The following is a 288,358-nucleotide window of genomic DNA, read 5'->3' as shown; positions in this document are numbered from 1 at the left end:
GCCACGGTAAGGTCGAGCGTATAGTACCTTTTCCCATATATATATATATATATATATATATAATATAATATATATTTATATGATATATATAATATAATATAAGATATATTATATATTATGTCTGATGGGCCCCACGTGGGACCCACCTTGATGGTGTGAACGTCCAGGCTAACAAAGTATATTCACATATCAGGTGGACAGCCGTCCATACGTGAACCCACCATGATTTATATTTAAATCCACACCGTCCATATATCCGGACGGTGGAAATCCGATGTGGGCCTCCACCATGAGTCATTGTTATATCCAAACCATCCATCAATGACGGTGGGGCCCATTGGCATGGATGTTTTATCCATCGTCCATTCATCTGAACGGTGGAGCCCCTCTAATTTATGTGTGGGTTTGCATACACCGTCCATCTGGTGGGAATCACCTGGTGTGTGGATCTTAACTGCACCGTCCAGTAGGTCTGGACGGTGGGTACCCATCATGAGATATGTGTTTTATCCCAGCCGTCCATTGTATGGACTGTGGGTGTCCATCGTGATGTATGTTTCATCCACACCATCCACTATTTGGACGGTGGAGATCCACATGATGCACGGGTTTTATCCTCACCATCCGTCCACTTGCTGAGACGTGGAACCCACCTGCTGACGTGCTGCATCCAGCACGTGGGGACACCATGATGTATGTTTTATTCACACCATTCATGGGACAGTGTGACCCACTGTAATATATGTATTTTCGACGGTGTGTAATACAGTGATGTACGTGTTATATACCCATAGTCCATCCATGGGACCACCGTAATGTATGCGTTGCATATCCAATTGGTGGGGCCCATTCCATGATGCTTAAGGCCCACCTTAATGTGTGTATTGGAAGCACATGGTCCATAGGGCTGACCCGTGTGGCCCATCATGACGTATGTGTATTACACGTACTGTCCATTTATTTTTGGGCTGTAGGCCTCATTACGTTGAGAGGCCCATGGATGTGGCCCATATGATGTATTCGTGGCCTATGGGCAAGGCCAATTATGATATGTATTAGGCCCATGGGTTGTGGCCCAATCTGATGTGTATGAGGCCCGGGTGCAAGGCCCACCTGTTATGTATATTAGGCCTATGTGCAGAGCCCACCTATTACATATATTAGGCCCATGTGTAGGGCCCACCTGTTATGTATTTGTGACCCTTTTTGGCGTAGCCCATTGAGTTGTATTATAGGTCCATATGATGCGCCACACTTGATGCATTTTTAGCCCACATGTTTGGCCCTATGTAGGTCACTCCTTAGGGGCAATGTTGGTTAGATGTCCACATTGATGGGCAATGACGGTTAGATGTTCTCATTGAGACCTTCCCTTAGGCCTCGTTAGGCTCATTCTCTTCGTGGGTTAACCTAAATAAGTGGGCCTCATTCGCTATAGACGGATGGCTCTGTGCTATTGGACTTGATATAACCACGGTCGAAAGTCAATCTTTACATTATGGTTGATTGGTTGTCCATCTATGGACCCCGCCTTGTTTATATATGCTGGTTGTCGGTGACGATTATCGATGCTTATTGTCGGTGCTGATTATCGATGTTAATCCGAATGTCAAGGCCGATTGTATAGTCCGATTCCGATTGTCGAGGCCGAGTATCGAGGTCGATTATCGATTCTGATTTGTCATGGTCGTTTACCGATTATCGATCGAGGCTGATTATCGATTCTGATTTGTTGTGGCCGATTGTCGATTATCGATCGAGGTCGATTACCGATTCTGATTTGTCGTGGCCGATTGCCGATTATCGATCGAGGTCGATTACTGATTCTGATTTGCCATTGCCGATCGTCGATTATCGATCGGGAACAATTACCGATTATGATTTGTCGTGGCTGATTGACCGATTATCAATCGACACCGAATATCATGGCCGATTACCGATTATGATTGTCATGGTCGATTGACCGATTATCGTGGCCGATTACCGATTATGATTGTCATGGCTGATTGACCGATTATCGATCAAGGCCGATTATCGTGGCCGATTGCAGATTATGATTTGTCGTGGCTGATTGACCGATTATCAATCAAGGCCGATTATCGTGACCAATTACCGATTATGATTGTCGTGGCCGATTGAGCGATTATCGATCAAGGCCAATTATCGTGGCCGATTGCCGATTATGATTGTCGTGGCCGATTGACTGATTATCTATCGAGGCCGATTATCGTGGCCGATTGCCGATTATGATTGTTGTGGCCGATTGACCGATTATCAATCGAGGCCCATTATCGTGGCCGATTACCGATTATGATCGTCATGGCCGATTGACTGATTATCGTGGCCATTTGATCGATTATCGTGGCCGATTACTGATTATGATTGTTATTGTCGATTGACCAATTATCGTTCAAGGCCGATTATCGTCACCGATTACCGATTATGATTGTCGTGGCCGATTAACCGATTATCGATTGAGGCCGATTATCGTGGCCAATTACCGATTATGATTGTCTTGGCCGATTGACCGATTATCGTGGCCGATTGCCGATTATGATTATCGTGGCCAATTGGCCGATTATCGATTGAGGCTAATCATCGTGACCGATTGTGGATTCCGATTGTAATGTATATTCTGCACGAGTTTGAGGCCCAATGTGATGTATATGAGGCTTATGTGATGAGGCCCATTTGATGCATTTGAGGGTCAGGCGATGGAGCCCATTGTGATGTATGTTAGGCCCATGTGAGAGGCCCATCGTGACGTATATTAAACTCTTGAGTGAGGCTCATGGTGTTGTATATTTGGCCCTTGTGTGAGGTCATGGGTCCATTATATGTTAGGATCCATGATGGCCATTCCTTGGGGGCAATATTAGTTAAATGTCCACATTGTCGAGGTCGATTGTCGATGCCGGTTGTTGATACCGATTATGAGTATGTGACAGCATAACATTATGATACATGCCCATACGCATCATCTGCATGTTTGTTATGAGATGTGGTTGATCATTGCATATGTCATTGAGCATGTTATTATGAGACTCCCTGATAGGTGGAGGTTATTTCACATGAGTGCACGGTATGCACAGGATTGATGCATGACTGGATTGTATGACTCATGCATCTCGCGTTATGATTACTGTATGCCCTAGCGACATCAGGGTCGTACCCTCCACAGGCATATCGTGGTTGGCCAGACGGGACACCGAAAATTTATTCTAGCATCGGGCTGCCATAGATGGCCTTGAGTGAAAATTTTTAAACCCTCTTGGTACCAGAGGACGCCCCAACATCGAGATCGAGTGGATACATGAGCGCCCGAGTGCCGAATACCAGGAGGCCGCGTCTCCCATTGTGTCGTGGTCGGTTGGGAGGGGGTGTGGCCTTACCCGCTCGAGTATAGGGGGCATTGCTAGGCTGAGTGGACTAGCTCGTGAATGGGTCCGCTATCGATATGCTGGATAGGTATTGACAGACTATTGGCCAGGCGGATAGTGAGGTTTCTTACGCTCACTTGGACTGTGCGGGTGGGAGAGCAGCAGTGTCATTTGGAGTGTACTAAACCCCGGTGATGATCCTAGAGATGAACACTACTGATATGTGGACTTGTTAAGCAGGAGTTTCATACTCATTCATTCATTCATTTACTAACCACTCGGGCTGGTGGTGCACAACTGTTTGTTACGTGTACCTTCGCAATGGCCAGAATTTTGGTTGGGGCGCACGACTAACCTGAGTTCAGAAGTTTACCACATTGAGTCTGACCATCCAAATTTAGGTATGGAACTGGTTTGGATAGAAGTCCCTTGTGATGGACCCCATAGCCTGCGATACTACGTACTATCATCCTGACTTCATACTTTAGTATGGTCATTCCATTCGCACCGCATAATTGCATTACATCCGCGACATATAGCATTTTGGGTTACCTATGTTTCTGTATTTGTATAGTTTAGATACGGTATTTGATATTTGACTCTTTATGACTCTTCATTTGTATAGTTGATCTGTATTACGTATTCTGATCTTGTTCCTCATTTGTATAGTTGATCTGTATTGCGTATTCTGATATTGTTTGACTCATGGACTTGTCAGTATTTTCGCTTACTTTGATAACATATGATTCATGATCTTGCGCCTATTTTGACATTGTATGATTATGGCTTTGTGTTGAATACTTGACACTTACCTTGTACATACACTTACACCACCCTTTAAGCTTTCTATACGCTTATGCACGATAGATGCGTGCAGGTGATGTTAGGTTGCAGCAATGTGGAGCTTGGAGTATGTAGCTGACTTTTGTAATTTTTCATATGTATTTCCCTTTCAGCATTGTATTCAAATGTTTATATTAGTGGATATGTGATGATGATGTTGCCTTTGTGATTTGGGTATACTTGTGGTTATGCTTATTAAGAGTTAAATGTACATTAAAAAAAATAAAAATAAAAATCCTCCTTGTAGGATCCCAGGATCGGAATCTGGCGTATGGACGCTAGGAGTTGAGAATTGGGTATTACGGAGGCTGTCGGCACCAGATTTGGCAATCAGAATTCCTGTGAATCCAATTTTCAGGTTTGGGGCATGACAGCACGCCCCCTTTTTAAAAGGGAGTGTGTGTATGAGAGGGGCGTGTTTCACATCACACTTGGATTTGGTTTCTCCAATTTTTCCTTTTCTGATGATATTTCTTTAAATATAATTCGTCCATTATGTTAAGGTCATCGAATAGAGATCAGGTATATGATTTTCTTGGTGATCCAAAATTTAGATTGGCCAATCTTGAAAATTCTCCTAATGGGTGCCAAAACGAACTTGATCTCAATTAACGGTCCACACTTAATGATCAGGTCCCAATTTTGGAGAAAATGTGTAGTCAGGATAGGCAAACGGTTGGAAAAAATTTAGTGGTTGATTGATGGTGGAAAAGGCTTAGATTTAAAATATCACTTTTTGCATCAAAAGGAAGGAACTGTCTTCAGCGTTCAACGGTTCGGGATCATAGATGGGGAGTCTAAATTTTGTATAACTTCATAGTCATATAAGACCAAAGTGTGGTCTAAATTTAAGTTGCAGCGGATGGAAGAAAGTGCTTAAATCGAAAAATCCAGATTTATAAGGAGTTAATAGGCATTGAAATGATAACATCGCGCCTAAGGAAAAGCCTACCAAAGTGGGGTCTTCATATTTCACACTTGATCCATATTATAGGCAATCCAAGTCATTCATATAAATGGAAATATCCTACTATGACTACTCATAAAGTTTCTTCACTCGATAGATACCAAAATCAACGGTTAAGGGGCTGATTTATCAATTGGGTCACTTTTACAATGATCTAAGAGCTGGAATTTGGCATGTATGGTTCATTTATGATACATAGGCATGATATAAAATTTCACATGAAACGGATCGTGAGAACCATTTGATCTAGAATTTAGGGGTCTGGGTTAATGGCATTTTCATAATTATTGTTGATATGAGAGTTTTGAGAAATCTAAAGGTTCTACATGGTTATAGGCATATTTCTAAGCAATCCTTAAAAAGAACTTATGTCTAAATCATTATGAATAAAGAATTATTCACCAAATTAACTAAGGGAACGTACATATATCAACCAACATAATAGATGATCAGATGACATGTTAAAAATAGAAAAAATTAATGGTTAGTACTCTGATCATGTATGTGAGTGGGTGTATGGTCAGTTTTGTAAAGGGATGATCACAGGTGGATTTCGTGAGTGATCAAGAGGCAGAACATGTATACAATTAGATTCAATTGACTTATTCACATGTGTAAGTTTCTTAAATTGTAGTTTTGATGGTAGGTTAAGCATATTCATAGGTGGTGAACAAGATGAACGGGTCAGAATCTTAAGTTAATGTGTGTACGAGCGGATGTAAAGAGCAAGTAGCTAGTTTGCTACGATCGAGTGGTCCAAAATCAAAGTGGACAGTTAGATGTCTCTACCTAGCAGTGCATATTTAACTGAACGGTTGGTTATGATGGACAAGTGAGAATATTTAAGTATATGATGATCCTATCTGAAAATCAATGGTCAGATTACTTGATCTATATGAATGGATATTATTCCCAACGGTTAGATTCATGTTGGAGAATAGGTGTAAGGTTGGGATAGCTAGATTGGTATCGTATACATGTACATAATAAGTTAAATTTCATGATAACACTCGACAACTTTCAATACTCGGGTATTGAAAAGTTCGGCGTGTTACTGTCACGCCCCAAACTCAGAAACCGGGCTCACAAAATTTTTGACCGCCGAATCCAGTGCCGACAGCCTCCGTAATACCCCATTCTCAGTTCCTAGCGCCCATACACCAGGTTCCGATCCTGGGATCCTAAAAGGAAGATTTTCCAATGTACATTTATCTCGTAAGAAGCATAACCACAAGTATACCTAAAACACAAAGGCAACATCATCATCACATATCCACTAATATAAACATTTGAATACAATACTGAAAGGGAATTTCATATGTCAAAATCAAAGCTCCAAGAGTCCGCTGCACGCTCCAAGCTCAACGCTGCTGTGACCTAACGCTACCTGCATACATCTATCGTGCATAAGCTTATAGAAAGATTAGAGGGTGGTGAAAGTGTGTGTACAAGGTAAGTGCCAGGTATGCAATACAATGTCATAATCATACAATGTCAGAAATAAGCGAAAATATTGATAAGATCATGAATCATACGATATCAGAGTAAGTGGAAATATACTGGTAAGTCCATGAGTGCCATTAGCCATACTAAGGCTATGCGATGCAAGGCATGAATGCTAACGGCCATATCAATGCAGAAACATGACAACCCAAAATACCATATGCCGCAGATGCAATGCAATATGTGGTGCAAATGAAATGATTAAGTTGAAGTGAAGTCGAGATGATAGTACGTAGTATCGCAGGTTATGGAGTCCATCACAAGGGACTTCTATCCAAACCAATCCCATACCTAAATTTGGATAGCCAAACTCAATGTAATAGACTCCTGATCTCAGGTTAGTCGCGCGCTCCAATTAAAATCCTTACCATTATAAAGGTACACAACAATTAGTTGTGCACCACTAGCCCGAGTGGATAGTGAATGAATGAATGAATGAGTATGCACCTCCTGCTCAATAAGTCCACGTATCAGTATTGTACATCTCTGGGATCATCATCGGAGTCTAGTACACTCTATATGCAACCACCACCCACTGAAGCGCGACCATGCAAGTGGAAAAGACCTCACCATCTGTCTGGCCAGTAGTGAGTCAATATTTACCCGGCACGTCGATAGCCCATTTACGAGCTAGTCAAGCTCAGCCTAACTATGCCCCCTAACTTCAGGCGGATAAGGTCACACCCCTTCCCAACCCACCACGACACAGTGGGAGACGCGGCCTCCTAGTATACGGCCCTCATACGATCATATATATTCACTTAGTTTAGACGTTGGGGCGTCCTCTAGTACCAAGAGGGTTTAGGGATTTTCACCCAGGGCCATCAATGGCGGCCCAATACTAGTAACAGATTTCTGGTGTCCCATTTGGCCATCCATGATATGCTTGTGGAGGCTATGGCTCTAATGTCGTTAGGGCGTACAACAATCACAACACACAATACAAGATGCATGAGTCATACAATCCAGTCATGCATCAATCCAACACATACCGTGTACTCATGTGAGATAATCTCCGCCTATCAGGGAGTCTCATAATAACATGCCCAATGACATATGCAATGGTCAACCACATCTTATAACAAACATGCAGATGATGTGTATGGGTATGTATCATGATGTTATGCTGTCACACATTCATAATCAGCCTCGACAACCGGAATCGACGTCGATAATTGGAATCGGCCTCAACAATCGGCCTCGACAATCGGAATCGGCCTCGATAATCGAAATCGACCTCAACAATCGGCCTCGATAATCGGAATCGACCTCGATAATCGAAATCAACCATAACAATCGGAATCGGCCTCGACAATTGGAATCGGCCTCAACAATCAGCCTCGACAATCGGAATCAGCCTCAATGATCGAAATCGACCTCGACAATCGGAATCGGCCTCGACAATCGAATCGGCCTTAATAATTGGAATCGGCCTCGACAATGAGAATCGGCCTCGACAATCGAAATTGGCCTCAACAATCGGAATCGGCCTCGACAATCGGAATCAGCCTTGACAATCGGAATCGGCCTTGACAATCGAAATCGGCCTCGACAATTGGATTCGGCCTCGATAATTAGAATCGGCTTCGACAATCGAATTTGGCCTCAACAATTAGCCTCGACAATCGAAATCAGCCTCGATAATTAGAATCAGCCTCGACAATCAGTGTAACAAAGGGCCTAAGGGAAGGTCATAATAAGGACATTTAACCATCATTGCCCATCAATGTAGACATTCAACCAACATTACTCCCAAGAAGTGGCCCACATAGAGCTAAAACCAAATATATAGTGGGCTTATGGCCTCACATAATGGTCTAACATACATCACAATGAGCCTCATCATATGGGCTGGGATACATCACAATGGGCCTAATCGTGTGGGCAGGAAATATACCACAATGGGCAACGGCATATGGCCCAAAAATATATCACAACGGGCCACAACATATAGGCTAGAAGTACATCTCATTGGGCCTTACCAAATGGGCCGAAAATACATCACAAAGGGCCTAATCGTATGGGTCGGAGATATATCACAATGGGCCTAATCGTATGGGTCAGAGATACATCACAATGGGCCACAACCATAAGACCCTCATACATCACATTAGGCCTCACATACATCAAGTGGGCTGCATCAATGGGCCGCACCAAGGGGCCTCATATACATCAAGTGGGCCGCACCAATGGGCCTCATATACATCAAGTGGGCCGCACCAATGGGCCTCAAATACACAATTGGTGGTCTCAAATATATCTAATCGGACCCACCGTCTTGGTGAACTATCTACACCATACATTTATTTTAAAGATTGTTTTAGAGCCTTTCCCAAAAAAATGAATCATATTGACAAATCACCTGGACCATACCACAAATAACAGTGGTGATAATGTTTCCCGTCATTTAAAATTTCCAGGGCCCACCATAACGTTTATTCTCCATCCAATCTGATCATAAGGTCATAAAGACTTGGATTAAGAGGGAAAAACAAACTCCATATTGATCCAGAACTTCTGTGACCCAAACAGGTTTCAATGATAGACGTTTAATCCTCCACTGTTTTCTACAGTGTGGTCCACCTGATACACGAATCTTCCTCATTTTTAGTCTCAAGCCTTAAGTCAAGCTCACCAATTGGATGGATGGTGTTAATGAAATACATATATCATGGTGGGGTCCACGTCAAATGTTTGGACGGTATAGATGAAACACATACTTCGTGTGGTATTGTGTGAGGTACTCAATGTAAGACCCGTATCCCAACCCGTACCGTTCCGTAGACTTCCGCGATTTTCTCGGTCGAATTTCGGTAACCTTCGACCCTTAACCGGTATTTGCACGCGACCTTGAGTGTCATCCTGTAATTTCGAGTCGGCTTGGCCTAAGACCTATGTCATTACGACCGCATCGTCGCTGCGGTTCCAACGCCGCGTCTCATACGGCGTTCCGAGTTGTACATCAAAGGATATAGATCGCGCTCTATTTGGACCATTGATTGTGTTTTGGTGGGGCCCACCTATCACATTGGCACTTTTTCCAAGGCTAGGGTGACATCACCCTAAGCCATCCATAAATTCTAGTCAAAGCAATAATGACCCTAGCCTATACTTACTACCTTTTTCCCAAAGCATTTATTACCTAGCTAAGAGAGAGAGAGAGCTATCATCATTACTCTCTCTCCTTCATCTCTCTCCTCCCTTTTTCATTCTCCATTTTCCACCATGGTAGCAAGACCTTGGACGTCCCAAGCTCTCCAAATTCCTAGCCCTTTTCCCACCTTAGATCCCCCATATCCTGCCATCAAAAGCTCATCTCCACCATTGAAGGAGCTCCATTGGAGCTTTGAAGCATCAGGGAGGAATAAGGTGGGTGCTCCTTTCTCCCTCTCTCCCTTCCCTTATTCTTTTGTGATGGTGTGATCATGTGACCCACTTGAATGGACCCCACCACAAGGCATGTATTCTATCCAAACCATCTATAGGTGGGGCCCACTTTGTGTGTATTGTACCCGCACCATACTCCGTTTGGTGGCCCACCTAGCTGGGCCCACCTTGTGTACATGCGTTGCTCAGACCATCCAGCGTCCCTGGACGCTGGACGTCAACGGAAAGCATGTATCAACTTTGATTTTCAAAGCTTTTGGGAGTGTTACTTATGTAGGCCCCACCTTGATGTATGTATTCAATCCATGCCGTCCATTCCTTTCTCAAGCTCGTTTTAGGCGTCGATCCGAAAGATGGGACCAATCAGACTTTCAGGCGGGCCATAAACATGACAAACAACGGGTTTACCGTTGAAATGTCCCCTGTTGTTTCTATACACCGGAACAGGCCCAATATTGGACTTGTTTTGTTTGTTTTAAACCATAGAGGGCCATTGAACGGGTTAGATTTACCTAATGTGGGCCCCACATGAGCAACCCTTAGAAAAACCAGAAATCAAATAAAAAAAAATCTCACAAGCAGCAGTTGCTGCTGTTGTCAGTACGGCAGCACGGCAGCAGTGTTGCGTGCGGGCGCTGGGCGAGCGGGCAGAAACCCACGGCTCTAGCCGTGGGCCCCACAGTGATGCTTGTATGACATCTAAACCGTTCATGAGGTGGGTCCCTGCTTGACGTGGGCCCCCTCTAAAACTCAGGCCCATCCCAAGCTCAGATGGCCCACATCACAGGAAACAGTGTGACTTGAACCGTCTGCCATTGAGACCCTTGTTGGGTCCACAGGGGCTTTGGATCAAAATGAAATTTGTTCTTTCCCTTTCATCCAGGTACTGGCGACCCTACGGATGGGTTGGATGGAAGATAAACGTCATGGTGGGCCCCACAGGGATGTGTGTATTCCTTTTTGCACCGTCCACTGACTGTGGACGGTGGCAACCCACCAAATGTATGGATCTAATCCACACCATCCACGTGTACTTGGATGGTGGGACCTAATGTACGTGGGCCACACTGTGATGTATGTTTTGATCCACCCGTCCAGCCGTGGTACTCACCTTGACTTATGTATTTAAGCTGCACCGTCTAGATGCACGGGAAGGTGATACCACCTTGCTGGATGAAGAGCAAACAAAAATATCAACTTGAATCACAGCAGTGGGCCACGTGTGTATGGGACCCACACGCTGTATGTGTTGTATTCCCACAGTCCACACGTGGGACCTACCTAATGCCTGGCTCATCCTCACCGTCCAGCATTTCTGGACGGTGGAAAATCCACAAATATCAGTCATATTCACGGCTGAGGTGGGACACACGTGTGAACCCACCTCTGACGAATGCGTTTAATCCATGAGGGAAGCAGTGATGAATGAGCCTTATCCAGACCGTCCATCCACCAGCCAGAAAACTGCTGGATCGACATCTGCAGTTCTGTGCGGCAGATCATATGGGATGCATCACATCCAACCGTTTATCGGTGGGCCATCTCTCAAGTGGACCACACTGCAAAACAGTGAGGATTGACGTCAGCAGGTTATGTAGGATCCACCTCGCTGTGTATCCACATTGTCCATTTGGACGGTGTGATGTGAGTCTCACTGTGCTCTGCAGCCACACCTCCCATCTGACGTGTGCTGGGTGGGCCACCATGACGTGTGGGTTTGATCCACACCGTCCAGTTTATTGGGTGGTAGGACCCACCTTTGATGTATGTCTTTCATCCAACCGTCCATCTGGGTATGGGCCACCTAGATGTATATCTCTACCACCCACTGCCATATGGGGTCCAGAATGATGCATGTCTTTCAGCCAGATCATCCGTCAGGGGCCCTGCTCGTGTTGCAATTCACACTATCCACTGTTTGGGACAGTGGGACCCACTGTAGTGTGTTTTATCCTCGCCATCCGCCCAGACTGTGGGACTCCACCGTGATGGTTGTATTGCACAGCGTCCATCTGTGGGGCTAGCTGGGATGTATTTGTTATCCATGTCGTCCAACTATATAGACCCCCACCAGCAATTCACTTGTGGTGTCAACATCAGCAAGTTTGGCCTGATCATGGGTATGTGTTATGTCCCAACCGTCCGTCCATAGGGACAGTGAGTCCCACGCTGCATGATGTCAGCAAGTCATGTGGGTCCCATTTGATGTAGGTGTTCTTCACATCGTCCATCTGTTTTGCCAGGACCCACCATGTTTCATCCACATCGTCTAGGGGGTCTAGACGGTGTTGGACAATGTTCGGATAGTGTTGATTTACATGGACAATGTTTGGGCAGTTCTGACCATCGCTGGTGCGTCATGTGCTAAATAGAATGATAGTGTATAATGATACACATGTTGCACCTGTCACTATTGAAATGATTTTAGATGTAATCCAAGCTCTCACCCACATCCTAGTGGGACCCATCGTGATGTATTTGTTATCCAGGCCGTCCTTTGACTGGACCGTTGGTAGGCCTAGCTATGATGAGTAGGCCCACTAGCTGCATGTACAAGGCCCACTTGTGATGTATATTTGAGGCTCACCTGTTGTGTATTTGAGGCCCGTGTGATGAGGCCCATATGATGTATTTGAGGCCCAGGTGCAGGGCCCACCTGTCGTGTATTCATGACTCTCTTTGACGTGGTCCATTTAGCTATATCTGTGGCCCTTGTGAGGTGTGTTGGGCCCATTAGTGCGGCCCATGTAATGCAGCCCATGTAATGCGACCCGCTTGATATTCAAGGCCCATGGGCGAGGCTCAAAGTGATGTATTCTAGGCCCATGGGCGAGGCTCAAAGTGATGTATTCTAGACCCATGGACGTGGCCCATTGTGATACACTCGAGGCCCTTGTATGAAGCCCAATACGATGTATGTGGGGCCCAATGTGATGCATGTATATCCGCTGCGTTACGTATAAATCCCTTATGTGGGCCACTCCTTGGGAGCAATGTGGGTTAGATGCCCACATTGAGGGGCAATGATGGTTAGGCGTCCTCATTGTGACCTTCCCTTAGGCTTTGTTAGACCTGTTCTCTTCGTGGGTTAGCCCAAATAAGTGGGCCCCATTCGCCACAGACGGATGACTCTATGCTATCAAATTTGATATAACCACGGCCGAGTGTCGATCTTTATACTATGGTTAATCGGCTGATCACCTATGGACCCCGCTTTGTTTATCTACTGATTATCGGTGCCAATTATCAAGGCCGTTTATCTTGACCGATTGTCGATTAGCGATCGAGGCCGTTTATCTTGACCGATTGCTGATTAGCGATAGAGGCCATTTATCTTGACCGATTGTCGATTAGCGATCGAGGCCGTTTATCTTGACCGATTGTCGATTAGCGATCGAGGCCGCTTATCGTGACCGATTACCGATTAGCGATCGAGGCCGTTTATCTTGACCGATTGCCGATTAGCGATCGAGGCCGCTTATCGTGACCGATGTGCTGATTCCGATTATTAACCGATTTCAATTGTCAAGGCCGATTATCGAGACCTATATGGTGTATATGCAACTCGTAGTTGAGGCCCCTTTGTGATGTGTGTTGGGCCCATGTGAGGGGCCCATCGTAATGTGTATTAAGATCTTGAGTGAGGCTCATGGTGTTGTATATTTGTCCCTTGTGTGAGGTCATGGGTCCATTATATGTTAGGATCTATGAGGGTCATTCCTCGGGAGCAATGATGGTTAAATGTCCACATTGTTGAGATCGATTGTCAATGCCGGTCATTGATACCGATTATAAGTATGTGACAGCATAGCATCGCGATACATGCCCATACGCATCATTTGCATGTTTGTTATGAGATGTGGTTGACCATTGGATTGTCATTGGGCGTGTTGTTATGAGACTTCCTGGTAGGCGGAGATTGTCTTACTTGAGTACACGGTATGCGTAGGATTGTTGCATGACTGGATTGTATGACTCATGCATCTTGCATTGTATGTTGTGATTACTGTACGCCCTAGCGACATCAGGGTCGTAGCCTTCACGGGTATTTTGTGGATGGCCAGATGGGACACCGGAAATCTGTTCTACATGGGGTGCTATAGATATCCCTGGGTGAAAGTCCCTAAACCCTCTTGGTTCCAGAGGTTGCTCCAACGTCTAGACCGAGTGGATGCATGAGCGCATGAGGGCCGTATACCGATAGGCCGCGTCTCCCACTGTGTCGTGGTCGGTTGGAAAGGGGTGCGGCCTTACCTGCCCGAGAGGAGGGGGCAATGCTAGGCTGAGTCTGACCAGCTCGAGGAATGGGTCCGCTATCGACGAGCTGGGCCCGATATTGGCAGGCGGATAGTGAGGTCTCTTTCACTCACCTTGTTGCGCGCGATGGGGCGGCAGCCTGGTTTGGAGTGTAATAGACCCCGGTGATTTCCCAAAGAGTAACTGTACTGATATGTGGACTTATTGAGCAGGAATTGCATATTCATTCATTCATTCCTTCACTATCCACTCGGGCTGGTGGTGCGTAACTATTTGTTACGTGTACCTTCGCATGACCAGGATTTCGGTTGGGCGCGCGACTAACCTGAGATTAGGAGTTTACCACATTGAGTCTGACTATCCAAATTTAGGTATGGGACTGATTTGGATAGAAGTCCTTTGTGGTGGACCCCGTAGTCTGCGATACTACGTACTATCATCCCGACTTCACACTCCAGCATGGTCATTACATTCGCACCGTATATTACATTGCATCCGCAGTACTTAGCATTTTAAGTTACTATATTTCTGCATTATATGGCCTAGATACGACTGATGGTATTCGTGGACTCATCAGGATTTGTATATTGCATTGCATCAGCGGCATCTGATATTTGGCTTGTTGTCTCCGCATTGCATAGTTGATCTACATTACTTCATCAGTATATGATATTGTTTTCATTATATTTCTACGTCGCATAGCCTGGATAAGACTGATGATATTTATGGGCCTATCAGTATGTTTTCGTATTACTCTGATTACTCTGATATTGCTTACTTGGCACCTACCTTATGCACACACTTTCACCACCCACTAAGCTTTCTATAAGCTTATGCACGAGAGATGCGTGCAGGTGATGTTAGGTTGCAGCAGCATTAAGCCTGGAGCGTACAGCGGTCTTCTGGAGCTTTGATTTATTTTATATATGTATTTCCCTTTCAGTATTGTACTCAAACAATTATATTAGTGGATATATGATGATGATGTTGCCTTTGTGATTTGGGTAATCTTGTGGTTATGCTCATTACGAGATAAATGTACATTGGAAAATCCTCCTTGTAGGATCCCAGGATCAGAATCTAGCATATATACGCTGGGAGCCGAAAATGGGGTACTACGGAGGCTGTCAGCACCAGATTCGGTGATCGGAAATTTTGTGAGTCCGGTTTCCAAATTTGGGGCGTGACACTCAAACTAGTCCGCACCCACCATTTATGGTATGGACGGTTGGGATATGCCCATACATCAGGTGGATTTCACAAGCACCGTCTAGAGGGACGGTGTAGACATAAATACATCAATGTGGGCCCCACATGAGGTCCACCACATAAATATAATATATATATATATATATATATTTATTTATTTATTATAAATGCATCAACGTGGGTCCCACATGGGTGGGCCACCCCACTACTCCCTCTTTATATATATATATATACATATATTATATTATATTTTAATTATATTGCCATTCATTCAAAGTCCAGCCATGGATGTCCTTTAATGGACGGTGTAAGTGTTATGGTTCATGCTCTTTGGTTGTCAAATTTTGTTGTGCCAAAACTCTATTTGTGTCTTGTGTTTGTATGTTGTTATATATGTTCCAGACACTGGTTCACAAGTGCTTCAAGTTAAGTACAGTGATCGACTTCAAGCCAAGTCAAGCCATGTACTGTAAACATCAATGCTCAGAGCTACATTAATAAAGAGTACAAGACTCAAGTACATTTCAAGACTCAAGAGCAACTCAAGTTGAAGGTTGATGTCAAGCTTTCGAAGATCTCAAGATCAAGCTTCTTCAACTAGAAATCTTAAGCTTTGTTAATTCAAAGGTCAACAATCATTTGATAGAATGGAGTTTCAATGTCCATACTTCAAGTCCCAGGTATGATTGACCTTAGATTGACCTTAGGGCAGGTCATTTCAGATACAAAATTCATACTGTATGTTTATATATGAATTTAGTCTGTTCTAAGACTAGTCCTGGACCTTGTTCGACTAGTCCTAGCACTGGTTCAACCAGTCCAAGAAATTCCACGACCAGTCCTAAGTTGTTGAAGATTTTTAAAATTTTTTGGTTAGGCCACGACCAGTCCTGGAGGTCCTTCGACTAGTTGTAAGTGTGTTCATGACTCGAACTTCGACCAATCGTGTGTCCTTGACTCAAACTACAGCGACCAACTCATGTGGTCTACAACCAGTCTTGGGTCATCTACGACCGGTCGTAGGTGGTCCACGACCAGTCGTAGACACCCCACGACCAGTCGTAGAACGGTTTTCAAAGATCGTGCTTAAAAATTCAAAATGTCGTTGAACTACGACCAGTCGAAGTTTCCCTAAGACCAGTCGTAGATGTGAGTTCTGCTTCTATAAATTGAGCATGAATCTCAGAATTTAATAACTCAATTCAAAGAAATTCAAGGCTTCACTCTAAGATTAGTTAGTGTTCATTTTAAGCTACTTTGTGCATAATTAATATTTTCTTTTGTTAGCTTATTTTTATTTGATTTTGATCTACATTCCAATCTGATTTGAAAAGGAAAAATTCTGTAATTCCTTCTTCTTGGAATCAAAATCAATAGAGCTAGCCCATTTGATTTAATTTAAAATCAATTAGAACTTAAAACTATTTTAAGTAAGTATTGGACATTGAACGTTGATTCGAACTTCTACTCTGATTGGTTCTTCTGGGCTGCTACGAAAGGAGAAATCCAGGTATTTTACGTTTATGTAAAATCTCTATTCTTTTGGTTTTTGTTTGAGATTCGCCAGAAAAATCTCATTATGTGGTTATCTGAGGAGAGCCAGAAAACTCAAAAAGTGCGGATTTTTCGATTGTGTAAGCCTAAGTTAAAAGGACACAATTGTGAAGGTTTTAGGTGAACCTGTGAAACCTATTTTGTTAGTGAATGCTAATATCCCCTGTGTGAGGATATTAGGAGTGGAGTAGCATTCTGTGGCTATTGTGAAACAGTTGGTGTACACACAGGCGAACCACTATAATTCTTTGTCTTGTGATTTGAATGCTTGCTTAAGTTTTATATCTTTTATTATTCAAGTTTGTGGGATGTATGTGTGGATGTAAATGTTGTAAAATTTACATTTCAAGCAAGTGTATGGAATACTATAATAATTTAGATTTAAATTCCTGGAATTTATTTCAATTCCATGCTATTTATTTATTTCTCTTCAGATTGAGTTTTTGATACAAAGGACGTTCTAGAAATAAGGTTATCCTGCCATAAACCCTTGGTTTTTCGAGTGTAAGGTTGTCCTTAGAATTGAATTCGTATCAACCTCTCAATACTTATTTATTGAGGTTGATTTTATTTCAGCATTGTGAATTGATTTATTTTATTTGGATATCTCTTTATTTTATTCCATTGTTATAATTATAATTTGGCATCGTCCTATTCACCTCCCCCTCTAGGACATATAGTTAGGCAGTTTCAAGTGGTATCAAAACCTAATAGCTCGCTCTTATTGCTTTTTATTTGGATTTATTTCCTGAGCTAACGATCTAAGCTATATAAAAGATGTCAAATTTTGATAGCCTATCAGTCACTAGGTCTGGACCCTTTGATGGCTCCAACTATGACTATTGGAAAGCCAGGATGAGGATCTTCCTCAAATCAATGGATGAGAGTGTGTGGCAAGCCACAGTGACTGAATGGAATTCTCCTACCACTGAAGTGATTGGAATTGATGGTTCAAAATCAATGAGAGTAACTCCTTATTTCTCTTGGACCACCCTTCAGAAAAATGAGAGTAGTGCTAATGCAAAAGCACTAAATGCAATCACTTACGCACTATCACTGGATGAGCTCAAAAGAATCATATCCTGTGATACTGAAAGCAAGCCTGGGATATATTAGAAATGACACAAGAGGGTACTACAATTGTAAAAAAATCTAAAGTCCAACTCCTCACAACCAAATTTGAAGAAATTCATATGGAGAAAAATGGAATGTTTATGGACTTTTACACAAGATTCAATGACATTGTAGACTCAATGTGGGGTCCTGGCGATAAAATCCCAGAAAGTAAAGTGTGTGCAAAGATACTATGCTCTCTTCCTGAATGGTTCAACTCTAAAGTAACCGCGATCCAGGAACTTCGTGATACTGACAATATAAGGGTAGAAGAACTAGTTGGTTCTTTACAAACCTATGAGTTAAACTTTAAAGCTCCTAAAAGTAAATCCATCACTCTTAAATCTTCTAAAGGTATTTCTCAAGAAAACTCAGATTTAGAAAATTCTGAAGATGATATGGCTCTTTTAGCGAAAAAGTTTTACAAGATTTTCAAAAACAAGAAAAGGATAGATTTTCAAAAATCAAATAATAAGAAAAGATCTAAATCTAAAAATTGAAAGTCTTTGAAAGATAGTTAATGTTACAATTGCCAAGAGTACGAGCACTTAGCAAACAAATGTCCTAAAAAGGACAAAACAAAAAGGAAGGGTATGTTGGCTATTTGGGATGAATCGTCTGATCCTGAACCTTCTTCTGAATCAGAAGATTCTGAAACTAAGTCGGGCAATGAAGTTAAAGCCCTTATGACTCTAGCCAAGTTCACTTTTTCAGATCATGATAATTCAACTAGTGAGGAAAATCTGAACAGTGAATGTGAAAATGAAGAGGATCTTCAAGATGCTTATAATGCCCTATACAAGGAAAGTTGTAAAATTGTTGTTAAACTTAAACTTCAAAAAGAAAAGTTTTTTAAACTCAAAGAATGTTTTGAATCACTTGTTTTAGAAAAATCCCAAATTTTAGATTGTTTTGAAAAATCAAAATGCGATTTAAAATTCAAAACCTCCCTGATTGAAAATCTGAAATCTAAAAATGAGAAACTTAAAAATGAAGTATCTTCTCTTCTGAGTTTAAAGGACACATGAAGATATGCCCAAGGTGATCCAAAGTTCGAAAAACTATTATCTAGATCAAGAAAATGTGGCAATCGATCCGGGTTGGGCTATGATAAGAATATATCTCCTAAACAAAAGAATACTCCTCCTAAGTTTGTGAAAGGAGAGACCTCAAACTCAAAAGGGAAAAGTACTTATCAAGGTTTTTCTAAAAATACAAAAACTTTTCAAAAACCTAAAAGTAGCTATGTCAATCAGAACCGAAACCCACTAGCTGAAAAGATAGTTGATTTACTCAAGGAGCTCTTAAAATCTAACTCAGTAGGTCATTCTTACAACATCAGACAGAAGAAGACCAACTATACTCCTAAACCCAAAACAGTTCTGAAATGGGTTCCTAAAGTTGCCTGTTTGGTTGCCCACACTGCTTTCAAAGCAACGAGCCATTCAAAGTGGTACCTAGATAGTGGATGCTCCAGGCATATGACAAGCGACAAGGCTTTATTCACCAATCTAAAAGATATGACTGATGGGTCAGTCACATTTGGTGATGGTAGCAATTGCAAGATTATTGGCAAAGGTACGGTCCAACTCTATAACCTCCCTTTATTTAAAGACGGTTTATATGTTGAGGGGCTAAAACACAACCTATTAAGCATATCTCAAATGTGCAATAACAACCATAGTGTGAAATTTTCCAATCAAGGTTGTGAAATAATAAACAAAAAGGGTTCTGTTATATTAACTGGTCGCAGAACTTCTGAAAACTGCTATATTGTAAGCGATGGTAGCTCATCTAATCAATTGTGCTACATGGTCCATATCGAGGAGACAAATTTATGGTATAAATGCCTTGGACATGTACACTACCGGAATTTATACAGATTGAGCAAAGGAGAACTAATTAAAGGTCTACCAAAGTTGTAAAAAGTAGATAAAATATGTGGTGAATGCCAGTATGGTAAACAAACTAGGTGCTCTCATAAAAAGGTGAAATTCAATGCCATATCAAGACCACTCGATCTGCTCCACATGGATCTTGTAGGACTAACCAGAATGGAGAGTCAATGTGGCAAAAAATACATCTTGGTTATCGTAGATGATTATACCAGATTCACTTGGGTTACATTTTTAAGGGACAAATCAGAAACCCTTGATGAAGTGAAAAAGATCATCAAACGAATCCAAATTGAAAAAGGTTCTCATGTTAGTAAGATCCATAGTGATCATGGATTTGAATTCAAAAATAGTAGTTTTGAGAAATTTTGTAGCGAGCAGGGAATATCACATGAATTCTCTGCACCCAAAACCCCACAACAAAATGGAATTGTAAAAAGGAAAAATAGAGTGCTTCAAGAAATGGAAAATGTAATGTTAAATAGTATAAAGCTCCCTAGAAATCTTTAGGCTCAAGCAGTGAATACCGCCTGTTATATTATTAACCGGGTTTATACTTGTAAATCTAATAATAAAACGGCTTACGAACTTTGGTTTGATAAGAAGCCTACTATCAAATACTTTCAAGTTTTTGACAGCAAGTGCTATATTCTACGTGACCATGAAAATTTGGAAAAGTTTGACACTAAGAATGATGAAGGGATCTTTTTAAGATACTCTTTAAACAGTCGTGCATATCGTGTACTGAACAATAGGACCAGTGTGATTCAAGAGTCCATTAATGTGGTCATTGATGGTCAATTGAATACACTTGCCCCTAGTCCAGATTATGATGAAGTTCTTTTAATTAACAAACCAGATAATTCATCAAATCAAGTTAATTTTGAATTAAGGACTGTTAAAGATCATCCAACTACTCAGATTCTTGGAAACCCTCTCACTGGTGTGCGCACTCGTAGACAATTAGAAGACATATGTAATTATGTATGCTTTACATCCCAAATTGAACCAGCTAACATAAAAGAAGCTCTTTCTGACGAAAACTGGTATCTCGTTCCTAGACCTAAAGATAACTGCTTTACATCCCAATTAGTTGTCATGCAGGAAGAACTTAATCAATTTGTTCGTAATGATGTCTGGTATCTCGTTCCTGGACCTAAAGATAAACACATTATCGGAACAAAGTGGATTTTTAAAAACAAGTCTGATGAATTTGAAAATATAATTCAAATTGAAGGCATCGATTATGATGAAACCTTTGCCCCAGTTGCTCGCCTTGAATCAATCAGACTTTTTATATCCATTGCATGCTATAGAAAATTTAAGATTTATCAAATGGATGTAAAGAGTGCCTTTTTGAATGGCGATTTACATGAAGAGGTATATGTTGAACAACCTAAGTTAATTGATCATGTATACCGTCTTAAAAAGGCTTTCTATGGTCTAAAACAAGCTCCCAGGGCATGGTATGAGAAATTGACTAAGTTTTTACTTAATCATAATTTTCAAATGGGTAGTGTCGATAAGACGCTTTTTGTTAAGAAGCACAATAATGATATTTTAATGGTTCAGATCTATGTTGATGATATTATTTATGAATCAACTTGTACTAACATGACTATTGAGTTTGCAGATTTAATGAAATCTAAGTTCGAGATGAGCATGGTTGGGGAATTAAATTATTTCCTAGGGTTGCAAGTAAAACAACAACCTGATGGAATTTTTATTTCTCAAACCAAGTATGCTTTGAACTTGATTAAAAGGTTCGGATTTGAGAATGGTAAGAATTTTGATACTCCCATGAGTACAACTTTAAGACTCTCAAAAGACTCTACAGGTAAAGATGTAGATCCTAAATTATATCGTATTATGATTGACAGTTTACTTTATTTAACTACTAGTAGACCTGATATTGCTTTTAGTGTTGGTATTTGTACTAGATATCAGTCTAATCCTAAAGAATCTCATTTAACTGTTGTTAAGCGAATTATGCGATACGTCGCAAGTTCTGCTAATTTGGGTCTTTAGTATCCATATGATACTATTGTTCAGTTGGTTGGGTACTCATATGCTAATTGGGCTGGTAATATAGATGACAAAAAATCAACCAGTGGCGGTTGTTTTTATATTGAAAATTGCTTGGTTTCTTGGTTTAGCAAGAAGTAAAGTTCTATATCGCTTTCCACTGTTGAGGTTGAATACATCGCAGCAGGAAATGCATGTACTCAGCTTATTTGGATGAAACGTATGTTAAGCGATTATGGAATTTTACAAGACTCAATGGTTTTATATTGCGATAGTTCCAGTGCAATAAATATTTCTAAAAATCCAATCCAGTATTCACGTACCAAGCACATTGACATTAGGTATCATTACATTCATGAATTAGTGGAAGAAAAAATAATATCTGTGGAATACATTCCAACCGAGACTTAACTTGCTAACATTTTCACGAAACCGCTCGACAAAAGCAGGCTCAATAAATTAAAGTTTGACCTCAGTATGTGCAATTTATATTGAATATTCTTACATAATTGTAACATATTGTATATATGTTTATGTACTTTTGTGGTTAAAATTTTAAATCAGCTGAAAAATATAATTTTTGGCCGATACTCGACCAGTCGTGGTCATACACGACCAGTTGTGGTACGACCGGTCGTGTATTTCCCAAGACCGGTCGTGGAGCGCGTTGACCTCTTTAATTTGAAAAAATCTCTCTTCTTCCTCATTTTCACTTTTCTCTCCAACAAGTCGAGCTACGACTAGTTGAACACGGGTGTTCGATTCAACCAGGTTAGAGCATTTTGCTTGTCTTTCTTGTAGATTCATGGTTTATTTTCTTCAATTTCTTCATTGGAGTAGTTGATTTCAAGTTTGCCTTGAGCTTTTTGGGGTTTTCTTCTCCATTTGCCGATATAAAAAACCCATCTCTACTTCTTTGAGATTTCTTATTTTTACTCAAGAATATGGACTCTAGAAGGAAAAAGAAAAATATTAGAGGTCCCTCATCATCCAGATCAACTCCTATTCCAAAATGCCATCTTCGGTCTCCCGACGATGATCCACCTTATGTGCGTGATTTGCGTCTACGTAATGTCATTGTGAAAAAAGTCGTTGATTTAGATCACATCGCTCGTTTCGGTCTCCTTCCTCTTCTCCAATCTGCAGGTTGGGATAACATCCTACGTTAGGGCGGGGCGGCATACCAATCCATTGCGCAGAGCATGTTTGCATGCATATCCGAATTTTCTACTGATCAATTAACTTTCTCTATTATTACTAGAGAAGGGCCTTTTCCTGTTGATTGTCATTTAATTTCAGGCCTTATGGATATACCTATTAATGATGATGGTATTCCACCTAGTACTCTAGCTGAGAAAGTTTCTGAATCTGAAAAACATATTTATACTAAAGCACTTTGTAACATGGATGCTCAATGGACTCAGAACGAGAATGCCCTCGCAACCAAATATTTGTTACCCAGATATAGAGTTTTGCATCGTATCTTTACTTCTAATCTGTATCCTTGTTCTATTAATAAAATAGAACTAACTATATTCATGGTTCGTATCTTGTATTCTATCATCACTGGTGCAAATGTTTGTCTGCCCTCTTTGATATGTCATTCTATCATTCAGTTCCATATCCATCCAGGTCATAGTGAACTTCCCTTTGCTTACTTAATGACTGTGTTAGCTACTCACATGCTAGTCGTTATGCCTGTTGGAGAGGCTCCTATCCAACACCTCATTTTCAACAACTCCAACTTAAACAAAATGAAGTTACGATTGGCTGAGGGCCAAGTAGATGTTGGAGAAGGTGGAGCAGCAGGTGTGAATGAAGAAGAAGGGGATAATCTTCCTCCAAACGATGTTAATATGGATGATATATTTGATGAAATAGATTCTAATTCTGAAAATGATCCTAACTTTGTGCCGTCTGTCTTTGATGAGAGATTGCGCTCTCTTGAGGAACAGGTGGCTGATATTCGTGTAATCCAAACTTCTCAATTTGCTTATATGTGCAAGTATATGCGGCGCATTACTAAGGGTTTGCACAAAATTTATCCTTCTATTCCTGCTCCTTCTTCAGGATCTGACTGAATGTTTTTATTTACTAGTCTGTAATAACTCATATTCTATTTTGCTTTATCTCAGTTTGTATGACTATTTTTATTTGTCTTTGGACCTAACTAGTTTTTAGTATTTGGATATATGGACTTTATTTCATCTCTTGCTTACTTTGCTCTCCTACTTATCATTATTATCCTTGTGATCTGCCTTTGTCCTTTTGTGACAAAAAGGGGGAGAAGACTTTTTGAAGCTAATTGGTTATGGATTAAGTAGCATTTTTTTAATATCTATGTGTGCTACTCAGGGGGAGTGGGGAGTACTAAGTATAGAGGAGTATTGAGGAGACTTGCCTCTAAATAAATGTGTGTGCTAGTTTATGATAACTGGTGAATGATTCTTTGTTGAACATGTTGTGCTTCTCTTATTCTCTTTGAGAGTGTTTTATCACAAATTTGACAAAGGGGGAGATTATAAGTGCTATGATCTCATGCTCCTTTGGTTGTCAAATTTTGTTGTGTCAAAACTCTATTTATGTCTTGTGTTTGTATGTTGTTATATATGTTCTAGACACTGGTTCACAAGTGCTTCAAGTTAAGTATAGTGATTGACTTCAAGCCAAGTCAAGCCATGTACTGTAAACATCAATGCTCAGAGCTACATCAATAAAGAGTACAAGACTCAAGTACATTTCAAGACTCAAGAGCAAATCAACTTGAAGGTTGATGTCAAGCTTTCGAAGATCTTAAGATCAAGCTTCTTCAAGTAGAAATCTCATGCTTTGTAAAATTTAAAGGTCAACAATCATTTGATAGAATGGAGTTTCAATGTCCATACTTTAAGTCCCAGGTATGATTGACCTTAGGGTAGGTCATTTTGGATATATAATTCATACTGTATGTTTATATATGAATTTGGTCTGTTCTAAGACTAGTCCTGGACCTTGTTCGATTAGTCCTAGCACTGGTTCGACCAGTCCAAGAAATTCCATGACCAGTCCTAAGTTGTTGAAGATTTTTAAAATTTTTTGGTTAGCCCATGACCAGTCCTGGAAGTCCTTCAACCGGTCGTAGGTGTGTTCACGACTCGAACTTCGACCAGTCGTGGGTCCTTGACTCAAACTATAGCGACCAACTCATATGGTCTACAACCAGTCTTGGGTCATCCACGACCAGTCGTAGGTGGTCCACGACCAGTCGTGACACCCCACGACCAGTTGTAGTTTTCAAAGATCGTGCTTAAAAATTCAAAATGCCGTTGAAGCTACAACCAGTCGAAGTTTCCCTAAGACCAGTCGTAGACGTGATTTCTGCTTCTATAAATTGAGCACGAATCTCAGAATTTCATAACTCAATTTAAAGAAATTCAAGGCTCCACTCTGAGATAAGTTAGTGTTCATTTTAAGCTACTTTGTGCATAATTAATATTTCCTTTTGTTAGCTTATTTTTATTTAATTTTGATCTCCATTCCAATCTGATTTGAAAAGGGGAAATTCTGTAATTCCTTCTTCTTAGAATCAAAATCAAATAGAGCTAACCCATTTGATTTAATTTAAAATCAATTAGAACTTAGAACCATTTTAAGTGAGTATTGGACATTGAACGTTGATTCAAACTTCTACTCTGATTGGTTCTTCTGGGCTGCTATGAAAGGAGAAATCCAGGTATTTTACGTTTATGTAAAATCTCTATTCTTTTGGTTTTTGTTTGAGATTCGCCAGAAAAATCTCATTATGTGGTTATCTAAGGAGAGCCAGAAAATTAAAAAGTGTAGGTTTTTCAATTGTGTAAGCCCAAGTTAAAAAGACACAATTGTGAAGGTTTTTGGTAAACCTGTGAAACCTATTTTGTTAGTGAACGCTAACATCCCCTGTGTGAGGATATTAGGAGTGGAGTAGCATTCTTTGTGGCTGTTGTGAAACAGTTGGTGTACACACAGGCGAACGACTATAATTCTTTGTCTTGTGGTTTGAATGGTTGCTTAAGTTTTATATCTTTTATCATTCAAGTTTGTGGGATGTATGTGTGGATGTGAATGTTGTAAAATTTACATTTCAAACAAGTGTATGGAATGTTGTAATAATTTAGATCTAAATTCCTGGAATTTATTTCTATTCCATGTTATTTATTTATTTCTCTTCAGATTGAGTTTTTGATACAAAGGACATTCTAGAAATAAGGTTGTCCTGCTATAAACCCTTGGTTTTTATGGTGTAAGGTTGTCCTTAGAACTGAATTTGTATCAACCTCCCAATACTTATTTATCAAGGTTGGTTTTATTTCAGCATTGTGAATTGATTTATTTTATTTGGCTATCTCTTTATTTTATTCTGATGTTATAATTATAACTTGGTATCATCCTATTCACCCCCCCTTTAGGACGTATAGCTAGGCAGTTTCAGATGGTCTGGATTTACAGCAGCTATACAGCTGCACGCCTCCACGGCAGGTGGGTCCCACGTATGTGTGGGCCACACGTGCCATTAAGGTGGGCCCACATTAAGAATGGATGGACGGTAGGATATAAAATACATACTATCAAGGTGGGACCCACAGAGCCTGCTAACGTTAAACAGATGGACAGTTTGGATGTGATGCATACATCAGTGGGCCCCACAAAACTGTTGACGTTATCACATCAGCCATATAGCTAGTGTGAGTTACACCAGCCAATCTATTTCCTAAGGTGGGTCCCACGTACATCAGGGCCCACCGTAATATTATATTAAAAGAAAATATTATATAAATATCCAGCGTTCAGGTGCACTGGACGGACGACTTGGATGTAAGGTACATACATTGGGTGGGTCACACCGTCCAGGAGGCTAGACGGTGTGGATAAATCACATGCATCATGGTGGTCCCATGAGGGTGGGCCACACGTGTTAAATCAAGCTGTTATTCATGTTTTCACTTCATACAGTCCGGCAGACTGTGCTGTTGGATGGTCTGGATCTCACACATATATTAATACAAGGTGGGCCCCACACGGTTGGGGTAATACACATGCGTCAGGTGGGCCACTTCCAGACAGCTGGACTATCTGGATACAACACATACAGACCTAAGTTCAGGTGAGCCCCACGTCCATGTAATGGATGACATGGATATACATCATTGTGGGTCCAGCACCGTCCACAAGCTACTGGACGGTGTGGATCTACATGCATCACAGTGGGTCCAACGCTGTCCCAGGGCTGCTGGACAATGTGGATTCAACACGCGCGTTTGGTGGGTCCCACACTCAGCGCCGTCCACAAGGTGGACCATTTGCACAAGGAAAGAGAGAGAGAGAGAGAGAGAGAGAGAGAGAGAGAGATCTGAGTAGTGGAGGGACCCCGCCACTATGGGCCCCTCATATGATCACAACATATATATCAAGATGGGTCCCACCATATGTGGGCCCTAAATCAAAAGAAGAGGCACTAAGAACACCCACCGATAAATCTTCTTGGACTTCTTTTTCCATCAACACATTCTAGAGCTCCAATGGATGAGATTCAACGGTCGAGATAAAACTTGGATGGTGGAGATGGGAGGTAGGGAGGTGGGCCACACCAAGTTCTCTCATGGGGGGTTGAGATGTGGGTTGCTTGCTTGGAGAATGAGAGAGATGAGAGAGATGAGAGATGTGAGTGATGGGTGAGTGAGTGATGGGAGTACTTATGTAAGAGAGAGAGTTGACTTTGGGAAGGGTGGTTGTACTTAGAGATGGGTGTGAGTGATGGGAGTGATGGAATATATACTTGACATTTGATGTGATGGATTCTCTCGGGATTGCAACGCGCAGTGTTTTCCTTGAACTGAACGCGGACCCACATCTCCTGGCCTGGGTATCGCCTCAGTATGCGAGATGTGGCATCGGAACCACGGCAACGGCGAGGTCACAATGATACAAGTCTGGGCTAAGCCAACTCAGATCGAAAGGATGTAACTCAAGGTCGCGCGCAACTACCGATAACAGATCACGGGTAATTGAAATTCGACTGAGAGAACCACAGAGGCCTATGGAACAGTATGGGCTAGGATACAGGTCTTATAGCTACACTCTAGCACTTGGTAAATACCATAATTTAAAAGGCTGAGCTAAGAGTCTTAGAGGGGGGTGAATAGGACTATGCCAAATTAAAAATTAAACGCGAAAATGAACAAATATAAATGAAGATAGCACTTAAACAATCCCACAAAGCATAAATTAATAACAACCTCAAATGTATAAGTATTGAGAGGTTGATACAGATGTTATTCTAAGGACAACCTTACACCAAAAACCAATGGCTTATGGTAGGACAACCTGATTCCTAGAACAGTCTGTGTATCAAAATCTCAAACTGATATAAAGGAATAAAGAATAAAAATAGCAAAGAAAATAACTAAGCTATTACGGCATTCCCACACTTGCATAAAAGAGATTACAACATTCTCCACAAATGCTTAAAATGAAATTACAACATTTACGTAAAGCCACAATCAATCATCCACCACAAGACCAGAAATTATAGTGGTTCATTTGTATGTACATCAACTGTTTAAAAAAACAGCCACACAACTACTCCACTCCTAATATCCTCACACAGTGGATATTAACGTTCACTATGCAATAGGTTTTTCAAGGTTCATCTAAAACCTTCACAATTGTGTCTTTCAAGTGGGCTTACACAATTCAAAAACCCCACACTCAGAGTTTTCTAGATCACCTCAGACAAACCAAAAAGAAAGAGATTTTTCCTGGAACAATCTCAAAAAAACCAAAAATAGATTTACAGAAATGTAAAATACTTATCTGGATATTCTCCTTTGATGAAGCCCGGTAGAACCAATTCAGAGTAGATGTTCAACGCTGATGTTTAATGTCCACTTATGAAAATGCTCTAAGTTCTAATTGAATTTTAGATTAAATCACCTTGGGCTTGCTTGATTTGATTTTGATTCCAAGAAAGGGAAAAACTTCAATCCCTTCTTCAAATAAGATTGGAATATAGAACTCAAAATCAAATACAAAAAGCTAATTAAAGAGAATATTAAATGAGTACTAAATAGCTTAAGAATATCACTAACTTATCTCTCAGAGTAGTGTCTTGATTTTGCTTGAATTCAATGAAAAACTCTAAAAATCATGCTCTATTTTTAAGTTCAGAAAATGTTCACTCGACTGGCCCGGAGGACAGCTCGACTGGTCGAAGGACTAATAAATTTTTGAAATTTTGGGTGCGATAAGAAAAGACCGTTCCACGACTGGTCGAGCGACATGCTCGACTGATCAAGTAGCTTGCATGACCAGTCGAACCCTGCTCTCGACTGGTCGTGTGGGACCCAATTTAGTTGCTGGACTTTGAGTCAAGCTTGCTCGACTGTTCGAGCACTATTCACTCGACTGGTCAAGTAGTCTCCAGGACTAGTCAAGGGTCGAATAAAAAATCTCAAAAATTAGTAACAAATCTTGGACAGGTCGAGGAAATTCTTGGACTGGTCGAGCCAGTACAAGGACTAGTCAAACATAAGCTAAGACTAGTCAAGAAAAGGCCTATAGAAGTATATAGTGACCCAATTTTAGTATGCAATCAATATGACCTAACCTATGGTCAATCTAGGGTCTTACATACCTTAAAAGTGAAATTTGAATATTGAATCATCATTTGCTTTGGTTGATAGTTGATCTTGAAGTACACGAAGCTTGATATCTTGGCTTACTTTGAATCTTGAACTTGAAGTACTTTGAAGCTTGAACTTGAAGTACTTTGAAGCTTGAACTTGAAGTACTTGTGAGTTGTATTTCACCTTGAGCTTTGAGCAAAACACATTGCCTTGACATAGTTGAAGTTTTGAAACCTTGAACTATCACTTGATGTTATATTTGAACTTGTATATCTCTTATACTTGTGATGCTTGAATCTTGAATTGGGACATCTTGAACTTGTACTTGAATTGCATGATCTTGAATAAGAAGATGAACTAAACAAGATACAGATTCCAAGAGTTTTTGGCACTACAAAATTTGACAATCACAAGAGCTAGAAAACATAACACTTACAATAATTAAGTTTGAAGTGTTAATCCTATAATTAGAAAAATTCTAAACATTAAGTTCCATGGGTGCATACTAAGTCTAGGCTTAACACAATTAAAGCTTTACCTATTTACTTTCATGATAACATTGATAATAAAAAGAGTATTCGAGATAACCAAATACTAAACTAAAATTTTCCTTACAGTTCAACATTGGACTCTTATAACTTTTTATTTTTTCATTGATGAATTTTGTTCACAACCCCAAGTATAGGGTCACGATGTAGTAATAACTCAGTGAGACCAAGGTCAAATCCACATGGACTTATATGTGTATCTTTCTAAAATAAACTATAACTAGAACTAGGAACTAGATTTAAGTAATAATTTGACGAATTGAGAAATCAATGATTTGATAATAAAAAATAAAAGGGAAACTAGGGCGCTAAGGATCCACATGTAGCTATTAAGATGCTACCTTACTTGATTCAAAAAGCTACAACTGGAATTAGAGTCATATCCTATGTAGTTGGATGATAGAGCAGTAAAAACCCAAAAAACTGAATTTTCCATCAACATAGTTCTCTCGTGAAGCATTCATGTGATAATCTTAGGGAATCCAACCATCCACCATGCCATAGACTATGATGAATCATGAATTTCATAGATCACACACTTCTCAAAATAGATTAAGAAGATATTTAAAGCTATCACAACATCTATTGTAATTTGAGTCACAATAAACCATAGAAAACAGAAAATATTCCTTTAATCAATTTATAAATCAATAGGAATTCACCATATATTTGAATCAAAGCAAAAGAATCATCAAAATAAACTACAGCTTCACCTTTTAGCACTAGCTAAGAGATTAACTAGTCATAGCTAGTGTTTGAATTATCTTCGATATTATCGAAATATCTCCGATATTATCTTTATCTCTAGCTCAGCGATACCGTTAACACTGGTAGCGATTCCGATAATGCTGGTAGTATCAGAAATTTTAGGTATTAACAATGTATTGCTAAGTATTGCCAATGTATCAATATCGCTAATGTAATTGCCAATATTTTTAACTATGTAAATTTTAGGTGTCGCTTGTATTGCCAATGCATCAATATCGCCAATGTATCACCAATATTTTCAACTATGTAAATTCTAGGTAATGCTAGTATCATAAATGTATCAATGATATTTCAATAGTATTGCCAATGTATTGATATCATTAAAATTTTGTTTATTAGAAAAAAAATTATTTCAAAATTTTTTCATGGGCACATGGTTGCATATAGTGTTCAATTTGTCATTGATAATATTGATAATATCTCGATATTATCGATAACGTAATATGCACGATATTGAGACCACAATCTTTCATTTCCTTTACAATTGTTGATGATTTCTTGGTGAAATATCATGTGCTATTGATATTTTGCAATATCAATGAATGTTTGGATGGAATGTTGGATGGTTAAATAGGCCGAATGGGATGGTTAAACTGATTTCTTACAACAACACATGCTTTTAAGGCCCCATTAAATGGAAACTTGTTATGTATGCATTCTTTTTGTATATATATATATATATATTTTTAATTTTTTAAATATGCAAATATGTACATTTTAACATCTCCTAAAGTTTCGTTGAAAATTCGATCATTTTTCCCATGTTTCCCTACATTTCCATTTATCAATGATATTATCAGCGATATTAATATTGTTTCCGTATCCCTAGCCAGCGAAACTTGTAGTGATACCGATACTTCAAACACTAGTCATAGTTAACTCAAAAATAAAAGAAAATTTAAAAGATATACTAGAATCCATGAAGAAATCAAAGTGGAAGAACGTTGTCGACGCTCTACCTAGGCCTTCTCTCCCTTTCCAAACCCTAGAAGATGATTTGAAATAGCTTAGGGACTCCTTTAAATAGTTTTACAACTCAAAATTTCGCACAAACTTTGAAAAAGTTCACAAACCGCCTCAAATTTATGCACTCTGCACATGTTCTTAAAATAAACTTTTAGAACTTTCATTTTTTAAACTCGGAGTTTCAAAATATGTTTTTTCTAGCTAATTTCAGGATTCCTTTCCTTCACTTCAACTCTTTGGTTCTCTTCATTCCTCACTTGGTTTCCTTAGATATTTGGCATGTGAATTCTTCATTAATGACTTTCAAATCTCTAAATCCTCATTTAGTAATCTTTTAAGCATAAATATTCCTTTTAGCATCAAGTTCACCTTAAGCTCTCGAAATCACCTCGCATATGAAAACATGCATAATTAGATCGATTAAGCACTATCATTTTATAAAACCAAGACATAAATAGGGAGAAATATGCAATATCACTCAACACACCCCCCAACCAGCATTTTGCTAGACTTGAGCAAAACATGCAAACACAACTTCTCAAAACTTTTAAATTATAACCCTCCCTTAGATAGCAATTTTCTGCATGATCCTAATGTCCTTAGCAATCAAATGAACTAAATCTTCATTCATTACTTAACAAATAGAATAAGTCCAAACATCAAGTTTCTAGTGTGTTTAGTGAGTTCTAACTTAAAATTTCATGAATTTGTTATACCTTCCAAATGTTAGCCATGTTCATTACCATAAAGTGGACAGTTCAACACAAATACTGATTTTGATCATGTCTCCTATTTCACTTATTTTGTAGCTTTTGATTTTATATCAATGGCTTTCACCTTTTCTTCATTCTTTTTCTAAATTTTTTATTTAAGACAAATCCCGTAGGTGGCCATGATCTTAATGTTTTCTAACTGGTTTGTTTTTCTTCTTTTAATCCTTTTTAAGTAGACAATAATCTCAAAATTTGGTTCATAATCACTTTTAAGTAATTCACATGTTATCACTTAGAAAGTAAACAATTTCATAGGATATAAATTAGATGTGAAATATGAGCTGGACTTAATTAATGTTTTAAAAATTTCTATTAATAAACTAATTAAGAAAACTAAATCAAAACTTACCAATTAACTTGTCACTAGATTTTCAAAGATTTATTCCATATCTTATCATAATACTCAGCATGCATTTAAATCACACAGAATTTTGCTTTCCATGAGAGTTTTGAAACAGAAAATTCAAAATTTTTTAAACAATTTACTTAAAATCTAGAAAAATACTGATTAGATCCATCTAATCCCCACTGATTAGATCCATCTAATCCCCCCCCAAACCTAAAATTTACATTATCCTCAATGTAAGAAATAGTTAATAATACCAACATGAGACTGACAAAGATAACAAAATGAGTAGTGAGTCAGGAAGATATACCTGAGAAGGAATAATGCCGTAATATTCAAAATCCTTACTATGTAAGGGTTAAGCAATGATAAACACGAATAACTAAAGCAAAATTCTATCTAACCTAATCATAAGAAAGCAATAATCCTAACTATACCTCTATTAGACTAGGAAGTCAATCTTGATAGACAGGATCAGTTAAAGGGATGGACATATGCTCTGAGTCAAATTTCTCAACAAATGGATTGAGACGATAACCGTTCACTTTGAAAATGTTTTCATTCATTGGATTCTGTATCTCAATGGCCCCATTAGGATAAGCAGTTGTAACAAGAAAAGGGTCGGTCCAATAAGATTGAAGCATACCCAGAAAATGTAAACGAGAATTATACAAAAGGACCTTATGACCCGACGTGAATGATTTTCGAAGAATATTTTGGTCATTAAACACCTTCATTATGTCTTTGTAAATTCTCGAGTTCTCATATGCATCATTCTGAATTTTCTCGAGTTCATTCAATTGAAGTTTGCGTAGCGAGCCGACGTTGTCCAAATTGAAGTTCAAATTCTTAATCGCCTAGTAGGCCTTATGTTTTAACTCCATAGGCAAGTGGCAAGTCTACTCGTAGACAAGTCTAAAGGGAGACTTTCCAATGGTGGTCTTGTAAGGTGTATGGTAAGCCTATAAAGCATCAAATAGTCTGATTGACAAATCTTTGCGATCGGCGTTAACCATTTTTTCCAGAATTTATTTGATTTCCTTGTTAGAAATTTCAGCTTGACCGCTTGTTTGCGGGTGATAGGGGATACTGACTTTGTGATAAATGACATATTTCTTCATTAAGGTCTCGAATGGCCTGTTGCAAAAGTGTGACCCTCCATCACTTATGATGGCTCGAGGTGTTCCAAACCAGGAAAGGATGTTTTCTTTTAAGAATCGAATGACCGTTGATGATCATTGTTCTAGCACGGGATTGCCTTGACCCACTAACATAGTCTACTGCTAACAAGATGTAAATGTTTTCAAATGATTAGGGGAATGGTCCCATGAAATCAATGCCCCAGCAATTAAATGCTTTAATGATTAGAATGAAGTTTAATGGCATCATGTTTCGATGGGACAATCCTCTTAATTTTTGACAACGCTCATAAACATTACAAAACTCATGAGTATCTTAGAACATTGTGGGATAATAAAAGCCACACTGTAAAATTTTGGTCGTGGTTTTTTAGCAAAAAAGTGACAACCACAGGCCTTAGAGTGATAAAAGGAGATTACGCTTTGATGTTCATTGTCAGGCACACATCTCCTTAGAATTTGGTCTAACCAATATTTGAACAGGTATGGATCATCCCAGACAAATTTGCGTACCTCAGTGTATAATTTCTTCTTATCTTGCGTAGTCTAATGGATCAGCGTGAAACCGTAGCAAGATAATTTACAATATCAGTAAACCAAGGTAATTAGGAAAGTTTAAATAATTGTTCGTCCAGGAACATGTCGTTTATCAATGTCAGCTCAAGGGAATCAGGTAGGTCAAGTCTTGAGAGATGGTCAACCACTACATTTTCTACTCTTTTTTTATCACATATTTCAATGTCAAATTCTTGGAGTAGGAGGATCCATCTTATCAAACCATGCTTGGCATCCTTCTTAGAAAGAGGGTACTTCAGCGCTGCATGATCAGTGTAGATGATGATCTTGGATTTGATCAAGTAGGACCTAAATTTGTCTAAAGCGAACACTACAGCTAAGAGTTCCTTCTTCGTAGTAGAGTAGTTCACTTGGAAAAAATTTACAGTTCTACTCACATAGTAAATCATATAGGGCTTCTTCTCCTTTCTTTGGCCTAACACCACCCAATAGCGTAATCAAACGCATCACACATAATCTCAAAAGAAATATTCCAATATAGTGATTGCATGATAGGAGCGGTGGTCAACATAATCTTGAGCTTAAAGAAAGCTCTTTGGCATTTTTCACTCCACTCTTATGGAACATCCTTTTTAGGAGATTACATAAAGGACGAGAGAGATGATTAAAGTCCTTAATGAATCTCTTATAAAACCCAGCATGTCCTATAAAGAATCACACATCACGTATGCTTTTGGGTAGAGGTAGGTTAGAGATTAAATCAATTTTAGCCTTATCCACCTCAATTCCCTTGGACGAAATTATATGTCCAAGAACTATTCCCTTGGGAACCATAAAATGACATTTTTCCTAATTTAGTATAAGAATTTTCTCTTCACATCTTTTCAGCACAAGTTAAAGATGTTCAAGGCATTCGTTGAAAAATGAACCGAAGGCAGAGAAATCGTCCATGAAGACTTCTAAATATTGCCCCACCATATATGAAAATATGTTAAACATACACCGTTGAAATGTGGTAGGGGCATTACATAGTCTGAATGGCATCCTTCGATAAGCAAAGGTGCCAAAGGGGCATGTGAACATTGTTTTCTCCTGATCTTCAAGAGCTATCTCTATCTGATTGTAGCCTGAATACCTATCCAAGAAACAGTAGTAGGAATGACCAGCTAACCTTTCTAAAATTTGATCAATGAAAGATAAAGGAAAGTGGTCCTTCCTTGTGACGGTATTTAACTTTTGGTAGTCAATGCACATCCTCCAACCAGAAGTAACTCTAGTTGGCACGAGTTCATTATCGGCATTGGCTACAATGGTGATTTTGGACTTCTTAAGAACCACCTGTGTTGGACTCACCCATTGACTGTTTGAATCGGGTATATGATACCCACATCCAACAACTTAAGTACCTTAGCCTTAACCACTTCCTTCATGTTTGGATTTAAGCGATGTTGTGGTTGTCAAGAGGTTTTTTCATTTTCTTCTAAGTGAATGCGGTGAGTACTAATTAAAGGGTCAATTCCCTTGAGGTCCGCAATCGTCCATCCAAGGGCTCGCTTATGTTCCTAGAGAGTAGAAATGAGCATGCTCTCTTATTTTTCATTAAGGTGGGAGGAAATCGCCACTGGATATGTCTCGTCTTGACCTAAATAAACACATATAAGATCAGTGGGCAAAGATTTTAGGTCAAGCTTTGGTGCCTTGAGAGTAGATGGTAGAGGCATTGTATTGGTTTGGGACAAAGTCTCAAATTATGGCCTCCACCGGTTAAGTTCTACTTAGATCGAGATGGAAAGTTCAAGTTAAGTTCAAGTTCTACTACAGTTCAAGTAGAAGATCAAGCTCCATCTACAAACTTAAGCTCTATTTGAAGAACCAAGTAAAAGAACAAACTCCATAAAGTTTAAGCATTCAATCTACTTCAAAGTTCAGTCATTTCAGGTATAATAAACCCTAGAAAGACCTTAGGTTTAGGTATTTTCAGAATCTAATTTAAGTGGATTTTTATGCTTATAGTTGGTTACAGGTTCTACTAGACTAAGAAAATTTTGACTAATCCTAGTTCCAATCAAAGAAAAATAAAAATTTTATTACACCATCGACCAGTCGAGGAAGCTACTCGACCAATTGAAGGTGGGCTTTCGACCAGTCAAGGGATGCTTAACTAGAAGTCCAGCGACTGAATCAACTTAGATTTCTGGCACCCTCGACCAATTGAAGACCTTGCTCAACCAATCAAATAGGGCCCTCGACTAGTCGAGCAGGGCCTTCAACCAGTCAAAGATCTCTTTTATCTTATCGTGCTCAAATTTGAAAATTTGTTGGAACGGATTCCAGTTCTTTGACGAGTTGAAGACTGTCTTAGACGAGTCAAAACAACAATCTTTTTGCCTATAAATTGAGGCTTTCTCTCAATTCAAAACTATAATTTAAGTACATCAAATCCTTCATCAAGAAAGAGAGAAGTCCATGTTATGCTCAAGCTATTGCATGGTATTTATTAAATATTTTTAATAGCTTTTTGTTCAAATTCCTTGATCTCCTAATTTGTCTATTTCATTTTATAAAGAAAGTAAATACTCTTCTTTTGAGATCTTGAAGGAATTCAAACAAGTAGCCATTGGTTTGAATCTATTTAAAATCAATCTAGAACCTTGAACTCTTGTTTATATGACTGAACATTGAACGATCTATATTTAAGTGAAGTGGTTATATGGCTACATCGACAGATACGTCTTCAAAGGAGAAGATAAGTATATATTTCTTTTATATTTTGGTTTCTTTGAGATAGCCAAAAAATCTCATTTGTTGGTTTTCCTGAGATAGCTAGAAAATCTCGGTGAGGGGTTTTTTGTTTGTAATAGCCCTTTAAAATCACAACTGTATCAGGTTTTAAAGTGACCCTGTGAAAACCTTATTTATAGTGAAAGCCAATATCATGGGGATAGTTATTATTGGGAGTGGAGTAGGTGTGGCTATTTGAGAATAGTTGTTGACACACCGAACCACTATAATTCTTGGTGTTGTGGTGAATGATTTTTATATTTATGTAGTGAATTGTTGTAATCTCTTGAAGTTAAATTGGTGAATGCTTGTAATAGTTTTTAAGCTTTTATTTACTCTTGCTTGGTTTGGAATTTTGATTTTAACAAGTTTCATGAAATAAGGTTGTCCTGCCAAACTTGTTTGGGTGAAGGATGTCCTACGAACCAGTTTGAATCAATGTTTCAATACTAATGCAATTGAGACCTCTGATTTATTTACTATTTCTGTACTTTATTTTTTATTTGGCATAGTCCTATTCACCCCCCCTCTAGGACTGGTTAAGCTCTCCTTTTTTAAATCCGGTGATTCCTAATTACACAAGTGATGGTTGGGCTACTTGGATCCTTGTATTTTTGTGGCACATCTTGCTTGAAGATGACACTCACTTTTTCTGTCAAAAAGATTTTCTTTTGTATATTTTACCGAATTTTGGTAGTGCATAGATTTTTTAGGAATTTAGTATATGAAGGAATTTGTTTAATGGCATCCAATAGAGAAATGATCTTCACTTGTTTTAGAACTTCCAAAATATCCTAAGAGTTAGATAGAGGTTTTGGTGCAATCAATCGTTGGGGGAATGGCGCAACTGGCTTGTATGCTCTTTCTGACTCTTCCTCTTGTAGAGCAGTGCTAGGTCTATCACTCTCAGCTTCTTCTGAGTCCTTAGGCTTTTTAACCCTCACCAGAATAGTTTTATCAATTGCCTTTCCCGTTTTAAGAGTAGTGAAGGACTTAGCTTGCTCTATGTTATGCAAAGAGCTCGGGTCACTTATTTCACATTGTCGTTTTTGATTGGGTAAAAGGTTGGGCTGGAAATGTCCCTTTCTCCCCAGTCGCTAAGTATGACTTAATCCTTTGTATGGCCTTAGTAAGGTCTTAGAATGCTTGTAATGTGCCTTAATTAAAGAGCTCTCTGTCTTGGATGTGCATTAAAACCGAATCCTCTCGAGGTTTCCTTTTATTTAAGAGTTAAGTAAGGGCCTTTTAAGGATTAATTGTTTGTCCGTTCCTCCAACTGAAGTTTGGATGGTTCCTGCAGCTGGGATTGTATGTATTTGAGGTGGGTCCGTTGTAACGCCCCAGTTTTCAGAACCCGAGTATACAACTCGTTTCCTGAAAACTCAGGAGTTAGTGAATCAATAAGTGGCAATCAAAATAGAATCAAAGTGCAAATAGCAAAATCAAGCATAGTTAAGCCATAAACCAAAAGACAACAATATCCTGGTCCACTCAGCTGGGGACCCAAATACAAAACCCTCAAGTTTAAATGTTCTAAACAAGCCAACAACATCTATATCTACTGATTCAATCCAAAGTATTTTGTCGCTTCCTGATGTAGTTCCTCCTCTTACGGCTCCTCATCTGCTCCAGCTGCAATAGTCTCAAGATCTGTGTCATAATCACTCATACCTATACCTGCGTCCTCTGTATGGTTGAACATTGATGAATGAGTGACCAGCTCAGTGTGAATTCCCCTCAAGATTACACACCACCGCCTTAGACAAGAATAGCATGAAAACAACTGCAAACAAAACATAACAAAATGTCATCTATTATATGGATGGATGCTTGAATGCATCATCGACCTGGTGATTGCCCATCATACATTACATACTTAAATTGATAGTCAGTGGTCTGATAGCTAGCGAAACGATACCCCTAATAACTCGGAGGGCACGTGCTACAGCATCCAGAAATATCCACCCGTCATCGCCAATATACCATATATGTATGATTAGCCAAGCCATTATTAGCCCAATTACAAACAGCCAGTTTAAATAAGCTCAAGGTCACTACGAGAGGGGCCTCGTCACCCAGCCGATGGCTCGGGCATAGTGTCTCATTTCACCATCCCCGGCCCATGAGTTTACCGCCTTAGGATGTGGATAGAACCCATCAACACGTGGCCAATCAACTCTCAATGTGTGGGAAACTACCATTGTATGTTGAATAGGAATGAAGTGTTAAAGATATTAAATACAACGATTAAATGAGTAGTGTGTATGATTCAAATGCAAATAAGCAACAACGATAAAAATGTTAAAAGGTTCATTCCATAGTCAGGTAGGTGGAATTACTCCATAGATGGTAAATCCCATGAATTTAAACTGCCACTAACATAACCTCCATGTTGAGGGTCTAGTCTTATCACAATCAATCTCGTTACACCCTAATTAGGGACTCTCTTTAAATAAAAGTTTCTCTAGAGAGATTTCAATTCATATGTGTCTTGCAAACAATACAATAATATGAGAGGATGATATGAAGATTAAGTAGCGAACTATCTGAAGTGACTGAGGCATGATTCAGTAATCAAAGTAAAACTCATGTATCCATATAATTCAAGAGTCACTTAAGTAGTCAAGTTCTAACATTCAAATTAGGTATGTATGAACATAACTTATCAATTCTAAGGCATGCATTTAAGTAAGCTAATCAAGTGATTGAATCAATGTATTCAAGTAATCTAATCAAGTGATTTAATCAATTATACGACATGTATTCAAGTGAACTAACCGAGTGATTAACCAATTCTAGGATATCATTCGTAGTTATTATAAAAACTATCATTGGTCTAGTTTAAAGATAGAAAGCTAAAGGGGAGAAATCATTACTTATAGGGTCGTATTCCCGTCCTCGATCCAAGTTCCCGTGAGTACCTTGCTGCCCAAAATCACATAAGTAATCTCCTAAAGTCATAGTTTGTATTAGTCAAATGTTCCCAAGGTTTTATCTAACTAACACATTAAAGTTGTGTGGGTTTGAAAGGTCCCATGAATAAGGTTATTTGGGCCTGCATTAGAGTGACCAGGCCCACCAGATTTTTATCCAACAAGTGGCCCAGATTAAGCCTGAAATTTACACATAATTAAGGCCTAAACTAGGCCTAACTGGGCCCATCCTGTTAGTGTAACGCCCTGAAATTAGGGGGTCGAGCATAACTCAGCTCCCGAGTTCTAAAACATCACTTATGCAACATATTTAATGATGGATGTATGTTGTCTGTATTAGTGCATAAAACATGGAATAGATTAAGCCAAATAGCAAATATAATTCAGGGATAAGTGAAGAAAGCAAGCGAAAGACTTAAAGAAATATATGTGTATATGTGTAAATCCCTGAAATACATATACATACCAGGTCGTATTTCAAGTGTTACTATCAAAATTACAAGTATCCAATTACATCATTTAATTCCAAAAGAAATCCCAGCATCCCGTGCATCAGAACAAGGCTCACTAGAACCCGTCTGAAAACTGCATAAAAGAGAAAGCAGCCTCATCATCATCAATCTCCCACTCTGCCTCAGAAGTCTCATCAACATTTGCAGCTAAGACAGAGTCTGGTGGGTGTTTAACACCGCCCCAGAACGTGGGAGTGAGTGATCAACTCAATGGAATAATAAAGCAAAGGTTAACATGTTATCAGTTCAATCAAGCAGTAATGATAAAGCAGAACAATCAAACATGTCACTCTTGTTAATGTAAAGATGTATGAAGAATGATGCGTGCCCTCACGCGTACACCCTCAGCGTCTTCATCTTACGTTACGCATGACATCGCCTCAAAGTGCGCCACATCTATAAAGCATATGCAAATGCGGTGCATGAACATGATTACCAAGTTGTTATTAGTCCTTTTCAAATAGCAGGATTGAGAAGCTAAGGTACCTTCCTCATATCACCATCCACACAGTGATCCATTATAGGGTCGTCAGTCCTAGACAATCTCATATGATCATATGTTTTCAGGTCATTGCAAAGGACTCGTCACCAATCAATGCACGCCTATCATACCTTCGTTACCACAATAAGGCTCGTCATCTCAATGCGGTATCCCGGCATGCTTGAGGTCACTACAAAGGGCTCGTCACCAATCAATGTAGGCCGACAGCACAAATATAGTGTCCCATACCACCATAATCGGCTCACGAGTTTAGTTGCTCACTGGTCACTACGGGGAGGCTCGTTACCCCAGCGTAGGCCGACAGCTAGACCACGGTGTCCCATACCACCATGTCCGGCTCATAAGTCTTAGCGGATCAAGGTACCATGATTAATAGGATTTCATCGGTAAGTTTGGTACCCTAGATTCAAACAGTAGCGTCCATACATGGTGAACATACATCGGATAATCGGGTTACTTGACGAACTCGACTAGCACGAGCGCACGTTGGGTTGAACGACATAGAGTGCGCAAACACTCCGCGTGGCCAAACCACTGCCAACAACTCTGATACGACTCGGGTTCGTCTAATCACGTCCTACGTGGCGAAAGCAACCTCAGCCACGAACTTAGGGTCGATTATCGATTTCCTGGACTAACTCATAGTCCCACACACATTCCACTACAACAGATATTCATATCTACAATTCAGAATAGTAATGGAACAACAACCGAAATCATACGGTATGTAAGCATTTGAAGAATATCAACTTGACATGGATTTAAGCATAAGTAATACTTGAATTTAAACAACAAGGAATGTAACTTGCATGAAGGAAATCATACACACTAGTGGGAGAGTTGAGAATCGCTTCTCAACGCCCACAATTAGGTTAAAATGTAGCACTTTAGATTATTTAGACATTTCTACAAACACTTAGAATACATAATACAACATACATGACGTATGTTGAAATATACACATTTGGATAATTCCTTTTACCAAGGAGTTTTTGCACATACAATAAGCATAAGTACATGACAAATAATCATGGCAATCACATGTTCATATTTTATACGCATATGGTACTTTATACATACACATAGAATACATAAATCTCAATGTAACACATGCATATCAGGAACGCAAAATAAACATAGCATTTAGCATGCAAAAACTCATCCATAGCAAGAATAAACCATTCACTGGCATTGAAAGCCTTGAAAACCATAACCTATACGTTTAAAGTCCGCACCTTAACCAGAAAAGAACACTGAACTGATTTCAAACGATATGTCTTCGTCAACGGCGACAAGATAACCTAAGGCAAGAATAGAAATGAGCTACAACAACACAAGGACTATTCTAAGCTCTAACACAAATTAGGGTTAGGTTAACTTACCCAAGGATGAACTCAGAATCGCCGGAATAACGATTCAAAAGTGAAGGTTTAAGGATGAAGAAGAACAGGAAAGAATCTAAGATGATTCACCAACTTCTCTCTCACTTTCTCTCTCTTTCTCTCTCTCTTTCTTAGCTAGGGTTAGGAAATTCGTATGGAAAAGAGAGCTAGGGTTTTAAGGTCTATAAATAGGCTTAACATTGATGAAAATAACCCCAGGGCCAAGGTATACTTAGGGTATAACCAAAACAAGCCTCTCTCGATCCAACGAAGCACTTCCGGTGGGCCTATTATCACGAAAGGTCAGACTTAAGCTCACTGACCATGGATCTAGGTCAAGCTGAGTTTTCAAACCGACCGGATCTTCAGATCAGCCGTGGCGGACCACACTCAATTCAATGGTCACCGAATCTCGATCAGGTCCACAAGCATTAGGACACGCCTGGGCCACCTTTCCTGATCAGAGGGTGAAATTGGGTCAGAATCCAACGGTCAGATTGCTTAAAATCATCGCGCAAGCGACACAACTCAGATTTCATAAAATCTTATTAAATTTCCAACCGTTCTCACACTCTTCACTCCGGACTCAATCAAATTGACCCAGAACATCATCTGGACTTGATTTTTGAGGTGATGGTCAAGCCCAACATGGTGACCGCAACAGCCTAAGATCATCGCTATCAGACTTTCAACGTGTGGTCCAGGTCTGATCCAGAACTTCCAAAAATTCCCAAGAGCAACTGGCTTTAGCGATGAATCCCAGATTTCAGAGTAACATAGCGCTAACTATTCTACAGATTTAGAGTCATGCAGATCAAATTTAAAGTGATTGATGCAAATTTCACAAGCAATCGAGTTTAACGCTAATTACCCCAAAAAGCTACTAAGGAAAGTAGAGGTAGTACTCGGGTCTTGACACAAAATTTTCAGGGTCATTACAGTTAGACCCAATAGATGTCCAAAAATTGGGTTGGGCTAGCCGTCCCTAGCCCAACAACGGATGTCCCGGCTGGCCAATGGGCCACCCTCGTGTGCTAGTTGAACTAGGCTGGTGTAAGTGCTATGTTGTATATCAAGCACCCTGTATTGTCAAATTTTCTAGTGATAAACCACTTTGGAATGATGGACTTGTTCATGATGGAAATTTCACCTTCAAGTGATGGAAAGTTCACCTTCATACGAAGATGTGTTACAAGCCACGAAGACTGTTCTATCTACATCAACTTCAAGTGCTACATCGACTTCAAGTTCAAGACTAAGTTCAAATACATGTTCAAGTTCTAGACCAAGTTTAAGTGCTACTTCAAATGGAAGATCAAGTTTGAAGTATACAAGTTCAAGCTTCAAGTACTTCAAGATCTACCAGATCTACCAAAGCTACAAGTTCAATGTTCAACATTTCAGGTATAAATGACCCTAGAAAGTCCTCAAGTTTAGGTCATGCATATTGCACATTTAATATGGGTCATTGTGCTTATTATAGGCTTTACTTTGACTAATCCTAGTCAATGTTTGACTAGTCCAGGCTCTGGATCGACCAGTCCAGGGTTATTCTCGATCAATCCATGTTTAAATTCAAAATTTTAGATTTTTCTAGTAGGTCCTTGACCGGTCATGGAGACTGGCTCGACCAATCGAGCAGGTCTTGGCTCGAACTCTAGCAACCATTTTGAGCCCCACTCGACCAGTTAAGTGCTATTCTCGATCAATCGAGTAGGCCACTCGACCAGTTGAGGGTCATTTTTATTCGATCGTGCCAGAATTTTTAAAATTGGTTGCTCATGGGACCAGTTGAGGCTGGCCTTAGACTAGTAGAAGGAACTTTTTTCAACCTATAAATAAAGGACTTTTCTCAACTTTTTTCATTTATTCCAATCTAATTCAAGCCATCATTCTGAGAGATAAGTCCCCGTGATTGTCAAGCTACTGTTCGGTAATTTAAGATTCTTGTTTATAGCTTTTTGATTTCTAATTTCTTAATCTCTTGCTACTTCAATCTGAATTGATAAAAAGGAATTCTGATCTACCCTTTTTGAGATCAACAAAATTGAATGAAAGTAGGCAAAGGTTAGATTAATTTAAAATTCATTTAGGCTTAGAACCCCTCTATATGTGTGAATGAACATTGGACATCTTCATCTTCAAAGAAGTGGTTCTACTTAGCTATATCGAAGAAGAATCTTCATATAAGTATTTTCATTTACAGCTTTTAGTTTATGAGATTGTTAGAAAATCTCTATTGTGGTTTTGGCTGAGATAGCCAAAAATCTCAGCGTGGGGTTTTTAATTGTGATAGCCCATTGAAAATGCAATTGTAAAGGTTTTAAGGTGAACCTTGGAAAACCTTCTTTCATAGTGAAAGCCAATATCATGTGGGTTGTGATTATTGGGAGTGGAGTAGATGTGGTTATTTGAGATCAGTTGGTGTACACACCGAACCACTATAATTCTTGGAGTTTGGTGGATGATGATGTATGTAATGTATGTGTGGTGAATGCTTGTATCTATTTCATGTACATGTGGTGAATGTTGTAATAGCTAGATTTATTTCTATTGTTTCTTGTTTTAGTTTGAGTTTTTTATCCTTACCGACTTCAGGAAATTAGGTTGTCCTACCATAAACTTTGGTTTTTGGTGTAAGGTTGTCCTTTGAACAACGTTTGTATCAACCTCTCAATACTATTGCAATTGAGGTTGTTATTTGTTTCAGCTATCTACATTATATTCCGCATTTATTTTTTATTTGGCATAGTCTTATTCACCCCCCCTCTAGGACTAAGAGCTCGCCCTTTTCAGCTGGATTCATATCTGACCCAGCAATGATATCGACTCGAGGGGGGACAGACTGGGCCATTCTTGGCCCAGCACATTACAAATCCGAGGTGGGTCGACTGGCTTCCGGCCCACTAGTTACCATTTTTAAAAAAAATTCAAACGCCAGTTAGGCTGGCTCATCCTAGCCCAGCGGCTACTTGAAGTAACTATAGGTTGGGCCGTTTACTGGCCCAGCAATGCACCCTACTCACAACTCACAGGCTAGGCCATCTTCTAGCCCAGTGGTGATATAATTACAGGAGGGGGTTAGCCGGGCCATTTCTGGCCCAGCAGCACCCATCATATGCCAGCCCAAAGGCTAGACTGGGTTCACTGGCCAATTAATATGATTTGCAAAGGCGTTGGCTATAACATCTCGAAAAAATCCGTACAAGAACCCGAGTATCACCTCAGGCAGAAATCACTAAGGACCAAATTCCTTAGAAATTAGGCGACGTTTAATTAAGTATTAAATTGAGTTAATCGATGGATTAGCTTGAACCACTTTCTATATGAACTGCAAGATCCAAAACCATTAGAATTGCTAACCCAACATTACCTAGAAACTTAGGATCAATCTCAAAACCCAGTTGCTCTCGGGAGCACATTGAAACTCCGTATCGGACCTAGGCCGCGGGTCGAAAGGCTAATTACCGCGAAACTATACGATTATGACCGCCTTACTAGGCCTGACAACCATCGTGGGAATCGAGTCCAAATAGTATCCAAAAATGCATAACTTGAGCATGGAGCGAAGTGTGTGAGGAACGCGAATATCTTTAGAAAATGAACTCAAACTTAAGTGAATTGGGCCGTTCGCTTGCAGGCCAAACTTAAAGTTTCAAACCATCAGATTCTGACCCAACTACACCCTTAGATCAGGGAAATTTCACTGCACATGTCAGTGTACTTGTGGCCCTGATCGAGTGACGATAGCCGGTGAACCGAAACAGGTTCTCCACAATCGATCCACAAATCCGATTAGACCAAAATCTTAACCTAGTATAAATCCATTGTCCAAAAACTTTCTTCAGACCATATGCGAGCAATGGACCTCCAAATGGGCTTTATTAGCCTCGAACAGCCACCCTTTGGCTACACCCTAAGTATACCATGGCCTTGGGGTCATTTACCTCACTTTTGGGCCTGTATAAGGGCCTTAACCCACCCCTCTCTCATTCCATACGAATTTTCCTAACGCTAGGAGAGAGAAGAGAGAAAAGAGAAGAAAAGAGTGAGGAGAAGAGTGAGAGATCTGTAGAATGTTGCTAAAATTCACTCCCACCACTCCACGTGCCAAATCATCTCTCCCGTATTGCTACACCGTCGAGTTCAACTTCATTTTTGGGTAATAAATCCTAACCCGAATTTGTTTTAGGGATCCAAATAGAGAAACCAGTGAAATAGCTAACCTAATTCAATGTTTAGGTAGCCGTTGTGCTGTAGACAAGGACATGGTGTACGAACCGAGTTCGTAACGAGCGCACCGACGAAAGGTGCAGACTATAAACATTTAGGTTATGGTTTCCAAGGCTTTCAATGTTAGCAATGATTTATGTCTGACTTGATTACTGTCATATGATCTTAGTTACGACGTATTCGATATATCATATATGTGTAAACTAGGTTGTATACTAAAATGCATTCCATGTGTTTGTAGAAATGTTTGAATGAATAGGAAATTATGATTTATGCTTCCCATGACTATTAATCTAGAATTCAAGTTTGCTGTCGGTATAACAACTCTTTGGAGAAAGGATTTGCCATAATATATGTTATAACTAATTTATTATATGTATGTTGAAGTGTGTAGTCTAAGTGTTTGATAAAATATCTGAATGAGAAAATGTTTGTTGAAATATATTTAATGAGGTTGTTAAGATAGGATTCTCAATTACCTTATCTATAATTACAGTTTCCTTCATATAACCTATCTTGTTATTACTTAATCTATGGATGAAATGCCTATGTATGATAACATGTGCAATTTGGTTGATAAAAAAACTGCTCAAATGAGATTTATATTGAATTGGTTGTTAAACACTATTTTGACTATCACATATGAATATCTATTGTAATTGAGTATGATTAGGACTAATGCGTAGTCCAGGCAATCGGTAATAGTTTTCGATCGAGTGGCCGAATTAATGTCGCCACAATGGACGCGTTCGAAGAATCCGAGTCGTACGGTGATTATTGACAGTGGTTAGGCCACGAGGAGTGCGTATATGCTCCATGTCGATTAATTTAGCATGCGCATATACCAATCGAACTTGTCAAGTAGCCCGATTGGCCTAGTGTGTGTTTACCATGTATGGACGCTACTGCTTGAATCTAAGGTACCACCTACCAATGTAAAGCTCATTTCAACCTTGGTACCATGATCCGCTAAGACTCAAGAGCTAAACATGGTGGTGTATGGGACACCGTGGTCGATCTGTCGGCCTACGCTGGAGTGATGAGCCTCCTAGTTATGACTAGTGAGCAACCCAAACTCATGAGTCGAATATAGTGGTATATGGAACACTGTATTCGAGTTGTCAGCCTACGCTAAGGTGACGAGCCTTCCCATAGTGACCTCGAGTATAAACTAGGCCTACGCCGAGGTGATGAGCCTCCCGTAGCGACCTGAACTTACCTATTCACTGTTTTTAAATCAGGGATGATGTTACTCTATAACTTGCCTATCATATGTGATTAACTAGGATTGACGACCCTTGATGAATCATCGTTTGGGTAAGTGATATAAAGGGAGGTACCTTAGCTTTCCAAATCTGTTGTATGAATAAGCCTAATCAAGAACCCGGCTAACACGACCATGCACTGCATTGCATGTGCCTTTGGCTTGGAAGAGCACAATGGAAGTAGCATGTGCGACCGTGAGATGGTGTCATTGAGGGAGTGCAAGCGAGGGCATGCATCATTATAGCATATCATTCCTGCATTAACAAGAGTACTTAGGACATGATTGTTGTATTGCTTTATCATTACTACTTAACTGAATTGATAACATGTTAACCTTTGCCTTATAGCTCCACTGAGTTAATCACTCACTCCCACTCTAGGATGGTGTTTTAAAACACCAACCAAACTCTGTTGTAGATGCAGGTGGTGATGACACCTACACCTTTGATTGAAAATTCATAGACGAGGAGGAATTCTCCTACGTTTAGCTATCAGGCGGGTCTACGTAGACCATGTATTGATCGATGGGATTACAGGGACTATATGCTCTAGTCGGACTTTCACATTTTTTTATTTTGTAAATTTTGGATCAACACATGTATATATTCAACCTGGTAAAATATTCATACTCTAGGGATTGAGAAACACTTTTATACATTTTATACTTATCTCAGTCTTTTGCTTGCCTAACGTAATTATCTCTGGAGTATAATATGTTGTTTAGTGTAATCCCACTCATATTTAATGCACTAATATGAACAACATTTAATCATCATTATCTATATTGCATAAGTGATGCATTAGAACTCGGGAGTTGAGCTTCTGCTCACCCTTCGATTTTCAGGGCATTACAAGTTGGTATCAGAGCATGATTTGGATTAAACTGGACCTGCGTTATGGTAACACGACACACGCTGACGTATTTTGACTTATGTGGGGGTGATAAAATGTAGAAACGAACGTAGGATCCCCAGTTTCACTAACGGGTGAAACGGACCACTGAAATGTGTCCCGTATGCGCCTGAGATCACATAAAACAATCTCAATCTCCTTCTAGACCTTCAATCGATGGGTTTGGACAGTAATTCGGTGAATCCAATGCTCAAAACATGCCAAAAAGCGTGAATAAGGGCAAATTGGAACCCGGAAGCACCACCAACGGATGTGGGGGCCACACCGTAAATTACAGAGGGACCCAAGGGGGTCCCACATGTTTTTCGCATTTCAGGGAGGGGTGGACACCGCCCCTAGGCGGAACCACCACTGGCGGTCCAGAGTTCGAGCGGCGGCACCGCCCAGTCGGCGGTGCACCACCCACCGCCCGGTAAGGTGGGCCCTAGCACACGTGTAGGACCACTCTACCCTCCCTTTAAACCCATTTAGGGTTGTTTTAACCCATTGTAAACCCCCTCCACTCCATTTCCACTTCTAAATAATCCAAAGCTTCCTTTCCCTTTTTAAATCTTTTCTTCCATACACTTCCAACCTTCAAATCTTCCATCTTATTCATCGTTACCCTCCTATTCCTCAATTTCATCTCCCCATCTCCACTATTTTCACCCATTTGAGCACAAAACCCCTCTTTTATGTCTCATAATGTTTCAAATCTCCATCTATTGAGCATAAAAGCTCTCCTTTTGTGTCTCAAACTCTCTAAAAACCAACCAACCCATCTCATCCTTCAAGAATTTTCACTTCTAAGGGCCCCTTTTGAGTTGTCGTCACCACCTCCTCACTCTCTACTCTCCTTTCTCTCATGGCATGGAAGAGAGTGGCCCGGGACGAGGCCGGGCCGAGCCGACCATGTCGTACTACAAAGAGGGCGGACGTCGAGGCCAGTACGAGTGTCGCGCATGAACGAAGGTCCAAGCAGGACCTCAATCCTCGAGTTCCGTTAGAGAGATCGCTACCGCCAGACGTCACTCTTAGTAAGTTCTGCAACCGCAAGGTCGTGTTTGAGGCTCATGTCAATGAGAAGTTGTTTGGGATGTATCCAGTCCTCGAATTTCTCCTAGAAAATGGGTGGGGTCCCATATTTGAGGGGAACACTCATGCGAACGAAGGCACGGTGTGCGCCTTCTACGCTTACATTTGGAATCCACTGTTGAAGCCTCTCAAGTTTGCTATCCCTTTAGGAAGGCAAGAGGCTATAGTTGATGTGGATGAGATTGCCCACATTATGGGAGTTGAAAGAGGTGTGGTACATGTCAGTGAGAAGAACCTCGCTAGTGAGCGAGAGAAAAGACTTCGCACACATTTCCTATGTGGCCATCTCGAGCATTGGAGGCGGGGAAATAGCCTCGCTTCATCCAAGATGACGAATGACTTCCGCCTGCTCTACCACATATATATATATAACGTGTATCCTAAGTGGAGTAACCGCACCAAATGCACAAGATTCATGGTGGATTTCTTGTATAGGGTTGGGCAAGGAGAGAAAGTGTGCATGCCTACTCTTATACTATCCCAGATAATCCACACTGCGCGGTCTGCTAGGGAAAGCTCCTCGCTACCTTTCGGTCGACTTGTATGCAAAATTACCTGCCACTATTGTTTCCAACTCCATATGAATGACGTCGCCCCAATCTAAATTATTAGCAAAAACACGCTTGACAATATGGGCATTGGCCTTAGGCGACAAGGAGCCCGACTTGAGGAACAGAGTGATGATACGGAAGAAGAGAGTGAAGATGTCAAAGGAAGTGAAGGGGAGAAAGAAAGTGGTGACGAAGAAGGAAGTGGTGAGGAAGGCAGCGAAGAAGAGGGGGATCAGGAAGATGAAGAGGAGGCCCAAGAGTCTGATGAGGGACCTCCTCCTGCTAAACATGAGCACTGCCGTGATCAAGCTGCCATAGAGGCCCGCTTGGCTCAGATTGAGGAGGGCCAAGTCGCCCTGAGACAGGAGGTCAGAGAGACCGGGACCAAGCTTGAAGAGAGTCAGACCTACATGAAGCAAAAATTTAAGAAGGTGTCTCGGCCCTTGAAGGCTCTCCTGTGCTGTATGCAAGATAAGGGGGCTCCTCCACCATCACCAGATTCGAACGACCAGTCATATATGTGGTCGTCTTTTAGTTTGCCTTATTGCTAGTTTTCTTTTGTAGTAGCCTTGGTAGGCTTGGTTGGTTGTTAGTATATTATGGTGTTTAAGGCTTGTTTAGATTGGCTCACATGCATCTTCTGTCATAATCCATGTAAGACTATATCTCATGTATTGTGACAATTTTGGTAAATGAAATGCATGAAGCTTCTTTTGACTTAGAATGTGAATGATGTTTGGATGAGTGTGTGTTCTTATGCTAAATCTTACACGGGTTGCACCCTATGTTATATATAGGGAATGCTACCTAAGAGCACTCGGAGCACTGCACATCTAGTACTTAGTGGATCATTTGATGGGGTACCTCCCCTAATCGATAGCCACATGGACCCTACCTTGGGCCCTGATAGTGACACCATGCCGGATTCTCAGCCAACCACTAGCCCTATGAACAGGCCAACACCTAGTGTACCACCGGTTCCAGAGCAGAACTGTGTATCTACCTCAACATCACACATGCCTCAGGCGGCTCCTCCTCCTGATAGGTTGGAGCAGATGATGCTCCTAATGCAACAATAGCAGCAGATCTAGACCACGATTAAGGGGGCCCTTACCCAGAACATGAATGTGGTTCCACCTGCACCACCTATGCACCCTGTTGGAAACCTGAATGCCAGCGGCTTATTTGCGCGATTCCAGCGCTTCCGACCTCCCACTTTTGCAGGTACTCACAGACGCGAGGAGGCTGAATATTGGCTTGACCGCATCTCTAAGATGCTGAAGTCACTGCACTGCACTGAGGCAGAGCAAGTTGAGTTGGTCATGTACATGTTCAAAAAGGAGGCTAGTCGATGGTAGGACAGCATCCTATAGATAGTTGTTGCTTGGTACATATGGACGTGGGAAGCTTTTGAGACCCGCTTCCATGGGAAGAACTTCCCCCTCACTTACTGTAATGAAAAAGAGGGAGAGTTTCTTCACCTCCGACAGGAAGGGATGACCATGTCGAAATATGAGAACAGGTTCACGAAGCTGGCCAGATACACTCCTTTGATCCTGACGAATGAGCCAATGAAGATGCGACGATTTTCAGAGGGCCTGCAACCCGAGATACATATGAAGATGTGTTGCGCTAACATTCCCAACTATGCTGAGCTAGTGAACATGTCTCTCCGAGCTGAGCAGAATGGGGATAGGCTATCCCATACACGTGTACCCATGGGCCCTAGGCCCTGACCTGATTTGTCGAGCAGACCATTCCTTGGCAAGAGGCCACATCCAAATTCACCTCCTACGCTCATTGCTCCACCAACACAGCCTAGGCGGTCAGATGTGTGGTGCACCTACTGCAAGAGGTTAGGCCATACTTACACTTACTGCTTTACCAGGATGAGGGACAATGGCTTTGCGCCGCCTCAAAAGATCAACCATCAATTACCTCAAGCCATTTCAGCTTCACCTCTATGATCAGCACCGCCTGCACAACCATCTTACGGGGCACCCGCGCCTCAATTTAGGCCACCTCAATGACTTATGGCACCGCAACCGAATCATCCGCAATAAGCTTGTGTGTAGTCACTTGCAACTGAGGCATCTGAGATAGCAACTATGACACCATTGGCTTTCGAAGTCACCGCACACATCCAAGGTACACCCATATTTCTGTTGGTGGACACTGGGTCCACTATTTCGATCATATCATGCGTAGCAGTCAAACGACTAGTGTTAGAAACTACTCATATGGTTGGGGTGAGACTCCTTACCGCCACAGGGACCTTCTCAGACTCCATGATGTTTTATTTAAACTAACCTGATTTAAATTGATTTTAAACTCACAAGTATATGAGTCAAGTGTATACACGGTACGTATTATGAGATCGTTCCCACGAGAACTGGTTGTCACAATTCGAATTTTATGATTCTTCTTAACTAATCCAACAAATAGTTTATCTAGTTATTAAGTAAAATAACAAAAATCAATGAAAAAAATGAAAATAAGAAGAAAAATTCACTCAAGGAGAACACTAGGACTTTTGAATCCACCCCTAATTATTCTAACTCTTGTTTTACTTGTTGATTCACTCTAATTCAGATTGATATACATTCAATAAATAAAGCAAAATCTTTGTCATTGTTCAGGCACACAGGATGTATAATTCCCTTGAAGCACAAGTGATTTTTTCCTTAACATCAATTGTTCCTAATGCATGCACATCAATTATCATGTATATATAGACATTAAGAATCAACCAAACCACTTAAATACACATCCACCATCTAATATCTTGATTATGAATTACAGAAGATGAAATTGGGAAAAAATCTCAAGGATCACATCTTTCCACCCATGTTTAGGCATGAATAGATGTAAATTCCTATTTCTTTCTCTGTAGGAAAATCTGTTCATGGTCAGACACAAGCACACCTTAGAATAAGATTCCAAACAATATCCACTTCTAGACTTTGGGTAAGCTCATAGATTGGAGAGGTATGGAGTTTTCATTTAATCAAAATAGATAAAGAAATAAATCAACTAATTCTAGATGAAATCAACAAACAACAAGAATCATTTAAATTAGGGGCTTCATCTCAGCCCTAGCTAAGAAATTAAAAATTCATGGGAACTAACATAGATTCAAATGGAAAGAAGAAAAATATAATTGATAAGAAGCACATCCCTTATACAACCCTCTGATTTCTTTCAATCTATGATGAATCTGTCAACCCCAACACTGTAAAAAGAAATCTCTTCTAGAGCCATCCCTTCTCGAGCAATCTCTCCTTTTCTTCTCCTCTCTCTCTCTCTCTTTCTTCTCTTTCTTTTATAGTTACTGGAGGTCGATTGGGAGTGCATAACTAGAGTCGGTGGAACTTTCGCCGTTACGTGCGAAGCAAGAACGCGAAAGCTCTTGCGCTGGTAACCGGTGGGGCCCATCTTCTATGACGTTTGTGAAATCTACACCGTTTATCATCTTCTCTTCGAGATTTCGACCGGGGCTGAGTGGTTTTGGAATGTTATTGATGTAGCTAAAGGTAGTAATCAGGCTAAAATTGGTGCAGGACTATCCGTCTGTGACTGTTGAAACCAGCACGTGCGTGCATGAGTACACAATATCAACATGGGTTTGACCAGATCACACCCCTGTACATGATGTACGACTCGGATTAATCGTTTGGTCCATGATGATGGCCCACTGAGATCATCCATAGCCTCTATTTCATAGACAGAAATAGAGGACGCAATTGCTAATTGAGTCAGTGGTGTCTGTGGGCCCATGATTGACTTCTAATGGGAAATCCACGCCGTCCATTAAAATCACAACAAAAAAAAACATTCAAAGATGGCTGGTTTTGGATCGAGTTAAGTGTGGCCCATTGAATTTTAAACCTGTCGTTTGTTAGATGTAGTGGCGTGGTTTCCATACATACATGCGCATGGGTCTAAAAGACTACCGTGTATACGGTCGGTTTCCCCTCCCAATTCGAATAGACGGTTCAGATTGTCCACATGATCAACGGTAGTGGACCACGCACCATCCCAGTGAACGGGCTGTGTAAAAGCACGAAGAAGAAAATTTCCTTCTTTTGAAAGCATTGGTCAAGAATCGGTTTGACCGACTCTCTGTTGCCGTGCACGGCTAGTGCAATTGTGCACTATGTACACTCATGCTTAAGTGCGGTCCACTATGATAGGTATGAGAAATCCAATCCATGCATCCCTTTTCTCAGATAGTTTAAGGAGTTTAGCCAACATTTGAAACATATCCAGCTTGCAGGTGGGCCCAGAATCAACGATTTATGGGCTGATCTGTCAGTTGGAACACTTCCACAGGGATCCAAGGGTTGAAATTTGACGTGTATAGTTCATTTATGGTCCTCAGGCCAAATATAGAGTTTTGAGCCAAACGGATGGTGGAAACCCTGTGATCTTGCATTCTGGATGATTTTTGGGCACGTTTAACATGAATGGCCTGATTTTTTCGAATCTCTTGCATGTAATTTCTTCGATCTCAGTCCCCTGGGGTGTCCCTTGCTTTGGTGACTTCGAAGCGTTTATTCCATGCTTTTAGTATCCTTTTTCAGTCCAAGCTCCTAATTACACCCTACATCACAAACACGATTAAAATATGACATTAAGCATTATCATGTACGTAAAATTAGGTAATAATTGGGGTCTAATATGCAATATTCGACCCTCAACACAACCTCCAACCAGCATTTTGCTAGTCTCGAGCAAAGTATGCGAAAAATAATTTTAGAAATACAAGACAATTCCTGTAAACCCGAATGACTTGTGAAAAAAAATAGTCGAGATGCGAGAATTCTAAGATTCATGAATGGTGAGTAGTATTTTCTCCTGGAATCAAGCTCACGGTAAACTTCATAATCAAGTTCAAAATATTAATCCATTAATTAGAACAATTCTAAACATTGAGTTCCATGATTGTATAGTGTAATCTTGGCTTACCATCATTAAGAGATCTAATTGTCAATTTCCATGATACCATTGGTAACCAACAAGAGCATTCAGGACACCCAAAACCTAAACTAAAATGTGCCTTACAGATCATTCTTTTTCTTTCTTTCAGCTTTTGATTTTTCTATTAAAAGTAACGCCAAGGAGGGGAATCAAATCCTCACCTATAGGGAGCAAACCTATGGTGAAAACCAGTCGCCTAACTCTTTCTAAATGTCAACCATAGGGAATCGAATCTAAACCTATAGGGAGCAAACCTATGGTGAAGTTCGATCGCCCAACCCTTTCCGCAAGAAGCTATCTTATAGCTGGGTATTTCCTTTTTCTTTCATTCTTCTTATTGAACATGATGGACAAATTCCCCAGGTTGGTTCCTTCCATGCTTAATGATCACCAAGTTACAATTCAATATTGAACTGAAACCTTACTGTGTAAGCGAGATGTGTCCTATGAAATCATAACTCAATCAATGTTTAAAACTTTTAATCATGGGTTAACAATTCAAACTTAACTGTGAAATCGAACAGATGGCTGAATCTAAGAGTCATAAATTACCAACATTTTGTATCTTGTAATTCTAAAACCACGAATATCCTTCAAAATCACTTCAAATTCACAAGAAATTCTAGAAAAAATTTTAAAAATTTTCACAATTTTTTTTTGCTCAAGTCCAAGAAAATACTGATTAGGTAACCTAATCTCTGACCCCAACCTAAAATCTACATTATCCTTAATGTAAAAGATATGAGCATGCAATGCACATGAGATAATGAAATTAAAAGAGAAGTTTTGTTAGTCCTCAAGAAAAATAAAAATAATAAAAATAAAATCCTACATACACCACTTTCGTAAGTACTCTCGATTGCATTTAGCGTATGGAACAAGCCTTTAAACCCCTAGGTTGCCCCTAATGGACGAGTTGTAGTCTCGTGAGGGTTTGCAGTAATGTTACCCACAAACATTGAACTAGCTAACTAGGAAGAAGAAATGAAATGAAAGGTTAGGTTGCCTCCCAGGAGCGCTAAGTTTAACATCTTCAGCTAGACAAGCAATGAAAGCAACCATGGACCATGAATTAATCAATCTTGATAACCTGGGTCCTCCAAATAAATTTTCTCAACATCTTGATTAACCAAATCCTCTAAATATGGTTTCAGCCGTTGACCATTTACTTTGAAAATATTCCCATCCTTTAGATTTTGAATCTCAACTGCTCCATGAGGAAATACTTTTATTGCCTGATAAGGACCATACCATCGCAAACGTAGTTTTCCAGGAAAGAGGCATAACCTAGAATTATACAATAATACTTTCTGGTCCGGTTCAAATGTCTTGCGAAGAATTGATTTGTCATGAAAAAAATTTTGTCCGGTCTTTATAATTTTTTGCATTCTCATATGCCTCATTTCGAATTTCTTCTAACTCATTGAGTTGAAGTTTACAGTGCGATCCAGCCTTGTTTAAGTCAAAATTAAAGGTTTTGATGGCCGAATAAGCATGATGTTCTAATTCCACAGGCAAGTGACATGCTTTCCCAAAGACAAGCCTATAGGGGGACATTCCAATTGGGGTTTTGAAAGCCGTACGATATGCCCAAAGAGCATCATTCAAATGTTGCGACCAATCCTTATGATCAAGGCGAACTGTTTTCTCTAAAATTTGTTTAATCCCCCGATTCAAAACCTCTACTTGACCACTTGTTTGTGGATGGTATGGCGTTGCAACTTTATGGGTGATGGAATATTTCTCCATTAAAGATTCAAACGATTTATTGCAAAAATGAGTACCCCCATCACTTATAATTGCTTGAGGAGTACCAAAATGAGAAAAGATATTTTCTTTCAAGAAGCGGACCACAACTTTATGATCATTCATTTTACATGGCACTGCTTCAATCCATTTAGAGACAGTCGACGGCCACAAGGATATACATATAACCGAATGACAGGGGAAATGAACCCATGAAGTTAATACCCCAAACATCAAATATCTCAACAATGAGAATATTAGTAAGTGGCATCATGTTCCTGTGGGAAATATTACCCATACATTGGCATTTATCACATGTAGAACAAAAGGCGTGGGTGTCTCGAAAAAGTGTAGGCCAATAAAATCCACTTTGTAAAAATTTTGCAGCTATTTTCTTTAAACCAAAATGACCACCACATGCATGGTCGCGACAAAAGGAGATTATACTATGAAACTCACTCTCAGGCACACATCTCCTAATAACCTGGTCAGGACAAAGTTTGAATAAGTATGGGTCATCCCAAAAGAAATGTTTAACCTCAACAAGAAATTTGGATTTATCCTGTTTAGTTCAATGCGAAGGAAATTGACTTGTAACAAGATAATTTACAATATCTGCATACCAAGGTAATTGGAAAATAACTAAAAGTTGTTCATCAGGGAAAGACTCGTTCATTGGCAAAGGATCCACTATGGACTCCAAGACAAGTCTAGAAAAGTGGTCGGCTACCACATTTTCAGAACCCTTTTTATCCCGAATTTCAATGTCAAATTCTTGTAGCAAGAGAATCCAACGAATCAATCGAGGTTTAACATATTTTTTAGAAAGAAGATATTTCAATGTTGCATGATCTGAGAACACTATAACCTTTGATCCTATAAGATACGACCTGAATTTGTCAAGAGCAAATACCACTGCCAACAATTCTTTTTCAGTGGTAGAGTAGTTAAGTTGAGCATCATTTAGGGTCCTACTAGCATAATAAATGACATGAGGCATTTTGTTCAATCTTTGTCCTAAGACGGCTCTAACAGCATAATCAGAAGCATCACACATAAGCTCAAAAGGTAAACTCCAATTAGGTGGTTGGATGATTGGAGTAGAAGTTAATAAATGCTTTAACTTATCAAAAGCTTTCCGACAATCATCATTAAGGACAAATGCAATATCTTTAGCTAATAAATTGCATAAGGGTCGAGAAATTTTGCTAAAGTCCTTAATGAATCTCCTTTAGAATCCTGCATGCGCTAAGAACGATCTAATCTCCTTCACCATTCTGGGTGGAGGAAGACTATAAATTAAATCAATCTTGGCTTTATCAACTTCAATGCCTTTATTTGAAATAACATGCCCGAGTACAATCCCTTTTTGAACCATAAAATGACTCTTTTCCCAATTCAATACCAAGTTTATTTTTTTACATCTTTCCAAGACAAGAGATAGATGGAATAAACATTCATCAAATGAAGAGCCGAAAATTGAAAAATCATCCAAGAAAACCTCGAGGAAATGCTCAACCATGTCTGAAAAAATACTCATCATGCATCGTTGAAAAGTAGCAAGCGCATTACACAACCCAAATGGCATACGCTGATAGGCATATGTACCAAAAGGACATGTAAATGTGGTTTTCTCTTGATCCTCGAGAGCAATGGGAATCTGATTGTACCCGTAATAACCATCCAGGAAACAATAGTAGTTATGCCTTGCCAATCTCTCAAGCATCTGGTTTATGAAAGGAAGAGGAAAGCGATCCTTCCTTGTGACCAGGTTCAGTTTATGGCAATTAATACAAACTCGCCAACCCATAGTCATGCGAGTTGGCACTAACTCATTATCATCATTTTTTTCATCGTAATCCCAGACTTTTTGGGAACAACTTGAATTGGGCTGACCTATGTGCTATCTGAAATGGGGTAAATGATACCAACATCTAACAATTGAAGCTCCTCTGCCCGAACGACCTCTTTCATGTTAGGGTTAAGCCTCCTTTGCATTTCACGTGACGTTTTTACAATTTCTTCAAGATGAATACAATGCATACACACAGTGGGGCTTATTCCCTTAATGTTCACTACTGTCCACCCAATAGCTACCTTATATTCTCTAAGAACATTAAGCAACTTACCCTCCTGTTCCTTATCAAGGTTAGAAGCTATAATGACAGGAAGGGTCTCAAAAGGACCTAAAAATGCATACTTGAGACTTTCAGGTAATTGTTTAAGGTCAAGTTCGGGTGTTTTCTCAATAGATGGGACCAGTTTAGACTCAGATGGTGGAAGAAGTTCCACTTTAGCTTTCAATTTTGTAGTATCCATTATAGGATTAGAGTCAAGTAATGCATTAACTTCTAGTATGGAACTTCCTATGTCAAAATCTATGCCAAAATGTGCTAAACAAGTCTCAAGAGTGTCTTCGGAAGATTTAAGGAAAGAGTCATGCACTAGACTCTCAATCATGTTCACTTCAAATATATCATCCGAGTCTAACGGTTGTTGTCCAGCATTGAAAACATTGAGTTTAATATTCATGTTACCAAAAGACAACTTCATAAATCCATTCCTGCAATTTATGATAACATTGGATGTGGCAAAGAATGGATGTCCCAGGATAACCGGGATTTGAATAGTAAGATTCTGGACAGGCGAGTATTTAGAACGATGAAATCCACTAGAAGATAAAACTTATCAACCTGGATTAACACATCCTCAATAACACCACGGGGCACCTTGACAGATCTATCAGCTAGTTGTAGTGTTATTTTGGTTGATTTCAGTTCACCAAGTCCTAGCTGCTCATATACAGAATATGGCAACAAATTAACGCTCGCCCCTAAATCAAGCAATGCCTTCTCAATCCTATGATCTCCTATGACACAAGAAATGGTGGGAGCTCCTAGATCCCTAAATTTAGGAGGGGTGTTGTGTTGAATCATGGAGGTGAGTTGCTCCGCAAGGAAGACCTTCTTGTGAACATTCAGCTTACGCTTTTGAGTGCATAAATTTTTAAGAAACTTAGCATAAGCAGGGACCTGCTTGATAACATCAAGCAACGGAATGTTAATTTGCACCTACTTAAACATGTCCAATATATCATTAAAGTTGTTTCCTTTCTTAACTAGTTTCAGACGTTGAGGAAAAGGTGCTTTAGGCACATAGGATGGCACATGAGTGGTTCCTAGAGAGTCAGAGTGCTTTTGGACTTTGGAGGCACTAGTATGTCTCTCCGCTTCATTTTGGTCTTCCGATTTGGAATTTAATTCTTCCCTAGGCTTCTCTACTTTGTTCTCGATCTGTTTGCCGGACCTAAGGGTAATGATTGATTTGGCTTACTCATAATATTGTTCTTGGTTTGAATTTGAGCCAATCTCATACTGTCCTTTAGGATTTGCCACAAGTTGGCTAGGGAACTTGCCCTTCTCTCTCTCACTTAATGTGGTAGCAAGTTGACCCAACTGTACTTTCAGCTTGGCAATGGATTATGCATTTGCAAGTAAGCTTTGCTAGTTAGCTTGTAAGGTTTGTTGGGTGTCTTTTTGAAATTGAAGAGAACTCTGCATAAAAAGATTTAGTGTATCTTCAAGAGATGGTTTCCTTGATTATGAAGGAAGTTGTTGATATTGCGAAAATTGTTGAAGTTGTTGACTGCCAACTTAGGGGTAAGGTTGCATTAAAGGATTTCCAGATGGTCCTCCTTGTTGTGGTCATTTTGATCAAGAAAAATTTGGATGTCTAGCCCACCCTGGGTTGTAGGTGTTTGAGTAAGGATCATTCCCAGTTCTTCGAAAAGTGTTCATAGCATGCACTTGTTCAGAGAGAAATTTCAAAAATGTTGCACCAGATGGACAAGACTGCGTAAGATGGGCAGGACTGGAACATATGGCACATGACTCGATTTGAGTTGTTTTTGGAGGTTCATTATTTAACATCAAAGCATTAACTTTCTTTGTCAGGCTATCAATCTTGGCATAAAGATCCGTCGTGACTCGTATCTCATATATGCCACCTTTCTTCTATGGTTGGGGACTTCTTTCACCTCTATTTGAATAGTCCCATTACTGGGAGTTTTCACACAAGGTTTCAAAGAAATTCCAAGCTTCGACATCACTTTTGGTCATGAATGACCCTCCACTGGTGGCATTAACCATGCGACGGTTTTGGGGTGTCAAACCATCATAAAAGTATTGAACCTGTTACCACTTCTCAAAACCATGGTGTGGACATTTAAGAAGCAAGTCCTTCCATCTTTCCCAACATTCATGAAAGTGCTCACCCTCTTTTTGTGTGAAATTAGTAATTTTTCTACGGAGAGCAATAGTTTTATGAATAAGGAAGAACTTGTTTAAGAACTTCTTAGACAGTTGGTCCCATGTAGTGATAGACCCAACTTCTAGAGAATTCAACCATGCTTTCACCTTATCCTTCAAAGAAAAAGGAAAAAGGCACAAACGGATCGAATCATCTAAAAAGTTTTAGAACCTAAAGGTAGAGCAAATGTCTAAGAATTCTTTCACATGATGATATGGATCCTCCTTATCAAAACCATAGAAGGAGGGCAACAATTGCATGACCCCAGGTTTAAGTTCAAAGTGTGTTGCCGTGGTGGCTAGCAACACTACGCATGAAGGTGCATTAAATTGGATAGGAGCTGAATAATCTTTAAGAGCTTTAATTCCATTCTCGCCCGCCATTTCAAATAGAATGTTTCTCATTCTTCTACGAAATGTTCTTTCTATTTCAAGATCAAAAGGTGTTAGTTCTATGTTCAGAGATCTACGTCCTAGCATAAACTGAGTTATTGCAATGTAGGAAAGAAAGTTAAACTAAGATGCAACCTAAGAGAAATAAAAATAGAGCTAAAAATCATGAATTCCTAAAAATAAGATGAAACTATGCAAACAAAAATTGGAAGAAAGAACTCGAAAAAGGAGATGATTGATATCCGAATAATTGGGAGCACCTCCTTCACTTTGAAGACAATTTTTTTTTCAACTTCCTTCCTTAATTCCTATAGAAAATAAAGACAAAAATAAATTAAGTTTCTAAATTTTGTGAAATGATGCGAGAAAATTCCTAGGGCTATGAATTGTGATAAGAGAGAATCCTAAATCCAATTGGACCGAAACAGTCCCCGCTAACGACGCCAAAAAACTTGATGTTTTATTTAAACCAACCTGATTTAAATTGATTTTAAACTCGCAAGTATACGAGTCAGGTGCAGACACGGTACATATTATGAGATCGTTCCCACGAGGACTGGTTGTCACAATTCGAATTTTATGATTCTTCTTAACTAATCCAACAAATAGTTTAGCTAGTTATTAAGTAAAATAACAAAGTCAATGAAAAATAACTGAGAACAAGAAGGAAAATTCACTCAAGGAGAATACTAGGACTTTTGAATCCACCCCTAATTATCCTAACCCTTGTTTTACTTGTTGATTCATCCTAATTCAGATTGATATATATTCAATAAATAAAGCACAATTTGTGTCCTTGTTCAGGCACACGGGATGTATAATTCCCTTGAAGCACAAGTGATTTTTCTCTTAACATCAATTATCCCTAATGCATGCACATCAATTGTCATGTATATATAGACATTAAGAATCAACCAAACCACTTAAATCCACATCCACCATCTAATATCTTAATTATGAATCACAGAAGATGAAATTGAGAAAAAATCTCAAGGATCACATCTTTCCACCCATGTTTAGGCATGAATGGATGTAAATTCCTATTTCTTTATCTGTAGGAAAACCTGTTCATGGTCAGACCCAAGCACACCTTAGAATAAGATTCCAAACAACATCCACTTCTAGACTTTGGGTAAGCTTATAGATAGGAGAGGTATGAAGTTTTCATTTAATCAAAATAGAGAAAGAAATAAATCAATTAATTCCAGATGAAATCAACCAACAACAAGAATCATTCAAATTACGGGCTTCATCTCAGCCCTAACTAAGAAATTAAAAATTCATGGGAAGTAACATAGATTCAAATGGAAAGAAGAAAAATATAATTGATAAGAAGCACATCCCTTGCACAACCCTCTAATTTCTTTCAATATGTGATGAATCTGTCAACCCCAACACCGTCAAAAGAAATCTCTTCTAGAGCAATCCCTTCTCGAGCAATCTCTCCTTTTCTTCTCCTCTCTCTCTCTCTCTCTCTCTCTCTCTCTCTCTCTCTCTCTCTCTCTCTTTCTTCTCTTTCTTTTATAGTTATTGGAGGTCGGCTGGGAGTGTGTAACTGGAGTCGGTGGAACTTTCGCAGCTACGTGCGAAGTAAGAACGCGAAAGCTCTTGCGCTGACTACCAGTGGGGCCTATCTTCTATGACGTTTGTGAAATCTACGCCGTCTATCATCTTCTCCTCAAAATTTTGACTGGGGCTGAGCGGTTTTGGAATGTTATTGATGCGGCCAAAGGTAGTAATCACACTAAAATTTGTGCAGGGCTGTCCGTTTATGACCGTTGAAACTAGCACATGTGCATGCATGAGTACACAATATCAACATGGGTTTAACCAGATCGCGCACCTATACATGATGTACGACTCGAATTGATCGTTTGGTCCATGATGATGGCCCATTGAGATCATCCGTAGCCTCTGTTTTGTAGACAGAAATAGAGGACGCAATTGCTAATTGAGTCAATGGTGTCTGTGGGCCCACGATTGAATTCTAATGGGAAATCCACGCCATCCATTAGAATCACAACAACAAAAATGTTCAGAGATGGCTGGTTTTGGATCAAGTTAAGTGTGGCCCATTGAATTTTAAACCTGTCGTCCGTTAGATGTAGTGGTGTGGTTTCCATACATACATGCGCATGGGTCTGAAAGACTACCGTGTGTACGGTCGGTTTCCCCTCCCAGTTCGAATGGACGGTTCAGATTGTCCACATAATCAACAGTGGTGGGCCACGCACCCTCCCGGCGGACGAGCTGCATAAAAGCACGAAGAAGGAACTTTCCTTCTTTTGAAAGCATCAGTCAAGAGTCAGTTTAACTGACTCTCTGTTGCCGTGCATGTCTAGTGCAATTGTGCACTATGTACACTCATGCTTAAGTGCGGTCCACTATGATAGGCATGAGAAATCTAATCCATCCATCCCTTTTCTCAGATAGTTTAAGGAGTTGAGCCAGCATTTGAAACATATCCAGCTTGCAGGTGGGCCCAGAATCAACGATTTATGGGCTGATCTGTCAGTTGGAACACTTTCACAGGGATCCAAGGGTTAAAATTTGACGTGTACGGTTCATTTATGGTCCTCAGCCTAAATATAGAGTTTTGAGCCGAACGGATGGTAGGAACCCTGTGATCTTGCATTCTAGACGATTTTCGGGCTCATTTAACGTGAATGGCTTAATTTCTCGAATTTCTGGCATGTAATTTCTTCGATCTCGGTCCCCTGGGGTCTGTCCCTTGCTTTGGTCACTTCGAAGCGTTAATTACATGCTTTTAGTATCCTTTTTCAGTCCAAGCTCCTAATTACACCCTACATCACAAACACGATTAAAATATGACATTAAGCATTCATGTACATAAAATTAGGTAATAATTGAGGTCTAATATGCAATATTCGACCCTCAACACTCCACCAAGACTTGCAGAGGTTGCTCAATAGACTTAGGAAGCAGGACAGTGCTCGTTGACCTGATGGTCACCCCATTATGTCATTACGATGTCATCTTCGGTTTGGATTTGCTCACCGTGATGAAGGCAGAGATCAATTGTGATACTAGAGTGGTGATAGCCCATGGATCTGAGGGCACGACCTTTACTTTTCCAATGCAGGTCAATTGGTACTACCACACTAGTTATTATGCTACCTTACTAGAGAATGTTGATGGTCTGACACTTGGGAATACGCTCATAGTCCGAGACTTCACGGATGTGTTCAGGATGATGCCTGGACTACCTCCTAGGCGTGAGATTGATTTTACCATTGACCTAGTGTCAGGTGCGACACCTATATCTCTACCGACATATCACTTGCCTCCATGTGAGATAGAGGAACTGAGGAGATAGATTGATGATCTGTTGGATGCAGGCTTCATACGACCGAGTATATCTCCTTAGGGAGCACCCATGTTGTTTGTGAAGAAGAAGAATGGATCACTGCGATTGTGTATTAATTATCACAGGTTAAACCAAGTGACAGTGAAGAACAAGTATCCTTTGCCCAGGATTGATGATCTGTTCGACCAGTTAAAAGGGGCACAGTATTTCTCAAAGATTGACCTACAGTCAGGGTATCACCGTTGCGCGTCAGGGATGAAGACATGTAGAAAACAGCGTTCAAAACTAGCTTTAGGCACTACGAGTTCCTAGTGATGTCGTTTGGACTCACAAACGCACCAGCCGTGTTCATGGACCTTATGAACTGGGTGTTTCGGCCGTATCTGTATCAATTCGTCATCGTATTTATAGATGACATTCTGATATACTCCAAGAGTCGAAAGGATCACAAGGAACACTTGTGAGCAGTCTTTGATACACTCAGGAAGAACCAGTTGTTTGCCCAGTGTAAGAAGTGCGACTTCTGGAAAGAAGAAGTCAAGTTCCTGGGACACGTGGTGTCCAAGGAAGGAATAACTGTGGACCTTGCTAAGGTGACCGCAGTTCAGGACTGGGAGCAGTCCGGTTCGGTTACTGAAGTGAGGAGTTTCATCGGCCTAGTAGGTTACTATCGTCGATTCATCAGGGACTTTTCCAAGATAGCCAGACTGTTGTCTCAGCTCACTCGGAAGGATCTCAAGTTTGCCTAGAATGAGAAGGCAGAAGCAGCCTTTCAGGAACTGAAGGACAAGTTGACATCTACACCCATGCTAGTATTGCCAGAGTAGGGGGTCAGATATACCATTTACACCGATGCCTCTCATGTTGGTTTGGGTTGTGTTAGAAGGATAGAGTGATTGCCTATGCATCACGATAGTTGAGGAAACACGATGAGAACTACCCTACGCACAACCTGGAGCTGGCAACCATCATTTTTGCATTAAAGCTCTGGAGACATTACCTCTACGGAGAGGAGTTCGAGCTCTTTTGTGACCGCAAGAGCCTTAGGTACATATTCACATAGAGAGACTTAAATATGAGGCAACAACGATGGATGGAGACTTTGAAAGACTTCAAGTTTGAGGTCTCCTACCATCCCGGCAAGGCCAACCATGTGGTAGACGCGTTGAACCGCAAGAAGACAATAGCATTTGCAGCTCCACTGATGATAGAGAAATGGAACATGGTAGAGTTTGTGCGAGACTTCGAACAGAAACTTACGGTAGAGGAGCCGTTCGACAGCATCGCACATATTCATGTGAAGCCACTTATCGATGACCAAATCATTATGGCTCAAGGAGAAGATGAATGGTTGGTGAAGATGAGAAAATGAGTTATTGATGATGAAGACTCTGAATGGAGAGTTGATTCGGATGGGGGTTTACGTTATCGTGGCAGCCTATGCGTCCCAAATCTTCATGACTTGAGAAAGGAAGTTCTCGAAGCTGCTCACAATTCGAAGTTGGCAATGCATCCTGGTATTACAAAGATGTATCAGGATATGAAACATTCATACAGGTGGGACAACATGAAGGCCCACATAGCAGACTTTGTGTCCCATTGTCTCACGTGCCAGCAGGTCAAGGCCGAACATCGCCGACCTCCTAGTTTACTTCAACCCATGCCTATAGCGGAATGGAAATGGGATTTCATCTGTATGAATTTTATTTTAGGGTTACCGAAGATGAGGAAGGGACATGACTCCATTTGGGTGATTGTTGACCAATTGACGAAATAGGCTCATTTCCTCCCTATTAAAGTGTCAAACTCTGCTGATGATTTGGCTAGGTTGTACATCAAGGAAACAGTACGTCTGTATGGAGTGCCTATGGAGATTGTGTCGAATCAAGACTCGTAATTCATGTCTATTTTTTGGACTCGTATCCACGAGGCAATGGGGGTGAAACTAAAGTTCAGTATCGCGTTCCACCGACAGACGAATGGGCAGACGGAATGGGTCAATTAGGTGTTAGAGGATATGTTGCAAGCATGTGTGCTCAATTTCAAAGACAGTTGGGATGACGGTCTTCCTTATGTAGAGTTTGCTTATAACAACAGCTTTCAAGCGAGTATTGGCATGACTCCTATGAAGCACTATATGGGCGCCCATGTCGAGCACCGTATTGCTGGGTAGATGTTGATGAGAAGAGTTTGATTGGCCTAGATTTGGTACATACGACCTCAGAGAAGATCGACATTATCAGACATCGACTTCTTTCAGCACAAAGCAGACAGAAGAGTTACGCCGATATGAGGCAACGACCACTAGAGTTTGAGGTTAGGGACCACATGTTTCTGAAGTTTCTCCAATGAAGGGAGTCCTTCACTTTGGTAAGAAAGAGAAACTCACGCCATGATTTATTGGTCCATTCTAGATCCTGGACCGAGTGGGTGTGGCGGCATATCGCCTTGCTTTGCCCACACTACTCGCAGGTGTGCACAACGTATTTCATGTAACAATGCTAAAGAAATGCGTTCCTGATCCTTCCTACATTATCAAATGGGAGCAGGTACAGTTGAGTGAAGATGCTACTTATGTACTACGACCGATGCATATCCTAGACAGGAAGGAATAAGTGTTGTGCAGTAAAGTTATCCCACTTGTGAAAGTACCGTGAACTCACCACACTGAGCAAGAGGCTACTTGGGAAACAGAAGCCACGTGAAGTCCGTAAGAACTACCCTCAGATTCTCGAGGAGTACGAAAAGGTACTAATTTCGAGGATAATATTTTTCTTTAAGGGGGGTAGATTATAACGTCTCAAAAAAATTCGTACAAGAACCCGAGTATCACCTCAAGTAGAAATCACCAAGGACCAAATTCCTTATAAATTAGGTGACGTTTAATTAAGTATTAAACTAAGTTAATCGGTGGGTTAGCTTGAACCACTTTTTATATGAACTGCAAGATCCAAAACCATTAGAATCGCTAACCCAACATAACCTAGAAACTCAGGATCAATCTCAAAACCTAGTTGCTCTCAGGAGCACATTGAAACACTGTATCGGACCTGGGCCACACATCGAAAGTCTGATTACCATGAAACTCTATTGTTATGACCGCCTTACTGGGCCTAACAATCATCGCGGGTATCGAGTCCAAATAGTATCCAAAAATGCACAACTTGAGCCTAGAGAGAAGTGTGTGAGGAACGTGAAGAAAATGAACTTAAACTTAAGTGAATTGGGTCGTTTGCTTGCAGGCCAAACTTAAGGTTTCAGACCATCAGATTCTGACCCAACTACACCCTTGGATCAGGGAAATTTTCCTACACATGTCAATGTACTTGTGGCCCTGATTGAGTGACGATAGCAGTTGAACTGAAACGGGTCCTCCGCGATCAATCCACAAATCCGATCAGACCAAAATCTTAACTTGGCATAGATCCATTGTCCAGGAACTTTTTTCAAACTGTATGCGAGCAATGTACCTCTAGATGGGCTCCATTGGCCTGGAACAGCCACCCTTTGGCTATACCCTAAGTATACCATAGCCCTGGGGTCATTTACTTCGCTTTTGAGCCTATATAAGGGCCTTAACCCATCCCTCTCTCATTCCATACGAATTTTCCTAACCCTAGGAGAGAGAAGATAGAAAAGAAAAGAAAAGATTGAGGAGAAGAGTGAAAGATCTGTGGGTTGTTGTTGGGATTCACTCTCACCACTCCATGTGCCAAATCATCTCTCCCATATTACTACACCGTTGAGTTCAACTCCATTTTTGAGTAAGAAATCCTAACCCTAATTTGTTGTAGGGATCCAAATATAGAAACTAGTGAAATAGCTAACCTATTTCAATGTTTAGGTAGCCGTTGTGTCATAGACAAGGACGTGATGTACGAATTGAGTTCGTAACAAGCGTACCGATGAAAGGTGCGGACTATAAACGTTTAGGTTATGGTTTTTAAGGCTTTTGAATGTCAGCAATGATTTGTGTCTGACTTGATTGCTGCCATATGATCTTAGTTACAACGTTTTCGATATATCATGTGTGTGTAAACTAGGTTGATACTAAAATACATTCCATGTGTTTGTAGAAATGTTTGAATGAATAGGAAATTATGATTTATACTTCCCATGACTATTAATCTAGAATTCATGTTTATTGTACGTATGACAACTCCTTGGTGAAAGGATTTGCCGTAATATATGTTATAACTAATTTATTATATGTATATTGAAGTGTGTAGTCTAAGTGTTTAATAAAATGTCTGAATGAGAAAATGTTTGTTGAAATATATTTAATAAGGTTGTTGAGATAGGATTCTCAATTACCTTATCTATGATTACAGTTTCCTTCATATAACATATCTTGTTATTACTTGATGTATGGATGAAATGTCTATGTATGATAACATGTGCAATTTGGTTGATAAAAAAACTGCTCAAAAGAGATTTATATTGAATTGGTTGTTAAACAGTGTTTTGACTATCACATATGAATGTCTATTGTAATTGAGCATGATTAGGACTAATGCGTAGTCCAGGCAATGGGTAATAGTTTCCGATCGAGTGGCCGAATTAGTGTCTCCATAACGGATGTGTTCGACGAATTCAAGTCGTACAGTGATTATCGACAGTGGTTAGGCCATGAGGAGTGCGTATACACTCCATGTCGATTAATCTAGCATGCACTCATACCAATCGAACTTGTCAAGTAGCACGATTGGCCTAGTGTGTGTTTACCATGTATGAACGCTACTGCTTGAATCTAAGGTACCACCTACCAATGTAAAGAGCATTTCAACCTTGGTACCGCAATCCGCTAGACTCATGAGCAGGACATGGTGGTGTATGGGACACCGTGGTCGAGCTGTCGACCTACGCTGGGGTGACGAGCCTCCCCGTAGTGACCAGTGAGTAACCCAAACTCATGAGCCGAATATGGTGGTGTATGGGACACTGTATTTGAGCTGTCGACCGACGCTAAGGTGACGAGTCTTCCCGTAGTGACCTCGAGTATAAACTAGGCCTACGCCGAGGTGACGAGCCTCCCATAGCGACCTGAACTTGCCTATCCACTGTTTTTAAATCAAGGGTAATGTTGCCGTATAACTTGCCTATCGTATGTGATTAACTAGGATTGACGACCCTAGAAGGATCATCGTTTGGGTAAGTGATGTAAAGGGAGGTACCTTAGCTTCTCGAATCTGCTGTATGAATAAGCCTAATCAAGAACTCGGCTAACACGACCATGCACCATATTGCATGTGCCTTTGGCGTGGAAGAGCACAGTGGGAGTAGCATGTGCGACCGTGAGATGGTGTCGCTGAGGGAGTGCAGGCGAGGGCATGCATCATTATAGTATATCATTCCTGCATTAATAAGAGTACTTAGGACATGATTGTTATACTGCTTTATCATTACTGCTTGACTGAATTGATGACATGTTAACCTTTGCCTTATAACTCCACTGAGTTGATTGTTAACTCCCACTCTGGGATGGTGTTTTAAAACACCAACCAGACTCTATTGTAGATGAAGGTGACGACGATGCCTACGCCTCTGATTGGGAATTCATAGACGAGGAGGAGGAATTCTCTTACATTCAGCTATCAGGCGGGTCTACGTAGACCATGTACTGATCGATGGGATTACAGGGACTATATGATCTAGTCGGACTTTCACATTTTGTATTTTGTAAATTTTGGATCAATACATGTATATATTCAGCCTGGTAATTATTCATACTCTGGGGATTAAGAAACACTTTTATACATTTTGTACTTATCTCAGTCTTCCGCTTGCCTAACGTAATTATCTCTGGAGTATGATATGTTATTTAGTGTAATCCCACTCATGTTTAATGCACTAATATGGACAACATCTAATGACCATTATCTATGTTACAAAGTGATGCTTTGGAACTCGGTAGTTGAGCTTCTACTCGACCCCCAATTTTCGGGGTGTTACACTAGCCCACTACATAGTTTCAAAGGGGCTAGGCCCAGCGCCTGTGTGATGCGGCCCACTGAGATTTGTTCACAACCCCAAGTCTAGGGTCGCGCTGTAGTAATAATCTCGGTGAGACCGAGGTCAAATCCACAGGGACTAATCTTGTGTGTCTATTTTGAAAGTAATTAGAATCAAAACTAGGAGAAGATCTAACCTAAATCAGGAAAGTAGAGAGAGCAATTGTGAAGTGTTTATTAAGAACTCTAGTAATTTAAAAGTGGGAACTAGGGATTTCAGGGAACCACTTGCAGCTATTGGGATGTTTCCTTATTTGATTCAAGGCACTCAATTGGAATTGGAGTCCTATCCTATCTAATTGGAAGATATTCAATAAGATCCAATCCGAACTTCCAATGACCTAATTCTCAATGGATGAAAGTCGTGAGGATTGGAAGTGATTCCATCACCTAACCATGCCCAGGAGACTATGGTAGACAACGGGGTATACCGATCCAACAACCAACATGGGAGAATTGTGAAGAATAAAGAGGATTCCATCACCCATCCATGCCCAAGGGATAATGGAGAACAACAGGATTTCCTATTTTCACAAACTCTAAATAGGAAAAGAAGATACTTCAAGCAATTGCAGATCCATTGTAGTTTCAGTCACAACAAACCACTAAACACTAAAAGCATTCCTTAAATATCAAAATAGAATCAAAGGAGTTCAATAATAACATGAATCAAACAAGAAAAACATCCCAACTATGCTACAAGCTTCACCCCTTAGCCATAGCTAAGGGATCTAGCCAACTATAGACATGATTGGATTAAAAACCCTAGAAGAAAGCATTAGAAACTAAGGAGAAGAGAAGAAAAACTCTTGGAAAGTGGCTCCACCCTTTTTCTCTGCTCCTCCAAACCCTAGATATCCCAAAAAGTGCTAGGAACTCCTATTTATAGGCAAAGTTCCATAAAATCATGAAACCGGATCAAATTTACGCATTCCTTGTAACCGGTTCATTGTCATCGAACACCTTCAATGTCATCGACAGACTGGCTTCAATGTCATTGAACAGACTTCGATATCATCGAATAATGTATCCAATTTGTCCAGCGACTAAACTTGTTTCCTGTAATTCTTTGATGTCATCGAACAGCCTTCGATGTCATCAACAAACTAGCTTCGATGTCATCGAACTGCCTTCGATGAATCAAAAAGAGCACCCAATATGTCCAACAACCAACTCAATTTTGATATAATTCTTCGATGTCATCGACCAGCTTTCGATGTCATCAAAGACTGGCCTTCGATGACATCTAAGCTCAAATCCTGTGAATTTTTGCACCAATTTCTACACTATTTTCTGCAGTTCCTGTCATTCCCCAAACTTGAAAACTGGGCTCACAAAAATTTTCGATCGCCAAATCTGGTATTGACAGCCTCCGTAGTACCCCATTCTCGGCACCCAGCATCCAAACGCTAGATTCCGATCCTGAGATCCTACAAGGATGATTTTCTAATGTACATTTAACTCGTAATAAGCATAACCACAAGTATACCCAAATCACAAAAGCAACATCATCATCACATATCCACTAATATAAACATTTGAATACAATGCTGAAAGGGAAATACATATATCAAACCCAAAGCTCCAGAAGACTGCTGCATGCTCCATGCTCGACGCTACTACAACCTAACACCACCTTCACGCATCTATCATGCATAAGCTTATAGAAAGATTAGTGGGTGGTGAAAGTGTGTGCGCAAGATAAGTGTCGAGTATGCAATATAATGTTATAAATCATACAATATCGAAATAGGCAAAAATACTGACAAGATTATGAATCATACGATATCAAAGTAAGCGGAAATATACTGATAAGTCCATGAGTACCATCAGCCGTACCACAGCTATGCGATGTAAGGCACGAATGCTAACGGCCATATCAATGCAAAAACACGGCAACCCAAAATGTTAAATATTACGGATGCAATGCAATATGCGGTGCAAATGAAATGAACAAGCTGGAGTGAATTCAAGATGATAGTACGTAGTATCACATGCTATGGGGTCCATCACAAGGGACTTCTATCCAAACCAGTCTCATACCTAAATTTGGATAGTCAAACTCAATGTGGTAAACTCCTGATCTCAGGTTAGTCGCGCACCCCAACCGAAACCCTGGCCATTGCTAAGATACACGTAACAAATAGTTACGCACCACCAACCCAAGTGAATAGTGAATGAATGAATGAGTATGCAACTCCTACTCAATAAATCCACATATCAGCACCATACATCTCTGGGATCATCACCGGAGTCTTGTACACTCTAAGTTGGCTACCGCCCCAGCCAACCACTAGCCCAGCGAGTGGAAAAGACCTCACTACCCGCCTGCCAGTAGTATACCAATGCCTACCCGACTCATCGATAGCGGACCCATTTGGAAACTAGTCAAACTCAGCCTAGCTTATAACCCCCCCACTTGGGCGAATAAGGTTACGCCCCCTCCCAACCGACCACGACACAATGGGAGACACGGCCTACTGGTATTCAGCATTTGGGCACTCATGTATCCACTTGGTTTAGACGTTGGGGCATCTCTTGGCCTTAGAGGTTTAGGGACTTTCACCCACGGACATCCAATGTGCCTAGATGCTCAAACCAAACATTTTCGGTGTCTCATTTGGCCATCCACGATATGCCTGTGGAGGTCACAGCCCTGATGTCGCTAGGACGTACAGTAATCACAATCACACATTGCAAGATGCATGAGTCATGTAGTCCAATCATGCATCAATCCTGCGCATACTGTGAGCTCATGTGGGATTACTCCACCTATTAGGGAGCTCATAAATCATCTGTACTATGGCATATGCAAGGGTCAATCTCATCTCACAATAAACATGCAGATGATGCGTATGAGCATGTATCATGATGCTATGCTGTCACATACTCATAATCGGTATCCATAACTGGCATCAACAATCGGCCTCGACAATGTGGAAACTTAACCAACATTGCCCCTAAGGAATGGCACACATAGAGCCTAACATATAGTGGACCCATGGCCTCACACAAGGACTTAATATACAACACCATGGGCCTCACTCAAGAGCTTAATACACATCACGATGGGCCTCTCACATGGGCCTAATATACATCACAATGGACTTCATCGCCTGGCCGTAAAATGCATCACAATGGCTCCATCACATAGACCTCATATTCATCACATTAGGCCGTTAAACACGGGCTGTATATACATCACATAGGTCTCGACAATCGGCCTTGGTAATCGAAATTGGCCTTGGTAATCGAAATCGGCCTCGACGATCAAAATCAGTCTCAACAATCAGAATCGACACTTAGGATCGGCCTCAACAATCAGAATCGGCCTATACAATCAACCTCGACAATCGGAATCGGCCTCAATACTCAGCCTCGACAATTGGAATCGGCTTCGATACTCGGCCTGGACAATCGAAATCAGCACAATCGGCCTCGACAAATTGAAATCGGCTTGGATAGTCGGCCTTGACAATCAGAATCGGCCTATACAATCGGCCTCGACAATCGGAATCAGCCTATACAATCGGAATCGGCCTCGATACTCAGCCTCGACAATCAGAATCGGCCTATACTATTGGCCTCGACAATCAGAATCGGCCTCGATACTCAGCCTCGACAATCGAAATCGGCCTATACAATCGACCTCGACAAATCAGAATCGGCCCCGATACTGAGCCTCGACAAATCAAAATTGGCATCGACAATCGAAATCGGCCTCGATAATCGGCCTCGACAATCGGAATCAGAATCGGTAATCGACACCGATAATCAGCATCGATAATTGGCACAGACAATCAGCATATAAACAAGGCGGGGTCCATAGATGGATAGCCGACCAACCATAATATAAAGATCGACCCACGGCCGTGGTTATATCAAATCTGATGGCACGGATCCATCCGTTTATGGCGAATGGGGCCCACTTATTTGGGTTAACCTACTAAGAAAATGATGAGAATGAGCCTAATAAGGCCTAAGGGAAGGTCACAATAAGGACATCCAACCATCATTGCCTATCAATGTGGGCGTTTAACCAACATTGCTTCCAAAGAGTGGCCTACATAAGGGATTCATACACAACGTAACGGCCACACATACAGCATATTGGGCCTCATTCATGGGCCTCTCATATATCGCGTTGGGCTTCATATAAGAGCCTCAAACGTATCACAATGGGTCACGCCCATGGGCTTCGAATACATCACAATGGGCCTCACCCATGGGCTTCGAATACATCCCAATGGGCCACGCCCATGGGCCTCGAATACATCATAATGGGTCTCGCCCATGGGCCTTGAATACATCATAATGGGCCACGCCCATAGGCCTCGAATACATCATAATAAGCCTCACCCATGGGCCTTGAATACATCATAATGGGCTTCGCCCATGGGCCTTGAATACATCATAATAGGCCTCACCCATGGGCCTTGAATACATCATAATGGGCCACGCCCATGGGCCTCGATGCTGGGCCTCATATATAATGAGTGGGCCGCATCATATGGGCCGCACCAGTGGGCCTCATATACATCAAGTCGGGCCCACCCTTATGTATTTTGGGATCCGACCTATTCATAAGTTAACATAGAGATAGATGAAGTGAAAACCAAATATCAGCATGAATGGAAACTACTGTGGCTACTAAGAAGTTTAAACGGTGGATGTTACTGTCCACTATTTCAATGGTGGGGTCCACTTGAACTTGAGATCTGACTCATTCTCTCATTCATGCCACAAAATGATATCTTAAAATGTCTGGATGGTATGGATACAACGCATGCATCATGGTGGGCCCCACCGTCCAAATAGTGGACGGTGTAGATAAATCACATACATCATTGGGGCCCACACCATAAGGATGAAACATATACATCTAGAGTGGGTCCCACCATCAGATGGATGGCATGGGATACAAAATATACATCAAAGGCGGGGCCCACGAAACTTGATGACGTCATACAGCAGCTAGCCGTGGGTCCACATATCTGGACGGTGTGGATTACATCCACACGTGCAGCAGGTCCCTCCAACCATGCTGACGTCAATAGAGCAGCTATATAACTGCTGTACATGCAGCCTTACTGCCTTAAAAGGCAGAGGTGGGTCCCACGTAGGGCCCACCATCGTATATATTTTTATAATATATAATATAATATATATATATATATGTATATTATATCAACGTCCAGGCCCTAGATGGCATGAACAGATGCATACATCCAAGTGTGGCCCCACACGAGGAGTGGGTCCCACCATCCAAGGACGGTGAGGATAGTCTAAACCTCAAGGTGCGTCCACGTGGGGCCACCCTCATATAATATATATAAATATTAATTAATTTAATTTTAAATTTTTTTATTAGCTGGTTAGTACAATCCATCGTCAGTTCACACTACACTGTTAGCCACACTTCACTGTCAGTTCACACTCCTCTGCTGGCCACGTCCAGCATCCATGGATGTTGGATGGACGGTGAGGATATAATATATATATATATATATATATATATATATATTACAAGGTGGGTCCCACATTGACTGATTTAGCTTGAATTGAATATGAAACTCTGAAATTCGTGCCCTATTTATAGTTGAAGAAATCACATTCTTGACTGGTCCTGAGGTCGGCACAACTGGTCGTAGGACCAACAGATTTTTAAAATTTTGAGCGTGATAGGATAAAGCCGTTCCACGACTGGTCGTAAGCTTGATCTTGGTCATGATGAAGTTCAAGAAATGCAAGTTTACTTTGTCATACTCCCCCTTACACAAAGAAGGCTATATGTCTACATGCCGACAATCCACATGCCATATATCATAAACACCATACTTAAGCATGACAAAATTCTCCCCCTTTTTGTCACAATATGACAAAGGAAGAAATCAATACATGAAACAGGACATAGATACACAAGGAAGAATAAGTTGAGCAAAGGGGAATAATGGATCAAGACAGTTAAGATATTAAATTCATAAGCAAGTAATGTTCAGGCAAAATCAACCAACATCAACAGTTCTACCAAATACAATCCCACAAACCGAAAGAAAACTAAGTATCATAAGAGTTATTACAAGCCATATAAGAAAACACTAATCAGATCCTGAAGGAGCAGGTATGGTAGGATCAAGTTTATGAAGTCCCTTGTTCAGGCGCCTAAGATATTTGTGCATATATTTGAACTACAAATCATGGGACACATTCATATTCTTTACCTTCTCCTCAAGTGAGCGCAACCGCGCATCAAAGTCAAATGGCTGATAGTCAGGATCATCTACCGAATCAAACGCGATCTCATCAAAAATATCATCCACATTTATGTCATCTGGAGGTAAATCACTTTCTTCTTCATTGACTGCAGTAGCTCCTCCAACACCCTCATTGACTTGGCGTGTGGCCAACCTTAGATTCATTTTGTTTATATTAGAGTTGTTGAATATTAGGTGTTGAATGGGAGCCTCTCCAACAGGCATAGCCACTAATAAATGGGTGGCTAACACAGTCATTAGATAAACAAAAGGGATATCACTGTGTCCAAGATGGAGACGGAATTGAATGATGCAATGACAGATTAAAGAAGGAAGACATACATTAGTTCTAGAAGCAATGGCATGAAGAATTCGAACCATGAAAGTAGTGAGTTCGGTTTTATTACCAGAACAAGGTTACATATTGAAAATGAATATCCTATGAAGGAATCTGTTTCTGGGTAACAAATACTTTGAAGCAAGTGCATTTTCATTAGTACTCCATTGCGCATTTATATTGCACAATTCTCTAGTAAGCATATATTTTTTTCTGATTCAGATGGTTTAACTACTAAAGTACTAATGGAAATACCTTCGTCATTAACAGGCATGTCCATTAGACCAGAGATCAAATGTCGGTCTATTTCAACTGGACCTTCTCTAGTAGCAATAATAAAAGTTAGATTTTCAGTTGAAAAATTAGAAATACATACATACATAGCTTGTGCAATGGACCAGTATGTCGGCCCATCCCAATGTAGAATGTTTTCCCATCCTACAGATTGGAGAAGAGGAAGGATTTCAAATAGAGCTAGATGTTCAACATGAACAGGTCGTTCAACTATTACATTATGTAACCTTATATCCCTCATATAGGAGGGATCATCTTCGGGTGACCGAAGGTGGTGCCTTGTGATAGGTGTCGATCTAGACGTTAAAGGACTACGAGAACTTTTCTTTTTCCCTCTACCTTCCATTTGTAACTAGAAAATCAAGGAACCAAGTGATTGCAAAAGAAGTAGAGTGGGTTTTCTCAAGATCAGATTTTGGAGAAGAAAACCCCAAAAACCTCACAAAAATAAGAAATAAATCACTTCAAAGATGAAAAAGAAGTGATATGAACTTGAATCTACATGGAAAATGGCAATAAAGCACTAACCTTGAAGAACAAGGAGATGGGTTCGACCGGTCGACCTAGGACCCGTTGGAGAAGAAGCCCAAAATGAAGAAAAATGAATTTTTTGTCTAAATAAAGGTTAAACCCGCACTACACGACCAGTCGATTACATGCTCGACCGGTCGTGCCACAACTGGTCAAGTATGTACTCGACTGGTCGTGCACAGGCAAAAATGTGCAATTTTCATATAATTTAAAACTTTAAACATAAAATAACAAATATATATATATATACACACATTATGATACAGAAATGCATGAATAATCAATTCAAATTGTACATACCAAGATCAAATTTCAATTTAGAAAACCTGCTTTTGTCAAGCGATTTTGTGAATATTTCTGCAAGTTGAGTCTCGGTTGGTATGTATTCTAAGAAAATTGTCTTTTCTTCCACTAATTCATGAATATAGTGATATCTAATGTCAATGTGCTTGGTTTATGAATACTGGATTAGATTTTTAGATATATTAATTGCATTAGAATTATCACAATATAAAACCATAGAGTCCTGTGCAATTCCATAATCGCTTAATATTCTTTTCATCCATACAAGCTGAGTACATGCATTACCTGCTGTAATGTATTCAGCCTCAGCAGTTGAGAGCAATACAGAACTTTATTTCTTACTTTGCCAAGAAACTAAATAGTTCCCAACAAAGAAACAACCACCACTGGTTGATTTCCTATCATCAATGTTACCGGCCCAATCAGCGTCAGTGTAACCAGCTAATTGAACACTAGTATCATGTGTAAGGGTGTACACGGGCCAGGCCGAGTCGAACTGGGCTCAACCTGGCCCAGCCCAGTCACCAACCACACCTAGCCCGAACCCGGCCTAACAACAATCGGGCAAGTTTGGGCCGAGTTCAGGCCAGTTTCGAACCTTCGAGTTCGGGCCAGTTTTGAACCTTACAACAAGTTCATGGGAAGGGCTTTGACAGGTAATCCGTATCCCATTACAAGGCCCTCAATCAATGGTTTAGATAGTTGAACTATAGACTCCACAAAAAATCTAACTAGTCAGGACATTATAATTCGTTTTTGTATTTGGATGAATGTAGGTCGTTCAAGTTATACATCTATGAGATGGATGAGTCACTGTCACTTCAAAGATGGGCGGTGAACTATCCCAGAAGTCAAGAGAGAGATTGAGAGATTGAGAGAAAGGGAGAGAAAGATTGAGAGAGAGAGAGAGGATATATTATAATTTTACTACATTTACATACATTTGACAAAACATAAAACAAAATATTTTATACAAACTGAATACAGTCTACACTATTGACTACTGTCGAGGAGACTCATCTGCTGAGCCCGAGCTGCTATCTAAATCTTCATATACGTACTCATTCACCTCTCCCTCTTCAGAAGGTGGAGATAACTTTTTATCGCCCTCCTCTTATATAGTTTGAATTAGATTTTTCAAACTATTTTTGTGAGAAGATTTATACGTAGTTCCCAACATCCTATAAAACGCACCCAGACTGGAGAGAAACTTAGTTAATTTCTTACTATTCTTCTTTTTATCGGTGCAGCTTAAACCTGCTTTAACATCATGTGGTCTTGGAGGATATCGTTGATGTGTAGAAGCCTCTTCTATACTGTGCTTTAAGGCGAGTTGGAATTGTTCTTCTTCCAATGCTAATAACTTAGCTTCCTTCTCTGCCTTAGAAAGTTTAGATTGGGGAGTAGAAGCTTTTTTGTTTGAATTAAGAACTGCTTGGAAAAGAACTTGGATTTCTTTTGAAGCTTTAGGACATGGTTTTGCATCTCCACCCCGACAAGATAAGTGTAATATGAGCCGATTAGTTTTGTTAACAAACTTAGCTCCACACAAATTACACAAAATCTTTAACTTTCTAGACTTTGGAGAATGGACTAAGGAACCATAGTCTCAAACGTTAATCGATGGTTCACTTGAAGACATATCTACATATTGTGTTGAAAAAGTATTTTAGGCCTTTTAGCAATAATGAAATACCGACATAAAATAAAAGCAATTTATGGATTAAAAAAAAAGAGCCATTAATGCATTGCGCAGCTTGCATAATATCCATCCTAAACATCCATCATATTGTTGTTAATAGATAAATAAAAATAAAAGTCAAACATAACAGATAAATAAAAATAAAAGTCAAAAGAGTACCCATTACAGCATTTGCAAATTCTAATAAACTAACAAGATCATAACATCCATCCTAAACATCCATCATATTGTTGTTGTTTCCTTTGTTGCGGCTTCATTCACATTCTCCTCCTCTTCCTCATCAAGATCATAACCTCCTAGACTCGGACGCAACCAATCTTATGTACAAATTAATGTTTCCACTGTATTTGGTGCAAGGAAACTTCTAGTCTTGCTCACAAACCTACTCCCTATGCTAAACGCAAATTCCGATGCCACGGTTGAATAGGAATGACAAAATATCTCGTGTCATCATCGATAGTGTAAGATATTTTCTTTCACTAACTCGCAATTTCCACCACTCTAAAACATTGAAATCTGCATCCTGCCGTAGTACGACTGACTCTTTGAGATACATGTCTAACTCTAATTCTTTCGTGTCTGTGTCTGTATTTTCTTTTGTTAAGAAAGACATGTAATCATCATCGAAGCTTGAAGCAACTTGTGATCTAAGTTCAGAAGCACTTGGTGTGGACACTGTGGTTGTGTACACCTTGTACAATGCTTCGATTGTGTCACGAACCTTCAAGGTTTCAGATATTACCTTTTGAGTAGGATAAATCCTCGTAAAGATATACTTAACATAACTCATCTTGCACCAAGGATCAAGAACAACAGCTGAGGACATTATCAGATGACAATCATCCCAGTACTTATCGAACTTCATTTGCATACCACCTATCATGATTTGGAGAAAAATGGACCGTCATCAGCAGCTTTCTTCAGGGCATCCTTGATCTTCCACATAGATGAAAGAAACATATTTGCCGTAGGAAACTTATTGCCAAAAAATATTTTCGTATAGTCATAAAAAACCTTCAAAATTTTGTGAACTTCTTTCGCTTTGCTCCAATCATCATCAGTAGGCAACCAAGCATATATTCTATCACGCGCTGCATATTCTAGAAATACATGTTCAAATTTCAGGGCCAAATCCAACATCTCAAAAGTGGAATTTCAACATGTGCATACATCTAGTTTCAACGTTTCTGGAGACTTCAAATTCAAATGTTGGACGATGTCATTCCATATACTCAATCTTGACGGCGAGCCTCTTATGTACTTCACATTCTCCCTCACATTCTCTATAGTTTGGTCAATCGATTTCAACCCTTCTTGTACAATTAAGTTGAGAATGTGTGCACAACACCGAACGTGAAATACTTTTCCCTCAAAAAATAAATTGTTGGTTGCCTTAAACTGGTTACATAAGAATGATATTACACTGTCATTTATCAAAGCATTATCTAAAGTTAATGAACTGACTTTTTTTTCAATGCCCCAATCTCGTAGACAGTTGTAAATGCAATCTGAAATAACTAAACCGAAATGGGGAGGTGGAAGGTGGTGAAAGTTCAATATTCTCTTATAGAGTTTCTAATTTTCATCAACATAGTGTGCAGTCAATAAAATGTAACTCTTTCTTTGATTTTGCGCCGTCCACATATCAGACGGCAAGCTTACCCTTGAAACCGAATCTAAAACTGCTTTCAGCTTCATTTTATCACTGGCATACATCTTCATGCACTCCCTCTTCATAGTAATACGGGAGACCTTCTCAAACTAAGGATTAAGGAATTTATTATATCCCATAAATATTTTACTCTTTACCATCTTAAATGGCAGCTCATCAATGATAATAAGCTTTGCAAATCACTTCTTCAACTTTTCTTTTTCAAACTTATGAGTGGTAAGTGTACCTTTAGAAGCAGATCCTTCGAACTTTGTAAACGATAGCAATTGTTAGCCTGAAGGTGGAAGTGTAGGTCTCCTTACACAACTTTGTTTATGTCGGTTTAAATGAAATGTTGACCCCCCGACACTTTTAGTGTATAGTCTTTTGCAATACAGACATCTGATCTTGGGGACATTATTAACTACTACTTCTTCAAAATCATCCCAGACAGCTGACCGTTTCTTTCCTTTATTTACAGCTGAATACCCCTCCTCAATAACAAATGGTGATGTGGCTAAGGCATCGACACTAGGGGTAGTTGAGACTTCATCCTCACTAGCCATTTCTAAAGATATGAAACAATTTCATTTATCCTTAAAGCTTAGTAAAGAATTTCTTAAGCGGATAAATCAGTTACCCATTCAATATTGGATAGATAATAATGCTTTCATTATTCAATTTAAATGCTATGCCAAAATTTCGGCAACATCTCCCCGTATCTCTCGAGAATATATTAATCTTGGATTTGATTCACACGTCAACTATCCACACAAATTGTGGATATTTGATGAGAAAGTAAATGTAAGAAATATATCTAGAGAGAATTAGGAGAGACGAACCGAAACAAGAATGTGTATTTAAATTAGAATAAATGAAAACATTAATATCTATCCAACATTGAACTGTCCAAAAAGGGACAATATGAGAATTTCTATGCATCCAAAAACACACTCAATCTATGTCTGGCAACATAGAAATCCTCAAATGGGTAACTGATTATCCTATACTACAATAATAACGTAAAAAATAATTAAATCAGTTACCCATTCAATGTTGAATAGATAGTAATGCTTTCATTATTCAATTTAAATGTCACACTAAAATTTCGGCAGCATCTTCCCTTATCCTTCCAGAATATATTAATCTTGTATTTGATTCACACGTTAACTATCCACACAAAGTATGGATATTTGATGAGGAAGTAAATGCAAGAAATATATCCAGAAAGAATTATGAGAGATGAACCGAAACAAGCATGTGCATTTAAATTAGAATAAATGAAACCATTACTGTCTATCTAATATTGAACTGTCCAAAAAGGGACAATTTGAGAATTTCTATGCATCCAAAAACACACTCAATCTATGTCTGACAATATAGAGATCCTCAAATGGGCAACTGATTATCCTATACTACAACAAATATATATATATATATATATCCAATAGGCAATTGATATAAGCAAACAAGTTGTTATTCTAAAGAAATCAATTATATAATTGGGAACTAATAGTCCTATACTTAAACAATCGTAAGTATCATTAATCATCAAACTAATTATTAACAGCATTTACAAAAATATAAATGACTACTTAATATGCACATATTTATTTAATCAAAACGAAATCAATTATCAAATATTGCAATGAAAGATATAAATAAATCACAAATCAAATGACAATTCCAAGATATAAATAAAAGCTTTAAACTAACTCTTTCTACTTGGATGGCATATAAACTAGCAATGGAATAAAATTCATCTCTCACATTTGCTTTAAAGAGAGCTAAGCCCTGACCATAGGGCTAGACTAGGACCAGGATCAAGAAAAGAGTGATTTGGTGTGATTTGTCGCACTAGTCTATTAGGACGCTGCTAGGTAGATAGATACTTTTGAGATTGCTGTTCTCAACTAGACATGGCCCACCTCTTTTGCCAATTGTTATTTGCTTGTGTCATCAATTCAGTTTCAATGTGCATTTTCAGTCGTCAACATGACAAGGACATTGTAGGTCTAGGTTATAATCTAATGTGTAATTTCAACGTGGTTTACATCCTATTATTTTAGTCAAACTGTTTGATTTTTTTTATTTATAAGCTTGTTCACTTATGTTTCATTTTATTTTCCATGTATTTATTCCTATCCAAACACACTTCAACCGTTATTCACCTTCATCTACTCTTAATTCCTATCCATGTAGAATCATGCATTTTCAATTTTTGTTGCAATGATTTTAAGTGATTTGTAGCCAAAAAAAAGATTTATTAAAATCGAAAAAAAAAACTCACCATTTGCAAATCTAGCCCACCCAGCCACCCCTCTTCAATCTCGATTTCTACATTAAACTGTCTTTCCTCTTAAAAATCGAAAAGATTTAGTCATTTTGTTAGAAAACGTTAAGAAAATAGCAAAACATAAGTCTGATGGCTAACAATGGTGATCGAATGCCTCTATTAAAAACTTCATAAGGCCCAGTAATTTTTATTTACCATCCAACCTGTTGATAACATCAAACAGATCTGGATGAAGGCAAAATAGAAATATCGGCTTGATCCAATGTGACCCACGAGAAGTTTTTAATGATCAATCACCACTGCTGCCTATGGTGTGGTCCACCTGAGAATTGAATCAGCTTCATTTTTTGTCCTATGAATTAAAATGAGCTAGAAAAATGGGTGGACAGTAGGGATATACAACATATACATCAAGGTAGGCCCCACGGTACCTGACGAAACTTGGTCAAGTTGGGACCTGGTTCAATTTGCACCCCCAAAAAAGAGTTTTAGGATGAAGCCCTTGATTTTTAAGGGCCTACTGTGATGTTTATCTGAGATCCAGTCTGATCATTAGATGTGTAATCTCATATTGGGCTAAGATATATATATATAACACAGCTGACTGTAATTTGGGTGGGCCACACTTAGGGAAAAAGTTGGAAGAGAGATGTCCACCTTTGATTTTTGTAAGGTCCACTGTGATGTTTATACGAAATCCACTCCAACCAAAAGTTAAGTCTAAAGTCTGAAAATTCAGGCCCATCCGTAGTTCAAGTGGGCCACATTAAGAGAAATAATCTGAAGAATGAACTTTTTTCAAGAGCAATCCACACTCAATCACTACAACAAATGTGATTAGCAATCCACACTCAATCCATTCGCAACAGTACCCACAAGATAAATAGTTCAGATTGCCTTAACCATAGCTTTGCTTACATGTAACAGAGATTCAAACCCATAACCATTCTATCAATCCCATCAAACTTAACAACCTATTTCTATCCAAATAACATAAATCAAATCCATTCAATAAATTGCACAAAACCCATTAAAAAATAGGGAAATTTGTATCCATTTAAGAGAGAGAGAGAGATCATACCTTGGTCGGACGAGAGAGAGAGTGAGATTAGAGAGGTGAGAGTGTCAAGTGGGGCGCTAGACTGTGGTCGCCTGGTTGGACAGCGTCTGTTCGCTGGTCGGACGAGAGAGAGAGAGAGAAAGAGAGAGAGAGAGAGAGAGAGAGAGAGAGAGAGATTAGAGAGGTGAGGCCGTGAGGGTATCGAGGGGGCGCTGAATTGTGATCAAACAGCGTCCACCCGCTGGTTGGACGAGAGAGAGAGAGAGAGAGAGATTAGAGATGAGAGGGAGATTAGAGATGAGAGAGAGAGAGATTAGAGAGATTTAGTGGGGTCGGGCCATCGGGTAGGGAGAGAGGGAGCAGGGTTTGGTGGGGTCGGGCACTGTTGCAGGGGTCGGGCAATCTTAGAAAGCGAAAGGGGAAAGGGACGGGTAGGGTTAGGTTATAAAAAGAATATATATATATATATATATATATATATATATATATATACACCCGACCCGATATATATACACCCAACCGGGTCGGGCCGGGTCGAGTCGGGTTTCGGACCGAGTCGGGCTGAACTGGGACCTATCCAAACTCGGCCTGAACTCAGTTTTGGGCTGAATAAAATGGCCCGTCCCGACCCAAACTCAGTTCCGGGTCGGGCCGAGTCAAGCGAGCTAACCGAGCTAGCTCGGTTCGTGTACACCCCTAATCATGTGGATACCAAAGACCCAGATTTGTAGAGCTTACAACATATCGTATAATCCGCTTAACAGCAGTTAAATGTGACTCTTTAGGGTCAGATTGATATCTAATGCAAATTCCTACGCTAAATACAATATCAGGTCTACTTACAATTAAATAAAGCAAGCTTCCAATCATACTTCAATATAATTTAGGATCCGCACTCTTACCTGTAGAGTCCTTTGAGAGTTTCAAAGTAATATCATGGGAGTATCAAAAATTTTCCCATTCTCAAATCTGAACTTTTTAACTAGGTTCAGAGCATATTTGGTTTGAGAAATAAAGAAACTATTAGGTTGTTGTTTAACTTGCAACCCTAGGAAATAATTCAATTCCCCAACCATGCTCATTTCGAACTCAAATTTCATGAGATCTGCAAACTCAACAGTCATGTTAGCACAGGTAGATCCATAAATTATATCATCAACATAAATTTGTACTATTACAATGTGATCATTATGTTTCTTAACAAATAAATTTTTATCAATACTTCCCATTAGAAAATTATGACTCAATAAAAACTTAGTCAACTGTTCGTACCATGCTCTAGGAGCTTGTTTCAAACCGTAGAGAGCCTTTTTTAGGCGATGGACATGATCAGAATTCTTAGGGTCTTCAAAACCCGTTGGTTGTTCAACATACACTTCTTCATGCAAATCGCCATTTAAGAAAGCACTCTTTACATCCATTTGGTATATTTTAAACTTTTTAAAACATGCAATGGATATAAATAGTCTAATTGATTCAAGACGAGCTACTGCGGCAAAGGTCTCATCATAATCGATGCCTTCAATTTGAGTGTACCCTTGTACAACCAGCCTAGCCTTGTTTCTAATGATATTACCAAGTTCATCAGACTTATTTTTAAAAATCCATTTAGTTCTAATAATGTGTTTATCTTTAGGTCTTAGAACTAAATATCAAACATCATTTCTAACAAATTGATTAAGCTCTTCTTACATCGCAACTATCCAGTTTTCATCAGTAAGAGCTTCTTTTACGTTAGCCGGTTCTATCTGAGATGTAAAGCACACGTAATTACACAAATCTTTTAGTTGTCTATGAGTGCGCACACCAATGAGAGAGTTTTCAAGAATCTGATTAGTTGGATAATCTTTAACAGTCCTCAGTTTAAAGTTATTTTGACTTAATGAAGTATCTAGTTTATCAATTAGAAGTACTTCATCATTTTCTAAACTTAAAATAGGTGTATTCAAGTGATCGTCAATAACCACATTAATAGACTCTTGAATAACACCGGTCCTCTTATTAAGAACCCGATATGCTCGACTATTCTGAGCATACCCTAAAAATATTCCTTCATCACTTTTGGTGTCAAACTTACCCAGATTTTTTCGGTCACGTAAAACGTAGCACTTGCTACCAAAAACTCGAAAGTATTTGACAATATGCTTCTTATCCAACCACATTTCATAAGCCATTTTACAATTTGATTTTCTAGTATAAACACGGTTAATTATATAACGCGCAGTATTTACGGCTTTGGCCCAAAGATTTTTAGGGAGCTTCGTACTGTTTAACATTAAATTTGCCATTTCTTGAAGCACTCTATTTTTTCTTTCTACTATACCATTTTATTATGGAGTTTTGGGCACAGAGAATTCATGTGATATTCCATGATCACTGCAAAACTTCTCAAAACCGCTATTCTCAAATTCTGATCCATGAATGCTACGGATCTTACACGCTTGAGACCTTTTTCAGTTTGGATACGTCTAAGTACCATTTTTACTTCATCAAGAGTTTCTGATTTGTCTCTTAGGAAGACTACCCAAGTGTATCTGGTAAAGTCATCGACAATTACCAGGATGTACTTCTTGTTACCTCGACTCTCCATTCTAGAAGTCCAATAAGATCCATATGGAGGAGTTTGAGCGGTTTAGATGTGGCATTGGAGTCCACTTTTTTGTGAGAGCTCCAGTTTGCTTGCCAATCTGGCATTCGCCACATATTTTATCTATTTTTGGTATTTTGGGTAAGACTCTTACTAACTCTCTTTTGCTCAATTTATACAAGTTGCGGTAATGTACATGTCCGAGGCGTTTATGCTATAACTCGATCTCATCGGTATGGACCATGTAACACGATAGATTAGATGAGTTAGAATCACTTACTATATAGTAGTTTTCAAAAGTTCCGCGACCAGTTAATATTACAGAACCATGTTTATTTTAAATTTCACACCCTAGGTTGGTAAATTTTGCTTTATGATTCTTATCGCATATTTGAGAAATGCTTAATAAGTTGTGTTTTAACCCTTCTATATATAAAACATTCTTAAATAAAGGGAGGTAAAAAGTTGGACTGCACCTTGGCCAACAATCCTGCAGTTGCTACCATCACCGAATGTGAGTGAACCATCAGTCATGTCTTTAAGATTAGTGAACAAACCTTTGTCACCTGTCATGTGTCTAGAGCAACCACTGTCTAGGTACCACTTTGAATGGCTTGAAGCTTTGAAAGAGATGTGGGCAACCAAGCAGGTAACCTTAGGAACCCATTTCATTATAGTCTTGGGTTTAGGAGTATAGTTGGTCTTTTTATTTTTGTAGTTGATATAAGACCAAACCACTGAGTTAGATTTTAACAGCTCCTTAAGTAAATCAACAATTTTCTCAGCTAAAGGATTACGATTCTGATTTTTATAGTTGATATGGTTGCTTTTAGGTTTTAAGGATTGAAAAGTTTTATCATTTTTAGGATAATTTTGATTTAGGCTATTCCCTTTTGAGTTTGAAGACTCCTTTCACAAACTTAGGAGGAGTATTCTTATGTTTGGGAGGAATACTTTTGTCGTAGCCCAATCCAGATCGGTCGCCACATTTTCTGGATCCGGATAATAGTTTTTCTAACTTAGGATCACCTTGTGCATACTTCCATGTGTCCTTTAAACTTAAAAGTGAAGAGATTTCAAGTTTTAGCTTTTCATTTTCAGATTTTAAGTTTTCAACTTGGGAGTTTTTGAAATCTAAGTCACACTTAGTTTTTTCAAAACAATCTAAAATGTGAGATTTTTCTAAAACAAGAGAACAAAATTTTCTTTAAGTTTTGAAAACTTTTCTTTCTGAAGTTTAAGTTTAATAACAATTTTACAACTCTCCTTGTAAAGGGCATTATAAGCATCTTGAAGATCTTCTTCATTTTCATGATCACTATTCAGCTTTTCTTCACTAGTTGAATCATCATGATCTGAAAAAGTAAACTTGGCTAGAGTCATAAGGGCTTTGACTTCATTACCCGACTCGATTTCAGAATCTTCTGATTCAGAAGAGGCTTCAGAGCCAGAAGATTCATCCCAAGTAGCCAACATACCTTTCTTTTTAGGTTTGTCCTTTTTAGGACACTTGTTTGCTAGATGCCCATATTCATGGTAGTTGTAACATTGACTATTTTTTAAAGATTTCCAGGTTTTAGATTTCGATCTTTTCTTTTCATTAGGTTTTTAAAAATCAACCCTCTTTTTACTTTTGAAATTCTTATAAAACTTTTTAGCTAAAAGGGTCATATCATCTTCAAAATTTTCTAAGTCAGAATTACTATTTTCTTGAGAAATACATTTAGAAGATTTAAGGGTGATAGATTTACCTTTAGGAGCTTTAAAAGTTAACTCATGGGATTTTATCACCGAGACCCCACATAAAGTTGACAAGGTCATTCAATCTAGTATAAAAGTCCATGAAAGTTTCACTTTCCTCCATACGTATTTCCTCAAATTTAGTTGTGAGGATTTAGACTTTAGATTTATAAATGATTGTTGTTCTCTCGTGTGTCATTTCTAAAATATCCCAGGCTTACTTTGCAGTATCACAGGATATAATTCTTTTGAATTCATTTGGTGATAGTGCGCAAGTTATGACATTTAAAGCCTTTGCATTGGCACTACTCTCATTTTTCTGAAAAGTAGTCCAAGAAAAATAAGGTGTGACTTTCATAGATTTGGATCCATCGATACCAGTTACTTCAGTAGTAGGAGGGGTCCATTCAGTCACTATGGCTTACCACATGCTTTCATCCACAGATTTTAAGAAAATCCTCATTCTGGCTTTCTAGTAGGCATAATTGGAGCCATCAAATGGTGGAGGCCTAGTGATTGAAAGGCTATCAAAATTTGACATCTCAAATAGCTCAGATCGATTAACTCAAGAAATAAATCCAAAAAGAATAATTAAAAGCAAGCTATTAGGCTATGATACTACTTGAAAAGGCCAAGCTATTAAGTCCTAGAGGGGGGGTGAATAGGACTATGCCAAATTAAAAATTAACTGTGGAATTTAATCAAAATATAAATACTGATAGCAATAAAAATTCTCACAATGCTGAAAATAAATACAACCTCAGATGTACGAGTATTGCGAAATTGATATAGATGTTGTTCTAAGGACAACCTTACACCAAAAACCAAAGGTTTATGGTAGGATAACCTGATTCCTAGAAAGGTCTGTGTATCAAAAACTCAAACTGATACAAAGGAATAAAGAAATAAATAGCAAGGAATAAAATCTAAGCTATTACAACATTCCCACAATTGCATAAAAGAAATTACAACATTCTCCACAAATGCAAAAAGAGAAATTACAACCATCCACAAAAAGAAATAAACAATCAAACCACAAGACCAGAAATTATAGTGGTTCACTTGTGTGTACACCAACTGTTTAGAAAAACAGCCACACAACTACTCCACTCTTAATATCCTCACACAGTGGATATTAGTGTTCACTATTAAAATAGGTTTTTCCAGGTTCACCTAAAACCCTCACAATTGTGTCTTTCAAGTGGGCTTACACAATTCAAAAAACCCCCACACTCTGAGTTTTCTGGATCACCTTAGACAAACCAAAACAAAGAGATTTTTCTAGCATAATCTCAATGAAACCAAAATAAGGAATTTACAAAAACTATAAAATACCTAAATATTCTCTTTTTTATGCAGCCCGGAAGAACCAAATCGGAGTAGAAGTTCAACGTAGAAGTTCAATGTCCATACTCACTTATGAAATGGTTATAGGTTCTAAATTGATTTTAAATTAAATCAAGTTGGGCTAGCTCTATTTGATTTTGATTCCAAGAAAAGGGCAAGTCCCAATCCCTTCTTTAGATACGATTGGAATAAAGAATACAAAATCAAATATAACAAAGTTAAATTAAGAGAATATTAAATGAGCATGATATAGCTTAAAAAGATGACTAACTTATTTCTCATAGTGGCATATTGATTTAGCCTGAATTGAATATGAAATTCTGAAATTCGTGCTCTATTTATAATTGCAAAAATCGCATTCTCGATTGGTCCTGAGGTCGGCACGACTGGTCGTAGGACCAACAAATTTTTAAAATTTTGAGCGCGATAGGATAAAGTCATTCCAAGATTGGTCGTAGGCTCTGCTCCAAGACTGTTCGAGGCTTTAACAAAAATTCCTGAAAATCAGTAACAACCTTAGGACTGGTCGAGGAATTCTTGGACTGGTCGAGCCAGTGCTAGGACTAGTCGAACAAAGTCTAAGATTAGTCGAGAAATAGTCAATGCACTTATAAAGTGATCCAATTTAAATTATGCATTCACAATGACCTACCCTATGGTCAATCTAAGGTCATTCTTACCTTATACATAATGTATGAACATTGAAACTTCTTTTCCTTTTGTTGAAAGTTTATCTTTGAAGTTCACGAAGTTTGAGATCTTTACACATGATGAAGCTTGATCTTGAGACCTTTTGAGGCTTCAACTTGAAGTATATTGAAACTTGAATTTGTAACCTTTGAACTTAAAACATCTTGAAACTTGAGCTTGAGGTTCAAAGTAAAGAACTTTGTCTAGTAAAGAACTTTGTCTTGACTTGAAGCTTGACCTTGAATTCACACTTGATGTTGTATTCGAACATGACCAAGTAAACTTGCATTTCTTGAAGTAAAAATCATTGTTCTTGAGAGATGCATTGTCTTGAATATGTAGATGCGCTACACAAAACACAAATTCAAAAAGGTTTTGGCACTACAAAATTTGACAATTATAGGAGCTAGAAACCATAACACTTATACCCTGGCCCTCAAATGCATCACAATGGGCCTCATCACATAGACCTCTTATTCATCACATTAGGCCTTAAACACAGGTTGCATATACATCACATAGGTCTTGACAATCGGCCTTGGCAATCGAAATCGACCTCGACGATTGAAATCGGCCTCAACAATCGGAATCAACACTCAGAATCGGCCTCGACAATCGGAATCGGCCTCGACAATTAGAATCGGCTTCGATACTCAGCCTCGACAATCGGAATCGGCCTATACAATTGGCCTCGACAATCGGAATCGGCCTCGATACTCAGCCTCGACAATCAGAATCGAACTATACAATCGGCCTCGACAAATCGGAATCGGCCTCGATATTCAGCCTTGACAAATTGAATCGGCCTATATAATCAGAATCGGCCTCGATACTTAGCCTCGACAATTGGAATTAACCTATAGAATCGACCTCGACAATTGGGATCAGCCTTGATACTCGGCCTCAACAATCGAAATCAGTTTATACAATCGGCCTCGACAAATCGAAATCAGCCTCGATACTCGGCCTCGACAATCGAAATCGGCCTATACAATCGGCCTCGACAAATCGAAATCATCCTCGATACTCGGCCCCTACAATCAGAATCAGCCTTAATACTCATCCTCGACAATCGGAATCGGCCTATACAATCGGCCTCAACAAATCGGAATCGGCCTCGATACGTGGCCTCGACAATTGGAATCGGCCTCGACAAAAGGAATCGGCCTATACAATTGGAATCGGCCTCGATAATCGGCCTTGACAATCAGAATCGGAATCAGAATCGGTAATCGGCACAGATAATCAGCATATAAATAAGGCGGGGACCATAGATGGACAGCCGACCAACCATAATATAAAGATCGGCCCACGGCGTGGTTATATCAAATCTGATGGCACGGTGCCATCCGTCTATGGCGAATGGGACCCAATTATTTGGGTTAACCCACTAAGAGAATGATGAGAATAGGCCTTACAAGGCCTAAGGGAAGGTCACAATGAGGACATCTAAGCATCATTGCCCATCAATGTGGGCGTCTAACCAACATTGCTCCTAAAGAGTAGCCTACATAAGGGATTCATACACAACGTAATGGCCACACATACATCATATTGGGCCTCATTCATGGGCCTCTCATATACCACGTTGGCCATACAAGGGCCTCAAACGTATCACAATGGGCCACGCCCATGGGCTTCGAATACATCACAATGGGCCTCGCCCATGGGCCTCGAATACATCACAATGGGCCACACCCATGGGCCTCAAATACATCATAATGAGCCACGCCCATGGGCCTCGAATACATCATAATGGGCCTCGCCCATGGGCCTTGAATGCATCATAATGGGCCTCGCCCATGGGCCTTGAATACATCACAATGGGCCTCGCCCATGGGCCTTGAATACATTATAATGGGCCACGCCCATGGGCCTCAATGCTAGGCCTTATATATAACGAGTGGGCCGCATCATATGGGCCGCACCAGTGGGCCTCATATACATCAAGTCGGGCCCACCCTTGTGTATTTTGGGATTCGACCTATTCATAAGTTAACATAGAGATAGATGAAGTGAAAACTAAATATCAACATGATTGAAACTACTGTGGCTACTAAGAAGTTTGAACGGTGGATGTTACTGTCCACTATTTCAATGAGGGGGTCCACTTAAACTTGAGATCTGACTCATTCTCTCATTCATGCCAAAAAATGATAACTCAAAATGTCTGGATGGTATGGATACAACGCATGCATCATGGTGGGCCCCACCGTCCAAACAGTGGACGGTGTGGATAAAGCACATACATCATTGGGGCCCACACCATAGGGATGAAAGACATACATCTGGAGTGGGTCCCACCATCAGATGGACGGTGTGGGATACAAAATATACATCAAAGGTGGGGCCCATGAAACTTACTTACGTCGTACAGCGGCTAGCCACGGGTCCACATATCTGGACGGTGTGAAGTACATCCACATGTGCAGCAGGTCCCTCTGACCATGCTGACGCTAATAGAGCAGCTATATAACTACTGTATGTGCAGCCTTATTGCCTTAAAAGGAAGAGGTGGGTCCCACGTAGGGCCCAGCATCATATATATTTTTATAATATATAACATATAATATATATATATATATATATATATATTATATCAACGTCCAGGCCCTAGACAGCCTGGACAGATGCATAAATTCAGGTGTGGCCCCACACGTGGGGTGGGTCCCACCGTCCAAGGATAGTGAGGATGGTCTAAACCTCAAGATGCATCCATGTGGGGTCACCCTCATATAATATATATATATATATATATATATATTAATATAATATTAATTATTTTAATTTTAATTATTTTTTATTAGCTAGTTAGTACACTCCACCGTCAGTTCACACTACACTGTTAGCCACACCCCACCGTCTGTTCACACTCCTCTGCTGGCCACGTCCAGCGTCCATGGATGCTGGACGGACGTTGAGGATAATATATATATATATATTACAAGGTGGGTCCCACATGGACGTGGCCCACCTGATTTGGATCGATCTGATCTTTGTATTTTCCCTACATCTGGGCCGGGGCTTGTCCAAACAGGATGTCAGGTGGGTCCATTCGATGGACAGTAAGGATAAGATGCATACTTCATGGTGGGGACCATCCGGGGGGGGGCCACACGGCCATATCATCATCAAACAAAATGAAAGAGAGAGAGAGAGAGAGAGAGAGAGAGAAAGACAAGTGATGGAGGGACCCCAGCACTATGGGCCCTCCCTTCCATGATTCACAACATACATCAAGTGGGTCCCATTACATGTGGGCCCACAAATCAAAATCAACGGTAGAGATCCTTTCTCCACAAAAATGCAAGGTCTAGATGACCCTATCATACAAGGAAAATAAACATCATGAAGGGGTCCATGGAGAATGGCCCCACATAGAATGATCATGAGAATCATGGTGGGCCATCGGCTACACCTAGGGTCCAAAGTGGGATCCATACCATCAATCAGTAGGCCCTACTTGGCCCCTCATCAAAATACAAAAATCTAAGCCTATGGAACACCCACCTTTGATCTTCTCCTCCTCCTTTCGCCAAAGAATCCTAGAGCTCCAAAGGACGAACTTCAATGGTTGAGATAGGTTTTGGAGGGTGGGGATGGGAGATAGGAAGTGGGCCACACAAAGCTCTCTCTCATGAAGCTTGCTTGGACATGGGTTGCTTGGCAAGAAATGAGAGAGAGAAATGAGAGAGAGAGGTGTAAGAGAGAGAGGGATATGTGAGTGATGGGGTGTGATGGGTGAGTGAGTGATGGATGTGTACTTGTGTAAGAGAGAGTGTTGACTTTTGAGGAGGGTGGTTGTCCTTGGGGATGAGATGGGGTGATGAGTTATACTTTGATTGATTGATGTGACATATCGTAGAGATTCTCTCGAAATTGCAACCCGCGGTATTTTCCTCGAACTAAACACGGGCCCATATCTCGTGCCCCAAGTATCGCCTTAGTGCCCGAGACGAGGCTTCAGAACCGCGGCGACGGTGCGGTTGCACTGGTACAAGTCTTGAATCGAGTTGACTCAAATATGCAGGACTTGGCTTAGGCTCATGCACAAACATAGGTTACAAGTCGCGGGTTGTCAAAATTCGACCGGTAGGACCGTAGGAGTATAAAGAACGATACGAACTAGGATGCGGGTCTTACACTTCCTTCCTTTTCCACTTGATTTTCTTGAATCTTGCGGTCTTGAAATATTCCATCTTGGTCTCCAAAGATCCATTCTTTACTTGATGATTCTTGAGCATTAAATCCATGCTTTTAGCATTCTTTTCAATCCAAGCTCTTAAATTCACCTTGCAACACAAACACATGTAAAATATACCATTAAGCCGTATTATGTTTATAAAACCAAGAAATAAATGGGGGATAATATGCAATATTTAACCCTCAACAAGATTCGACTCAGGTGTGTCCCATCCAGAAGGTGGCGTGGTCCACCGAGATTTGCATTAGGCAGGCCCATTGTGCAGCTGGACCTTACATCATCCCACTATGTTTTGGCCAGGACTTGGGTTGATTTCAGCCTGTTTCAAGGACTGATCTTGGCCCTCGTTGCTGCTGGTTTGGTGGCTAAAACCCAGCTCGAGCTCGACCCGTAGAGATGGACCTAAGTCCGGCCCAGCACCCCTACTAGAAGTTTGACTCGGTACAAAGCTTGTGGTTGAGCTGGGCCTGGTTTCTGGCCACGGCCTAAGCCTGATTTCAACCTGGTATGAAGCTGATTTTTGAAACAGATTCGAACCTGACTCGGCATGGCCCTACGTTGCACCCAACCCAGATTTCCAGCTCAGGTTTGTGACCTTCCTTGGCCCAAAACTGTGGCCGATCTTGGCCTTGATTAGCAACTAGTTTGGCTCTGAGCATCACCATATGAACGGGCTGGATGAGATATGAACATCACGGTGGGCCAGGGACGTTTCAATGTTGGGCATTTCCATTCTCATTGTTCCCTTTGGTTCTCATCATTTTTTTCGTTTCACAGACCAAGATGATCTTAATCTGGTGAAACTGATGGACGTCTGGCTCGGCCCAGAACATCTGCTGGACGTCCCTCAGATGATCCTGGCCATCTGATGAGATGGACACTAACGATTAGTGATCCATCATCATCTATTTTCATTAAATAACAGAGATGGGGAGCTTGGCCTTACCTGAATCTCAAGCCTGTTGGGTCGGACCAGCAAGAACACTGATGCTGTAACGGCTTGCGATCGGTCTACAAAGTGAGTTAACTCAGTATTAGGCCGGGTCTGGGAGACTGCCAGAGTCCACTCGAGCTTGGGCTGACCCGGACAACTGGTGCGACCGCACTCTTTCCTCTCACACTCTTTCTTAGCTCTCTCCTTCTCTCCCTCCTACAATGGCTAAACTGGACTGCACTGGTTCAACCCAACCGGCACAAACCAGGTCCTCTCAGTGCGGCACCAAGCTCGCTCTCCTCAAACCTCTCTCTCTTATTTCCTCTCCTCCACTCTCTCCTATTTCTTCTATGGTGCGGATTCTGAGGTGGGCTAACGGCCTTTATAGCTGAGAGAGCAAGCTTGCACGACTCAGCCAACAGCTAAGATGAAAATGCCACGGCCATACTTGATGAATCGTCATGCATGGGTCCATCCGCCCTGGGGATGGATTCCTGCTGAGATGGCCCATCAAAAAACTAACCTTTCATTCATGGTGGGGCCCATCTCGTTATCATGGGTCAGACACTCTAATGAGGAAATGAGAGGGTCATTAATTATAACCTTCCATCTATGGTATTTCCTTAAGAATTGGTCCATTTAAACGGACCGGATGGAACTTCTGATCACCACGGGGCCCACTTTTTGGGCCATTCATGTGTGTTTCAGTTTATCTCATGAGATACTCCCTATCTCGCCACCTTCTCGTGAGACAAGATGTCTCTTGTATTCAACTCGCGTCACCCTAGTAAGAGTGGCTGGGATCGATCCACGTGGCCCAGGGAAAGGCCCAGATCGCGCCAGCATAAATTTCCTGAAAGGGAAATGTCTCCTTTTCCTTTTCTTGGTGCAAGCTACTGCTCGGCCATTTTTGGCAATGGGAGAGCACAATTTCAAATGAGTAGATGGATGATGGGATTGCACGATCAAGCTGATCATGGGTCGCCCATGTGACCACAGGTTGGCCCACTGTAATGCCCTGAATTTTGAGGGTCAAGAAAAGCTCTACTCCCAAGATCCAATGCATCACTTATGCAACATAGATAATGATGTTTAGATGTTGTCCATATCAATGCATTAAACATGAATAAGATTATACTAAAATAGCATATCATACTCCAGATATAATTAAATTGAGCAAGCGGAAGACTGAAACATATATATATCTGAATAGGTAAATGTTTTACAACCTCCAAAGTCTGATTATGTAGCCAGGCTGAATATGTACATGTATTGTTTCAAAATAGACAAAATATCAAAATGTAAATGTCCAATTAATCCATGTGTCCCTGTAATCCTGTCGAATCACTACAAGGTCTACATAGACACTCCTGAGACTTGCACGTAGGAAAATTCTTCCTCCTCGTCCATGAAGTTCGGCTCTGTGGCATAGGCTACATCGTCATTACCTGCATCTACAACAGAGTCTGGTTGGTGTTTTAAAATACCGTCCCAAGGTGAGAGTGAGTGATCAACTCATTGGTACTATAAGGCAAAGGTTAACATGTTATCAAGTCAATTAAGCAGAAATGATAGAGCAATACAATAATCACTTCCTAACTACTCTTGTTAATGCAAGAATGGAGTGCAGTAATGATGCATGCCCTCGCACAAAGCTCCCTCACAAGCGACTCTGACAACCAAGTTCCCGCATGACAACCTCCCTAAAGTGCAACTTCCTCGCCAAAGCACATGCAATGCGGTGCATAGTCGTGTTAGCCAAGTTCTTAATTAAGCTTCTTTATACAGCAAATTCGGGAAGCTAAGGTACCTCCCTTTATATCATTACGCCCAGAAGAATGATCCATCTAAGGTCATCAATCCTAGTTAACTACATACTATAGGCAAGTTGTAGGGCATCACCCCTAATGAAATAGTAGTTGATAGGCAAATTCAAAGTTCATACTCGCGTTCACTATGGAAAGGCTCGTCACCTTAGCATAGGCCGACCGCTCGAACACGGTGTCCCATACCACCATGCCCGGCTCACGAGTTTGGGTTGCTCACTGGTCACTATAGGGAGGCTCGTCACCCTAGCATAGGCCAACAGCTCGACCACGGTGTCCCATACTACCATGCGTGGCTCATGAATCTTAGCGGATCATGGTACCATGGTTAAAATGGGCTTTTACATTGGTAAGTGGTACCTTAGATTCAAGTAGTGATGTTCATACATGGAAAACACACAATAGGCCAATCGGTTTGTTTAGAAAGTTCGATTGGTACGAGCACACATTAACTTAATCGACATAGAGCACATAAGCACCCCGTGTGGCCTAACCACTGTCGACAATTGTCATGCAACCCGGATTCATCAAGTTACCCAATGTGGCAAGACTAACTCAGCCACCCAAACAGGAGCTGTTACCGATTGCCTGGGATAGGTTGTAGCCCCATTCTTACATAGATGCAATTGGTAAACACATGTGATAATCATGCCAACATTCAATAAATAATCCAAATAAATTCCTCATTTGAGCATTTCATCAAATACATTGATCATATTGCCTAACACTTGCATTTTATCCATAAGTCACGTAGAGACAAATAAGATTACATGAAGGAAACTATACATATGCATAAGGTAATTGAGAATCCTATCTTAATACATTTAATGAATACAAATCATCAACATTTTCTCATTCAGACATTTTATCAAACACTTAAGTTACACTTCACCAAATACATAGACTAGATTAGTTACGACATATATTATGATAATTCCTTACACCAAGAGATCATTATGCATACGACAAACATGTGTCTTAGATCAAAAGTCATGGCAAGCATAAATTACAATTTCATGTTCATTCAAACATTTCAACAAACACATGGGATGCATCTTGTATTCGACATAGTTCACACACGCATAATATATCGGATACGTCGTATCTAAAACAATATGGCAGTAATTAAGTCAGACATAAATCAATAGCTGGCATTGAAAGCATTGAAAACCATAACCTAAACGTTTATAGTCTACACCTTTCGTCGGACTACTCGATTCGGACTCGGTTCGAATTCAACGTTCCCGAAAATGGAACGTCGGGCACCTAAACAACGTAGCTAGTTTGTCGATTACTCTATCTGGATCTCTATATCAAGATTAGGTTTAGGGTTTCTTACCCAAATCGTAGCTGAAACCGATGGTATCGTGAAATGGGAAGGTGATTTAAGGTGTGGAGTAGTGGGAGAGAAACACTGCAGCAATCTCCCAAGATTTCTCTTCTCTCTTTACTCTTTTCTCTTGTTTTCTCTCTTCTCTCTCATAGGGTTAGAGAAATTCGTATGGAATAGAAATGGGGTGGTTTAAGGGCTCTATATTGGCCCAGAACTGATGTAAATGACCCCAAGGCCATGATATACTTAATTTATAACCAAAGGGTGCCTATTTTTGACAAACAGGGCTCAGAGGAAGGCCCAATACTCTCCTACGTCACAAGGTAAGCTTCCTGACAATGGATCTATGTCAGGACCTGATTTCGGTGCGATCGGATAACCTGATCAACCGTGAGAGACCTGTGTCAAATTAACGATCATACTTACTCGATCGGGGCCACAGTTATATGGATAGGTGTAGGGAAATTTTCCTTTTTCCTAGGTGAAGTTTGGTCAAAAACTAGCAGTCCAAAATTCTCAATTTTGTGCATGAGCGAATGGCCCAATTCACTTAAGTTTCAATACATTTTCTAAAGGTATTCGCATTTTCTCACACACTTTACTCAAGGCTCAAGTTGTGCATTTCTAGATACTATTTGGATTCAATTCCTGCGATAATTGTCAATCCCAGTAGGATGGATATAACCCTATAGTTTTGCGGTCATCGGACTTTCGATGTGCGATCCGGGTCCGATACGGGGTTTCAATGTACTCCCAAGAGTGACAGGATTTCTCCTATGTTTTTAAGTAGTGTTGAGTTAGTGATTTTGATGGCTTTGGGTCTCGCCATTTGTGTAATGGTGGTTCGAGCTAAACCCACCGATTATTTAGTTTTGCACTTAACCTATTTTCGCCTAAATTTCTATAGGATACGATCCTTAAGTATTTCTGCCTGAGGTGGTACTCAGGTCTTTGTACAGATTTTTTCAAGAGGTTACACCCACCATCCATGATCCTAGCCAATCTCATGTGTCCGATAGGTGTTGTTCTAGAATCTGCATCTCTTTACATGGGTCCAGACAGAACACTAGGTTTTGGCCGTCCGGGCCCCACAAGTCTGATGGACGGTTTGGATTGGCCAGATAGTGGCCGAGGTGCGTCAACCTCGAATCAGACGATCCTTGGTTTGAAAATGCAAATGGGCGGGAGGTTTTTCACTTTTTCACATGGGGCACGGATTAGCGCTGGTCAAACCAGCGGTCTTGTCCCAACCACTTTGTGCACAAGTATCCTTGGTGCACTCACACTTTGTGTGGGGTTCACCGTGATGTTTGTAATAAATCCACTCTGTCCATTCAACTTGGGAGCCCCACCCAGGGGTCCTGGCCAAGTATGGGGCGGATGTGAGGCCCAGGTGGGCCGTATCGCACATCCTAGCCCTATTAGGCCAATGTACATCGATCCAATGGCTGGATCGGTTTGATAATTGGTTTCGATGGTTAAAAGGGGGTTTAGAAGACAGGGGTTGCTTGGTTGGCTACTCACTAGCCCTTGAAGGTTGATCACCAGTGCATTACCCCATTATTCTTCAACCAGATGACTTGGGAACTGTTCTAACTTGAGGTGTTTAGTTAGTGCTTACCCTCCTGGCTGGTGTAGGGTCTTTCTTCGCTCTTAGGGTCTCTGATGGACGGCTTCAATGATGAGTGGAGGCCCCATCCTACATTCATTGAATTACAGTTATTTGTTAATAAATCTTGAAATCTCATTGATGTGGGTTTAATTGGTAACACCCGTATATCAGAGGTGCCGGGTGTTACAATGTACCCCCCTAAAAAAATTCACCCTTAAAATTACCTATGGTGTGTCGCTGAACAGGTGAGGGTACTTCTCCATATCCTTTGCTTCCCTTTCCCAAGTTTCTTCTTCCTTGCCATGGTGCGACCAAAGAACCTTGACCAATGGTATCATTTTCATCCGCAAGACCTGCTCCTTGCGATCCAGGATGTGGATAGGTTCTTCGGTGTAAGAAGCATCCTCGGTGAGCTCAACCCGCTTCTAGCTAACGATATGCGACTCATCTGACATGTACTTCTTTGGCATGGATATGTGGAAGACGTTGTCAATGTTGGCCAATGCAGTAGGCAGTGCCAAGTGGTACGCCATGGCTCCCACACAATCTAAGATCTCGAACGGCCCAATAAATCGCAGTGCCAACTTCCCCTTTTGTCCAAACCTCATCAATCCCTTCATAGGCGAAATCTTCAAGAACACATGATCGCCTACTACAAATTCCAGGTTGCAACATCGATTATCCACATAGCTCTTCTGTAAAACCCGTGTCCTAGTCCGTACTGTTCCGTTAGCCTCCGCGGTCCTTCCGGTCAAATTCCGGCAACCTTCGCACAATATTCGGTGTTTGCGCATGATCCTAAGCCAGGTCCCGCGTACCGACGTCGGCTTGATCTGAAAGTTGTATCATAGCGACCGCGTCGTCGCCGCGGTTCCAACGCCGTGACTTGCGCACCGAACCGATACCCAGGTAAGAAGATGCCGATCAGCGTTTATTCCGAAGAAACACCGCGCGTTGCGGATTTCGAGGGAATCTCTACACAATTAGTCCCATTAATCAACCATAAATGCAACCCTACATCAAGTACATCAACCCATCCCCTCCTTTTTCAAAAATCTACCATCTTTCCACCTCACCACTCCTCTTTTTCCCATTTTCAACATCAACCATACACCTTTACATTTTTTTCAACCCAACCCATCACTCCATCACCTCACCTCACCCATCCATATCTTCTTTCTCTCTCTCATTTCTCATATCTCTCCCAAGCAACTCAACCCCCCTCACGTCCAAGCTTTCTCTCCCTCTCAAGTGTGGTCCACCTTCCATCTTCCATCTACACCCTCTCATCTCTCATCCCCACCATCAAAAGTCCATCAACCTCCATTAAAAGTGAAGGTAAGGAGCTAAGGAGTCCAAGGGAGCAAGGAGAAGGAAGACAAGGTGGGTGATTTGTCATTATTTTAAATTTTAGGGCCCACTTGTTGGTGGGGCCCATTTTGTTGTATTTGATTTAATCAAGAGGGGCCCATAGTGGCGGGGTCCCTCTGTCTCACCGTATCTCTCTCTCTTTCTTTGTAATGGTGTGGATCCCACCACTATGTGTTACATCTACCCCGTCCATCTACATCAGACGGTGTGGCCCACTCTATTGCAGGTGATGATCCACACCATCCATTGTTTAGATGGCCCAATGTTTATATATATATATATATATATATATATATATATATATACATATATATATATATGTATATACTTATATGTTATATAAAATATATATAATATAATATGTATCATATATATAATATAATATATATTATATACATATAAGATGGTGGGCCACATCTACGTGGGACCCACCATAGCAATGTAATCAGAAGTTTGGTCCCCGGACGTTGGAAGTGAAGTGTGTGCACTGACGTGGATGTGTACCAGCAAACACAAAAAAAAAAGAAGAAGAAAAGGGGTTAGTTGCCTTTTTGGGATGGGCCACCTATGTAGGCCCCACCTTGATGTATGTGCTCAATCCAATCCGTCCATCCTCCTCTCCAGCTCATTTTAGGCGTTGAGCCGAATTTTGAGGGTAATCTGATTCTCAGGTGGGCCATACCATAAGAAATAGCGGTATCACCCTTGAAAACCACCTAGATCCTTTTTCTCGCAAAAACAAGCCGTATATTAGACTCATTTGATCGGTCTTGGGACCGTGGAATCCGATGGTTGGAGTGGATGCCATGGGCCCCGTTTGTGGAAAACCACAGAAAATCCCTTTTTCAAAAAAAAAAAAAGAAGAAAGAAGAGGCAGCGCATGCTGCTGCCGTCAGAGCGCCACAGGCGCTGCCTGCACTCGACGACGGACGGACGGCGGGCTGGGGGTCACGGCCCCAGTTGTGGGCCCCACCTTGATGCCTTTCGACCATCCAAGCCGTGCATTTGATGGGTCCCCATGGACTGACCGTCCATCCCAAAAATCTGCCTCATTCAGAACTCATGTGGGCCATACCATCTAAAATCATGTGAAGACCTGCCTAAATCATATAAAATTGCTTGGTGGGGCCTACCCGAGTTTTGGATGCCTCTGAAACTTGGCATGGACCATCAGTTAGGTGGGACTCACATGTTGGATGGGCTGGATTTGTGAACCACATTCGGTGGACCCCACATCTGTCCCAAGGTCCAATGACCTCTTCAACAGGTTGGACGACAATGGGCAGCACGGTGGGCTCCCTGCCCACGCAGATTAGATGGCAAATAAACATGCAGCGGGCCCCAGTTCAGTGGGCCTTCCTCTGGTCCTCACGACCCGTGAATAGTTTGGATGGTAAGCAAATAAACATTTCAGTGGGCCATTTGATATATATATATATATATATATATATATATATATATATATATATATATATATATATATATATATAAAATAAATAAATAAACAAATAATCGCAGTGGGCCCATTTTGTATGAAACATAAGTATTAGTGGGCCCTATCCAGGCCCACGTGACCTTATGGATAGATTGGATGATAAAAAAAATATATATATATATATATATATATACAATGGGCTCTACCCTAGTCCACATGACCCTATGAATAGTTGGGTGGAAAATAAACATCATATTGGGCCTTAGGCTGGGTGGAAAATGAGCATTTTGGTGGGCCCCACTTATGTAAGTATTGTAAACCACACCTTCTATTAGTGTGGGCTCCATCATAATGTATGTGTTTCATCCAACTATCCAACTGTTTTGGAGATAATTTAAGGCCCATTATGGAGGCCCATCTTCATGCATTAGTGGTCCTTGTTAAGGCCCACCTTGATTTGTATTAGGCCCATATTATGAGGCCCATTGAGGCCCACCTTGATATAGATATGGGGCTCATGTTATGTAGCCCATTTGATGTAGTTGGGTCCTTGGGTCAAGGCCCAATTAGATGTACAAAAGGCCCATTACAATATGTGATTCATGGAAGGCCATTCTTTGGGAGCAATGTCGGTTTGATGTCCACATTGAATGGATAATGTTGGTTAAATGTCCGCATTATAACTCTCCCTAAGGCCCACTGATAGGCCCAAAATTATGGTAAGAAGGCCGCCTAGGGCCATCTCCATTATATCTAGAGCTCATCTCTTTATACATGTTTAGTATAGATCCATGATTCATGATCATTCGCACCATATGTATGCCTGATGTGAGGGTGACCGATCATAGCATATACCTTTGGACAGACTATTTATGGGCTCCCTGATAGGCGGAGTTGCCTCATATAAGTGCATGGTATATACAGGACTGCTGCATGACTGATAGTGTGACTCATGCACTTACATTTGTGTGATTGTAGTTACTGTATGCCCTAACGACATCAGGGCCATAGCCTCCATAGACACATCGTGGATGGTTGGGTTGGATACCGGAAATATTTGGTTCTAGCATACGGGCGCCATAGACGTCCCTGGGTAAAAATCCCTAAACCCGATGGTACCAGAGGATGACTCCAATGTCGAGACTGAGTGGATATATGAGCGCACAAGGGCCGAATACCAGGAGGCCGCGTCTCCCACTGTGTCGTGGTCGGTTGGAAAGGGGTGTGGCCTTACTCGCCCGAGGGTAAGGGGCAATACTAGGCTGAGTTTGACCAGCTCATGAATGGGTCCGCTATCAACATGCCGGATAGGTATTGACAGACTGGCCAGGCGGATAGTGAGGTTTCTTACGCTCACTTGGACTGTGCGGCTAGGAGAGCGACAGTGCCATTTGGAGTGTATTGAACCCCGGTGATTATCCAGAATGAGAACTGTACTGATACATGATGAGGATTGGCATGCTTGAGTTGCATCTCACATCGCATGGCTGTGTCATGGCCGCTAGCATTCATATCTTGCACCGCATAGCCTTGGTACGGCTGATTGCATTCATGTGCTCATCACCATGATTCCGCATCACTCTGACCTTGCATTTTGAGCACGTTTATATTGCGCACACACTTACACCACCCTCTAAGCTTTCCATAAGCTTATGCACGATTGATGCGTGCAGGTGACGCCAGGACGCAGTCGCAGCCATAGTCTCGCTGTAGTTGGAGCGTGCAGCCGAGCTTCTGGAGTTTTGTTTCTTTTATTACATTGTATTTTTCCCTTTTGGTCGCATTATACTAAAAAGTTTTTTATCATAGTGGATTTTGTGGTGGTGTTCTTGTGCTTATTGTTTGTGGGTTATGCTTTTGTTATGCTCATTATGAATCAGACTAATGATTTGAAACCCTCCTTGTAGTATCCTAGGATCGGAACCTGGTGAATGGGTGCCGGGGTCCGAGAATGGGGATGGGGTTCTATGGAGGCTGTCGGCGCCGGATTCGGTGATCGGGAATTTTGTGAGCCCGGTTTCCGAGTTTGGGGCATGACATCTTCTGTCTGCTTTGAGTGGTGCACAGTCATTTCTGAACGACGTCAATGACCTGAGTAGCTTGGACAAGCTCGAGCCCTAACAAACTCCTTTCTCCAACTTCTGCCTAGCACTGAGGGGCTCGGTAACGATGGCCATAGAGAGCCTCATATGGCGTCATGCCTATGTTGGACTGGTAACTGTTATTGTACGCGAACTTTGCCAGAGCCAAATGATCATCCCAGTTACCCTAGAAGTCCAAAACGCATTCTCTCAACATATCCTCCAAGATCTGATTCACCCTCTCAGTCTATCCGTATGTCTGAGGATGAAACGTCGTGCTGAACTTGAGCTCTGTGCCCATCTCTTTCTACAACCTCTTCCAAAAGGTAGAAGTAAACCTGGAGTCTCAGTTTAATATGATTTTTCGCGAAACTCCTTAGGACCGTATGACTTCCCGAATGTATAACCTTGTTAAACTATCGGTCGAATCGGTCATACAAATCGGAAGGAACTGGGCAGCCTTTGTCAGCCTATCAACAATGACTCAAATCGAGTCATGTTTCCTCTGTGTCCTAAGAAGGCCGAATATGAAGTCCATGAAGATGCTGTCCCATTTCCATTCACCTAGCGGCAGTGGTTAAAGGAGGCCAGCGGGCTTGCGATGCTCGGCCTTGATCTTCTGAAACACCATACATTTCGCCACAAAGACTACTATGTCTCTCTTCATGTTGTTCCACCAATACTACATCTTGACGTCGTTACATCTTAGTGCTACCCAGGTGGATAGCTAACTTAGAATGGTGGGCTTCTACCATAACCTCTCTCCTCAAGTCAGCATTGTTGGGTACGCATACTCGTCCCTGATACCGAAGACCGCCGTCACCACCAATCCTCCAATCAGGCATCTCTTTACCCCTACACCTCTCCTTCATCTTGACGAGCCTCTCATCCTAGTCTTGGGCAGATATTACTTGTCAAACCAGGGTCGGCTGTGCAATCAAAAGAGCCACGTAAGCATCCGGCTCGTCGAGGGTAAGCTGGATGTCGAAGTCCTGAATGAACTCCATCATCTCCCACTCCTTCATCATCAAGGTAGCTATCAACTCATGTTTCTTCTTCTAGCTCAATGCGTCAGCCACAGAATTCGCCTTACCCGGGTGGTATGTTGAAGTGGAAGTCCTTGAGCATCTCCATCCACCAACACTGGTGTGTGTTCAAGTCCTTCTGTGTGAATATGTACTTTAGGCTCTTGTGGTCGCAGAACAACTGGAATTCTTCCCCATAGAGGTAGTGTCTCCATATCTTCAGGCCGAAGACCACTGCTACCAATTCCAAATCATGCGTTGGGTAATTCTCCTCATGCTTCTTCAACTGCCTCAAAGCATAGGCAATCACTTTATCATTTTGCATCACCACACATCCTAGCCCCAACTTTGACGCATCGCTATATAACATGAACGTCTCTCCCTCTTGTGGAAGAGTGAGTACTAGCGCGCAAGTCAGTCTCATCTTCAGCTCTTGGAAGGCTGCTTCCGTCTTCTCATCCCACGTAAACCGGTTATTCTTCTTCGTCAATTGGGTGAGCGGCCACGTGATCCTGGAGAATTCCTTAATAAAGCATCTGTAATACCCTACCATGCCCAGAAAACTTCAGACCTCAGTGACTATGGTGGGCTGCTCCCATTTAGATAATGTTTCACCTTGGCTGGATCAACTGTTATTCCTTCTACTTTCCCTACATGTCCCAGGAACTTCACTTCCTCTTCCTAGAACTCGCACTTGGTCAGCTTGGCATACAGCTGATTCTCCTTTAGAGTGTTCAATACTGTACGTAGGTGCTATTCGTGCTCTTGTCGACTCTTCGAGTAAACCAGGATGTTGTCGATGAACACAATTACGAACCGGTCCAAGTATGGCATGAATACCTAGTTCATCAGGTCCATAAACACGACTGGGCATTAGTGAGGTCGAATAAGATAACCAAGAACTCGTAGTGCCCATAGCGAGTTCTGAACGCCGTCTTAGGGATATCCTCATCCCTGATCCTCAACTGATGGTACCCTGATCACAGATCTATCTTGGAGAAATATTTAGCATCCTTAAGCTGATCAAATAGGTCATCAATGCGCAGTAGGGAGTATCTGTTCTTTATCCTCACATCGTTCAGTCTTAGGTAATCTATACAGAGACGCATCGACCCATCCTTTTTTTCACGAAAAGGACTAGCGCTTCCCATGGAGAGACGCTAGGAGAATGAAGCCTTGGGCTAGTAACTCATCAATCTAGCTCCTCAGCTCCTCCATCTCGCAAGGAGGCATGCGAAACAGAGACAGTGATATGGGGGGCGGCCCCTGGCTTAAGATTAATATAAAAATCCATCACTTGCCTAGGGGGCAGCCCTGGTATTTCTTGAAACACCTTGGGGAAGTCTCACACTACTGGTATGTGACTGATGGTGGCTTTAATTGTTTCAGATTCACCTAGAGCCTGCAAGCTCTCAAACATCTCGCTCCTACACCTCCCTTTTAAGGTGAAGAAGGCCTACTAAGGAGTGGATATAGTAACTGCCTTGTCGCAACAGTCCATAATCTCTCGTACCAATGTAAGCCAATCCATCCTAAGGATGACTTCAAACTGTTTGACAGGCATGACGATCAGGTCCATGGTTACTTCACGATTTGTGAGAGTTATCGGACATGCTCTACATACTTTGTCTATTTCTATGAATTTACCCATAGGGGATGCTACGACTAAGGGGGCAAGCATGCATTCGAGTTGTATTCATTTCTAATCTAGATGTGATAGCAGAATCAATGGAAGACAAAGTTGCACCAGAATCAAATAAAGTGAGTACAAGGGTACTGTTGATGTGAGCGGTACTGTGAATGGTCTAGATGGGGTCCTCTTCAGCCTCCGTAGCAGTAACTGCATACATTCGAGCCGAGGGAACCCTCTACTGAGCCGGGGGTCCCTGTCTTGGCTGTTGGGGCCTGGGTGCTGCCCTGGCTACTACCTGGTTCTACTGGGGATGATTTTTCGGTAGTGGAATTCCCTCATCTCTCATCCTTTTGCAACAATTTCGGGCGATGTGATTCCCTCTACCACAGTAGTCGTAGTTCTTACTGGGGCGCATGGGTAGAGCTCTCGCAAGTAGCAACCTGAACCTCCTCTCTGGGACAGGTGGAGTAGGAGGAGCCTGTTCGGTCTGACCGAGGTGTCTCGGACTGGGTGACATGACCTGATAGTGTGCTCAAAGTCTTTCTCGACCCTCATCACCTTATCCACCAATTTCGAGAAGTCCTCGAAATCTCATGCACACAATCGTGACTGTATCCAGGGCTTGAGTCCCTCCTTAAACTTCTGTAGCTTATACTCTGCATCCTCGAGGGCCTTGGGCACGTATCGGGAGAGCTCATCAAACTATGCCTCATACTGGGTGACAATCATGCTTCCCTACTCCAACTTCAGAAACTGCACGATCTTCTCATTCCGGCACGATCGTAGGAAATATTTCTCTAGGAACTTCATCCTGAAGCCTGCCCACGTCCATGCGTACCCAGATGGCACGCTTCGTTGTACACCCTGCCACTAATTTTTGGCCTCTCCCTCTAGTAGATACATGGACAGATTGACCATCTGAGCATCTGAGCACTCCAATGGCCTCATCATCTTGGCAATCCTCGCCAACCAATGCTCTGCCTATACTAGATCAGGCGCTCCTTCGAACATCGGTGGCCGGAGCCTCTGGAACCGCTCGAAAATGTCTGCGCCCCTAACATCTCTATCTCGCAATGCCCCCTACGGTCCCTATCTCGAAGAGTTTCCATCATAAGCGCATGCACATCCTGCTGCTACTACATGAATGTATCCTACTATTATTACATGGCCAAGGCCATCTATGCAAAGGCTGCGAAAGCCACAACCCCTGTCTGTGAGTCTACATGTGCATCAACTGAAGGCGTCCTCTATTCGAAGTATTGTGAGGGCAACCCTGATGGAATAACCTAAGGGGGAGGAGAGTCTCCTACAGCTTCAGACCCCATATCTAGATTTTCCACTCCAGGTGGAAGGCTTGGCATATATACGGGGCTGCACTTCGCTAGCGCTTTGTCGGTGGAAGAGGCTTTATGTCGACTGTATGGGCACGCTGTAATCGTAATACGGGCAGCATGGCTTCCTGTGGGGTCAAATTTTCATGGTTCCGGTATTAGGAAAAGCAATTTCAGCCAATTAACAAAGCAACACAAGAGTTAGAGATTTGTTATCCTGCCTGTCGCATTCACGTCATGGTGGGCACTCGCCCTCACACGACACACAAGTTTAGCTCCTTATCCAACCAATATTCCTGTTTAAGGGGATTAAGGTTTCTGTTTCTAGATTCAATGAGTATCCTAATATTTTCTAAGGGATTCTAAGTTCTTTTCTAGGGAACCTAAGACTTCAATTCACACTCTAAATTCCTCCTAGATGTTGGGGATTTCTTCGTAGGTTCAAGTGTTTATTCTACTAATATCTGAGAGTGCCTAAGTGTTTTGTTTCTACATTCATTCATCCTAGCTACTTCCTAAAGGAAATTTCCTAAGTTCCACCTAAGTTAATCCCTTAAGAATTTTGTATGTTAATCCCATAGCCTGGCTATCTCAAACTTTGCTTTGATACCAACTTGTAACGCCCTAGTTTTTAGAACTCGAGTATACAACTCGTTTCCTGAAAACCCGGGAGTTAATGAATCAATAAGTGGCAATCAAAATAGAATCAAAGTGCAAATAGCGAAATCAAGCATAGTTGAGCCATAAACCAAAAGACAACAATATCCTGGTCCACTCGGCTTGGGACCCAAATACAAAACCCTCAAGTTTAAATGTTCTAAACAAGCCAACAACATCTATATCTACTGATTCAATCCAAAGTATTTTGTCGCTTCCTGATGCGGCTCCTCCTCGTACAGCTCCTCGTCTGCTCGAGCTGCAACAATCCTGAGATCTGTGCTATAATCGCTCATCCCTGCACCTGTATCCTCTGTACGGTTGAATATTCATGAATAAGTGGCCATCTCAGTCTGAATTCCCCTCAAGATTACACACTGCCGCCTTAGACCAGAATAGCATGAAAACAATGGCAAACAAAACATAACAAAATGTCGTCTTATTATATGCATGGATGCATGAATGCATCATCGACCTGGGGATGCTCATCCAGTTGGCAGTTAGGCTCGTCACCCATGTAAAGGATGGCCATTAGTGAAGTACATCATGTGCGTACATCACGTACCGCATAATGATTGCCCATCGTACATCACATACGTAAATCGATAGTCAGTGGTCTGACAACTAGCAAAACGATACCCCCAATAACTCAAAGGGCACGTGTTATAGCATCCAGAAATATCCACTTGTCATCGCCAATATGCCATGTATGCATGATTAGCCAAGCCATTATTAGTCCAATTACAAGCAGTCGGTTTAAATAAGCTTAACGTCACTACGGGGGGCTCGTCACCCAGCATAGGCCGACGGCTCGGGCATAGTGTCCCATTCCACCATCCCTGGCCCATGAGTCTACCGCCTTAGGGTGTGGATAGAACCCATTAACACGTGGCCAATCAACTCTCAATGTATAGGAAACTACCATCATATGTTGAATAGGAATGAAGTGTTGAAGATATTAAATACAGCGATTAAATGAGCCGGTATGTATGATTCAAATGCGAATAAGCAACGGCAATAAAAATGTTGAAATGTTAATTCTATAGTCAAGTAGGTGGAATCACTCCATAGATGGTAAATCCCATGAACTTAAACTGTCATTAACATAACCTCTATGTTGAGGGTCTAGTCTTATCACAATCAATCTCATTACACCCTAAGTACAGACTCTTTTTAAATAAAAGTTTCTCTAGAGAGATTTCGATTCATATGTGTCTTGCAAACAATATAATAATATAAGAGGATGACATGGATATTAAGTAGCGAACTATCTGAAGTGACTAACATGTGATTCAATAATCAAAGTAAAACTCATGTATCCATATAATTCAAGAGTCACTTAAGTAGTCAAGTTCTAACATTCATATTGGGTATGTATGAACATAACTTATCAATTCTAAGGCATAAATTCAAGTAAGCTAATCAAGTGATTGAATCAATGTATTCAAGTAATCTAATCAAGTGATTTAATCAATTATAAGACATGTATTCAAGTGAACTAACTAAGTGATTAACCAATTCTAGGATATCATTCGTAGTTATTATAAAAACTATCATTAGTCGAGTTTAGAGATGGAAAGCTCAAGGGGAGAAATCATCACCTATAGGGTCGTACTCCCATCCTCGATCCAAGTTTTCACGAGTACCTTGCGGCCCAAAATCACACAAGTAATCTCCTAAAGTCAAAGTTTGTATTAGTCAAATGTTCCCAAGGTTTTATCTAACTAACACATTGAAGTTGTGTGGGTTTGAAAGGTCCCATGAATAAGGTTATTTGGGCCTACATTAGAGTGACCAGGCCCACCAAATTTTTATCCAACAAGTGGCCCAAATTGGGCCTAGAATCTACCCATAATTAAGGCCTGAAATAGGCCAGACTGGGCCCAGCCTATTAGACCCAATAGATGTCTAAAATTTGGGTTGGGCTAGCTGTCCCTGGCCCAACAACAGATGGCCCAGCTGGCCAATGGGCCACCCTCATGCGCTAGCTGAACTGGGCAGGATTCATATCTAACCCAGCAATGATATCAACCCGAGGGGGGGCTGACTGGGCCATTCTTAGCCTAGCACATTACAAATCCGAGGTGGGCCGACTAGCTTCTAACCCACCAGTTACCATTTTTTTAATTCCAATGCCAGCTAGGCTAGGCTCGTCCTGGCCTAGCGGCTACTTGAAGTAACTATAGGCTGGGTCATTTGCTGGCCTAACAATACACCCTACTCACAACTCACAAGCTGGGCCATCTTCTGGCCCAGCGGGGATACAATTATAGGAGGGGTTGTCTGGACTGTTTCTGGCCCAGCAGCACCCATCATATGCTAGCCCAAAGGCTGGACTGGGTTCACTGGCCAATCAGTATGATTTGCAAAGGGGCTAGCCCACTGCACGATTTCAAAGGGACTGGGCCCAGCGCCTGTGTAATGAGGCCCACTGAGATTCGACTCAGGTGTGGTCCATCTAGAAGGTGGCGTGGCCTATCGAGATTTGCATCAGGCGGGCCCACTATGCGGCTGGACCTTGCACAGTCCCATTGTGCTTTGGCCTGATTTTTTTCGTAAACTTGGGCTGATTTCAACCCATTTTTGGGACTGATCTTAGCCCTCGTTGCTACTGGTTTGGTGGCTGGAACCCAGCACGAGCTCAGCCCATAGAGCTAGACCTGTGTCCGGCCCAGCACCCCTATTGGAAGTTTAGCTCGGTCCAGAGCTTATGGCCAACCTAGGCCTAGTTTTTGGCTACGACCTAGGCCTGATTTTAGCCTAGTATGAAGCTGATTTTTGAAGCACATTCGGACCTAACTCGGCATGGCCCTACATTGCACCCAGCCCAGATTTCCAGCTCGGGTTCGTGACCTTCCTTGGCCCAAAACTGTGGCCAATCATGGACCTGATTGGTGACTGGTTTGGCTCCGAACATCGCCATATGAACGGGCTGGATGACATATGAAAATCACGATGGGCTGGGGACATTTCAATGGCGAGCATTTCCATTCTCATTGTTCCCTTCGGTTCTCATCATTTTTTAGTTTCATAGACCAAGATGATCTTGATCTGGTGAAACTGATGGACGTCTGGCTCGGCCCAGAACATCTGCTGGACATCCCTCAAATGATCCTAGCCATCTGATGAGATAGACATTGATGACCAATGGTCCATCATCAACTGTTTTCATTGAATAACGGAGATGGGGCGCTCGGCCTTACCTGAATCTCAAGCTTGTTGGGTCAGACCAGTAAGAACACTATTGTTGTAATGGCTTGGGATCAGTCTACATGGTGAGTTAACTCAGTATTAAGTCGGGTCTGCGAGACTACCAGAGTCCACTCGAGCTTGGGCTGACCAGGACAACTAGTGCGACCACACTCTTTCCCCCTCTCACACTCTTTCTTTGCTCTCTCCTTCTCTCCCTCCTACAATGGCTAAACTAGACTGCACTAGTTCGACCCAACCCGCACAAACCGGGTCCACTGAGTGCGGCACCGGTTCGCTCTCCTTAAACCTCTCTCTCCTACTTCCTCTCCTCCTCTCTCTCTTATTTCTTCTCTAGTGAGGATTCCGAGGTGGGCTAAAGGCCTTTATAGCCGAGAGAGCAAGCTTACATGACTCAGCCAACAGCTGAGATGAAATCGCCACTTGCCACGGCCATACTTGAAGAATCGTCATACATGGGGCCCATCTCATTATCATGGGTCAGACACTCCAACGGGGAAGATGAGAGGGTCATTAATGGCAACCTTCCATCTACGGTATTTCCTTAAGATCTGGTCTATTTAAATGGACCAGATGGAACTTCTGATCACCGCAGGGCCCACTTTTCGGGCCATTCATGTGCATTTTAGTTTATCTCACGAGTACTCCCCATCTCGCCACCTTCTCGTGAGACGAGATGTCTCTTATATTCAACTTGCGTTGCCCTAGCAGGAGTGGCTGGGATTGATCCACGTGGCCCAAGGAAAGGCCCGGATCACGCTAGCACTCATTTCCTGAAAGGGAAATGTCTCCTTTTCCTTCTCTTGGTGCAAGCTGCTGCTCGGCCATTTTTGGCAACGGGAGAGCGCAATTTCAAATGGGTAGATAGATGGCTGGGATTGCACAATCAGGCCGATCGTGGGTAGCCCATGTGGCCACAGGTTGGCCCACCATCCATGATCCTAGCCAATCTCATGTGTCTGATAGGTGTTGTTATATAATCTACAACTCTTTGCATGGGTCTGGACAGACCCCTAGGTTTTGGTCGTCCAGGCCCCACAAGTCTGATGGACGATTTGGATTGGCCAGATAGTGGTCGAGGTGGGCCATCCTGGGATCAGACGATCCTTGGTTTGAAAATGTAAACAAGCGAGAGGTTTCTCCTTTTTCTCATGGGGCACGGGTCAACGCTGGTCAAACCAACGGTCTTGTCCTGTGAACGAATCTTGGTGCACTCACACTTTGTGTGGGATCCACCGTGATGTCTATGATAAATTCACTCTGTCCATTCACCTTTGGGAGCCCCACCCAGGGGTCCTGGCCAAGTATGGGGCGGATGTGAGGCCCAGGTGGGTCGTATCACACATCCCAGCCCTATTTGGCCAATGTACATCGATCTAATGGCTGGATCAGTTTGATAATTAGTTTCGACAGTTAAAAGGGGGTTTAGAAGACAACGGTTACTTGGTTCGTTACTCGCTAGCCCTCAAAGGTTGATCCCTAGTGCATTGCCCCATTATTCTTCGATCAGATGACTTGGGAACTATTCAAACTTGAGGTTTTCTGTTAGTGCTTACCCTTCTGGCTGGTGTAGGGTCTTTCTTTACTCTTAAGGTCTCTGATGGATGGCTTCAATGATGAGTGGAGGCCCCATCCTGCATTCGTTGAACTACAGTTGTTCGTTAATAAATCTTGAAATCTCATTGATGTGAGTTTAATTGGTAACACCCGCGTATCAAAGGTGTGGGGTGTTACATCCGTTGAATGGTCATTGATAGTTATTTACAATGTTTGATTGTTCGTTCAATAGCTCCTAAAAAGTAGAAATTGTGGGACAATTATGCGTTACATGTATGTTGCTAGCACAAATACTGTAAATAACTTCCCCAACCTCCTTAGGTTTGACAATTTCCACCTTCTTAAGTTCCATGGCCTCAACTTTCCTTGTGAGATTGGCCACCCTTGCACTCATGTTGTCTTGTTTCTTTAAGATGTAAATTCCTCATTTCTCTCTTGACTGAATAGGCGTAGACATGGTGGGTCTTGGGGAGGTGTCCCATGATTGTGCATTCTCTGCAAGTTGATCAAAATAGTCCCACGCATCATCAGCCTCCTTGTTCATGAATTCACCATTATAGAAAAAGATTATTACCCGCTAGATTTCATAGCCATAATGTGGACACGAATTCGTGAGGTCCTCATCTCTACAAACTGGCTCATGGATGAAGTCAGTCCGTTATAGAAAAAGCTTATTACCCACTAGATTTCATAGCCATGATGTGGACACGAATTCGTGAGGTCCTTGAACGTCTCCCAGCATTGGAGGAAGGTTTCTTCCTCTTCTTGGGTAAAGTTCATGATTGTCTTCCTTAAATTATTTGTTTTACAAAACGGGAAGAACTTTTTAAGAAATTCCTGGGTCATCTCAGCCCATGTGCCGATAGATCGCAGCTTTAATAAGTGGAGCCACGACTTAGCCTTCTGCTTCAATGAGAAGGGGAACAACTTCAGTCTTACTGTGTCTTTAGACACGTTTGGAAAGTGCAATGTGGTAACTATCTCATTAAATTCTTTAATGTGCAAGTATGGACTTTCAGAGTCAAGTCCATGAAATTTATGAAGGAATTATATCACTTCCGGTTTGAAATTCATGTTTCCTGCATTAAGTGGAAACACCATGCAGGAAGGTGTAATCACTCTCGCCAATTGTAAGTAATCTTGTAAAGTACGAGGCAGGGGAGCATAATGCACATCATTCTCATCTTGAACTTCCTTAACTAAATGTTAAGGTTGATTTGCAGCCATAACTTCAATTAACTCAGAGGATCCAAGTGGTGTCTAATCCCGTGATGGATAGGCAACCCTTTGACTAAACCTCCTTCACTTAGAAGATGTAGAGTGTTGTCACGGACCCACTTGGACATGAAACACTCTCAACTCTCGAGTTCTAAACAACTAAAACCTAAGAAAAAGAAAACTACAAAAATAAGAGATCTGGAAAGAAAAAAAAAGTTGAAAAGAAGTTACCGGATTGGAGTTGCTAAGTTAAATTTCTACAAAACAGAAAACAAGGTTAGTTTCTAAAAAAAAAATTAGAAAAATCCTAACAGCAAAAATTAACCTTAATCTTAACCAAATTCTAATACTAATCAATCTAAAAAAAAACGTAGCTGAAGTCCCTGGCAACAGCGCCAAAAATTTGTTCACAACCCCCCAAGTTCAGGGTCACGATGTAGTAATAACTCAGTGAGACCAAGGTCGAATCCAGAGGGACTTATATGTGTATCTTTCTAAAATAAACTAGAACTAGAACTAGGAACTAGACTTAAGTAATAATCTTAAGAATTGAGAGATCAATGATTTAACAATAAAAAATAAAAGGGAAACTAGGGCGCCAAGGATCCACATGTAGCTATTAATATGCTACCTTACTTGATTCAAAGAGCTACAACTAGATTTAGAGTCATATCCTATCCAGTTGGATGATAGAGCAATAAAAACCCAAAAATTTAAATTTTTCATCAACATAGTTCTCTCATGAAGCATTCATGTGATAATCTCATGAATCTAACCATCCACCATGCCATAGACTATGATGAATCATGAATTTTATAGATCATACACTTCTTAAAACAGATTAAGAAGATATTTAAAGCTATTACAGCATCTATTGTAATTTGAGTCACAATGAACCATAGAAAACTAGAAATATTCCTTTAATCAAACTATAAATTAATAGGAATTTAACATTTACTTGAATCAAAGCAAAGGAATCATCAAAATAAACTACAGCTTCACCTCTTAGCCCTGGCTAAGAGATTAGCTAGTCATATTTAACTAAAAAACAAAAGAAAAACTAAAAGATATACTAGAATCCATGAAGAAATTGAAGTGGAAGAATGTTGTCGGTGCTCCACCTAGGCCTTCTATCCCTTTCCAAACCTTAGAAGATGATTTGGAATAGCCTAGAGACTCCGTTAAATAGCTTTACAACTCAAACTTTCACATAAACTTTAGAAAAGTTCGCAAACCGCCTCAAATTTACGCACTCTACGCATGCTCCTAAAATAGACTTTCAGAACTTTCATTTTTTAGACTCAGAGTTTCAGAATATATTTTTTATGGCAGGTTCCTTTTCTTCACTTTAACTCTTTGATTCTCTTCATTCCTCACTTGGTTTCCTTAGATCTTTGGCATGTGAATTCTTCATTAATAACTTCTAAATCTCTAAATCCTCATTTACTAATCTTCTGAGTATAAATATTCCTTTTAGCATCAATTTCACATCAAGCTCTCGAAATCACCTCGCATATGAAAACATGCATAAATAAATCGATTAACCACTATCATGTTGATAAAACCAAGACATAAATAGGGGAAAATACACAATATTTCACACTCAAAAGATTTCACACTATTTTTAATCTTTTCTTCTTTTATTTTCATGGACTTCAGTAGGTAGTCCTTTCAGCGACAACTATTTTTTCTTTTTAATCCTTTTCATTGAACATGATGGACAAATTCCCCGGGCTTTGTTCTTGTCATTCTCAATAATCATCAAGTTAATAATTCAGTATCAAACTTAAACTTTAATGTGTAAACTAGATGTGACATGTGAATTACATGACTCGATTAATGTTTAAACTTCCAATTAAAGATTAATAACTTCGAACTTAACTTTGAAATCTTTCAAATAATTAAAATATAGACTTAAAAAATCTTTAACATTAATTATCTTATTATCCTAATCTCTAGATTATCTTCAAAATCACTTAGATTCAAAGAAAATTAAAATATATATATATATTAACTCAAAAGTTCAAAAATTCAGCACAAATTTGTAAAATTTTCAAAGGAAAACCTACCCCCATCTTAAATTCTACATTATCTTCAATGTATAAACATATGCAATAAGAGCAAAATGAGAGCAATGAAAATAAAGAGGAGTAGATGAAAAGTACTTGAAAGGTGACAACATATAAGTACTAGGATAAATTGCCTTTCAATTGATGTTTTGCCAACTAAACTAAACTAATAAATCAAACTAATCCTAAGAAAGAAAAGGGAAAATTTACTCATTCGTTATAGACATTTTTCTCCTCTGGCCAGTATCTCGATTAATTTCTCAATAGACTTTTTAACAAGATCATTCATAAACCTACTTTATAGTAAGTTTGGATGTCCTGGAACATAATCATCCAGAGATTAAAAATTTTCTTTTTATTGTTGTGAGGAGTCCAAAGAATATATGCAAATATTTGTTTAATATTAGTGGACCATTGTGAACAAGAGACCACAAATAATTTTATATTTTAAAAAATATCTTTAGATAATGTAGTCTCAATAAAATCGAAAGCTTCAGACTTTAGTTCCAATTCCAACTCCTTCACCCTTAATGGTAAATATTTAGAATTGGTGGAAGGACAATTTTCTCCTAGTAAATGTCAGGGGGTACAATCTCGCAAGACATTCACTATGTCTCTAATAATAAGATCGTTTGAATATGCAAAGTATCCAAAACATACTTCTAAAGGTTTGGAATATTTGTTCGATAGAGGTTCATCATCCTTAAATGTATCAATCAAATTAACCTCATGAATCACATCCTCATCCTCTTATAGCTTATGCAAATTAAACACGTTCATTCAGCTTTAAAGTCATATTCCAAAATGATATTTTTATGATTCCATTCCAACAATTGATTATAACATTAGTAGTAGCTAGGAATGGTCGGCCTAATATTACGAGGATTCGAGTGCCCTTATTTATAATCGGGTGTGTATCCGAGATAATAAAGTCTACCGGATAGTAGAATTTATCAACTTGGACCAACACATCTTCTACCACTTATCTTAGTATCCAAGCCGAGAGGTCAACCAAATGTAGCATTGTCTCGGTAGGTTTTAACTCACCACGTCCTAATTGTTCATATACCGATTATGGTATCAGATTAACACTCACTCCGAGATCTAAAAGTGCTTTATCGACTCGAAAGTTTCCTATTATACATGAGATCGTATGAATTATGGGATCCTTGTATTTTGGGGGAGTGTTATGATTAATAATTGCACTCACTTGTTCTGTTAAGAAGGCTTTCTTATGTACATTCAGCTTACGCTTTACCGCACATAAATCATTTAAGAATTTGGCATAAGATTGAAACTGTTTAATTGAATCCAACAAAAGGGATGTTGATCTCGACTTGTTGGAAGACATCTAAAATATCACAATTTTCACTTGGCCATTTTAATGAGGCAAGACAATAAGAAAATGGGGCCACAGGCTTAGGCTCATGCTCTGGCTCTTTGTCATGTGGAGCATGTTAAATTCACCATCATCCTTCAAATCTCTAGATTCCTAAGGTTTCTCAACCTTCTTAGGAATTTCTTTATTAATATATTTACTACTTATCAGGGTGGTGATGGATTTAACATGTTCCACATGTTAGGCTAAAGAATTGGGATCACTTATCTCAACTTACCCCATGGGTTAGGTTAAGGTTGGGTTAGAAAAGTCTCTTTCTCCCTAACGCTTAGTTGTCTCAATTATTACAACTGAAGTTTTAAGTTCAATGATGGTTTGCATTTGCCCTTGCATAATGCATTTAACATATCCTCAAGGTTTATCTTCAATGTAGGTCCAGCAGATGGCTATTGAGAGTTATTAGGACATTCGCAATTGGTTCATTCCTCCAACCAAGATTTGTATGATTCCGCCAATCAGGAGTGTGCATGTTAAAATTGGGTGCACTAAAGGGACGTTGATATGCATTCCTACCATTCACTTGATATGCAATACCTCTTGAAAAGTGAGGATTATAGGACATCCTTAGTTAGGTAAGCATCACTCTCGCAAATACCACATACAGTTTCAATGGCTTCGATGGGTTAGACCTTTTCCTTCCTAAGTTTCATGGCCTCAATCTTCCTTATGAGATCCGCCAACATTGCACTAACATTATCCTCCTCTTTAAGCACATGTATTCCCTTCTTTCTTGACATTTCCTTGAGATTACCAGCTTAGTTGGATGTGTCCCATGATTGGTCATTTTTAGCTAGCGTGTCAAAGTAATTTCATGCATCTTCTGGATCATTACTCATAAATCCACCATTACACATCACCTCTACGAAGTGGCGCATGTTTGAGCTTAGTCCATCATAGAAAAAAATAATCACTCGTCAAATCTCATAGCCATGGTGTGTAACATCCCAGAATATTTTATGCAAGGACCCAAGCACCACCTCAATCAGGTTTCTCTTGGGACTCAAGCCTTTAGAAGTTAAATGTGAATTAACTAGCGCTAAACTCGATTCCCTGTGAAATTAACATCAATCACTTTAAATTTGATCTGCAAGACCCAAAACTTATAGAATTGTTAGCGCTATGTTACCCAGAAACCTAGGATTCAACGCTAAATCCAGTTGCTCTCGGGAGTACTTGAAAACTTTGTATCGGACCTGGAGCGTACGTCAAAAGTCCGATAGCGATGATCTTAGACAATTATGATCACTTTGTTGGGCTTGACAATCACCTCAAAAATCAAGTCCAGATGATGTCCTGAGACGATTTGCTTGAGTCCGAAGTAAAGAGTGTGAGAAAGGTGAAATTATTTAGAAATTAAATATGAATTTAAGAAATCTGAGTCGTGTCGCTTGCACGCCGATTTTAAGCATTCTAACCGTCAGAATCTGACCCAAATTTACCCTCGGATCAGGGAAGATGGCCCATACATGTCAAAGTGCCGGTGGACCTGATCGAGTTTTGGTGACCGTTGAATTGAAACTGGTTCGCCACGGCTAATCTGTAAATCCGATCCGTACAAAAACTCAGCCTGACCTAGATCCATGGTCAGTGACCTTAAGTCCGACTGCACGTGGAATAGGGACCACCAGAAGTGGTCCGTTGGACCGAAATAGACCCAAATTGGTTATAACCTAAGTATACCTTGGCCCTGGGGCTATTTTCATTAATATAAGGCCTATATAAAGACCTTAAACCCTCACTCTCAAATTCCATACGAATTTTCCAAACCCTAGCTAAGAGAGAGAGAGGAAAAGAGAGAGAAAGTGAGAGAGAAGTTGGTAAATCATCTTGAGATTCTTCCCTTTTACTCTGCGTACCTAAACCATCGCATCTGAATCGTTATGCCAGCGATTCTAAGTTCATTCTTGGGTAAGTCAATCAAACCCTAGCCTGTTTTGGAGCTTAGAATAGTCTAAGTGTTGATGTAGCTCATTTTATTCATGCCTTAGGTTATCTAGTCGCCGTTGACGAAGACTTATCGTCTGAATCAGATCTGTTGCGCACTTTCTGGTTTAAGGTGTGGACTATATTCGTATAGGTTATGGTTTTCAAGGCTTTCAATGTCGGTTAATGGTTTATTATTGTAGGTGCAATTTCACATGCCAAATGCGATGTTTGTATTGCGTTTCTGATATATATGAACTATATTGAGATTTGTGTATTTCATGTATATGTAGAAAGTATCGTATACGTATGCAATATGAGCATGTGGTTGCCATGATTAATTGTCGCATGTTTGTGCTAGTTGTATGTGTAACAACTCCTTGGCAAGAGGAATTGTCCTAAGGTGAGCTATCACCAACATACGTCATGTATGTTGTAATATGTAGCCTAAGTGTTTGTAGAAATGTCTGAATAAATTAGTGTGTCATATATTGTACTTTTATGGGCGTTGAGAAGAGATTCTCAACTATCTTAATGATGTGTACGATTTCCTCCATGCAATCTATATTCTTTATCTGTTTAACTTAGACATTACTTACGTGTGAATTCATGTTAAGTTGATATTCAACAAATGCTCACATGCTTGTATGATTGGAATTGTTGATCCATTACTGTTCTGAATTGCTGGTATGAATATCTGTTATACTTGAATGTGTTTGGGACTATGAAATAGTCCAAGGAATCGGTAACAAACATTGAGTTCATGGCCGAGGTTGTTTTCACCACGTAGGACGTGTTTGACAAACCTGAGTCGTATTAGGGTTGTCGGCAGTGGTTTGGCCACAGGGAGTGTTTGCGCACTCTATGTCGTTCAACTCAACGTGCGCTTGTGCTAGTCGAGCTCGTCAAGTAACCCGATTGTCCCAGTGGATGTGCACCATGTATGGACGCTATTGTTTAAATCTAGGGTACCAAACTTACCAGTGCAATCCCGTTAACTATGGTACCTCGATCCGCTAAGACTCATGAGCCGGGCATGGTGGTATGGGACACCGTGGTCTAGCTGTCGGCCTACGCTAGGGTGACGAGCCTCCCCGTAGTGACCAGTGAGTAATTCAGACTCGTGAGCCGATTATGGGGGTATGGGACACTATATTCGTGCTGTCAGCCTACATTGATTAGTGACGAGCCCTTTGTAGTGACCTCGAGCATACCTTGATACTGCGTTGAGGCAACGAGCCTTAGGGTAGTAACTAAGGTATGATAGGCATGCATTGATTGGTGACGAGCCCTTTGCAGCGACCTAGAACCATAATATCGTATGAGATTGTCTAGGACTGACGACCCTAGAATGGATCACCGTTTGGGAATTGATATGAGGAAGGTACCTTAGCTTCCCAATCCTGCTATATCAAAAGGACTAATAACAACTTGGTAATCATGTTCATGCATCGCATTGCATGTGCTTTGGCGTCGTGAAGTACTGCGGGAGGTTGTCATATGTACCATAAGATGAAGACGCTGAGGGAGTGTAGGCAAGAGCATGCATCATTTCTACATACATCCTTGCATTAACAAGAGTAATTAGGATGTGTTTGATTGTATTGCCTTATCATTACTGGTTGATTGAATTGATATGTTAACTTTTACTGTATAGTTCCACTGAGTTGATCACTCACTCCCACATTCTGGGACGGTGTTTCAACACCAACCAGACTCTGTCTTAGATGCAGATGATGATGCGACCCCCGAGGCAGAGCAGGAGTATGAGGATGATAAGGACGCGTTTTCTTTTATACAGTTCTCAGGCGGGTTCATGTAAGCCGTGTCCTGAGCTACGGGGATTCTGGTTTATTTTGTAATGGATGATTTCATTTTGATACTTATATTTTGAAACAAACACTTGTAATTATGACCTGGCAGATCATACATATCTCAGGGACTTATATAGATATACATATATGTTTCTTGAGTCTTCCGCTTGCAGATTTCACCTATCCCTGGATTATGTTTACAGTTTGGCTTAATCTAATCCATGTTTTATGCACTCATATAGACAACATACATCCATCATTGCATATGTTGCATAAGTGATGTTTTGAAACTTGGGAGCTAGTTATGCTCGACCCAGAATTTTAGGGCGTTACATGGTGTGGGCAAGCAAGAAGTCTTTGAATCATTCCCAACATTGGAAAATAGTTCCATCTCCCTTCTGGGAGAAGTTCATAATGTCACGCCTGAGATTGTTATTTTTATGAACTGGGAAGAACTTTTTAAGGAATTCCCAGGTCATCTCGCGCTATGTGCCAATAGATCTCGACCTTAAGGGGTAAAGCCATGCTTTTGCCTTCTCCTTGAGAGAGAATTGAAATAGCTTCAATCTAATCATATCTAGAGGAACAATGTTAAAGTGTATGATTGTGATAATCTCTTTGAACTATTTTAAGTGCAATTATGGACTTTCTGAATCAAGTCCATGAAATTTAGGGAGTAATTGGATCGCCCCTAGTTTAAAGTCATGTTTCCATCATTGGTTGGGAAAATCATGCAGGAATGTGTACTTGTTCTCGCCAGTTCTAAATAATCATGTAAAGTCCAAAGCAGTGAAACTTAGTGTACCTCATTCTTGCCACCACCATCTTAATCAATGGTGTGTTCCGCATAGGATTCTAATCAAAATATTGTTCAATTTTCTCCATATTTCATATGATGTTTAAAGAGTATTTAGGTGTTTTCTAATTCGTTAATGGATTACAAGCCCGTTGACCAAACCTCCTTCGCTTAAAGTCTTAATGTATAATCCCTTACCCACTTGTGCAGGAACCACACAAAATCTAATTTTAACCCTAAGTTCTAAGTCCTACAACAATTAAGAAAGCAAGTAGAGGGAGTAAGGAAAGATGTTACCATTAGGGAAGAACTAGAATTGAAGATCCTACAAATAAAAATAAGTAAACAATGCTAGTGATGTTCGATAAAAAATTAGTTAACTAAAAAAATTCTAAAATTAGAAAACCTAAAAACCAAAAGTTAGAAAAATTCATAAAACTTAAAAAATCTAAGATGATACAGAAATCAAACTAGGAAACCTAAAACATAATTTGTTCAATGCCACTCCCGAGCAACGACGTCAAAAACTTAATCGAACCCAAGGGTTGACAACCCCAAGTGCAGGGCTGCGATGCGGTAATAACTCGATAAGACTGAGCTCAATCCTCAGGGAATGGGGAACAAAACCTAGAACTAGCCTAAATGTAATGGTTTATCGGGGTTTTAATCCAGCAAATAGAAAAAAAGATTTAAAAACAAATAAATAAAATATTAAGGATTTAGGAATCCACTTATAGTAATCACAATATTTGATTCACTTATAATTCAATTTTAATCGAAGTCCTATCATATCCAATCAAAAAATAATTCTATTAAACTAATCATCAACACCAATAATATATGATTTTGATTAAATGATTCTCTCATGAAGCATTCAGACATCAATCAAGAGCTTCTAAAGCACCTTTAGGCATCAATAGATCAATCAATTATATAAATTTATTCCTTCTCTAATTCAAGTTAAGAAATTGTTAAATTAAAGCATTTATTGTAACCGCGGTTCACAACAAATTCAGAAATCAACAACTTAAAGTTGAAGTAAAATCCAAACCAATTCAATTTATTACCATCATTTATGTCATTGTTATTGAATCAAATAAATTAAATATTATAATTAACTACGAGCTTCATCGCTTAGCCTTAGCTAAGAGATTATCTTAACACGGCTAACATCTTAGAACAAAAAGAAGAGAAAAATATAAAAGATAAACTATAACTGAGGAATTGAAGAAGGAAAATGGCTTTGTAAAAGCTCTATCACCCCTTGGTATCTCTCCCAAGCCCTAAGCATTACAACTGAATCCCCTAGGAATTACAACTTCTCATTAGTTGTACGAGATTCTACCCATTCTCCCATCACCTTGGTCACTGAAATGAACATCACATGCAAGGTGGTTGATCTTGGAGCTGTAACATTGACAACACATTGGCATCACGATCAGGGAAGCAATGGGAGCTGATTGAAGCATATGAGAGCATCGATCTAGCAACTCGAGAATGCACTACAAAAGGAGCTCAATCCGACAAATGAGTTATCATTTGTAAGAGTTCATATACACTCCTTCCTTGTGTAGGATTGAGTGTAAGAGTTTGAATTGTCAAACTCGACTAGGTTCTTATGTAGGAACTTGGTTCTTGCGTAAGACATTGGTTCAGGCCACCGGATACAGATGTGTATGTGTTAGTATCCATGGGAGCCTCTAACGAGAATAAACATAAGTCCTTGGACTAGGACCGAGGTTGTTGGTTAGCCGATAGAAAACTAAATAAAATCACTTGCGGGAGCCTCCGATGGGAATGTACACCACTAAATTTTTGTGTAAGACCGAGGTTCATGGAGAGCCTATAAAAAACTATATAGAATCTCTTACGGGAGTCGGTCCTTGTGTAGGATTATAAAGGTTAGAGGTGAACCTAATTTAAAACTCTGATAGTGAAATTCGGCACACTAATGGGTTGAGTGTGTTTGCCGAGAGTGAAGTAGAGACACCGAACCACTATATATGCTTATGTTTAGAATTGTCTTTGAGCACTTATTTAATTATATGTATGCATGATTAGATGAATGCTAAAAGGTAGATACTAGCACATCCCACACACACATGTACATTATCTCTTATAGACTAGTTACTTGAATGGCATATCATTTGTAGTCTATGTGATTGGACCCACTATTAACTTGTAATCCTTAGTGTTACATTGCCTTAGTTTAAATTGCATATTAGTTTAATTAGGCAAGTGTGTTTAAAAGTCATAAATTTTATTTGGTCCTAATCACCCCCCTCCCCCCTCTAGGACATAGCCTTAATTCCTTAGCTCCACCAAGCTTCCGCACACATAGCCCGTCAGCCACCATGCGTAATTTCAATTGATATCAAAGCAGGTTCCTCCTGAAAGGCTTAATCGCTCGAAGCGAGATTCGAATGAGCCTTGGGATAATGTCTTCCTATAAAGGGAAATCTAAGGTTATCAAGAATATGAACGCATTTGTAAATCTAGTATGGATAGCCCTTCTGGGACAATAGAGGATTTAAACTTGATAGTCATATCTTTGCCTCCATCCATCTAGTAATCCAAAGGCAATTGTCTATTTCTGTAAGTAGACTAAAATGTTGGGCACCTTAAATTTGAATGTGATATCTTAAAAATGGTTCAATCCACCTTAGTCTCAAACCATAGTGGTAGATTTTTCGTGATTGAGAAATTGTCACACCAATAAAGAAGCATCCCTAAACGATCACCAGAAATAAGAGAGTTCCTAAACCTTCCTAAAAAGACTGATCGGATGAAGGTGTTTCTAACTCTAAATATATGGCTTAATGAAAAGGCCAAGTTAATGCTAATCAAGATAGGACTACCATAGATAAATCACTTACCGAACATAGATATCCAACTAAAAAATTACATAAGGGAGTGAATTTTAAGAAAATCACTTCCCCTCTAAATGTAGTTCGGGTCCAAGGAAATTCACAGCCAAGTGGATTGTGAAGAGGAATGGGTGACCTTTGAAGGCTTATTTGAGCTGAATCATTAAATCAAAGGATCAAGCCTCATCTTTGAGCTCAACTGATAAATCTAAGGATTTCAACCTCATTCATGAGCCTTATTAAAAATTTGAGGATTTCAACCTCATATTGAGCATATAGGAAAATCTAAAAATTCTAGCATCATATTGTGCTTAATTAGTAAATCAAAGTATTAAGCCTCATTATTTTGATAGTTTAAGCCCTAAAGTTGTTGAATTTTGATATCACAAATTTTTAGCTTAGACTATTATTGGTCATTCTTAATTTGATTAGTATATCCTTTGAATAACCATAACTAGCATGCTCCATGTTTTTAATGATTATATGCACCCTTTATGTCACGCCCCAAACCCGAAAATCAGGCTCACAAAATTCCCGATTGCCGAATCCAGTACCGATAGCCTCCGTAGTGTGCCATTCTCGGCTCCCAGCATCCATACGCCAGATTCCGATCCTGGGATCGTACAAGGAGAATTTTTCAATGTACATTTGTCTCATAAGAAGCATAACCACAAATATACCCAAATCATAAAGGCAACATATCATCATCATATCCACTAATATAAACATTTGAATATAGTGTTGAAAAGTAAATATACACATATCGAAAATCAAAGCTCCAGAAGATTGTTCTACGCTCCAAGCTCGATGCTGCCGCAACTAACGCTACCTGCACGCATCTATCATGCATAAGCTTATAGAAAGCTTAGAGGATGGTGTAAGTGTGTGCACAAGTGCCAAGTATGCAATACAACGTCATAAATCATACGATATCAGAGTAAACGGAAATATACTAGTAAGTCCACGAATGTTATTAGCCATATCAAGGATATGAGATACAAAAACATAATAAGCCAATATCATATGCTGAGGAAGCAATGTAGATCAGCTACGCAAATGAGGAGTCGTAAGGAACCATATATCAAATGCCAAGGATACAATATAATATGCAATTCCTGATGAGTTCACGAACATCATCAGCTGTATCTAGGCCATGCAGAAACATAATAACCCAAAATGCCATATGTCGCGGATGTAATACAATATGCGGTGTGAATGGAATGACCATGCTGGAGTGTGAAGTCGGGATGATAGTACATAGTATCGCAGGCTATGGGATCTACCACAAGGGACTTCTATCTAAACAAGTCTCATACCTAAATTTGGATAGTCAGATTCAATGTGGTAAACTCCTGATCTCAGGTTAGTCACGCGTCCTAACCGAAATCCTGACCATTGTGAAGGTACAAGTAACAAATAGTTGCACACCACCAGCCCGAGTGGATAGTGAATGGATAAATGAATGAGTATGCAACTCCTACTCAATAAGTCCACATATCAGTACCGTACATCTCTGGAATCATCACCAGGGTCTAGTACACTCCAAGCTGGCTACTACCCCTGTAGGCCGCTCAACCCAACGAGTGGAAAAGACCTAACTACCCGCCTGTCAGCAGTATACCAATGCCTACCCGGCTCGTCGATAGCGAACCCATTTAGGAGCTGGTCAGACTCAACCTAGATATGCCTACTCCCTCAAGCAGGTAAGGCCACACCCCCTCCCAACCGACCACGACACAGTGGGAGACGCGTCCTCCTGGTATTCAGCACTCAGGCGCTCATGTATATATCCACTTGGTCTCGATGTTGGGGCATCCTCTAGTACAAGAGGGTTTAGGGATTTTCATTCAGGGCCATCTATGGCGGCTTGATGCTAGTAACAAATTTTTGGTGTCCCATTTAGCCATCCATGATATGCCCGTGGAGGCTATGGCCCTGATGTCGCTAGGGCATACAGTAATCACAACATATAATGCAAGATGCATGAGTCATACAATCCAGTCATGCATCAATCCCGCGCATACCGTGCTCTCATGTGAGACAATCTCCGCTGATCAGGGAGTCTCATAACAATCTACTCAATGACATATACAATGGTCAACCACATCTCACAATAAACATGCAGATGATGCGTATGGGCATGTACCATGATGCTATGTTGTCACATACTCATAATCAATATCAATAACTGGCATCAATAATCGGCCTCGACAATGTGGACATTTAATTACCCCCAAGGAATGGCCCACATAGAGCCTAACATATAGTGGACCCATAGCCTCACATAAGGGCCAAATATACAACACCATGGGCCTCAATTAAGAGCTTAATACACATCATGATGGGCCTCTCACATGGGCCTAATATACATCACAATGGGCTCCATCGCATGGCCCTCAAATGCACCACAATGGGCCTCATCACATAGGCCTCATATACATCACATTGGGCCTTAAACATAGGCTGAATACACATCACAATGGGCCTCAATTACATGACGCATATGTATCACATTAGGCCTCAATAATCGGTCTCAATATTCAGCCTCGATAATAAGAATCGACCTTGATAATCGGCCTCGACAATCGGAATCAGCCTCGACATCAGAATCGGCCTTAACAATCGAAATTGGAATCGGCCTCGACAATCAGAATCGGCATCGATAATCGAAATTAGCCTCGATAATTGGCCTTGACAATCAGAATTGGCCTCGATAATCAGAATCGGCCTTAACAATCGGAATCAGCCTCGATAATCAAAATTAACCTCAACAATCAGCCTCGACAATCGAAATCAGCCTCGATAATCGGAATCGGCCTCAATAATTGGCCTCGATAATCAGAATCAACCTCGATAATCAGAATCAGCCTTGATAATCAGAATCAGCCTTGACAATCAGAATCGGCCTTAATAATCAACCTCGACAAATTAGAATCAGCCTCGATAATCGGCCTCGATAATCGAAATCATCCTCGAAATCAAAATTGGCCTTAACAATCGGAATCGGCCTCGACAATTGGAATCAGCCTCGATAATTAGAACTGGCCTTAACAATCGAAATCGGCCTCGATAATCTCAGTGGGTCACATACAATCACAATGGGCCACATACAATCACAATGGGTCACATACAAGTCTCAATAGGCCACCTACAATCACAATGGATCATATACAATCACAATGGGCCACATACAAGTCTCAATGGCCACCTGTAATCACAATGGATCATATACAACCACAATGGGCCACATACAAGTCTCAATGGGCCACCTATAATCACGATGGATCATATACAACCATAATGGGCCACATACAAGTCTCAATGAGCCACCTACAATCACAATGGGCCAAATACAATCTCAAGGGCCTTACTTAAGGGTCTCATACATCAAGCGGGCCACATCACATGGGCCTTATACATCACATCACTATGGGCCGCATCACATGGGCCTAACACTCATCACATGGGCCTAACACTCATCACTATGGGCTGCATCACATGGGTCTAACACACATCAAGTGGGGTTTATAGCACTACCCAAAATTGTCTAACACCGTGCAAACATTGGACAGTGTGGGTCAAAATACATACATAAAGGTAGTGCCACACAGCATCGTCCAAATGATTCTAGCACCGTCCAGCACTGTCTGGACGTGTGGATTAAACACATACATCACAGTGCAGTCCACAGTGCCGTTGAACGGACGGTGTAGATATAGAATACATACATCGAAGGTGGGCCCCAAATATGTAGCAAGTGGGCCCTGTGTACATAACAGGTGGGCCCTGCAGATGAACAGCGTGGTTATACGTGCATTAAGGAGGGTTTCCACCGTCTCGACCACTGGATAGTGTGGACATAACAAATACCTCATGCGTGGGGTCCACACAGATGGATGGTCAAAATAAAACCCATACACCATAGACGGTGTAGAAAAATCACATATAAATCAGGGTGGGCCCGAGATCTGGCAAAACGGATGGACGTTTTAGATATAACACACACCTCATGATCAGACCCAACAGAGCTTGCTGACGTGCAATAGGCAACAGCAAGCTACTGGCCCACCATCCAGATGGACGGTGTGGATACAAGATGCATACATCAAGGTGGGTCCCACCCCCAATGTGTCACACGTATGGGATGGGCCCCACGCATCTAGAAATGGACGGATGGAGTGTATATATAACACATACATTGTGTTGGCCCCACAGCGATGATGGACGATCTGGAGGTAACACTTACATCATGACAGGCCACACACGTGGCAGGGATAGAATACGTACAACCAGGTGGGTCCCACACCTCATCATCAACAACATAAAAAAATTAAAGAGAGAGAGAGAGAGAGAAAGAGAGAACAGTGGAGATGGGAGGGACCCCGTCACTATGGGTGCCTCAAAATACATTGCATACATTGAGTGGGTCCCATTACAAGTGGGTCATAAATCAAAACGGTGAGATAATGAATACCCACCTCAAGATCTCTTCTTCCTTCTTCCATCAACGTGTTCTATAGCTCCAAAAAATGTGATCCAACGATTGAGATGGGGCTTGGAGGGTGGAGATGGGAGGTAGGAAGGTGGGCCACACATGGCTTCTCTCATGGAGATAGCTTGGACGTTGGGTTGCTTGGAGAATGAGGGAGAGAGATGAGAGAGAGAGGTTGTAAGAGAGAGAGAGAGATGGGTGAGAGTAAGTGATGGAGTGATGGAAAGTGATGGGTGTGTACTTGACATGTATGGGTGGGAAGAGAGAGAGTTGACTTTAGGGGACAGGTGTTGTACTTGGGGATGGGATGGTTGTACTTGACATTTGATGTGATTAATGGGATTGATTTGAAAGGTTGTCATGGTTTTGTAAATGCGCGGCATTTTCCTCAAACTGAACGCCGGCCCACATCTCCTGGCCTGGGTATTGTCTAGGCACGCGAGACACGACATCGGAACCGCGGCGACGGCGCCGTTACAAGGGTACAAGTTTCGGGTTGAGTCGACTTAAATCTATAGGATGCAACTTAGGTTTGTGCACAAATGCTGGATACAGGTCACGGGTTGCCGAAATTTGACTGGGAGGACCGCGAAAGCCTACGGAACGGTATGGTCTAGGATATGGGTCTTATACTTTAATCCCCTATTATCATGTACCTTATGATTGGTAAATATATGACTTATAGGGTTGTTCCATGCTATATTTTTATTAGTATATTTATTGGAACTAACTCTTTGTCAAATATTGATAAAAAGTGGGAGAAAGATCAAGTCCGACCAAAACAATAAATTCTATTTTGCAGGATTTGTTTGTTCTATAAAGGGATTGATGAAGATAAGGGAGAAATTATGGGAGAGCATCATTAGTGTTACATGCCTTGAGTCATATATTTAGATTTGTAAATTATTCTAATCTTAGACATATAATATTTTGTGTTGTTTTAGTATGTCATTGGTTTGGACTATGATATTATTGAGGTTAGGTTTTTGTCAAGGAATTGATAAAGGGGGAGATTGTTAGTGCATAGATTTATACATCTTGTTTGTTAATCACATGATTTCATGTGTCATATAGTCAATTGAGCCCTTAGAAGTTAAAGATCAAAGATATAAGAGGACATAACCATTAAGGAGCAAAGAATAAGTAAATACAGTGCCTTTATAACCCTAACCCTTAACCCAAAACAACCCATTGAACCTCTAGATGATTTTGATCATATAGGTAATTCTTGTTGATCATCCCTTAGCCTTAAGAGCCTAATTGGAACATGATAAATAAGTCAATAAGAGGTGCAAAGCTGTTGTGAAATCATATGCCCAAAAGAACAATTTTTGTGAGGAGTTCGATCCCATCAAGCGATCCTCGATTGGTCTTGATCAATCGGGTTCGATCGATCGAAGTGTCCAAAAATGTCCAGCAATAAATTGATAATTTTTTAGAATTTCTTAATGCCATAAAGCGATCCTGGATTGGTCTCAATCGATCGGGCTCAATCCATCTAAGGTGCTCAGAAACATCCAGTAATAAACCACTTATTTTTTGGAATTTTTCGATGTCATCGAACAATCTTCAATCCCATTGAAGGGAATTCAATCGATCGAAGTCATCGTTTGATTAATTGAACCAACCATTTTTTGCCCTTTTTTTTTACCATTGAAACTTAGTTCCTATATATAGGGCATTCGACATTTTGGCATTTTTATGAGATTTTAGTACAATAAAAGCTTAGGTGATTCCATGATCATATCTCTCATTCCAAGCCTCTTTGTCCATGAGATTTAAGTTATCTTCATTGTGATTTATCACTTGAAAGAGGATTTAGCCTCAATGATGAAGATAAACTTATTCTCCACCTTGTTCTAAAGATTAGACTTGAACCAATAGTTAAATCATTATCTAAACTCTCTAGAACTGAATCCCCTAGGCATTACAACTTCTCATTAGCTAGGAGATTCTACCCATCATCCCATCACCTTGGTCAACAAAATGAGCATCACATACAGCTGAAGCATTGGCAACACATCAGCATCATGATTGAGGGAGCAATGGGAGCTGATTGAAGCTTGAGAGAGCATCGATCTAGTAACTCGAGAAGGCACTATAAAAGTGGCTCAATCTGACAAGTTGTCATTTATAAGAGTCCATGTATACTCATTCCTTGTGTAGGATTGAGTGTAAGAGTTTGAATTGCCAAACTCGACTAGCTTCTTATATAGAACCTTAGTTCTTGTGTAAGACATTGGTTCTTATGTAGGACATTGGTTATTTTGTAAGACCTAAATTCAAGTCCTTATGTATGCCACCGGACACAGGTGTGTATATGTTAGTCTTCGTGAGATCCTCCAATAGGAATAAACATAGACTAGGACTAAGGTTGTTGGTTAGCCAATCAAAAACCAACTAAAGTCTATTGTGAGAGCTTTCGGCAGGAGTGTACGCCAGTAGGTTCTTATGTAGGACCGAGGTTCATGGTGAGTCTATAGAAAACCACATATATCTCTTGCGGGAGTCCATCCTTGTATAGGATTGTAAAGGTTAAAAGTGCACCTAATTTAAAATATCTGATAGTAAAATTTGGTACACTCATGGGTTGAATGCATCCACCCGGAGTGGAGTAAGGAAACCGAACCACTATACATGGTTGTGTTTGGGATTGTCTTTGAGCACTTGTTTAATTATGCTTATATGATTGAAAGTTTAGTTATATGTATTTATGATTAGATGATTACTAGGAGTTAGATAAGTAGCACTTGTGGTTCAATTTATAATTTTGTCACATGACAAGTGCGAGTGTGTTAGAATTGAATGTGCTGCTAAATTCAAACCTAACAACTATGAACCTAAGCACCAAGATATGTGCTAGAATTGAATGTGCTGCTCAATTCAAACCAAACAACTATGAACCCAAGCACCAAGATAGACAAATACAGAGTATGTGACCGATATCGAATAAGATCGGTCGCCTATTCAGCCACTCACACAGTATGTTAAAATGATTAGACAATAGTCAGAGGGTAGGGTTCATCCTCTAATAATAGGTTACACATTTGCCTTCTGTACGAAAGGACTTTTCAATACAGATAAAGGAACAAGAAAGGAATTCTGACAGTCAGTTGTGGAGAACAACTGCAAAACACTTTCCTGGTTGGAGAACTCTGATTAGTGTGAACTGAATCCAGCATATGAGTATAGGTTCCAAATTATAGCTAAAGTTAACAGTTACTTAATTAACATAACCATTATAATTCTAATTTTAAAAAGACATTTTCAGAAAGCTCAAAGGTCACTATAGGGTTTTGTCACCAGCATAGGCCGACAGCTTAGGTATAGTATCCCATACCACAATTCCTGGCTCATGAGACTCTACAATAGGATGTTTAAAAATAACCTCTTCAACTAGTGGCTAATCATAGTTTAACAAGTGGAACTTACCATCATAGGGTTATATAAAAATAATCCATCAAGTCGTAAAGGGCAAATAGTCAATCAAAGCCATATAGGGCAAATTGTCCATTCAAGGATACGATAGAAATGGATTGTCCCCAAAAAGCCACAAAGGCACAAGTGATCCACAAAATCTCAAGTCCACGACATAATCTTAATTAGCCCATTACATAATTTTCCACTAATTCAAGGTATTTTTTTTAAAAAAAAAAAAAACACCATAAAGTAATCACAAGTGGTGAAATAAGCCACGTACAATATTGATAGCACTTACTCAGATAAAGTCTGTAATTTAAATCAGAATAAGAATATTAAAGATCACTAGCATGTTCGAATACTTAAATTTAAATCTAAATATCCATTATTTACGAAGAATCATTCAAATAAAAACTATTAAAACAAGCATTATATACGATTCCAGCCATACATGTGAGGCCAACGGGAAGACTTATGGATAGGAAAATTGAGAGAAATGAAAACAAAGTTACTCGGAATAGCTATTATATCTAGGGGGGCATCAACCCTCCAAATGTAACAACAAGGGTATTTAGTCCATATCCCAATACAAAAGTTAGAAATGAGACATGGATTAGATATTGCTTCACCTTAATCAGGCTCCCTACATCATTGATGTGGTGGGATTTGATTGGAGGGTAGGCCACTGTTAGAGATGGGGCCTATGCAAAACACATTAGAAAGTTATATGGTCAAGTACTCAACTAGGCCCGGCCTATTATCCGATCAAATCTTGCTATGTTAAGGCGTGATGGAGCTTGGTCCATGGGGATGGCTTACCATCTAATCAAATCCCACCACGTTAAGGGTGGAGGGAACTCGGTCTATAGGGGTAATACCCAATCCATGTCCCAAAACTTTACATGGCCTGAATGTGGTTTTGGTGGATGCGAATTGCATCCTGCCACTGAGACGTAGGCACTTTGTGGGGCCCACCATGACTTATGTTTTTTATCCACATCGTCCATCTATTTTAACATATTATTTTAGAGCATGAGCCTGGAAAGGAGGCAGATCCACAGCTCAAGTGGGCCACACCATAGGAAGTGGTGATGATGATGACACTTGCTATTGAAACATTCCTAGGGCCCACCATGATGTTTATTTACCATCCATCACATAGGCATGAATGAAGGAAAAAACAAATATCCGCTTTGATCCAAACTTTTGCTACTCAAAAGTTTTTATCGGTAGAGCCACAAAAGTTTTAGATCAAGTTGATATTTGTATTTTCCCTTATTCAGGTCCAAAAATCTTAGGTGCCACAAAAGTTTTGGATCAAGCTAATATTTATATTTCCCCTTCATCCAGGTCCATGTGACCTTACCTACAAGTTGGATGTCAAATAAATATCATGGTGGGCCTTAAGAAGTCTTCAATGGTGAATGTCATTATCCTCACTGTTTTCAATGTTGTGGTCCGCCTAAGATTTGAATCTGTTTCATTTTTAGGCTTATTCCCTAAAATGAGCTGGAAAAACTGATGGAGGGTATAGATACAAACACATATGTATTGGTGATAGCCCAATAGCCATAAGGCCTGGTGTCACACCTTAAACTCAGGAATCGGGCTCACAGAATTTTCGATCACCGAATCCGCTGCCGACAGCCTCCATAATACCTCATTCTCGGCTCCCGACAGCCTCCATAGTACCTCATTCTCGGCTCCCGACACCCATATGCCAGATTCCGATCATGGGATACAAGGAGGATTTTTAATATGAATTTTTTTGTAAAGGAGCATAACCAAGTCACAAAATAACATCACCACATATCCACTATAATAAACCATTTAAGTATAATGCGGAAAGGGAAATACAAGAATAACTAAAAGCTCTAAGAAGATCTGCCGCAACTCCTGCCTCAATGCTGCTGCGACCTAACGTCACCTGCACGCAATGGTTGTGCATAAGCTTATAATGAAGCTTAGAGGGTGTGTGTGTAAGCATACAATATTAGAGTAAGCGAAAATACTGGCAAGTCCATGAATGCTATCAGCCATACCAAGGTTATGCGATGCAAGGCCCATGTAGCCGAATGTCATATGTAAGATGCAACGCATGCATGTCAGTCCCTAGATGCGCAACCATGCAAGTGGAAAAGACCTCACTACCCGCCTAACCAGTAGTCTGCCAATATCTACCCGACTTGTCGATAGCGGACCCATTTATGAGCTGGTCAGACTCAGCCTAACCTTGCCCCCTACCCTCGAGCGGATAAGGCCACACCCCTTTCCAACCGACCATGACATATGGGAGAAGCGGCCTACTGGTATTTAGCACCCGGGCGCTCATGTATCCACTCGGTTTAGACGTTGGAGCAACCTCTTGGTATTATAAGGGTTTAGGGGCTTTCACCCATGGATATCCAAAGTGCCCATATGCTAGAACCAAATATTTTCAGTATCCAATCTGACCATCCACGATGTATCTGTGGAGGCCACAACCCTGATATCGCTAGGGCGCCAAGTGATCATGTCACACAAATGTGAGATGCATGAGTCGTACCATCCAGTCATGCATCAAACCTGCACGTACAGCGCGAACATGTGGGGGTAACTCTGTCTTACAGGGAGTCCCATCAACATCTCAGCCCAATGGCATATGCTATAATCAATCACTTCTCATAACATGCATACAAATGATAGGTGTGGGCATGTATCAAGACGTTATATTAAGCATGTTCTCTATGTGTCCTACTAAACTAAGTACACTAGCATGATTATCAGATATAGCAGGCGATGATTGGCCTTAACTGGTATGTCACTTACAAGAATAGGGGCTAAACGATACGCCCCACTAGACATATAGAAGTCTATATGGAATGGTCCATGTTAGACTATCATAACCTATTCAATATACTAGCATATCATATATCCTAAGACGGGGTCCCCTATAAGAACGGTGGATCTAACCCACGAATTGAGATAAGCTTCAAAAGTAGATATACCAAATCTGATAGCACATATTCTTCCATATACGACAAGAGGTGATTCTTATGACTACACAATAGGGTGAGTTGAGAGGGTGAACTATGTACAATTAAGTGGGCTTCCTCGCCCTCTCTATCATGAAATAAACTAGGCCTTCCTATGGGGCACGATATAAATATAAGGTGGGCTTCAGGGTTAGATAATTCCTACAAGGCATGGTGGAATACACCATCATCAATGGGGGCCCAACTGTTTGGGTTAGCCTAATGGGTATTACTAACATCGGTGGGGACCCAAATATTTGGGTTAGCCCACTAGTGTAAGGGTGGAAGTGGGCTTAGCAAAGGGCCCTAGGATAGTTTACAACAGTGGACATTTAACCACCATTGTCCTAAGGTGCAGTTCATTTGGGATTGGAAATCAAGATCACAACGGGGCCCTCGGCCCTTAAAACCTCTAACAGACGGATGGTCCATATGTATATCATATACATCATGGTGGGTCTACATATGGCGGTCCATAGTCTACTTAAATGAATAGATAGTGCGCATATAACACACATCATGGTGGGCCTCACACATCATAATTGGGCCTCACACATATAATGGGCCTCATCACATTACAATGGGCCTCACATATCAAATGGGCCTCATCATATGGGCCTTACACATCACCATGGGCCTCATCACAATGGGCCTCGTACAATCACAAGGGGCCTTATACAATCGCAAGGGGCCTCACACATCGCAATGGGCCTCATCACATCAGCAAGTGGACCTCACATACAACTGGTGGGCCTTGCATATGGCTGGTGGGCCTCACCGTCCCACAGATGGGCGGTGCGAATACAACACATGCAGGTGGGTCCCACCGTCCCAATCTGCTGGACAGTGTGGGCATTGTGCATACATTAGGGTCCCACCGTCCCAGCTGGACGGTGTGGATAATGCATATACATCACGTGGGTCCCACCATCCCAGCTGGACGGTGGAGACAAAACAGATACATCAGGTGGGTCCCACCATCCCAACTGGACGGTGTATGAAACACGTACATCAGATGGTCCCACTGTCCCAGTTGGACAATGAGGATGAGGCACATACATCAGGTGGGGTCCACGTAGGTAGCCCACCAGCTGGACTAAGCTGATATTTGTATTTTCCCTTCGTTTAGGCCTGTACAAACCAACAGGCAGTAGGGCCTGCCCGCTGGATAGACAGCGTGGATAAAATACATCACATTGGTCTGCTGGCCCTGGATGGTCGAATATAAATACATCACAGTGGGCCTACTGACCCTGGACAGTGGGCAGCAAGGTGGGTCGGTCCCATTATTTGGATAGCCATGTGGTCCACCATTTGGACAACGTGGATAATACTCATACATCATCAGATGGGCCATCATACAAGGGAAAGAGAGATAGAGAGAGAGAGAGAGACATGTGGTGATAGAGGGAGCTCCGCCACTATGAGCTCCCTTCTATGATACAATGCATACATCAAGATTGTGTGGGCCCTCTATTAACCAATCCAGATGGGGATGTCATCCCCACCACAAATCAAGGGTCTAGATGACCCCTTATATGTTGGATAAAAAATAAACATCATGGTGGGTTCCATGGAGAATGGCCCCATCATGGGATTCATATATGTATTATGGTGGGTCATTGGCTGCACCTTGGGCCCAAAATGGGATTCATACCATCAACCGGTAGGCCCCACTTTGCCCATCATCAAAATCAATGATCTAGACCTACAAGCACCCACCGATTTCTTATCTTCTTTAGCTCCTTGGACTCCTTAGCTCTTAGGCTTTCTCTTTGATGGAGGATAATGAAGTTTGGATTGTTGGATGGTGAGATCTTGGGGTAGGAAAATGGGTCTTCTCTTAGCTTCTCTCCTTAGTCTTTTTCTCTCTTGGTTGCTAGGGATTTGGGTAGAGAATGAGATGGGATGGAGTGAAATGATAGAACAGTGGTGTTGTGTAAGAGGGATGGGATGAGAGGAATGGGTGTGTAAAAGGAGTAACATTAGAGGTATGGACTGTGTTAACTTTTGGATGAGAGAGGGATGGGTGTCATGCCTTATTGGTATGAGAGGGATGGGCTAGGTATGGGTTGTAATGGCTTGTACTTGATTGACTGATGTGATAGATTGGGTAGAGATTCCTCTCTCGGGCTAGGTATGTATTTCCTCAAAATATATGCAGGCGCACTACTCCTAGCCTGGGTATCGCGTTGGTGCGCAAGATGCGGTGTTGGAACCGCGGCAATGGCGCAGTCGCTAGAGTATAAGTTTCGAGTTGAGTCAACTCAGATCTTCGGGATGCGGTTTAGGGTTACGTGCATTTACTGTCTACAGGTCATCGGTTGCCGAAATTCAATGGGAGGATCGCAAGAGTTGGTGGAACAATACGGTACCAGGATACGGGCCTTACATTAGGGCCAACCAAGAATTCCCTTCCGTTTTACATGAGTAAAAAAGAATTGCATACTATTCGAGTCCCCTATAATGACGGGGCTAATAGGGAATTCCCTTCTGTTTTACACGAGTAAAAAAAGAATCGCATGCTTTCGGGTCCCCTTCAATTTTGCCATACGGAGTGGGTGACCTTGGATGGTCTATTTATTCCTCTTAATAACAGGACAATTGTTATGTCCAACATCACATAAGTATTTTACCCTAAGCTTGTTTGGTCCACCCTCATATCCATCGTCCATCATGTGGGGCCAATCTTTGATGTGAACCATTCATTGTGTGGGCCCCACCTTTAATGTAGGTTGTCCATCATGTGGAGCCCACCTTAGATGTGCGCCATTCATCATTAGGGACCGACCTTTAATGTTCACCGTCTATTATGGAGGGCCCACATTTGATGTTAATCATCCATCGCGTAGAGCCCACCATCAATGTTATTGTCCATCATGTGGAGATCACCTTTAATATCCACGACCCATCTTATGGAGCCCACCTTTGATGTGGACGATTCATCATGTGGGCCCCACCTTTGATGTGGGCCAGCCTTCATGCGGGCCCATTGTGGATGTGGGCCACTCATCACTAGGGTCGACCTTTGATGTGGACTATCCATCATGTGGGGCCCACCTTGATGTGGATCATCCATCATGTGGGCCCCACCTTCAATGTGATTTTCCCATCATGTGGGGCTCGCCTTGGATGTGGGTCATTCATCATTAACGGTCGACCTTTGATGTAGACCATCCATCATGTGGAGACCACCTCGATATGGGTCATCCATCATGTGGAGCCCACCTTTGATGTGGATTGTCCACCGTGTTTGCCCCACCTTTGAAGTAGGTCATCCATTATACCAGCTTGCTTTGGATGTGGGCTATTTATCGTTAGGGGCTGACCTTTGATGTGGACCATCCATTATGTGGGTCCACATTAATATGGGACATCTACCATGTGAGCTCACCTTTGATGTAGACCTTTCATTGTGTGGGCCCCATCTTCGACGTGAACAGTCCATCGTATGAGGCCTCCTTTGACACGGACCAAGAGACAGAAGCAGAAAAGTAACAAGTTCAAAAGTTAACAACAAAGAAAAAATATATAGAGATAAATAATAGCTTTTAAAAATTACTTTTATAATGATGCTTACCAAACTAATTTAGTGGACAGTTTGGATTCATGAAAAACATAAGAAAATAAATAATGTTTATTAGGAAACCTTGTTTTTAAGAAATTGTGGGAAAGGAAATATTGCTTTCCTTATTTGTTTTTTAATAAGATTTGCATAAAAATTTAGAATCTATTTTTAAGTTTATTGTTTAACAAAACAAAAAATTTTCTTAAAAAGATTTTAGGTAGTCACTAGCACATGCTAGATTAGCACATGTGACACATGTGGCATATGTGGGATACTTAGAGATGAATAGTTGGACATGTGGCATACATGACATGTGTGGGCACTTAACGCTGAATTGTGACATACACACATGGTAAATGTGAGGTGTTTGAAGTTGTACGGTGGCACATGTGGCACAAGATATGCATTGGCATACTTGACATGTGGCCATTAAGGCTAAATTATGACACTTATGTACATTGACACCACTAGCATGGGGCACATTTGGAGAATTGAAGATCGATAATGACATGTGTGGCACATTGGTGCATGTGGCGTGCTTTGCACATGTGGGGCACAAGTAAGATGAATAAGGGTACATGTGGTACAATACCACATGTGGGGCACAATAGAAGATTGATGCTAACATATGTGGGAAATTAGTACATTGTAGGCTCGTTGCACATGAGCGGCATAAAATAAGATGGATGGTGGCACATGTGTCAGTCACACATGTAGGGCTTGTGGGGCATGACTAAAGATGGACAATATCTCATTTGGCACATGTGACGCATCTGCGGTAATTAAACATGGATAGTAGTGCATTTGGGATTTAACCCTTGAGAAACTCATTTCCCTTCCACCATGGAAAAATACATTACTTAGAAGTGGAAGTGGAAAAATAAGTTCATTTATTTTCCTACAAAAATAAAAAGTGAAAAAATGATATTTTCCATAATTTCTCACAAAGAAAACCTTATCAAATAACGGAAAGTGAGTTTCATGAGAAACAATATTTCATTTTCCATACTTTGCATGAATCCAAGTAGGAAAAAAAATAACTTATTTGATGGCATCCAAGAAGGTTGTAATTGTAGAGCAGTATTTTACTTACTTTTTTTTTTCTAATGGTTCATTTTCTAGGTCTGCATAACTAGAGTTGGGCACGGGATGACTCAACTCGGTTGACTCGACACGTTCAACTCATTTAGACCCAACTCGACCTGAACCAAATGTGTGAGTCGATCCGAATCAAGTAGACTTCGCCCAATCTAAACTCAAACCGAGTTGAGTCCGAGTTACCCCGTAACTCGACCCGACTCGACCCAAACCTGACTCGTTCACACTTAACTCGATTTGAAACCCGACTCAACTCATGTACTATATAAAAAAAAACTAATTTTATTTTTCACCGTAACCCTACCCGCTACACCTGACCGATCTCCCTCCCTCATCCTCCTCTCTCTCGAGCCCAGCAGCCAGCCACAACCACCACCACCAGCCACCAAGCATCCATCCATCCATCCTCCTCTCTCTCTCTCTCTCACTCTCTCTCTCTCTCTCTCTCTCTCTCTCTCTCTCTCTCTCTCTCTCTTCCTTTCCACTTCCTCCCTCATCTCTCGAGCCTGGCATATAGCAGCTCATTCAGATGATCCGCACCCACCCGACCACCTGGCTACACTTAATTAAGGTAATTATAGAGTTTTATTTTATTAATTTTTAATTTGAGAGGATTTTTGAAATTTGGTATAGTATGTGTGTGTGTTCGGCCTATCTCGGGTGCATCCAAGTTGGTTGTGGTGTATCAGGGCTAGTCTGGATGTGGGGTGTGTGTGTGTGTGTGTGTGTCTGGTTTACCCTAGGTATGGAGTGTGGACCATCTGGTGCGGTCGGGCTAGGTGTGGTGTGTTGGGTTGGGTGTGGACCGTGTGGTGCATCCTGGCTGTGGCTCGAGTGCGGTCGGGCTAGCTTGGGTGCGGACGGACTGGTTGTGGTGTGTCTGGGTTTGCTCGAGCTGAGCCATTTCTAAACCCTAAAATAACCCTAACCTTAAACCTAAATCCTAAACCCTAAACCCAAACCCTAATCCCTAAACCCTAAACCTAATCCCTAAACTCCAAAACCTAAACCTAATTCCTAAACCCTGAAACCCTAAACCCTGAAACCTCAACCCTAAACCTAATCCCTGAACCCTAAACCCTAAACCCTAAAACCTAATCCCTAAACCTTGAAACCTCAACCCTAAACCTAATCCCTGAACCCTAAACCCTGAATCTTAAACGGCTAATGTGTTTTATTTTTTTGAATTAAACAATTAGTGGTTTATTTTTATGAATGATGGATTAAATTACTTATTGCTTAGCTTACTATTGTGCATTAGACAATTAGCCTAATGTGTATGAATTACATTACTTATTGTTTAGCTTATTATTATGCATTAGAAATTGGGCTAATGTGTTTTATTTTTGTGAATTAGACAATTAGCTGCCCATTTAAGAATTCCTATGTGGACGGACATATATATAGTGCGTTTTTGTGGCATAGAAATCACTCAAATTGTCCCATTTAGACAGTTCAAGGTTAGATAGATAGTATGCTTTCATATAACCTATTTAAATGCTCATGTCTAGTCTGCACTCCATTTCCCTATTTCTCTCTATATATGTTTCTACCTTTTTTTTCTCATGTCAAATATATTCACATTGCTTAGATATTTGGCATGAGAATGAAATGGAAGATCAACTTATTTGGACAGACATGGGAAGATGCTACCAGAATTTCGGTGTGGGCATTTAAACGGGAATATGAAAGTATTACAATCTATCCAACCTTGAATGGGTGACTAATTTAGGGTTTAGTATAAACTTTTAAGGCAATATAGTGCTAATCTGATTTACTATCTTTCAATTAGTAGATGACTAGTGAGGAAATTTCCAATACCCCTGGCAGTTTGTCAGTCACTTTGCTAATGATCATGAATGAAGGATTAGGTGTACAAGATGTATATGTGCCCATTGATGTTAGTACCTCACAGTCACAAAGTTCAGTAAAAGCAAAAAAGAATAAGATTGGTAGTGTGGGAAGATTTTAAAGAAGTAACCCTAAAAATGGCATGATGAAGATACAATACAAGTACTGCAAGGCTCAAAATATTAAACAAGTATATGGGTCGACCACAACTCTGAAGAAACACCTTTTGAAGTGTCATAAAAAGTGAGAAGCCAGACCTCATGCCAACAGACACTTTCATTTACCCAATCTTTGATGGATCCGTAACAAGGTACCTTGTCCACTTATAATTATAACAAAGACCATGTGAATGAATTGACAGTCAAATTTATTATTGCCAATAAAAAATCATTTCATATGATAGGGAGTCCATCTTTTATCGAATTAGCCAAAGTCCTTAACCCAAGATACTAGAAGGTCTCTCGTACAACAATAAAGAGAGTGTGCATGAAGATGTATGTAAGTAAGAAGGTCAAGTTAAAAGGATAGTTGGCATCGGTTTCCCGAATTAGCATGACATCAGATTTGTGGATGGCATCCAATCAACAAAATGGGTATATGTCACTAACTACCCATTACATTGATGTCGAATTGAGGCTCTTCAAAAGAGTTATAAACTTCCATTATCTTGCACCTCCTCACATTGGTTTGATGATTTCGAACTGCATCTATAGATGCCTTGTGGAGTGCGGCATTGAGAAGAAAATCTCATTGATAACTTTTGACAATGCCTCTGCAAATGATATCATGATAAAAAAAATTGTGGAACCAGTTTAGGGGCACCGATGACTTATATTTTGGTGGAAAAATATTTCATGTTAGGTGCTATGACCACATCCTAAACTTGATTGTACAAGATGGGATTAAAACAATTGAGCTAATGATTGAGAGCATAAGAGAGAGAGTGAAGTATATATGGGGGTCACCTTCATGATTAAATACATGGAATGAGATCATGAAACAGTTGAATTTGTCATCTCAAAGAACGATGAAGCTAGATATTATGACATGTTGGAATTCAACTTACGAAATGTTGGATTCAACGATAGCTTTCAGAGATGCATTCTCTCACTATGCGGAGTATGATAGTGTATATCAGTGATTACCTTCTGATGATAATTGGACAAGAGTTATAGCAGTTCGCAAGTTCCTTTCAATTTTTTACAACACAATGAATATATTTTCCAGAAGCAAGTATCCAACAACAAATATATTTTTACCAGAACTTTGGAGAGTAAAAGATGTTTTATACAGAAGATGTAGTGGACCAGACTTTCTACAATTAATTACTATGGGTATATAGGTAAAGTTTGATAAGTATTAGTACGATTGCAATTTAGTAATGCCTATTGCAGTCATTCTTGATCCTTGATACAAGATGTTCATGGTTATATTCATTTTTTATAAGTTGTATGGTGAGAAGAGTGCCACTGAGGTCGATAATATTTGTGATGCATTGAAGATTTATACAATTTCTATGTAGAAACTTTAGGGGCCACAAAGGATAATACCGTAGGTCAGACTCCTCAAGTGGGTTCTAGTTCTAGTGTTGATGCACAAAGAAACACGATCGACAATTTCATGTCTTTCATGGCACATGTCACACCCCAAACTTAGAAACCGGACTCACAAAATTCCCGACCAATGAATCTGGTGCCGACAGCCTTCTTAGTACCCCATTCTCGGCTCTCAGCTCCCATACGCCAGGTTCCGATCCAGGGATCCTACCAAAAGGATTTTCAGGGTGAATTTTTATTATTATTATAAAGGAGCATAACCACAAATGTACCCAAGTCACAAAACATCATCACCACATATCCACTAATATAATCTTTAAGTATAGTGTTGAAAGAAAAATATATCATTTAACAAAACTCCAAAACATCGGGCACATGCTCCTACCTTAATGTTGTTGCGGTCTAGCATAAACTGCATGTAACGAATGTGCATAAGCTTACTACGAAGCTTAGAGAGTGTGTGTGTGTGTGTGTGTGTGTGCGTAATGCATGTACTAAGCATATAAATATCAGAGTAAGCGTAAATGATGGACGGCTAAACTGGCAAGTTCATAATGATGTTAGTCATACCAAGGCTACACAATGAAAGGCCTACATGGTCGAATGTCATATGCTAGAGATGCAACGCAAGCATGCCAATCATTAACTAGTCCACGTATCAGTACAGTTCATCACTGGAAACATCACCGGGGTCTTGTACACTCCAACACTGGTTGCCGCTTCATGATGTGTATGACCAAGTGAGTGGAAAAGACCTCACTATCCGCCTTACCAGTGGTATGTTAATGCTCATCCGATTCATCGATAGCAGACCCATTTGCGAGCTGGTCAAACTCAACCTAGCTTACAGCCCCCTACGCTCGGGCAGATAAGGTCACGCACCTTTTCAACTGACCACAACACAGTGGGAGACATGACCTACTGTATTTGGCACTCGGGCACTCATGTTATCCACTCGGTCTCGACGCTGAAGCATCATACTGGTACTATAAGGGTTTGGGGACTTTCACTCAAGGACATACATAGCGACGTAATGCTAGAACAGATATTTTTGATATCTAATCTAGTCATCCATGATATGCCTGTGGAGGCCATAACCCTGATGTTGCTAGAGAGTAAAGTGATCGTGACATACAAGATGCGAAATGTATGAATCGTACCATCTAAGTCATGCATCAAACTTGAGCATACCGCGTGATCATGTGGGGCAACCCTATCTCATATTGGGTCCGCTAAGTATCTCAACCCAATGGCATATGCTATGATTAATCACCACCCATAATATGCATACAAATAATGCGTATGGGCATATGTCTAGGCATGATGTCATTATACTAAGCATGTTCTTAGTGTGTCCTAATATACAGAGAGTGGGAACTAAACGACATGCCCCACTAGAAATATAGAAGTATATGTGGCGTGGCCCACGTTAGACTAACATCAGCTCCTCATGTAGCCTGCAAGGTATGAATAAAATATATATAACAAGGCGGGATCCACTGGGAGTGACCCGGATGGACACCCTCATGTACAACATGTGTGTCACTAGGCTATCAATCCATTTGGGCACATGGCCTACTAATGATGTCCCAAAATAATCATATTATCAATGATATCACTGTAGTTACTTTAGTAGAATGATTTTCACCGTCTGATCATTGTTAACGTAAATCGACAGTTACAGATCATTGGTTAGTCATTAGGATGTGATCCTATGCTCATAGCTCATATGAGTCTTGAGATTTCATCAATTCATGCAAAGTATATGCTTAAATGGATTTAATAAAATCATAGTTTCAACATTCACACACCAACTAATTTAAGGATTTGCATCCAAGATGTCAAACATAACTAAAGACCCAAGGGATCTCGATTCTAGGGATTCCAAAGTCCAAAGGATCCCAAAACTAAGGATTCCCAAGTCCAAGGGATCCCAAAATCAAGGAATCCAAAGTCCAAGAGGTTTCTACCCCCACATTATCCTATGGTGTGGCCCACCTGAAATCTGGATCAACCTGAGTTTTGGGCTCATGGCCTAACATGATCTAATAAGACAGATGAACGGAGTGGATATGATACATACATCATGTAGGGTCCCATGTATGGGGGCAGCCCCCTCACGTCACTGGGAAAAATCGCTCAGTAACATCTTTCTTTTCTTTGTTTCTCTTTTTTTAATACACTATTAGTGCGGGCCCCACGTGGATGTTCTACTCCATTCACCGCGTAGTCCATCTCGAGCGAGTCTAATGGGCTCTGATTTGGGTTGATTTGGACAAACAGGGACACCACAGTGAGCCTTGGAATAATTCAACAGCAATGGTTTGTTTCCCTCATTACAGCCCACTTGAGACCCAAATCTATCTCATCTTTTCGCTCATGGCCTAAAATGATCTTGAGAAGTCGGTGGACGATGCAGATTTAATATAGACATTAGAATGGGGTCCCACTTGTGAGACCCAAAATTGGCCAGGAATGGGGTTACCGCCCACGTGCATGGCATATATAGATTTTATTATTATTATTATTATATTTGTTGTATGTTTTGTATACATTATTAAGGTGGGCCCCAAGTGGAGGATCTAATCCGTTCACCGTCTTGACCACCTCAAATGAGGTCAAATAGAGATTGACTAGGACTGGTTTGGATGATCAGGGACTCCACAGCAAGCCCTAGAAGGTTTCAACAAATGGGCAACTTTCTCCTTAGTACGACCCAATCGAGACTCAAATTTGCCTCAAAATTTAGCCTATGGCCTAAAATTATCTGAAGTAGATGGTGGACAGTGTGGATTAAACACATTCATCATGGTGGGGTCCACGTGTGGGACAACCCTCACGTCACCGGGCAATAACGCCCAGTGACACTTTTTTATTTTTCTTTCTTCCTTGTTTTTTAATGTTATGTGGGGTCCACCAGTGGATAATCCATTCTACCCATTATATCAGCAAGCTCTCTATGGACCAAAGGAGTCCAATGATGGGTAAGTCCACCACCTACACACACAACAGTCGACCTTAGAAAGTTCCAACAGTGGGACTTTGTTTACCTTATTGTGGTCCACTTGAGGCTCGGATCTGCCCCATTTTTCGGCCCATGGCCTAAAATATTATGTAGAAACTAGTGGAAGGTGTGGATTAAACATATACATCAAGGTGGGGTCCATGGGACGCCTCCCACCCCACGTCCGTATGGCTGACGTGAGGGGTGCTCCCAACCCCACCGTCAGTTGTGGTGTGGTCCACCTGCTGGTTGGATCGGCTAGATCTTTAGGCTCCAAGGCTAAAATGAGCCAGAAAATGGATGGATGGTGTGGATGATATATGGATTCATCATGATGGGGCCCACGAGGGAAGCCCATACATTGGCTTTGAAAGGTAAATGGCGCCAGAGGCATGTCTTTGGACATTGTTGTGTCCAGGAAGGATGGTGCCACTACCCCTCTCCCTCTCTTGTGTTTTAAGGGTGAGGTAGGGCCCACCTAGGAAATCCATCCATTTAAATGTCCAACTCATGGTGGGGCCAAGAAGCTTTGGATCACATACATTTTTTGTGTATTTTCATCATTCAAGTGTGTTTACACAATCAATTGGTTTAAATAGAAAATAAACATCACAGTGGGCCACACAAGGTGGTCCACGCTATGATAGCATACGAGACACGCTCTCCAATAGCATGGCCCACTTGTGGGTCCCATAATATCATGAGAATAAGAAAAGAAAGGGAAAAGAAGGGAAAAAAATTCGGCCATTGGGATGGCCCCCCACCACTATGGGGTCCACCACATACTCAATACATGACCAAGGTGGGTCATACCTTTATGGGCCCACCAACATAGAGAAATCACAAATAAGGGGAGGGTTTTGACCCTCCCATGTACTCACTTAGAAGGATGGACGGTTGGATCGTCTCGAATCGACGATCGGATGGCCAACCAAGCTCCTCTTCACCCCTAATCTTCTTTAATCTCATTTTTCTCTTTCACTTACTCTCTTCATCCCTCATAACCCTCTCTTAAGCTCTCTTTCTAATCTCTCCTAAATACTCTCTTTTCTTTTAATCTCTCTTTACTCTTTCTTTCTTTTCTCTCTTAATCTCTCCCTAATCTTTCTAATATTTTTCTCTCTTAATCCTTCTCTACTCTTATTAGGAAATGGTAAAAATAAGAGGGAGTTAGAGAGTTTTTGTGGTAGAAATTTTAGGATAAGGAGGGAATAAAGGGAAGATGGAGGGGCAAAATGAGGAGAAAAAGAATAAAAGAATGATGGCTAGCATAGGTAAGGGTATGGGTTGCATGAGAATGGCATGGATTTGTTTGACTAATGGGGAGAGAGTGACATGAGTGTTGGATGGCTTGATTGATGGATGGATGGATTGGTTGATTGATTTGACAACATAAGGATTTGTGCAAGTGGGGCCCACATGCATTGTGCGGCCCATCTTGAATTCTGCCAAAATTGTAACTTCTAATCTAAGGGTTGAAATGAAGCGTGCCGCGCGGCATTGGAATCACAACACCCGCGTGGTCGCTAAGGTATAAGTCTCAGGATATCGTTGTACAAAAGTAGGGTAACGATCAAAACTTGTCGATTTGGTCCGCCGAGAACATGTCATTGTTTGAGTATAAGTGTACGGAAGGTCTCGCGAGGTTACGGGTCTTACAGTACAAGTTGAGACAAACATAGACAACTCAAACAGAACTTGACCACTATCTCAATAAGCCACTTGCAAAGTATAAAGGCGAAGAATTTGATGTTTTAAACTGGTGGAAGTCGAAAGCTCGTCAATCAAAATACCTTGTGCTCTTGTTAATAGCACGAGAAATATTATCAATTCCAATTTCAACCATGGAGTCAGAATTTGCTTTCAATACGGGGAGTAGGGTTATGAACAATTATCGAAGCTTACTTACACTGGAATCAGTTGAAGCACTCATTTGTACACATGATTGGCTGCATCCAATCTAGGGAAAAGGAAACTCTATTGATGAGAAGTTTGAGAAAGAGGAGAGTGATAAGCAAGATGAGACAGTACCTGCAATAATTGTATGAAGCAGGATGAAACACTGTCTTCTCTTTCCTTTGCATTTACTTACGACAACTTGACAAGTATTATTTGTGAACTTGAATTGAAAAATTTGATGGGTGGATGAATATTTTCTATGCTTATCACTTATTAGCTTGTGTATTTTAATATTTTTATATATATATTTTTCCTCTTTTCATTTATGCTTTTAAATAACTTAATGTTGCTTAATACTCATATGGTTAGTTGGTTACATTTATTTATTTTTATTCCTTAATTATTATGTTCCTAACCTCTAACCAAATATTCTTTCTTTTAAAATACACACTTATAGATATGTCATTGAAAGATAATCCATCGACAAATATTTGGGATTATGGAGCCCAAGTCTATTCTCAAGACGTAAAGATAAAGTTGCTATGTAAGTTGTGTGGAAAATAATTTGTAAATAAAATAAATTAGTTAAAATTACATTTGGCTTGTTGGGGAGGAGACGTTGCCCCATGTAGTAAAGCTTCTCTAGATGTCTGGGATTTATTTCGAGTCATTCTTGACTCAAATACAAAGGCTTTCACTACCCCTTTTCGTACAACCAATACAACCAGCTACAGAAGATATAAAAGTAGGCATATTATAATTGAAGAAGGGTCAAGCAATGGAACTGCCCCCACAGTTAGTAAAGAAGAATAAAGGTTTGTTTGTTAATGCTGAATTTTTGCACTTAACGCGGAATTTGGAAAATGTTCCATGTTTAGTGGTGTTGTTAACGCGGAAGAAGGAAAGCGCTCCACCATTTTATGCCAAAAATTTTCCATGATAGGAGTCTAGCTTAATGGGGAATCAAGAATGCGCTCTGTGATTATTTTTTTAATCCAAAATTGTCCTTTGTGACAAAGATTTTCTCCCTTGTGTACACATCCCAACTTTTAACATGGGGCACTTCTCTGAGCCCACCATGATTTATGTATTAGATCCACACCATCTATCAACTTTTTTATATTATTCTAAAGCATGATCCGAAAAAAGATGTACATCCAAAACTCTAAGTCAACCACACCACATAAGGACAGGAACGACTACCGTTAAAACCTTCCTAATGTCCACTGTGAAGCTTACTTGCCATCAAATCTCTTTATAAGGTCTGTGGATGAAGGAAAAACACAAAAATCAGCTTCATCAAAGCCTTATGTGGCCCCAAGAAGTTTTTAATGATAGGCACCCAATTCCCACAATTTCTTGTAGTGTGGCCCACTTAAGCCTTATATTTGCCTTGTTTTTTTGTCTTAATTTCTAAAATAATATGAAAAATGAATGGATGGTATGGATAAAACATATATATCATGGTAGGCCCCACAAAGCCCTTAATTGTTCATATTTAGGTAGATCTTGGTGGGGTAGTACACAATCCCCTCTTAAATTTGGGGTGCGAATTATGTGCAAATGCCTTTCGCAAGAAGTTCTTGCACTGGAATCTTAGGCGGAGCCCACCATTATGTTTGTGATAAATCTAATCTATCCATCCATGTTTTGAGATCATTTTAGGACTTGAGATAAAAAAATGAGGAGGATACAAGTCTTAAGTGGGCCACACTAAAGGAAAATGTGGGTAGGAAAATTCCTATTATTGAAACCTCACCAGAGTCGACAGTAATGTTTACATGCCATCAATACGGTTTATAATGTCATTCCTAGTGAGATGAACTCAAACCACAAATATTAGCATGATTGAAAACTTTTGTGGCTCCACGAATATTTTAATTATGGGTGTCCAATCCTCACATTTTCGGCCCATTTGAGTATTGGATACGATTCATTTTTAACACTATGTCCTAAAATGATCTTATAAACTGGATAGATGGGGTGGATTTCACACAAACATCACGGTGGGCCCCACTTAGATTTTCAGTAGTGGACTTCCTAGGAAAGGCTTTTCCATAAAATCTGGCTCACACTCGAGGCCTACTGTGATATATATGACTACATCCATATAGTCCATCTATATTGAAAGCTTATTTTAGGGTATGATCCAAAAATAAATTAGCTTCAAATCTTAGATGGCCCTTTGTATATGAAACAGTGGTTATTGACCATGTAAAAAATCTTCTGGGCTACAAAAGCTTTGGATCATGTTGATATTTGTGTCATCTCTTCATGTAGTTATTGGTGACATTTTCAATAGGTTGGATGACAAATAAACATTTCAATGAAATTCATGGAGTTTTTAAAGGTAAGGATTCAATCACAATTATTTCATATGGGTAAATGTGTCAAATTAATATATTTCAAGCATTCCAGACATTAGTTAACAAACAAGTTACCGTAGATTCACTATTAGTTTTCTGACGTCAGATTCAAATTTCAAATTTAGACTTCGGATTTCAGATTTAACAAACAGGCCCTGAGATAGACTATTAATGGAATAAGAAGAACATGATTATAAAGAAGCCGTAAAACAAAGTTTGATATTGGCACAGAACCAGATGATAACATCAATCCCCTCCGAGACAACATGATGCCGAAGCAGGCACGAGTACGTGACATAAGCCAAGCAATAAATCATCAAAGTTTCTTAAAAGTCTTGTAGCATTTTATATGTGGTTGGGAATCCCGTACAAATTGGATCATAAAAAGAGGTTGAAAAAACTTATTTAATTGATGAATGAGGATGATGGAAAGGCATCTCCATTATTCGATTCAACAGAGGTAAACAATAATCTTTTAAACACCTCCAGCTCGGACTTGACCGAGAGTTCTCCCGCAATTTAAGTTGTAAAAAGAGAACCAATTGATGATTATGGCAACGAAGGTGAAGGAGGGGTTATTATTATAAACAATGTTACTTGGGTTACATGCCACAAAGATATTCATGATATAAAGGATATAGAATGAATGAATGATTTATTGGTTTGTATGTAGAACTCCATCTCAGATTCTGAACATACTTTTAATTTTTGGCAATGTTTATTTACTTTGTTCATTTTTAAATTACTTTTAAGTCTTTGATAATATTTATTTTGAACTCAAGTAGGATAAAAAATATATGGGAAAAAAGCTCAAATCAATCCGACTCAGTATTGACTCGACCTGACTCGATAATGACTCAACTCGACTTTGTTATTGTGATTGACCCGGACTCGGTTCGGATTAGTCTAGGCCAGACCTGGACTCGGATCGGGTCATGCATGCTGGACTTAGTACCGAGTCGGGTCGAGTTCGGGTCAGGCCTATTTCAAAACTGGAACGAGTCGGGTCAGCTTTAACTGGGTCCGACTCGACTCGATGCCCAGCTCTATGCATAACCCACCTGACCAAGAAGCGGACTGCCACTTGCCCCTATCAGGATGGAAATTGGAAAATGTAGGAGCTATGTGGGGCCCACCATGATATTTGGGTTTGATCCACACCATTCATCCATTTTTCCATTTCATTTTAAGGTATCAGCCTAAAAATGGGCAGATATACCACTAAAACCTTCTTACGGCTCACCAATATATTTATTTGCCATCCAATTTGTAGGTGTTCAAAACTTCTTTGGCCCATAAGAAGTTTTTAATGGTGGGTGTTCAATTCCCACTATCTGGTCCACTTCAGCGTCAGATCTGCTACATTTTTTAGGATCATACCCTAAAATGAACGGCACAGATAAAACACATCCATCATGGTGGGCCCACATAGCGGGGGAACACATTCAACTTCCAAGTTTCACCTAACAAGCGGATTGATCCAAAATTTAGGCCTGGACATGTTTAAGCAGGCCCACATTCGATGAATGGACCAAATCTGGTACCTGTATGCCGAAGTTCATACGTTTGCTGGAGTCCGGATCCTCTGTTATCTAGTCAACAGAGATTTCCTGATACCGTAATCCTCATTGGTCCACGTCATCACTCACTAAAAAAATAAAAATAAATAAATAAAAAAGCTTCAGACGTCAAACCATTGGGGTAACAGGAAATCCCTGTTTACCAGATAACAGAGGATCCCGACTCCGTTTGTTGGCAATGCCTCTTCAGATTGGAAGTGGATTGCATGGGGAGAGCATTAAGTGAGACCCCTGACTGTGGGGCCCATTGTGATGTAAGTGACTACATACATGCCGTCCTTTGCTATTGAAATCTCATTTTAAGGTATGATATAAAAAAATGAAGCAGATTCAAATTTCAAGTGAACCATTGTACGCAGAACAGTGGTAATAGGCTATTAAAAGCTCATTGGTGTAACGCCCAGAAATTCGGGGGTCGAGCATAACTCAGCTCCCGAGTTTCAAAACATCACTTATGCAATATATGTAATGATGGATGTATGTTGTCTATATGAGTGCATAAAACATGGAGTAAATTAAGCCAAACTGTAATGACCTTGGAAATTTTGTGCTAATCTTTCCTTAAGTAGTTGTTTTTGGGGTAATTAGCGATATACTCGATTGCTTGTGAAATTTGCATCAATCACTTTAAATTGTATTTGCATAACTCAAAACCTGTAGATTAGTTAGCGCTATGTTACTCTGAAATCTGGGATCCATCGCTAAATCCAGTTGTTCTGGAGAATTTTTGGAAGTTCTGGATCGGACCTAGATCGCGCGTTGAAAGTCCGATAGCGATAATCTTAGGTTGTTGCGGTCACTATGTTGGGCTTGACCATCACCTCAAAAATCAAGTCCAGATGATGTTCTAGGTCGATTTGATTGAGTTCGGAATGAAGAGTGTGAGAACGGTTGGAAATTTATTAAGATTTTATGAAATCTGAGTCGCGTCGCTTGCATGATGATTTTAAGCAATCTGACCGTTGGATTCTGACCCAATTTCAACCTCTGATCAGGGAAGGTGGCCCAGGCATGTCCTTGTGCTTGTGGACCTGATCGAGATTCTGTGACTGTTGAATTGAGTGTGGTCCGCCACGGCTGATCTGAAGAGCCAGTCGGTACGAAAACTCAGCTTGACCTAGATCCATGGTCAAAGAGCTTAAGTCCGACCTTTCGTGGTTATAGGCCCACCAGAAATGCTTCGTTGGATCGCGAGAGGCAGGTTTTGGTTATACCTTAAGTATACCTTGGCCCTGGGGTTATTTTCATCAATATTAGGCCTATTTATAGTCCTTAAACCCTAGCTCTCTTTTCCATACGAATTTTCTCTAACCCTAGCTTGGAAAGAGAGTGGAAAAGAGAGAGAAAGTGAGAGAGAAGTTGGTGAATCATCTTGGATTCTTTCCTGTTCTTCTACATCCTTGAACCTTCACTTTGAATCGTTATTCTGACGATTCTGAGTTCATCTTTGGGTAAGTTAACCTAACTCTAACCTGTGTTAGAGCTTAGAATAGTCTTGGTGTTGTTGTCTCTCATTCCTATTCTTGCTTTAGGGTATTCTATCGCCGTTGACGAAGACAACTCGTCTGAAATCATTTCGGTGTTCTTTTCTGGCTTAAGGTGCGAACTTTAAGTATATAGGTTATGGTTTTCAAGGCTTTCAATGCCAGTTAATGATTTATTCTTGTTATGGATGAGATTTTACATGCCAAATGTTATGTTTATGTTGCGTTCCTGATATGCATGTGTTATATTGAGATTTGTGTATTCTGTGTATGTATAAAGTACTGTATGCATATAAAATATGCACTTGTGTTTGCCATGATTATTTGTCATGTACGTATGCTAGATGTATGTATGACAACTCCTTGGTAAAAGGAATTGTCCAAATGTGTGTATTTCAACATACGTCATATATGTTGTATCATGTATTCTAAGTGTTTGTAGAAATGTTTGAATGATCTAAAGTGTGTTGTTTCAACCTAGTATGGGCATTGAGGAGCGATTCTCAACTCTCCCACTAGTGTGTATGATTTCCTTCTTGCAAGTTACATTCCTTGTTGTTTAAATTCAAGCATTACTTATGCTTACATTTATGTTAAGTTGATATTCTTCAAATGCTTAAGTACCGCATGATTTGAGTTGTTGTTCCTTTACTGTTCTACCTTCAATGCGATTATCTGTTGTAGTGTAATGTGTGTGGGACTATGCATTAGTCCAGGAAATCGGTAATCGACCTTAAGATCATGGCTGAGGTTGCTTTCGCCACGTAGGACGTATTAGACGAACCCGAGCCGTATTAGAGTTGTCGGCAGTGGTTTGGCCACGCGGAGTGTTTGCGCACTCTATGTCGTTCAACCCAACGTGCGCTGGTACTAGTCGAGTTCGTCAAGTAACCCGATTGTCCGATGTATGTTCACCATGTATGGACGTTACTACTTGAATCTAGGGTACCGAACTTACCAATGAAATCCTATTAACCATGGTACCTTGATCCGCTGAGACTCATGAGCCGGACATGGTGGTATGGGACACCGTGGTCGAGCCGTCGGCTTACGTTGGGGTGACGAGCCTCCCCGTGGTGACCAGTGAGCAACCAAACTCGTGAGCCGATTATGGTGGTATGGGAAAGTATATTCGTGTTGTCGACCTACATTGATTGGTGACGAGCCCTTTGTAGTGACCTCGAGCATACCTGGATACCGCATTGAGGTGACGAGCCGAACTGTGATAATAAAGGTGTGATAGGCGTGCATTGATTGGTGACGAGACCTTTGCTACGACCTAAAACCATATGATCTTATGAGATGTCTAGGACTGACGACCCTAGAATGGATCACTGTTTGGATGGTGACATGAGGAAGGTATCTTAGCTTCCCAATCCTGCTGTATGAAAAGGACTAATAACAACTTGGTAATCATATCCATGCACCGCATTTGCATGTGCTTTGTAAATGTGGTGCACTTTGAGGTGGTGTCATGCGTAACGTAAGATGAAAACGTTAAGGGTGTACGCGTGAGGGCACGCATCATTTTGCATACATCCTTGCATTAACAAGAGTACTTAGGACTTATTTAATTGTTCTGCTTTATCATTACTGCTTGATTGAACTGATAACATGTTAACCAGTGCCTTATTATTCCACTGAGTTGATCACTCACTCTCACGTTCTGGGGCGGTGTTAAACACCCACCAGACTCTGTCTTAGGTTCTGATGTTGTAGATGTGGATGCGACTTCTGAGGCAGAGCGGGAGATGTATGATGATGAGGCTGCTTTCTCTTATATGTAGTTTTCAGACAGGTTCTAGCGAGCCTTGTTCTGATGCACGGGATGCTGGGATTATTTTGGAATTAAAATGATGTAACTTGATACTTGTAATTTTGATAGTAACACTTACATTACGACCTGGTTTGTGTATGTACTTCAGGGATTTGCACTTGTACACATATATTTCTATAAGTCTTCCGCTTGCTTTATTCACTTATCCCTGAATTATATCTGTGTTTTGGCTTAATCTATTCCATGTTTTATGCACTAATATAGTCAACATACATCCATCATCAAATATGTTGCATAAGTGATGTTTTGGAACTCGGGAGCTGAGTTATGCTAGACCCCCGAATTTCAGGGCGTTACACAAACTGCAAACATAATCCAGGGATAAGTGAAATCTGCAAGCGGAAGACTTAAAGAAACATATATGTATATCTATGTAAGTCCCTGAGATTTGTATGCTCTGCCAGGTCATAATTACAAGTGTTTGTTTTCAAAATATAAGTATTAAAATGAAATCATCTATTACAAGGAAAAACCCAGAATCCCGTAGATCAAGACACGGCTCACATGAACCCGCTTGAGAACTGCATAAAGGAAAATGCGTCCTCGTCATCCTCATACTCCTGCTCTGCCTCAGGGGTCGCATTATCATCTGCATCTAAGACAGAGTCTGGTTGGTGTTGAAACACCGTCCCAGAATGTGGGAGTGAGTAATCAACTCAGTGGAACTATACAGTAAAAGTTAACATGTTATCAAATCAATTAAGTAGTAATGATAAGGCAATACAATCAAACACGTCCTAATTACTCTTGTTAATGCAAGGATGTATGTAGAAATGATGCATGCTCTCGCCTGCACTCCTTCAGCGTCTCCATCTTACAGTACGCATGACAACCTCTCGCAGTGCCCACAACGCCAAAGCACATGCAATGCGGTGCATGAACATGATTACCAAGTTGTTATTAGTCCTTTCCATACAGTAGGATTGGAAAGCTAAGGTACCTTCCTCATATCAATTTCCACACGGTGATCTATTCTAGGGTCGTCAGTCCTAGACAATCTCATACAATCATATGATTCTAGGTCGCTGCAAAGGGCTCGTCACTAATCAATGCATGCCTATCATACCTTAGTTACTACACTAAGGCTCGTCGCCTCAATGCAGTATCAAGGTATGCTCGAGGTCACTACAAAGGGCTTGTCACCAATCAATGTAGGCCAACAGCACGAATATAGTGTCCCATACCACCATAATCAGCTCACGAGTCTGGTGTGCTCACTGGTCACTACGGGGAGGCTCGTCACCCCAGCGTAGGCCGACAGCTCGACCACAGTGTCCCATACCACCATGCCCGGCTCACGAGTCTTAGCGGATTAAGGTACAATGGTTAACGAGATTGCATCGGTAAGTTTGGTACTCTAGATTCAAACAATAACGTCCACACATGGTACACATCCACCGGGACAATCGGGTTACTTGACAAGTTCGACTAGCACGAGCGCACGTTGAGTTGAACGACATAGAGTGCGCAAACACTCCGTGTAGCCAAACCACTGCCGTCCACCCTAATACGACTCGGGTTCGTCAAACACGTCCTACGTAGCGAAAACAACCTCGGCCACAAACTCAAGGTTTGTTATCGATTCCCTAACTATTTCATAGTCCCAAATACATTCAAGTATAACAGATATTTATACTAGCAATTCAGAACAGTAGTGGATCAACAATTCCTATCATACAGTATGTGAGCATTTGATGGATATCAACTTAACATGAATTTACACATAAGTAGAGCCTGAATTTAAACAACAAAGAATGTAAATTGCATGTAGGAAATCATACATACCGATAAGATAGTTGATAATCTCTTCTCAACGCCCGTAAAAAGGATAATATATTACACACTAGATCAATCAGACATTTCTACAAACACTTAGACTACATATTCCAACATACATGGCGTATGTTGGTGATAACACACATTTAGACAATTCCTTTCGCCAAGGAGTTGATACACATACAACTAGCACAAATACACGATAATTAATCATGGCAAACACATGTTCGTATTTCATACGTGTACGATACTTTCTATATATACAAGGAATACACAAATCTCAATATAGCTCATATATATCAGGAACGCAATATAAACGTCACATTTGGCATGTGAAATTGCACCCACAACAATAATAAACCATTATCCGACATTGAAAGCCTTGAAAACCTTAACCTATACGAATATAGTCCGCACCTTAAATCAGGAAGTGCGCAACAGATCAGATTCAGACGATAAGTCTCCATCAACGGCGACTAGAGAACCTAAGGCATGAATAAAATGAGCTACATCAACACTTAGACTATTCTAAACTTCAAAACAAGTTAGGGTTTGATTGACTTACCCAAGAATGAACTTAGAATCGCCTGAATAACGATTTAGAAGTGATGGTTTAGGGACGCAGAATAACAGGAAAGAATTCAAGATGATTCACCAATTTCTCTCTCACTTTCTCTCTCTTTTCCTCTCTCTCTCTCTCTCTCTCTCTCTCTCTCTCTTAGCTAGGGTTTAGGAAATTCGTATGGAATTTGAGAGTGAGGGTTTAAGGTTTTTATATAGGCCTAAAATTGATGAAAATAGCCCCAGGGCCAAGGTATACTTAGGTTATAACTAAATCGGGTCTATTTCGATCCAACGGAGCTCTTCTGGTTGTCCCTTTTCCACGTGCGATCGGACTTAAGCTCACTGACCATAGATTTAGGTTAGGCTGAGTTTTTGTATCGATCGGATTTACAGATCGCTCATGGCGGACCAATCTCCATTCAACGGTCACCAAAACTCGATCAGGTCCACCGGCACTATGACATGCCTGGGCCATCTTCCCTAATCCGAGGGTAAATTTGGGTCAGAATTCAACGGTCAGATTGCTTAAAATCGTCGCGCAAGCGACATGACTCAGATTTCATAAATCCATATTTAATTTCTCACCTTTCTCACACTCTTCACTCCGGACTCAAGCAAATCGACTTAGGACATCATTTGGACTTGATTTCTTAGGTGATTGTCAAGCCCAACAAGGTGATCATAATTGTCTAAGATCATCGCTATCGGACTTCTAACGCGCGGTCCAGGTCCGATACAAAGTTTCCAAGTACTCCCGAGAGCAACTGGATTTAGCGTTGAATCCTAGATTTCAAGGTAACATAGCGTTAACGATTCTACAGGTTTTGAGTCTTGCAGATCAAATTTAAAGTGATTGGTGCTAATTTCACAAGCAATCGAGTTTAACGCTAGTTAACCCACATATAACTTCTAAAGAATTTGAGATAGTACTCGGGTCTTTGCACAAAATTTTTCAGGTCATTACAATTGGGGGCTACAAAAGTTTTGGATCAAGCTAACATTCGTGTGGTCTCTCTATCTATATCTTTTAGACCTTATCAACAGGTTGGATCTGCTTGTTTCTGGATCATGCTCTAGAATGAGCTTTCAGAACAGTTGCACGGAGTGGATTTAAGGCACATATTTCACCTTGAGCTCCACAGTCAAGGTCTCACCCACCACGTTGGATTCGGCGTATCACTTAATCAGGTCCCGATTACGTGGTGCGATGCACACAATACTTGGTGTGACACACAAGACGCGTCACGAATGAAATCAGATTGCGTACTGAGTTACTTAGTAGGCGTTTATCCTAGTAAGTAAATTCAGTTAGGCCCACTTTGAATGTATATGGTTTATCCACACCGTCCATCCATTTTTCCTGCTAATTTTATGGGTTGATCCCAAAATTAAAGTAAATCCAAAGCTCAAGTGGACCATTCCATAGTAAACAGTGTAGAATAATGATTTCCACCATTGAAACCTTCCTAAGGCCCACAGTAATGTTTATTTGTCATCCAACCTCTTCATAAGATTAAAAAAAATGACTTGGATGAAGAGAAACCACAAGCATCATCTTGATCCAAAACTTCCATAGCCAAAAAGAATTTTTCAATGGTAGAGGTTCAAACACACTGTTTCCTTTGGTGTGGCCCACTTGAGCTTTGGATATGCTTCCGTTTTGGGATAAAGCCCTAAAATTATCTGTTAACATGCATGAACGGAATGGATAAAATAAATAAATAACGGTAGACCCCACAGAGTTTACTCAGTACGCTAATGGTATTGAGTTACTCAGTACACAATCCGCTTCCGTCACGAATATACGTGAACTGAAATCGGATTGGGTACTGAGTTACTCAGTACCTCTTATCCTACTGAGTAAATTACGTTGGGCCCACCATGAATGTACGTGGTTTATCCAGGCCGTCCATCCGTTTTTCCAGCTCATTTTAGGGGTTAAGCCTAAAATTTAAGCGTATCCAAAGATTAAGTGGACCATACCACGGGAAACAGTGGGAATAATGATTTCCACCGTTTAAGCCTTTCTAGGGCCCACATTGATGTTTATATGTCATCCAACCCGTTCATATGATCACACAGATATGGATGAAGGGAAAAAATAAATACAATCTTGATCCAAAACTTCTGTAGCCCCTAAGAATTTCCAACGGTAGATGTTCAATTCACACTGTTTCCTCTGGTGTGGCCCACTTAAACTTTGGATATCTTCATTTTTAGGCTCAAGCTCCAAAATTATCTGGTAAAATGGATGGACAGAGTGGATAAAATGCGCAAGTCACAGTGGACCCCACAAAGTTTACTTAGTACGCTTAGGGTACCGAGTTATTCAGTACGCAATCTGCTTCCACGTGAACTGACACTGTGATGCACATGTCATATCCACACCGGGAAAGGATTGGCTACTCCCCTTGCCACTAGCCCCGTGGCTGGTGGTCGGTGCTATGTGGCCCCACCATGATGTATGTGTTTCATCCATTCTACTCATCCATTTTTAAGATCATTTTAGGGCCTGACACAAAAATTGAGAGGGATATGAATCTCAGGTGGACCACACCACAGGAAAACAATAGTGATTGGATATCTACCATTACAATCATCCTAAAGCCCACTGTACTGTTTATTTGACATCCAATCTGTTAATTAGGTCATACATGCATAGAAGAAGGGAAAAAACAAATATCAGCTTGATCCAAAACTTTTATGCTTTTATGGCCCCCAAAAGGTTTTTAATGGTCGAAGCTCATTCGACACTGTTTCCTGTTATGTGGTCCAAATGAGATTGATATATACCTCATTTTTGGCCTCATATTGTAAAATTATATGGACGGCATGGATGAAATACATAAGTCATGTTGGGGCCCACAGAACATCGACCACCAGCCATTGGCTGGTGGCAGGGGGAGTAGCCAATCCGCGTCCATCCACACCATCCATTAATTTTATAGCATAAACACAAAACTAAGTCAGATCCAAATGTACCACACCATAAAATGCCATTGGGATAATGATGCCCTTTGTTGAAACCCAGGCCAACCATCATGTTTGTTAAACATCCAACCGGTTAATAATTTCACTCAGAAATGCGTTAAAATAATAATAATAACAATAATCAATTCAAAACTCCTATAGCCTCCAAAGAGTTTTCAATGGTGGCCATCACTCTCTCCACTGCTTTATGTGGTATGGTACACATTTTTGTTTTTATTTCATAAAATGGGGAGCGGGTTGGCCACTCCCCCTACACCAGCCAATGGCTGGTGGTCGGTGCTCCGTGGGCCCCACCATGATATATGTGTTTCATCCATGCTGTCTATATACTTTTACGGATCATTTTACAGTATGAGACCAAAAATTAGGTATATCCCAATCTTACAGGAAACAGTGTTGAACCAGTGTCCATCATTAAAAACATTTTTGGGGCCATAAAAGCTTTGGATCAAGCTGATTTTTGTTTTTCCCCTTCATCTGGGACTTATGATCTAATCAACAGATTGGATATCAAATAAACAGTATAGTGGGCCTTAGGAGGATTTTAATGGTGGATATCCCATTGCTATTGTTTTCATGCGGTGTGGACCACCTTAGATTTATATACCTCTAATTTTTAAAATCAATCCCTAAAATGATCTTTAAAAATGGATAAAGGGAATGGATGAAACACATACTTCATGGTAGGCCCATAGAGCACCGACCACCAGCCACGGGGCTGGTGGCCGGGGGAGTAGCCAATCCGTTTCCCATAAAATGATCTCTCAAAAGGGATGAACGGCTTGGATATAACACCTGCAACATGGTGGAGCCACAGAATTTGTTGATGTAAACACCAGGAAGGTCGGTGGTGTGTTGCACCACGCAATCCGCTTCCCTTCAGATTCTCTTCGCGTAAATCGCCCCCGAGAAATCGTTGCCTCGAAAGGCAAAAATTTCAGTTGCCGAGTTTTATTTCCTTCTGCTGCATCGAAAGCAGAACCCACCCAGTGACTGCGGTTCCAATTACCAGACATATACGCGCTACGTTGTTTAATCCTTCGCTTCTCTGCCGCTCACTCCTCGCGATAGAGAGAGAGAGAGAGAGAGAGAGAGAGAGAGAGAGAGCTGCTATGGAATTTGAGGTGAGGGTTGTTGGAGGGATGGAGAGCTGCTTCGTCTCTCTCCCTCTCTCTCTCATCCAAACCCTCCAATCAACGCATCTGGGCCTTCTTCCACCGATTCTCGCACTCGAGCTCCGGTCTCGCCGCAGCAGCGACGATTGCTGGCATCTGGCCTGGTCGGGCTCAGCTTCCAAATCGTCGGCTATCGAGGTAATTTGCCCATTCTTCCCTACTTTCATTTCCTTCAGACGATATCTACTTTTCAATGTACACACTCCCATTTCCCTTGTTGTTATGTTCTTTTTTCTGTGTTGCTATTATCATGTCCATTAAAAATTGTGGGCCGCTGTACCATGTACAATACCAACTCTTCAAATTCACCTGTTTGAATTTGGAAAGTTAAATTTCTTTTTAATTGTCGACAGCTAGTGATAATCTGATCATTAATCTCAATCGGTGCGTTTTAAAAACTGGACCAGATCCCAACCTGTTTGACAGTGGTTCGGTGCAACTGCTGGTTAAACTGGTTCAAGCTGTAAAGTGAACATGATGTCATAATTAAATTAATCATTTCTGAAAGTGAAAACTAAGAGAAACCTTGTAGATAGAAATTATTCTGACTGATCAATAGTTGGGATGGTATGCTTACCATTACTAACCATCAAGGATTGTATTTGGGGTCACCTAGAGCCAAATACGACAGAATGTAATAGTTTACCTGTGAAACTCTTTCCAGGTGTAATGTGTTTGCAACTAAAAATTTTACAAGTTAAGAAGAAAATACAACATTGGTTCACATTCAACAGAAAAAAGGCAAAAAATTCTATAGCTAGGGTCTTAGGGAGGGAGGTACTGAAATAGTTGCACTTGACAAATCCATGATGCATTGTAGAGGACTACGTGTACCAACCCATTGTTTTGATGGGGCACCAAAGCCCAGTCTCATATTTGCACATCTACACTCTATTACAATAAAACATAAAAAAATGATACTATCATTATATACCGAAGGTCTACTACATCCTTATGTACATATGGTTAAGGCTGGACACTTCATCTCTACTTTGAACTATATGCATGTCTGGTGACATATATTAGTTCAAACTTCTTTTTCTCCTCACTTGCACGTGTATACATGTCCAGATTTTTTGTATGTACCTTTTGTTTCCCTGTGACTGTTAAGCTTTTAGCGTGTTGCATAAATATTGATTCCTTTGTAGTAATGTCTTTTATGAATCTAATTTCTACTGATTGAAGTTTTTATTATTTTTGAAGAACCCACCATGCCTTTTCTATCTTTATCCTAATCATAATCATCATCAAAGCCTGTCCCCAGCTATTGCGAGTTGGCTGCACTGAATGCCCCATGTGGGAAATGCAACTACATATTTGTGCCTATCTCTCATCCTCACATTGTTTATCTTTTATCCTATCTGTTTGTATTCAAGTCCCCTTTGCCATCAATTCACTGTAGGTTGCTCAACAACTAGCGGAATGTATTTCTCTACCTGATCGTTCTGAAGTACAAGTGAGAGCAATTGCTAATTTGCCCAAAGCTATACTAGTGACAATAGAGCCTAGTACTGAGGATGACTGGGAAATTTTAGAGCTTAACTCAGAGCTTGCAGAGGTGGCCATATTAAAACAGGTGTGTGAAATAACATCTTTTGGATGCTTCTCCTTTGGCGTAGGAACTGATTAATGTTGGCCTTTATTGATGATGAGAACCATTGGACTCCATTGGACTTTTCATCTGATAGTTTGTTTTTTTTTTTTTTTTTTTTTTTTTTGCATAAAAAGTTATTTATGAGGAGTATGCTTATTTATTTCTTTGCTTTGTTATTGAATTTTATGATTGTGGTGTTTCAGTCTTAGTACTTGCCAGTGTTGTCAAGATCCAATGAATTATGATTTGAGTAGAATCTTAAGCAAAACGATTTGAATCGAATCCTACCGTTGAATCCCTTTTCATATGAATCCTATGATTTTATTATTTGAATCCTAGGATTTATGATTCGAATCCTGATTTACGATTCAAATTATACTTACTCTCCGTAGCTTCACTTGGCTTTCATTTTATGTTTTTAAATTGGTGGGGGCTTTAAGAATCATTTAGAAAAAAACCTTCAAAAAAAAGAAGAATCATTTAGAAAAGGTAAATTATTTTATTTTGTTCTTTATAAGAGATTAAATGATATATACTCTTTAACGTTAAATTGTAGAAGGTTTTTTTTTTTTTTTTTTTTATAAAATGGTTTCTTACTTCTTAACTAGTTGAAACAACAAATCGATTTATGACTTACCTGGAATGTTTTTATGACTGGTTACAGTCATGCTAACTTAAATGTATTGTGGAATGATCGTTAGAAATCAAAATATCTTTTTTCGCCAATCTACATAATCAAATGCTGCATTTCCAACGTGATTCTACATTCAAGAAAGTTAACAAGAATGTAAATTATTAAAGGATCCTTGTATGTTTTTGAAGGAAAATTTCTTTAAAGACAACAAAAAGGAAAGATAATAATCCTTTAACACTATCATGACATAGAATTACTTGGAGAGTTAATGCGGTTGGCAGATATATTTGGGTGTAAGAGTGGAGACTTTCCTTCCACTTTTCTCAAGTTACTCTGCATAGGGAAGTTGACAAAACACCTTAGACACGGTGTTAGAAAGAGTGGAAAGGAGGTTATCAAGTTGAAAGGGCTGGTATCTTTCTACGGGAGGTCGTTTAGAACTCATCAAAGTGGCCCTTTCCAACATGCCTGTTTACTTCTTGTCTCTCTTCAAATGTCCTAAATCAATCTTGGATAGAATTGATAAGATGAGAAGAGATTTCTTATGGAAAGGGACCGAGGACAAAAGAAAGTTCAATCTTCTTAATTGGCATGAAGTTTGTAAGCTGATTAACGAGGGAGGAGCTGGCTTAAAGGATTTAAGTGTCATGAATACTGCTTTTCTCGGTAAGTGGCATTGTAGTTTTGGATCCGAGGTGGGTAAATTATGGAGGGAAATTCTTATCTCTAAGTATGGCACTTAGGTGGGCGATTGGAGCATAAAATCCTCATCTCTTTATTGAGCTTCTTATGTGTGGAAGGCTATTGTTTCAACAAAGTATCTGTTCTGTGAAAGTGTTTCTTTTTCATTAGGAAGGGGAAACCGTATACACTTCTAGATAGACGTGTGGTGTGGAGACCGCCCTCTAAACGAGCTCTTTCCGAGAATTGCTAATCTTGCTTGCGACCCATGTATCCTTGTTGATCGTTGTTACTCCTTAATTGTTGGAGAAGTGATTTGGTCGCCCCCATGTCGGAGGAACCTTTTCGAAGAGGAGTTTGAGGAGTTTATTAGATTGCTTGAGCACTTGAAGCTTTACCTACCTCCCCCAAGAAGTCGATACGATGGTTTGGAAAGGTCATAGCTCAGGCTTTTTTTCAGTGCATTCATTCTATAAAATGATCTCTAAATTGAATTCTTCAAAGTCTTATCCGTTCTTCTAGTGGTCTTATGGAGCTCCTCCCAAGGTTGCAGCTTTTGTTTGGTTAGTGGGGAGGAAGGCGTTGACTATCAACAATCTTCAAAAGAGATCCATCATCATTCCCAACATTTGCTTGATGTGTATGGTGAATGTTGAGTTGATCGATCATCTTTTCATTCACTGCCCATTTGCGCGCAAAATTTGGGATCATTCCCTCCTTTTGTTCCACATATATTGGCTAATGCTGAAGTTAGTTGACCCTCTCTTATGGGCTTCACATGGTGGAGTCGTAAGCAGTGTTCCAATTGTCGTCGATAGTATCAAAATTTCAGCGAAATTATCGTCGTTGAGGACTCTGCGAAACCGAAACCCCACTATGTCGTTTCTCTTCAAGATGTCGTCGATTTCTCGGTGAAATTATCGATTAGTACGGTAAATTGATTTATCAACGAAAAAAATGTTGTAGCCACCTACCCATTGGCGAGAACATTCCAGCGTAAATACATGTAAAGTAGGAAAAAAAATAAAAATAAAAAGACAAAAGCTTTGAATTGGAATTTTTGAGAGAAATTTGTTTGCGAAAGTGTTTTTCGACACCATTGGAGGAATTTTGGTGCATCTAAAAGTGGATTTAGTGGGCCAATCACGGATCAACAACGTGTGGGCCAGTTTTCAAAGGTACAAAAAAAACTCAAAGAATCCCTTTTTTCTTGGATTAAATGATTGATTTTGCATTAAGGAAGGATTTCAACAAGATTTTTGGGCTTTTTTTATGCAAGACATGAAATTCAAATATGATGTGCAAAATTTTTAGGCTTTAGATCACGTTAGTTCAGAAACAATTACACAAAATTCCATATCCCACACAAAAGTTCAAGCATTCAATCAAGGGGACTCTATGCAGGCCCGAGCCTACACATGTTAGGACTGAATCAATCAAATTATAGACCAAACAATAATCAAAGGATGGGAAATTCATCCACACATGCACAAAAATAATTTCCCAATCCAAGAGTTTCATATATTTCAATTCAGGGAACCCTAAGGTTGAAGAAATGGCATAAAATTGGGGATTTGAGTAATTTAGGAATCGGGTTAGGAATTTGGAGTGAAAGGGGCGAAAGAGAGGAGAGAGACGAACCAAAGAAACGTCACATGCGTGGACAGCAGTGAAGGCCCAAACGCATGTGCGCTGGAGGTGTCCCGCACGTGTGTGGGGCCCACAAATCAGAAAACGGCCATCTTGGCCCTAGTCGGCTAGAGCTGAGCCCACGTGGCTCTACTATCCAACATGTCATCAACAAAAACGCACACTTCTTTAGGTTGGCGTACAATTTCTCGGCTTTAAGGATCCCACAAACCTGCCTCAAATGGTTGAGGTGTTGTTCCTTGGTTATGCTATAAATCAAGATATCATCAAAGTATACGACTAGAAACTTCCCCATGAAAGGCCTCAACACTTGGGTCATCACACGCATGAAAGTGCTTGGGGCGTTAGTTAACCCAAAAGGCATAACTAGCCACTCGTATAGCCCATCCTTCGTCTTAAAGGCCATCTTTCACTCATCACCAGGGCGTACATGGATTTGGTGATAACCACTTTTGAGGTCAATTTTTGAGAAGATAGTAGCATTGGCCATCATATCCAACATGTCATTAAGATGCGGTATGAGAAACCGATACTTAACTTTGATTTTGTTGATGATCCTACTATTAACACCCATCCTCCATGTGCCATTCGTCTTAAGGTGTAAGAAGGGCGGGCACGACACACGGGCTCATGTTCTCTCGAATGAAACCCTTCTCTAGGAGTTCGTCAATCTGCCTCTTCAACTCAGCGTGCTCCTTTGGATTCATTCTGTAATGCAGGAGGTTTAGTAGAGTCGCCCCAGGGATTAAGTCAACGGCATGCTGTATATCCCTCATAGGGGGAAGCTCATTCGGTAGATCATCAAGAAAGACATCACGAAACTCATGCACTACCTGAATGGCCTTAGTGGGTAACTCTACGCTAACCTCTGTACACTCTCCCTAGTCACAAGGGCGTATACCATCGAGCCTGCCTCCATTTCTCGCTCAAAGTCCTTGGCATTTAGAATATGGAGTGGTTTGGACTTAGACTTCGACTCCTTCAATTCTTTTGAGCCACTTGCACCGCTCTGTGTGGACTCCTTTCCAGTCGTGTTTTTGGGTGGTAATGGGTTTAGCTTGACCTTCTTGCCCTCAAACCAGAATGTACACGCATTCGAGCGACCAAATATGGTAACATCCCTGTCGTAGAGCCATGGCCTGCCCAGAATGATATGACTAACGTCCATGGGAACAACATCACACCAAAGAGTTTCTTTATATGATCTAAACTGAATAGGAACAAGACAACGGTGCGAGATTGGAATGGACGTTTCATCAACCCTGGAAACTCTATAGGGTTGAGGATGGGCTTCCAGCTTCAAGCCCAAACGGCTCACAGTGTTAGTCGATGCCATGTTGGCACAACTACCACTTTCCACGATCAACTTATAGCTCTTTTCTCCACACTTTGCATAAATATAGAAGATCGTGTTGCGGCGCCGGTCATCAGTGTTCTTGGCTTGAGCCAAAGCGCAACGTACAATTACGAGGGTCGCAGACTCTTGCGCTCCCTCTTCCTCATCATTAGGGGTCTCTATGGGCTCATATTCTTCCTCTTCACCGTCACTCTCTGGAGGCACTACTACTTGCCAATCAATAAGGAATACTTTCGTGCCCTCTCTCGTGCTGCGCTGGTGGGCAAAGTGACCAAACCCTTGACACCTAAAACACCTAGTTGCCCCATTTCCACGTGAACTAGACCCGACAATTTCTTTACCCTTATCATCCTTGGGTTTGGGTTGAAAATTGTTGGAAGGTTTGTTTTGGTATCCAGTGTTAGGTCTAGCCCCAAAGGGGTTGGCCTTAGCACCAGAATCGCGAAAGTCAAACCGCCTTCCCACAGATGCTTTGAGATATTGCTCGACGTCTAACATTACCTGATACAACTGCTCAATAGTGTCTATGTCTTTAGCGAGCAACTCTCTCCTAATGTCAGGACGGAGACCCGTTTTAAAACGAGCAAGGGTAAGTACAGGGTCCTCATCCACCTCGCAGCGGGTCAAGTACTCTTCGAACTTCTCAATATAGTTAGCAACGCTCATGGAACCCTGTCGAAGAGACTGCCACTCCTCAATCAACTGTAAGCGATAAGAGAAAGGGAAGTACTTCTCCTTAAGTGTTTATTTCATTTCTCCCCAATGGACTATTGGGAGTTCCCTCGCTCTTTCTTTCTTTCGCTCTATCGTCGCCCAAAACCTTTTTGCTTGACCCACAAGCTTCATCTTGGCGAATCGGATTCGGCGAGCATCCGACATGTCATACCATTCAAAATAGTGGTCCATATCCGCCAACCAATCTAAAAAGGCTTTAGGGTCCACGTGGCCATCAAACGTAGGGGCGTCTACTCTTAACTCCTTTGAGGGGTTGCGTATCTGGGTCATTTTGATCATGATGTCCCTCGCAGTGTGGGTACACAGGTGCGCGCTCATGACCAATTCCTTGGCTGTCTCCATTCGTTGGTCTAACCTTATGACTACCTGCCTGAGAATGACATCTTCCCCAATGGTGGGGTTTGCGTCGAGGGAGGTCTCTAGTTGGGTAATGCGCTCATTAAATTGATCAAGGCGTTGGTCCATACGTGTTTCCAAGCGCTTACTCAAAGACTCAACCTGCTGGGCCAACTTGTTCACTGATTCTTGCAGTTGCTCTATGTTTAGTGTAGGGTGCAAACCAAAACCACGACCCGTACGCGTGGGCATACAACTACTAACTCAACCTAAGAACCTTCTACTGCGACTATATGCGGCTAAATGGGACTAAACGATCCTATGAGACTCTATATGGGGAAAACTACACAACGCTACCAAAATCCAGTAATATAGTTGTCAAAATAAGGAGATAACAGAAAGTTACAGCAATGTGAATTGCTAACTTATTGTTAACAGAAATTTCAGCAACTAATATTAGGAACTATGGTCCTCTAACAGCTATATATGATGAGACTGGATGCATGATGAACAAAAACAAACTAAACCCTAAACATGTAATACATTCCCCTATAAGAACCCTAATCTCTGATACCAAATTTGATGTAGGACATGAAAATTAAATATGATATGCAAGATCTCAGGCTTTAGATTATACTAATTCAGAAACAATCACATAAAATTTCACATCCTACACAAAAGTTCAAACATTCAAGCAAGGGGAATTTGTGCGGGTCCAGGCCTACACAGGCTAGGGCTGGATTAGTAAAAATTATAGACCAAACGATACTCAAAGGGAAATAAAAATCATCCATACATGCATAGCAGTTAGTCCCTAATCCAAGGGATTCACCAATTCCAATTCGGAGAACCCTAGGGTAAGAAAATGGGTAAATAAATTGAAAGTAATGCAATCTAGGGTTAGGGAGAATAAGTATGAGAGGAGTAAAATAGGTGAAAATCTGAACCTGGAAATAGTCCCTGTGCGCGGACAGCGGGCTGGGCCGATCGCACGTGCGCAGGGGCCTGGCCGCACGTGCGAGGGGGTGACGAACGGGGAAAGCGCCTCCTTGGCTTTGGTCGGCCAGGGGAGGGCTTCCAAACCCCCAAGTTTCAGCTCGATCGGATGCACGATTTGTGCGTGGTGCTCCGCCGAAGTTTCAGCCCTCCTGCAGGGCCAGAATCTAGAATTCTGCTGTAAAGAAGAAAATTGTTGCAATAAAGGGCAGATTTGAAGCACGGATGATGGTAGGAGATGAGAAATAGAGATGGTGGAGGATAGGGGTGAATAGGGATTGATGTGGCTTTGCACCACGGTAGTTAGCCCTCCGACGAAGGGAGGGCTTCGCACCCAATTGGATTTCCACAACTCGAGAACTCAGAGGAGTAGAAAAAACGCAAAATTTTTATTAAGCTTCAATGAATAAAAAACCCTACAAGGGGTGCCTATTTATAGGAAAACCCTATACCCCAAAACTCGCACCATGTGCGCAACCTATTACTTGGCGATGAAGTAAACAAAAATGAAAACTAATCAAAGAAATCTAAACCGTCCATGATAGTCTAAATAACATTAATAAGCAAAACTTAAAATATGAGATTAATTTGACTATTGGGCCACAATCATTAGATCCCATGATGGGCTTTACTTGACTATCGGGCCCACTCCAATGAATCAAAACTCCGTCTTCTAGCTAGGAGGCCCTCCCTGGACGTCGTCATCAATCCAGATCGACGGCAGGGCCCTCCTCCTTGCGTACGTGCGTAGGGGGGGCAGTGTGTGTGATGTTCCCATCATGATGTCTTGCAAGAAGTGCTTTATCCAAGTAACTTCAGTGGCTGTGCAAAAAGGAATAAAAAACTAGATATGATTATGACGTATCTCTTACCTCCACCCCTCAAGTGACTGTTGAAGCTTGACGAATGAGCAACTTGAAACCAAACCATTGAAACTGGTCTTTTGTGCCTCTTGGATGTGGTTTTCCTTGAAGCAAAGCGTCTAGTCATCGATTGGGCTTCCTCGTTAAGCTGTTGGGAATCAATGAGGTGTACTCTCTTTTCTGTAAAAAAAAAAAAAAAAAAAAAAAAAGAAGAAGAAAAAACTGGTCCTTTAGAAGACCTTAGTGAAAGCACCAGCTAGCTGATTCTTTCCATGGGAGTTGGGACATACATAGGGTATGTTTTGCAAAGGCCTGTTTACTAATGAAGTGATAGTCGATTGCTATATGCTTTGTTCAGATGTGAAAAAATAGGTTTGTTGGTGCATGCGTTGCACTATAAAATGATCACACTATAGAGTAGCAAATTGAAATATGAAGGCCTTGATGTCTCGCAATAAGTGCTTTATCCAAGTAACTTCAGTGACGCTAAATGCTACAGAACAATGATAGGCTTTTGAACTCAAGATAGTAATGACAAGTTTTGGTCAGTGAATGGAAAGACCAATTTAGGCCCCAAAAACACAATAAATGCTGAGGTGGGTCATCATTTGGACTTTATTTGCATTAAGAAAGGTGGGTAAACTAAGAAGCATTGATGGGAGTAAAGGTAAGTAATGTAGGGGCATTTTCACACCAGCCTTGAGTGGGGTTGCCTGTGGGATGCAAGGGCACACTCGGGGTGGGCTGCCCGTGTGAGGCGGGTGGCCCATGTGAGGTGGTACCCATGTGATTAGGGGCCCACGAGGGGGGTTCGGCCGAGGTCCTAACCCATGCGATGTGGGGCCTGGGCTATGAGAAAGGGATTAATTCGCCATGCTTTATCTGTTCAAGCTTTTAGAGCAATTGGTTAATTGTCCTGCATCAAATTGGTATCAGAGCGTGAGGTCTCGTGTTCGAGACTCCTCACCTGGGGTGATTAATGCAGGGGCATTTTCACACTTGGATCGAGTGTGGTTGCTTGTGGGATGCAGGGGCACGCTCGGGGTGGGTGGCCTGTGTGAGGCGGGTGGCTCGTGTGAAGCGGTACCTATGTGATTTGGGGCCCACGAGGGGGTTTCGGCCGAGGTCCTAACCCATGTGATGTGGGGCCTAGGCTATGAGACAAAGGGATTAATTCGCCATGCTCTATTAGTTCGAGCTTTTAGAGCAAGTGGTTAATTGTCCTGCATCAATAAGACTTCTCTTAATGCAGGAGAGTATATCTTTAACAATGATATGATTTGTAGATAAACAGGATTGTGCACAATTTAGCATACTACATTGGCAAGGAAGATAATATCCAACCTAGAAGGAATAGATGCATTAAACATTCTGCAATGCTTTCATAGGAGGCTTAGGATCTCTTACTTGGGGTGTTCAATGGTTATAAGTATGAAACACTGTTCTGCCTCCTTTCTATTTCTCCATCTTCTTTAATGTAGCAATTACTTTTGTATTATACTTTGCAGAAGGGATTGAATGGCATTTGCATCTTCTCTTTTCATGATTGTAAATTCTGCTGTGCTGATCTTAGTCAAAGATGAATATGTAGGTGTTAGAGAATGTGGTGCTGCATGGTTTTCCTTTTTGTGGTGCCATTTGGCTTCAATCTTTCACTTCTTTATTACTATTCGTGTTATGGGAACTTTGATTTACGGTTTCATGAACCTTCTTAAGCTCCCTTTTGATGAGTATTCAGAAATCAGTTTTTGATAACTCCATTATGTGGATATGCAGTTTCTCAAAACTCATTTTATCTAGTAGTGTTGTTTGGATTACAACGTCTGTTTTTCTATTTTTTCTCTTACAATGTTGTCTGGATGTCAATGTTTAAAAAATCATTTTATGGAAAGTCAATGCAGTATAACGTAGTTATCAACACCACTGCATCTTTTGAGTCCTACAGCCAATGTAATGTCCTAAAATCTCCTGATTAGGACAAATCTTCAATGAAGGCTATGATCTCCCAATCTGGCAGATATTTGGGGCATGGGTCATCCACTTTCCTATTTCGCAACTGGACATTTAAAAAGAACAAGTGCAATAAAATTTCACATACAACTCAACAGGTCCAATATTGGAGGCTATAACTAAAAAAAATCACATTGGCATCTTGAAAATGGATGGACAAGAAACAACAACCAAAAAAATAGGCACTAGACCACATTCAATGTACATGATTGCATGGATTGGATGGAAACTCTCACTTACCACTATTTTTTGGGCTATTTAGCATGTCAATGTAGTGGCCTAGTTGAATCCGTGGTTCCCATTTCCTACACATTTGCTTGTTCCAGGAGATGCTCATCCATTCATAATAAGGCCCATGATTTTTCCCTGCACATTTGCCCGTTCTAGGAGATGCTCTTCCATTCATAATGAGGCCTATGATTTGGACAATCTACATTAATATACATTTCTTCCAAAGCAGATCTTCACCTTGTAGGAAAGGGAGACACTATTTACACCTCTTTCTATTTGCTTACACGCCACCCCCATTGTGTACTATTTCTTCCGAAAATGGAAGGTACATGCATGAAAAATCAATCATGGTGGGTTTAAATCAAGGTGTCCCAAATCAGTTACGTATCGGCTGTAACGGCTGATACATAACGGTAATGCCGGTTACCGTTACACGATACAGGACTGAAACAGGGAGGTCCATAAAAAACGAATTGAAACGGTTGTTACGGGGCCATAACAACTTTTACAAGGCATAACGGCTGCTACGGCCCCGTAACAATTGTTACGCCCAAGAACCCTAAATGAAAACAGAAAAAAAGGAAAAAAAAAGGAAAAAAAAAAAAGAAGGAGAAAAATGCACCCGATTCTTCTTCTTCTGCGGCTGCTGCTGCTCCTTGCCCCCTTTGGTGCAGCTCCCCCACTCTCTCCGCCCTCTTTCTTTTTCCCTCTCGTTTTCTCCTGTCTCTCTTGGAGTGTTGTATATCTATGTTGTCCATTAGTTTTTCCTATTCATTTAAGGCATGGTCCCTAAAATGAAGTAAATATAGATCTCATGTGGACCACACAGTAGGATTGAATGCCCACTGTTAAAAACTTCCTATGGTCCACTGTAATGTTTATTTGCCATCGAACTTGTTGATAAGGTCGCATGGACTTGGATCAAGTGAGAACACAAATTGCACTTATCCAAAAAATAATAGAAGTTTTAATTGTTGGAATTCAATCCCTACTGTGTGGTCCACCAGAGATTTGGATCTCCCTCATTTTTTGGATCATGCCCTAACATGAGTTGGCAAAAAGGATGGACGGTATGGATATACAACAAATGCATCGAGGTGAGCCCTATGTTCAGATGAGGTTTATATTTGCTTGATTTTTTGGACCATGCCTTAAAATGAGTTGGCAAAACAGATTGACATCATGGATATATAAATACATCAAGGTGGGCCCCAATTTCAGGGCCTCACCCGCTAGTGGTCCACCTGAGATTTGGATTTGCCTCATTTTTGGACCATGCCTTAAAATGGGTTGATAAAACGGATGGACGACATTGATATACAATAAATACTTCAAGGTGGGCCCCACATACATGGCGCTAAAAAATTGTACACGAGGCAGACATTAGCTCAAAATTAATAAATTATATTATGGCACTATTGTTGCTAAGTCACAATCCCAAAATTAAATTGTTTAAAAGATTTTCATCATTAATTTGCAAACACTTGTTTGTTTGAAATAGGACCATTTGATATTTTTCATTCTTTACTATTCAATAAATGTCCACCAATCCATTAGTGAGATAAGTGCCGATAGATTGCATGAATTTGAGGTTGATTTGGGGCATCGAAGGGTCCACCGAATCAACTCCAAATTGGCAACACTATTTACTTGACTCTAATTTCAATTTCTTTCTTAAGATTTATTGGGGAAAATGATATTACATTGTTGGATATATGAATTACATAATAGGACACGAAAGTCCCTAGATTGTATGTTGAAATAAAATGTACGCGAGTCACAAGGTATGTAATACACCAATACCTACAAATATGCGATATTTTGGGATTAAATTCTTTCTAATTAATTTATATTGATATTATATAGTTAGATAATTAAAAATAAAAGATCTACAGCCAATACTAGGTTGTCAAATTCATAAATTCATTAGACAACCCGATGCAACATTCTCACTAAAGATTGGACCGTTACACTACCATAAACACGTTCAAAATTATAAATAAATGCATTTTTTGGAATATTTACAATTTTTTAGATTTTCTGAATATTTTTTCAGATTTTTTGAAGCAATAATAATAATGATAATAATAAATAAATAAATAAATAAAATTGATGGATACATGGGCGTATCCATCGTTATGCTCCCCATATAGGCCGTTACAGTAGAGAATGGTTTGATGATTGTAGTGTGAAGAAAAGAGAAGAAGAGTGAGAGAGAAGAAGAAAGACGAGAGTTTTGGGAAAAATGTTGTGTTAGCTCAACATGCCCTAACACACAATATTTTATTATAATAGAGCATATAGTACATCGCAGGAGAAGAGGAAAGTGTGCGTATGCACTTATATTAAAAAACTATACACTAACATTCTCTATACTCCCACTCAAGTTGGAGCATAGATGTTATTCATGCCCAACTTGTCACGAACACAATGAAGAGCATCTCGACTCAAGGACTTTGTAAGGACATCAACAAGTTGATCCCCAGATCAAACGAAAGAGGTGACAATTTCTTTAGAAGCAACTTTCTCCCGAATAAAGTGACAGTCGACCTCAATATGCTTAGTTCGCTCGTGGTAAACTGTGCTACGAGCAATATGGATGGCCATTTGGTTGTCACAATGAAGAGGAACATGATCCGAAGGAGGATAGCCAAGTTTTTCAAGAAGGTTGCGAAGCCACACGAGCTCACATGTCGCATGAGCGATAGCATGGTATTTTGCTTCAACCGAGGATTGAGCAACAACCGGTTGCTTCTTGCTCTTCTATGTTATAAGATTGCCACCTAGGAAGGTATAGAAGCTAGATGTAGAGTAGCGATCATAAGTACTACGCGCACAATCAACATCGAAATAGTCAAAAAGATGAAAATGACCATGTAACTGAAAGCGGAGGCCAAGACCCGGGGTTGATTTTAAATACCGAAGTATGCGGTAGATAGATGTGAGATGGGAGGAACGGGGAGCTTGCATGAATCGGCTAACAACGCCCACTGCAAATTAGAGATCTGGGTGAGTAATAGTCAAGTAAATAAGCCGGCCTACTGCAAATTAGAGATTTTGGTGAGTAATAGTCAGGTAAATAAGCGGGCCTACAAGTTATCGATACATCCCGAGATCTGTAAAAAGAGCACAATCATCTGGTCGAAGCTTCTGCGAAGTATCGATGCGAGTGGTGGCGGGTTTGCACCCTAACATGCCAGTCTCCGTGAGAAGATCGAGTGTATATTTTTGTTATGACAAGACCAATCTGGATGAGGAGCGACCAACTTCAATTCTGAGGAAGTAGCGAAGAGGACCACGATCCTTGATTTCAAACTTGGTCTTAAAAAATTCTTTGACCTCCCGTATTCCAATAGAATCACTACCGGACAGAACAATATTATCCACATAAACAATGAGAACCATGATGCCCGTCGATTGACGACATATAAAGAGAGAATGATCGGCATGACTACGAACAAAGCCGAACTCTAAGAGAGCCTAACTGAATTTTTCAAACCATGCATGTGGGGATTGTTTGAGTCCATAAAGAGTCTTCTTCAACCAACATACAAGCGCAGGGTTGTGGGAAGCAACAAAGCCAGGAGGTTGATGCATGTAGACTTCAGGTTGATGCATGTAGACTTCCTCTGTAAGGTCCCCATGGAGAAATGCATTCTTAACATCAAGTTGAAATAAGGGCCATGATAAATTAATGGCCAAGGAGATCACAACACGAATCGAATTTGAGTTTAGCCACCAGAGAGAATGTCTCGAAGTAATCCACACCATGAGTTTGTCTGTAACCCTTAGCAACAAGACGGGCTTTATAGCGAACAATGAAGCCGTTTGGAAGAAACTTGATCGTATAAACCCATCAACATCCAATAAGTTTATGCCCTAAAGGAAGAGACATAAGGTCTCACGTATGATTCTTCTCAAGAGCAGACATTTCTTCTATTATCAACTTCGCTCAATCAGGACTTTGAAGAGCATTTGAGAGAGACCGAGGAATAGTCTGTGATGAAAGGGAAGCTGCAAACGACTGAAAAGATGGTGAAAGATGATCATATGAAACGAAATTACTAATGGGGTGTTGAGTATAAGATCGTGACCCTTTGCGCAAAGCAATGGGGAGATCTAAACTCAAGGTAGGAGAGTCACCTGAGCCAACATCCAAAGTGAGCGGAAGGGTGGATGGATAAGCGTGTGAAGATTTTTCCCAACAATGATACACCCACAGAGGCTTAGGGTCACCCAAATCACTAACATGATGCTGAACGGAGGGGAGAGGAGTTTCCCCGTGATCGCTAGTGGAAAGAGGAGGAGGATAAGAGTCATACTCCCCCTGACTCGCAAGAGGATCACAGAGGGATCAACCTAGAGCCGAAAAAAAAGAAATATCCTCAAAGAATGTTACATCGGCAGAGACATATTTCTTGCGAGTCAATGGGTCAAAACATTTATACCCTTTCTGACTCCGAATATACCCTAAGAAGACACTTTTAATTGCCCTGGGGCTAAGTTTATCATTACTTCCATCCAAAATTTGAGCAAAGTATGTGCAACAAAAAACTTTAGGTGGTAGAGGAAATGAATTATCATGAGGATACAATATAGTAAATGAAAATTTGTAAAACAGGATACGTAAGGGTATACGATTAATAAAAAAAGTAGCAGTTAGAAGAGCATCACCCCAAAAATGTTTAGGTAGGTGCAAACTAAGAAGAAGGGTGCGAGCAACTTTAAGAAAATGACAATTCTTTCGTTCTGTGATACCATTTTGTTGAGGTGTGCGAGCAAACGACGTCCTAGACAAAATACCATGTTCCTGCAAGAAGGACAAAAAGGCAGTAAACATGTATCCCCCCCCCCCCCAAAATTAAAATGTAGGGTTTTGATGGAATATTGAAATTGAGTGCACACTTCATGATAAAACACTTTCAATGCACCAAACACTTCACTTTTAGATTTCAAAAGATAAATCCAAGTCATGCGTGAATAATCATCAATAAAGGTAACAAAATATCTAAATCCAAAAGTGGAGGTAACCGGAGCTGGTCCCCAGACAACCGAGTGAACCGGAACAAAAGGTTGAGATTTCCTCCCAGAATGATGCAGGACATGGAAATTAACGATGATATACAAGATCTCAGGCTTTAGATCAAACTAATTCAAAAACATTCACATGAAATTTCCCATCCCACACAAAAGTTCAAACATTCAAGCAAGGAAAATCTGTGCAGGTCCAGGCCTACACATGCTAGGGTTGGATCAATAAAAATTATGAGCCAAACGATACTCAAAGGGAGGTAAAACTCATACATACATGCACAACAATTTGTCCCTAATCCAATTGATTCCACTAATTCAATTCCGAGAACCCTAGGGTAAGAAAATGGGCAAACAAATTAAGAATAATGCAATTTAGGGTTAGGGTTATGAAAAACAGTTATAAGAGAGTGAAATAAAATGGAAAACCTGAACATGTGATAGTCTGCGCGTGCGGACAGCGGGCTGGGCCTGGCGCACGTGCGCAGGAGCCTGGCCGCACGTGCGAGCGGGCCCCAATTCTCCTAACTGACTTCTAGGGTATGGTCGTCTAGGGGAGGACTCCAAAACCCTTGATTTTCAGCTCGATCCGAGATGCCGTCTGTGCGTGGTGCTCCGCCGAAGTTTCAGCCCTCCTGCAGGGCCAGATTCCCAAATTCTGCTGTGGGGAGAAGAATTGTTGCAATAGATGACTGATTCGAAGTGTAGATGATGGTGTGAGATGAGAAGAAGGGATGGTAGAAGATGGGGGCGAATCGAGATAGATGTGGCTTCGCACCACGATAGTTAGCCCTTCGATGAAAGGAGGGCTTCGCACCTAATTGGATTTCCACAACTCGAGAACTCAGAAGAATAGGAAAACATAGGAATTTTTATTAATCTTCAATGAGAAAAAACCCTACAAGGGGTGCCTATTTATAAGAAAAACCTATATCCCAAAACTCGCGCCATGTGTGCAACCTATTACTTGGCGGTGAAGTAAACAAAAATAACAACTAATCAATGTAATATAATCCGTCCATGATATTCTAAATAACATTAATAAGTAAGACCTAAAATATGAGATTAATCAGGCTAGTGGGCCACGTTCGTGAGAACCCATGATGGGCTTTACTTGACTATCGGGCCCACTCCAACGAACCAAAACTCAGTCTTCTAACTAGGAGGCCCTCCCTGGACGTCGTCATCGATCCAGATCGACGGTGGCGCCCTCCTTGCATACGTGCGTCGGGGTGGCGGCGTGCGTGCGCACGTGATGTCCCCATCACAGAAGAGATGGGAGGAAACGTAGCAGGATGATATTTAGACAATTCACAAATATCATAGTATAACGGTTTGGTGATAGATAAGGAGGGAAATAAAATTCTCATTCTAGCTATTAATGGGTGGCTTAAGCGGCAGCTGGCAGTGCCACCGTGTCATGGACTTTCAATCCAAAGAAAGGGTATTAGAAGCAGCAACGAGTGTATCATCGAGAAGATAAACACTTCCTCGCTCATGCCCCCACCAATCACTTCTTCGTTTGTAGGTCCTGGAACAAATAATAAGAAGGGAAGAAGGTAATGGAACAGTTTAATGATTTAGTAAGAGAGCTAACAAACAATAAGTTTAATGGAAAACGAGGCATATGCAAGACAGAGGACAGAGACAAGGAAGAAGAAAGAGGGATGAAACCAATCCCAGAAATGAGAGTTTGGGTTCCAGCCGCAACTGTTTTATATTGAGTGTGGGGAGAAAGAGAATAAGAGGAAAAGAATTGAGACTTACCAGTCATTTGGGAAGAAGTTCTAGAGCTTATGATCCAGGAGCTAGGAGAGGATGATGAAAGAAGAGCAATACCTGACTAGGCTGAAGCTGCGTGAGATGGCTCAGGAATATCACGAACGTGAAGCCACATAAGTGCATTATATGCGGCCTGCGAAATGATGAGAGACTCCCCTGAAGTAGACTGCTCAGCGCTCGGGGTGGAAGACTGTGTCTTAGGAGCAACTGTGGATGCAACAGAAGCAGTGACATACGTAGGACGACCATGGATCTGCTAGCAATAATCAACAATGTGATTAGTTCCACCGCAATGTGAACAAATGCGAGAACCATCACGTCCTCGTCCACGTCCACAAACTACAAAGATTACGACCGCCATGACTGCGATCTCCCTCGCAGCCTCTACCACGAGCATCATAACCAGAAATGCGCCCTGAACTCAAGGATGGTACCCCAAGGCAAAGAGAGGACTGATCGCTAGCAAGATATGCCGAACGCTCTGGTGGCACAAATGAATGAGAAGGAAGAGCAGAGACAATAGCGCGCTGACACATGGCATAGACTGTCGTCAATGGGGGATATGATCCTGCATAACAACCTGATCTCGAACATGAAGATAATCGGAATTCAACCCAGTTAGGAACTGCATGATACGAGTATCATCCCGCTGCTTATGGGCATGTTCATGATCTTCTTTACATTTGGAAGGAAGAGGCTGATACAAGTCCAACTCATCTCACATGCCCCAAAGCGTCGAATAATAATCTTTTAATGATCTTGGGTTTTGTTGGAACCGACCAATTTCTTAAATAAGCTGAAATACCCGTGAAAAATTCTGAGACTCCGAGAACATATCATGAAGTGTATCCTAAATGCCTTCAGCCGAGGATAAAAACATCATTGAGTGGTTAATTGAGGAATCCATACTATTCAACAACCATGCAATAACTTGATAATTCTCCTTTGTCCAAGACTTGTAGGTAGCATTTGTAAAGCTTGGAGGATCATCCAAAATATACGACTACTTCTCACGGGCTCCTAAGAACACTTTTACAGATTGTGCCCATTGAAGATAGTTGTCATCATTCAACTTAGTGGAGGTAATCTTGAAGGGGTTGGATTCAAAAGACCCCATGCCAAGAGATGAGGGCCCTTTGTCAGCCATAGGAGACTCAAATAAGAAGGATTGATTCAAACAACTCTATCTCACTCAATCCTTTAAGATAATAAGAGATAAACCTCAAACAAATAACAATCATCCAAAATAACAGGAAACCCACTCAAAAATGGCCTAGCCGCACGTCCATTTGAGGTTAAAACCCTCTCAAACATGGATCTTAGGGAAAAAAACCCTCCATGAGTAGCTTGGGAGGAAGATTTCGATCCACCTTGAGCAAATAAACCAAAGAAAAGTTTACCGATTTGAGGTAGATCGAAGAAAAATGGAAGATGGGCCCGATTTTCGAATTTCTCTATTTCGCCCAAAACACTATGAAAGGAGGTCCAAAAAATTCTGAAAAAATCACGACCAATCTTCTAAAATCAAGATCTATTAAACCCCTAAGCTTTTTGCTCAAATGAAGTCCATGCATTCGTACAACGCTGATGTCAACTGTATAGCTATTGACGTCAGCAAGGTGACGTGTTGCCTCTCAACCTATTGGATGCTAAATGCCTGGACCTATGCTCTGATACCAAGTAGAGAATGGTTTGATGATTATATTGTGAAGAAAAGAGGAGAAGAGAGAGAAGAAGAAGAAAGAGAAGAGTTTTGGGAAAAATGTTGTGTTAGCTCAACATGCCCTAACACACAATATTTTATTATAATAGAGCATATAATATACCACAGGAGAAGAGGAAAGTGTGCACATACACTTACATTTAAAAAAACTATTCACTAACATTCTCTATAGTTACGTTGATTCGGCATATCTGTTACCGCAATGGGACACCTTGGACTTTAGATATCATTTCCTCTTGATGAAAAGCTAAAGAAACGCAATGGGTGTAGTGTAGGTATCAATTACCAAAATAAGTTTGTAGCTCACTTGCTTTTCAAATTGCAATGCACAAACAAATGAAATAGCCAGGAGTATAGTTAAACAAGGAATGAAGCCCCTCCATATTTATAGAAACCATCATTTTTTCAACAATATTAGAAAATTTACATGCTTCCAAGGACGAAGGCTCATTTAATGACAAAAACACTCACCGATGCGGGGGCATCTTGGTGCGACTTCAAGGATGCACCGTATCTCCAAGGGGGGGCATGAGGTGGGGCTTGTTAGATGCAAGATGGCCACAGGGTGGGGCCCATTGTGGGACCTTGTGATTTGGGGACCCGTGCAACGTGTGGATTGCCCACAGGCGCCTGGGAGAACCTGTATGTAGAGATAAATCGGTCCTTCTCCATTAGTTCTGGAGCTTTTGGTGCATTGGTGAGTTGTTTGTTGTCACTCACACTACCATCAAATGCATCTTTCAAAAGACTCACACTTCCTGTCAAGATATGCAACTGTAGAAGGTACCAAAAACATATTATTAAACCAGATTAGGCCATGAATGCGAATGCCCATGAGTGTAGATATTTCATCAACATGACCAAACCCTCTTGCAATTAAAATAAAACAGCGTGCCACCAGTGTTTTAAATATCGACGATATCCCCCAATATATCCCATGATATATCTTGTATCCCACTTGTGCGATACGAAACACACAAGTAGTGCGATATATCCCATATGTTTGATCTGGTGAGCATTTTCGATTTTTGACCCTTTTCTTTCTTTTGTAAATCATGTTAAATTAGTGTCAAGTTACAAATCCATGATTTTTCATGTTTTTGTATATATACCACCATATGATTGATTTGCATACACACAGTAGCATGGAAATGGGCATGCCCAAATCAATCATAGGGTGTAAATATCAATTCAGAAACGAAAAAAAAAAAAAAGGGAAAGAAAAGAAAAAGAAAAGAAAATTTTACATTTCTGTTTTCCAATACAATCACTCACACCACCAAAGTGTCTCCCTAACCAAATTAATGCCCTCTTGCTTATCTTAGGATGCTTCTTTAGATTCAGTCCCTTTCAACTTGCTCACATCATCTCAAGAAAACCCTAGCTATTATCTTTAATCCCAATCCAACTTGCTAGAAGAAGACTTCAATGCACAAATGCTTTGATATTTCCAACAAAACCCATGATTGCTGATACCATACCTAGGACATGGTTCAAAATATCATTCGATACTGATTATATCATTTGAACTGTGATTTTCTTTTTTGTCAGAATCGGCCTGAGTGGTACCCTGGTGCACCAAAAATGGACAACTCGGTTCTGACCTGGTCTGACTCACTTAGCATCACAACGATTCACACTGAGTCACAATGAGTTGAGCAAAAGTTCAAGACACTACCATATTGTAGTGAAGTTGCACCACGCAACATGTGGCGTGCCATGAATGAGATAGGTCTGCATCATCCATCCCATCCCATCAAGTCACATGCCAGTTTGTCCACCTCCCTCCTCCTTTCCCTCTATTTGACAAATGCATGAGAACAAGAGAAAGTGGTGGTCGGCGGGCCAGGCTAGGCCAAGGCCTAGTCTGATAGTTAAGGTCCAAAGCCTGATCCCAGCCCAAGCTTGGCACATGCCTAGCAAAACAGGCCTAAGCCCAAGCCTGAGCTCGTAAAAATGTGGCTGGGCCTAGGCCCGGGCCCGACCCGACATGAAACCGGCCTGAAAATGGATAAAATCCCTGTTTCCCACTTGAATGTTCCTAATCTATCTGTTGATCTAGTGGGCTGCATGGACCAAGAAATAGACACCCAGATGAACGATATCTTGGTCTACATTCAAGATGCATGGGTTGCCTAATCAAGGGATTAGAATGGCATATTTGCAGGATGTATGATGATGAACAAATCAGCAACCTTATTCTCTTCAAGCTAAAGCAGCGGATCTAGAATAATCTCCACATCGATCATAGGCTCTTAGTGGAGTCTCACCACTAGCACTAATGGTATCAATGCTGCAGAGAAACAAGTCACAGGTTAAAAAGGCAAAGAATAAAGTAATTATTATTATTATTTATGTAGCATTCCATTCATAACACCTGGCCATTCGGGGTCTATTATATTGAAAACATACTGGAAAATTACGCAATATACAGCATGTTTAGATGGTTTACCGCAATCCCTGCTGGGATAAATCTGGTCCATTATATGTTGCTGATTAGGCCCCTTTGAAGAGCTTGTCAATGTTCATGTTGAAAATTTGCAAGCCATGGATGGATTATGTAGACAGAGGCAGGAAATAACGTGGAAGAGAATCAGATCTATGAGTGACTACCAAATGAACAGCCATTGCTCATCTTCCCTACAACAGGCATAGGGGGGAGTTAAGCTCATCCCTTTTATTACCAGTAACAATCGCTCTCACTCAATCTGGGCATCCCGTCATCATCCCAGCTCATCATAGATCATCTGAACAGCCAACCTGGAGGGCCCCATCATGAAGGGGCCAATGGTGATGAGCCTCAAGCATGAATGCTGACGCGATGACATCATAAATGCAAATGCAATGCCAACCTAGTCAAATTAAGTCAGGATGTGGAATGAGATCCGCAAATGTATACATTCAAGCATGGAATTTCTCAACAAGATTGCAATGGTTGTAAGCATTCAACTATCCACAAAAAATCATTGGAAATCAATGCAGAATCTGCCAAATAATAATAATAGTAAAATCAACAGAAATGGTCAATCAAACAGAGATCAAAGATGTCTAATTGAAAACTAGATGCTCATTGAAACTCGAAAAACTCACCAAAACCCAATGAACATGCTAGAGCTGCAAGAACAGTCTAAAAAGAAGCTGAAAATTCTGATTTTTTTGTTATTATTTTAAAGAGTATGAGAGTATAAGATACCTTACTATAAATAACTATTTAGACATATTCATGTATATTTGTTGAGATATTTACAGATCTTTATAGATCTCTCACCTCTTCTATATATTCCTATTATTGTCAATGAAATAAACAAGTCATAGCTTCCACAATGTAGTCTCTTGTGGTTTAACATGGTATCTGCCTTTGATCCTGACAGTTCATCCTCCTCTCTTCTTCCCTACTTGTAAATCTCGACTATTTCCCAAATATGAGATTGATTCACCTTCCACCTTCCACCGTGGATAGCCTTGAATCATGATCTGTTGCCTACTACTTCCCTTTGACTACGTCTATAGTCAATCTATTTCCACATATAGAGAGCCTGCTGCAAGAATCTATCCCATGCCTGAACCTCTCTACACTCTGGGCCGGATCGTTGTCTGGTTGCTCTCAAAGATCACCTCACTGCTGGAATCTTATTGCCTGCATTTTTTGTTGTTGTAAATGTCACTATCACGATTCACCTGCACCCATCATCATCTGACAAATCTGTCACCGCCAGCAAATTTTTTTGAGAGATAACAACAATTTTATTAATAAAAACTTGCAAAGCAAGGAAAGAAAACAAACCCCAAACAAGCCAAACAAACGCCTAAAGGGGGAGGCCAGCCAAGGCTGCCTTTACAAAAATTGCCCAATCCTTGATTAGCAAAAGAACCTTAGAAATTACCTTGTTCACCCCCTCTCCTGCATTCCGGAAGCAACAACCATTCCTAGAACCCCAAATGGCCCACATGACGGCCAAAATGAGCAGATGCCAATAGACTTTACGCCTGTTCCTAGAAGCCCGAATGTCACTGTCAACAATTGCCAAACCCAACATTTGATCGCTGCTCTCGACACCACCTTACATCTCATGTTGGAACTTTGACCAGATCTACTGCCTGTTCAGCCTCTGTTTCAGATTTGCGTCAAACACATCGAATTCTTTGTTTCAGCCACCCACCACCATCAGATCCCGTGTATGCTCTCACCAAGCCCATCTCTTCCACCATTAAATCCGGCAAATGTCTTCTGCATCTCTATCCATCTTGGTTCGCCAAATCTACCATAATCAGACTCATCTGCCATTTGCAGCACTGACTATCACACCTGCTATCTACAGTCCATCATCTGCCATGTAGCACAACTACCCATTTTTAGTTTATTTCTCATTTGGTGTTTCTTGAGTGCACCCAGTTTCATGCACCCGCAACTTAGATCCCACCATTTGCTCATCTTGGTCTGCATCTCCACCATTTACAACAACCATCACAGTGCTGCCTATCCATAACCTCGTCTGCTTCGACTCCAAACACCTCAGTCATTTTCTCCAACCAACACGATTTTCGATAAGCTTGATCTTTGCCAACTCCTCCATACTCCAAAAATATATCTTCCCCATACTCGGCCTATTGACAATGTGTTTTTTTTTTTGGTGCCGGGCTTTTTGGCCAGATTTGTTATTGCACCGGGTTTTTGGACCAGATTTTTTATTAGGCCGGGCTTTTGGACTGGACCTTGTTACCCCGCTGGCCTTATCTCATGACCTGTTTTTTTTTTTTGTTGTGAGAACATCTAGAGCGATCGGAAGAGAAACGATTGGAATTTTAGCCATCAGAAGTGTGTATCTACTGGAAGAGCAATGATTGAAATCTGAAGCATTGGTGGTGTCACTAAATAATTCACTAGTCATTGAAAGTGCCAATGATTCACATCCCATAAGTTATTAGGCGCGGGGGGTGGGGGGGTGGGTGTGGTGGGGGAGGGAATGTTAGAGTTTAAGATACCTCACTATAGGTAGTGACTTAGATTGTTCATGTCTATCTGTTGAGATCTCTACAGATCTCTTTCAAATCTCTCACCTCTTCTATATATTCCTATTATTGTCAATGAAATAAAACAAAGTACAGCTTCCACAATGTATTCTTTTGTGATTTAACATCTACTAATCTCTGTAGATTTTCATGAATCCATCTAAATAGCTATCTATTGTAAGGTATTTTATACTCTAACAAAGGGAATAACAAAACTAAATTAAATTAAGAAAGGGGAAGATAATTCCCCAAACATAGCAAATCTCAGGGATCCTGAAACTGGATGGGACACCTCAGGAGCCAAAAATCCTATGGGAAAACAAAGTGTTTAACCTGTCAGAAATTACCATAATTTCCTTAAAAACGAGAACAAGAATCCTTGGGATAAAATCTTCTCCGTTAGCCCATTGAGCAACAACCAAGATTGAGCCAAAGAAATCAACCTCAATCTAGGGGAGAGAAGACACTATCCTGATGGATTCCCACAGAGCAATCATTGTGGCATGAGTGGCAAAAATAGCTGCAGCAGGCCAAGAAGAAACTGTGGCAACACTACCTGCGGGATCGGGTAGAAGACCACCTATGCCAGCATATCTGTTCTCCTGGTTACAGATCCTGTGGAAGATAAAGACCAACAGCGAATCAATTGAAGAAATAGTGGTGACCTGCAATGGGGCTGAGCGTTTCTCCCAAAGGAATTTCTTCCAGAGATGTGAGTAGGACTCGTAGGGATTTCTTTAAAAGCCTCGTGAAAATTCTGAGATTCAGAGGTGAAAAATTGCAGTATAAGCTGCCATTACACACTGCTCTGTTCCACTGGATGGGAATTAAGCCCAAAATGCAGTTTTGATGAATGGACTTTGGGAAGGGTGTCATCCAAACAACCTCAAAGTTATTGTCCAATGGACATGATTATTGGACAGTGTTTTAGGTGTTGTCCAAACATACCCGTATAAATGCAAAATGATTTTCTTCATTTTGTTTTCTCCTGAAAATGTGATCTAAATGTTCAATGCTTGCCGAGTTTCTTCTTCTTCTTCTTCTTCTTCTTCTTCTTTTTTTTTTTGTACAAATATATTCCAGTCTAGATTACCAATTATCAATTACCGCCAAACATGGCTATCTAGTTCATCTATAAACTAATACACATCTAGATCCATGTTTTGTGGCTTATGAGCATCCGGTGCTATTGACCTTGTTCATCATTCACCATGGGTTTGTTGCTGCGAATTTATGATGACTTACCATTAAATGTAACTTGCTACTAAATGCAGGTTGGTATTGTCCACGAGGGGATGAGGTTTCCTTTGTGGGTGCATGGCCACACAGTCATTGTGTTTTCTGTGGTTTCAACTTCTCCAAGTAAATCGGTAGGTAAGAAGAATTTTATTTCATACTTCCACACTCATTTCACATGATATCAATAATGAAGGCCGTGAAACAAGAATTCTGGTCTAATTAATTGACATGGATTGTAATGCATTAGTTGTTTGGATTATTATCATATCTTCTTCTTTTCTTTTTGATTGGGCAACCTACAAATATCACAGGCAATGCAATGCTTTTCATGGGAGAAAAGGGTGGAAGATTTTGATTAATTAAATGGTTCTTGTTAGGAGTCTGGCATAGTAACATAAGAATCATTACATGTAAGCGATTATTGTAACAAGAAGAGAGCCCTGAGAAGAGGTTTGCTAATTTCACATGTTTGCATAGCCTTGGCCCCTCTACACTCCTTCACGTGTGCCAATCTGGCATGTCTTGAACATCCTAGCTGTTGATAACGTGAGTCATGACATGTAGATGCCCTGGCCAAATGATAAGCTGGTGACTGCTGGTCACTCTGTATGAAACAAATTGATGGCTGCTTGTTTGTTGGGTTTTTTTTTTTTTTTTTTTTTTTTTTTTTTTGTCATTGTGTGAAGATTGGCTGTTTATTTCATTGTTTGCCACTGATTCCACTAAATGAGCTATCTTGCTTCTGGATATTTTCGTTTTTGTTTCATTTAGCCAGTTTCTGAACTTATTGAGTGCTTTGTTTTCATGGAATCCCATCCAATACATGGAGCTGTTCAATCCTCTGATGGATTTCAGATGTTCAGTGGGGAGCAAATCTTTTGCGTGACAGATAAGCAGATTTTGATTTTTACACTGACCATATGGCATCATATGCTGGGCTATCCATCCTTGTTTTTGCTGCTGTATGTGTCCTGTGTATTGTATTGTGAAATAGCCTTCTTTTCATTTGAGAGAAAAAAAGCCTCAGAGAAATTGTCTTGAATTCTTCTTCTGTGGAGCTGAGACTAGTTCATCCTGATAGGACAAGGCTACTCCTAAAGTTGTGACTGTGATATATGGTATGAGAATCCACACGTGTCTCAATCCTGCCCATCAACATGGAAGGTGTGCTGACTTGCATGCATGTATGAGATCCAAACTGTTCATCAGGTCGGTCTACAGCAGTGTTTCCATTGTCGACGAAAAATCGATAATATCGCCGATATTTTCGGTGTCGCTGGACCGGCGACACCGAAACACCAAAAATTCGTTTCTCTTCCTAATGTCGACGAAATATCGGCGATATTTTCGATTTTATCGGGAAAAAAATAATTATCAGCGACAACTCTCCCCTATTATTAAAAAAAAAAACAAAACAGATACAGAAAAAAAAATCTCTTACCATTTTTTTCTCAAAATCTGCCGGCGGGAGTGGCTTTCGGATGGATTTGGTGGGCCAACCACGGTTGATAGCGCCGGATTTTCAGAGGTAAGAAATCTCTTCTTTTTTTTCTTTGAAAAGAATAGGTTCGAAAGAAACCCAATTTCGACGAGGTTGAAGGGGATTTGGGTTGCGATTTGAAAAACAAGAGAAATTTCGGGAAAGATAATCAGAATTTTTTTAGGCGGAAAAAACGATGGAAGCCCTTTCGGTGAAGATGAGACGACAGGGGCGCGGATTAGCTACTGACAGGTTGAGTAGCTAGACTAGCTACTGAGTGACGTCACTAAGTTCCGTGGGCCCCATCATGATGTATGTTTTGTATCCACGCCTTCCATCCATTTGGAGAGATCATTTTAGGGCAATATCCAAAGAATGAGTTAAATCCAATGATCCAGTGGGCCCCAGCACAGAAAACTGTGGGAACAGTGACGTCCACCATTAAAAACTTCTGAAGGCCACAAAAGGTTTAGATCAAGCTTATATTTAAGTTTTCCCTTATTTTATGTATTTTTTAACTTTTGAATGGGTTGGATTTCAAATAAACATTATGGTGGGCCGTAGGATAATTTCAACGGTGGGCACTCTCCCCACTGCTTTCTGTGGCGGGGTCCGGTACAGATTTTTATCTCCCTCATTCAATGGCTCCTGCCCTAAAATGATATCTCAAAATGGATGGACGGTGTGGATACAACACATACATTATAGTGGGGCCCACATAACTTGGTGACGTCACTTCCATGGCGGACTGGCGATACAACCTGTCAGTATCTAATCCGCATCCGCGTGGGTACGTGTCATGCGATGACGAGTGCTGAAGCTCCTCGAGCTCCGAGTTGTACGAACGGTTTAAAGGTTATCAAAATTAAATGGGCCCTAAATTGATGTATTTATTACATCCATACCATTCATTTATTTTTCAAATTCATTTTAGAGCATGAATCAAAAAATAAATCATAACCTAATCTCAAATGGACCACACCAGAAATAGCAGTGGTTAATGATTTTCACCGTTAAAACATTCATAGGGCCCACCATAAAGTTTATTTTCAATTAAATCTGTTCATAAGGTCAAAAATACCTAGATTAAGAGGAAAAATACATAATATTGATCCAAAACTTATGTGACCCCAAAAAAGGTTTCAATGGTATACATTCAATCCCCCACTGCTTTCTGCGGTGTGATCCACTTGATCTTTATATCTATCTTATTTTTCAGCTCAAGCCTTAATACGAGCTCATAAAATGAATGGACGGTTTGGATATAACACATACCTCATGATAGGACTCATAGAACTTGCTGACGTCAGTACACCCAGATACTTGTACACCAACCAAGACGAAAGCTCCCTTTTAGAGAATGAACTCGGTGCAATTACGGGGCTTTACAAACAGTGGTGCGTCTCTCACGACGGGGCCCACATTGATATATTTATTTTTTATGCACGCCGTCCATAGGTTTTTTCAGATTATTATAAGACACTAGCCCAAAAAATGAAACAGATTGATATCTAAGCTGGGCCATATTTTAAGAAAGAGTGTTGGTTGAACCTCCACCATTAAAAACTTCTTTGAGCCTACATTAATGTTTTTATGTTTTTGTAATGTTTATTTGTCATCCAACCTAAGGTCTCGTAAACCTTTATATAAAAAAGAATAAATATTAGGTTGGTCCAAAACTTCTGTAATCCATGAGAAGGTTTTAATGGCCTATCACCACTGTTTCTCATGTGAAGGTCCACCAAAGATTTGAATCTGCTTCATTTTTTAGATTATACTCTAAATTGATTTTTAAAAATAGATTATTATTATTATTTTCAATTCATCCCAGCAGGAAGGGGACCATGAATTGTTTGAATGTATATAAACATCATGCTGGACCAAGGAGATTTATTTGTCATCCAAGTTGAAACCTTCCTAAGAGCTATGGCCCACAGTGGTATTTATTTGTCATCCAAGTTGTTCATAAGATCACACAGAGATAGATGAAGTTAAAATACAAAAATGACATGGATCCAAAACTTTTGTGGCCCCTAATGATTTTTCAACGGTAGGCATGTTCAATTCACATTGTTTCCTGTGGTGTGGTCCATTTGAGCATTGGATATGCTTCATCTTTGGGATCAAGCCTTAAAATTATCTTGTAAAATGGATGGATGGGGTGGATAAAATACATAAATCACAATGGGCCCCACATAGTTGACTCAGTACGATAAGCATACTGATTTATATGGTGCACATGTGTCACTTTTTTGTATCTTTGGATTGATGGGTCGATGCTCTGTGGGGCCATCATAATGATAAATATTTTATCAATGTCGTCCATTTATTTTGATAGATAATTTTAAGGCATGAGTCCAAAATGAGACAGATTTGCATCTCAGGTGGACCACACTAAGGGAAACAGTGGTGATTAAATGCCCACCATTAAAAATAGTGGTATGGCCCACCACCAGATTTTTGGATCTGCCTAACTTTTAGAACATTATCCTATTGTGGCCTTTCAAAACAGATGGTAGGAGTGGATTTGTGACATACATCTCTATCATGCAAAAAACCACACTAATTGGATAATCCAATCCATCCTTCATTTGGCATCTTTGAATTCATTCACTTTTACATGTCTTAATTTCTGTATGCCAGCTTCATTTGTAATATATAAACTCATTTTAGTTGTTATTAAAGTGATTTTTTATGGCATCGCATGCTTTTTTTGTCCCATTAAATGAAAATTTATTATGTAATGTATTTTTTTTGCAATTTTTTTATTCCTGAATCTGTAAATATGTGTATTCATGTATGTCCTGAAGTTTCACAGAAAAATTTCATCATTTTCTCCATATTTCCCCATTTTTTCCTGCATTTCCGGTTATCGGCGATAACAATATTATATCTTTATCTCTGGCCAGCGAAACTTGTAGCGATACCGACAACTCGAACACTGGTCCACAGTACATATACCTGCGCCTAAATAGCTGATCTAATCATCAGGTGGACCAACATGCATGTTTTGAATTTGAACCGTTGGTAACTGTTATTTTCATTTTGTGGATAGTGTGGACCACTACTGTTTAGAACGGTCTTAATTTTTTGACTAGGCTATCTAACTGATGGGGCACACCTGATGATTAGACTGGCCTGACTGTTTGGCATGGGCATTTAGATCTTAAGCATGGAGCAAAAACACATGCTGCCTAAGCACATGTAACCACATAGGTGCATGCTAGGATCCGAGTCCACACCTTTGCTTAGCAAAATGTGTGGTATCATTATTGGTCATGTTCTTGTGCTTTCCCTTCATTGTTTTGATCTTAAAGTCAACACTTTAATCTGCTATTATCTTTTCTTGAAAGATGACTTTAATCTGCTATTATCATTCAATCATCAGAGAAGTGCAGTGCAAATATGTGAGGAAATTGGGTATGCGCAGGCATTGCAGTTTTGTGTGTGTGCTTGTTCTTGCATGTATATGTGTGCATACTTTGCTGCACCAGAAGTTGTAAGCTTTAGATAACTGGAAGTTGTAAGCTTTAGATAACTGAAAATCTTCATCTTGAGTGCTTCAGTATTACTTCTGACTTTTCTGAACTTCTGCTCAGTGCAACTTGTGCCCGGAACTGAAGTTGCAGTTGCGCCGAAGAGACGCAAGAAAGATGTGGATTCATATCAAGTAGCCCCCAAACATACATCCGTAAAAGAACCACCTGTGCCAAAAGCACTCTTGCGTGTTCAAGCACAAAACAAAAGATTGGTTCACAGAATTGAAGTCAAAGGTGTTGAGCTGGGCATAGTGCTCACTTCCATTGCATTTATTCATTCTGAAACAGCTAAGAATCTTTTGTTTGATAATCTTCAATTAGTTATTGTGTTCTCAAGATCAACTGTCAATGATAACGTGCAAAACCAAAAAAATAATACCCTGAGAAAAATGAGCAATTTGTCTGCTAACGAAAGGAATTTGGAGGGTTCAACAATTAGCAAGGGGGCTCCTAGACATGCGATTGTTCGGCTTTTACTTTCAGACTCTGTAGCAAAAGGACATATCATGCTTCCTCAGTCTCTTCGCCTTTATTTGAGAGCAGGCCTACATTCATGTAAGTATGCAGATTCTATTTAAGCTTTCCATGAGATTATTTTCCTCAAAATGCACCTTATTTTGACTCCCCCACTTTTCCTTTTACCACCGGGTATTGATGCACACTCACACACATATGTCCGGTTCTTTATGTTTGTATGTGTGTGATCTTAAATTGATTGAAGTCTTTTTATGTCTTTTGTTTATCTATTTTTTCACAAAGAAACTAGCTTTACTCACTAGATCAACTTGTAAGAAATCTGGTGTATGAATTATGGATCTTTGTATGATCTATTGTGGCACCTAGCACATGCAAATTGCATACAATCTAGTAAATGTATTTTAAATGCTTTCATGGTTAGATGTAGTGACTAGTGCTCTTTACATGTATTGGGATTCACTAAAATTCTTATTTTTGGTTCTGGATCTGTGGGAGCCTGCATTATATATATATATATATATATATAATGGCCATGTAATTTTTATTAGAGATAGAAGAAAAACAAAAAAGGCCCCAAGAAGCCGATAAAACCAACTGAGAGGATGAGGAATCATCTTTTCAAACAAAGCCTAGGCTGCCTCTGCACTCATCAATTTGCTTGGTGCTTTGACTGTTAATGGTTTTAAGCCCCATTGCTCAGCTAACGACTGTGTCCCGAGACTGTTTGATGGTAACTTCCTTTGTTTCTGCCACTGTTCAAAATATCGGTATTGCGTTATGTATCGCACCCTTGGGATATGGATACGTATCAGTTATCACATGGGATTTATCGGTTGTATTGTATCGCGTAATGTATCGTTGTTGTTGGAAACATGGGGAAATTGGTTGAATTTTTCAATGAAACTTCAATGATTGTTAAAAAAGACATCAATACACACTTACAAATCAAAACATTACAAAAAACAAGTGCATATAATAGGTTTTCTTTGTATGGGGTACTAATCTATGTGTTGTCTAACTGAATTGATGCAAGCATATTCAAAGTCTATTCATATAATTTATAATTGTAAGAAGTGTGGGAACACAAGAAATACATTCAAAAGCAAAAGAAGAATCACTAGATCAGGTTGCATACATGTTTGATTTTATGTTTGGACACAAATTGCAACCGATTTGCGAGAAATTAATTATTATTATTATTATTTTTTCAATTTTCCGCAACCCGGCCCATCTCCTCCAAATCTCGAAATCGAAGCTCCCAATCCATGATTTTTCATGCAAAACATGAAAAATCATGGATTTGTAACAACTTGACACTAATTTAACATGATTTACAGAAGAAAAAAAAGGGTCAAAAATCGAAAATGCTCACCGGATCAAACATATGGGATATATCTCACTACTTGTGCATTTCGTATTGCGCAAGTGGGATATAAGATATATCGTGGGATATATCGGCTGATATCGTCGATATTTAAAACACTGGTTTCAGCTTTGTTTCAGAAAGTTATGTTGTTGCGCTCTTTTCAGATTGACCATAACTTCACGAGAAGGGTGAGGTGCCACAACAGCCTCCTCCTTTTCCCCTCATAACCCGAACCATATCTAGCAGTCTGAATTTGACTTGACATCACCCAATCAGCTCTGAATAGCCCAAAGAACCTACTCCAAAAATCTCCAAAAAGTCCACAAATGTAGGAAAAGGTGTTCAACTGATTCATGGAGGTGAAGTATACAAACATTAGGAATGACCATATTTTTGCTCCACATAATTGATTGTGAGGACTTTACCCCTTCCCATGAGCAAACAAAGTGCAATCACCCTTGAGAGCCTGGATAAGTCTAAATATGCATTGTTGGATATCTCCTGTCTACTTGGAGCATACTGACACAATTGAGTAGGAAGACTTGATTAAAAATCCGCACTTCAGTCAATATTCCTCTGCCATTTATCTATTGCTCTTGCTATCGAGTTGCATCCTTTCAAGAGCTCGATAAGGAGAACAAATTACTCATCTCCACATTAAGGGCCATTCCAAATACTGGTAACCACACCACTTGATCACTATTTCTATTGTAATTCAGGGAGATCCTGATCTCTTTTTTTTGAAGCCACATGGTATGCAACCTGGGAAAAGCTTGGCACAAGGCAATGGTGTCAAACCACACATCTTAGTAGAAACTAATGCACTCTCCATTTCAAACTATTGCATTCGGAAGACATTATTTTGAGCACAGCTCTCCATTAACCAGAGGCCTGGTATTGAGATGATGCCCTGGTAAACTTCCCTCTTGACCGAGCCCCATATTTACACAAAATCGCTTGCTTCCATATACTAACTTCTGTTGTCTGGAACCTCCATAGCCATTTTTCTGGGTAGCGAAACATTCAATTACTTCAGCAATTTAATCCCTGCCCCACCTTTCTTTTCCTGTTTGCATGCTAAACTCCAGTCAACAAGGTGACAGTTGTGCTTCTCTTCTGCACCTGTGTGGTATCTATATTTTGTCTTTGGAATTCAGAAAATCAGCTGTTGCAGATTTCTCACAATAAGTTATCAGTCACCAACACCAATTGAAAAAGATGAACAAAGTTATCATCAGTCTCCATGCAGTGAACAAGCTTGCTGCTTATGAATCACTTATGGTTGCTATTGGAAAACATTGATTCGCTAACTTTGGATGTACGTGCCTTAGGTATTGATGAATGTTTAGAAGCCGCATGTTCCTTTACTTCCCATGTAGGTTGAGGGACAAGATGTAGACCTTGGGACTTTGTGGGTCTGCCGGACCTGATTGTGCCTTTATATATATATATATATATTATCATTTGCTAATTTTTAATAGAAATGATATATTGTACATTGGCGCACCTGCATATATCCAGTGTTCGAAGTATTAGTATCGCTAAAAGTTTTGCTGGCCGGGGATACGGAAACAATATCGTTATTGCTGATAATATCGCCAATTTCCGTAAATGCAGGAAAACATTGGGTAAATGGTGGAATTTTTCAGTGAAACTTCAGGAGATGCGAAAATACACATATTTGCATATTTAAGAATCAAATAATAGCGAAAAAGATGGATATTTGCATATTTAGGAATCAAATAATAAGTTTCCCTTTAACGGAGCCTAAAAGCATGTGTCGTTGGCTTAGGAAAACATTGGAGAAACATGGGGAAAATGATGGATCCATCCATCCACCCAACCATCCATCCATGCATGCACATACAAATACACATGCATGATCCATCCATCCATGCATGCGTGCACACACACACACATATACACATCCATCCATCTGTGATCCATCCATCCATGCACGCATGCATACATATTCACACATACAAACATGCATTTCATCGTAAAACCATTTGCCCAAAAAAAATTGAAATGATTTTTTTTAATAAACAATTTTTATTAAAATTTTTTTTTTTTTTTAATTTTTTTAAAAATTATTATTATTATTATTATTATTATTATTATTATTATTATTATTATTATTTTGTGATATTGATACATTAGTGATATTATTGAAATATTGTTGATATGCTGGCGATACAAGTGACACTTGAAATTCACATGGTAAAAAATATTGGCGATGCATTGGTGATATCGATACATTGGCAATACAAGAGACCTGGAATTTACACAGTCAAAAATATTGCCGATACTTAGCGATACATCGCCGATACTTTGAATTTTTTATACTACCAATGTTATTGGTATTGCTACCAGTGTTATTGGTATCGCCGAGCTGGAGATTCAGATTATATAGAGGATATTTTGATAATATCAGGGATACTCCGAACAATGCATATACCATATCGTTCAAGATATGATGTTGATTATGGCATGATGCATATGTTACTTGGATTATCATTAATAACACGACTAACATTTGTTGTTGTTGTTTTTGTTGTTGCTGTTGTTTTCAAATCTTAGATTTTCCCACTACTCTGTAAAAGGATTGCTTCTTTGTACATCTTTGGACTTTTTGAAGTTAGTTCTTGTGGATCTTTGTTGTTGAATTCCTTATCAGGTTTGTGTGGCCTTTCATCTTAGCTATCGTGTTATACATTTCTTGTGCTGCTTCAATCTTTTAAGTGGAAGAAATGGACATATCATACAGGCTAGGATCACTGGAGCAAACAACACATTGTTTATCACAAATTTATTTTTACATGTTCTCAGCATTCTTGTGCTAGTTAGATCAAGAATTTGGAATGAGCTTGCTGCTGATGCATGCAGGGGTTCATGTGAAGAGATACAACATTACTCCCAAGATGAATATTCCTTTGTTGACCTTGTCTCCTTGCCGGTTTAAGTTTGGGAAGGATAACCCTCTTGAAAACAATCGTCTTGATATTCCTGCGAGCCGAAAAGCCCTAAAGAGTAAAAGCACATTTCTGAGGACTGATTTGGTTGCCAGTGCAGATGTAATAGATTGGTCATTTCACGAAGAGGTCCTTGCTTCTCTCTCTTCTGGCTGTCCTAAATATGAAGGCGAAGAGGTCATGTCTAAATCTGTAACTACAAAGGGAAATGAGTGTCTTATTACTGCTTGGTTTATTGGACAACTTGAGGCAATTCGATCATTTACTGGTGGAATAGATGCCAACTCAATAGTTTTAGGAAATGAAACATTGTTTCACATCGAAGTGACTGGTCGGAAGTTTGGAAGCATTACAAAGGAACAGACACCATCTGGTGATTCTCTAGAGAAGAGAAACAGGGCTGGAGAACCTCCAGTTGAACTTCTATTTGTATTGACGGCTGCTTTTGAGGAGTCTTCTTATGATGTCCAGCATGACTGTTACGAGCTTGCTGCTAAGGCAGGAAACATGTGCATTGATAACCTTGGAGGCTTGGAGCTCACACTTGGGAAGTTGAACTTTGGCGAACCTGCTTCTTTTGATTCTGTTAAAGAGAAAAGCTCAGAAAGAAGCTTCAGTTTGACAGTCTCTTCTTTGAGCTGGATGGAGACAGCTATTTCAGATGTCATTAACCGTCGGTATTTCCTTTCTATGCATTTCGGTACACCCTTCAGTGGTGTATTTACTTGTTTATTTATTGATGTAAACCTTTACATGTTTTATGAAGCTTGAAGTTAATCCATCTTGTTGATTTTTACCCCCTGTTTCTTTCTGTAGGTTTGACAGTGCTTTTATCTCCAAATTCTGGAAAGTGTTTCAGCGATTTTCCTTTTCCTGGACATGTTCTTATTTATGGACCTCCAGTAAGCTTCTATCATGTATTTCAATTTTTAGGAAGTTGATGTTTTCTCTGTTAGTCTCACTATTTTGCCTATTGAGCGAAGCAAAATCATTAATCTGTAGACATCATAGCTACAGAATGGCCATACTTTTCTTTTCTTTTCTTGCTTTCTCCATTAGTTGCGTTATTATCCATACTTTTCTTTTCTTTTCTTGCTTTCTCCATTAGTTGCGTTATTATTATTATTTTTCAGATAGCACGCACGCACGCGCACGCGCGTGCGCACACACACACACACACACACACACACACACACACACACACACCGGTATCATCAAAAATTTGTTTAGTAGAAAAAATTTTATTTCAATTTTTTTTTCACGGGCACATGTTTGTATGTAGTGTTCAATTTGTCATCGATAATATTGATAATATCTCGATCTTATTGATATCGCAACATGCGTGATATTGAGACTACAATCTTTTGTTTCCTTTCCAATTGTTGATGATTTCTTGGTGAAATATCATTTGTTGTTGATATTTTGTAATATCGATGGATGTTTGGATGGAAGGTTGGATGATTAAATAAGGCCGGATGGGATGGTTGGGCTGATTTCTTACAACAGCACATGCTTTTAAGGCCCCATTAAATGGAAACTTGTTATGTATGCATTCTTTTTGTAAATTTTTTAATTTCTAAATATACAAATATTACATTTTAAGATCTCCTGAAGTTTCGTTGAAAATTCTACCATTTTTCCTATGTTTCCCCACATTTTTGGTTATCAGCAATATTATCGGCGATATCGATATTGTTTCTGTATCCCTGGCCAACGAAACTTGTAGTGATACCGATACTTCGAACACTGTGTGTGTGTGTGTGTGTGTGTGTGTGTGTGTGTGTGTGTAATCTGAATGGTCCATGTGATGCAACACCCCATGAAACCCCCGGGGCCTAACTTTTACCTTGATTGAAAACTTGTGGGCCATGGCAAAAGAAAACAGTTTCCTCCCTTGATTTGCATCTCTCTTTGCTAAGGCCCACCAGAGTTGTGGATCAGGGTGAAAGTTGGTCCCTGGTGGTTCTCATGGGGTGCCGCATCACATGGACCGTTCAGATTTTAGGCCCATGACACATGTGCAAAGGTGCAAAGGTGAGCATGAGTCTCTCTCTCTCTCTCTCTCTCTCTCTCTCTCTCTCTCTCTCCCACTATATATATATTAATGCACATTCTTCTATTTATATTTTGGAATTACTGGTTTCTGTTTCGAGCATAATGTTGCCTACATCTTGATGATGTAGACCGACATGTTCAACAAGTTCAATTGTTTTAATCATTTTCAATACCACCTCATCCTTTCTCGCAACAATTTGGGGGTGTATTTTGAACTATAATTTGTGGAAGTTTTATGATCGGCTGCCCACAATGCATCAACCTTCTCTTTTGCTTGGGCTCTTTCTTGATTTGGTCATGAAGGATGTTCCCGTTGACACTACTCACATGCCAAAGGCAAGCAAGGTAGGTTCATGGAGGGGTAATTGCCAACAAACTACTAACCACGAAGGCATACAAATGTACCACCATAAGATAAAAAAATGAAAGGGTCTCTCTATATCTACAATCTTCTTGATGGGATGACTAAATTGGCACCCTTTAGTATGTTTAGAAATGCAGGGTCTTGAGACTAAGTCCAACCGTGGCAACAATTGGGCCCTTAGTCGAAGTTTCTTGGGTAGCAATACCTTAAGGAGAATTTAGCTACATTTGGAACTTCTAATAAAAATGGTGTCAGTTGTGGACAAAGGAGGGATTAGAATTATTCATGGTTAGCAAGGTCATTTCTGAATCATTATAAAATATGTCATACTTAAGAAAGCTAATCTAGAGGTATTGATTTAAAAATAAAAAATAAAAAATCTAGAGGTGTTGATTGAGGAAATCAAAGAGTAGATTAATTTGACATGGGGCTTCTAGTCAATCAACTTTGAGATGATGGGAGTAAATTGAGCATCCTTCAAAACAAGTATCATTAGAAGAGGAACTGAAGAAGATTCTCCATAGCATGGACTACTTTTTGGGTAGCACTATTTGCACATGAAAGGTTGAAGTGAATCAAGTCATGGATCAAATTCTTGGAAATTCCTTTTTATGCTTGGTCTTCAGAGACTCTAGTCTTGCTTGTTTCCTTCTAGGTGAGGTTGTTCCTAGATCCATTTGCACGGGGGCCGACTTTGTTGTAATCAAAATCCTCGAATGGAGGTTGTCGTCGAGGAGGGAGCCCAATTAATCCTCATGTAGATAGCATTAAACTCAATGCCTATCCTTCAAGAACAAGAATTCTCTTATCTCCTTCATTGCTACCCTTTTTTGTTGATAGACATCGAGTAGTGTTGCCCAATGCTTTAAATATCGACGATATCGTCCGATATATCCCACAATATATCTTGTATACCACCTGTGTGATACGAAATGCACAAGTAGTGCGATATATCCCACATGTTTGATCCATTCAGCATTTTCGATTCGTTTTTTTTTTTTTTCTTTCCTGTAAAGCATGTTAAATCCGTGTCAAATTGATACAAATCCATAATTTTTCATGTTTTGCATGAAAAATCATGGATTGGGAGCTTCGATTTCAAGATTTAGAGGAGATGGGCTGAGTTGCGGATTTTTTTTTTTAATAAAAAAAACTTTCCAATTTCTTGCAAATTGGTTGCAATCTTTGTGCCCAAACTAGTATTTCAAATAGCGTTCGCTACGTAGCGTAGCGTGGCTGTAGCGCTACGTAGCGTCCCAAATAGCGTAAATCCCCTGTAGTGTACGCTACAGGGGTCGTAGTGTATGCTACAACTATGTAGCATGTAGCGTCCATAGCGTAAGCTACAATGTATTTTTTTACCGTTTTATTTTTTATTCTTTTTTTTTTCACGTTTTCTTTGTTTCTAATGTTGAGGAATGTAACGCTTGTATTGTACTTGATACTTTTAACCTATGGGAATTTTTATTTCTTTTCATAATTGTGACTTGTAATTTCAATTAGACATTATTAATTAAAGTGGTTTGCTTAGAAAATTGTTGACGTGATAATTTTTTAATTTGGCTTATATATGTGGATTGGCTTTTGATAAATGATAACTAATAATTTTTTTGAACATGCTTATAATTGATAAAATGAATCATCTTTTAGGCATTTTTTTTTTTTTTTTTCCTTTTTTTTTTTTTTTCACTATTTATTATATTTGTCCTATTTTTAAATTTAAAAATAGAAGTATCGTGTAGCTTACGCTTCACGCTACGTATTTACGCTACACGCTATAGAGGGCTGAGCACTACGCATCATGCTACCGCTATTTAAAACACTGGTCCAAACATAAAATCAAACATGTATATAACCTGATCTAGTGATTCTTCTTTTCCTTTTGAAAGTATTACTTGTGTTTCCACACATCTTCGTACATTTATAAATTATATTAATAGACTTTGAATATACTTGCATCAATTCAGTTAGACAACGCATAGATTAGGACCCCATACAAAGAAAAACTGTTATGTGCACTTGTTTTTTGTAATGTTTGATTTATAAGTATATTGATGTCTTTTTTTAACAATTACTGAAGTTTCATTAAAATATTCGACCAATTTCCCAATGTTTCCCCATGTTTCCAACAATAGAGATACATTACACGATACAATCAATATATCTCATGCGATAACCGATATGTATCCGTATCCCAAGAATGCGATATGTAACACGATACCAATATTATGAACACTGGTGTTGCCTAGACACGTGGCACGGGTTCCAAGTGTCAAAGTGTCCTAAAGTGTGGTTTTTTATTTTATTTTATTTATAAAATTATTTATTGACAACAGGGTGTCCCTGCAATCACCCGCCAACCATGCACATCGGTTAATCCATGGGGAGGGGACTCGAACTCGTGTCTATGAGGAGCACCCACGGGCCACGATCAAAGTCGTTCACCCAAACTCGTGTTAAAGTTTCCTAAAGTGTTTGACATGACAAACTCCTAAATTCTAGGCATGTGGACGCTTCTACACATAAATAATATTTTAGCTAATAATGGACATAATATAAAATGTGATGAGAACATAAAACAAATGAAATTAGAGAAGAATATTCATGTAGTTCTAATAAAATCTGATTACTAGTAATCTACTGAACCATAATTTATTAACAAAACATAAAAAAACACATGTATTCATCTCAGGAAATAATGGTTTGTATGAATGTTACTTTCTTCTTTAAAAAAATTAGAGAACTGCGATAAAAAGTTTTAAAAAACCAAAAGAACAACATAGCTTGTGCTTTTTTGTTATATGGATCATGGTACCTATAATGGAAATAAACTAAAATTTAGAAAGTGATAGGAATTCCTTATGAATAGCTTTTAACAACAAGGGAATGGAGCCAAACTTGAGGGTTAGGGGTGAGTAGTCAATAATGTTCCAATTATTAGGGATATTATCGATAATATTGCCGACAGTATTATGAGCAGTCAACAATGTTCTTGTTCATCTTGGTTTCAAAAGCTTTAAGCAAGGTGTTATCCAGGGGTTAAGATGTTGGGCTTTTCCATGGCTTCGTGGTCGAGAACTTTCCTCGGCACATTAGTCACTCCAAATTGGAGATGATACTCTGGTTTTTTTGCGAGGGAACCGAATCTATGGTGGACTTCTTGGGTATGACAATCTACTGGTTTGAAGTGGTTTCAGGCCTATAGGTGAATAGATTTAAGAGTGTTTTTTTTTTTTGGGATTCACCTAGCTAGGGAAGAAGTGTCCTTGCTAGAAGTCCTTCAGCTGCTGAGTTGGCTCCCTACTACCATGAGGAAACCCGCGTTGCAGTTATGGGATAAGGTCATTGAGAGGATGGAGGTGTAGCTTTTCCCTTGGGAAGTAATCTCCTATTCACTTTGATGAAGGCATCTCTTTCTAATTTTCCTCCTTATTATATGTTTGTCTTCCAATGTCCTAAATCGGTTTTTCTTTGGATTGATAAACTTTGGAGAGAGTTTTTATGGCAGGGGTTTCCGCCTCAAGAAAATTTTCATTACTTATTCGGAGGGGGGCGGGCATCAAGCACCTGGATCTTGTTAATTATGCCCTGTTGGAGAAGCGGGCTTGACACATTGGCTTAGAGGGGTCTAGTTTATGGAGATCCATTATGGTTGTCAAATACGGATTGAATCTGATAATAGTCTGGTGGACAAAGGAGTCTTCCCTATACCATTCTTCCTTTGGAGGGGATTGCCTGGGTGACCATTAAGGTCTTCCAAAGTTTGGGCTTCTTTCTAAGTGACGGGGCAAGAGTTGGATTCTGCGAGGATACCTAGTGCGGACTCTCCCCGTAGATCTCTTTCCCGTCTCTGGCTAATCTTTGCCCCGTGGCAGACATCTCCGTGCTAGCTGCTTCTAGGTAGGAGGCGAGGAAGGGGTTTGGATTCCTTCTTTTCGGCAGAGTTTACTAGATTCTGAAATAGATGATCTGGTTAGACTTTGTCTTGATTGCAGGGATCCGTGCCTTCTTCTAGAGAGGAAGATTCGCTAGTCTAGAGACACCGCAACTTGGGAGTCTTCTCGATTTGGTCCTTTTACGGCATTCTTTCCCAGTATGAGATCTCTAGAAGGGGTTCGGTCTGGTCATATGGTGCTCCTCCTAAGATGGCGACTTTTGCATGGCTAGCGGGAAGGAACCATGTCCTTAGAGTCGATAATTTCCAGAAAAGAGGTCTGATTCTTGCCTAACGTTTGCCTGTTATGCCTCAAAGAAGTGAAATCGGTCGATCATTTGTTCCTCCACTATTCGTTCTCTTCGGACATCTCATCCAACATCCTTGCCCTAGTGGAAATCTTGTAGGGATCAAACACCTGGATCTTGTTAATTATGCCCTGTTGGGGAAATGGGTTGGCACACTGGCTTGGAGGGGTCTAGTTTATGGAGATCCATTATTGTTGCCAAATACGGATTGAATTTGATAGGCTGGTGGAGAAAGGAGTCTTCCCTATCCTGTTCTTCCTTTATAGGGGATTGCCTGGGTGGCCATTAAGGTTTTCCAAGGTTTGGGCTTCTTTCTAGGTGACGGGGCGAGAGTTAGATTTTGGGAGGATACCTGGTGCAGAGACTCTTCCCCTAGATCTTCTTTCGTAGCGTTGGCTAATCTTTGCCCTGTGGCGGACATCTCTATGGCCAGTTGCTTCTCAGGCCAGGGTGAGGAAGGGGTTTCAATTCCTTCTTTTCGGCAGATTTTACTAGATTCTAAAATAGATGATCTAATTAGACATTTGTCTCGATTGCAAGGATCCATGACTTCTCCTGGATAGGAAGATTCGCTAATCTAGAGACATGACAACTCAGGAGTCTTCTCGGTTCGGTCCTTTTACAACATGCTTTCCCAGTCTGAGATCTTTAGAAGCAGCTGCCACATGGGTTCGGTCTGGTCATATGGTGCTCCCCCTAAGATAGCGGCTTTCGCATGGCTAGTGGGAAGGAACCATGTCCTTATAGTCGATAATTTTAGGAAAAGAGGTCTAATTCTGCCTAACATTTTCCAATTATGCCTCAAAGAAGCGGAATCATTCGATCATTTGTTCCTCCACTATCAGTTCTCTTTGGACATTTGGTTTGGCATCCCTGCCATAGCGGAAATCTCGTGGGTGATGCCTTCTTCAATTGTTAACCTATTCTACTCTTGGCACGTAGTTCAAGGGGGGGAGTTTGGTAAAAAGAGTTGCAAGATTGCCCTTTTAGCTGCCCTCTAGGCCATTTGGGGAGAAATAAACAACCATTGTTTCTGTAATAAGAGTTGGAGGATTTAGACGACTAAAGAGAGTTTGTTCCATTTAATTTAACAGAGGTTAGATCAAATGTATTTACGAATCCAGTTCTAGAATCACTCCTCATCCCCAATTGAAACAAGGGATTAGAATAAATGCCACAAGCTTATAAGAACATGGGTTGGCCTTTCGCGATAGACGAATACCCAACTTGTACATATCAGATGGTATGCGCACCACACTTGAAGAGAATAACCAGCCCACACATCCACATGTTCCAACCAATCACAATGGTCAATGATCACGAACATGGCATCTGACGAAGGCAATCAGTCCACACTCCCATGCATGAAAGGTGATGATCATGAACACTTCATCCCCTTCTCATGCACAGACCATTACAAAGGCTTGACACAAAAAAGAAGAAGAAAAGAAACCCTAGTTTCTTAAAAGATTTTCAACACAAGAGGGATGACAATGATTAAAAATAAAAGGAGGAAAAAGAATTATAGGATAGAAGCAGTGTTTGAAGTATCAGTATTGTTACAAGTTTTGTTGGCCGGGGATACGGAAACAATATCGATATCACCAATAACTGGAAATGTGGGGAAATATTGGAGAAACATGGGGAAAACTGTGGAATTTTTTAGTGAACTTCAGGAGATGCTAAAATATGCATATTTGCACATATAAAAAAATTGCAAAAAAAGAATGCATACATAATAAGTTTCCTTTAATGGGGGGCTAAAAGCATGTGTTGTCCCATCCAGTGATCGAAATATCGATACTATCGACCGATATATCGGCCCACTGCGAGACGAAACACTTCCGATAACACCCGGAAGATACCAAAAATCCAAAACTTCAGATATCGTGCGATATTATCGTCGATATCGTGCGATACATCGTTGATATCGCCGATACAACCCACCCTGATTTAGATATCGCGGTATTTCCGCCTCCATTATTGTCGGAAATCGACAAACAAAGTCACGGACACTCATGGGTGCGTTTGCAGGGGACTCACGAGTCCCACTGTAGCCAACAGCCCATAGGCCACAGCGATAAAAAGCTGATGCGTAGGTTGTGGAGAATAAAAAAAATGAATTAGAAAAAAAAAAGCAAAAGAAAAGAGAGAGAAATCGGAGACTACATGTAGCCGTAGGCTGTAGCGGTGATCGAAGGTGGGCCATTCGACAGGTAAGTATCTGTATCCCCCTTTCTTTGAATTTTTCTCCCTATTTTCTTCAATTTTTCTCTTTCTTCGCTAATTGGAGCGTGCCTTGGCGGATTTCTCGAAGATTCGGTGAGAAATCAGGCCGGATTTGAGGAAACGGAACGAGAAATGCTCCTCCGGAACCCTCGCTGCGTGGGGGAGAGGGAGAGTGCTCGTGACGGAGAGGGAAAATGAAGAAGATGGCGCGGGAGGGGTGAATTAGGGATCGACGCGCAGGAGCTGGTTCACTGAGCACGGTCTTATCGTACTCAGTAAACTTAGTTGGGCCCACCTTTAATGTATGTGGTCTATCCACGCCGTCCATCTGTTTTCCCATCTAAATTAAGGGGTTGATCCCAAAACTTAGAGACGAGTGGTGGATCATACCACAGGAAACAGTGGTCATACTGATTTCCACCTTTGAAACCTTTCTGGCCCTGCAGTGATGTTTATCAGTCATCCAAATCGTTAATAACATCATATAGATGTGGATGAAGGGAAAATAAGAATTTAAGATTGATCCAATCATCCAAGACTTCTGTGGCCAAAAAGGGTATTTTAACGGTGGATGTTCAATTCAACTGTTTTGTAAGGTGTGGCCCATTTAAACATTGTATATGGTTTATTTTTGGGCTAAAGCCCTGAAATTATCTGGTAAAATGGATGGACGGAGTAGATAAAATACATAAATCGTGGTGGACCTCACATGAGTTTACACAATACGCTGAGCGTAGTGCGTTACTCACTATACAATCGCATAAAGTGGTGTCTGTGTTCTGTGGGTCCCACGGTAATGTGTGTGTCGTATCTACACTGTTCATTAATTGGGAAATAATTTTTGAGGGCATGACACAAACAATGATGTCAATCTAAATCTTTAGTGGACCCCGCCACTGAAAAAAGCGGAGAGAGTGACGCCCACCATTGAAACTCGTAGCATTCTTGAGGGCCCATCATAATGTTTAATTGTGATCTAATCTGTTTATAAGTCCAGGAAAATATGGAATAATGCAAAACACAAATATCATCTTGACCATCCATCTCTTGTGGCCCTCAAGAAATTTTTAATGGTGAACGTCACTCTCTCCATTGTTTTCTGTTGGTCCACTCGAGCTCTGGATCTGACTCATTTTTTGGCTCACGCCCTAAAATGATCTATTCAAATGGATGGATGGTGTGGATAGAAAAAATACATCATGGTGGGACCCACATAACTTGATGTTACTTCAGTAGCCATTTAGAGGAAATCAGATTGCGAGTTACCTAGTATGCTCTTATCATACTGAGTAAACTCTGTTGGGCCCACCGTGAATGCATATGGTCTATCCACGCCGTCCATCCGTTTTTCCATATTATTTTAGTGGTCGAGACCAAAATTTAAGCATACCCAAAGATCAAGTAGACCATACCATAGGAAACAGTTGGAATAATGACTTCCACCGTTGAAACCTTTCTAGGGCCCACAGTGATGTTTGTTTCTCATCCAACCTGTTCATAAGATCACACAGACATGGATGAAGGGAAAACGCAAATACAAGCTTGATCCAAATCGTTTGTAGCCCCCAAGAAATTTTCAACGATAAATGTTCAATTGACACTGTTTCCTATGGTGTGGTCCAGTTGAGGTTTAGATATACTTCGTTTTTAGGCTCAAATCCTAAAATTATCTGTTAAGATGGATGGACGGAGTGGATAAAATACATAAATCACGGTGGACCCCACATAGTTTACTCAGTACGCTTCTCAGTACGCAATCCCCTTCCGATTTAGAGTCGGTGCGAGGATGTACAGCGGAGACGGATTGGCTACTCCACGCGACACCGGCCTTTCGCTGGTGGTCAGTGCTCTGTGGGCCCCACCATGGTGTGTGTTTCATCCATGCCTTCCATCTAATTTTTATCGATCATTTTACAATGTGAAACTAAAAATTAGGTATATCCAAATCTCAAGTGGACCACATTACAGGAAACAGTGTTGAATGAGCGTCGACCATTAAAAACATTTTGGGGGCCATTAAAGTTTGGGATCAAGCTGATTTTTGTTTGTTCCCTTCATCTAAGCTGTCCATCCCTTTTTCTCAAATTATTTTAAGCGTGAAAACAAAAATGAGGCAGATTCAACACTAAAATGGACCACACACATGGTTATTAAGCATCATGTAAACATCACTTTCGACCCCAGAAAGTTTTCAACGGTAGGAATTTTCCTACCCACCTTTTACTTTAGTGCGGCCCACTTGAGTCTTGGATCCTTCTCACTTTTGGTCTCAAGTCCTAAGATGAGCTCAAAAAACGGATGTACGGGGTGGATTTCTCAAAAACATCACGTTGGGCCCCACCCAGGTTTCCAGCGCAGGAAATTTGCATCCGTGTCTGCAAAGACGAGCACTGATGCTCCTCAAGCTCCAGTTGTACGAACGGTTCAAAGGAGATCAAAGTTACATGGGCCCCAAAGTGATGTATTTATTATATCTACACCGTTCATCTATTTTTAAAGATCATATTAGAGCATTATCCAACAGATGAATCACATCCAAAGATTAGCTAGACCACACCATAGATGGCAGCGAAGAATATGGTTTTCACCGTTAAACAATTCGTGAGGCCACCGTTAAAGATCAGTTGGACCCACCATAGATGGCAACGGAGATTCTGTGACCCCAATAAGGGTTTCATGGTAGACATTCAATTCACACCGTTTACCTTGATGTGGTCCACTTGATTTTTTAATAAGCTTCATTTTTTGGCTAAAGACTTAAAATTATATAGTGAAATGGATGAATGGGTTGGATAAAATGCATGAACAATGAGACAACTGTACGTGTGGATGGTGCTCTAGTCCACTTGATTTACATGTGGTATTGTTGCATGTATGAACAATTGTACGTGTGGATGGTGCTCTATGGACCATTCCTTCAAATAATCTGACAAAATGGATGAGTGTCATGTATATACAGCACTTGCCCCAAGGTGGGCCCTAACAAGTACTAATATAATATTATTTTACAGATAAAATATGTCGGGAGGAAAAGGTGGTAGACAACCTGATATAGGGTGGAGGTACGGTTGGCCTATTCCCGATAATCGATTCGGGAGTATTTGTAATTTATGTGGCCATGTATCGAGGAGTGGTGGGGTAACCCGCTTAAAGGAGCATTTAGCGGGAGGGTATCGCAATGTTGTGGATTGCCCGAAGTGCCCACAGGATGTGCGAGAACAGATGAGGACCATATTGAAAAAAAATGTGAAGACAAAAGATGAACGACATGCACGGGAGAGGGAGATTAGGGAGGAGTTGGGGCGGCCACCATATGCAGGTGAGGATGATGTAGTGGATCTTGATAATGATGATGATCTCGAATACTGACGTGCAATTCAAGAGTCCATATGGGATCAATGAGAGAGGGATTAGGATAGGAGGTGGGACACAAGTAGGCCTAGATATGAGGGGTCTATCCATGAGCGTGGTGGGGGGAGTGGAGTAGGGGAGAGTGTTAGGGGTGGATTAGGGGAGGGTAGTAGGCGGGGAAGAATATGGGGCATGGGCAGGAGCAGTAGCATGCGGGTGCCGGATCTACCTTCAGATCCGAGGATGTACAAAGAGGCAGGAGAGACACAAAAGAAAATAAAGGAGATGCTTAGTGGAGGGGATGTGAGGAAAAAAGTTGAAAATTTTATAGCAAAATTTTATATATATGATCAAATCCAGGCAAATGCCGCAGCAAGCCCGCACTTTAAAAATATAATAAGTGAAGTGCAGCCGCCCACACCCGCACAGATCATGGGGAAATACTTGGATGATGAACATGTAGAAATGAAGACATACGTTGATTCGTATCGGCAGTCATGGGAGATGTACGGCTGCACCGTCATGTGTGACGGTTGGACTGGATCGACGAAAATGTCGATTATAAATTTTATGGTCTATTCAAGGGGACGGGCGGTGTTCCTAAAGAGTATAGATGCGAGTAGTAAGATCAAGGATTCTAACTACATTTAAAAACTAATGCACAACGTCATGTAAGATGTTAGGAGGAAAAATATTGTGCAGTTTGTTACGGACAATGGGAGTGCCTTTGTTAAGGCGGGGAAGGATATTCAGAGCAAGTGTCATATGTATTGGACCCCCTGCGCAGCCCATTGCATCGATCTCATGCTGGAGGGGATCGGGGATAGGCCGTCGGTGAAGACTGTAATTACTGATGCACGACTCATCACAAACTTTGTATACAACCACGGCTGGTTATCAGCTGCAATGCGCGAGAGGTGTGATGGGGATATAGTGCGCCCCGGAGCGACGTGGTTCGCCACAGATTATATCGTCTTAAGTAGCCTTCTCAAACACAAACAGGGTTACGAGAGCTTTTCGCCTCTCATGATTACGTAGAGTGGAAAAAGAGGTGACAAAAGTAACCTATAGAATTGAGGAGCTGGTGCTGGGAAATTCATTTTGGGATAAAGTGCGTGGTGTTGTGGGTATTCTAGAGTCCATTTATGTGGTGTTGAGGATGGTGGACATGAGACAAATCTGTCGATGGGGTCGCTGTATCCGTCCATACAGCTGATGAAAGAGGCCATCATGGTTAAAGCTCCTAATGCATATAAGTGGGTGCATGCAATAATAGATGACCGTTGGGAAAGAACGCTTTCTCACCCACTACATCAGGCTGGTAAGTACCTATATGGATTTTTTTTTTCCTTTTTCCATATGCAATAATAAACGAGGGTTGTACTGATGTGTTTATGGTGGTTTTCAGCGTATTTCCTAAATCCCAAATACCACTACAGCCAGAACCTCTTCGAAGATAATTCATTAAAGAGGGTTGTGCATGAGGTGTACGATCACTTATTCCCCGACTGTCCGGGGAAAGGCACCTTTGGTAGTGAGGTAAATATGTTCTGCACTTACATTCTCCTTATCTTCATCTCAATCATTAAATACTTATTCTGGTTGCTATACGCCATCAATAGATTGTTAAATTCCGCGACGCTGTTGGAATGTTTGGGTGTCACCCTGCGGTGAAGTCAAGGAACGCCATGATGGCATGTGAGTCACTATAGTAAAGTTAACTTTTATATTATTTTGGAAAATCTAGGATGATGAAAGAATCTTATGATATGCAGGCGAATGGTGGTCCATGTATGGGACTGATTGCGAGGTTTTACAACAACTGGCTGTCCGTGTGCTTGCACAGATGGTGTCCTCGTCACCCTGTGAAAGGAATTGGAGTACATTCTCCCTCATACATACAAATAAATGTAATAGAATAGGGTATGAGAGGCTTCAAAAGCTAGTGTATTGTCACTACAATATGAAGTTACAAGAGAGGTTGCTCCGCTCGGAAGGAAGAAGAAAAGCACAGGAAGACCCACTGGACTTGATGACGGTCGGACAGCATGCATATGCTGAGGATGCGGAGGATGACCCAGTTTACCAATGGGTTAGGTCGGATGACTTAGATACCTCGGATGGGCGACCAGAGCCACATATTGCGGCAGAAGCAGAGACACAAGGGATTGATGTTGACAAACATGTGGAGCAGCAGAGGTCTCCTGATGAGGCATTCGACCCATTGACGAGGAGTCCAGAGGGCAGCCCGCGGCAGTCACTATTACGCGGGACACATGGCGGGGAAACATTGTCTGACACCGAGACTGAGTCAGAAAGTGATGCGGGAAATGAGTCCGGTGATGATGATGGCGGCGATAAGGGTGACGTTGACTCTGATGATAGTAACGATGATGATGATGGTGGTGGCGGCGATGGGGATGGTGGCGGCGCGGGTGAGAGTCAGGATAAGAGGCCTCTTAGCCCTTTTACCAGGGAGGAGAATTTCGATCATTCCATATAGGACCCTGACTATGGTTCTCGTCCAGGAGAACCACGATCTCATCTTGTTTACAATAAGACATACACGCGTTAAAAGCTACTGCAGAAAAAAAAGACTCATAAACTTTCAGATTTTGAGTAGCTGCTGACAAATGCATGAGGGACACAAGCGTTCATGGCAGGCGAGGTAGCTCTAGATTTGGATCACAGATGAGGGAGGGGAGCTTGAGTTATAGGCCACAACATGAATCTGGATCACAAACACTGGAGAGTAGCTCGAGTTCTGTACCACAGTGTGGGCATAGATATGAACCTAGTGGATATGCGACGAGTGACTCCAGCAGTTACGGCACATCATTTTCAACCTTGGTTGGGAGTTCACTTCTGCATATGGGCAAGGATATGAGCAACAGTATGGATATGGCCAACAATATAGATACCAAGGAGCTTCATATGTGCCTTTTCCAGATCCATATCAGTTACAGACTATGACGATTACGCAGTACCCACGGATGGACATATTGATTCAGTTTGGGGAGGATGAGTACCAGCGTTATGTCAGGAAGTATCTTAACTGGTACCACTCTACTATGACTTGAGCATAATATTGTTGATTTGTGGAGCAGCAGTACTATGCCCAGCCCCATCGAGATGGAGATGATGATTACGAGCCACCACGCAACTCTATGTGAGTCTAGACCATAACTAGTCCCCATCATTGATATGTATATTTCTCAAATTTTACTTCTCCAGTTCTTCTTTTGCTTTTCAATGAATTGGTTGTGTTTTCATACATAACTATGATATATTTATTAGTTGCGTTAGTTCAGTTAAACATCGCATAACTTAGGACCCTATAAAAAGGAAATTTATTATGTGCATCTTTTTTTTGAGATATTATGATTTAAAAGTGTGTATTAAGGGCCTTTTTAACAATCCCCAAAGTTTCATTAAAAAATTCAACCATTTTCCTAATGTTTCCCCATGTTTTCCAAAAAGTGCGATAAATTATGCGATACAAACGATATATCCCGTGTGATAACCGATACGTATCTGTATCCCAAGGGTGCGATACATTGTGCGATACCGATATTTCAAACACTGGTCCCATCTATCCATCCAACTATCCCATCTATCTATCCAACCATCCAACCTTCCATCAATATTTCAGAATATCGACAACACAATATTTCGCCGAGAAATCATCAACAACTAGAAAGGAAATGAAAGAATGTGGTCTTGATATTACCCATGGTGCGATAATGATAATATTGTGATATTATCGATATTATCGACAAATTAAACACTACATACAACCATGCGCCATTAAAAAAAATCAAAATGGAATTTTTTTAATAAATATATTTTTGGTGATATCGATACATTGGTGATATTATCAAAATGGTGCCGATACACTGGCGATACAAGCGATGCCTGAAATTTACATAGTTGAAAATATTGGCGATATTGATGCATGACAATATAAGAGACACCTGGAATTTACACAATAAAATATTGGTGATATCGATACATGACAATATAAGAGACACCTGGAATTTACACAATAAAATATTGGTGATACATTGGCGAGATTGATACATTGGCAATACATGGCGATACTTGGAATTTCTAATACTACCAGTGCTACTGGTATTGCTACCAGTGTTATCGGTATTGTCGAGCTGGAGATGCAAATAATATCGGGGATACTTTGAACAATGGATAGAAGGGAGAAAGATCGATTAGATCAGCAACAAGGATGCTCTGGTACGAGAGAGAGAGAGAGAGAGAGAGAGAGAGAGAGAGAGAGAGAGAGAGAGAGAGAGAGAGAGAGATGGGCCGGACAATTGGAGGGCCCACATCTACATCCATTAGGTGGTCTCTTGCAATGTTGCTAGTTTGACTCCTGCCTGAGGATCATATGGTGAATCCTTGTATTAAGTTTTCTGTTTGACTTTTCGATGTGTTGTTTTGTATTCTAAATCCATTGGCAATTCACTTATTCCTTAGTTGCTCTAGTCAATGCACAATCTACAAAAGTGTTGAGGATAAATCGTCCCTTTTTATTTTTTTATTTTTCCATTACATGAATATAAAGCTATTTATTTTCTCAATGACCCTGTTACTCTGTGTCCAGTTCTATGTGCCTGAGAGAGCACTAAAAATCTATGAGTAAAAAATGAATTATGTGAAGTTGGGGAGTTATTTTCTATGAATGTTTATCTGATAGCATGATTGTAGTCGATTGAAACCCAGCATCTTGATTCATTACACCATCGACTCCTGCTGCTTATCCGATGAAAGTTTGAGTGTGTTGGGGTTTTTCTCATTCTTATGCCTTCTGTTTGTCACAGGGTTCTGGAAAGACGTCATTAGCCATGGCTGTTGCTAAATATCTTGAAGAGCATGAAGAAATCTTGGCACACATGTGTGTTTATTATCTTACCTCCCTCTTGTATCATTTATCTGTTCCTTTAAATGGATGGTCATCTCTTAAAAAAAATGCAAGGGGTGGAACTGGAACTCCAAGAGAGTAAACTTGCCCTATTGGGTTTCTTTAATGATGAGAGGGATTTGCAAAGTTGGTTCCCATTTTTTTTTTATCTATTTATGTTTTACATGTGCAGAGTTTTTGTAAGCTGTTCCAAACTTTCTATGGAGAAGGCCCTGACAATTCGTCAATCACTTGCTGGTTACATATCTGAAGCTCTTGATAATTCTCCTTCCCTTCTCATCTTTGACGATCTTGATAGTGTTGTTTCATCTTCTTCTGAGCCTGAGAGATCTCAACTTTCAACTTCCGTCACTGCACTTGTTGAATTTTTTAAGGATATTATCGACGAATATGGGGTAATGTGTATTTCATTCATGTTGTTTGAGATTATATTCATTTTTTCCATTCTTTCATCCACTTGGAGAGCTCTGCTGCAATTCAGTTAACCTGGGGTACTGAAAATTGTTTTGTTGTTTGAGCCAACATATATATCAATATCTCTCTTTCTGTATCGGGCAGGAGAAGAGGCCAAGTTCTTGTGGCATTGGTCCAATTGCACTTATGGCTTCTGTGAAGTCTCTTGGGGATCTGCCGCAATCCTTGAGCTCTTCAGGTTGAATACTTGTCCACAAAGAGCACTCCCATTTTAAACTTTTTATCCTTGCATATGCATAACAATGATATATAATTTATGCCTTTAATTCTTTATTTGCTTCCAATTTCCTCAGTAACTCATTTGACAATATGGTTATTCACAGGGAGGTTCGATTTCCATGTGCAACTGCCAGCCCCAGCTGTCTCAGAACGAGGAGCCATATTGAAGCATGAAATTAATAAACGTTCATTAAAATGCTCTGAAGACATCTTGTCTGATATTGCTTCCAAATGTGATGGATACGATGCATATGATTTGGTACGTGTTTCTGCACAAAGTAATAACACAAATAATTCATTTCCCCAGTATAATATGGATAGTGATTATAATTCATGCTCCCAGTATAATATAAATAGTGATCATTACAGTTTGCAGTCTTTTTGAGTTTTATGTTCTGTTTTGCTATGCGTAGTTATGTGTCTATGTTCCCATAGAGAACTATATAATCAGCTGGGAATCAATCAGAGATTTATTCTTACCTTTATCAGATTCAAAATGCTATTTTCTATTTCTTTTTTTTTTTTGATTAACAGCTCCGTTGTAAGGATGAGTGGCTGTTGTAAGTTACCAAAGTGAAATTGTCTATTGTTCATTGGTTTAAAAAATATTATAAGTTATGAATATGTTGTGAATATTCTGTTCATTCTGAAACTTTAGTTTAGGTTATATTATTGTTATTTTTTATTTTCTTGAAATGTAATGGAGTTGGGTGTAGCAATGGTCGGGATAGTTAAGCTTTAATCATTTCCTTCTTTTATGGAGTGAAAGCAGAAAAGTTATAATCAGAAGTGTAATTGCTAGAACAAGAAACAGATGTGGGGAAACACCTTTTTTGGAATCATTTATTACGGTTGTTTTCTTGAAGCCAGAAATGGATGCAAGAGACATGGATAAAAAGAAACATGGGAACCTGTGAGATCCTAATTTTTTTAGAGGAATGATGGAAGCTTTCACTAAATAGCAGCAAAATGCACCTAAAGGGGGAAATCTGCCTCAATACATATACTAGCTTTTTCCATCCATGCCTTGGCTAGGGAGTTGGTTTCTTTAGGTTCTTTGCCTGCATAACCTAATGGCATATTTAGCCTTGATAGAAATTCAAAGGGGCTGTTGGATACAACATATACTAGCTTTTTCCATCCATGCCTTGGCTAGGGAGTTGGTTTCTTTAGGCTCTTTGCCAGCATAACCTAATGGCATATTTAGCCTTGATAGAAACTCAAAGGGGCTGTTTGGATACAACATAAATTTTAGTTATGCTTAGAAAAAAGACCGGAACTAAAAATAATAGTTATTTACAAACTTTTTTCCATGTTAGGTAAACCCACATGTTAATATGGAAAATTTTGAACTCCGTTAGAAAAATAATGTAGTATTTTAGAATTGGAATTAAATATACAAAGTACCATACATCAAGCATCCACAAATCTGAGAACTAAAATATGATCTCACTATGTTATGTTGGTTATGATCCATCTAAAGTGGGGTTCGCTTATTGGACGGTTTAATTTGAGTTACATATTTGCCATGTGTTTGGTTTATGATCCATCTAAAGAGGGCTGACCATTTGGACGGTTTAATTTTTATTTACATATTTCTCATGTGTGGTTGTGGGAAAGGGTGGCAATGGTATGGGCGGCCCAACGAATCTGACTTAGTTTTCAACCAGGATTGGACCTATTAGCTTGGCCCGTGTCCTAGGATTGGGCCTGACATGCATGGCCTTATTCTTTTTTGCCTAGCTTGGGCCCAGGTCATTTTAGCCCGGCCCAGCCCTAGATGACCCGACTTCATATGTACGTCTTATATCCTACAAAAGTCATTCTAATCATCGATTAACCAACCTATGCATATTGAATATCGAACATTCATTTTGTTTGTTTCAAGTGTTTTTTCGTACGTGCGTCCCACTTGGTCGGCGGATAGATTGGGAACATCCAGATGGGAAATATGGATTTATCAATTTCCAAGGCAAGTTTGGTCTGGCCTTGGTCCAACCAATTTTTTACCAAGCTTGGTCTTGGGCCTGCCATGCTAAGCCCATGCCATGCATGGGCTGAGCTCAAGTGTAGGGCCATAGTGTCAGGCCTGGTTGGATCTAGCCCAAAACCAATGCATTGCTACCCCTAGTTGTGTATTTAGGGGAGAGGGAGAGAGAGATGCAAGGTATTCTGTAATGGTAACAGTGGTCATAATGGCCACCACCATTACTTTTATGATACAGGCTATAACGACCATTATGGCCCCTGTAATAGCCGTTGCAGTCTCTTGTTTTTAATTGGAAAAAAAAAACCCCCCAAAAAGCCTGTATCGGCCCCATAATGCACCATTATGGGAGGGCATAACGGGCCATTATGGGTCATTTTTTCTGTAGCAGCTGTTATGACCCTATAATAAGTAACGATTGCCATTATTACCTTTACGTAACGGCCTTTATGGCCCTTTAATAGCCATTATGGCACACCATGGAGAGCTGTGAAAGTGGTTAAATAGAAAAACCACTATTCGGAGATTTTGAGGGAAAAAAAAAACAATTTTGAGGGTTTTTTGGTTAAAATATTGACCAAGGACAAAACTTTTCCACTCATTCATTGCTTAACCATGAGTTAACCGGTTAATTTTTTAACTTAACCGGTTATTGGTGTGTCCAAATAGCCCCAAAGTGTCACGAAGATGTAGGAGTTTTCAGGCTCTGATCCCTTGTTAGCCAAAGCAATTACATTTGTTGCGTCTACTTCTGCCACGACAATAGTGGAGAAAGGTGGCGAAGCACCTATTTGATGATTTGACATCTTGTTTAAGGTGTACCGTTGCGGTAACTGTGAGCGTAACGGTGCCCACTTGATGAGGACATCGTGCACACGCACGCTCGCACACCACCACCCCTACGCACGTACGTACGCAGAAGGATGACCCCACCATCGATCTGGCTCGATGACGACGTCCAGGGAGGGCCTCCTAGGTAGAAGACAAGTTTTGGTTCAGAAAAGTGGCCCGATAGTCAAGAAAAGCCCACCATGGGATCTCATGATCGTGGCCCACTTGTTGGATTGGTTTTATATTTTAGGTTCTGCTTATTGTTATTATTTAGAACATCGTGAACGCTTTAGATTTCCTTGTTTGGTTTTTATTTTAGTTTACTTCATCGCCAAGTAATAGGTGTCGCACATGGTGCGAGTTTTTGGGTATATGGTTCTCCCTATAAATAAGCACTCTTTGTAGTTCTTTTGATTCATTGAAGTTGATAAAAAAATTCCTGCTTTATTTTTCTGCTCTCTTCGTGAGTTGTGGAAGAATTCAAAACTGGGTGCGAAGCCCTCCCTTTTCGAAGGGCTAACTACCGTGGTGCGAAGCCACATCGATCCCAATTCACCCCCATCTTCCATCATCTTTTTTTTTCCATCTTCCCCCACCATCCGTACTTCGAATTTGTCCTTTTGTTGCATCAGATTTCTTCATTGAAGCAGGTTTCCAGATTTCGGCCCGCAGGCGAGCTGAAACTTCGGCAGAGCACCACGCACAAACCGTACATCGGATCGAGCTGAAATTTGGAGGTTTTGGAGCCCATCCCTGGCCGACCAGGGCCAAGGTGGCCTTTTTCTGAATAGTGGGCTCCACACACGTGCGGTCGGGATCACACGCACGTCCGTCTGGGCCATTGTTGCTGTCCACACACGGGATCATCTTTTGGCTCAGGTTTTTATCCTCTTTTATCCTCTCATAGCCATTTTTTCATGAATCCTAACCCTATATTACATGATCCCTAATTGATTTGCCCCTTTTTATCACCTTAGGGTTCCTTGAATTGAAATTAGGGAATCCCTTGGATTAGGGACTGATTTTTATGCATGAGTAGTTGATTTTATTTCCCTTTGACATTGTTTGGTTTATAATTTTATTGGTCCAGTCCTAGCCTGTGTCGGCTTGGACCCGCATAGATTCCCCTTTAATTGAATGTTTGGATTTTCATGTGGGATGTGGAATTTGTGTGATTGTTTCTGAATTGGTGTGATCTAAGCCTGCAATCTTGCATATCATATTTAATTTTCCATGTCCTGTATCAAATTTGGTATCAGAGCCTAGGGTTCTTATAGGGGAATTCACCACATATTTACGGTTTAGTTTGTTTGAGTCCTTCATGCATTCAGTCCATCATATATAGCTGAATTTTAGTAACAGTGTGTAGTCTCCTTCATATAGAGTCTCATAGGGTCATTTAGTTTTTAGACACATATAGTTGTCATAGCAGGTCCTTAGGTTGAGCAAGTCAGTGTATGCTCACACGTACGGGTCGCGGCTTCGGTTTGCACCACACACTAAACATGGAGCAACTACAAGAAACAGTGGCCAAGTTAGCCCAGCAAGTTGAGTCCTTGAATAAGCATTTGGAACAACACATAGATAAACGCCTCGAAGAAATAGAGGCCTCCTTCAGGGTAAACCCCACCACTGGGGAGGATGCCCAATCTCAGGCAGTTGGTCAGGAGGTTAGACCAAGGAATGGAGGCGGCCAAGGAGCTGGTCATGGGTGCGTACTTGTGCACCCACCCCGTGAGGGACATCATGATCAATATGACCCAGATGCACAACTCCTCAAGGGAGTTAGGGTAGATGCTCCTACTTTTGATGGCCACTTGGACCCTAAAGCTTTTTTAGATTGGTTGGCGGATATGGACCACTATTTTGAGTGGTATGATATGTCGGATACTTGACGAGTCCGATTCGCCAAGATGAAGCTTGTGGGTCAAGCAAAGAGGTTTTGGGCGACGGTTGAGCGAAAAAAAGAAAGAGCGAGGGAACTTCCAATAGTCCATTGAGGAGAAATGAAAGAAACGTTAAAAGAGAAGTACCTCTCTTTCTCTTATCGCATGCGGTTGATTGAGGAGTGGCAGTCTCTTCGACAGGGTTACATGAGTGTTGCTGACTATATTGAGAAATTCGAAGAGTACTCGACCCGCTGTGAGGTTGATGAGGACCCCGTACTCACCCTTGCTCGTTTTAAAATGGGCCTCCGTCCTGACATTAGGAGAGAATTGCTCGCCAAAGACATAGACACTATCGAACAGTTGTACCAACTAGTGTTAGATGTCGAGCAATACCTTAAAGCATCTGTGGGAAGGCGGTTTGACTTTCGCGAATCTGGTACTAAGGCCAACCCCTCTGGGGCTAGACCTAACACGGGATTCCAAAACAAACCTTCCCCTAATGTTCAGCCCAGACCTAAGGATGATAAGGGTAAAGAGATTGTCGGGTCTAGTTCACGTGGAAGTGGGGCCACTAGGTGTTTTAGGTGTCAGGGGTTTGGTCACTTTGCTCACCAGTGCGGCACGAGAGAGGGCACCAAAGTACTCCTTATTGATGGGCAAGTAGAAGTAGTGCCCCCAGAGAGTGATAGTGAGGAGGAGGAATATGAGCCAGTCGGAACCCCTAGTGATGAGGAAGAGGGAGCACAAGAGTCTTTGACCCTCGCAATTGTGTGTTGTGCCCTAGCTCAAGCCAAGAACATTGATGACTGGCGCCGCAACACGATCTTCTACACTTATGCAAAATGTGGGGAAAAAAGCTGTAAGATGATCGTGGATAGTGGTAGTTGTGCCAACGTGACATCGACTAGCACTGTGAGTCGTTTGGGCTTGAAGCTGAAAGCCCATCCTCAGCCCTATAGAGTCTCCTGGGTTGATGAAACATCCATTCCAGTCTCGCACCGCTGTCTTGTCCCTATTCAGTTCGGATCTTATAAAGACACAATTTGGTGTGATGTTGTTCCTATGGATGTGGGCCATGTCATTCTGGGTAGGCCGTGGCTCTATGACAGGGATGTTACCATATTTGGTCTTTCAAATGTGTGTACATTCTGGTTTGAAGGCAAGAAGGTCAAGCTAAATCCTCTACCACCCAAGAATACAACTGGAAAAGAGTTCACCACACAGAGTGGTGTGAGCGGCCCAAAAGAAGTGAAGGAGTCGAAGTCCAAGTCCAAACCGCTCCATATTTTGAATGCCAAAGACTTTGAGCGAGAGATGGAGGCAGACTCGATGATATACGCCCTTGTGGCTAAGGAGAGTGTACCAGATACTAGCGTAGAGTTACCCACTGAGGCCATTCAGGTAGTACATGAGTTTCGTGATGTTTTTCCTGATGATTTACTAAATGAGCTTCCCCCTGTGAGGGATATACAACATGCCATTGATTTAATCCCTGGGGCAACTCTACCAAACCTCCCACATTACAGAATGAACCCGAAGGAGCACACTGAGTTGAAGAGGCAGATTGATGAACTCCTAAAGAAGGGTTTCATTCGAGAGAGCATGAGTCCGTGTGCCGTGCCCGCCCTTCTTACACCTAAGAAGGATGGCACATGGAGGATGTGTGTTGATAGTAGGGCCATCAACAAAATCACAATCAAGTATCGATTTCCCATACCGCGTCTTGATGACATGCTAGATATGATGGCTAATGCTACTATTTTCTCAAAAGTCGACCTCAAAAGTGGGTATCACCAAATTCATATACGCCCTGGTGATGAGTGGAAGACGGCCTTCAAGACGAAGGATGGGCTATATGAGTGGCTAGTTATGCCTTTGGGTTAACTAATGCCCCAAGCACTTTAATACTTGTGATGACCCAAGTGTTGAGACCCTTCATGGGGAAGTTCCTGGTCGTATAATTTGATGATATCTTGATTTATAGCATGACTAAGAAGCAACACCTCAACCATTTGAGGCAGGTTTGTGGGATCCTTAGGGCCGAGAAGTTGTACGCCAACCTAAAGAAGTTCGCGTTCTTGTCTAGTAGTGTGATCTTCTTAGGTTTTATTGTGTCAGCTGAGGGCGTATCGGCGGATCCCGAGAAGGTCAAGGCCATCGTTAATTGGCCTGAACCCCGCAATATTCATGAGGTGCGCAACTTTCATGGCTTAGGCACCTTTTATAGGCGGTTCATTCGAGGCTTCAGTTCCATTGTGGCTCCCATCACGGACTGCATAAAAAAGGGAGAGTTTCAATGGACAAAGGCCGCCTCGAAGGCCTTCAAGGAGATAAAGGTCAAGATGACTGAAGCTCCAGTTATGCGACTTCCAGATTTTTCAAAAGCTTTTGAAGTCGCATGTGACGCGTCAGGAGTCGGCATAGGGGGAGTACTTAGCCAGGAAGGGCACCCTGTCGCCTTTTTTAGTGAGAAACTGAATGAGGCAAAGCAAAGATATTCTACCTATGACAAGGAATTCTACGCGGTAGTGCAATCACTACGCCATTGGCGACATTACCTGTTACCGCAAGAATTCGTCTTGTTCTCAGATCACGAGGCCTTAAAATACTTGAACTCTCAAAAGAAATTAAGCCCCAGGCAAGCTAAGTGGGTTCAATTCCTTCAAGAGTACACTTTTGTGCTTAAGCACAAGGCCGGTGTAGAGAATAAGCCTGCCGACGCGTTGAATCGTCGAGTCGCATTACTCAACTCCATGAACGTTGAAGTTACCTTGAGCGCATCAAAGAAGAGTATTCTGAGTGTCCAGATTTTGGAGTTGTGTATACGTCTTTATTAGAGAGTCCATCAGGAGCTAACAGTGAGTATTTGATTTTGGACGGATATTTATTTAGGAGTGACCGCTTGTGCATACCACGCACCTCCCTTCGCGATTTTCTTGTCTGAGAGTTACATTCAGGGGGGGTTGCAGGTCATTTCGGTCATGACAAGACCATTGCCCTAGTGGAGGATAGATTTCATTGGCCAAGCCTCAAGCGGGACGTGGACAAAATTATAGGGCAATGTCGTACTTGTCAACTGGCAAAGCAAAGGAAACAGAATACAGGATTTTATACACCTTTGCCAGTCCCATTCATCCCTTGGCAAGACATCAGTATGGACTTCATGCTTGGACTTCCCAAGATTATTCGAAAGCATGACTCCATATTCGTTTTCGTGGACCGTTTCTCTAAAATGGCCTACTTCATTCCTTGTTCTAAGACCTCCGACGCCTCTCATGTTGCCAAGCTATTCTTTAGTGAGGTTGTCAAACTGCATGGGTTACCAAAAACCATAGTGTCTGACCGTGACGTGAGATTTATGAGTTACTTTTGGAAGACACTATGGTACATGATGAATACTAGGCTCCAGTTTTCTTCTGCTTACCACCCTCAGACCGATGGCCAGACTGAGGTGGTTTTACTTCGATGTTTAGTGGGGGAGCATATCAGGACATGGGACGCCGTACTACCCATAGCCGAGTTTGCATACAATAGTTCTGTCAATAGGTCCACAGGTCTAAGTCCTTTTGAAGTCGTTACTGGTTATAAGCCTAGGAAACCTATTGATCTTATCCCCATGTCATTGTCTCATAGGCCATCAGAGTCTGCAGAGTCTTTTGCGCATCACATACATTCATTGCATCAAGAAATCAGGCGAAAGATCACTACTAGTAATGAGCATTACAAACTTTCTGTAGACCTACATAGACGTTTCAAAGAGTTCAATATTGGGGACTCTGTGATGGTCCGTATCAGGCCCGAGCGGTACCCTCCAAGGGCTGTTCGTAAGTTACACGCGCGTAGCGCTGGGCCCTTCAAAATTATAAAGCGAAACGGTCTCAATTTGTATGAGGTAGATCTTCCACCTTTCATGGGAATTAGTTCCACATTCAACGTGGAGGATCTAGTTGCTTTTCAGGGACCCACTGATACTTTGTCCAACCCTTCGCCCACCCATCCTGATGTCCCAACCTTACCCTTTGATCCATGGCCTCTTCCCGACCTTTCATCCCAGCCTCTACCTCCCATACCTAGCCTTCACACACCCAGAGAGGAAATAGAGGATATCTTGGACCATGAGATAATTTCCACGTCGGATGGTGGGTTTCAGAAATACCTAGTTAAATGGAGGTCACGCCCAACTTCGGACAGCGCGTGGCTCACGGAGGAGCTTCAGAGACTTGATCCAGACATCCTAGAGCGGTTCAGGAGTTTTATTTCGCCAGTGGCGAAATCTTCGCAGTCGGGGAGAGTTGATGAGGACATCGTGCACACACACGCCCGCACACCACCACCCCTACGCACATACGTACGCAGAAGGATGACCCCACCATCGATCTGGCTCGATGACGACGTCCAGGGAGGGCCTCCTAGGTAGAAGACAAGTTTTGGTTCAGAAAAGTGGCCCGATAGTCGAGAAAAGCCCACCATGGGATCTCATGATCGTGGCCCACTCGTCGGATTGGTTTTATATTTTAGGTTTTGCTTATTGTTATTATTTAGAACATCGTGAACGCTTTAGATTTCCTTGTTTGGTTTTTATTTTAGTTTACTTCATCGCCAAGTAATAGGTGTCGCACATAGTGCGAGTTTTTGGGTATAGGGTTCTCCCTATAAATAGGCACCCTTTGTAGTTCTTTTGATTCATTGAAGTTAATAAAAAAATTCCTGCTTTAATTTTCTGCTCTCTTCGTGAGTTGTGGAAGAATTCAAAAGTGAGTGCGAAGCCCTCCCTTTTCGAAGGGCTAACTACCGTGGTGCAAAGCCACATCGATCCCAATTCACCCTCATCTTCCATCATCTTTTTTTTTCATCTTCCCCCACCATCCGTACTTCGAATTTGTCCTTTTGTTGCATCAGATTTCTTCATTGAAGCAGGTTTCCAGATTTCGGCCCGCAGGCGAGCTGAAACTTCGGCGGAGCACCACGCACAAACCGTACATCGGATCGAGCTGAAATTTGGAGGTTTTGGAGCCCATCCCTGGCCGACCAGGGCCAAGGTGGCCTTTTTCTGAATAGTGGGCCCCACACACGTGCGGCCGGGATCACACGCACGTCCGTCTGGGCCATTGTTGCTGTCCACACACGGGATCATCTTTTGGCTCAGGTTTTTATCCTCTTTTATCCTCTCATAGCCATTTTTTCATGAATCCTAACCCTATATTACATGATCCCTAATTGATTTGCCCCTTTTTATCACCTTAGGGTTCCTTGAATTGAAATTAGGGAATCCCTTAGATTAGGGACTGATTTTTATGCATGAGTAGTTGATTTTATTTCCCGTTGACATTGTTTGGTTTATAATTTTATTGGTCCAGTCCTAGCCTGTGTCGGCTTGGACCCGCATAGATTCCCCTTTAATTGAATGTTTGGATTTTCATGTGGGATGTGGAATTTGTGTGATTGTTTCTGAATTGGTGTGATCTAAGCCTGCAATCTTGCATATCATATTTAATTTTCCATGTCCTGCATCACCACTGTTATCGATACGATTACGCAATGTTTTAAATATTGACGATATCGACCGATATATGCCACGATATATTTTGTTTCCCACCTATGCGATACAAAACGCATAGGTAGTGCTGATATATCCCACATGTTTGATCCAGTGAAAATTTTCAATTTTTAATCCATTTTTTCTTTGTTAAAATTATGTTAAATTAGTGTCAAATGGTACTAAATCCATTGGTTCTTCATGTTTTGCATGAAAAATCATGGAGTTTGAGCTTTGATTTTGATATCCATTGGTTTTTCACGTTCTCCATGTTTTTCTTTTTGAATTGTTCCTTCAACCAGCTATCAATTGAGACTAATTTCGCAATATTTAGAGCATTCGATGAAATGATCATCACATGCATTCTAATTTTGAAATTTGAGTGTAAGTGGTTTGATATGCGAAAAATTCAAAATTTCCCCAATTTCTCCCAAATTGCTTACAATGTTGCATTCCAAACATGATATCAAGCATGTGTAAGGGCTGATCTACTAATTTGTTAAGTCCTTATCAATTTTCGGAAAAAAATCATTTTTTAATTAAAAATTAATAAAATATTTTTTTTTTTCAGAATTTCCCTTCAACCAACTATCAATTGAGACTAATTTCCAAGTATTTAGGTGTGTTTGCTGAAATGATCATAACGTACACTCTAAATGTTATGCATTCAATTTGAATATAGTTGCATTAGTTCAATCAGACAACGCATAGCTTAGGACCCTATATAAAGAAAGCCCATTATGTGCACTTTTGTTGAGATGTTATGATTTAAAAGTGTATATTAAGGTCTTTTTTAACAATCCCTAAAGTTTCATTAAGCAAGATTGCATGTTACTGTAGCAGTATTACTGTAGCATCGTTATTGTAGCGATGGTACTGTAGCACTATTACTGTAGCAAGTTACTGTAGCACGGAACAGGAAATTATGGTTTAGAGTAAGATAAACAAAGATAGTAAATAAAGTAGCATACATACATAAAAAATAAACATGTACACGCTAATATGGCCGCAATAAGCTCTGTCTGAGACATGGACGAGAGGGGATCTGATGTGGACGTAAATATACAGTGCGAGGGAACGGTGTTGTAAGAATAATATCAGTAATAAGGTGAAATCTAGGAAAATTATGAGGAAGCAAATATTTTACACGAATATGAAACTTAAAACAAACACGATAACGTAAAAGCATAAGAGAATTTCACCATTAAAAGCACAATAGCATTAAACTCATAACAGACGAAAAGAGATTTATTACAAGACACTTAAATACTAAAGACTTTACATAAATATCACTTAATATTTACAACGATTTTTCTCTCACACACTCTTTTTCACTCAACTTTCTTCTTATTCTGCTATATCATAACTTGCTGCATCGCCTGGTATTTATAGATGATGGCAGGGCGGTGGAGAGGCGGTGGAGCTTGCGTTGATCTTATCTTCTGTAGCAAGGCGGTGATCGGCCAAGAGACGTGGAAGGCATGGATTGATTACAGGAGCACACGTGGCGGATTGGAGATACTTGTTGAGATGGTGATGGGACGGACGAAATTTTATACAGTGGAAGTGGGCCACGTGTAGGGACACATAGAAGATGCGTTGCAGGAGAAAAAACACGTAAGCATCTTTTTTACAATTTTTACAGCAAACCTTTATGAGGATATTATGTAGACACTATTTGGCATAGTGTTTTGTCATAATGAGTTATAGCATGTATAGTGACATGCATTCATTTCTTCTGGATGAGCTGGAGCATTCTTTTGGCAACGAGTTTCAACTCTTTGAGTTAACTCAACTCAGTCATCATTCGAGTCAGAAGTTGTGGAATATGGAACCATGAAGACGACATAGAGGGAGAATGGGGTGTCAAAATAGTTCCAATGCTGCGCAAGGTTAAAATTTCTGTATCCTCGAATCACCATTTTATCTTCAGCATAAGGCACATAGTAGTGCGAATTATCCACATAGGCAGTGACAAGTTCTCTGGGATTTCGGAATGTGATTTCAATGAATTCACTGTGATGGTGGAGGTAGGTGTGCCAGACGCAAAGTGGATGGAACTTGGTGAAGAAGTTTGTGAGATTTTTCTGTTCTGCAGTGAGTTGATTGTCACCAGAAGTATCATCTTGATGAACCCGAGTGGTGTAGTTATGGAGCGCATTAACAGGGAAGATGAACAGTATGGTCCAACTTTGTACAAGATAATGCAGGAAACACAAAGCTTCATTTGACAGATAATAGAGGTTTCTGAAGGTTATGGGGGTAAGGTAAGGGTAGTGAGGATGAGGAATATGTTTGAATACTAGAGTATTTCTGAAGAGGTGGATTTCAAGGATAGTTTTAAGGCTATGGGTAGGTCTGTTTTCAAGGTAGATATCACGGATTTTCTCTTGGAGTTCTGGAGGAAGGTTTGGGATTCTATCAATCGGAAAAACACATGGAAAGGAGAGTTCTTGGATAACTGAAGAGGGTGTAGGTTCAGGAGGAGGTTTACAAGGGAGACGGGAGAGGAAATCTGCCAGAATATTATCTTTCCCTTTTATCTTGTGAACTGTGAAGCTCCAACGAGAGAACCAATTTGACCATCTGAGTAGCCGTGATTCAGGAATCATCTTCTGCTTGAATTTGAGCATCTTGGGGAATGTAGAGAGATCCATTTCAACCAGAAAATGGTATCCAATAAGATGAAACTGGAACTTAGAGATACCGTATTTCACTGCCAGAATTTCTTTGTAAGTGGAGTGGTAATGTTGTTCTGAGGGTTCGAATTGACCACTTTTGTATCCACAAACATGTCTGGTACCATTGATTTCTTGTAACAAAACAGCACCCCATTGGGTGTCACTAGCATCAGTCTGGAGAATACGAGTTCCAACTGTATTTGGGATCTGCAGAGGAGGAAGATGCTGAATAATCCTTTTAAGAGCATGAACTGCAGCTCTGTGAGAACTATCCCAAGGAGGAGCATCCTTTTTCAACAATTCAGTGCGGACATCGCCATACGAACATACATGAGGGATGAAATCAGAGACATAGTTGACAATGCCGATAAATTGCTGAATCTGTTTAGCTGATGTGAGAACATCTGGAAACTGGAGCAAGTGTTCAGCAACATGAGGTTGTGGAGAGTACTTTTCCATCTCTGATTTCCATTCCAAGAAAATCAATATCAGTCTAGGCCAACTGCATTTTTCTTTCTGAAAGCATGATGCCGTATTCGACGCAAATTGCATGAAACCGTTGGAGGAGATTGCTATGGCTCTTCTCATCAGGAGAATAGAGAAGAAGATCGTCGATGCAGACCAAGCAGTTGTCAAGGATGGGCTGGAAAATCCTTACTATCGCTTTTTGAAAAAGTGATGGGGCGGTTTTCAACCCAAAAGGCATGACTGTCCATTGATAATGTGTGTTTGGGACAGTGAAAGCAGTTTTGTGCCGATCATCTGGATGTACACCCAGTTGCCAAAATCTTACCTTTAGATCAAATTTGGAGAACAGATGGGCATCTATCAAATGTTGAAATAAAGAAGCACGATTTGGCAGTGGAAACTTGTCATCCTGCAAATATTTGTTTAACGGTTTATAATTGATGACAAGGCGAAGTTTTCCGCAAACTTGTTCGGTATGCTTGTTCATGTAAAAAGCTTCACAAGCCCACGATGAATCTGTGGGTTCAATTAATCTTTCTGCTAGAAGGCTGACAAGTTCTTCATTTGCAAGTTTTTGATGGTCGGGATTCGTTCCTGGGTGGCTGGTTTTTGTAGGAGCAACTTCAACATGCTGTTTAAAGGGAAGCTTGACAAAGAATTCAGGCCGGGTCCAAAGGGGAGATAGATGTTTTTTGGTGAATTCTGAATGGGTGGTAGCACAACATTGTTCAATGAGGAGGTTTTTGATGTTAAGAATGGGCTGTGTGAGATGGAGGTTTGGGACTTGGGACCATGAAAGAAAATGAGATTTGTACTGGAGACCAGTGGGTAACCATTGTAGATCTAGAATTTTATGGAGGATGTCAAACCCAAGAATGAGATCTTTCCCAAAAAGAGAGGAACCAAGGAATGAATGGGTGATGCAGAGGTTTGGGAAAAGCTTTAAAGAAAGAGGATGGGAGATTTTATCTACATGAAAAACTTTTCCATTTGCTGCTTTGAAGAATTGAGAATGAGAAGACCAAGAGGATTCTGGGAGAATGGATGGGTTTAGGATGGAAATGGCTGCACCTGTATCAGTAAGTGCAATGACTGGGATTGGAGAAGAGTGTTGGGGATGGAGTTCAACTTGGACTAAGGGAGTTGGACTGGCAATCATGAAGGAGGAGAGTGAGACTGCTTCAGAGATGCTGTCAACCTCATCTGGAGAGGTTTCATCAAAAGAGGAGTCTAATACTGATGACTCTGCATGACTCATAGCTTCTTCAGTAGAGTGGAGAATTGGCAATACGGCGGAGGGATCATCTTCATCACAAAGAGAGTAGAGAGACTCAAGGTAATCATCTTTGTGAGGTAGAAGCGCAAATGCCTTTTCAATCATCTTGGCATACTTTGGGCGATGACGTTAGGACTCTGCTTAGAAAAGTGGCCTTTCTTGTTGCAGATGAAACACCGATCCGTAGTCTTCTGTCTGAAGGGTTTCTTTTTGAGAAATTTCCATACACGCTTTTTCTTGAATTTTCTTCGACGAGAACGTGTATCACCATCTTGGAAGTAACGCTTCTTGTGAAAATGATGCTTCTTTTTCTTGAATGGGCAATCACAAGACTTCTTGTCTTTGCATTTGATGGAGAGATATGGCTTTTCACAGGCGGAACCAAGACGAGTATTCATCTTTTCTGCTCTCTTCAAAAACTTATGTTGATTGCAGAGCTTTTGGACGGCTTGTAAGGAGGTTTGATGAATTTGGCCAAGAGTAGCTGCATGAAGAGGAAGATTTCGTTGTCTCATCGCCAAGAGGATCTGGAAGAGAATTAAGATAGATTTGCTTGAGATTCACATCATCCTTGCCTCCAATGATGTAAAACCTTTTTGACATCTTGGCATAATGTCTATCCAAATTAGCTTTCTCGAACGAATAGACTTTCATTTGTAAGAATTCTTCTCTGGCGATGCGAGCATAGGAGGTTGAGTCACCAATAAACTCAAGATAAATGAAGCTAATGAAGGCTTCAACACTATTTTCTTGCAGGAGCTGAAGCTGGCGATATTCACCAAGCATATTCCACCATTCATGAAGAGTACCACTAAATCTTGCAACGACTTTCTCACAAGTATGGCATGCAGTAGCACCTGGAGTTTGCAAATCTGCTTTCATCCATGCATAAATGTCCATGAGTCTTTGTTGCCATTCATGAGGTGGAATATCATCAAGAGTAAACAGCTTCTTGTGATCATTTTCTGGAGCAACCATGTGAGGAACATGAGGCGGAGGAGGCCTGTCTCCATCAACATCACTAGCTGCTTCATCAATATGAGGATCAAGATGTGGAGCCTAAGGAGGCGGATTAGGCTGTTGCATAAGTTAATCAGGAACCGCTAAATCTACACTGTCGGGCTGAGAGGAATCATCTGAAGCATAATCATCACTAGTCTGCATTAATGCTCGACTTCGAAGGAAGGAAGCAATAGGATTTAATGGCTCTTGAGGCATGTATTCTTCAGAAGGAAGAGAAGAGGCCATCAGATGATAGGTGAACAGATGATCTGAGTCCATGGGCTGTTTGCCTTTTGAGGTGGAAGGAATGGAGGGTTGTGAGGTTTATGGAGGAGACGGGGTAGGTTGAGAAGTAGGTCGAAAAGATTGTGAGGCTAAGGGCTGAGGAGGTGGAGGTAGAGGTTAGCTATAGGACGGAGTAGGAGTAGCCCATGGGACCATTGGGACTGAAGATGGCATTAATGGGAATGGAGGTGGAGTAGGCAGAGGAGTAGGATTAGGTTGAGGAAATAATGGATTTTCTTCAAAAATGGAGGGATTAGGCCGAGGTGGATTCTTGAGAGAGTAAAGCTGAGCCTTTAAATTCTTTCTTTCCATTTCCTTTTGCAGGAGAAGATTAGAATCTCAGACTATTGTGGCTATGGTGTACAGTTCTTTTTCGACAGCAGCAATACGGGCTTCGAGCATAGGAATAACTGGACTTTGCTTTTGAACAGTAGCAGTGAGCCGTTACTGGTTGTGCAAGATTTTCTGCAGTGCACGATTCTGCTGTGTGGCATTCTCAACTTGCCAATTGAGAGCTGCTTTGGCAGCAGAGACACGTTTGGGAGTACCATCTGGCTGAAGACCAGAAGGATCTTTGATTTTCCAAACATAACGTGTACGTTCTGCTGGATGATCAAAATCATCAGTTGGTGGGAAGTGAGGGTCAGCTGCTGGCTCATAGGCGCATACCATAGGCGGAGAGGAGATTGGATGAGGCTTTTAAAGGACAGATTGGGAGCATCGTAAATGGGATAAGGCCTTTTGGTAATATGGCATGAGAGGTGGTTTTTTGGCTTGATTTGAGGTAGCTTAGGTGATGGAGATTGTGGTTTAGGGCATGAAACTGTACATGGAGGAGATGCTGGTGGTGGAGGTTTTGGATGAGGAGGGAAAGGTTTACAGTTGGGAGGAGGAGTAGTAACAGGCTTTTTCTTTGGGTAAAGGACATAATAATCAAATTTGCCAGAAGGTTCACCAAGAAGACCAACTTCAGGATCTCCTTCCTCATACCAACGCTTGAGCTGAGCTTGGAAAGAATTAGAGTTGCTAGATTCATCTTCCATGCAATCATTATAGCACTCATCACAAGAACAAGCATCCCATTCGATATGGAGGTTGTTGCGACGACGCCACCATCACAGTGAATTCATTGAAATCACATTCCGAAATCCCAGAGAACTTGTCATTGCCTATGTGGACAATTCGCACTACCATGTGCCTTATGCTGAAGATAAAGTTGTGATTCGAGGATACAAAAATTTCAACCTTGCGCAGCATTGGAATTATTTTGACTCTCCATTCTCCCTCTTCAAGCGTCAAATGTGTGAACTTAACAATGTCCTTGCTGAAGACATCCCTCGTTCCATCTGGGATACTCCAATCACCACAGCCAATAGTGATCTCTGCTTAGAACATTTCACAACCTACATTGAAAGAAATATGGAGATCCTTGCAGCTTGACCCCATCTTCCAGTGATGACGATGTACCTTCTCCCTATGCCGTCTTCATGGTTCCATATTCCACAACTTCTGACTCGGATGATGACTGAGTTGAGTTAACTCAATGAGTTGAAACTCGTTGCCAAAAGAATGCTCCAACTCATCCAGAAGAAATGAATGCATGTCACTATACATGTCATAACTCATTATGACAAAACACTATGCTAAATAGTGTCTGCATAGTTTCCTCATAAAGGTTTCCTGTAAAAGTTGTAAAAAAGTTGCTTACGTGTTTTTCCTCCTGCAACGTATCTTCGACGTGTCCCTACACGTGGCCCACTTCCACTGTATAAAGTTTCTTCCGTCCCATCACCATCTCAACAAGTATCTCCAATCCGCCACGTGTGCTCCTGCAATCAATCCATGCTTTCCAGGTCTCTTGGCTGATCATCACCTTGCTACAGAAGATAAGATCAACACAAGCTCCACCGCCTCTCCACTGCCCTGCCATCATCTATAAATACTAGGCGATGGAGCAAGTTATGATATAGCAGAATAAGAAGAAAGTTGAGTAAAAAAGAGTGTGTGAGAGAAAAATCGTTGTAAATATTGAGTGATATTTATGTAAGTCTTTAGTATTTAAGTGTCTTGTAATAAATCTCTTTTCGTCTTTTATGAGTTTAATGCTATTGTGCTTTTAATGGTTAAATTCTCTTATGCTTTTACGTTATCGTGTTTGTTTTAAGTTTCATATTCGTGTTAAATATTTGCTTCCTTTTAATTTTCCTAGATTTCACCTTATTACTGATATTATTTTTACAACACCGTTCCCTCGCACTGTATATTTATGTCCACATCAGATCTCCTCTCGTCCATGTCTCAACTAGAGCTTATTGCGGCCATATTAGTGTGTATAGGTTTATTTTTTTATGTATGTATGCTACTTTATTTACTGTCTTTGTTTATCTTACTCTAAACCATAATTTTCTTAATTTTCTGTTCCGTGCTTACTACAGTAACAGTGCTACAGTACCATCGCTACAATAACGATGCTACAGTAACACTGCTACATTACCATAGCTACAGTAACACAATCTTTTTCCATATTTAGGGTTTAGGTTATGCGTGTTTTCTTAATGTTTCTCAAAAAGTACGATAAATTACCTAATATAAATGATATATCTCGTGCGATAACCAATACATATTTGTATCCCAAGGATGCGATACATAATGCGATACCGATATTTCGAACACTGCGATTACAGGGCCGTATTGGCCAATACGACACCTCTAATGGTCATAAATTTATTTATTTTTTGTCTAAACATATCCAAAAAAATATCCATTAAATCCAGAAAATTCTAAATATTCCAAATATGCATTCATTTATAATTTTGAACATGTTTATAGTGGTGTAATGGTCCTCTCTTTGGTGAGAAAGCTGTATTGGGTGGTTTGATGAATTTATGAACTTGACAGCCTAGAATTGACTCCAAAACTCATAGATTTAATTTTCTAACTATCTAATACTAAAGATAGATATATTAGAGTGATTTTTATATCAAAATATCTCACATGTATAGGTGTTTACTAATTTTTTAAAATTGATTGAAAATAGTTCGAAAATTTTAAAAAATACAAAAAATAGAAAATCAGTTGCATAATCTGTAAAATGCACATTCATATGTTCTAATTTGAATAATGCATCATATTCAACCATAACAACATTATTTTAAAAAAGAGGTATAAATACCTATTTTTGAAGATTCTTCGGAAAATGGCACACGGAGCTTTGATTCAACAAAATCATTGAAATAACTCGTTTTGATCTTCAAATTCATGCTGAGAGTGGTCAAAATTTGCTATAAATAGGTTAGGAAAAAATTTGGAAGAGAAGTGTCAAAAATTGAGAAAATTTGCAACTTAAAAACATAAAATAAAATAAAATAAAATAAATAAAAAAATAAAATGAGCCATTTATGACCGTTATGCCTTGACCGTTACGGCCGGTCCGAGCAAAAAATTGGAGGGTCACCATTTTGACCCCTGTATCGCGTAACGGACTCAACCGTTACCGTAACGGCCGATACGTAACCAATTTGGTACACCTTGATCTTGTTACATCCTTAATGTTATCCAAATGAGCAATTGGATTTTTGGTGATTTGATTGTTCATCTCCATCGAAATAGCCCATTTCATCGCAAACATAATCATCTTGCATAGGTTGATGCCTCTCTCCTAGGAAGGACTTTCTCCCCACCCCTTGCATATTCTCAGAGTATTCCTTGGAAAGCCCAAATTAACCAAAGGGAATCAAGGAAAAAATTGTTGCATCTCCCTAGTCTCAAAACAATGATTAAAGAAATTATCCTCCTTCCTTTTCTACATATTTGCAAACCTATATTGAAGATGACCTAAGGTAAGGATCTTGTTAGCTGTTTGTTATAGAAAGAGCCTTAAACCGAAGAACTTGGTTATTTTGGCTTTGTGGAAGAGAGAGAATAAATGACTAATATTTGGGTCCTAGTTCGTTGCATACCCTAGTGTAATTTTCCACATCAGAGACGACAATTAATAGCTGCGAGCTGATCACAAATGCTCTAGATGCTGTGTAATTAGTCATATATGAAAGAAGAGCCACAGAAAAAGTCTGAAACTCTTGCTTCAAATAGAGAATGCATGCTTGAGATTGATGAGTAAAGGTGGTTCTCTAAATGAAGATAGACATCACATGATGTGGTTAGAACAATAACCTGTGTAGTTCCTCAATGAGAGTGGATTGATACTAGACAATATGAATTGGTTAATATAATGCCACATCCAAAATTCTGGGTTCACAGACTCGGGTAAAACATGAGGAGGTAAAAGGGAGCAATCAATAAATTCCTTGAAGTTCTTATAGGCAGAGGAGAGGAAAAACTTTCCTGTTTCCACAAACAATAATTCTGATCTCAGTTAATGAAAATCAAAACACAGCAAAAAGAACAGAACCAGCTGAGCGAAACACAGACACAACCGAATCTAGTTCCCTGAGGAAGGAGTCAACTGGTTGTTGGATCTTCACAAAGAACAAGAGTGAATTCAAAGTAACAACACTATTTCTTTTTTTTTTTCTTTTTTTTTTTTTTTTTGAGCTTTCATTGCATGTTGGAAATCAAAATGGAATTGCCAAATACAAACATCAACTTATCACCAAGAGAGGGTTAACACTTCTTTTCATAGTAAAGTCAATCTTTTCCTTTTGTGTTGAAGCCTTCTTCCACTGCTACTTTTCTCATTAATCATCTTCTTACTATTAATAATGATTATCCTCATAGTATGCTTTTTAGTTGAATTCCTTATTACTCATCTTAGAGTCTTTAAGTGCTTTTCCTTACCCAATATCACCTCTTTTCTGCAACCAAACTCAATCCAAAGTCTTCCTCGTGTTTTTCTAGGGTTTAGAGATTATCACAAACCTTATGTTGTTTTGATCCAGTGTAGGTGAGTATTCATCACACGTCATGTTGTGTTTTATGAGACTTGCTTTCCTTTTGGTGATGATCACTTCAGGTTTGCAACTTAGGGGGAGCCACAAATTCAGTTACCATGCTTCTTTACCTTTAACGCCATTGTCACTTCTTCATCCACTTCAGGGGGAGATATCCTGTTCACTCCTTCCTCATTGGAGATCATTTTCCACATCCTTTGTCTACTCCTTATCGTCTTCTTAAGGTACATGGTGTTTGAAGTATCGGTATCGCTACAAGTTTCGCTGGCCATGGATATGGAAACAATATCGATATCGCCGATAATATCACTGATAACTGGAAATGTGGGGAAACATGGGAAAAACGGTGGAATTTTCAACGAAACCTCAGGAGATGTTAAAATGGACATATTTGCATATTTAGAAATAAAACAATTGTAAAAAGAATGCATACATAACAAGTTTCCATTTAATGGGGCATTAAAAGCATGTGTTGTTGTAAGAAATTAGTCCAACCATCCCATCCGACCTATTTAACTATCCAACCTTTCATCCAAACATCCATCAATATTGCAAAATATCAACAACACATGATATTTCACCAAGAAATCATCAGCAATTGGAAAGGGAATGAAAGTTGTGCTTCAATATTGCACATGTTGTGATATCGATAATATTAAGATATTATCAATATTATCAATGACAAATTGAACTACATACAACCTTGTGCCCATGAAAAAAAATAAAATTTGAAATAAAAATTTACTATTGAAATATCGTCGATACACTTATGATACAAGCATTACCTAGAATTTTCATAGTCGAAAATATTGGCGATAAAGATGCATTGACAATACAAGAGACACCTAGAATTTACTTACTTGAAAATGTTGGCGATTACATTAGCGATATTGATACATTGGTAGAGTTGGGCACGATCCTACTCGACTTGTCCGACTTGTTCGGACCCGACTTGAGCCGAACCGAATGGGTGAGTCGGTCCGAACCGCATAGGGTTCGCTCAATCCGAACTCAAACCGAGTCGAGTTCGAGTTACCCAGTAACTCGACCCGACTCGACCTGAAACTCGATCCGATCCGAAGCTCAACTTGACTCGGGTTGTCGGGTATATATATATATATATATATATATATATATGCTGGGTCTTTTTTTTTTTTTTTTTTTACCCTTTATTTACGGAAGTGGATTGCATCCTACCCTTGCCCGGATGGTATTCCATCCGGCAGGGCTACGTGGGGCCCACCATGATCTAAGTGTTTTTTATCCACGCCGTCCATCGCTTTTCTCAGATCATTTTACGTAATTATCCTAAAAATAAGATCGGTCCACAGCTCCGGTGGACCACACCAAACGAAGATGTAGTGAGAATGACATCCACCGTTGAAACCTGAGGGCCTCCGTGATGTTTTTTCACCATCCAACCTATTCATAAGGTAATGCAGACCTGGATGAAGTGAAAATACAAATATCAGCTTGATCCGAAACTTCTTTAGCACCCAAGAAGTTTTTAATGGTGGATGTTCAATCCCCACTTTGTAGTCCACTAAAGCCTTGGTTCCTCCTTGTTTTGGGTTAATACCCTAAAATTATCTGTAAATATGGATGGACGGCGTGGATAAAATCTTTACATCACAATGGGCCCCACATAGCCCTAAGCGTCCGGGCATGGTAGGATGCAATCGGCTTCCTATATTTACGCAGGGAACTACCTTTGACAGTGACTTGATGTTGACAGTGCATTGAAACCGAGGAAAGATGGATTTTTTCCCACTAAAACCTTTGTGGCCCTCTATTATATATGTACTTGATCCTGCCGTCCATTTGTTTTTTCCTCTAATTTTAGAGGTGAACCCAAAAAATGAGTCAGATCCAGTGCTCAGTTGAACCACACCACATTAAACAGGGGAAAATGAAAGCTTACCGTTTATTTCTTTTTTGGGGCCATAGAAGATTTGGATCAAACGTATTTTTGTGCTTTACCTTCATCTATGTCTATGTGATGATATGAACAGGTTGGATGGCAGGTATTCATTTCCGTGGGACCTACGCTTGTTTTAACTTTCAACGGTAGGCGTTAAATTCCTCTTATTTCCTGTGGTGTGGCCCACTCGAGCCTTGTATCTGCCTCAGTTTTTGGATTATGCCCTAAAATGGGCACGTAGAACATATGAAGGGAGTGGATCAAACACATGCATAACGATGGGCCCCGCAAATGTTACTACCATAATTTCCATCCGATAACAACGGAAGCGGATTGGCTGGTATACCACACCAGCTATATAGTTGGTGTAGGTACGTGTTGTGTGAAGACGACCACTGACGCTCCTCGAGCTCTGAGTTATATGAACGGTTCAAAGGAGATTAAAGTTAAATGGTCCACTTGATCTTTAGATCTTTCTTATTTTTCATCTCAGGCCTTACGACGAGCTCGCCAAGTGGATGGATGGTTTGGATATAATACATACCTCATGACAGGGCCCACAAAACTTGCTGACATCAATACACCAGCTATATAGCTGGTGTGAGGTACACCAGCCAATCCGCTTCCGATAACAACGCTTTTGCGCCCCAGTTTTCGAGGCGGGATTTTGAAAAACAAATAGGCTCGTACCGAGCTCTATGATGTCCATCATCATTTATGTATTTTATCTCCTCCATCCATCCATTTTATCTCCTCCGTCCATCCATTTTATCCTAATGGTCCAATTCTTCCTACTGTCTCGTATCATCTTTTTCGAATAGCTGGCCAGCCTGCCCAATGAACTGATCTGAATAGGTGCCAACTCGATCTGACTCGGTATTTTTGACCGGGTCAGACTCGGTTCGGATCAACCCAGCCCAGACCCAAACTCGGATCAAGTCAGGCATGTTGGACTCGGTACCGAGTCGGATCCAGTTCTGGTTAGGCCTTTTTCAAAACCGGATCGAGTTGGGTTGGACCTAACTCGGTCCGACTCGACTCAATACCCACCTCTATGCGTTGGCGATACTTAGCAATACATTACTAATATTTGGAATTTCTGATACTAGAGCGTTATCGGTATCGCTACTAGTGTTATCGGTATCGCTGAGCTGGAGATAAAGATAATATCAGAGATAATTTGAACACCTTACATCATCCTCAACCCAAATTAGTCTCCTTCCCCTTTCCCCTCCACTTTCTCCATTCTTCCCATGATCACTTGCCTGCATGCTCGTCATGCACAATCTTCTCTTACTCCCTTTGATCCCATTCCACCTTCGCTTACTCTCTTCGAGTCCAATTCTTATCTCTTCAAGTTGAGTATGAGCCTTCTTCATACATTGCTACCCCTAGATCTCATCATTTTGTCAAGCTGTGATGGACTACATGATCGGTATTGTTAAAGTTGATTAATATAGGTTGTATGATCATACGGCCCTCCCAATCCTTCTTTTCTTCCTTTTAGTTTCCCTCATGCATATTTTATACGGTTATGATCGCCTTGCTGGGCTTGACAATCATCTCGGGAATTAAGTCCAAATAATATACAGAAACGCACAACTTGAGTCTAGAGCGAAGTGCGTGAGAAACACGAATATCTTTAGAAAGTGAACTCAGATTGAAGTGAATTGGGCCGTTCGCTTGTAGGCCAAATTTAAGGTTTCAGACCGTCAGATTCTAACCCAACTACATGCTTGGATTAGGGAAATTTCCCTACACATGTCAGTGTACTTGTGGCCCTAATTGATTGACGATGGCCGTTGAACTGAAACTGGTCTTCCACGGTCGATCCACAAATCCGATCGGACCGAAACTTTAACTTGACATAGATCCATTGTCAGGGAACTTTCTTCAGACCGTAAGCGAGCAATGGACCTCCAGATGAGCTCCGTTGGCCTGAAATAGACGACTTTTGGCTATAACTTAAGTATACCATGGCCCTGGGGCCATTGACATCAGTTCTGAGCCTATATAAGGGCCTTAACCCACCCCTCTCATTCCATACGAAATTCCTAACCCTAGGAGAGAGAAGAGAGAAAAGAGAAGGAAAGAGTAAGGAGAAGAGAGAGAGTGAGAGACAGTTGTTGGGATTTATTCCCACCGCTCCACATGCCGAATCATCTCTCCTATATCGCTACACCGTCGAAGCCGAATCCATTTTTAGGTAAGAAATCCTAACCCTAATCTGTTTTTGGTATCCAAATAATTAGATCGGTGAAATAGCTAACCTATCTCAATGTATAGGTACCCGTTATTCCGTATTCGGGAACATAGGATTCAAACTGAGTTCGATATGAGTATACCGACAAAAGATGCGGACTATAAACGTTTAGGTTATGGTTTTCGAGGCTTTCAATGGTAGTTAATGATTTATGACTGACTTGATTGCTATCACATGTATTTAGATACGATGTTTCTCGTATATTACACATATATATGAACTATGTTGAATATAATGCATTCCATGTGTTTGTTGAAATGTTTGAGTGAATATGGAATCATGATTTGTGCTTGCCATGATTATTGATTGAGAATACATGATTGTTGTATGGGTGGCAAATTTATTACATGTATGTTGATAAATGTAGTCTAAGTGTTTGATAAAATGCCTGAATGAGAAAATGCTTGTTGAAATGTATTTAATGAGGGTGTTGAGATAGGATACTCAATTACCTTATCTATAGTTATAGTTTCTTTCATGTTACCTATCTTATTACTACGTGATTTATGGATGAAATGCCTATGTATGATAACATGTGCACTATGCGTTTGTTAAAATGCTCAAATGAGATTTATATTTGAATTGGTTGTCACATGCTATTTGGACTATTACATATGAATGCCTATTGTGTTTAAGTATGATTGTGACTAATACGTAGTCCAGGCAATCGATAACGGTTTACGATCAGTATCCGAACTAGTTCGCCACAACGGATACGTCCGATGAATCTGAGTCGTACAGTGATTATCGACAGTGGTTAGGCCACAAGGAGTGTGTATGCGCTCCATGTCGACTAATTCAACGTGCGCTCGTACCAGTCAAACTTGTCAAGTAACCCGATTGGCCTAATGTATGTTCACCATGTATGGACGCTACTACTTGAATTTAAGGTACTACTTACCAGCGAAAAGCCCGTTTAACCTTGGTACCACGATCCACTAAGACTCATGAGCCGAGCATGGTGGTATGGGACACCGTGGTCGAGCTATCGGCCTATGCTGGGGTGATGAGCCTCCCCATAGTGTCCATTGAGCAACCTAAACTCGTGAGCCGAATACGGTGGTATGAGACACTGTATTCAAGCTGTCGGCCTAGGCTAAGGTGACGAGCCTTTCCATAGTGACCTCGAGTATAAACTAGGCCTACGCCGAGGTGACGAGCCTCCCGCAGCGACCTGAACTTGCCTGTCTAATGTTTAAAATCAGGGGTGATGTTGCCCTATAACTTGCCTATTGTATGTGATTAACTAGGATTGACGACCCTATATGGATTATCGTTTGGGTAAATGATATAAAGGGAGGTAACTTAGCTTCCCAAACCTGCTGTATGAATAAACCTAATTAAGTATTCGCTAACACGATCATGCACCGCATTGCATGTGCTTTGGCGAGGAAGTGCACGTGTCCTGAATGGTGCATGCCATGATCATTAGATGATGTCGCTGAGGGAGTGCAGGCAAGGGCATGCATCATTCAGCATATCATTCCTGCATTAACAAGAGTACGTAGGACATGATTGTTATACTGTTTTATCATTACTGCTTGACTGAATTGATAACATGTTAACCTTTGCCTTATAGCTCCATTGAGTTGATCACTCACTCCCACTTTGGGACGGTATTTTAAAACACCAACCAGACTTTGTTGTAAGTTCAGGTGACGGCGATGCTTACAAAGCTGAGCCTGACTTTTATGATGACGAGGAGTTCTCCTACATGCAACTCTTTGGCGGGTCTATGTAGACCTGGAGTTGCGTCGACGGGATTACAGGGATACAAACTAGTTGAACATTACATTGTATCATTTTGTTAATTTTTGGAACTATACATGTAATTATTTAACCTGGCGACATGTTCATACTCTGGGGACTTACAACCACTTATATGCTTTATATATCTATCACAGTCTTCCGCTTGCGTAATCTAATTGTCTCTGGAGTATGATATGCTGATTTAGTGTAATCTCATTCATGTTTAATGTACTAATACGGACAACATTTAATCATCATTATCTATGTTGCATAAGTGATGCGTTGAAACTAGGGAGCTGAGCTTCTGCTCAACCCCCGATTTTCAAGGTGTTACATTTACCCATGTTCATATATGTTTCAAGGCACTTCCACATATTGATGATGGCATAATCACATGTCATCTGGGACCCGTGGCAATTGATCATCATGATCTACTTGCCAAGATCGTTAATTTCACATCCACTTCACCAGTGGATAAGGTTCACATTAGTTTTCCAGGGCACAACTCCAACACCAAATTCTTGTCCTGCTTGAAACCAAAATATGAGCTAGTGCTTGCGCAAATCTTGGGTGGTAAACATGTTCCGTCATTAAATGAAGTCTTTTCCCATCTTTATAATGTATTCTTTGGTTATAATGTCAAGTCTAGCAGAACCAATGATAGATCCACAGTAGTGTCTATTGGATGAGGTGGAGGTCGTGGTGGACAAGGTAATCAAAGTCATAGAGGTGGATTTCGGAAGAGGGCATGCGTTTCGGAAGTATACTCATTGTGGGTCAAATAATCATACAGTGGATGGGTGTTGGCAACTTGGCATATCCATTGGAACCAACCTGGGCTAATTAGGCCTCTCATCCGACTAGTTCCATGACTGCATCTTAGTCGTTTACTACCTCCGGAGATGTGGTCACACTCTTTAAGGATGAATAAGCCAATTTTTGTTTTAAAGACTAAGCCTACCTCTAGTCCCTCTTCTTCTTCTAAAGAAGTAAAATTGTTAATTTTAATAGAGCTGAAAAACCAGCTAGAAACACAAAATTACATCCAACGAAGAACTAGATACTTGAAGCCCACCCCAACACATCCAGCCTAGCTTTTCTGAACACTTCCAAAACCTAACCACTCCGATTGTGAAATCATCGATCATTCCTATTACCCCGTAGAGGCCAAATACCCACAAGGAGGGAAGCCTCCCAAACATCTTCCTCCTTTCCCGACCCCAAAGAAGCTTTCGATGGATCCCAACTAGAGCTTGAAACTAAGCCGAATTGAGTCGAGCTTGGCATAATTCGGCTCGGTTCGGCTAGCAACCTACCTCAGCTTGAGTTCGGCTCGGCTCAATCCTCGAGCCTGACTGGCCAGGTCGGCTCAATTCGGTCAGCAGCTCAGGCCGAGTGTGAGCTGAGGTTGAGCTGGTGTAGGAGGACACAATGGAGTTGGAAAGGGAAGAAGTTAATAGGTGTTTTTGGTCATTTCAGTTTAAAATACCATCAACCACTGCTATTCTTACCTTGTAGGTGACTGTTTCAAAATGACAAAAAAAGGGCAACTCACCTAAACCGTTAATGGTGGGGATGACCAGGAACTACAAGGTAAATATGCAAGCAATGAGCATTCACAATGCCACAACCCTCGAAAAATATCATTTTCATACGAATGATTCTTGAACTAAAATCTCACAAAAACATCTTTTTAAAGAACTCGAAAAAATAAAATCTCAACAATAATCAGAGGAAAGGAATCTCACCAATGAGAGAGAGATCGTTGAAGGGAGACGAAACTTCAATCGCTTTCTTCTAACAGATCCGAACACCCTTTCTTTTAAGCGAGCCTTAAAAAACCAACGTATAAACCTTAGGGGAGAGAGAGAGAGAGAGAGAGAGAGAGAGAGAGAGCTCGATGAAGGAATGGCAGAAAGGTATTTAAGTGACAACGGTTTTCAAAACAAAAGGAACATTAGGACTTGGAAGAGAAGCTATCGGACGTGGGTTTCCTGCCAAAGCCTTTCATAGGAAGTTCCTGTACTAGGATGTTAGGTGGGGCCCACCTTGATGTTTGGGAGAAATCCACCCCATCCATCCCTTTTTCGAAATCATTTTAGGACATGCGACCAAAAGTGGGGTGGATCCAAAACTCGAGTGTGCCACACGAGAGGAAACTGTGGGGATTTAGTAACCACTGTTGAAACATTCATGCGGCCGCAAAAGCTTCGTATTAGGCTAAGTTGTTTTTTTTTTTTTTTTTTTCATTTCAGCGAGAATGACCTTATAAACGGTTTGAATGGCAGGAAACTCTTTCCCCAATTTTCCCTCTCGCATGGCCCACTTGAGTTTTAGATCCGACTCATTTTTGGTCAAATGTCCTAAAATGATCTTGCAAAATGGATGGACGGGGTGGGCCTCACCTAGCATCGCAATGCAGGAACTTCCTATGAAAGGCTTTCGCAGGAAACCTACGTCCAAAGCTATCGGGGTTTTGGCCCTTTTGGATTAAAGTGGAATGGACACGGGTTTGGAATCTGCAAAAAGGACGAGGGAAATTTTGGAAACACTTTTCTTGAAAATCCAACCTTTTATCCTTTTTTTTTTCCCTAGCGTTAGAAATTGAGCCAAGTCAAACAAGCCAAACCGAGTCGAGTTAGGGCCGAGCTTCGAGCCAAGTCGAGTGAGCTCAAAATTTTTCCGAGCTCAATTAAACAACTTGGCCTGGCCTGAACCCAACTTTCAAGCCGAACCGAGTCAAGCTTATCCGAGCCAAGTCGAGCGAACTAACTGAGCTAGCTTGGTTCGTGTCCAGTTCCCAGCACTACCCTCTACATCCTAAAGCTTCTAAGGAATCTCGCCCACAAACCTCTAGTGAAAGGGCAAAGAATAAGACTGTTACAATGAATAAGAATGGTACTTGTGGTCAGTGAATGGTTTCAGAATTATTTGATATGCTACCAGAGTACGCAAGATTCATACACAGGCGCTAAGATTGTATATGTTGACTAAATTGTAGAACCCATTATCATTGAGTCACAGTCCCAAAATCAGATTGGTTGAACAATCCTAACCTCTGATTCATGGGTACTTTTTTGGCTGAAATAGGATGTTGGATATATTTATCTCATCCTTCTTCAATGTGGCTCTCATATAGGGCCACGTGAATCATCCAAATTATGGGACACGTTGTGGATGGAGCATATCTCTAAGTTCACAGTGATTAAGAAAGCCTAAACATTTGATTTGGAAGGTATAGAGCTCATTTTGCCTGTATTGGTTGATACTGCCAATACTCTTCAGTTTTTTGTCGTGACAGATATTGTACACCTAAAACTGTTTCTACTTTTTGGTGTGTGTGGTACACCTAAAACTGTTTCTAATACTTGGTGTGTGTGTGTGCGCGCGCGCGTCTCTGTGTGCATGTGTTGTGTGCATGTAATGAACAAAATATATGCTATTTTACTATGTGAAAATTGCAATTGACCTATTCAATATGCTCAATTCTAAATGATATATTGCCATCATAAACATGTCTGTCAATAATTTCCTCTCTGCTTCATTTTGTTGATATACTTTCGAATTTTGTTTTTTGATCTCTTTTATAGGCTTTAATCTAGTTGAGAATGGATTCCCATCCTTTCTCTATGCTTGTAGTGTGAGAAAAATGTGAAAGAAAATTGAAAATAGACTCTTATAGGTGTATTGGCTTGTATAAGCCACAATAACAGATCAGATATAGCCCTTTTGGTCTAATCCAAAACTTATTTTTCAATCCTTTAGGTTGGTGGAACTCTTTGTCAAGAATGTGGTGAAAGTATTGGGGAATAGTTGAGGACATTGTGAGCAATATGGTGCCTAGATTCACGAATCAGTTTTGTACAGAAGTTTTTAAGTTTCTAGGGCCACAACCATAGTTACCTAAATCGGTATTTCTGTCCTCAAACTGTGAATCAGTTAAAGTGACCTGATTCACAGTTTGAATCACTAAAAATCTCTGATATTAGTCAATTTAGGGGCAGTTCACAAATAAAGTCAACATAGTTTGGTTCGTAATCTGGACAAGATTGAAACAAGTTCCAGAATTGTATCTAGAAAGTCAGCTATAAATTTGGAAAAGGAATTTTAGTTTGTTTTGGATTTATTAACTTTCAAAACAGCGTACTTGAACCTTTAATTTAGTTCGAATTTGGAAAGTTCCAAAACAGAACCATATTCTACACGGAATGTTATTTAATAAGGAGGCTATAAATCAGATGATCAGATCATCCCTCAGAAAATTTGACCATACAATTTCCGATCATTGCAATTGGAAGACACTTTACCATTCTAATCTAAAACTCCATCGCATGGTGACGCCGTAATTTTCTTCCATTTGTATCAGGCCCATTGATCAATTAAGTGGGCTTACCTGATTTTGGCCTGGGTTGCAGTAACGGTGAGGTACACATTGAGTGGCCAGCCCCACACCAGTACTTTTAGACATACTAATGGCTGTCCATTGATTTCGATGGTTTGTTCCAATTGATCAGCAGGTTGGCCTGATTTTCATATCAATATTCTACGCATGATATGTGGGTGGGGAGAAAAAAAGGCTTGTCGTATGTGATGATCTCCTAGGAACTGAAACTCTATTTGTCTTGAATGGGAGGACTGGATTCCATAATTCTTTAAAACATCTATTGTATTCAGCAGGTAGAAGTGCTTGAGCTTTGTGTGGCCCACCATATTGTTTGTGTAACATTCTTTCCATAAATCGGGTGCACCCCTCATATTTAGGCCCAGGGACCTAAAATCATCCCCATCCACAACCCATGTGGGCCACACTACAGGAATAATGAGTAGGGAATGCCAACCATATGTTTGTGTGTGGGATCCACCATGGTATTTATATTTCATGAAAGACATTCATCATGTGTCACTAATCAAGCTGAAGGGACAATCCAAAAGTCAGCTTGATCCAAAAATAAGGCGAGCCACACCATGTGGACTTAGAGGTTTTAGATGTGATTTACATTGTTCCTTGTTGTGTGGCCCATCTGAATTTTGGATTGTGCTGATTTTTGGCACATACGGTGATCATGATAAGAGTCACCTGACGGACGATAGAGTGGATGTTACACAAGCAACATAATGCGCCCACAAAGCTTGGTGTTAAATAAGCATTTTGCAACCTATGATATAAAATATTTGTATATGAATTGGTTACGTACTATATGAATTGGAAGAAACTATGTTGAATTAGAAGATTGTATTGGTGTGCTGGATTAGGTGAACTTGAACTATGAATTGAGCTTATTAAAAACGAACTAGGAATTTTGAGAAGTGTCGAACCACAACCTATGAATTTGAACTCGAATTGAGTGAACTGCGATTCAGGTAACTAAGGACACAACTGCATTTCTCTAAGAGCTTCCACTCGACAAATTACTAAAGCTAGAGAATCAAAGTGTTACTAGAGGAGTACATGTAGGACTTCCTTCTTGTCAAATAGAACGACTTGGTCCAACTTCAGAATGCTGTAATAAATTACAACGCGTGAGAGGTATGTACACTACCCTTTCGAGCTGGTGACAGGGCAACAAGCACTTACTCCACACATATCGACAATGGGCTAAATGGGAAGAGTCCAACAGCGTATTGGTTTTTTAAGGATTGGCAAAAGAGGATCGATATCGCCATTCCATACTTCGCAGTTTGCTAAATGAATGAAGTGGGCTGATGCGAAGAGGATAATAATGGATGTCGTCATCAATTCAGATCGAAGGTGGGGCCCTCCTTGCGTACGTGCGTAAGGGGGGCGTGCGTGTGCGCGAGATGCCCCCATCAACTATTTGATGCAGGACAATTAACCAATTGCTCTAAAAGCTCGAACTGTTAGAGTATGGCAAATTAATCCCTTTATCTCATAGCCCAGGCCCCACATCTCATGGGTTAGGACCTCGGCCGAACCCCCTTTGTGGGCCCTAAATCACATGGGTACCACCTCACACGAGCTGCTCACCCCGAGTGTCCCCACATCCCACAGGCTACCCCACTCGAGCCCGGTGTGAAATGCGCATTAATCACCCCCGGTGAGGAGTATCGAACACGAGACCTCCCCCGTGGGCTCCGCCCACCTCGTGTGTGCCCCTGCATCTCACAGGGAACCCTACTCAAGCCCGATGTGAAAATTTCCTTGCATTAATCACCCCCGGTGAGGAATCTCGAACACGAGACCTCTCGCTCTAATACCAATTTGATGCAGGACAATTAACCAGTTGCTCTAAAAGCTCGAACTGTTAAAGTATGACGAATTAATCTCTTTATCTCATAGCCTGGGCCCCACATCTCATGGCCTAGGACCTCGGCCGAACCCCCCTCATGGGCCCCAAATCACATGGGGACCGCCTAACACGGGCCGCCCACCCCGAGTGTGTCCCCACATCCCACAAGCTACCCCACTCGAGCCCAATATGAAATGCGCATTAATCAACCCCGGTGGGGAGTCTCAAACACGAGACCTCCCCCGTGGGCCCCGCCCACCCCGTGTGTGCCCCTGCATTAACATGGTGGTGCCCGTTGAGTAAAAAGAGAGGATAAATTGGTGTCAGAGGTATTGCCCTACCAATTCAAAATTTTTTGTAAGGTGCACAAGGGTTTAATATGTTGTTATGAGGGACTACCCATTGTGAGAAATGTGGGCAAGGCCTACCGACTTCACCTACCTACTTGGCTAGAGATCCACCTGATCTTCCATGTGCAATGTCTTGAAGCCATATAATGAGGACATGAGGACCTCATATGATGTTTTTAAGATTGAGCACCAATAATGATACTGAATTCCTTAAGTAATAAGGTTGAGTATGTGCGAGCTGACAACACGATGAGGAAACATGAGGTCCCTGCATGTAAGGAAATACTTGGTAAAGTGGAAGGGACTACTTGAGAACGAGGTAAATTTGGAGTAAGTCGACATATTGTGACAATTCGAAGATCAAATATGGAGCTTCATCAATGATGGCACAACAAGGGCAGCCAATGCGATGGGTGGGGAGAAGAATCAAAATTGAGGTTTAACCCTATGGGGATAAGATCCTTGATAGAGTAGAATGGCATACAAAATTCATCTAGTCGACCTCAATTAGTTGGGGGTTTTACGATGATGAGGTTTAACACTATGGATTTAGTCATTTTAGCTCTATATATACATAGTAATGAGGCTTGGACATAGTGGAAGAGTGTAGAAAGGTCTTAATAGGCCACGTCCTTATAGAGTTGTGTAGAGATCTCTAAAAGATTGTACACATAGTGTGCTGTAATGACCATTATGAGGCTATAAAGGCTGTTACGTAAAGGTAACGGTGGAAACCGTTACACGTTACGGGGTCGTAACGGAGGCTTGGACATAGTGGAAGAGTGTAGAAGGGTCTTAAATAGGCCACGTCCTTATAGAGTTGTGTAGAGATCTCTAAAAGATTGTACACAGTGTGCTGTAATGACCATTACGAGGCTATAAAGGCTATTACGTAAAGGTAACGGTGGAAACCGTTACACGTTACGGGGTCGTAACGGCCGTTATGGAAAAAAATGACCCGTAACAGTCCATTACGAGACAAATATAAATATGCAAAAAATGGCCTATAATGCCTTTTATGGAAAAAAATGACCCGTAGCAGTCCGTTATAGGACAAATACAAGTATGCAAAAAATGACCTATAATAGCTGTTATGAAAAAAAAAAAAAAAATGACCCGTAAAGGGCATAACAGCCTCGTAACAGTCTCCATGGGACATATGGGGTTTTCAGGGTTTTTTTTTCCATTAAAAAAAAAAAGAAGAAGAAGGAGACTATAACGGCTGTTACGGCCTGCATTGTAATAGTAACAGTGGTGGCCATTACAGCCATCGTAACCGTTAGGGAATACCTTGATTGTACAATTCTCTAGTAAGTTCTGTAGCTAGACTCATGTACTGGTAGTCTAGAAGATTTGGAGGTTTCATAGGGTGTTGGATGAATGCTTAAAGTGACATAATCTAGGTCATTGTTGTAAGATAACTTGAAATTTCCTAGACCTATATATAGGTGAACTCTACTCATCTAGGACTCACTCTTCAAGAGAGACAATTGAAGAGAGCTCCTTAAACTTGTAAAATTCTCCTAGTGCAATACAGGTTCTTTCCCACTCACTCGTGTTCTCTGGCATCCTAGAGAAGTTCTTGTGCATGGTTTTCTAGTGTGGATGAGGGTGAAGGATGACTCAAGTAGAATTTAGTAGCATTGGTGAGTGCCAAAGCAAGTTGTGGAATTAACAAGTGTGACATGTTGCTCTCTAGTAGAAGACCTTTGCTGTAGCTTTGTCAGGGTTTCTCTAAGCAAAGGAACAAGTGTTGATCCCTTCCCTTGGCAGAAGAATGATTTGGAGTTGCATTGTCCTTGCATTTGTTTACTCTTTGGTTCTCCTATCCTCTTTGCTCCTAGAGACTACAAGCTGTCCAACACCCCTATTATTCAAAGGACCCAATCTTGCCTTCCCTCATTTTTACCTAGAAATGATTCTCTGGAGAAACTTTTCCCTAGGACATCGTGGTAGTCTTTGGAGAAACTTTTCTCTACTTTGGACAAAGGAAATCTAGAAGCAAGTCACTCCTCAACCCCGACAACATTTCCTTCTTCCTCTTCCAATTCACCTTTTTTTTTTTTTTTTGCCTTTGTCCCATTCCATTCCATTTCCTCTATGCACACCACATAGAACCAGTCCCCTTCCCCAGCTCCATATGTGATTTCTTCACAAAGCTTCCAGCTCCCCCTTAACAATCTACCCAAGCCCATTCTTGTTCCCAAGCTCACGAACGCATTTTTGGGAACTTGGAAGTTATAGATCACTACAGTGGAAAGGGGCTTCGTGCTTGGTAAAAATTGTGTTTTGTAGAAATAACTGTGTTTGAGGGAGCTGAATGGTTTCCAGTGGAGTTACCTTTGTATTGTTAGTTCTCTACTATGTCCCTTTTTCTAGACATCCCATGTGATCTCTTGCCTACAAAGGCACGCAATCTATCTTAGCATTCAGGTGTGAGTGTGACCTTTGTTTCTGTAACGAAGTTTATATTTCTCACTCCTATGAACTTTTTTTGGTGACTTAGTCGATAATATTGTACCAAAAAATTGTTGACCATGCACGTCCTTTTTCCTTCAATATATGTCTCTCTCTCTCTCTCTCTCTCTCTCTCTCTCTCTCTCTCTCTCTCTCTCTCTCTCATTGTTGTGGAATCGCATATGCGATCGCATATTTATTTATTTATTTTTTTGAAAAATTAATATATATATATATATATATATATATAAGGAAAATTTTCAAAAAAATGTAAAAAAAATATAAGAAACTGAGGAGAACTTTTCTAAGTTAATAGATAACTAATTTTACATATTTAAAATATAATTGAGAGAGATAAAATCAATTAAACAATGAATTAAACATCAAGTCATCCACATTTAACACAATAAAATCAACAAGCTATTTATTTATTATGGTAGAATTTCAACAAGCTATCTTCCTTGAAACTTAAAAGTGCTTGAATCTTGATCTTCCAACTTCTGAGAGAGAGAGAGAGAGAGAGAGAGAGAGAGAGAGAGAGAGAGAGAGATTAAGATCACTTGGAAGTAGGAAATACAAGAACGAGGGAGATTAAGACCACTTGTAATTAAGAAATGTAAGAGAAAATTAGAGTAAGAGAGTTTTGGAGTGAGAATGTTGCAAATGGAGGAGATTTGGAAGCCTTTTTATAGACAAAATTTTATTTTTTTTGCAAAAATAAAAATAAAAATAAAAATTCAATGTGTCATGGCCAATATGCGATCGCATATGTGCCGGATCGCATATGCAATCGCACATGACAGCAATTCTCTCTCTCTCTCTCTCTCTCTCTCTCTCTCTCTCTCTCTCTCTCTCCCTCTCCCTCTCTCCCTCTCCCTCTCCCTCTCTCAAATATAAACTCCATCCTTGAAATGTTTTTCATGCTTCTACGTGAGAAACTTGTGTACCTTCTTGACAATAAGGACATTTCTAGAGTTTTGAAAGATCTAGTTTTACTATGATTATAAGTTGTATGCATTTTCTCTAGTGTTCAAATTCATCTTCTTATTTTATCCACTCTCTATCCATCTGTTACAAGTTTCTCTTCAAGATGTTGCTATTGTAGAAACTAATTCTCTTTAATAATGTTTTGTGGATTTGAGGTTTCTTCTTCAAATCAAGGGCCTGGTTTGAACTTCTTAAATGCTTTGTTTGGTTCTTAACCAACTTATTTACTTGCAGGAAATATTGGTTGATAGGGCCGTCCATGCTGCTGTTGGTCGCTATTTGTCTTGTCATGATGTCTTGGAAGAATGCGTAAAGCCTATTTTAGTAAAGGAAGATTTTTTACAAGCAATGCATGATTTCCTTCCAGTTGCCATGCGTGGTATTACTAAATCTGCTTCTGAAGGTGGTCGTGCAGGGTGGGAAGATGTTGGCGGCCTTACTGACATCAGGAATGCTATTCAGGAGGTACACAATATTCTCCTGGTCTTATTTGAAGTTCCTGGACAAATCTACTGGTTTCAAAATTAGTGCATTCAGGTATATGGAATAAATTGCTATTTCAGAAGGATTTCTTTGATTATTCCCAAGGATTGGAAAAAAAGGTTCTTTCCTTGGTTTAACAAAAAAATAATAATCTTGAGTAAAGATCTAGAATGTAACCTTGAGTATATGTTGATGAAACTATAAATGCAATAGGATGAAGAAGATTGAAGATGGAAAAAAGGAGAGGAAAAAAATCTGTGAGAGGGGTGGTGAATCAGGTTTGACTGCCCTGATTATAAGTTTTCAAATAAAACTAGGGATATAAATGCCCTTGAGCACTAAAGTCCATCTAAAACACAGCCATACAACAAATTTATCACACAGACACAAATTTACACACACATTACCCTGCCTGTCTAAAACCGAAAGGAGCTGACAAATGGAATTCGGATTTGATTACTGGTGACTTTCTTCTATATGAAATCATAGTATATGTCAATGTGCTTAGTTACTAAATTAAATAACAGATAAGAAGCAATATGTTGCTGCTTGATTTTTCAAAACAAGGTAATGTAGGGGAAGATCCTAAAACCTACCTCTGTTATCAATGATCAAACTAGTAAGCTATCTTACAGCATGTCATAGCATGTTACTTGATTTGGCAATAACGGACTGCTTCTTACTTCTGCAAGTGACCTACTTTTATCCAACAAAGAAGTGCTTCTTACTTCTGCAAGTGACCTACTTTTATCCAACAAAGAAGTGCAATAACCATATGGTGATCATTGATACCTAATTGAACCGGCTCATGAAAGTATGCTAAAACAGAAAGATGACCATGAGGAGCATAGAGAAAACCATGGCCTGTAGAAGCTTTTCAAGTGCCAAAGAGTCTGACAGCCAACTTCCATATGAGATGCATGAGGATTGTGCATAAGCTGGCTAACAACCGCACAGCATAATATATGCAAAACGGGCACTTTTCAGTTAATTTTTAGCATACAAACCAATCTTTGATAAGAAGAAATTTTTTCAACATGCTATTGTATCAAAGATGGGTAATCATCACGTAAATTAGCTTGCCAACCAATGTTTTATAAGCAACCACATCCTCAGCGGGTTCTCCCTTGCTTGGTGTCTAATTTATGATTAGCATCAATAGGGGAATTAGCCGGTTTAGCACCTAAGAAACTAGTATCACGTAACAAATCTGGGGTATATTTGCACTTGGAGATATAGATCCTTCTTTTTTACCTTGTCAGTTCTATACCCGAAAAATATCACAATGGATCGAAGTCCTTGATGGGAAACATTCATCCCAAGTACTTCTTAACTTCAAGTATTGACTCTTCATCTTTTCTTGTAACAATGATATCAACAAAATGATTAGAATGGATACATACAAATGGAATTTTTAAACTTTTATTTCTCCTCTTAACAAACATGGAATGATTAGAATGGCAGTGAAAGAAACCATAACAGCTTTGCTGAATCTATTAAGCCAAGGCCAAGGAGACTATTTAAGGTCATTATTGCCTTTTTCATCCAAAATACTTTTCTGTGCTCCCCCGGTTCTAAAAACCTTGAAAAAGAGATGTAAATGTTTTGCAGCTCACCGTGCACTCATGCAGAAATGCGTTTTTAACATCAAATAGATGAAGACCCATGACTTATTAGTTGGAAGTCATCATAGCCATTATCTTTTGAAAAAAATCATCTCAGCCATAAGTGTGAATATCTCTAGATAATTGATGCATTTCTTCACTCAAGTAAAGACATGGTCTCCATGGGATATTTCTTCACTCATCATCTAAGCCTTATAGCGAGTAATTGGGTCGGCTACGTGAATCCTTTTCTGTCATTCCACTCTATCGAGGCCATAACTTTAGTTAGACCATAGGCAGTGTTCGAAGTATCAGTATCGCTACAAGTTTCGCTGACTAGGGATACGGAAACAATATCGATATCGACGATAATATTGTTGATAACCGGAAATGCGGGGAAACATGGATAAAACAGTGGAGTTTTCAGTGAAACTTCAAGAGATGTTAAAATGTACATATTTAGAAATAAACAAAATTGCAAAAAGAATGCATATATAACAAGTTTCCATATAATGGGGCCTTAAAAAGCATGTGTTGTTGTAAGAAATTAGTCTAACCATCCCATCTGGCCTATTTAACCATCCAAACATCCATCAATATTGCAAAATATCAATAACACATGATATTTCATCAAGAAATCATCAACAATTGGAAAGGAAACGAAAGATTGTGGTCTCAATATCGCGCATATTGCGATATCGATAATATCGAGATATTATCATTTATCAATATTATCCAATGTTCGAAGTATTGGTATCGCTACAAGTTTCATTGGCCAGGGATATGGAAACAATATCGATATCGCCAAAAATATTGTTGATAACCGGAAATGCAGGGAAACATGGGAAAAACAGTGGAATTTTCAGCGAAACTTCAGGAGATGTTAAAATGTACATATTTGCATATTTAGAAATTAAAAAATTACAAAACGAATGAATACATAACAAGTTTCCATTTAATGGGGCCTTAAAAGCATGTGTTGTTGTAAGAAATCGGTCCAACCATCCCATCCGGCCTATTTAACCATCCAACCCATCCAAACATCCATCGATATTGCAAAATATCAACAACACATGATATTTCACTAAGAAATCATTAACAATTGGAAAGGAAACAAATGATTGTGGTCTCAATATCGCGCATGTTGCGATATCGATAATATCAAAATATTATCAATATTATCAATAACAAATTGAACACTACATACAACCATGTGCCCATGAAATAAAAAATTTCTAATAAACAAAATTTTGATGATCTCAATACATTGGCGATATTATTGAAAATATGTGAACGACTAAATGCCCTGTTCCTGTAAAAAATGTTGATATTCATGAGACAAATACTTGCCATTACCATCATCTGACATAAGTGATTTTATTAAACAACTAAACTTGGTTTACTACAGGATGAAACAATGTAATCATTTGGAAACCTTCATCCTGTATAGAAAGACGAAGACAAATGCTTGTGTGCATACAGCTGTGTGAAGATCCCTATATAGGAAGTGTAGATAGTGTAAAATACGGCTAATAGTGTATATGTTCTTGTCTAATGGAATACAAGAGTTATCTTCTCCACAATACTCCAAATTTCATCTGTCACATCCTGGGTTTTAAACAGATAAACCTCTGTATAACAACTGTAATCATCAACGAACAACACATTACAGCTACCCAGACTATGAAATAACCCAGGCAGGCCTCCATACATCAAAATGAATAACGTCAAATGGCTTCCAATTTCTATGCTGGATGACAAAAAGACAGGACGAATATGTTCAGACAATTCACATGTCTTACACTCAAGAGGTTTCTAACAGAAGGATACCCTAAACGAGCATTCCAGAAGGCATGTGCATGGGGACGTGAGTAAATATGTATGTGTTCTTGTATGCATGGATTGTGAATGCATGTGTGCTTGTGGACAATTACGTGATTACCGTGACAATCTCATCAATGTTGTCAAAATCATTGTCGTATTGAAAATCATAATCAGGGTCAAATCGTGTCAAATTGCAAATCATATCGTAAATCATAAGATTTTTCTTATTTCTTTTAAAAAAATGTCGAAAACATCTGAAACAATACATCAATCTTCCATTTTCCCATCAACATAACATGCACCAAGAAAAGTAATACATATTGTGATATTATCAATTGAGAACATGTATACGGTATATATATATATCATGATAATAAAGGAGAAGTCTGTCCTTTGTTTTCTTTTGTTGAGTCTCAATAACTTTACCTTAAAAAACATACAAGATTCCTCTAGTAATGTCGTTCTTCTGTACGTTTCTTGAGTGTATAATCGCATTGGAGGAGAAGGCATTTGATTGCATTGAGTAATTAGAAAGATCTCTTGATTTCTTTGTTTTGGATTTTTGAATATCAAAATCCTCAAATCTCCTCTCTTTCTAAAAAAGGCAATGAGGATACTTTTAATAGGGGAGAGCCTTTTTTATGTTTTATAAGCAAAAGGGTAAAAAGAAAGAAGAATAAATGAATAATTTTTTAAAATGATTTTTTATGTAATTTTTAGGCCCATTTACTCAGTCTACATGATTTGAAACGATTCATACAATAACAGTACGATTATTTAAAATTTGCAATTCAGGTGTACAGTTCAAATCGCACAATCATACCATACAGTATGAATCGTACAGTTGATATTGTGTATCGTACTATTCTGATGGCACTGCTGGTGATGTTAAAATTTCTGATGACTTCACCAACATCATGTTACATGCATGTGTTACATAAACACTATGGAGAAGGTTGAATGGAAAACAAAAGGAAACTCCTTTATGGTAAGATTTGAAGCCACAATTAGTTTATCTCACATTGGTGTTTACTTTTAACTAGTTACAGCAATTTGGCCAATTTGTTAGGATAGAAATTGATGGCATTTTTCTTTAGCATTTGGGTCAACAAAGGTTGAATTGGAGAATCCAGTATTATTTCCCTGTTAGAATAAAGCATGTGATGGTGTCAAAGTAGCCAAAAACATAATCATGCAATCCATCTGAAAGAAATTGGGGTCATATGCTGATTTCATGCTGCAAGTCTTTCCCTTGCCTTGGCGACGTATTATGAATATTTCCAGAATTTGACTCCGGAGATCCTGTTTTAAAAAGTATGTTTGCTCATGATTAACGTTGCTTAAATGAACCGAGGTTTATCTGGATACTGGTTGCCTGTCATTTTCTGTGGGTTTTCGCTTTTTACTCCTAATTTTGGTAAATTATGTATTTATTAAAGTCAAGCTGTATACAAAACTAGAAAAAGATCAGTTTTTTACTGCATTGATATACCACCTTGTGTGGAGCTTCTATATATTATTCTGATTGGATTGTTTTAACTACACCCTACAGCCCCTTCTTTATTTGTGTAACGTGTCACTGATCATTTCTTTTACTAATATTTGTTCCTTTGCCATGGCAGATGGTTGAATTACCTTCAAAATTCCCTAATATCTTTGCACATGCTCCTTTAAGGTTAAGGTCAAATATTCTCTTGTATGGCCCTCCTGGATGTGGCAAAACTCACATTGTTGGAGCTGCTGCTGCTGCTTGTTCCCTAAGATTTATATCAGTGAAAGGGCCTGAGCTGCTGAACAAATACATTGGTGCTTCTGAGCAAGCTGTAAGAGCCTGGAAGCCTCCCGATGAATATCATTAATCAGAACTGAAGTTTTTTACTTTTCCTTTTCCTACATGGATGATCTGCTTTTGTGGAATGTTATTTCTGTTCAAGTGGGTGTGTGTGACTTTACATACTTCATATGATGTTCATCCTACTCTTCTCTTGATCACCAGCACTCTCCAGTATCCACTGAAGCATCGTAACTGCTTATTTTAATCATTATGGTTATGGGTTCATGATGATTTTGTAACATAAATCCTACAGTGGTTCATATAAGGAGAGATTGGAGGTGAATCTCAGAAATGCATCAACATGGCTGTGTGTGATCGGCCCAATGCCCCAATCATTGTGGAAAGGATGGTGAAAATGCACTGGCCATAAATCAGGCCCATCTATAGTTGTACGAAGCCTGAAGAAAACTAATGACAGATTTTGGTGCTGTAGTCCCCACTCATTTGAGGAAAATGGACGGGTAGAAAAGAAATTTATCAATTGCCTATATCCAATAGGCACATGTGGCCGACTTCATGCATGTCACGAGTCTCTCCTTTTGTGTAAAAAAATACAGCACCAATCATTTTGAGATGTTTCCTGTGCAAAATTGAATTGGTACCAAAATTTTCTTGAGATGACATTAAAAGGGCAACATGTGTGAAGTATACTTTAGAGACCCTCACATGAAGAGGCCTGTTGATCAAAGTGATTCAGTCTTATGGTCTTGATGTTTCCGAATGGAAAATGGCGGCAGCCGTGCATACTTGCATTGCATGCCAGAAAGTAATGTAGATAGACGTCTAAAACAGAATCTTATGGCCCAAATCTTCAGTTGTATCACTAGTACATGATATGCCCTCACAGTTTAGAGAAATTACCTACTCAGTCACATATATGCATTGTTTGAATTATCTCCGATATTATCGATAATATCAGATAATATCTCCGATATTATCGTTATCTCTAGCTTGGCGATACCGATAACACTAGTAGCAATACCGATAACATCGGTAGTATTAGAAATTCCAAACATCAGCAATGCATCGCTAAGTATCGCCAACATATCGATATCGCCAATATTTTTAATTGTGTAAATTCCAGGCGTTGCTTGTATTGCCAATGTATCGATATCACTAATGTATTGCCAATATTTTCGACTATGTAATGACACTTGTATCACAAGTGTATCGGAGATATTTCAATAATTTCATCAATGTAGAGGTATTACAGAAAGTTTGTTTATTCAAAAAAAAAAATTCTATTTCAAATTTTTTTATGAGCACATTGTTGTATGTTGTTTTCAATTTATCATTGCTAATAGTGATAATATCTCAATATTATCGTTATCGCAACATGCTCGATATCAAGGCCATAAGCTTTCGTTTTCTTTCCCGTTGTTGATGATTTCCTGGCAAAATATTGTGAGTTGTTGATATTCTATAATATCGATGGATGTTTGAATGGATGGTTAGATGGGATCAATGGGATGGTTAGACTGTTTCTTACAACAACACATGCTTTTAAGGCCCCATTAAATGGAAACTTATTGTGTATACATTCTTTTTGCAAATTTTTTATTTCTAAATATGCAAATATGTGTATTTTAGCATCTCCTAAAGTTTCACTTCTACCATTTTCCCATGTTTTCCTCCATTTCCGATTATTAACGATATCGATATTGTTTCCGTATCCCCGGCTAGCGAAACTTGTAGCGATACCGATACTTCAACATTGCCAGTGTTCGAAATATCTCCGATAGTATCGAGATATCTCTGATATTATCTTCATCTCCAGCTTAGCAATACCGATAACACGGGTAGCGATACCATAACATTGGTAGTATCTAAAATTTTAGGTATTAGCAATATATTGCTAAGTATCGCCAACGCATCAATATCACTAATGTAATCGCCACTATTTTCAATTATGTAAATTCTCTGTGTCGCTTGTATTGCCAATGCATCAATATCGGCAATGTATCGCCAATATTTTTTACTATGTAAATTCTAGGTAATGCTTCTATCATAAGTGTATCGACGATATTTCAATAATATCGCCAACATATTGATATCATCAAATTTTTGTTTATTAGAAATTTTTTTTTATTTTTTTTCATTGGCACATGGTTGTATGTAGTGTTCAATTTGTCATTGATAATATTAATAATATCTCGATATTATTGATATCGCAATATATGCAATATTGAGACCACAATCTTTCGTTTCCTTTCCAATTGTGATGATTTCTTTGTGAAATATCATATGTTGTTGATATTTTGCAATATCGATGAATGTTTGAATGGAAGGTTGGATGGTTAAATAGGTCGGATGGGATGGTTGGATTGATTTCTTACAACAACACATGCTTTTAAGGCCCCATTAAATGGAAACTTGTTATTATGCATTCTTTTTGCAATTTTTTTTTTTAAAAAATTCTAAATATGCAAATATGTACATTTTAACATCTCCTTAAGTTTCGCTAAAAATTCTACCGTTTTTCCCATGTTTCCCCACATTTCCGGTTATCAACGATATTATTGGCGATATCGATATTGTTTCATTATCCCTGGCCAGCGAACTTGTAGCAATACCGATACTTCAAACACTGCATCCACCTTTAGAGAATTGATTCAATCCTGGACCAAGCTTCCATTTGATGCATACTTGTTGGGTCAGACTTGAGTTTTTGGGTTCTAAACCTTGCATGTAATTAAAAAAAAAAATGGTTAATGCGAGTTAATCATACTCCTTTTTGTTCTTTTGACATAGGTTCGTGATATATTCTCAAAAGCAGCTTCTGCTGCACCTTGCCTATTATTTTTTGATGAGTTTGACTCTATCGCACCAAAGAGAGGGCATGACAATACTGGAGTTACTGATCGTGTAGTTAACCAGGTTGATTCTTTGTATCCTTTATTGATCTGATTACCAGTTCTTTTTCCCTCAATTTCACACTCACCATGGTTTAGTATTTCTTTGTTTGCAGCTTCTAACTGAACTAGATGGTGTTGAAGCCCTCACAGGTGTATTTGTGTTTGCTGCAACTAGGTCTGTCCTCTTTAAACATCTCTCTTGTCAGGAACCCACAGTGTTTCTATGCATGGGTTCTTCAAACAGTTAATGTACAGATCATTTGAAAATCAGATTTTTCTCTTCCGTTTTTTAGGCATTGAGAAAGCAACTTACAGGCATTGAAAGCAACTCTCAGAAGATAGTATCATAGTAGAGGGGCTTTCTTGGCTACTACTTAGAAAGCAACTCCTCTGTGTGGTACCTGCAATGTTCTTGCTACATGAAATTGCTATTGTCAGTAATTATCTTATGCCACTATCAAAAGATAGTATCATAATAGTGGGGCTTGCTTGTCCAACACATGCACAAGGGATCCACTCCATACACCATCTCATGTGCCGATGTGGCCCCTGGGTGCAAGATCTAAGCAGCACCATATAGATGGCCTGCCCTGAAAATCAGACCCGTTCATTCATCAGTTGTGAGCCACACATACATGGGAGAGATTTTCTATTGTTTGGCATGGAGGCTTCACATGTGATGGTGTATTGAGGGCCTTCCTTGTGCACACGTATGAGATTAGCACCACTCATAGACGCGTATGAGATTAGCAAACCTCCATTGTAGGTTTCATTGTGAGCCTCACATACATGGGAGAGATTTTCTACTATTTTTCATTACTGCTTTCTTTATTTTCTGTCGTCTGTGAGTTTATTGACATATTGATCTTCACCATGAAACAGTCGACCAGATCTACTTGATGCTGCACTATTGCGACCTGGAAGACTTGACCGCCTTCTGTTCTGTGATTTTCCATCGTGGCGTGAGCGGGTGGATATTCTGACAGTTCTTTCCAGAGAGGTTTGTAGTGCCAATCTAATGATGCACTCCTTTGTAGGTGGTGTTTGTTGTTGATTGATTATAGAATGTTCTTTTGTTTCCCTGAACTGGAAAGAAAGCTATGAAATCCGTGAAGAATAAAAGTGGCCATGCAAAAGTACTTCCAAGACAAATACCGTGCAATCTAGCTAACACATATTGCTTGTCGAGGATGCAGAGAGAATGTGGTTTCAAGCTTCTATAACCTTAGTTCCAACAGAAAGAACATAAATAAATAGCATAGGAGGAACCTCTTAATGCAGGTGTGCACTAATCCCCTTCACTTGGAAATGTTGTATCATATGCCATGGCTGGACTTTTGGTCAGGTGGGTACCACTGTGGATGGATGACTGTTCGATGATTAGGTAGAACTATGCCATTCAATGCCCACTGTTGCTTTATATTATTTCCTGTTGTCAAATTTGAAGGTTAGGTTTCCACGTAACAGTGTCCAATCAGTGAGAATCTAATGCTGTTGATCTGAGGTGGGACCAAGGTATTAAAAAATGGTTATTTAACGGCTGTTATGTAATGGTAATGGGGGCAACTGTTACGCGTTAGGGGGCTATAACGGCCGTTACGGGAAAAAAAAAAGAAGCTTGTGCTGGCCTGTAACAAAGCCCATACCCTTTTTTTCTTTTTTCTTTTTTTCCTTTTTTAAAGGAATGGCGATAACAGCACCATTAAAAGGGGGAGGGGGAAGGCTGCCACCATTACCGTTATTAAAAACCTTGGGTGGGACAGCCATTTAATTTTTTGGAATGTATCTAATTCTGAGTGAAGCCTACCAGATGAGAAAATTAGGTAACTAGTAACTGAAGGAGATTAGAGAATACATGTACAGGTGGATACATTTATTTGTAATTTTCCAAGTACATGAGGCATCCAGTTCATGCATCACATGAGAAGGAGCCGGATAGATCTGAGCAATGTTTTATGCATCGGTATCTGACCATGTATTGCACCCTTGGGATATGGAACATCATGGGAACATTGAGAAATATTGTATGTATCGTAGTCTTATGGCCATGTTTGGAAACCATGGATTCCATGCCAAACACTGGAGAAAGGAAAAGGGTTTTCCTTTGATTTGATTATTTGTGTTGTTTGGATAGCCAAGAAACGGGAGAATTCCACTCAACAGTCATTACACTTATCCATAATTTGGATTCTTGACACAAGAAACTAGGTGATTAGTATTGTGAGAGGAATATGAGATCTCCACTTGCTATTCAAACAAGAAGTCGATATTGGAGTCCAATTTTAATAGGTCTCATGAAATCATCATTTGATATATAAAAAAAATTCCTTTCTTTTCCCTTGGATTCCACGTATCCAAAGGTTGCTATGGAAAAAAATAAAAATAAAAATTGAAAGGTGAGAAACACACACTACCGCCCCATGCACGCACGGGTTCTCGAACCCTTGACCTCATATATGAGACACACAGTGTCTACCACTGAGCCAAGAGGAGAGACCTGGTTGCTATGGAATTTTATTCTTTGGTTTTTATCTTTCTCGATAAAGCCCCAGGAAATGGTAAACGTTTTCCAGATATTGTTAATTCTATTTGGTTGAGACTGGCAGCTCTGAGGGAAAGTCTGAAATCTATTTGGTTATCATTGGCGAATCTTGGGAAAAGTTTAAATTCTGTTTTTAAGACACCTATTTTACAAGTGGAAAACATGTGTGGTAGATCTAAGTCATTCATCAATTGGGCCACATGATGAATGGATTGGCCTAAATTTTGGATCAATTGCTAGGAAGATGGACAGTTCATATTTATGTCTATCATGTGGGGCCACCTTTGATTGCACATGATTCTTAAAAGTGACTTTGAATCATAACCAACTGACCAATGGCTATGAAAATACACTGTCCATATTGATTTTTCTAAATACTTAACCATTAATATGGATTGTCCATCATGTGGGGCCAGCTTTCATCGCACATTACTCCCAAAAATTCACTTTGACCGCACCATCCTAACCATCTGATCCATGATTAGGAAATTGATAGTCCATTTTTATATGATAAAAGGTTCGATCATTGTACATCATCCGCGGCCCGCCTTTTATTGCCACCCCTCCAAAAAATCACTTTGATGTGATGCTAAGTGTTTGATTAAAGGAAGGTACATTTTTGTTATATTCAGCACTGTCACATGCGATTGCATACACAAATTTGGACAACCATTGGCACTCATGCAATCGCATACATAAGCCATTTTTATGCGGTTATGCCATCGGCCAATCGCTTAACCTCCCAATCGTTAGATTTCTAGCCATTGGGACTCTTTTCTTTTTTCAACTCTCCCTTTTTTCCTATAAATATGCCCCCCTCTTTCGTTACTCTAATGCTCTTGCTCTCTTACTCTTTTTCTCTCACCTAATCTCTCTCTCAAAAACTCTCGTTTCATCCAACTCTCTAGTCTCATTCAATGATCAATTCAAAGTGAGGCTCTTTCAAGTTTCAAGGAATCAAGAATCAAGTGGTCAAGACTTCTCAGTCTTTCAAGTTTCAAGAATCAAGAGTTCATCTCTCTCTCTCTCTCTCTCTCTCTCTCTCTCTCTCTCTCTCTCGTACCAGAGCATCCTCATTGCTAATCTAATCGATCTTTCTCCCTCATACCAGAGCATCCTCGTTGCTAATCTAATCGATCTTTCTCCCTTCTATCCATTGTTCAAAGTATCCCCTCCAATTGTCCGGCCCACTTAGATTATTTCTCTTTTATATTTAGTGTTTATATTGGATTAGGACTTGTTTGGAATATGAACATTATTAGTGAGGGTATTTTTTTATATTTTGTTTTTTATTAATAATATAAAGGGGGGGAACCCCCCCCCCCGGCTCTCTCTCTCTCTCTCTCAAGAGGTCAAGACTCTGAGTCTTTCAAGAATCAAAAGTTCAAGACTCTCTTTCTCTCTCTTTTACTTTCTCACCTTTTTGTCTTTTCTCTCATAAGTCATAGACTCATTATCTCTTTCAAGTTTCATCATTTTTGTTTCAAGAATTAACACTCTCTAGTCTCACTCTTTCAAGTTTCAAGGAATCATTCAAGAGTCCAATACTCACTCTTTCAAGAATCAACAATCAAGACTCGAGAGATTCAAGAGTACTCTCACTCTTTCAAGTTGCAAGTACAACTACAAGTCTACAATATGAGGCTAGAACTCCAACAAGTTACAAGGGCAAGGCTACAACCAGTGTTCGAAATATTGGTATCGCATTACGTATTGCGCCGTTGGCATACGGATACGTATCGGTTATCGCATGGGAAATATTGGTTGTATCGCATAATGTATCGTTGTTGTTGGAAACATTGGAAATTGGTCGATTTTTTCAATGAAATTTCATTGATTGTTAAAAAAGACATCAATACATAGTTACAAATCAAAACATTATAAAAAAACAACTGCACATAATAGGTTTTCTTTGTATGGGGCCCTAATCTATGCGTTGTCTAATTGAAATTATGCAAGTATATTCAAAGTTTATTCGTATAATTTATAAATGTCAGAAGACGTGTGGAAACACAAGCAATACATTTAAAAGAAAAAATAATCACTAAATTAGGTTATATACATGTTTGATTTTATGTTTGGACACAAAGATTGCAACCGATTTGCGAGAAATTGGGATTTTTTTTTTTTTCAATTTTCCGCAACTTGGTCCTTCTCCAAGTCTCAAAATCCAATCCATGATTTTTCATGCAAAACATGAAAAAACATGGATTCGTAACAATTTGACATTGATTTAAACATGATTTACAGAAGAAAAAAAAAAATGCTCACCAGATGGAACATGTGGGATACATCCCACTACTTGTGCATTTCATATCGCACAAGTGGGATACAAGAAATATCATGGGATATATCGGCCGATATCATCAATATTTAAAACACTGGTAAAGACTTGTTTACTGATCAACTCAGTGTTATCACAAAGACACACATGTATAAGTAGAACTAGATTCTCTCATTATGTCCTCTTCTTCCCAATCCTCTTCTTTGAAACCCAAGCTGGAAACTGAAAAGTCCTACATAGTGTATGAGCTTTGTGGGTTTGTAAGTGCCAGTGGCATTGGATGGCACAAGCAACACCTTGCGCACATCCCGGGATCAAATGCAAGAGCATGTCCCAATGTTACTTTGGAGATTCATTATGAAATCATGGAGTACTTGGAGAAACACGCTAGAAAAAGGCCTGACGATTAGGTACTTAGAAAAGAGTTTATAGAACAAGAAGCATATGAATAGATTGATGTGGATGTTGATGCAAATGATCATTCTACCCCTATGTCAACCGGAACTGGACACTCTAGACCACTGGCACTCAAAAGATATCTTAGGCATGGACCATTAGATAAATGGTTGAGACTACATCTCGAGTACGTGGTAAACCAAAGGGGTAAAGAACCTGCTCAAACAAAAACACTAGAAAACCATTTTAAAAATAAAGATAGGAAAACTACGATCTAATATATTGCTAAATGGTTATACCAAGCCGTTGTTACTTTTAATATTGTTAAATTCAAGAGCTTCAAAGTATTGAAGCAACAAGTCAATTTGGAGTTGGACTAAAGCCTTCTTTATATCATGAAGTAGGGAGACTTGCCTAAAACAAAGATTGAGTTTACTAGAAGTTTTATCATCGAATATAAAGAGGTGTGGAAAATGTATGGATGTACTCTAATGGCCGATGAATGGACCAATAAATCCAATCGGACACTGATTAACTTTCTTGTGAAATGTCCGGCCGGGATTGTGTTTCCTAAGTCTATGGATGCATCAACCCATTCCCACACTACTAAATATTATTTTAAATTATTAGATAGTATAAATTGATCAAAATAGGAAAAGAATATGATGTCCAGGTTATCACAGACAATGCAACCTCCTATGTGGTTGTCAGTCACCTTCTTATGGAGAAGTAACGTTGTTTATTTCAGACTCCATGCGTTGCATATTGTATAGATTTAATGTTCAAAGATACAAGTAAGTTACATATTAAAGTAATTGCTAGGGCTAAAAGAATAATTGTATTTACGTACAAACATGCCCTTCTACTCTATAACATGAGAAAAAACATTGGTTGTAATTTGCCTTTTTCCAGCCGTTACCTGATTTGCAACAACCTTTTTAACACTATAAATATTGTATGTATTAAAATCCATGCGTAGAAACTTTGTAGTGTCAACTCATTGGAAAAATGGACCTTGGTCAAAAAAGGCCAAAGGTAATTTAGTCCAACAAACATCCTTTTGCAATAGTTTTGGACAGAACGACTACCCAGGGCATTAAAATCTTCAAAATCCCTAGTCAAGGTTGATGCAGGACATGAAAATTAACTATGATATGCAAGATCTCAGGCTTTAGATCAAACTAATTCAGAAACGTTCACATAAAATTTCCACATCCCACACAAGAGTTCAAACATTCAAGCAAGGGGAATCTGTGCAGGTCCAGGCCTACACATGCTAGGGCTGGATCGATAAAAATTATGGACCAAACGACACTCAAAGGAAGGTCAAACTCATCCACACAGGCACAACAATTTGTCCCCAATCCAAGGGATTCACCAATTCAATTCTAAGAACCCTAGGGTAAGAAAAGGGGCAAACAAATTAAGAATAATGCAATTTAGGGTTAGGGCTATGAAAAACAGGTATGAGAGGGGTGAAATAAAGAGGAAACTTGAACCGATCGATAGCCCGCGCGTGCGGACAACAGGCCAGGCCTGACGCATGTGTGCAGGAGCCTGGCTGCATGTGCGAGTGGGCCCCAATTACCCAAACCAACTTCAAGGGTCTGGTCAGCCAGGGGAGGACTCCAAAATCCTTGAATTTCAGCTCGATCCGAGATGCGGTCTGTGCGTGGTGATCCGCCGAAGTTTCAGCCCTCCTGCAAGGCCAGATTCTGAAGTTCTGTTGTGGGGAGAAGAATTGCTGCAATAGATGACTGATTCGAGGTGTAGATGATTGTATGAGATGAGAAGAATGGATGGTAGAGGATGGGGGCGAATCGGGATAGATGTGGCTTCGCACCACGGTAGTTAGCCCTTCGAAGAAGGGAGGGCTTCGCACCCAATTAGGTTTTCATAACTTGGAAAGGAGCAGGAAAACACAAAATTTTTATTAATCTTCAATGAGAAAAAAAGCCTACAAGGGGTGCCTATTTATAAGAAAACCCTATACCCCAAAACTTATGCCATGTGTGCAGCCTATTATTTGGAAATGAAGTAAACACAAATAATAACTAATCAAAGTAATTTAAACCGTCCATGATATTCTAAATAACATTAATAAGAAAAACCTAAAATATGAGACTAATCAGACTAGCGGGCTACGATCATGAGAACTTATGATGGGCTTTATTTGACTATCGGGCCCACTGCAACGAATCAAAACTCAGTCTTCTAACTAGGGGGGCTCTCCCTGGACGTCATCATCGATCCAGATCGACGGTGGGGCCCTCCTTCTCCTTGCATACGTGCGTAGGGGGGGCGGCGTGCGTGTGCGTGTGTGCGTGATGTCCCCATCAAAGGTGTTAAAAAACGGTTACGTTACGGGTGTATCGCCCGTTACGTAACAGTAACGGCAGATACCATTACACAACACGGTTAAATCAGTGACCCCCTAAAATTGGAAACAATAACAACCGTTACGGTTCACGTAACAGTTGTCAAGGGCCGGCAGCCTTAAAAGAAAAAAAAAAAAAAACCATTCTTCTTTGGCTGCAGTGGCAGCCCTCCTCTCTCTCTCTCTCTCTCTCTCTCTCTCTCGTCTTTGAAAATGGAAAGCATTAAAAAAAAAATTTTAAATACTCCGGCGGCGTATGTCACTAAGTGCACTTGCATTGTGTCGTAGATCATGGGGCCCACTTTGATGTATGTGTTATATATCCACGCCGTCCATCAGTTTTTCTAGTTTATTTTAGGGTATGGTCCCACTCTAATGTTTATTTGCCATTGAACCTATTGATAAGGTCACATAGACCTAGATGAAGCGAAAAACACAAGTAGCAGCTTGATCTAAAACTTTTTTTTTGGTCCCAACCCAAGAAGTTTTTAGTGGTGGGAATTCAATTCCTACTGTGTGGTCCATCTGAGATTTGGATATGCCTCTTTTTTGTGACCATGCCCTAAAATGGGTTGGCAAAATGGATGGACGGCATGGATATACAACACATACATCGATCTTGATCCATGGATTAATACATGGGAATTTTGTATTCCAGGATTTTTTCGTATCACTAATCTGTGACACCAAAAGTATCAGTTGATATAATTTATAAACTGAACGCTGCTTATAAAAGAGCAGTTCATCAACCTGTGGACTTTCTTACTAATGGCATTTGGTGGAACTGGGTAATCTCTCATGTGGATGGCCTATAAGACAAAAATCATAGTGACTAGACAACTTTGGCCATCAAGATGTTAGGAGACATGCCCCTTCAACCAAGACATCCCTCATCTGAACTAACTGCCCCTTTTTCAAGCCACTGAGCGCATGGCTACCACATTGAACTGTTAACATGAAAGAAACCTCCAAATCAACACCCTGATCACCATGCACAACTGCCACATGTACTGTAGAGATGTTTTGATTTGCATTTCATCGAACCACGATGCACATGCATCATAGTAGCATTCCTCAATTGCAAAACACATATTCCTACATGATTTTTTTATCTTCTCACTATTGATCATTCAGAAATTCATTCTTGTTTACTCAAAGCAAGCAACAAAGCATTATAGTCTCTGAATTTACTGCTTTGTATTTGGTTCATTTCTTTCAAATATAGAGCTGACATTTTATGTTTATTTTGCTTGTACGAATGGGCTCAGCTTCCTTTGGCTAGCGACGTTGATCTGGAAGCCATTGCTTCCATAACGGAAGGATTTAGTGGTGCTGACCTCCAGGCTCTTCTGTCAGACACACAGCTTGCATCAGTTCATGAGCTTCTGGAAAGTGGGGATGTTGATAAACCTGGAAAAAAACCAGTAATCAGTGATGTGCTTCTAAAGTCTGTTGCTACGAAGGCAAGGCCATCTGTTTCAGAAGCTGAAAAGCAGAGACTTTATGTCATCTACAATCAATTCTTGGATTCAAAGAAATCCGTCGCTGCACAGGTCTTCATATGCCTTATTTCTGCCAGAAATGCATACGAGCACATATGCATGCACATGTGCATGCAGCCACCCCACCAATCTTAAACATGTTCTGGTGTAAACACTCTTGCAATCATGCATGCACTACATGCCAAGTGTTGGGCATGTGGGCCCCAGAAACACTGCATTGACCCACTCATTGGATCACACCCATATTTATATTATACTGTCAAGATTACCTAGAACTTAAATTTTCCAGCCTTTAGCTTCACCTATAAATATAAAGTCGACAGATCGAGATGGGCATCTATTTGGTTTCAGTAACAAAAAAGAAAAAAAAATAAAATCAAGTATTAGTGTATGCACAAACATTATAAAAGGTTTGCTATAATCACAGGCATGTGTGTGTATGTGTGTGAGTGGGTGCATGACATCCTACTGACCAATTGATTGCGCCCACCATGAAGATCACTTAGCCCAAAAATCAGTCTGATTGAATAATCAGGTGGGGAATAGTTGGTTGATAACATCCATCAATGTGGTCAGTTAACTCAACACCCAACTAACTGGATGATAACATGTGCGTGTGTATATCGGAATCACATAGTGGGTGATAATTGGTCGATAACATCCATCAATGTGGGCAATAACTCATCATCCAACTAATTGGATGTTGTGCTCGTAGACTAAGAGTAATCATGTAGGGTCAACAGTCAACACTACCGTAAGTTGTGTCTCATGTGTGTGGCGTGTGCAGGTGCCTGTGCATTATTGAAATAAGCAAACAACTAAAGCGAAACGGATTTTCTTAGCTATCTCCTTGCATTCAGTTTGGGTAAAACTTAATCATCATCATTATTATCTAATATCTAGTGGAAATGAGGAAAATGCACAAATTCTAATGGATAGCTAGTGGGTCTACCATATTCCAGCTGGCATCATTGTTACCCTAGATGTCAATGTAGAACTAATTCGCCTTTTGTTTCATCCACGCCCCAGTTGTTCAGATCCAACCACGAGCTTGTGTCAGTGTTAGACAGATGCCAGACTCTAGATCCATCAACCATGGAAGACCTGACACTCACATCTGTTCTGAAGTATCCATGGTGAAAGTTTACCGTTAGTACCATGCAAAAAGAAAAGCTCACCAGGAGTGTATCTTAGTGGCTCCCATCTCCTAAAGCCTCAGGACAAGTGGGGCCCACTTCCCAATACAATTTGACCTTGACTGGAGTTTTTAACAATCACTAAGATACTTTTAAATAATATTCCTTTCAGGAAAAATACATTAATACCATATAAATAACATATAAATAGTGCTACTAAAGAAAAAGAAAATGAGAAAAAAGGACAATAAGATTTTCCCTTAGCAGTGAAACACTCACTTGGCAATCTTTAAAGCATATAGGGTGTCCTGGGTGCATGCTCTGCTTCTATAAGATATCTCCTTCCCTTCTTCTTCTTCTTCTTCTTTCCTGCACCTTAAGATGGGCCTTACTGCCAACTCTCTTATTTCATGTTGCCTCTTATGTTGAAGCATGTCACTAATTAGTTTCTTTCTCTTGCAGGCAAGGGATGTGAAGGGCAAAAGGGCGACTTTAGCATAACCTGGGCCATCATCCTGTGGTAAACAAGTGAGGCTAGCTAAATGGTAGTTTGGTTTGAGAATGGATCTGGTATGTGGCACTTTCTGTGCATCTATCTTCTACACATGGCCGGTGTAGGAGATCCAGAGGTTCATCTGCTGGGCCTTGCTGCAGGTGGACTGTATCCCAAAATCATACAATTGGACAATTCTTAACCATCTGATGGGAGTACTTCTGGCCATTGATTTAGACTTTTGACCCACTTATAATCATCCATCTTCCTACAGTATGGTTAGGATCATCTAATTTGTTTGTAGTAAGACCCTTGCATGGCCCAGCCCGAAGGTTGGTCTCTAACATGGTTCACATTGTTAGGGATGGAGTGGTTGAAAATGGAAGAAAAATGAGGAATTGTTGCCCTGATGTATCAGAATGTAAAGTCTCCTGATGCAGTCATTGTTCACAAGTTTTGAGATTTTAGATGAATCTCCCACCCATGGTGGTCTGGTTAGATCCACTGTATATATTAATGAAACATGCGCCCCATTTTTACAGATTGATGCATTGGGCACCGTTCACATTCTTCATAGAGTGTTCGACACTAGATCCTTCCACATTTGTTTACTTGTGTTCCCTGAGAGAAAAGGAATGACAAAACACTGCCCATGAGTTAACCCTTGCTAATGGGACACATGCCTGGACCACATGCCTGGACTTGTCAAGGGACTAGGGTGGTACATGCCACACGTGTGCAAGATTCAAGCCACTCATCGGGTGGGCCCAACCTGTAGATCCCCGTGCCAAAAGATCAAGTTACTTTTTTCATGGATGGAATAAATTTATTTGTTAGGTGTATACTAGGATCCATCAAGATAGCAGATTAAGAAGGTAGTATATATAGACTATGGCGATCTGCCCCATTCATATCAAGAATATGAATGTCGGATAAGTCGGTTGCTTTTCCAACAAGGTGATTAAATCAGACCACCCCAGTCTCCACTCATCAAACGGGCAGGTGGTTGCAGAGTTGGCCAATGCTCGCCATTTGACATATGCATGGCTGACCAGTTGAGCAGACTGGCCTGAATTCTGGGCCCTAGTATCTACATGGCGGAGACTGCCTAATGGGCAGCTTTGATCACCCGGAGGTAAGCGATGATGGCAAATGTGGCCAGTCTCCTGGCAAGTCTGAAAAGTTTGCATCGTCTCATGATAGTTGTTTGTTCTTGGCAGGTAACGGGAGAGAAGGAATGAGTGGCTGGCAACCTCAAGGTTGGAACTCAAATAATCACTATCTGATGGAGATGAGGCTTGACCCCATATTTCAGTTGTGGGCAAATACTAAACCATATACATTCAGCTCTCTGTGAGAAATGCTCATAGGTGTCTCTTTGTACTGTCAGATCTATGTGGCAAGGGAGCCTGCACAGTTGCTTGACACATCGAAGACTGGACACGTCAGAAACACTTAGCCCATCAACTTTGCTGTAAGAAATAAAACCCTTGCAGACCTGGTCTAGTTAGCATGGCTGCATAGCTCAAGCAGATAAGGCTAAGATCAGAAACCGCCCTGCCAAAAGCATGGGATCCCCCTGTGGGTATTGGTGGGGTTTATGTGGGCAAAAATCAACCACAACCAACATTCCTAAGATCAACACATGTAACACGGTTTGCAGACTGATGATGGTCTTGGAGCAAGATGTTTTATGTTTGCATACCATTTGAAACATTAGAACTAGAACATCTATGATGTATCTAACATGGGCAGCTTTAGACATTTTTTGCCCTTGCCATTACATATCATAGGGAATAAAACTTTGAATATTCAAAGGACAGGGAGATATTTTAAATGAAGTCAAGGGTAATTTGGGGATTGGAAAATGTAGCTGTCATCTGGTGTATGATTCAAATTTCACCTCAAAAAGGCTGCAACGGCTTAAATTTCACCTACATCTTTTCAATTCATCATGCAGAATGTCCTAGTTCTCTGCCTCACGTGTAGCCATAGTAGGAGGGAGATGGTGCAACAAAAGCTTTATGGGGAGCCCTTTGTGATAATTATGTGAAATACACACCATATATCTGTTGAGCCTGCTGTTGTTGGGATGGCAGCTAAAAAGAGGTAGATCTAAAGCTCAAGTGGCACATAGCACAGATGGTGGCCCACTACAGAATTGATATTGGGAGTTTGGTTATGTGGTTTGCATGCTATCAGTTTATTCGGAATGAGTAGGAAATCTTGCACAATGGACCATCCATAGTAAAGGCCTATGGATGAATGATTCTAATTTGAGCTAATCATTCCTTTGCAGTCCTCTGATTCTATCTAGGTGGTGGCTCAGCGTATCAATCCTCGTCATCATCACCATATCAATACATGGTATATGTTTGATGTGTAACATGCATTTCTTGCTCTCGAGAATGTTGAGAACACATTTCAAAATGGATTTTAGTTTATAGACAGACAAACAAATGAAAAAGATGTGGGTAAGTTCTTTTAGCAGTCCATTTGTTTACGCACCATGGCCCACAACCAGCCTGTTATTTCTATGGGTGGTCTACATGGTGGGGCCCACCGGGAGTTTTAACGTTTGGTTTGCATTGGCAAAAACTTCCAAAGATGATATCTCAAGTAATAAACTTGCAACAGGTCAGAGCAAAGTATTCCTTTTACTTTAAAAAAAAAAAAAAAAATTTATAGTCGACCCTATGTTTTAGAATGGCAACGATCCATCCACCTTACCATTAGGTATTGGTGGGGAAATCTTAGCTGTCGAAATTCTGGGACTCATTCTATATAGAGAATAGACCAAAACATAAATTGCTTGGATGACCTTAAAAATCTAATTGTGCATGCTGAATTGGGACAGCTAAATGTGATTTTGTTAGGGTGATAGTCATGCATTTGGCTGAGGGTAGGATCATTTAAGAAGTGTGATTTTCTGGTTGGGTTATCCAAAGAGTCCATGTTAGCTGCTTCCTAACATGCTGTTGGTCTTCATTACCGGTGTCTTTGCTGTGTTTGCTTCAAGAAATGAAGAGGAAAATGGCCCTGTTGGACGTAGGGATTTATGCAGGCCCTGTTGGACGTAGGGATTTATGCAGGCATCTCTCTCTCTCTCTCTCTCTCTCTCTCTCTCTCTCTCTCTCTCTCTCTCTCTCTCTCTCTCTCTCTCTCTCTCTCTCTCTCTCTCTCTCTCTCTCTCTCTCTCTCTCTCTCTCTCTCTCTCTCTCTCTCTCTCTCTCTCTCCCTCCCTCTCTCCCTCTCTCTCTCTCTCTCTCTCTCTCTCTCTCTCAATGGGTCAGGCTTCATGTTGCCCAAGCCCTGCCCAAAATCATTCAAACTAGCCCAAATGCAGCCCATGTCAAAAAAAAATTAAAGCCAGTCCCTGCGCAGCTCATATGACATTTAATATGCCTATAACCAGCCCCGCTCAGCCTGGCCATGCCCACTTGCATTCCATCGGACATGGCCCCACAAACGCTTTCCAATGGAGATCGGATGCCACGTGTGGGACCCATATCTGTGAAAAAAAATTTAGTAACATGACTCACCATCGCGGCGGGCTTTTCGTGTAAATGGCGTGTTTTCATGCTGCAACAGACTACTAGTGACGGTCAGAAACGCACTTTAAAATAATGGGCAATAAAGCATGGTCGATAACGTGGTTAAACCTTTGGGTAACTTTACATGGAAGGATCGCCTATGTATGAGCCTTAGTGTAGAGATAGAGCAGCGTTGGGTCGATTGACCACAGTCTATTCAACCAACAATCTTGCGCTCTTTTTCGCCGTTTACTGGCCGCATTTGTACTCAGCCATGGAAAACACTTATTTTCTTTCCTTTTCCCTCTCCAACAGTGCTGTTTCTTCCTCTCTTTGTTTTACTTGCGCCAGACACATATCGAGCTTCGGTATTTCTTGTGATGTCTTTTCCTACGGATGCATTTTTGTTTGTCCACAAACATAAGAATACAACAAAGTCCCCTCTGCAGGTTGAGGACAGATGTGGCTCATAAGCCATGACGTTCCAAGTGGCCCTAGCTTCTAAATCATACAACCCTAATCCATGCCGTCCATCCGTTTTTACAGCTAGTTGGAGGGGTTCAGCCCAAAAGTGAAGTATATCCAAAGCTCAAGTGGACCATACCATAGGAAACAGTGGGAATAATGATTTCCACCATTGAAATCATTTTAGGGCCCACAGTGATGTTTATTTGTCATCCAACATGTTTAAAAGATCACACAGACATGGATCAAAGGAAAATATAAATATCAGCTTGATCCAAAACTTCTGTGGCCCCCAATAACTTTTCAATGGTAGACATTCAATTCACAATGTTTGTTTCTTGTGGTGTGGTCCACTTGAAACTTGTATATGCTTCATTTTTTGTCTCATTTACTTAAAATGTCTGGTAAAATGGATGGACGGAATGGATAAAATACATAGATTACTGTGGGGTCCAAGGAGTTTACTTAGTATGTTTCATACTGAGTCAACGGTACGCAATCTGCTTTCGAAAATAAAAGGAGATGAGGATGTTTCCGTGGCTGAGTACAAATGCGGCCAGTAAACGGCGTTTCGTTTTAGTGACGAAGGAGCATTAAATGCTTTCAAGTGGGCCCCGACTTTTACGCTAATGAAATACGACCACATCAATTCAGTAGTGACGTCGCTACTGAAGCATTTAGTAGCTAATCCACGCCCTCCAGGAAGCTCTTTTTCCTTTGTCGATCAAGGACTTATGGAGTTGCAACAGTTATATGATTGAACCGGGTGAAAGTAGACGGAGATGGATGCAAATTCCAAACATGATCAGTTATAATCTTTTACCACAAAGGCGAGATCGCCGGCCCTGTCTGAGAGCAGCAGCAGTAGTGTGCTAGTGAGCGGGGCGATAGTAATGCCAGAGATTACAACGGCTAATGTTGGCCCAGCATATAAGCATAGGTGGACGTGTCCTAGAGCGAATAGTCTTCCTTCAGATTCAGTGAGTAGGCATAGATGAATGGCAATTACAGCTACTTGATTAAAACTATAAGACGATCTAGCATAATCGCAGGGGCGGATTGATGTTATTCCTAACCTAATGGTCCACGGCTAATGAGCAGTGGATGAACTAAGCTAAGATACTCATCGGCATTGCGATGGTAAGGGGTTTGTGCTCGGATTGAGGATCCCATTTTCGTGTTTTCTTCTATTATTTATGGCTTCTCTTGCTGAAGGTTGAAGATAACTAATGACCCATGTGGTGCCTCCATGTGTAACCAGATGGGAAAGAATGGTTACCCTTCTCTTGACTGTGGCTTGCCTTAGTCGAACGTGCTTTAGTGCTAGCGCGTCCATAATGGCTATTCATCCTTAGCCAAAGATTTTCTGGCTAACATGGCATCTGAAGATTTTATCTACTTTTTTAGATATTTGGCATGCAAGCTGGACATGTTGTACATGCCATGTGGCATAATCTATGTTGATTTGATCTGCCATATTTTGGTGCAAACATTGCCCCCTCACGTTTCTTATCATTCGACAAAGAATGGCGAGAAATGTGATATGATATTAATGGTTGTCAATGTGTCACATACCTCATTCGTCAAATCTTCAAATGACACATCTACTTTTTGTTCTTTTTGCAGTACACTGGCACACGTCCAATAAAGAAGATATTGTAATATCTCCGTGACCGCTTTCATCTCAAAATTTTGTGTGCATCATCATGCGGAAAATAATGTGATGCCTGCGGCCTTGCCTATATAGGCCGACTTATCTTACGTTTCTCATTTTCTCCTCCCACTTGCATTCTCTAAGAACCCTAGCTCCTTCCTGCAATACTTGTTATGGTTCCAAAGAAGTCGAAAGCTTCTGACGTTCCAACAATTCCACATTCTCCTCTTCCTCCACTGTTGGAGTCGCTCCATGAATCCGCATGCTCAGAGGTAATCTTTGAATCTGAATCTTCCGATTTCACCTTCTATTTAGTGCTGATTTTCCTTTTTTGTATACCCCAATTTTGAGCCTATTCTTCCTTATTTCCCTGTCGATAAGGGAGAAGCTTTCCTAACTAGTCGAGAGTCCCTTGATTGGACTTATTGGGAACTTGATAAAACCCCTAGGTCATGGCCAACATATCATGAAAGACGGAAAAAATTGTAGAGACATGTCAATGACGAATACAAGGCTTTGTGGGATAACCTTGGCATAACTGAATGTATTCATCTCTCTGTCTATAATATAAATCCCAATCCTTCTCTTTTTATCGGTGCAACATGTTTTTGGAGTCGTATGACCAAATCCTTCCGTTTTAAATATGATCGTATGAGTCTGGCCATTATGGACGTTTGTGCTTTGACCAGTTTTACTCCCACCGATCTTGAATTTTATCAAGGGTATAATCCTAGAAATCCTCCAGAGAATACCTTTAACCACCTCAACATTCGTAAGTCCTATGGTCCCTTCACGGTTGTAGAAGCAAAAACCAAAGGTGAAGTCTCTTATTAGGTGCATTGTTGCTTCCTTCTAATGTGGATTTGTCATTTTCTTTGTTGTGTTCCAGTGGATTTAATAACAAAAGAGTATACTAGTTTGGTCGAAGCCTTAATCTTTGGCCATAGAGTAGCCCTGGTCCCTTTTTGTTGTCGCATCTGTATTGGAGTCTCCGTGACCTTTTGTCTAAAGGTCCTCAAACGATTAGAAGTCCTTTATGGCCACTTCAATTTTGGTTACGTGAGTATTTTCCACAGCTAAATGAACAGATCACCAAACCAATTAGTCAGTTCACCTCTTATGGTATGTGTCAGGTTCCTGCATCCATGAAACCCCTTTTTCTTTAATGAGAGTTTCGAATTTTTCTACACTCTTCCTTTTTAATTGCCATGACCAAATTGTAATGACCCGAAAAATTTCGTGCTAAGACCCGAGTACTGCCTCAGATTTTTGAGAAGTTTTATTGTGGGTTAATTAGCGCTAAACTCGATTGCTTGTGAAATTAGCATCAATCACTTTAAATTTGATCTGTAGGACTCAAAACCTATAGAATTGTTAGTGCTATGTTACCCTAAAATCTGGGATTCAACGCTATATCCAGTTGCTCTTGGGAGTACTTGGAATCTTTGTATCGGACCTGGACCGCGCGTCGAAAGTCCGATAGCGATGATCTTAGACAGTTATGGTCACCTTGTTGGGCTTGACTATCACCTCAAAAATCAAGTCCAGATGATGTCTTGGATCGATTTATTTAAGTCCGAAGTAAAGAGTGTGAGAACGGTGAGAAATTAAATATGATTTATGAAATTTGAGTCGTGTTGCTTGCGCGACGATTTTAAGCAATCTGACCGTTGGATTCTGACCCAATTTCACCCTCGGATCAGGGAAGATGGCCCAGGCATGTCGTAGTGCTTGTGGACCTGATCAAGTTTCGATGACTGTCGAATTGTGATTGGTCCGCCACGGCTGATCTGTAAATCCGATCGGTACGAAAACTCAGTCTGACCTAGATCCATGGTCAGTGAGCTTAAGTCCGACCGTACATGAAAAAAGGACCATCGGAAGTACTCCGTTGGATCAAGAGAGACCTGTTTTGGTTATAACCTAAGTATACCTTGGCCCTGGGGCTATTTTCATCAATGTTAGGCCTATATAAAGACCTTAAAACCCTCACTCTCTATTCCATACGAATTTCCTAAACCCTAGCTAAGAGAGAGAGAGGAAAAGAGAGAGAAAGTAAGAGAGAAGTTGGTGAATCATTTGAGATTCTTTCTTATTACTCTGCATCCTTAAACCGTCACTTCTGAATCGTTATTCCGACGATTCTAAGTTCATCCTTGGGTAAGTCAATCAAACCTTAGTTTGTTTTAGAGCTTAGAATGGTCTGAGTGTTGATGTAGCTCATTTCTATTCATGCCTTAGGTTTTCTAGTCGCCGTTAACGAAGACTTATCGTCTGAATCAGATCGGTGCGTTTTTTCTGGTTTAAGGTGCGGACTATATTCGTATAGGTTATGGTTTTCAAGGCTTTCAATGTCAGATAATGGTTTATTATTATTGTGGGTGTAATTTCACATGCCAAATGCGATGTTTATATTGCGTTCCTGATATATATGAGTTATGTTGAGATTTGTGTATTCTATGTGTATGTAGAAAGTATCGTATACGTCTGAAATACGAGCTTGTGTTTGCCATGATTAACTGTCGTGTATTTGTGCTAGTTGTATGTGTGTCAACTCCTTGGCAAAAGGAATTGTCCAAATGTGTGGTATCACCAACATATGTTAGGTATGTTGGAATATGTAGTCTAAGTGTTTGTAAAAATGTCTGAATGATCTAATGTGTAATATATTATCCTATTTACGGGCGTTGAGAAGAGATTCTCAACTCTCCTATTGGTGTGTATGATTTCCTACATGCAATTTACATCCTTTATTGTTTAACTTCAAGTACTACTTATGTTGAAATCCATGTTAAGTTGATATTCTTCAAATGCTCACAAACTGTATGATTTGAATTGTTGTTCCGTTACTGTTCTAAATTGTTGATATGAATATCTGTTATAGTTGAATATGTTTGGGACTATGAAATAGTCCAGGAAATCGGTAACAGACCTTGAGTTCGTGGCCGAGATTGTTTTCGCCACGTAGGAAGTGTTTGACGAACCCGAGTCGTATTAGGGTTGTCGGCAGTGGTTTGGCCACACGGAGTGTTTGCGCACTCTATGTCGTTCAACTCAACGTGCGCTCGTACTAGTCGAGTTCGTCAAGTAATCCGATTGTCCCGATATATGTTCACCATGTATGAACGCTATTGTTTGAATCTAGAGTACCAAACTTACTGATGAAATCCTGTTAACCGTTGTACCTTGATCCACTAAGACTCATGAGCCGGACATGGTGGTATGGGACACCATGGTCGAGCTGTCGGCCTACGCTGCGGTGACGAGCCTCCTCGTAGTGACCAGTGAGCACACCAGACTCGTGAGCTGATTTTAGTGGTATGGGACACTATATTCGCATTGTCGACCTACATTGATTGGTGATGAGCCCTTTGTAGCGACCTCGAGCATACCTTGATACTGTATTAAGGCGACGAGCCTTAGAGTAGTAACTAAGGTATGATAGGCGTGCATTGATTGGTGACGAGCCCTTTGTAGCGACCTAGAACCATATGATCATATGAGATTGCCTAGGACTGACGACCCTAGAATGGATCCGTGTTTGAAAATTGATATGAGGAAGGTACTTTAGCTTTTTAATCTTGCTGTATGAAAAGGACTAATAACAACTTGGTAATCATGTTCATACACCGCATTACATGTGCGTAGGAGTTGTTGGCACTGCGGGAGGTTGTCATGCGTAACGTAAGATGAAGACGCTGAGGGAGTGCAGGCGAGGGCATGCATCATTTCTTCATACATCCTTGCATTAACAAGAGTAATTAGGATGTGTTTAATTGTATTGCCTTATCATTACTGCTTGATTGATTTGATATCATGTTAACTTTTACTGTATAGTTCCACTGAGTTGATCACTCACTCCCACATTCTGGGACGGTGTTTCAACACCAACCAGACTCTGTCTTAGATGCAGATGATGACGCGACCCCTGAGGCAGAGCAGGAGTACGAGGATGATGAGGACGCGTTTTCTATTATGCAGTTCTCAGGCGGGTTCATATGAGCCGTGGCCTGATCGATGGGGATTCTGGGTTTTCTTTTGGCATAAATAATTTTATTTTGATACTTGTATTTTAAAGATAAACACTTATAATGATGACCTGGTAGAGCACACATATTTCAGAGGCTTGCACATGTACACATATATTTCTTTAAGTCTTCTGCTTGCGTCTTTCACTTATCCCTGAATTATGTTGCAGTTTGGCTTAATCTATTCCATGTTTTATGCACTCATACAGACAACATACATCCATCATTAATTATGTTGCATAAGTGATGTTTTGAAACTCGGGAGCTGAGTTATGCTCGACCCCTGAATTTCAGGGCGTTACAAGTTGATATCAGAGCATGATTTGGATTAAACCGGACCTAGGTTATGATCATACACCGCACGCTATAGTCACCTTAGTGTAGGAGGGTGCGAGATTTATCTAGAATTTGTGTTAGTTTTTCCGTTGCTTCTATCGGCGAAAGTTTACTGAAAACGGTCACCGAGATCGAGTCTATATACACTCCTGATCATACATAGCGACCCTAAATCTCTTCTAGACCATCCATTGACGCGTTTAGATGGTCTATCATCCCATCCCAGCCATTAAAATGTCTGTAAACCTGAATCTGTATCAGTTTCTTCTCCTAGTGACCCGATATGCGTCGAACCGGACTAAGGGCCCAATCGGGGCAATTCCAGGGGGACCCAGGGGGGACCCACATCATTTTCCACCTTAGGGGCCAGGAGGACCTCGCCTAAATGGCGAGTCATTGCCAGACTTTCCAGAGACCGGCAATGACCTCGCCGGTTCGGCGAGCCCTCGCCGCCCAGCGGGCCGGCTCGGGCCGACTCATGTGGGGTCTTGTGTGGCCCACTTATCCAGGGTTGCTCATTTTTATCACCTCATAAACCTTCATCCCTTCACAAACTCACCCTCTAAGCTTTCCTTTTCTTGAAATCTCTCTCAAAACTCCACAAAAACCTCTTCCCAAACCTTTCCCTCTTCCATTTTGGTGCATCCCCATCCTACCATCCCAAAACCCTATCTTCATTACTGTTTTCACTCCTTTTTCTTTTCATTTGGGTACTCAAATCCTTCCTTTGAGTCTCAAGTGTGTGGAAGCCTCTCCATGCTTCCCATTTCTCTCTTTTCTCTCATTTTTCATGGCCCTATTTGAGTTTGTTACGGCCATATTTTTCATCTCCTCCATTCTTTCTTTGATGGGGAAGAAGAGAGCGCCCGTTGATAAAGTCGGGCCTAACCGCCCAACCCGTGCACGGAGGCCGAGAGGTGCCGCCCCGAGCACGACCGCCACGCGAGAGTTTTAAACAAAGCGGGACGTCGATCCTCAAGCTCCCGTTGTAAGAACTTTGTTGGCGAAGCTATCTCATAGAGTTTATGAAGGGCGTAAGGTCCTTTTTGAAGCTCATGTAGATCCACAGCTATTTGGCGAATTTCTCTTGTTGGAGCGCCTGGAAGGGGTCGGTTGGTGTCCCTTCTTTGAGGGCGAATACCGCGCCAATGTGGGTATTGTTCGAGCTTTTTATGCCCTCATTCAAGATCCCTCACTGGAGCCTTTGCAGTTCAAGATCCCTTACAGAAGAGATCGGGAGGCCATGATTAACGTCGCCTTGATATCCCGACTTCTGAATGTGCCGTTTGGCAAGGTTCATGCTCGCGAGAAGAATCTAAGTAGTGCGCGCGAGAGGGATCGCTGCATGCAGTTCCTGTGTGGTCGTCTGGTTGAATGGCAGCCTAACAGAAGTCTTTTAGCTACCAACATGACGGACGACTTCTGCTTGATTCACCATATGTGCACATTCAATGTTTATCCAAGGTGGAGCAACGCAGCGAGTGTACGCGCCTGATGGTGGATTTCCTGTATCAGGTGAGGCAAGGAGAGAAGTTTTGTGTGCCAACGTACATCTTGTGTCAGATTGTCCTTATCGCTTGTTCGAATAAAAGAACCGAATCGCTCCCATTTGGCCGACTCATTTATAAGCTTGCACATGAGTTTGGCTTCAGGCTTGGGGCGAAAAAGCCGGTACCTGTTCGCTACATTAATGAGACGACCCTTAATCAGATGGACATTGGGCCTCATCGACAAGCCTCACTTGAAGAAAGTGAGGATGAGACTGAGAGCGATGAGGAAGAGAGTTATGGCGAAGGTGGAGTAGAGATAGAAGAAGAAGCAGAGCAGGACGAGGAAGAAGAGGAGGCCCAGGATACGAGTGAGAGTTCTCCCCCTGTGGCAACGGAGCAGGGCGCAGATCAGGCCGCGAAGGATGCTCGTATAACTCGGCTTGAGGAGGGTCAGGCTGTCCTACGCCAAGATATTATGGATCTTCGAGGCCTCATAAAGCAAAAGTTCAAGAAGATGTCTCGAACTCTGAAGTCTATCCTGTGTTGTCTGCAGGATAAGGGTGCCCCTCCTCCATCTCCTGATTCTGACGAGTAGTTGTAG

The 288,358-nt window shown here is 40.5% G+C and overlaps 2 protein-coding genes and 1 non-coding gene across 7 annotated transcripts; all 3 read left to right on the top strand.

Annotated features, from left to right (window-relative positions):
• Positions 1-61,910: 61,910 nt before the first annotated feature.
• On the top strand, positions 61,911-62,017 carry LOC131221697 (small nucleolar RNA R71). Its single transcript, XR_009159535.1, has one exon. It is a non-coding gene; the product is annotated as a small nucleolar RNA R71 (small nucleolar RNA).
• Positions 62,018-166,160: 104,143 nt separating this feature from the next.
• On the top strand, positions 166,161-278,068 carry LOC131250631 (peroxisomal ATPase PEX1). 5 transcript variants are annotated; one of them, XR_009173417.1, is made up of 19 exons: positions 166,163-166,643; positions 167,908-168,081; positions 192,413-192,512; positions 197,457-197,951; positions 202,126-202,884; positions 203,028-203,113; positions 219,288-219,361; positions 219,561-219,783; positions 219,947-220,040; positions 220,186-220,340; positions 257,156-257,386; positions 262,455-262,655; positions 265,418-265,543; positions 265,635-265,696; positions 266,404-266,521; positions 274,389-274,673; positions 276,221-276,278; positions 277,472-277,510; positions 277,642-278,068. XR_009173417.1 is itself a non-coding variant. In XM_058250924.1 (18 exons), the coding sequence occupies exons 1-17, from the start codon at positions 166,443-166,445 to the stop codon at positions 276,257-276,259; spliced, it is 3,423 nt and encodes a 1,140-aa protein (XP_058106907.1). In that variant the 5' UTR covers positions 166,163-166,442; the 3' UTR covers positions 276,260-276,278; positions 277,472-278,068. The 5 variants fall into 5 exon arrangements, 3 of the variants coding, with proteins under 3 accessions (XP_058106918.1, XP_058106907.1, XP_058106900.1); XR_009173416.1 differs by having other exon boundaries at positions 166,164-166,643; positions 276,221-276,286; XM_058250924.1 differs by having other exon boundaries at positions 277,472-278,068.
• Positions 215,631-216,150, top strand: LOC131250656 (uncharacterized). Its single transcript, XM_058250941.1, has 2 exons — positions 215,631-215,773; positions 215,861-216,150. The coding sequence occupies exons 1-2, from the start codon at positions 215,638-215,640 to the stop codon at positions 216,124-216,126; spliced, it is 402 nt and encodes a 133-aa protein (XP_058106924.1). The 5' UTR covers positions 215,631-215,637; the 3' UTR covers positions 216,127-216,150.
• Positions 278,069-288,358: the final 10,290 nt, after the last annotated feature.

This window comes from Magnolia sinica, chromosome 1 (assembly GCF_029962835.1).
Source record: "Magnolia sinica isolate HGM2019 chromosome 1, MsV1, whole genome shotgun sequence".
Lineage (NCBI taxonomy): Eukaryota > Viridiplantae > Streptophyta > Magnoliopsida > Magnoliales > Magnoliaceae > Magnolia > Magnolia sinica.
The sequence above is the reverse complement of the archived record's forward strand: the minus strand, read 5'-3'. Positions and strand labels throughout refer to the sequence as shown.

Coding starts and splice junctions, on each gene's coding strand:
- LOC131250631 (XM_058250924.1), top strand. CDS start 166,443: ATGGAATTTGAGGTGAGGGTTGTTGGAGGGATGGAGAGCTGCTTCGTC. Junction 166,644..167,907: donor CCAAATCGTCGGCTATCGAG/GTAATTTGCCCA, acceptor AATTCACTGTAG/GTTGCTCAACAACTAGCGGA. Junction 265,697..266,403: donor TTTGTGTTTGCTGCAACTAG/GTCTGTCCTCTT, acceptor ACCATGAAACAG/TCGACCAGATCTACTTGATG.
- LOC131250656 (XM_058250941.1), top strand. CDS start 215,638: ATGGGGTCGCTGTATCCGTCCATACAGCTGATGAAAGAGGCCATCATG. Junction 215,774..215,860: donor TCACCCACTACATCAGGCTG/GTAAGTACCTAT, acceptor GGTGGTTTTCAG/CGTATTTCCTAAATCCCAAA.